This window comes from Lynx rufus, unplaced genomic scaffold (genome assembly GCF_022079265.1).
Source record: "Lynx rufus isolate CCGP_SWC_20201006 ecotype Redwood Valley unplaced genomic scaffold, mLynRuf1.p SCAF_2, whole genome shotgun sequence".
Classification (NCBI taxonomy): domain Eukaryota; kingdom Metazoa; phylum Chordata; class Mammalia; order Carnivora; family Felidae; genus Lynx; species Lynx rufus.
The window spans coordinates 136,833,292-137,044,384 of record NW_025814834.1 but is presented as its reverse complement, the minus strand read 5'-3'; the positions used below and the strand labels follow the sequence as shown (position 1 = coordinate 137,044,384).

Sequence of the window (211,093 nt, the reverse complement as noted above, 5' to 3'; positions counted from 1 at the left end):
TTTTTAATTTTTTAATGTTTATTTTTATTGTGAAAGTGAGAGACTGAGGGGGTGGCAGGGCAGAGAGAGGAGACACAGAATCTGAAGCAGGCTCCAGGCTCTGAGCTGTCAGCACAGAGGCCGACGCGCAGGGTTCAAACTCAGGAGCCTTGAGATATGACCTGAGCCAAAATCAGATGCTCAACCAAGCCACCCAGGCGCCCCTCTTCAAAATAGTTTTTTAAATATCACACAAGTATTAGCAATCTTTGCAAACAAAAACTGATTTATAGGTTTCATAAGAGAATGCTGCTCTGTACTGGGTGGTGGTCAGCAAGAAAACAAATTGGGGACCCTCTGATACTGGGTGAATTTTTTTTTACCTAATTTTTTCCAAGTAATTCTTACTTGAAACACTTGGTTACAGGGAAAACAGCTGTTAACTTCTAACAGTTATTCAATTTGCCTACTTTATTAAGCAAACGTTAAAATGAACCCATTGATATAAAAAAACAAATACAATGAATATTCATGATGCTCTTCCAGTATTTTTTATAGTACTAATTTTTAAAATATTCTAATACAGATGTAACTGCAAAACAAACTCATGAAATTCAAAAAAGAGAAAAAAATAGATGTGTCAAGACTTCCAGAAAACATTAAAATCCTATAAACTTTGCAGTTCAAATGATTAAAAGCACTTTCTGCCTAATCTGGTTATGTAAATATGCTGTCCAAATTATTTTTATAATTTATCAAAATAAGTAGACTTGTTTAATAGCTAATTTAAAGAGGTTGCAAGAAAAATATTTGCTATGAAGGATTTATTTTCATTCATTTAAGGTAATTTTAGGACTTTTCCCTTTACTATAAACATCAATAATATAGGTAGGTTATCTTTGGAGATAATCATTTTCCCTCATAATTCTCAGGTGTCAAAACTTTTATTTTACCAATGAAAATAAAATGAATTATTAACATTCTTTGGTTTCATATTCTGTCTGAGCAGGTTTTCATTTACCCAGATACTCAATAGAACTAGAATGTCCCTTAAAAGGACCAACTCTTTCCTTGGAACTTCTGAGAATTTCTAAGGATTCGTTTAATAAAATTCATACTATTCTATAAAACACCGTGTTCGCACACTAAAAAGTGTCATTTACTCAGAATCCTCACTCAGAATCCCCCATGGGCTCCTCTAGCTTGCCATAAAAGACAGCGGTCCTTTAAAAAGGATCCAAACGATCTAATACGTTAAGCTCAAGTAACCTTGGAAACTTGCTTGGCTTAGGATTTGATCTATGCTGTTCATATATTTTTAAACCCTGTGAATTTCTAAAATTTCAATAGAAAGTAAAAGGTCACACTAGCATCAACTGTTCGCTAACTGCCCAGGGAAATAGGCTGACGGTGCAGAAGGGAGCACAGGGGGCTTTGAAGATGTCTGTACTGCTCCGAAAGTGCCATCTTTCTGATGGTCTGCAAATGAGGACAGAAAAACATTATTTGTATTCACCAAGTCTTTATATAATACAGTGAATCCACAATGTACAAGCCATTTCAACAATGTCTTCTCACCTGGATTACTGAACAGATTTTGGCTGAGTCCACGTAAAGGAATGCTATCTTCCCTTTTCTTCAGATATTTGGATTCCAGCCCTAAATTTGCACCACTTGAAAGGAAAATAGTATTTATTTTTACAAAGTCTTGTTTTCACCTTAATAGTTAATTCTGAAGGTTTGTCTAATCTATATATATATACATATACTATATGTAAAATAATTTAAGTTATATTTATAGCTTTGTTCTTCAGTGTTTTTTTAAATTTCTTTTTAATGTTTGTTTATTTTTGAGATAGAGACAGAACGTGAGCAGGGAAGGGCAAAGAGAGAAGGAGCTGCAGAACTCTAAGCAGGATCTAGGCTCTGAGCTATTAGCACAGAGCCCGAAGCGGGGCTCAAACTCACGAACTGTGAGATCATGACCTGAGTCAAACGACTGAGTTTGACTGACTGAGCCACCCAGGCACCCCTCTTCAGTGCTTTCTTAAGCAAACAATTTATCCACAAGCCAAAATACCCTTCTTCCCAGTAAACTAAGTAGCACTAATAAGTCAAAGAGCTAAGATAAAGAATGTAGGCTAGCAGGGCATGGGTGGCTCAGTCGATTGAGCATCTGACTTCAGCTCAAGTCATGATCTCGTGGTTCGTGGGTTCGAGCCCTACGTCAGGCTCTGTGCTGACAGCTAGGAGCCTGGAGCCTGCTTCAGATTCTGTGTCTCCCTCTCTCTTTGTCCCTTCCCCACTCACTCTCTCTCAAAAATAAACATTACAAAAAAATTCTTTTTAAGAATGTAGGCTAAATGAAAGTCTACTACTATGAAATTGTAAAACAGCAGCACTTAAGTGATGATACATGATGAAAACACATGTTCATGCTTCAAGAATACCCTTATTATTTAATAACTTCTATTTCATCTTGTATTTAATGAGTAAGATTTTTTCTTTGCCAAAAGCTCTTCAAAATTTTGTTAATACTTCAGTTGTCACTAATAAGCACTATTAAAATTAATACACAATAATGAACTCTAGTCAGATAAATACAAGTATCAACTGCGAAAAAACAGGGAGGGGCATTTATATAGTCATATATTACCCTTTTCTACTACCATAGTCCTACTTTCTAAATCCATCCAGTGTTAAGTTTCTCTAGTAGTTCCTTATAACAAGAATTTAAAGGCACTTGTAAAACAATGACATTACATTCTTAAAATTAAATGGTCTTTTTCCAATTTTCAGAGAAGAATTAAGTGGGTGAACAGGTATTTCCTTCAATTTTAACTTTTAACCTTTGATATCCACTGCCACTTTTTCCTAGCTGACGATGAATAAAGGAAAAAAAAACTAAAAGAGAAAACAGTCAAAATAGCTGACCAGTCCTAATTTTATGGACACACGATTATGTTTGATTTTGTACCACAAATATGATCATCATATTTTCTGCAAGTAAAACTGCTGTTGGGTGTATGAGAGTTAACTGTATCAACACGAAGTTCTACCATTAACACGATTTGCAGGTGCTCCACCTCCTGAACAAGTGTGAAATTATATAAAAATTTCAGGACTTCAAAGAATTCTGACTTTTTTTTAAAAAGAGGCTCACCAACTACCATAATACTTGCATTGGTGCCAATTTTAGAGAAGCCAATGAATAAGAGCCAGCTCATGACAGGCCTTAAAGTGATTAAATTTTAACTAAGAAGAGTTAATAAGAAAAAAATATTACAAACATGAAGAATACCCAGAAGCAAGTTTTCATGCGTTACAAACTTCACTATGTAAAACCTGTGTAAGGTCTAAAAAATAGGAAGGAATTTCTGAGTAGGCAAAACAGAAGTCACAAATTAAAGCTTATTTTGTTAGGTATGGGACAATCTCACAAGCCTTGTTATTCTCAGCAAAGAATTCTAGCAGTTTGAAAGAGCTGGCGTCTCAGAGCACTTTACACTAGCAGCATTAATTCAGAAAAATGGAGAGCTTTCCAGAGGCAAACACAGCCATACAGGAAAACAAAAACAAAAACCACCAAGTAAGAGGAATTAAAAAGATTTCTAATCTACTTGCCCAAAAGCATATGAAAGGGAGATCTTCAGTTATGTAGGAAAGTCTCTTAAAAAATAAAATTTTACTGTATGTTTAACTGTATCTTACAGTTTAAAAAAAATTATGGAAAATCTTTTTTTAATGTTTATTTTGAGAGAGAGAGAGAGAGAGAGAGAGAATATATCCCAAGCAGGCTCCATGCTGTCAGCATAGAGCCAAACACAGGGCCTGATCCCATGAACGGTGAGACCATGACCTGAGTCAAAATCAAGAGTCAGATGCTTAACCAACTGAGCCACCAAGGCGCCCAGGGAAATCTATTTCTTACAAAGAAAAGTGACTCTAGCTTCAATCCCACTGATCAGTAACTTAAAATGTCACAGATAAATAAGTGGGCATCAAAGCTTTCAAACACTGATAAAAATTATTTAGGATGACTTTCAAAAGTGCAAACATTAAATTTTATGACAAGTACTTACTTTTCCTTATCAGTTGAGCAAGGCATACTAATAGTTGTTCCTGTTTGAACATCTCCTAGTGACGTATTTGGTTTTGTAAACTGCAAGTTAAACTGAACCTGTGAAGAGGGAAAACACCTCATGTAACTGAGTTAGTGAGAACGGAGGCAGTTCCATATGAAGATGGATGGTTAAAACTTCTTTCTCATGTATCTAGAACATAGAAGAACAGGTTCAACAAGTTATTTTATAACACAAGAACATTTTCCTGAAGAGATTTAACAACAACAAAAATCCTATTTCTCCTTGCCAAAAATATTCCTGTGATAGAAGCAAGATGAACAGTGCAACATGATCTCTTAACAATTATTTTGAAACAAAAACAAACACTAATGCAGCCAATCCTTGTACAACATGGGTTTGAACTGTAGGGGCTACTTATACGGACTTTGGTCAATAAATACAGCACACCAGTAGAATGCAGTACCATCTGTCTCCTCATCCCCGCCCAGTTAGCAAAGCTGGATCCTGAAGTAACACCTACTCCTTATCCACTTGACTCCCTAGTTTCTGCTTACAGGAAATGCTGGCAAGCAATAAGCTGCTAGTTCCCTGGGGATTTTAGCTCACCACCTCAGAGAACATCCACCATGGTGGACGGCACCCCTGCCTGCTGTCTGCTCTTCACTGCAGGCTCCCTCCTTGTTGTTCTGGGGTTTCCCCAGACCCTCCAGTGGTGTGGTATCTTTCGTTCTGTGATCCTTGCCCAACTACAACCAGTAACTGGCCCTGCCACTTCAGCAAGAATCTCTCTCCAGAGCCGGTTCCTTTACTGCCTCTCAGCTCAGGCCTCAGTGAACTAACCATGCACACAGGGAGTGGAATGAGGAGTGCCAAAAGCAGGGGAGAGTCCAGCCTACCCGTATGCTTCCTCTACATTCCCTTTGTTTGTAATCATTTGGCAACTTCTTATGTTTCAATCACAATATAAAATACATTCATGGGGAAGACGGGGAAACTATATTTTTTTTCACACACACATACATATATATATGAAATACAGTAGTTAAATTTGAGGTAAGTCAAAAGTTATACATGATTTTTTGACAATGCAGGGGTCAATGCCTTCTAACCCCAGCACTTAAATAAGTATCAGGGCACCTGGGTGGCTCAGTTGGTTGAGCATCCAACGCTTTTTTTTTTTTTTTAATGTTTATTTTTCAGAGAGAGAGAGAGAAAGAGACAGAGAGCAAGCAGGGGAGGGGCAGAGAGAGAGGGAGACACAGAATCCGAAGCAGGCTCCAGGTTCTGAGCTGTCAGCAGAGAGCCCAACATGAGACTCGAACTCACAAACTGCGAGATCATGACCTGAGCCGAAATCGAACGCTTAACCAACTGTGCCACCCAGGCACCTGGAGTATCCAACTCTTGATTTCAGCTCACGTCACAATCTCACAGTTTGCGAGTTTGAGCTTACCGCCCCGTCAGGCTCTGTGCTGACAGTGCAGAGACTGCTTGGGATTCGTTCTCTGCCCCTCTCCTGCTTACGCTCTCTCTCAAGATAAATAAATATACTCAAAAAAAATTTTTTTTAATTTTTAACTTTTATTTATTTTTTGAGAGAGACAGAGCATGAGCCGGGGAGGGGCAGAGAGAGAGGGAGTCACAGAATCCGAAGCAGACTCCAGGCTCTGAGCTGTCAGCACAGAACCAGACATGGGGCTTGAACTCATGAACCACGAGATCATGACCTGAGCTGAAGTCGGATGCTTAACCGACTGAGCCACCTAGTCACCCCCAAAATTTTTATTTTATTTTTTTTTTTAATTTTTTTTTAACGTTTTATTTATTTTTGAGACAGGGAGAGACAGAGCATGAACAGGGGCGGGTCAGAGAGAGGGAGACACAGAATCTGAAACAGGCTCCAGGCTCTGAGCTGTCAGCACAGAGCCCGACGCGGGGCTCGAACTCACGGACCGCAAGATCATGACCTGAGCCGAAGTCACCCGCTTAACCGACTGAGCCACCCAGGCGCCCCTCCCCCAAAATTTTTAAATAAGCAAGTGTCATAGTTCTAAAAGTTTTCTCCCTATTTATAACAATGATGCATATACAGCATGTATTCTGAGAATTCTTCCCTTTTCAAGAATTTTCAAAGTCTGTTATATTTATGGTTTCTAAATGAAAGGCTAGGAATTAGAATTTTAAAACAAAAGTAACCCACGAATCTATACAAAATCCAAACTAAAATAGATGACTGAGCATGTTTCACACCAGGAATTTATAAATGGGTTCTATATCAGAAAAATGTATACACATAATCAAACTAATAGATGGAAAAAAAATTATGACCACTTGCATACAAAAGGAAAAGGCAGGAGAAAACATTAAATATCTACTTTTGGTAAAAAGTCAATAAAATAGGAATAGATACTAATTTCATAGGTTAAAACTACAAATTAAAAAGGTATATACTACTGTACTATCAAGCTTCAATATTCCAAAGATATTAGTTCTCCCTACATTAATCCATGCATTTCACATGATAACCTTAAACACAAAAAGGAGTTTTTAAAGTGAAACAAGCTGACTCTAATATTCCTTATAGAAAAATAAATATGGAGTGCCTGGGTGGCTCAGTCGGTTAAGCATCCAACTTCGGCTCAGGTCATGATCTCTCTCAGTCCATGAGTTTGAGCCCCACATCAGGTTCTGTGCTGACAGCTCAGAGCCTGGAACCTACTTTAGATACTGTGTCTCCCTCTCTCTCTGCCCCTCCCCCACTTGCAGTCTATTTCTCTCTCACAAAAATAAACATTGAAAAATTAAAAAAAAAAATATGGGTGAGGAATATTAAAGTATCAGATAGCAATTCATAAGATAATTTTCAGCACCAATCACAAATTAGAAAACTGTACAAAATAAAAAGAATGGTCTCAAATACTGAACAGACAATGCACAGGTTGTATGTAACCTTTGAGAGAAATGTAATTCCCCATCAATGACCCAGCTTTCCAACTGGAGGCACACCCTAAATTCAGGTACAGAGGGAAAACATAGATCAACATCAGAATTTAGGGAGTTTGGGGTAAGTGAAAGTTAAAGGGCAGAATTCTGATGAGAAAGAAGCTATAAAGGAAAATCTCTGGAAATCTGCACATGGATCCCTTAGAATTTTTGCTTAGTACTGGCCACATGCATAGGGAAAAATGCCCCAAGACTAAAAAAAAGAAATGGGAGGGGTGCCTAGGTGGCTCAGTCGGTTGAGCATCTGACTTCAGCTCAGATCATGATCTCACACTTCGTGGGTTCAAGCCCACAGTGGGCTCTATGCTGGCAGCTCAGAGCCTGGAGCCTGCTTTGGATTCTGTGCCTCCTTCTCTCTCTGCCCCTGCCCTGCTCGCTCGCACTCTCTCTCTCTCAAAAATCAATCAACATTAAAACAGTAAAAAAAAAAAAAAAAAAAAAAAAAAAAAAAAAAGAAATGGGAATTTTCACATGAACAATTTCTAAGGTTCATAATCATGGAGACACATAGTAATCATTTAGGGCATTCAGTGAAGAGCCACAAAGGATCACAGCTTTGTAGAAGGGCTGAACTATCTCTTGAGTAAAAGCTACTTTAGATGCACCCAAGTAAAGCTAAAGAAAAAAAATGAAAGAAACCTAGAATGCTCCAAAGGGATCAAGGGAACCCACAACTAACTTAAATACCAGCCACTCTTTATTTTATTAAAAAAAAATTTTTTTTAAATATTTATTTTTGAGAGACAGAGACAGGATATGAGCAGGGGAGGGGCAGAGAGACAGGAGACACAGAATCTGAAGCAGGCTTCAGGCTCTGAGCTGTCAGTGCAGAGCCCAATGCAGGGTTCAAACTCATGAACCATGAGATCATGACCTGAGATGAATTTGGAAGTTTAACCAACTGAGCCACCCAGGCAATCCTACCACCCACTCTTTAAAGGAAGATAACAAAACACATATGGTCAACAATGTAACCACTGACAGTGTTCCACAGTCTATCAAAAATTACTAGAGATGACATTAAGAAAATGTAACACCAAGGAAAGAGTCAATAGAAACAGATCCAGAAATGACAGAAATGATAACAGGACAAGGACAGAGATGTTAGAACAAAGATAACGATCAAAAAGAATTTAATGGAAATTGAAAGTATGAGAAAAATGAAAAATATAAAAAAGAATGAAATGGAACTTGCAGCGATGGCAAATTCAATACCTCAAACACAAATTTCTAACTGGACAGAAATAACAGCATATTAAACACTGCAGAAAAAAAAAAAGATAGGTGACTTTAAAACATAGCATTTGACTGTAAAATAAAGCATAAAATAATGAACAGTCTCAACAGAAAAATATGGGATCAACCATGTATAAATGGAACATTGAAAGAAAATAATAGGAAAAAAAGTGAAGAAATAATGACCAGAATTTTCCAAGTTGTCAACCATAAACCCCTGATACACAGATCCTCAATAAAAAGCCCTAAGTGGATAATGATATACATGTACCACACCAAAATATATTATAAATAAGTTGCTGAAAAAAACAAAAAAAAAAAGGAAATGTGAAAAGCACCCAGAGAAAAAGTCACTTTCTAAAGAGGAAAAGTGCTAAAAAAATGACTACTAATGACTTGCCAGAAACTATTCAATCCAGGCAACACAGGATAACCTCTTCAAAATGCTGAAAGGAAACAGAAACTTGTTGATTTTGATGGCAACGTAGGAAGAGGACAATGTAGAAGGACCCTGAACTCACCTCCTCCAGAGACACACCAAATCTACCTCTTTATAGAGCAATTCCTCCTGAAGATGCTGAAGGCTGAATGAACAACTTGTGCATAACAAATATAGACAGAATGGCAAAAGGTGGAGACAGGGTAAGAAAGGGAAACACCCAGGGGCGCCTGGGTGGCGCAGTCGGTTAAGCGTCCGACTTCAGCCAGGTCACGATCTCGTGGTCCGTGAGTTCGAGCCCCGCGTCAGGCTCTGGGCTGATGGCTCGGAGCCTGGAGCCTGTTTCCGATTCTGTGTCTCCCTCTCTCTCTGCCCCTCCCCCGCTCACACTCTGTCTCTCTCTGTCCCCAAAATAAATAAAAAAAATAAAAAAACGTTGAAAAAAAGAAAGGGAAACACCCAATGTCAACACTGCGAACTACAGTGGGGAAGGATAGTACTGAGTAACTATGAGCTGATTCACCTGCCCTACGCACAGAAAAAAACCTCAGATTAAAAGAAGAGCTAGAATATAAAAGATCAAGTCCTAGAATTCTGCCAAAAGCAAGAGAGCTGCTGTACCCTCTCCGAGCCACAAGGGCTGGTGAGGACTGTTTATATTCCCCCTCCACCTTGATAGCGCAGACAGGGGACAGGGTACCTCAGCCAGCCCTGGGCTCCTAGCCCACACCACTTCCAGACACCCTGGGAAACAAGAAAAAAGCTGCAATTTAAAAGAGCAACTAGAATAAAAGATCCAGGCCTAGAATTCTGCCACATGGTGGAGGGAACTGTTGGAACTCTCTCTGGGTTGGAGGGGCTGGGAAGTGGCACAGTTTATTTTGCTCAGCCCTGACAGTGTGGATGAGAACAGGGTTTGACCACCCTAGCTGGAAGACTGCTTCAGCGACCCCAGCATGGTGCACACCAGAACACCCCTAATCAGCGCTCACTGTACTCCCGCCATTTGCCACAGTAACAGGAGGGGCAAAGCACCCCAGAACATTCCAAGCCCTTACCACTTTAGCTACAGACATCTTGCCAGGGCACCCCTAGTAAAGAATACCTCAGGACCTCCAAACCCACTGCCACATCATCTCCAGATGACTTATCGGGGTGCCTTCTGTGTAGAGTGACACGGGAAGCCCTGGCCAGTGTCCACTTCAGTTTCAGCTGTCCTGGGAGGATACCCTCTGCATGGAGAGCTCTGGGACCACCCTGGCCCCTGCCTGCTTCAGTTCAGGACCTCCCACCATGGCAGCTGCAGGACAAAGTACCCCATGATGCCCAGCCCACACAAGCCATACCTCCAGCCAGCCAGCCAAGGTCACCAGGCGTACACAATCTACACAGGAGATGACCATACACAAGATGATTCCTTTAAGTTTAGGAGAAATAGCTGTTACACCAAATTCAGAGAAGTAAACACAGAAAGTCAAGCAAAAGGAGAGAGAAATATGCTCCAAATGAAAAGACCACGACAAAAGCTCAGAAAAGAACTAAATGAAACAGAAATAACTAATCTATCTGATAAAGATTTTGAAGTACTGGTCAGAAAGATGCTCCCTGGACTGTGGAGAAGAATGGATGAACTCAGAATTCAACAAAGAGAAAGTACACAAAAACTAATCAGAACTGTATTAACAACTGAATGTAAAATACAGTAGAAGAATCAACAGCAGATTAGCAAATGCAAAGGAACAAATCAGCAACCTGACGGTAATGGAAAGCAGCCAAGATGAACAGCAAAAAACGAATAGTTTCTTTTAGGTAAACTCTACCCCCAACATGGGGCCTGAACTCATGACCCTAAGATCAAGAGTTGCATGCTCCACCAACTGAGCCAGACAGGTGTCCAAGATAAAAGATTTTTAAAAAATGAGGGGGCGACTGGGTGGCTCAGTCGGTTGAGTGCCCGACTTCAGCTCAGGACATGGTCTTGCAGTTCATGAGTTCGAGCCCCGCGTCAGGCTCTGTGCTAACAAACAGCTCAGAGCCTGGAGCCTGCTTCAGATTCTGTATCTCTCTCTCTCTCTCTCCCTCCCCTGCTCATGCTCTGCCTCTGTCTCTGAAAAATAAATAAATGTTAAAAAAAATAATAAAATAAAAAATGAGGATAGATTAAGGGATTCCTGGACAACATCAAGAGAGCAAACAGTCGCATCAAAAAGATCCCAGAAGAAGAGAAAAAGTGCAGAAATCTTATTTGAGAAATAATACCTGAAAATACATAACCTGGGGAAGGAAACAGATATCCAGGTCCAGGAAGCACAGAGAGCTCCAAACAAGATGAACCCAAGGAGGTCCATACCCTGACACATAATTAAAATAACAAAGAGTAAAGATACAGAACTTTTCAAATAGGAGAGAAGCAACTGGTTGCTACAAAGGAATCCCATAAAGTTATCAGTTAATTTCTCATCAGAAACGTTGCAAGCCAGAAGGGAGTGCATGATATATTCAAAGTGCTGACAGGGAGGAAAAAAAAAAAATACACCCAAGAATATTCTACCCAGCAAGGTAAGAGTGTTTCCCAAACGAAAGTTAAAGGAGTTCATCATCACTAAACCAGCCTTAAAAGAAATGTTAAACAGACTCCTCTAAGTGGAAAAGAAAGGGCCATAATTAAAAGAAAATTAGGAAAAGAAAAACTTTCATGAATAAAAGCAAACAAACAATAAAGATAATTAAGCAATCACTTACGAAGTTAGTATGAAGGTTAGAAAAGTAGTAAATTCAATTATTTCTAAAAAAAATTAGTTAAGGGGAGTCACAAAATAAAAAGATGGAAACTATGAGGGGCTCCTGGGTGGCTCAGTCAGTTAAGTGTCCGACTTCAGCTCAGGTCATGATCTCACGGTTCAGTTCTGTGAGTTCGAGCCCTGCGTTGGGCTCTGTGCTGACAGGTTAGAGCCTGGAGCCTGCTTCAATTCTGTGTCTCCCTCTCTCTGCTCTTCTCCCACTTGCACTCTGTCTCTCCCTCTCTCAAAAATAAACGTTAAAAAATTTTTTTAAAAAGATGGACACTAGGGGCGCCTGGGTGGCGCAGTCGGTTAAGCGTCCGACTTCAGCCAGGTCACGATCTCGCGGTCCGTGAGTTCGAGCCCCGCGTCGGGCTCTGGGCTGATGGCTCAGAGCCTGGAGCCTGTTTCCGATTCTGTGTCTCCCTCTCTCTCTGCCCCTCCCCCGTTCATGCTCTGTCTCTCTCTGTCCCAAAAATAAATAAACGTTGAAAAAAAAAAAATTTAAAAAAAAAATAAAAAGATGGACACTATAAAAACTTATACAAAAAATGTGAAGGGGAGGGAGTAAAAATAAAGTTCATTTACAATGTCTTTAAAATTGACTATCAAGATAATATAGACTGTGGGGCGCCTGGGTGGCGCAGTCGGTTAAGCGTCCGACTTCAGCCAGGTCACGATCTCGTGGTCCGTGAGTTCGAGCCCCGTGTCGGGCTCTGGGCTGATGGCTCAGAGCCTGGAGCCTGTTTCCGATTCTGTGTCTCCCTCTCTCTCTGCACCTCCCCCGTTCATGCTCTGTCTCTCTCTGTCCCAAAAAAAATAAATAAACGTTGAAAAAAAAATTAAAAAAAAAAAAAAGATAATATAGACTGTTATATACTCAGAGTGTTATATATGAACTTCATGGTAAGTATAAACCAAAAACCTATAGCAGGTACACATAAGAGAAAGAAATCCAAGCATAACACTAAAGAAAGTCATCAATCACAAGGGAAGAGAGCAACCGAAGAAAGGAACACAGAAGAACTACAAGAACAACCAGAAAACAATAAAATGGCAATAAGTACATACTTATCAAGAATTACTTTAAAAACGCAAAGGATCTAAATGGCCCCATCAAGATACAGGGTGATGGAATGTTCCCATAACAAAACAAGCCCCATCTATATGCTGCCTACAAGAGACTCACTTCAGACCTAAAGACACATAAAGACTGAAAGTGAAGTGAAGAAAAAGATATTCCAGGCAAATGGAAACAAAAAAAAGCCTAGGTAGCAATACTTACATCACACAACAGACATTAAAGTGTAACAAGAGACAAAGAAGGTCGTTACATGATAATAAGGGGATCAATCCTTAAAGGGAACAGAACTGTAAATATCTACCCACTCAACATTGGAGCACTTAAATACATAAAGCAAATATTAACAGACATAAAGGGAGAAATTGACAATAATACAATAATAGTAGGGGACTTTAACGCCCCACTTACATCAATGGATACTGTATCCAGGCAAAAAATCAATTAGGAAACAGGATCTTTATATGACATATTAAAATTTATTTTATTTTTTATCTTTATTTGTGAGAGAAAGAAAGACCTCGAGGAAGGGATATGGGCGAGGAGAGGAAATAGTGGAGGAGAGAGGGAGAATCCCAAGTAGGCTCCAGGTTCAGCACTGAGCCTGACATGGGGCTTGATCCCATAACCCTAGGATTATGACCTGAGCCAAAAATCAACAGTCGGATGCCCAACCAACTGAGCCTCCCAGGCAGGCACCCTGACATATTAGACCAGATAAACTTTACAAATATATACAGAACATTCTACCCCAAACCAATAGAATACACATTTTTTTTCAAAACACGTGGAACATTCTCCAGGACATATCATCTCTTAGGCTACAAAACAAGTCTCGATAAATGTTAAGATTGAACTCCTATCAACTATCGTTTCTGACAATCATTATGAAAGAAATTACAAGAGGGGCGCCTGGGTGGCGCAGTCGGTTAAGCGTCTGACTTCAGCCAGGTCACGATCTCGCGGTCCGTGAGTTCGAGCCCCGTGTCAGGCTCTGGGCTGATGGCTCAGAGCCTGGAGCCTGTTTCCGATTCTGTGTCTCCCTCTCTCTCTGCCCCTCCCCCGTTCATGCTCTGTCTCTCTCTGTCCCAAAAATAAATAAAAAACGTTGAAAAAAAAAATTAAAAAAAAAAAAAAAGAAATTACAAGAAAAAAATTGGAAAAAGTACAAACACATGCAGGCTAAACAACACACTACTAAATACCCACTGGGTAAATGAAGAAATCAAAGTGGAAGTAGAAAAATACACTAAGTAAAATAAAATGAAAACACACCAGTCCAAAATCTACAGGATGCAGCTAAAGCAATTCTAAAGAGGAAAATTTATAGTGATAAAGGCTTACCTCAAAAGACAAGAAAAAAATCTCAATCTATCTAACTTTACATGTAAAGGAACTACTAGAAAAAGAACAAAGCTGAAGCCAGTACAAGTAAAAAAATAAAAGATCAGACCACAAATAAATAAATGAAACAGAGACTAAAAAAACACTGGAACAGATCAATGAAATCAGCTGGTTCTTTGAAAAGATCAACAAAATTGACAAACTTTTAACTAGACTCATCAAGAACAAAAGAGGAACCGAATAAATAAAATCAGAAGTGAAGGAAGTAGCAACTGACACCATAGAAATACAATCGATTGTAAGAAACTAAAATGAAAAATTATACACCAACAAATTCAACCCAGAAGACAAGGACAGATCCCTAAATATACACAATCTTCCAAAACTGAATTAGGAAGAAACAGAAAATTTGAACAAATTTCCAGTAAAAAAAAACAGCAACCAAAAAATATCCAACAAATTAAAACCCAGAACCAGATGGATTCAGAGGTGAATTCTGACATTTAAAGAAGAATTAATACCTATTTTCTCTTTAGTCTATTCCAAAAAAAAGGAACAGGAAAGAAAGCCTCAAAACATACATTCTATAAGACCAGCATTACCCTCATATCAAAACCAGACAAAGACACTACAAAAAAGGAAAACTATAAGCCATATCCCTGAAGAACATGGATATAAAAGTCCTCAACAAAATACCAGCAAACCACACACAACATTATTAAAAGGATCATTGACCATGATCGAGTGGGATTTATTCCTGGGATGCAAGGGATGGTTTAATACCTGCAAAACAATCAACATGTGAAACACCACTTTAACAAAAATAAGAATAAAAATATCATCTCAATTACTAAATAAAAATCATTTGACAAAGTCAATATCCATTCATGATAAAAAATTTTCAACAAAGTGGGTTTAGAGAAAACACCTCAACATAATAAAGGTCATATATGATAAACTCACAGCCAACATCATACTGAATAGTGAAAAATTGAAACCTTTTCCCCTCAGATCAAAAACAGCACAAGGATATCCACTCTAGGTACTTTTATTTGACATACTACTGAAGTCCTAGCCACAGTAGACAAGAAAAAATAAAAGGCATCCAAATTGGTAAGTAATAAGTTAAATAGTCACAATTTGCAGATGACATGATACCAAACATAGAAAACCCTAAATGCTCTACAAAAAAACTATTGGAATAAGTGAATTCGACAAAATTGCAGAATATAAAATTAATATACAGAAATCGGTTATTCCTATACACTAATAATAAAGTAGCAGAAAAGGAAATTAAGAAAATAATTCCATGCACCCCTATATTGATTAAAGCATTATTTACAATAGCCAAGTTACAGAAGTAGCCCAAGTGTCCACTGATTGATGAATGAATAAAGAAGATGGGGTATATATATACAATGGAATATCAGCCATAAAGAATGAAATTTTGCCATTTGCAATAAAATGGTGGAGCCAGAGAGTTTAAGCAAAATAAGTTAGAGAAAGAAAAATAACCATATGATTTAATTCACATGTACAATTTAAGGGGGGGAAAAGGGGGGGAAAATAAGAGAGAGACAAATTAAGAGACTCTTATTTACAGAGAATTGATGGTTACAGAGGGAGGGGGGGTGAGGGGATAGGCTAAATAGCTGATGGGGATTAAGAAGTGCACTTGTGATGGGTGGCTAAGTTGGCTAAGCATCCAACTTTGGCTCAGGTCATGATCTCGTGGTTCATGAGTTCCAGTCCTGCATCGGGCTCTGTGTTGACAGCCCAGAGCCTGGAGCTTGCTTTGGATTCCGTGTCTCCCTCTCTCTCTGCCCCTTCCTTACTCATGCTCTCTCTCTCAAAAATAAATAAACATTAAAAAAAATGGACAAAAGGTTAAATAGATGTTTTACCAAAATAAATACACTGATAACAAACAAGCACATGAAAAAATGCTCTCAGCTTCATTAGCTATTAGGGAAAATGCATGTTAGAAGTCACAATAAGAGATTTCTATATACCTATTAGAATGGCTAAAAGTAAACAATTCACCATACCAGCTGTTGTCAAGAATATAATATATCTTGAATTCTCAGACTGCTGATGGATGGTTCAACCACTTTTGGAAAAGTTTGGTAGTTTCTTAAAAATGAAATATATATCTCCAGCCATTCCATTTCTAGGTATTCACCTTAGAGAAATACAAAGACTTATACACAAACAATCACAAGCAGCTTTATTTGTAATAGCCCAAAACTGAAAGTGACTGAAATGTCTATCAAATGGTGAAGAGATAAACAAATGGTGGCATATGCATTCAATGATATACTATTGAGCAATTAAAAGAACTACACACTACAGACGACAAAAGCTTCATATTGTATGATTCTATTCATATGAAATGTAATGAAGCAAATGTACAGACAGAAAGCAGATCAGTACTTGCCTAGGGCTGGGGGCAAGAGTGTGGATTAACTACAAATAAGCACTAGGGAACCTTCTGGGGACATGTAAATGCTCTAAAATTGGACTGTCATAATGGTTTCACAACTGTATAAATTAACTAAAATTACTGTACTGTAAACTTAACCATGGGAGAATTTTATGGTATATAAATTATACTTTAGTAAAGTTTTAATTTTTTCTTTAAAAAGTACCATAAAGAATAAAAAGACAAGGCAAAAATTGGAAAACAGTACGTTAACATATAAAACCCACAGCAGACTAGTGACCAAGATATATATAAAAAATGCTTATGATGTCATTTTTTAAGGGCTACACACCTCAAGCAAACAAATGGATAAAGAAATAGACATTTTATAGATGAGGAAACCAACTATAAATACAAAGCTGATGTTTCACAATAATGAGGGAAATACTAATTTTCATCATAATCACCAGACAGACAAAATTATCTTTGACCCAGTTACTTTTAAGAATTTATCTCACACCGGGGCGCCTGGGTGGCGCAGTCGGTTAAGCGTCCGACTTCAGCCAGGTCACGATCTCGCGGTCCGTGAGTTCGAGCCCCGCGTCAGGTTCTGGGCTGATGGCTCAGAGCCTGGAGCCTGCTTCCGGTTCTGTGTCTCCCTCTCTCTCTGCCCCTCCCCCGTTCATGCTCTGTCTCTCTCTGTCCCAAAAATAAATAAACGTTGAAAAAAAAATTTAAAAAAAAAAAAAAAAGAATTTATCTCACATAAAGAAGATGTGGTGTATATATATATACACAATGGAATACAGCTCAAAAAAAAAATCTTGCCATTCGCAACATGGATAGAACGAGACAGTATAATGCTAAGTTCAGTAAGTCAGAGAAAAATAACATATGATTCTACTCATATGTGGAAGTTAAGTAACAAATGACTAAAGGAAAGAGACAAACCAAAAAAAAGACTCTTAACTATAGAAAACAAACTGATAGTTACCAGAGGGTAAGGGGATGAGTGGATAGGTGAAATCAGTGAAGGAAATTAAGAGTACACTTTATCTTGATGAGCACTGAGTAATAGAATTACAGAATTACTATATTATATACCTGAAACTAACTTAACTATATATGTTAACTATACTAGAATTAAAATAAATTTTTAAAAAGAAAGAAAAAATGAAAATAAGTAAATAAGAATTTATCTTACAAATCTACTGGTAAAAGGCCATAAAGATACATATTCAAATATAATTGCTGAAGCACGGTATGAATATCTAGATTGAAAACAACCTGATCATCCATTAACAGAGCACTAGTTAAATTAAGTATAGTACCTGCATATACTGGAATACTAAGAAGTCATTAAATAACAAAAATTAACATTCTAATACATAGAAATGGACCTATTCCATAATACTACTACTGAATGAAAAAAAGCAAGGCACAGAACAGTGGGCATGTACTATTTATGATTACATATACACTCATGTATACAAACACACATATTTATACATGTACACACATATATCCTGTGTATGTTTTAAACATTTTTGGAACATAGCATAAAAAACTCCGAACAATGATTTTCTCTGAGGAGAAAACTGGGGACCACGGGAGGGACATTTAGATAGTATATCCTCCTATACATTAGGAAGCTTCCCATGCTCATATATTATTTTTTAAAATAGTTAACACAAAATAAGCAAAAATTAATTTAGAACCACATGGTGAATGAAGTATTGAGTCTGAGAAATGTTATCTCTAGATAAAATCTGTCTCTGAATACACATTGTGGGCTAAACATTATCAAGATAAAGCAATCATCTGATCTTAGATAGCTACTTTGTCATGGCAGAAAATCCTCACATTACAGCCTCAATGATGAAAACTGATCATGTTTGTCCCTAAAGGTTTATCCCACACAAGAATCAGAATGAGACACTCTGAAAGTGTTTAAGTGATTTCACCACAAGCATTTTCTTTGACATCAAAAACATCTTCTTGATAACAGTTCTGTTTAAAAGATACTCTAGTTAGCAATCATAATGGAGTTTTCACCACAAAACATAAGCACCATACGGGCAAGGACTTTGTCTTGCTCAGTGCTGTGTCTCTTGCAACTAGAACAATGTATGGCCATAGTAAAAATTCATTAAATAAATATTTATTGAATGAATGAATCCTTGCCTACTGTCTTCAAAAACAAAGAAATTATTTTGTCTATCTTACTTAAGAAATTATCAAATTTGTTTTAAATGGAAGCTATTTATTCATTCGTTCTACTCATATGTGGAATGAGAAGGCACATGCAAACAGGCAAGAGGGACAGAGGAAGACAATGAGAGAATCTTAAGCAGGCACCATGCTCAGTACACAGTCCGACACAGAGTCAATCCCATGACCTTGGGATCATGACCTGAGCCAAAATCAAGAGTCAGGACACTCAACTGAACAAGACACCATGACATTATCAAATGTTCTATTTGCCAGCATGCCACAATCTTTTAAAACACTCCTCTCTATTTCCTTCAGCATGATTTTGTTTCTTGCCTAGTTTATGTTAATTTAACTCATTTTATTTTACATCCTCACAGTTAAGCATCTACTTGAATGTACTAAATCCCAACAGTAACATTTAAAGACACCAGATATATCACAATTTCAATGTCATGAAATAAAATGGTTTCTTTTTACTTCAACTAAAAAGATGTTTTAATCACAATATCTGCTAGCACCAGACTAACCAGATCTGTGGTCTCAAAGTAGGTGGTGATAATACCATGCACTGAGGTAGGAGAAGAAAATCTTATAAATTTGATTTATATATACTTTCAATTTCACTCTTTAATTTCTGAGTATTCTATTAGTAGTATTTAATAGATAAAATAATAAATCACTTATCATGTCCCAGGCACTATTCTAAACAAATATATTAACTTACCTAACCCTCACAATAACCCAGTAAAGGAGATAAAATTACTGCTTTACTTTACAAGTAGAGACACTGAAGCATTAAGAGTTAGATGCCTGTTTTTTGTGTTTCAGTGGCTGAACCAATTCACATTGACAAAGACAGGATTTAAATTCTAACATCAGATTCCACCTTCTTAACCAGTAAACTATACTGTATATAATATGCATAGTAGTATAAGCATACAATTCACAAATAAATATTCATGTGTTAAAGATTCAAGCTCAAAGTGTTTTAAAACCGTTTTCTTTTGTTTTTTAACTGTTGAGGATACAAGATCAAAAGAATACAAAAATCAATGATATAGGAAACTCTAGAAGTCTTGCTTCTAAGAATACCCTTGTTATAATGACTTCTCCAATTCCAGAAGAACAGTAAGAAAGGTAATCTTTTGGGGTGCCTGGGTGGCTCAGTCGGTTAAGCGGCCAACTTCGGCTCAGGTCATGATCTCGCGGTCTGTGAGTTCAAGCCCCGCGTCGGGCTCTGTGCTGACAGCTCAGAGCCTGAAGCCTGTTTCAGATTCTGTGTCTCCCTCTCGCTGACCCTCCCCTGTTCATGCTCTGTCTCTCTCTGTCTCAAAAATAAATAAAAACGTTAAAAAAAAAAAATTCAAAAAAAAAAAGAAAGGTAATCTTTTGAGCCATAATTACTCCTACAAACTAGGCAACTATCTGGAAAGAGTCTGTAGTATTTCTTGTCCTCATTTGGGACATTATATATTTTCTTGGAAAGCTGTTTAAAATAAAGAAGCAATATGGAAAACAATGTGGGATTTCCTCAAAAAGTTACAAATAGGGGTGCCTGGGTGGCGCAGTCGGTTAAGCGTCCGACTTCAGCCAGGTCACGATCTCGCAGTCCGTGAGTTCGAGCCCCACGTCAGGCTCTGGGCTGATGGCTCAGAGCCTGGAGCCTGTTTCCGATTCTGTGTCTCCCTCTCTCTCTGCCCCTTGCCCGTTCATGCTCTGTCTCTCTCTGTCCCAAAAATAAATAAACGTTGAAAAAAAAAAATAAAAAAAAAAAAATTTTTTTAAAAAAATAAATACATAAATAAAAAGTTACAAATAGAGCGGCGCCTGGGTGGCTCAGCTGGTTAAGTGCCCGACTCTTGATTTTGGCTCAGGTCCTGATCTCACAGCATGGATTTGAGCCCTGCATTGGGCCCTGTGTTAACAGCATGGAGGGTGCTTGGGATGCTATCTCTCCCTACCCCCCCCACCCCACCCCTTCCTCACTCATGCACACGCATACTGTTTCTCTCTCAAAATAAAAAACTTTTTTTTTTAGGTTAAAAATAGAACCACCTTATGATCCTGCAATCAAACTACTGGATATTTATCCAAAGAACACAAAAACACTAATTCAAAGGGATACATGCACCCCTATGTTTATAGCAGTCCAAGTATCCACCAACTGATAAATGAATAAAGATGCAGTACATATACAAAATGGAATATTATTCAGTCATAAAAATGTGAAATCTTGACTTTTGCAATGACATGGATGGAACTAGAGATTGTAATGCTAAATGAAATACATCACAGAGAAAGACAAATACCATATGATTTCACTCATGGAATTTAGGAACAAAACAAACAAGCCAAGGAAAAAAATGAGAGTCAAAGCAAGAAACAAGACTTTTAATTACAGAGAACAATCTGATGGCTACCAGAGGAGAGGGGGAAGGGGAGATGGGTTAAATAGGTGGTGGGGATCAAGGAGTGCACTTGTGATGAGCATGTGGTGATGTATGGAACTGCTAAATTACTGTAGTGTACACTTGAAACTAATAACATTGTTAACTAACTGGAATTAAAAAAAGTTAGAAAAAAATGAAAAAGCAATTCAATCATAATTCTCAAGACAAAATTTGATCCCAAGATGCAACCACACTTGAATATGCAGATATTCATGAAGAAACAATAATATTCAAGAAACCATTAAAAAGAAAGAAGAGAAAAGAAAAGAAAAGAAAAGAAAAGAAAAGAAAAGAAAAGAAAAGAAAAAAGAGAAAAGAAAGGAAAAACAGGTGTTGGCAAGGATGTGGAGAAAAAGGAACCCTCATATACTGTTGTTGGGAACGCAAACTGGTGCAGCCACTGTGGAAAACAGTATGGAGGTTCCTCAAAAAATTAAAAAGAAAATTGCCATATGATCCAGTAAATATCAGGTATTTACCCAATGAATATGAAAATACTAATTCAAAAAGATATATATACCCCTATGTTTATGGCAGCATTATACACAATAGCCAAATTATGGAAGTAACCCAAGTGTCCATCAAGAGATGAAAGGGTCATGATGATGCAACACACACACACACACACACACACACACACACACACACGCACACACGCACTGGAGTACTATTCAGCCATAAAAAAGAATGAATCTTGCCATTTGCAATAAATAACATGGATGGAGCTAAAAGATATAATAGTATGTGAAATATGTCAAAGAAAGACAAATACCCATGATTTCACTCATGTGGAATTTAAAAAACAAAACAAGCAAGGGAAAAAAAAGAGATAAACCAGAAAACAAAATGATGGTTACCAGAGGGGGGTCAGGAGGGATGGATGAAATTAATGAAGAGGATTAGGTATACATTTATTTATTTTTGCCCTTGAAACTTTCCAGTATTCGCTAGTCTTTTTTTGTTTTCATCATTTTTTTTTATTTTTTATTTTTTTAAATTTACATCCAAATTAGCATATAGTGCAACAACGATCTCAGGAGTAGATTCCTTAATGCCCCTTACCCATTTAGCCCATCCCCCCTCCTACACCCCCTCCAGTAACCCTCAGTTTGTTCTCCATATTTATGACTCTCTTCTGTTTTGTCCCCCTCCCTGTTTTTATATTAGTTTCCCTTCCCTTATGTTCATCTGTTTTGTCTCTTAAAGTCCTCATATGAGTGAAGTCGTATGATTTTTGTCTTTCTCTGACTAATTTCACTTAGCATAATACCCTCCAGTTCCATCCATGTAGTTGCAAATGGCAAGATTTCATTCTTTTTGATTGCCGAGTAATATTCTGTGGTATACACACAAACACACCACATCTTCTTTACCCATTCATCCGTCGATGGACATTTGGGCTCTTTCCATACTTTGGCTATTGTTGATAGTGCTGCTATAAACATTGGGGTGCATGTGTCCCTTCAAAACAGCACACCTGTATCCCTTGGATAAACACCTAGTAGTGCTATTGCTGGGTCGTAGGGTAGTTCTATTTTTAGTTTTTTGAAGAACCTCCATACTGTTTTCCAGAGTGGGTGCACCAGCTTGCATTCCCAAAGTGTACATCTTGATGAGCACTGAGTAATACATAGAATTGTTGATTCACTACATTATACACCTGAAACTAATATAACACTCTATATTTATTATACTGGAATCAAAATTTAAAAATAAAATATGGACAAATAAAGTTAATGAACAGTACAAGAGTTACTTAACATTGTAAAAAAACAATAGTAATCCTCTGAACACACATATCTAATGCTCTTTAACAAGCAATGCAAGAAAAGCCACCTAAGTGCATCTAAATACTCTTTACATAATGATATTCTAAGCATAAAACTCAGGTTTAGTTCTCATTTCATTGAGAATTCTCAATAGCTCCAGATGACAGTTAATAAGGCTTTGGCAAAAAAGCATATGCCTAAGCAACACAGGCAGCTTATTTTTAGAGCAGCCCAAAACTAATTTAACAAAGCGTTTATTTGTAAGTTTATTTATTTTTAGAGAGCACACAGGCAAGCAGGGGGCAGAGAGGGAGGGAGAGAATCCCAAGCAGGCTCCACACTGTCAGTGCAGAGACTGACACAGGGCTTGATCTCATGAACAGTGAGATCACAACCTGAGCCAAGATTAAGAGACACTTCATCGACTAAGCCACGTAGGTTTCTTTTGAGAAAGCGTTTATAATAGCAATTTCAAAGTCCTCAGTTATTTTATAAAATATTCTTTTCAAAAATGTTTGTCTTGGGGCGCCTGGGTGGCTCAGTCAGTTGAGTGTCGACTTCAGCTCAGGTCATGATCTCGTGGTCTGTGAGTTCGAGACCCGTGTCCAGCTTTGTGCTGACAGCTCAGAACCTGGAGCCTACTTCAGATTCTGTGTCTCCCTCTCTCTCTGCCCCTCCCCAGCTCATGCTCGGTCTCTCTCTGTCAAAAATAAATAAACATTAAAAAAAAAAATTTTTTTTTAAGTTTGTCTTCAAGATTTTTTTTTTTAATTTTTTTTTAATGTTTATTTATTTTTGAGACAGAGAGAGACAGAGCATGAACGGGGGAGGGTCAGAGAGTGGGAGACACAGACTCTGAAACAGGCTCCAGGCTCTGAGCTGTTAGCACAGAGCCCGACGCGGGGCTCGAACTCACAGACCGCGAGATCATGACCTGAGCCGAAGTCGGACGCTTAACCGACTAAGCCACCCAGGCGCCCCAAGATTTAGGAAAAAAAAATTTTTTTGACCTAAAGTTAGTAATGAAACGGAATCAGTGGTTGGTCTGGTGGATGAAATTATTGTGAAGATAAAATTATACATATGAAAACAATATATAAACCTAAGACATTAGTAATAACAATGACAATGAAGAACTCAAGCGGGTAGGAAAAAAGTCTCAGCAAATAAATCAGATTTGAGGAAATGTTAGCCCTATGCTATTTAAGATGTTGCCAGAACTACATTGTAGAATATGCTATAATCCTGCCTTTTCAGACCTTTAAATCCTAGCAAAAGGATCCAAAAAGGTCACCATAGTTAATACATCAATAGTATGAAGTCAATAATCCTAGTTAAGTTTAAGAGTTGTAAAAGATTAAATACAGAATGAATAAAAATGGAAAGAGGTTGAATAGGAATCAAGTTTAAGCATACTGATGTCTACCTTTTTATAAATTACAGCGATTCAAGAAATACCATATAGAGCAGATAGTATTTCCTATAAGAATGAACTAGATATTCAATACTTAGCAAGTGATCAAAGGCTAAGGTAATTTTTAAAATTAAAAATATTTAATAAGGTGCTACACCTTGCCTCAAAAAGGTATTAATGTGTCTACCTTTGGTCCTGAAACTGGATGGATGTTATTTTTGGCAGATATAGGATGAGGAAAGGTATTCTGGAACGCAAATGCAGAGGAGACAGGATAACCAATCCCACAGGCTGGGTAAGTAAGTCTACCATCAACCTAAAAATAAAAACATAAAAAAGGTTAAGGATGAGACATTAGTATTTGCCAATCCAGGAGGCGTCAGCATCTGTTATAATAATTACTATCTTAGAGGCTAATCTTATCAGGACACCAAAACTCTGCTTTATTACATAGCATGAGGCTAGGATACCTTAAGGCTTTTTAAAGAGTGGCTATACAAGCTTGACAAAGTCAACCATTGGATCTGGCTTTGAACGGAGTTCAAACAGCGGCCTCTCTAAACCTCTCTGAACACCTGGGTTCCCTACAGGCCTTCCATTCCCTAAAAAAAGGGATGCTGGAAGGATGGAGTCACAGTTCAATAAGCCAATCAGATATAAAATAAAAATAATTTTCCACCAAAATGAGTATAAACAGCACAGTGCCTGACATGGGGCTTGAACTTATGAACAGTGAGATCACGACCTAGGTCGAAGTCAGACACTTAACCAGCTGAGCCACCCACGGACCCCAAGACATGTTCTTACATGGACTACCTGACACAATAACTGGCTGTGTCAGTGATTTTCAATATGGTGACACCACCATTAACCAATGTTATGAAAATAGTTTATTTTTATAAGAGCGCAACTGAAACACAAATCTTAGGAAGCAGTTATGTACATCAGTGGTTACATGACAAAAAATACCTTTTACAAAGTCATGAAGGTCAAGCCTATCAAATTTTTTCAAGTTTGTCATTCAGCAGCGGGCACTTCTTTCTACACCTTTTTCTATTTAGCAAAAATCCATTCCTCTCTTTAAACATCAAGTACTATCTGATTAAGTACTACCTGATTTATTGGGATAGATTTAAACTTCAATTAAGTATTTACATTTTAAATCCTCTGCCAGTGCTCTCCAACCAAAAACTACCAGAAATGTATCTTTAGGTTACACCCTGGGTTTACTGCTCCTTGCAAACAATGGAGACTGCACACTGTGGGGAACCTAGTAAAAGGGATGTGGCAGTATGAAGGTGTTAAAGGGACTTATTTATTGGACTTATGTGTTAGGTGGTTTAAGGGAGAGTTTAATAAAGTGTGGCTTTGTTGTGGGTTGGATGCTATCTGTAAATAAGGATAAATGTGTGACTATCTGAAATAAACCTTGTAAGTCAGGAAGAATGTACTAAGGCCAAAACTATAATTGGTAATGAAGCAACAACCAATCACATTAGCCAGGATAGGAGAAAGCTTGTGTAGTTTTGTGGCTTGACAATGATTTTTTTAAAATTGTGGTCTGACATGATTATGACGTGGTCTTGTTTTTGTCTTGATCCGTCAGTCACAAAGTGGCCTTGCCTGATGTTGATTTTCTGTTATATTGTTTGTTCAACAGGAGAGCCCCAATGCCTAGTTGTGAGTGCCAGGACAGCTCTCCTAGCAACACCAGGGTGTTGCTGATAGCAGCAAGCCAGCTCCCAGACATAAGGAGCTGCTCTTCTGTTTCCCCTAATTTCTTGCAAGGAAAAAGCTCCTGGTACTGGGAGCTAGAAAGCTTATATTTCCTAACTACTTCCTTCGGGAATCTAGAACTGACAAGCTTGATAAAAGGACACTTCTTTCTCTCTCTGCCCCCCCACCTCCTGTTTTTCAAATAGAATTCAGTTTAGGCTCCATCCGTCACAGTTCCAAACTTGAGCCCAAAGCCTATTCTCCCTTCTTAAGGCCCCGGGAATACTGTAAGCTTTTCAGCACATGTGGCATTACTTTAGTTATGAGTGATTTCTATATGAATACAATCTTAAAAAGAAGTGTGCCCTTGGGGCGCCTGGGTGGCGCAGTCGGTTAAGCGTCCGACTTCAGCCAGGTCACGATCTTGCGGTCCGTGAGTTCGAGCCCCGCGTCGGGCTCTGGGCTGATGGCTCAGAGCCTGGAGCCTGTTTCCGATTCTGTGTCTCCCTCTCTCTCTGCCCCTCCCCCGTTCATGCTCTGTCTCTCTCTGTCCCAAAAATAAATAAATGTTGAAAAAAAAAAAAAAAAAAAAATTTAAAAAAAAAAAAAATAAAAAAAAAAAAAAAAAAGAAGTGTGCCCTTGAAAAATAGCCTCTTTGCTAAGAGCAAGTATACCTATATGTCACACTTCCAATAACTGTAGGACTAGTAACTGCAGGACTCTAATAATAACTGTGCTAATAACTGTAGGACTCTTTAAAGTTTAAATCCCATTTCTCACTGTTCTTATAATTTGCATACCTGAAATATGCATATTAGTACCGGCACCTGACGTCATGGAAACTTCCTCACAGTCTGGGAATATTTTTGTTTTAGGAAATGTACTAAGACCACTCACATCATTTTTTTTTAAAGTTTATTTATTTGAGAGAGAGAGAGAGAGAGAGAGAGAGAGAGAGAGAATGCGCGTGCGCACAAACGGGAGAGGGAAAGAGAATCCCAAGCAGATTCTGCAGCCCCACACATATCTCGAACTCATGAACCGTGAGACCATAACCTGAGCCAAAATCAAGAGTCAGATACTTAACCGACTGAGCCATCCAGACGCCCCAACGACCGCTCACACCTTAGTTTAAATCTTACCACATTAGAATTAGGAGAAATCCCACTTCTGATTGCGTTGCTGCTCGAATGTACAGGCGGAGTGGTGGACGGTCCCAATACATCTTGCTTTCTCACTAGCTGATTTTCATTTAGTTCTTTATTTAACCATGTGATTACTTAAATAAAAGAACAAAACAAGATAAAGAATTTTGATTATTTTTTTCTAATTACTTTAAACATTTAAAAATTATACTGAGATTTTTAAAATGTTAAGTCTTTAAGATTACCTTATATCACAGGAGACTACAGGTTTACCTAAATTTTTGTCATTAAAGACTCTTATTTGAGCAACCACCACATAGAACTCCTTAACCTATTACAATCCAAAACATGTATTTCTGCTAGTCAAGGATCTCTTTCAAGGCTTTCATTTCTAGAATAATATCTTAGCTTACTTAAAGTTCCCACTCTTATCTGATAACCAATACTAAACACTGAGAAAATGTTATAGGCTTGATCTTATATTTTAGTTTCAAATAATTCATGTTGTTACTATTAGGTAAATACAGCAATTAAACAAGGTGTAGTGAAGAACTTTAATCAGTGAAGAACTTAAGTTATCGTTAATATTTTCAACACTTAATTTTGGGTTACTGACACATGTAATATGGTTTTCTTCAGAATGGTAACTGTTTTACAGGGCAGCTGATACATAAGTTACTGTAGCAAAGACATGGAGACAGTATATTTAAAACAGAAATTATCTGTATGGAGCAGTATCTTGATCTACCTGGACTTTTATGAATTCAAATAACATTTTCAGATTAAGAGTACAGTTACAAACTTCTTTTACATAAAAAGTTAAGGGGCGCCTGGGTGGCTCAGTCGGTTAAGCGTCTCACTTCGGCTCAGGTCATGATCTTGCGGTTCGTGAGTTCAAGCCCCGCGTCGGGCTCTGTGCTGACAGCTCAGAGCCTGGAGCCTGTTTCAGATTCTGTGTCTCCCTCTCTCTCTCTGACTCTCCCCCGTTCATGCTCTGTCTCTCTCTGTCTCAAAAATAAATAACGTTAAAAAAACGTTTTTTTTTTTAAAAAAAAGTTAAAATACTTACACTTTTCATTATTTTTTAGAAGCTGTTTGCTTTCTTCAAGTTTTTGAACTGTAGCTTCTAATTGTTCTTGTAATTTGCATACCTGAAATATGTCAATCCTCATAAATATAATAAAAATTAAATAAAAACTGAAACGTATTTCTATTAATAACTGATTACTGTTAACTGTTATTAAATAGAATGAATTATAGTTCTCCTGTGTAACTGTGTATCTATATATGTATATACACATATACGGTACATATATATGAACACTCAAGGTACCTGAGTCATGATAACTAACTTTTCAGGTTGTAACACATTAACTTCTGTTGAAAGGTTGGGGGGGGTGGTGGGGGGAGTCAAAGATATTCTCGAATATAACAAAATGGAAATTTAAAATCTACATCTAAGAAAGTTTGTTAAACTTTGCAAATAGTCACACATGCAAAAACAGAAAATATTCACCACCTCTTGCTCTTTAATTCGGAGAGACTGTCCAACATCTTGTAATTCCTTTTGTTCCTTTTGTAATTTTTCTTCCTTCTCAGCTAAGAGTTTCTCTTGCTGAATAGTTACTGTATTCTTCAGTTTCAATTTACCCATTAAAGTTTTCAGATCCCCCTGCAACTTCTTGATAATTTCATTTGCCTGTAAAAGAGCTTCATATGTATATCTCTACTTAATCCAATGAAATTTAATATTCTGTTATTTTTAAAAACGAACCTTAAGAAGTTCCGCTGATAATGATTTTATTGTAGCTTCAAGTTTTCCTAGTTGTACCTGATTTTTCTCACCATTTTCTTCTAAAGCCACCTGATACATATTTTTAAAAACATGAATAATTAATAAGATGCTTGTGTTTAAGAAAAGCATCACTTGTAAATGTAATCATCAATTTGTTTCAAAAATGTTTAAATAGACCTTTTGTTCCTGGATTGTATCAAATGCTTCTTTTGTTCTTAAAACAAGCTGGTCCTTATCCTTGATTTCCTGTTCTAAAACAGCCACTTTTGTTTGTAGCTGATTAATATGCTTTTCTTTTTCATGGCATTCAGCATCTAGGGTAGAATTTTCTCTTCGCAAAGAGAGGACTTCTTGCTTAGCCCGCTGGAGCTCCTACAGAAAGAAAAAAAATGATGCAGCATAAAAAAGAGAAGTTGGCCCACTATGGTTATTTATAATTAAGATGTTTAAAATATTTTAAAAATACCTTTAATAATTTTAAAGTTCTAGTATTGATTTTTTAAAAAAGGATTTGGATATCCCTCTAAAGGTATATGTAACTTGTAGATTTGAATAATAATTGTAAAATATACTACTATCTAATTCAATGACAACAAGGAAAATAATCCTCATTTATGAATAAATTACTACAACTCTAAAAAACTAGTAACAAGGATTTTTTGGTTATCTTGAAATTTACACTTTAAAAAAATCATTTGTCATAAACACCCATTATAACAGAATTTCAAAAACATAAAATAAATAACTAAATAAAAAGCCCTATCATTCTACCACAGTTCAGAACAGAACTGAGGTAAAATTCGATGGTGGTTCTCAAGCTACTATGCATATTGAAATCACCTAGGAAGCTTTAAAAACTACTGGTGCCTGGTACCCTCCCCAAGAGAGTCTTATTTACAGTTAGTATGAGGTATGTCCTGGGCACTAGGGCATTTGAGCATTCTCCAACTGATCCGAAGGGTAGCCAAGGATGACAGCTATGACCTAGAGTTAACATTTTGCTCTTTTTATATACACGGATTTTTTTTTAGAAAGTGCTCACACTGTGCAGTTTTATAATCTAACTTCTTTAAATATTACAAATATCTTTCCATGTCAATAAATTTGTTAACACTTCTGGATTCCCTCTTGGTTCACTCTTTAAAACAAAAACAAGCAAACATAATTGTTAATTAAAAATGGGTTATTAAAAATCTAGGGCAGATCACTCCCGAATCAGCTAATATCACCAAATACGCCAGTATACACAAGTCTTGTATATAGTATTCCTACATGACTTTCATAACAAAAACTTTACAAAATAATTTTATAGTATTATGCCATAGTGGTTTTAGAAGCAGACTCTGCTGGATCTGAATACAAATCTAGGTTCTTCTGTGTAATCTTAGGAATTATTTTAACCTAAATCTCAGCTCCCTCATTTGTAAAACAGAATTAACACTTCATCAATTACTTCACTTAATCTTCATAAGAACCCTAATGCACCTTGCTTACCATAACGCCTGGTACATACTAAATAATAAATGGCAGTGAGCATCAAGTCAGGCTTTAGAGTTTCCTAAGCACAAGAGACTGGTGAAATGGAATGGGAAGTGTCATGAGCCCAAGTAACACTGGTGATCTTTAAATATGATAGACTTGGGGTGGTTCAATCGGTTAAGCATCGGACTTCAGATCAGGTCATGATCTCACAGCTTGTGGGCTCGAGCCCCGTGTGGGGCTCTGTGCTGACAGCTCAGAGCCTGGAGCCTGCTTTGGATTCTGTGTCTCCCTCTCTCTCTCTCTCTGCCCCTCCCCCACTCTGTGTTTCTGCTTTGGATTCTGTGTCTCCCTCTCTCTCTCTCTCTGCCCCTCCCCCCCACTCTCTCTCAAAAATAAACAAACATTAAAAAATTTTTAAAAATATACGATAGATTTAACAAAATCTACGTTTTCTGATTAATTCATAACATTAATGTATAATAATGCTAGGAAGGAGTCTATCATCAGGGCCAAAGCATCAACAATGTGTCACTATAGCAAGATTTAAGAAATGTCTCTGTTGACTGAAAGAACAAGGGAGTTCTAAAGACAAGCAAATAATAGAGGTTCCAATCCTTTCTCTTCTACTTACTGGCTATGTGACCTTGGGCAAGATACTTAACTTTTCTGTGCCTTAGTTTATCAGATGGCGATAATAGTACCTTCTTTAAGAGAATTGGAAAAAAAAAATTAAAAAATTAAAAATAAATAAATAAATAAATAAAAGAATTGTTACGAAAATTAAATGGTTTACTATATGTAAAATAGTTACACAGTGCCTGTCACATAGCATGTGTTCAGTAAACGTAGCTAATATCATTACTAATAAACTATCATTATTATTATTAGACACAACTTCATATAGTTGTTTGGTATGTTAGGTAGGCTGAAAGAACCAGTCCTGTCAACACTGAGTATACGGACCCATAGACACTGTGAGGATATTAAAAGTACACTGATCACTGTGCCAATGACCTACCCCTCAAAACCTTAACTAAAAATATCGAATTTTACCTCAGTTCTGTTCTGAATTATCATTTTCTATCAGATTTCAGATTCTCAATTTTTTTGCATTTGTCTGAACTGATTACCCTAACACCACCAAGAGAGCCTTGCAAAGCATTAGAGAAACACCATGCACACAAGTAATAAAGTCACCAAATTAAAACACTATTTTAAATTGGTGGTGGGGGGAACAAACTCAAAGTTCAATACCTCTTCAACACCAGAGAGTTTTGTTTTCAGTTCTCTGATGGTAGAGTCTCCTTTATATTTTCTTTCCATTAGGTCCTTATTAGCCGCTTCTAACTCAGATAATTTGTTTTGTAGCTGCTGGATGTTTCGTTGATGGAGGATTTCTAAATCTTTTTTCTGTTGTTCATGCTGCTGTTGACATTGTACCTGTGCCTATTATATAAAAATATAGTACCATAATTAAAACACACACACACACACACACACACACACACACACACACACAGGAAGATTTGAAGAAAAAAATATCTTAGTTGTTCTATATAATTATAAAATTTCCCTGTTTCAGAGGCTCTATTTTCAATTATGGATTTCATGAAGGAGAAAGGCCAACAAAGGCAAATTTACCATTATGATCTTGTTCTTAATTTCTGCTTCTCTTAAACCCACATACATTTAGAAGTAATAGTCTTCAAGTTAAGGGAAGAATGACATGATTACGTTAAAAAACTCCAAAATAGTATAGTATGAACCTATTTGTGTTAAAAGTAAATAAGCGGATACACAGGGAATTTTCAGTATTCACTTTAAATACCATTATATTATTTCAGTTTTGTACAACAGTATATATTTTTTATAATTAAAAAAAGTCCTAAATTTATAAAATCGACAAGGTATTGTTCATTAGTTCAGTCTTACATTTAGTAGCTATGTTTTACCCATGATAAAATCTATTTAAGATTTTATTTTTAAGTAGTCTCTATATCCAGTGTGGAGCCTGAACTCACAACCCTGAGATCAAGAGTCACACACTCTTCTGACAGCCAGCAGGCACCCCTATGCCATGATAAAATTTGAACATGGTAATAAATATGTAATCTTGTGCCTGTTTGAATCATACTACAAGCCTATCTTAATAATTTCTATTGATGAACACTATCAAATCCTAAATACCTTTCAAAAATACAGTATATTTTTCTGATTGTGAAAATACTCAGATATGTTCCTAATAAATTTATACTGACATCACCCATACACACAATAAACACATTTAACTAATGAAGACTAAGCCACTTATACAATTTAATCATGATTCTTATTCCTTTAGCATTTATACCTTCTCATACCACTAAAACACTCTATAAACACTTTAATAGCTGCATAATATATGGATATACCATAATTCATTTAAACTCTGCATTACTATGGACATGGACTTTCCAATTTTTCACAATTAGATATAAAACTATGATTGCTTTTATATGCAGACATACATCCAAAATTTGGATTATTTCCTTATGATCAATCTCAGCTCAAAAAAATGTAAACAAATATAAAACTTGATGCAAGTTCCAAAACTGCATTCCAGACAAGTTGTCCCTATTCAAAAATTCCTACAGGAACAGGGGAGTGTCTCCCTCATAAAACACTTGGAGAATCTTATGTAACTACTTTAAAATTCCCTCATTTTTTTTAAAAAACGGAAGGGAGAGGAGAAGGGAAAATAGATATTGATAAAACAGAAGAAGTTCACAAACGACTGAAAATGCAGTGCTGGAAAAAACACTGAAAGAGCAATCAAGAAGAATAAAGAGAATAAACTGGTAAAGATGCTAACTGTAACTGTCAAAGGTAAGCAAACACATCGAAGGCAATAAAGGCAGTAAAGAACTGGTTTTATCCCAGTGACCATTAGAATTTTGGAGTTTTTGTTTAAAAAAAAAAAAAGAAGGAAGTGTGAGGGATAGGGCAACATTTACATTTTCTACTGTTTAATGCAGGTGATTCTGATGCACACTAAAATTTTAAAAGCACTGCCTATATAGTATCAGCAGGAAGAGAAGAATGGTCCGATTTTAAAGTCTCAAAGAACTGATTCACAATCCTATTAGAATATGTAGTAACAAATAACGAATACAAACAACTCCCTCAGTCACTTTGGAGTCATAAACAAACGTACTTGTAAGTGCATTTCTAGAATTTGAAAACAACCAAAAAAAATTGAAATGAAATTAGTGAACAAGGAAAAAAACAGTATAGAATAAAATGAAAAACGCATTCTTCAAAAAGGCCAAAAAACAAACCATCCAGTCTCATTAAAAAATAAATAAATTAGGGGCACCTGGGTGACTCAGTTGGTTGAGCGTCCAACTTCAGCTCAGGTCATGATCTTGCGGTCCGTGAGTTCAAGCCCCGCGTCGGGCTCTGTGCTGACAGCTTAGAGCCTGGAGCCTGTTTCAGATTATGTGTCTCCCTCTCTCTCTGACCCTCCCCTGTTCATGCTCTCTCTCTGTCTCAAAAATAAATAAACGTTAAAAAAAAAATTCTTTTTAATTAATTAATTAAATTTAATAATAAAAAAAAAAAGACAAGGAGGATCTGGCTGGCTCAGTCCGTTGAGGTTGAGCCTCCAACTAGATTTCCGCTCAGGTCAGGATCCCATTTGGGCCCTGCATTGGACCACATGCTGGGAGTGGAGCCTGCTTAAGATTCATTCATTCTCTCTCTCTCTCTCTCTCTCTCTCTCTCTCTGCCCCTCTCCCCCATTCATATATTCTACCAAAAAAAAAAAAAAAAAGACAAAACAAATTAAGAACATATGAGAAATGATACAAAGATTTTAAATATCATAACAATGTGTATGATATTGTACTAATACATTTAAACACACAGATGAAATACATGGCTCTTTAAGGAAATATAAATTAGCAAAACTAAAGAAATGATAAAAAAAATCCAAGCAGACCAAGATCATGGAGGAAATGGGAAAAGAACCTAAAGATAAATGCCTCAAAAAGGCACTAGATCCAACTGATAAGAGGCTACTTAATTCTATCGAACCTTCAAGGAACAGATAGTTCCTTGTTTTCTGACTGTTCCAAAGCATAGAGAAAAACTGGAAAATGTTCTCATTTCATGACACTAGCATAATTCTAACAAAATAGTCTATAGTCCATAATTTTAACATGCAGACTAGGGTTCAGAAAAAGGATAATCTCAGACCAAATTCACTATAAATATACAGATGACGCTTGAACACAGCTTTGAACTGTGCAGATCCACTTACATGTGTATTTTTTTTTTTACAGTATTGTACACGTATTTTCTCTTCCTTATAATTTTTTTAAACATTTTAACTTATTTTAGAGAGAGAGTGAGAGCACAAGCAAGGGAGGGACAGAGAGAGAAGAGAGGGGGACAGAGGATCTAAAACAGGCTCTGTGCTGACAGCAGAGAGCCTTGATGTGGGGCTCAAACTCATGAACCGTGAGACCTTGACCTGAGCCAAAGTCGGATGCATAACTGACTGAGCCACCCTGGTGCCCGCTCCTTATAATTTTCTTATTATCTTCTTTCCTCTAGCTTACTTTATAGTAACAACATAGTATTTAATACATATAAAATACAAAATATGTGCTGTTTATATTATTGGTAAGGCTGTCAGTCAACAGTAGGCTATTAGGTATTAAGTTTTGGGGGAGTCAAGTTATAGGTGGATTTTCAACTGCAAGGCTAGGTTGGCACTACTAACCCCCATGCTGTTGAAGGGTCAAATGTAAATACAAATGTCCTATATTAAGTGTTCATAGATTGATTCAACGAGATACTAAATATCTCTTTGACTAAGTATTATTCTATGAATTCAAAGATGGTTCCACACTTATCCTTTTTTTTTAAGTGTCTTTATTTTCAGAGAAAGAGAAAGAAGGAAAGAAAGAAAGTGAAAGAAAGAGCAAAAGAGAGAACTCCAGGAAGGGGCAGAGGGAGAGGGAGAAAGACAGAATCCCAAGCAGGAACTGCACTGTCAGCCAGGAGCCCAGTGCAGGTCTCAAACTCAAGAACCATGAGATCATGAACTGAGCTGAAATCAAGAGTCAGATGCTTAATCGACTGAAGCACCTAGGCGCCCCAAAAATCCATTATCATTTATTACATTAGATAAAAGTGAAACAAAATGACATGATCACTTGATTAAATCCCCCCGAATCACTTTATCTGACTTAGCACTCTTTGAATTAAAACTCTTTAATTGGAAGGAACAAAAGAAAACTTTTTCAGACACAGAACAAACATTATTGCTAATGGGAGATATTTTAAGTTATTTACCAAAAAAAAGAATGGAATGAAGAAAGTATTCCACTATTATTTAGCATTTCTCTGTATGAGAGGAAAAAAGACATTAATACTAAGAAAACATAAATTCACATTTTGTTAATGTTAATTTATTTTTGAGAGAGAGACAGAGCATGAGGAGGGGAGGGACAGAGAGAGACAGCACAGGTTCCAAGCTCCAAGTTGTCAGCACAAAGCCTGATGTGGGACTCAAACTCACTAACCGTGAGATCATGACCTGAGGTGAAGTCAAACGCTCAACCAACTGAGCCACCCAGGCACCCCTCACATTTTTATATATTGCATATCTACCTGAAAAACCTGAGAGAATCAGCTTCAAAACTATTAGGCTATGTAAATATAATCCACAATTAATGGGTGTGACATTAATATACATCAGCAACAAACATAATTATCACAGTGGTGGGGCATAGATGGTCCAATTTATACAGCAAAAAACTGTAAAGTCTCTAGGCAACATTTAATAAGAACTGGAAAAGAAAAAAAGAAAGGAGACAGAGGGAAATAAAAGTAAACTATAAGCCTGTTTTAAACAAATAAGACCTGAATAAATGAAAATATATTCTTGCTAGTGGATAAGAAAATTGCAAAGATATTAGGTCTCCCTAATACTCCAGAAACAAGCTAAAATACACAAAGGAATTTACTATATATATTAACAGTTCCATTTTAAATAAGTGGAATATGGGGCGCCTGGGTGGCGCAGTCGGTTAAGCGTCCGACTTCAGCCAGGTCACGATCTCGCGGTCCGTGAGTTCGAGCCCCGCGTCAGGCTCTGGGCTGATGGCTCAGAGCCTGGAGCCTGTTTCTGATTCTGTGTCTCCCTCTCTCTCTGCCCCTCCCCCGTTCATGCTCTGTCTCTCTCTGTCCCAAAAATAAATAAACGTTGAAAAAAAAAATTTTTTTTTAATAAATAAATAAATAAATAAATAAATAAGTGGAATATGTGGTATTAGAACAAATGACTAACTTTGTGTTAAAAAAAAATACCTATCTTATACTGCACTCCACAAAAATATACTCCAAACAAATTAAAAAGTTAAATACGACAGGGGCACCAAGTGGCTTAGTTGGCTGAGCATCTGACTTCAGCTCAGATCATGATCTCATGGTTTGTGAGTTCAAGCCCGGCCTCAGGCTCACTGCTGTCAGCACAGAGCCCGCTTCAGATCCTCTGTCCCTCTCTCTCTCTGCCCCTCCCCCATTCATGCACATTTGTGGATGCAACTGCTGTCTCTCTCTCAAAAATGAATAAAAACATTAAAAAAAGTAAAAACAAAAAAGTTAAATACAACAAAAAGAACTACGAAAGTATTAAAAGAAAATACTGGAGGAAAATCTCTCATAGCCTTTGGGTGGCAGAGGCTATCCAAACATGAAATGAAGCTTTAAACCATAAAAAGACTGATTAAAATAAAAAGAACTATATACAACAAAAGAGAATAGTAAAAGGCAAAAACAGGGTGGGAGTAAATGTTTATATGATACATAATAAAGATATAACATCCCTACTTTATACCATACAGAAATGAAAAAGGCAAGCCAGACCAAAAATATTCACAATGCATATATCAGACAAAGGACTCATGTCAAGAATATGCAAAAAAGTCCTACAAATCAATAAGCAAAATACTAAAAGTCCAATTTAAAAATGGGTGAGAGGCACCTGGGGGCTCAGTCAGTTAAGCATCCAACTCTTGATTTCATCTCAGGTCATGTGATCTCACAATTCACAGGATAGAGCTCCATGTAGGGCTCTGCACTGACACTGTGGACTCTGATTGGGATTCTTTCTTTCCCTCACTCTCTGCCACACCCCCACTCATGCACCATCTCTCTCAAATAAATATATATTTTAAAAATATATAATAAAAATTAAAATGGGCTAAAGATTTGAGCAAACAAGAAATTCTTGAATTTCATGAGAATACTCAAGTGGTCAATATGCATATGAAAAAGTGCACATTATTATGAAGTACTATCATGCACGCCCAGAATGTCAGTGTAAACTGGTATGTCACTTTTTTTTTAATTTTTTTTTAATCTTTATTTATTTTTGAGAGACAGAGCATGAGCAGGAAAGCAGCAGAGAGAGAGGGAGACACAGAAGCCTAAGCAGGCTCCAGGCTCTGAGCTGTCAGCACAGAGTCCAACGCAGGGCTCAAACTCATGAACTGTGAAATCATGACCTGAGCTGAAGTCAGATGCTTAACCAACTGAGCCACTCAGGAGCCCCTGGTATTCCACTTTAAAACAAAGACTGTAACAAGAGACAAAGAAGGACATGATTTATCATTAAGGAGACAATCCAACAAGAAGATATGAAAACTGTAAATATTTATGCACCCAACATGAAAACATCCAAATACATAAAAGCAGCTAATAACATAAAGGAGCTAATTGATAGCAATACAGTAATATTAAAGGACTTTAACATCCCACTTACATCAATGAACAGATCATCCAAACAGTACCAACAAGGAAACAGTGGCTTTGGATGACACATTGGACAAAATGGATTTAACAGATATATCCAAACATTCCATCTGGAAACAGAATAAAAATTCTTTTCACATAAAACATGTTCCAGAATAGATCACATATTAGACCACAAAGTAAGTCTCAATTAATTCAAAAAGACGGAAGTTGTTCCATTCATCTTTTCTAATTATGAAATTAGAAATCAAAGAAAAAATCTGGAAAGATCACAGATATACATAAAGGTTAAAAATAACATGCTAGTAAACAATGAATGGGACACCAAGAAATGAAGCAGATATTGAAAATTACATGGAAAAAAATGAAAATGGAAACAAAATGGTTCAAAAATCTTTGGGATGAAGCAAAAACTGTTCTAAGAGGGAAGTTTATAGCAAGCAATACAGGCCTACCTCAAGAAGCAAGAAAAATCCCAAATAAACAACCTAACCTTACACCTAAATGAGACAGAGAACAAACAAAATCCCAAACAAGTAGAAGGAAAGAAATAATAAAGATTAGATCAGAGGGGTGCCTGGATGGCTCAGTTGATTGAGCATCAGACTCTTGGTTTCAGCTCAGGTCATGATCTCAAGCCCTGCATTTGGCTTCATGCTGACAGCACAGAGCTTGCCTGAAATTCTCTCTCTACTTCTCTCTCTGCCCCTTCCCCGCTTGCGTGCAAGCACTCTCTCGCTCAAAAGAAAAAAAAAAAATTAGAGCAGAAATAAACAACATAGAAACTTAAAAAAAAAAATTAGAAATGAAAAGGAGAAATAACCAATAAAACAAAAATACAAAGGGTTATAAAAGACATGGAAAACTATATGCCAACAAGTTGTACAACCTAGAAGATATGGATAAACTCCTAAAAAACATATCATATCCCAAAACTGAATCAGGAAGAAAAAGAAAAATTGAACAAACTGATCACCTACAATGAAATTGAATCAGTCATCAAAAAATTCCAATAAAAGTCCAGGACCAGATGGCTTCATACGTAAATTCAACCAAATATTTAAAGAGTATGAATACCTGTTCTTCTCAAACTATTCCAAAAACCAGAAGAGGAAGGAAAACTTCCAAATTCATTTTAGGAGGCCTGTGTTACCCTGATACCAAAACCAGATACAGATATGTATTACAAAAAAAGAGAATTACAAGCCAATTGTCTCTGATGAACATAGATACAAAAATTCCTCAACAAAATACTAGCAAACCAAATCCAACAATACATTAAAAAACAATCATTCGGGGCGCCTGGGTGGCGCAGTCGGTTAAGCGTCCGACTTCAGCCAGGTCACGATCTCGCGGTCCGGGAGTTCGAGCCCCGCGTCGGGCTCTGGGCTGATGGCTCAGAGCCTGGAGCCTGTTTCCGATTCTGTGTCTCCCTCTCTCTCTGCCCCTCCCCCGTTCATGCTCTGTCTCTCTCTGTCCCCCAAAAAATAAATAAACGTTGAAAAAAAAAAAATTTAAAAAAAAAAAAAAAACAATCATTCACCACAATCAAGCAGGATTTAATCCTGGGTTGCAAGAGTGGTTCAAAATTCACAAATCAATGTAACACATCACATCAATAACAGAAAGGATAAAACCATATAATCATGTCAATAGACGCAAAAAAAGCATTTAACAAAGTACAAGATCCATTCATGATAAAAACCCTCAACAAAATATGTTTAGAAGAAACGTACCTCAACATAATAAAGACCATATATGAAAAACTCACAGCTAATATCATACTGAATGGTGAAAAACTAAGCTTTCCACCTTAGAACAGGAGCAACACAAGGATGTCCAATCTCACCACTTTTATTCAACATAGTACTGGAAGTCTTAGCCACAGAAATCAGACAAGATGAAGGAATAAAAGGCATCCAAATTAGTAAGGAAGTAAAACTTTCATTACTTGCAGATGACATGATACTATATATAGAAAACTTGGAAGACTCCACCAGAAGTTACTAGAACTGATAAATGAATAAATGAATTCAGTAAGGTCACAGCACACAAAATCCACATACAGAAATGCACTGCATTTCTTTTTGCTTTTCTCCCCACACCCAGTGCACAGCCCAACATGGGGCTTGGACTCATGACCCTGAGGTGAAGGCCTGAGATGAAATCAAGAGTTGGACACTTAACCAATTGAGCCACCCAGGCACCCTTCCACTGCATTTCTATACACTAATAATGAAGCACAGACAGAGAAATTAAGAAAGCAATCTCATTTACAATTGCATCAAAAATAAGATACTTAGGAATAAACTTAAGGAAGTGAAAGACCTATATTCTGAAAACTATAAAACACTGATGAAAGAACCTTAAGATAACAGAAACAAATGGAAAGATATTCCACGCTCATGGACTGGAAGAACAAATACTATTTAAATGTCCATACTGGAGTACCTGGGTGGCTCAGCTGGTTAAGCATCCAACTCCTGATTTCAGCTCAGGGTCATGACCCTGAGGTTCGTGGGGCCAAGCCCTGCTTCGGGCTCTGGGCTGACAGAGGAGGGCCTGCTTGGGACTCTCTCTCTCTCTGTCTCTCTGCCCCTCCTCTGTTCGCATCCACTTTCTCTCTCTCTCTCAAAATAAACTTTAAAAATAAAGAAATAAAATGCCCATACTACCCAAAGCAATCTACACATTAAATGCCATCCTATCAAAATACCAACACCATTTTTCACAGAACTAGAATACTCCTAAAATTTGCATGGAAACACAAAAGACCCTGAATGGCCAAAACAATCTAGAAGAAAAAAAAAAAAACCTGAAGGTATCACAATTCTGACTTCAAATTATATTACAAAGCTGTAGTAATCAAAACAGAATGGTATTGGCATAAAAACAGACACAAAGATCAAAAGAACAGGACAGAAAGCCCAGACATAAACCCATGATTATACAATTATTCTTTTTTTTTTTATACATGAAATTTATTGTCAAATTGGTTTCCATACAACACCCAGTGCTCATCCCAAAAGGTGCCCTCCTCAATACCCATCACCCACCCTCTCCTCCCTCCCACCCCCCATCAACCCTCAGTTTCTTTTTTTTTTTAACGTTTATTTATTTTTGAGACGAGAGACAGAGCATGAACGGGGGAGGGGCAGAGAGAGAGGGAGACACAGAATCGGAAGCAGGCTCCAGGCTCTGAGCCATCAGCCCAGAGCCCGACACGGGGCTCGAGCTCACGGACAGCGAGATCGTGACCTGAGCCGAAGTCAGACGCCCAACCAACTGAGCCACCCAGGCGCCCCTACAGTCAATTATTCTATGACAAAGCAGGAGACAATGTCCAATGGGAGAAAAACAGTCTTTCCTATAAAAGGTATTGAGAAACTGGACAGTCACATGCAAAAGAATGAAACTGGACCATATTCTTCCACCATACACAAAAATAAACTCAAAATGGATTAAAGACCTAAATGTGAGACCTGAAACCATAACAATCCTAGAAGAGAGCACAGGCAATAATTTCTCTGACACTGGCTGTCAACATTTTTCTAGATAGGTCTCCTGAGGCAAGGGAAATAAAAGCAAACATAAACTATTGGGACTACATCAGAATAAAAAGCTTCCACAGAGCAAAGGAAACAATAAAACTAAAAGGCAACCTACTGCATAGGAGAAGATATTTGCAAATGATATATAAAGGGTTAGTGTCCAAAATATATAAAGAACCGATACAACTCAACACACACACACACACACACACACACACAACCACAAACCAATGAAAACATGGACAGAAGACATGAACAGACATTTCTCCAAAGAAGACAAATGGCCAACAGACACATGAAAAGATGCTCAACATCATTCATTAAGGAAACCTAAATCGAAAGCATAATGATCTCCTCTCACACACCTGTCAGAATGGTTACAACTGAAACCACAAGAAACAAGTGCTGGTGAGGAAGTGGAGAAAAAGGAACCCTGTTGCACTGTTGCTGGGAATGCAAATTGGTGCAGACAAGGTGAAAAGAGTATGGAGGTTTCTCAAAAAATTAAAAATAAAGCCGCCCACATGGGCACCTGGCAGGCTCAGTCAGAAGAGCATGAGACTCTTGATCTCTGGGTCATGAGTTCGAGCTCCAGGTTGGGTGTAGCGATTACTAAAGAAAATAAATAAACTTAAAAAAAAAAAACAAGATAGAACTACCCTGCAATCCAGTTATCACACTACCAGGTATTTACCCAAAGAATACAAAAACACTAATTCCAAAGGATATATGCACCCTATGTTTATTGCAGCAGTATTTGTAACAGCCAAATTATGGAAGCAACCAAAGTATCTATCAATAGATGATGGGGGGGTGGGAGGAAGGGGAAAGTGGGTGATGGGTATTGAGGAGGGCACCTGTTGGGATGAGCACTGGGTGTTGTATGGAAACCAATTTGACAATAAATTGCATATTAAAAAAATAGTAAAGGGGCACCTGGGTGGCTCAGTCGGTTAAGCGTCCGACTTCGGCTCAGGTCATGATCTCGCGGTCCATGAGTTCGAGCCCCGCGTTGGGCTCTGTGCTGACAGCTCAGAGCCTGGAGCCTGTTTCAGATTCTGTGCCTCCCTCTCTCTGACCCTCCCCCATTCATGCTCTCTCTCTCTCTCTCTGTCTCAAAAATAAATAAACGTTAAAAAAAATTTTTTTAAATAGTAAAATAAAACAAAAAAATAGATGAATGGATAAAGATGTGGCATATACATACAATGGAATATCATTCAGCCATAAAAAAGAATGAAACCTTGCCATTTGCAACAACATGGATGGAGCCAGAGTATAATGCTCAGCAAAGTGAATCTGTCAGAAAAAGACAAATACCATATGATTTCACTCATATGTAGAATATCAGAAACAAAACAAATGGACAAAGGTAAAAAAAAGACAGACAAACCAAGAAAGAGACCCTTAATTATAGAGAACAAATTGAGTTATCTGAGGGGAGGTACAGAAGCAGATAGGTGAAACAGGTGAAGGAGAGTAAAGAAACACTTTTCATGGTCACCGAGTAATGTATATTACTGTTGAGTCACTATACTGCACATATACCTGAAACTAATATAACACTGTATGTTAAGTACACTGGAATTAAAAATTAAAGCTTAATAATAAAAAAAAAGAATATGGGGAAATAAGTACTATCATACACTATCTTTTACATTCCATTTGGTATGACCTGGCTGGCAAATCTACAACATCCATTAATACCTTATATGGGTATACTGCAATCTCCCTTCTAGGAACAAAGAACATTCACTGTAGTATTCGTGTTAGCCAAGATACTGACACATTGAAATGTCCATCACTTAGGTAAGTAGTTAAATAATTCATGTTATATCCAAATAATTCATACTATGCAGCCACTAAAAAAGAATACTTAAAAAGAATGATCTATGGTGTCATGTTACATGAAAAAAAAGTTACAATCAATATATACTGTAGGACCTCATTAGCACAGAATAAAACAAAAACCCACTAGGTGTATACAATCATGATTTACATATTTCTAAACTTACAAATATATATTTTTAAATGACATTATTTACATATCAAGAGACAAGTCTAGAAAACATATATCAAAAAGTTTATAAATTATTTCTGGATATTAAGACATAACGAGAAACTTAATTTTTCACATACTTCTGTAATGTTTGAACATATTAAACCAAGCATATATTACTTTTACAACTAACAAAATAACAGCAAAAAAAAATAATTTTCTATTTTCTTTTAATGTTCATACCTGCAAGGCCTTTTCTTTCTCATTTGTTAGTTCCTGGGAATGTTTATTTGACAATGCAGCTGTGTGTGATGCCCATTCATTCTGTAACTTATCTAATTCTTGCACTTTTTCTGATAAGGTCTGTATTAGAGTTCAATACAAAATATTAATAAAGTCTTGTGAATGTTATTAGCTTAGAACATGGCAATATTTACAAAGGATATTAAAGAAAAGGAATCACAGCTTTCCAAAATATACTCAAAGCCTTTTCCTACACAGAATTTTTAATTTGAGGAAATCAAGATTAGAATAAAAGCAATTTTAGAGTTAGCACAGCCCAGAAGTCAAGCTTAACTATCTTTAACCTTTTAGTTAAACTTGGCTCTTCACCACCAAATCCTCTCCTCTGATATTAAGAAATAAATGTCTACCCAGGGTAGAGCAAGTCAGTCATAAGGAGTGGTTCATATATACACCTAAAACCCAGTAACACAGGTTTCCTAGATGGGCTATGTTGTGCAGGACAATTTCTGCCTGAAGTCATGCCACTTATCAGATACTTTGGTCCTCAGTTTCAAGGAGTATGGGCAAAAAGATTGTAGCTATGACTAAAATGATGGTAAGCCTATCAAAATAATTCATAACACAAGTACGGAAAAGAGGTTTAGAAGATGTGAACGAAAAGTTATTTTCGACAGGAGGAATGAGGTGAATAAAAGAGTGAAGAAGTAACATGTGACAGGTACTATATATTATTTAATGAAGACTTGGAAGGAATGTGTCATATACTGAAGTTAACAGAAATGTTTGTATGGAATCAAATATCAGAGAAAGCATCAGATTAAGACAATTTACTGGTAGGGGAAGGATGTCAAAAAGGAGAAGGAATCCAAAAGTAACATACTTTTAAAAATTAATACACAAAAGCCTGGACAGGATTCAAGAAGCAATTCAGAGCCAATGTTTGGATGACATACAAAGACAAAATGAAATCTGAATTACCTTTTGTGTGAATTTCAGTTGCCTAGTAACATCATCTAGTGATTGCATCAATGATAATTTTTCTTCCTATTTATAAAAATAGTAAAATTAAGCAGTTTACAATTTAATCATCTATAGCTGTGCTACTCAAAGTATGGCAAAATATAGTGTCAGCATCACCCTGGGAGTTTGTTAAAAATACAGAATTTTAGGTTCCACCTCAAACCTTCTGACTCACTCTGAATGAGCAAGATGCCTAGAAGATTTGTGTACCACCAAAGTTTGAGATGCACTAATCTATAGCATTTGACTAAAGACTTTGTGAAAACTATTAAGAGGCATCCCAATGTTGCTTCTTTGCTACATATACCTTACAAAGTTAAAGAGCACTTTGTAATTCTCAAACCACTTTCACACATCTTTCCTCATTTGAGATAAGTGCAATAGGGTAGTAGATATCTCCATACTTATCTACAAATTGATAAAACCATCAACACCTTAAGTGAACTACCTCAGATTACATAAAATTAATAAAAATGATGGCACCTAGTTTTTCAATTTTTAGTCCAGTTCTAACCTCACTATATCTTGACTAAAAATAACAAATAAACAACCAATAAAATAAAAATAAATCCCTTACATATTACAAAAATTTACTAGACATCTTTAAAAACATTTCACTCTGAAAACAAAAACTAATAGCAATATAGCTTTTCAGTGATTTATCAGAGACTTTTGGCATTTATTTTTTAAAAAATAAATTTAAATCTTACCTTGCTACTTTTCAAACAGCTGGCTAAAAACTTCTTTATTTCCACATCATTTCCAGGTAAAAGTTTTAGTGAGAGGTGTGTAAGATGCTTAAAAGGATTTGTCTCTACCACATTTAAAAAGGCAGGTGAGTTATCCAAAATAGGTGCTGGAGAAACTAACTGCAGCAAAAACCTTTGAAAAGAAAAGTGTCACAATATAACAATACTTATGAGACAGTGAAACTTTCCCATTGAATCATAAGCTCCAGCGCATCAGAAATGATTAGAAGTGTCAGGAAAGGGGGCATATAGAAATCACAGGGGCCAACATGAAAGGACTCCCAATGGTTAAAGTGGATAAACTGATGTAAATAGTAAAACGGAAAAATTGGGCAAGAAATAGAAAAAGAAATAACTGAAACAGTGAATATATAAATGTCCAAGAGTTCATTATGAAAGATGAAAATATAAAAACAAAACTCACTGAAAGCACGTAGTAACTAGAATAACAACTCTTTACTCTAAAAATTGACAATTTAAAAGAATTTAGTATTTATCCTTTTCTATATGAATTTTCAGAGTAATCAAATACCCCAAACAGATGAAGAAAGGTTCTTTATAAAAAAATTATACCTAGTAAGTATAAAAAGAATGGCAGAATTAGAAATGCATAACTTTGTAGTTCCTAATAAAATAATTGATTCAAACAATCATCAACTGATGACACCAACAGATAAAAGGTTGGTGAATTTTACAATGAAAGGACCAGGCTTTAGCATCACACGAATATACACATTTTCATATGTGTATATGAATATATGAATATATATGCATGTATACATATATATATATGAATATACACAAACCAAAATCTTATTCTCCAAGTTCATTATAAAAACACATACTTGATGATGTTAAATATTTCAGATAATTTTAATGGCTCTGTCAAGACATGAAAATTAAGGGGTAAATATTTCTGATTTTAACCATGATTCCTTAAAAGTTGATATTTAATAGAGCCCTAAACCCAGTTTTAAAAATAGACAGAGATACTTTTAACACATAGAAAATATTTTGCCATCAATTTGGCTTACAAAGAAGAGTTTGTCTTGAGAGAATTTTAATGATATAGAGCTCTCATGAGACTTACCTTGGAATTTCTTTGGCATGTTCTTGAGTACATTGCTGAAGAAGATCTATAAATTTTTGTGGGAAAGCTAAGAAGTCTACCAGAAGGCCTTGTTGGAATTTTAAACTATACAGAAGAAAAGAGAATTTTAAAAATTTAATTACTATTTTTAATTGTAATTAAAACCCTGAAATAGTCTTTTTTTTATTTACTGAACATGCATTATAATCAAAAACTGAGCTAGGGAACTTTGATTTTTATAGAATTCATTCAATGGGAAGGAAAAGGTCAATATACTTAGCTAAAGCTCCAAAACTCTGGGCTGTTTTAAGCAGAACTCTGATAAGATATGAAATATTTACTTTCAAAAACATCCTGGGGCGCCCGGGTAGCTCAGTCGGTTGAGCGTCTGACTTTGGCTCAGGTCATGATCTCACAGTTCATGGATTTGAGCCCTGTGTCCTGCTCTGTGCTGACTGACAGCGCAAAGCCTGGAGCCTGCTTCGGATTCTGTCTCCCTCTCCCTCCCCCACTCGCACAAGCGAGCCCGCGCTCTCTCTCTCAAAAGTAAATAAAAGGTTAAAAAAAAAAAAAAACCAGAAAAACAAATTTAATTACCTCTGAAAATCTTCCTCAGATATAACAAGGTTATACAGAAAAAATGGATCGGTATCATCAGTCAGACGGATAACTAAATCCTAAAAGAAAGATTGTTATTTTTTAATGTTTTCAATAGATCTGGCTTTTAGCCTAATTCCTTCCTTCTTAGAAGTAAAATTATCCAGTAACAATAATGTGTCACCATTATACTTCAGATGACTTTGTTTTTTGGTGCTGCTGGGTTTTTCATCAGTCTTTAAAAGACTTAAGATTCTTAAACAGGGGTAGATATTCTGCTCCATGGGATCCTTGTGGGGGTCTATAAAAACTAATTAAATGCCAGAATTGAAGTTAAGGACTATCATCCTCTTAGGAAAATTGAGACCCAGTCCTTGCTGTACTATACCATGACACAAACACTCAACCACTGACCATATCATATTCAATTATATTTTCAGTTTTTCCCAAGTTAATTGATACTTCCAAAGTGGCAACACATCAGCTGAAATGACAAGCCAACGATCTATCCTAGAAAAGGAGCATTTGTCTCTCAGGCAGAGGGCAGGGGTATCAAGTAACAAGTTGCCAAGGCTTCATTCTGAGGGCCTATTCCTACTCCAGGTGGCGGTTGACGTGGAAGCCCATCTGTTTTCAGTTTCAAATGAAGTGAATGTCTTTCATAAAGACCACTTTCTATGTAAATTTACAGTGTGGTGGAGCACCACCATAGCAAAAACGGATACAGAAGTACACAGAAATTACATGCTTCAGTGAATAATGTAGTAAGGAAAACAGGCATGGCAACAAGATGATGGAGGCCTAATAAAGAAGTGAGGTTAAGAATAAGCTCCCACTTCGAAATAGAATCTACTCGTGTCTACTGAGGAACTGTTAGGGTAGAGTTCTAGAAAAATCTATACCACTTATGAGCAGTTAGGAAATGAAGAGGTACAGCAGGTCTAAGGAATTAACATGTAAGAAATATATCATCTCTACCCCAGAAAATTCGCAATCTAGGTATGTGCTCTGCCTCAGAAGGTCCTGTTCTTAAAGCAGCTTCTACTTAGGTACTTCCTGAAATCCACCCAAAATGCTATTAAAAACTGAAACTACTACTACTAATAATACTACAAGGTCCTTGAATCTTCATGTGTAAGGAAAGCTCTGACACAAAGAAAATAGATGCTGTATTTCTTAGTCATCTATTCTGTATCCACATCACTGTTAATGACTCAGTCTTTTGAAGATCACATAGGACTGATGCTCTAAATGCCTCCCTTCAAAAGGCAAAGATTCAAAAAACTATATCCCTGCAGTGCTTCAATTCATTCTATTCTCACATTTACACCATGAAATGCCAATTCTACAGGGTAGCAAAATATATATTCTAGCAACTTATAAGTGCATTGGGAAAACTTAACCCCCAATTCTCCCAATCCCCAATTCTTCCTGTATGCTTCAGAAACATATGGTATAATAATCTCTCAATCACTGTCTTTGTAGATTCTATCACTCCAGATTTGCAAGTTACAAACGGGCCCAAAACTAAAAGGCAAGGTGAGTGTAACAAAAGACCTCATATTCTTAAAGAACAAAAATAATTATAATGTACAGAAATTATATTTTTAAAAAAAGAAAAAATGTGTTTCAAAAGAAATTAATACCAACCTTTCTGTGAACTGGATTAGAAACTGATTGTAGTTCAATGCTCACTCTAACACTTACTCTCCTGTATGAAAAGATATACCCAACTGTCAGAAACATTTGCATGGAATGAGTTACCACTGTCATTTGTATTAGCTAAAGTTTTCTGTATTAAGTTGCAAGATCTTTCACAGGTGCTCCCTAAGTTAAAAACAGTTATTTGGAAAGCACACTGGATTTAAAGTTTTAAGTTCTTGTTCTTCCACTAATAAGTAATCAGGTTTTTAACCGGGAACTATATTTTTCTCTCCTGTAAAATGGAGTTGTTGTGAGAATTAAATGAAATAAATGATGTGAAATTCCCATTACTAGACTGAGATATAACCTCACTGCCCTGATTCTAAAATAGCATCTACTGAAAGCCAGACAAACTATCAATTTATTAACAACTTCACATTAAAAAAAATCACCAATTGATCAAACTGATTTATGGGAGATTCCATTTGAAAAACTAAAAATGTGAAGCAGCATTAGAATACATGGCATGTTTATAATCAAGGAAATAGAATAATATATTCCTTCTCTTATGCATATACAAAATCCACCAACTACATCTGCTCAATATTCAATATATCCACAGAAGTACTGTCAACAATTTTATTGTCGACCTTAACCCAGAGGCAGAGTAACTCTAAACTTTATTTTAAAACGTTAAAAAAAAAAATTTTTTTAATGGTTACTTTTGAGAGAGAAAGAGAGACAGAACGCGAGCAGGGGAGAGACAGAGGGAGAGGGAAACACAGAATCTGAAGCAGGCTCCAGGCTCTGAGCTGTCAGCACAGAGCCTGATGCGGGACTCGAACTCACAAACAGTGAGATCATGACCTGAGAGGAGGTTGGATCCATAACTGACTGAGCCACCCAAGTGTCCCTAAACTTTTTCTAAAGAGACCATAACTTTCCACAGTATCTACTCCATCTTAGAGAATTCAATATCAGACAGAGGCATATAAATAAAGGTGCTCATAACCATTAATCAAACTGAGCCAAAATGCTTAATTAATTGAGGAAATAAAGGGAAAACTGGTGAAAAAACATCTCTGCACAAGTGTTCTTTATCCTGCTAGAATTAAATAACAATGGCTTTTACCTGATGTGCAGGAAACAAAAGTAAAAGTAAAAATAGAATTTATTCCATTTTAAGCTACTCTTCTAAAAATGTGTTTTAGGGGCACCTGGGTGGCTCAGTCAGTTAAGTGCTCAACTTCGGCTCAGGTCATGATCTTGAGGTTTATGAATTCAAGCCCCACATCAGGCTCTGTGCTGATGGCTCAGAGCCTGGAGCCTGCTTCAGATTCTGTGTCTCCCTCTCTCTCTGCCCCTACCTCACTCATGCTCTCTCAAAAATAAATAAAAACATTAAAAAAATTTTTTTAAAGATGTGTTTTAAATTTTTCCCACATTCTGCTACTTATCTACTACAGAAGTAAAAAGTATAGATAGACCTAGCAACTGAGTGTTGATGGAAAAACTTGGTAATAGTTGACCAAGGCTAAATTCAATTGTTCAGATTTTTTTTATGCTCTTACAATTTTTATATTGCCTTAAAAAATGTCATTTTAGTTAAGTTTCCTATTGAACATGATTGGTTGCCTAATCTTAGTATGGTGAGGTTACCATATAGTAAGTTTACCATAACTTCTGTTATCTGAATAGGAATGAGCAGCAATGGCACAGATAGGAAGAACTAACAGTGAAACCTTAAACTGCGAGTAACTTGTTCTGCATGTGTTCTGTATGACAGCAAGCATTTCTAATAAATTTTAACTTCATAAACAAATGATACCTTGCAATACAAGTAGTATGTGACACTGAATGTCCCATGATCACAAGTGAGCCAATGGTTCTTCTCTTTCTTTGTGGGATTGCTAGTGGTCCTTTCCCATGCTCAGATGCTGTCTCAGGCCACAGTGTTTGGCAGAAATCAATGATTTTTCAGAATGTTGAAAGGTGCCCACAACTGGCACTAGTGTATTTTTTGTCACTTCAAAGCACCTATGGACAGTCCCCTGCTTTTCCATATAAGAGTAAGCTTAGGAATGCTTTGCTTCATTCTAGGTCAGGCTTCCTGCAGAAAGAGATGCTTTCCTCTTCTGCTTTATTGCCAGTTACATCAAATACAGTATATGACAAAAGTTTATTAATACTGTACTATAGTCAACATCCATGCAAGCGTACACAATGGCTCCCATGCAGAAAAAGACTGAAAAGAAAGGCAGTAAGAAGGAGATGATTATGGTGGAAGAAGGAAATTGTATGTGAGTGACCCAAATCTCAAGATTTTATAAGTCTACATCAGCATCTCGTCTGCAAAGGAAGAGAAAAAGGCAGAGAAAACCTTCATTTCAAATGAGATTACGGAGATGTGTAAAATGTGGAAAACAGTACAAAATTTTGTAGAAAAGCACCACCCGAATAAGGCTGTAGCAGTGCGAGTAATGAATCTGTTTAACGACAATGCAATGTCACATTTCCCCGAAATCCTCAAAAGGAGGCAAAAGCAAGTGTCATTGGGTAGGTTCCTTGTTCAAGTTGCACGAAAGAAAAAGTTTGCATTGTACCAGTGATTCCGTTAATAATAGTCAAAGCTGTCCTACACAATAATCCTCCTCTCTCGTTTCCCTCACACCAGCCATGAAGTGCAGGTTCGAAGGTAAGTGCAGGTTAATTTATTTTTCTTTAAGTTTTGTATTTTATTATTTTGTATTATATTACAGTATTGTAATCATTTTTTAAAGTTTATTTATTTATTTCGGGGGGGGGGCAGAGAGAGAGGGAGAGACAGAGAATCCCAAGCAGGCTCTCCGCACTGCCAATGCAGAGCCCGACTCAGGGCTCAAACTTACCAACCTACAAGACCATGACCTGAGCTGAAGTCAAGTCAGATGCTTACCAACTGAGCCACTCAGGCACCCCTCATAATCATCTTTATATGAATATTTTTTGGGTTTTGGACCGAATCATCTGAATTTCCATTATTTCCTGTGGGGAAATTTGCTTTGATATTCAAGTGCTTTGGATTGTAAGCATGTTTCCAGAACGAATTATGCTCACAAACCAAGGTTTTACTGTATTTTTAAAACAAGAGAACGTTTTGTTTCTATTTTTCTAATATTTAGTGTATTATATGTGAAACAGATTAGATTTCTACTCCAATTCTGCAAATTAAGTTCTTAGGAAAAAAAAAAAAAACCTTTCAATTTACTAATTTGTAAGGGAAGTGAACAGAGTTAGGTTTGTGAGGGCCTTTTCAGATCTACAATGTCATTATGTTTGGTTTTTGCCTTCTGAAGTTTTTTTCTAAAACATGCTGCCATAGAGGGTATGATACTGCAGTAGATAACTTTTTATGGTGATGTACACTTTCTAAATTCCTATGGGGGCAACTGGGTGGCTCAGTTGGTTGAGCATCCAGCTCTTGATTTCGGTTCAGGTCATGATCCCAGGGTCATAGGATCGAGCCCCACATCAGGGGTCTGTGCTGAGCAGGGAGCCTGCTGAAGATTTTTTCTCTCTCCTTCTGGGGCGCCTGGGTGGCTCAGTCGGTTAAGCGTCTGACATCAGCTCAGGTCATGATCTCACAGTCCGTGAGTTCAAGCCCCACATGGGGCTCTGTGCTGACAGCTCAGAGCCTGGAGCCTGCTTTGGATTCTGTGTCTCCCTCTCTCTCTCTCTGCACCTCCCCTGCTCATGCTCTGTCTCTCTCTATCTCAAAAATAAATAAAAACATTAAAAAAAAATTTTTTTTTTAAAAAGATCTTTTCTCTCTCCTTCTGCCCCTCTCCCTTGCTTGCGCTCTCTTAAAAAAGGCGGCGGCGGTGGGGGGGGGGGGCACCTGGGTGGCTCAGGCAGTTAAGTGTCCTACTCTTGGTTTCAGCTCAGGTCATAGTCTTGCAGTTCATGAGTTCAAGCCCTGCAGTGGGCTCTGGGCTAACAATGTGAAGCCTGCTTGGAATTCTCTCTTTCTTCCTCTCTCTGTCCCTCCCCCACTGGTACCATCTCTGTCTTTCTCAAAATAAACAAACTTTAAAAAAAAAAAAAAGGAAAGAAAACCTTAAAAAAAAGGTCCTATCATACTTGATAAATTTGTTTAAAAAAAAGTCAATAAAGTATTCTTTAGATAATACTGGAAGTATCACATTAATATAATTTTATAAGCTTATTAATGATACTGTTGCATATATTACAAATGTCTATATTGCATTAGCTTTGGGGGGAAAAGGGAGGAGGAAAGGCCCACAGAATAAAGTTCTTCCCCCAACCCCAAAATATGTTGTAGAAAAGTCTGAGCTTTCAGAAAATATAGTACTTGAAATCACAAATCGTATTTTCTCCATTATAATGGTTGTTATGGGAACAATATAAAACATATCAATAAAAACTCATAAAAAATGCTATTTCCCAAAACAAATATCATACTCTGAACAATACATAAATTCACATAACATCCTCCCTACAAGTTAGATTTCATATTAGTAGAATTGGATTCTAGCCCACCTTTGCCACCTAGGAGCAGTGACCTTAAACTCTCAATTCAGACATATAAAAGCTGCTCTAAGCCAGGTAGTATGATGGATGCTAGGAATACAAACAGAAATAAACACGGTCCATGTCCTCAAATTGAGATCAGATTAAATGACTCTACTCAGATTTGCTTGATTTAAGTGCTTCAAGAGAAGGAAGGGAAGGGTTACTAACACTTACTGACTACCCATGCTTTACATGTATCTTACATAACAATAATCTTATTAAGTAAATATTATGTCTGTCTTAGAAAGGAAGAACTGAGGTGCACAAGTTACAAACGTGGTTAAGGTCACCTTGCAGAGGTGACCAAATTAGAACTCAGACATTACACCTGCACTATGCTATCTGATAAATGAATAAAGGCAATTAATCTCAACCTAGGCAACTGAAAAATTCCTTATAGTGAAGGGATTTAAGACAGACTTTAAAGGCTATGAAAGAAAAAGCAGCTGGGGCAGGGAGAATAGCATGAATAAAGGTATGGTATTGAGATTATCAGGCACAATCAAGGGATAACAAATAGTCTTGTATGACTAGTATACAGGCAGAAGAAGTTACAAAACAAAAATGAAAAAGCAGGTGTCAAAACATGGGTTTCAAAATTTTGCATTACTTTCCTCCAGAGTTCTCTGAGCATTATCACTATCTTTCACTGAAGTTTCTCCTTCTCTATGACTTCAGAACATTGATGTCACTTCATGTATTAATCACACTTTAATAATAACTAATGTTTGGGCAATCCCTATCAACATAGCACCAGCATTCTTTTTTTAAAATTTTGTTAATGTTTTTATTTATTTTTGAGAGAGAGAGAGAGACAGACACAGAGCATGAGTGGGAAAGGGGCAGGCAGAGAGAGAGGGAGACACAGAATTTGAAGCAGGTTCCAGGCTCCAAGCTGTCAGCACAGAGCCTGACGTGGGTCTCAACCTAGTGAACCATGAGATCGTGACCTGAGCGGAAGTCAGACATTTAACCAACTGAGCTACCCATGCCCCCCCAACACCAGCATTCTTCACAGGGCTAGAGCAAGCAATCCTAAAATTTGTATGGAACCAGGAAAGAGCCGGAAAAGCCAAAGCAAACCTGAAAAAGAAAACCAAAGCTGGAGGCATCACAATTCGGGACTTCAAGCTGTATTACAAAGCTGTAATCATCAAGACAGTATGGTACTGGCACAAAACCAGACACACAGATCAATGGAACAGAATAGAGAATCCAGAAATGGACCCACAAATGTATGGCCAACTAATCTTTGACAAAGCAGGAAAGAGTATCCAATGGAAAAAAGACGGTCTCTTCAGCCAATGGTGTTGGGAAAACTGGACAACGACATGCTTGAAAAATGAAAAATGAAAATGCATGAAAAATGCATGAAAAATGAACCCGGACCACTTTCTTACACCATATACAAAAATAAACTCAAAATGAATGAAAGACCTAAACATAAGACAGAAAGCCATCAAAATCCTAAAGAAAACAAGCAACAACCTCTTTGACCTTGGCCACAGCAACTTCTTACTTGACATGTCTCTGGAAGCAAGGGAAACAAAAAGCAACAATGAACTACCAGGGCCTCATCAAGATAAAAATCTTCTGCAGAGGGAAGGAAACAATCAGCAAAACTAAAAGGCAACCAATGACAGAATGGGAGAAGATATTTGCAATGACATATCAGATAGAGTTAGTATACAAAATCTATAAAGAACTTACCAAACTCAGCACCCAAAAAACAAACAATCCAGTGAAGGATGGGCAGAAGACATGAATAGACATTTTTCCCAAGAAGACATCCAGATGGCTAACAGACACACGAAAAGATGCTCAACATCATTATCAGAGAAATACAAATCAAAACCACAATGTGATACCACCTCGCACCTGTCAGAGTAGCTAACATTAACAACTCATGAGAAAACGGATGTTGGCTAGGATACAGAAAAGAGGAACCCTTTTGCACTGCTGGTGGGAATGCAAACTGGTGCAGCCACTCTGGAAAACAGTATGGAGGTTCCTCAAAAAATTAAAAATAGAACTACCCTATGACCCAGCAATTGCACTACTAGGCATTTATCCAAGGGATACAGGTGTGCTGTTTCGAAGGGACACATGCACCCCCATGTTTATAGCAGCACTATCAACCATAGCCAAAGTATGGAAAGAGCCCAAATGTCCATCAACTGATGAATGGATAAAGAAGATGTGGTGTATACATACACACATACACACACACACACACACACACACAATGGAATATTACTCGATCAAAAAGAATGAAATCGTGCCATTTGAAGCAATGTGGATGGAAACTAGAGTGTATTATGCTAAGCAAAATCAGTCAGAGAAAAAGTATCATATGACTTCACTCATATGTGGAATTTAAGATACAAAACAGATGAACACGGGGCGCCTGGGTGGCGCAGTCGGTTAAGCGTCCGACTTCAGCCAGGTCACGATCTCGCGGTCCGGGAGTTCGAGCCCCGCGTCAGGCTCTGGGCTGATGGCTCAGAGCCTGGAACCTGTTTCCGATTCTGTGTCTCCCTCTCTCTCTGCCCCTCCCCCGTTCATGCTCTGTCTCTCTCTGTCCCAAAAATAAATAAACGTTGAAAAAAAAAAAAAAAAACAGATGAACATAAGGGAAGCAAAAATAATATAAAAACAGGGAGAAGGACAAACCATAAGAGACTCTTACATACAGAAAACAAACTGAGGGTTGCTGGAGGTGTTTGGGGTGGGGGGGATGGGCTAACTAGGCAAGGGACATTAAGGAGGACACTATATATAAGTGATAGATCACTAAATTCTACTCCTGAAATGATTATACTATATGTTAACTTAGATGTAAATTCAAAAAAATAAATTACAGATAAATAAATAAAAATGATATTCCTAAGAAAAACAAGAACTACTGTTTGGGGTGCCTGGCTGGCTCAGCCGGTTAAGTGTCCAAGTCTTGATTTCAGCTCAGGTCATGATCTCATGGCTTGTGGAACGGAGCCCTGTGTCGGGCTGTGTTGACAGTGAGAATCTGCTTGGGATTCTCTCTCTGCTCCTCCCCCACTCGCTTGCACTCTCTCCCAAAATAACTAAACAAACATTTAAAAATAATAATAATAACTAACATTTGCTGAATGTTTATTATGTTCCAAGCACTGTTCTAAGCCCTTTGTATTAACTCATTTCATGCTCATAATAATCCCATGAGGCAGGTACTTTCATCATCAACAATTTTCTCATCATCAACTTAAAGGTGAAACAGAGGGGGCACCTGGGTGGTTCAGTCGGTTGAGTGTCCCACTTCAGCTCAGGTCATGATCTCACAGTTTGTGGGTTTGAGCCCCACATTGGGCTTTGTGCTGACAGTGGGAAGCGTGCTTTGGATCCTCTGTCCCCTTCTCTGTCTGCCCCTCCCCTGCTCTTTCTCTCAAAAATAAATAAAAAACAAAAAAAGATGAGACACAGAGAAAACGACTGTACAAAATCAAACAATGAGTGGCAGAAGTGGAATTTAAACCCAGAAAATGTGGCTCCAGAGCCTGAACTCTTACCCTGTGCTATGCTGCTTCTCCAAAGATCTTTTTGTTTCCCCTATTAAAGTGTAAGTTCCCTGAGGCCTGACATGAAAACTGTTTTTGATGCTAGTGTTGGGAGACAGGAGAGTGAAGAGGAAGAAAGCTTGACAGTCTCAGCATGTAGGACAATTCCTAGTACATAGTATTCATAAATATTTGTTGAGCTGAACTGACCCTGAATATTTAACTAAAATCTGGGTTGTTTTCCCTATAGGTCAGGGATCAGCACATTTTCTGTAAAGGGCCAGACAGTAAATACTTTAGGCTTTGTGGGTCATAAGGTCTCTGTCACAATTATTTATATCTGCCCTGATGGCACAAAAGCAGCCATACAGGGGCGCCTGGGTAGCTCAGTCGGTTAAGCAGCCAACTTCGGCTCAGGTCATGATCTCGGAGTCCGTGAGTTTGAGCCCCGCGTCGGGCTCTGTGCTGACAGCTCAGAGCCTGGAGCCTGCTTCGGATTCTGTGTCTCCCTCTCTCTGACCCTCCCCCGTTCATGCTCTGTCTCTCTCTGTCTCAAAAATAAATAAAGTAGGGGGCGCCTGGGTGGCTCGGTCGGCTAAGCGTCCGACTTCGGCTCAGGTCACGATCTCACGGTCCGTGAGTTCAAGCCCCGCGTCGGGCTCTGTGCTGACCGCTCAGAGCCTGGAGCCTGTTTCAGATTCTGTGTCTCCCTCTCTCTGACCCTCCCGTGTTCATGCTGTCTCTCTCTGTCTCAAAAATAAATAACCGTCAAAAAAAATTTTTTTTTAAATAAATAAACGTTAAAAAAAATTTTTTAAAAGAAAAAAAAGCAGCCATACAATTTTTTTTTAATTTTTTAATGTTTATTCAAAAGAGAGCGAGCAAGCATGAGGGGAGAAGGGGCAGATAGACAGGGAGACGTGAAGAATCTGAAGCAGGCTCCAGGCTCTGAGTTGTCAGCACAGAGCCCGACACGTGGCTCTAATCCATGAACTGTGAGATCATGACCTGAGCCCAAGTCAGACATTCAACCAACTATAACACCTAGGCGCCCGCAGACAATTCTTAAATGAGAATGGCTGTGTTCCAATAAAACTTTATTTACAAAAACAGGTAAGAAGGCCACCTGGCCCATGGGCTCTAGTCTGCTAACCCCTGCTACAGGTGATAAGAATATATCAAAGGTTTCTAAACAAGAGAAAAGGTTGACAGTGTGTTTTGTTTTTTTTAATATTTCTGAGAGACAGAGGCCACCCAGATGCCCCACAATGTCTTCGTTTTTAAAACCTCCCATTTCCACACTCTTTAGTTTTCACATACACTTTCATTTCCTCAGCATAGGTACCTTATGTCAGTTTCACAAATGAGGAAACAAGGTTCAGAGAAGAGTCAACGAATGGGTTGTGGAACAGAGACAAAACTGAAATGTCTTGACTTCTAATCAAATCTGGTAAGTCCTAACAGCACCACTTCCTTTGTCAAAGTTTTAATTTTGCATTTATCTGCGAGACTGGCTTTTATTTCCTCCCCGACTGGACTTCAAGCTCCAGGAAAACAAGGAATGTTCTTCCTGGCCACTACGGCCCCACTACGCAGCAAGGTGTTTTGCCAATAAGCAGTATTCGTTGAATGAATAAATGAAATTTATAATTTTCCCCTCCTGTTTTCAGGCGACTAAATGTAACTGATTTTTAGTAACTAATGTGAAGAAAAGACAATACACCATAAAAACCTTTTTAAGCTGCAGCTTAAATTTACTTCCCATATGATTCAAAGGAGAGCGAAAAAAAGGGCTGGGAGCGAAGCCCTGAGTTCTAGAGCCGGCCGTGCCGTGAACTTGTTATGAGCCCTTGGGTAAATTATGTGTAAATTACCTCACTTCTCCGGACAAAATTAACTTTCTGTCTCAAAAAGAGAGAGTAGGGCTGTAATTTTCCACGATTCGGTTCAGAACTAAGATTTTTTTTTTTTTAATTAACTCGATGCGGGTCAGGTTCCTATTTCCTCTATACCTCCCTTCTGCGCCGTCAGCAACGGCCAACTTGGCGAGAGAAGTAACAATGGGTTCCAGCTGCGGTTCTCTCCGCGTCCTGAGACGCCCGCCGCTCACCCAATTGCAACTGGGTGCTCCCTGGGCCAGAGCCGCCATCTTCCCCCCCCCCACCCTTGGCCCGACCCCAACCGCCACCCGCGGGCACGGGGTAACGCGGAACCTCACCTCTCCTCGCAGTCTTTGCATTTCACCTGCAGCGGGACTAGTTCCTGGAACAGAACCTGGCTCATGTTGGACCGCTGCCCGTGCCAGTGAGCGGAAAAGTCCAGCAGGCCCGGCCCGCGGAACTAGCCGAAAGGCGTCCGGGTCCTGCTAAAATTTGAGTTTGGCGCTCGGCTTCCGCTGAGGAGGCGGGGATAACAGAAACCGAGGGAAGGTGCAGGAGATTTGGACCTCGTCAGCCACCATCAGTTTTTTCCGGTTTTGCAGGAGACGTTCGGCAGTTCCGGGTATTAGCCTGCGTGGCGGGACTCGCGGTGGCCATATTTGTTAAGGGAAGAGGACCCAAGGGAAGCGGAGAACTTTTCTTCCCTTCGCCTAATGTTTGCCATCCCAAACGAACCCTGAATTATGGCGGCTTCTGCGTCGACCCCCCACACGACTGACTTTCCAGCTGAGGGTCGATGCAGTTACTACGTAGAAAAGAAGAAGCGGTTCTGCAGGATGGTGGTGGCAGCGGGGAAAAGGTTCTGTGGGGAACACGCTGGAGCCGCGGAGGTCTGGTATTACCCTACCCTCTCGAGAGTTGGAAATAAGTTTCTTGGTCCGGCCCCTCGCCTCTGACAGATTTCTGCTGTCACCCTGGATATTCTAGATTTTCCTGTACTAAGCGCAGTCCTGCTCTCCCTAGGGAGCGATGATGAGTCTTAGTGAAGTGCAGTGGTTTCTTGTACTAAGTAGAGCAGCGCCAGTAGTAACCCGTTCATTTTGATCCTAACTCTTGGCAATACTAGATCTTAATTTTACTCCAGACCACCGTCTCTTACGCTCCGCCCACTCTCCCCTTTCCTGAGGGGTAAAGGTAGTTTAGAAAGAATAGTGGTCAAAGATCCCAAGGTTTCACTAATTGTGTTCTGATTGTTTTGTGAGTGATAATCACTTCTTTGTGAATGCGGTTGAGAAACTTTTGAAAAAAATTTATACATACGAGTCTTTAATTGTTGAAAACAAACTGATGGTTACCAAAGAGGAGATGGGTGAAACAGGTGATGGGGATTAAGGAGTGCACTTCTAATGAGCACCGAGTGATTAAAATAAAAACGTAAGAAATATTTACTTAGAGTACAATCTTTTGAAAGTAACATAACTGCTGAAAGGGGTAAGGAAAGATTTAAAATCATGTAAGAATTGGCTCTTTTTCAAATCGGTAACAGGAAGGGTACAGTTTTGTTTGATAATACAGTTATACATATAATTGTACTGTCAAACGATATACAGTTGACCTTCGAACACGTATTTAAACTGCGCAGTCCACTTACATATTTAAAGATGAGATAAACATCCCTTGATCAAAAAATGGGATTTCTGATAGAAGAAAGTTTTGTTCTCACTCTGAAACCTTCTACTTCACCTTAATGAGACATCTGGAAGATGAATGCAGTTGGTGACAGTAGTAGAATATGACTAGATCCTTACAAGCTGATTGGTATTCCTGGAGAGGAAGGAGTGTTGTTATTGGTCCCTTGAAGAAAAATTGCAAGATAAGTGAAAACACTTTGCATGACACGATTTGGTTTTCAATGTGGCATCCTACTGAATCTGTGATTTATGATATAATGGGGTGTATGTTTCCATCTTTTTGTCTTAAGTATCATATGTAGTTGAGACCACTTGTACACATATTTACCCACTGTTTGTTGTTGTTTTCTTACCCACTGCTTCTTAACTGGAGGTGATTTTGCCCCCCAGCAGACCCTTGGCAATGTTTGCAACATTTTGGTTGTCACAACTGAGGAGAGTGTTCCTGGCACCTAATAGATAAAGCCAAAGATGCTGCGAAATATCCTATGATGCGGAGGACAGCCCCCCACAAAACAGAATTACCCAGCCCAACATGTCAGTAGCGCCAAGGTTGAGAAACCCAGTTTCTAAACCCAAATAATAAAAGTGCTTTTTTCCCCCAACTCTATGGTTAGGCTTTGGGGAGTCAACGTAGAGTCTTCCCTTTTCATGGAGGTTGTATTTTAGAGTCAGCAAATAAGGAAGAATAATGCACAGTTTTTCAAAAAATATTGAAAAGTCTCTTAGCTTTCCCATGAAATTCAGTCATTTCATGGGTATACTGGGAGGCATTCAGAACTGAAATAAACTGAAAAAAGAATTGTTAATAACAGTGAACAGTTAGCATTTACTGTATGGCCCACGACATGCCAAGCAGTTTTTTAAATGTACTTTTAATATTAGCTCACTTAATTCTTACAAGCCTTAGGAGGTGAGACATACTCTCATCTTTTAGATGAGGCAATGAGCCTACCTCAGGTCATTGAGTTAGAAGTTGATAGATCAATCCTAGGCAATCCTACTGACCTATGGTTTTAACTATTACACAATCCTGTTGCATACAGATTCATAAGAATATTGAATAGAATTGCTAGCACTATTAATTCTCCTTTAGTTTTTTTCTAGCACATGTAGTTAAATTCACGTAACTTAGAAACAAATGGGCTATAGCTCTGCTATACTGAAAACTTGCAAAGTCAGTAGGATTATGGCCACATACCAAATGGTTAAAATACCATATTTTATTGTTTCTAAGATAACTTCTTTTTCTCACATTTTAACATCTCTGAAATCAGAATGCACCTTAAAATCCATCACATGTCATATTTTAAATCGGCAGCAGATTTTTCTTCGGGGTGCCTAAAGTAATAGTGCAAATTATAGTCAGTGCTATTATAGATTCAAAATTCCATAAGTAGACTTTCTCTATAACCTATTTGAAGTTATAAACCCTTGTTGTCCAAAGCAGTATTTGCTCATGTATACATAAACCAGCTATGTTGGAGATTTTTGTTGTCAAACTCTGTGACCTGATTTTGCCAGTGTTTTATTAATGTCCTTTTAAGGTTTCCTTACCTTGTTTTGGGAATGCATAAGCTTATGATTACACTGAAATTATATTTAGTATCTGTAAGCAACAAACGTGATTTTTTTTTATACAAATAAATACATCATTTTTCTTTATTAGGAAGAAAATGCTCGGAAGAGAATTCTGTGTCCTTTAGATCCAAAACAGTAAGTATGGGTCAGATAAGGGTTTTTCTATGCTAGAAAGATTAACTGTCACAAGTCTTATTTTAAATAATTTTCTCTTTAAATTTAGCACAGTATATGAAGATCAACTAGCAAAACATTTGAAAAAGTGTAACTCAAGAGAGAAGCCAAAACCTGTAAGTGTTTGATCAGTAAAACTGAGTGGTGAAATGTGTGGTATATAATGTTTATGTGTACTTAGTTGATTACAAATGTGAATATTTAACAAGGCTCTGGCCTCAGGAGACTTGAATGTAGTAAATGCATTTGAGTATATATATAGACTATGAATCCACTTGTAGTCCTAATTCAGATAATAGAATTTTATGCAACAGGAGTGTCATTTAGAAAATAATTTCACAATTTATTCAAAATATTTATTTAGTGCTTACTAAATTTATTTCAATAAAATATGGTCCCCGCCTTTAAGGAGTTTGAAAGTAAACTTGTAAATAAGGGATATTATTTAATAAGTTCAATCAAAGAAGTAAACATGTGATAAGAGCACAGACTTGTATAAAACTTAAAATTATAGCCAAGGGGTCAAGAAAAACTTCCCAGAGAGAAAAACACTTGAGCTGAGTCTTGATTTGGCAAAGAAAAGGAAGAGGAGGCCTTCTAGGTGGAAAGAACTGTATGTGCAAAGGCAGAAATTGAGAAACTACATTGAGACTTTCAAGGAACTTGGACTTTATTCTGAAAGATGTGGGGAACTACTGAAAGATTTTAAGCTAGGGAATGGAATGGCCATATTTACCTCTTACAAAACTTTCAGAGCAGTGTGGGAGGATGGCTTGGAATTAGAATGACTAGTTAAAGGCTGTTGCTGAAATCCAGGTGGGACATGATAAGAGACTAAATGAAAGAGAATAGAAAAGGGTAGAGAATAAATGCAAGAATTATTTAGGTAGCAGAATCAATAAAACTCAGTGACTAAAAACTGAGAGTTGGATATGTGAGTCTGAAAGTCAGTAGAATAGTTAATTTGGAGGTCAAATATATACAGGTTATAGGCCTTGGATTTTTAAGTTACCCAGGGTAAGAGATTAGAAGGGTGAGGGAGGAACTTGTTTATTCCACAGATATTAATTGAACATTTATGCCAGACATTGTACCAAGCACCCTGGCTATAAGAACATTACAGTCTAGTGGGAGAGACAAAAAATACAATATTGTCTATGTTAAAATTGATTAAGTACAGAGTGCTATGAAAGAATAAAGGAGATGAACCTAATCCTTTTTTTGGGAGAAATAGGGGGTGAAAGAGATGGGAAAGGAGTCAGGAGGCTTCTCTGAAGGAGTATCACATATGAGACCTACAGGTCAAAGGAGAACCTGCCAGACAGGGAAAAAAACATATGTAAGGGCCTAGAAGTGAGAGAGCTGATAGCCTTGTCTGGGATTGGGCATTGCACATGACTGGAGTATAGAATATAAGGGGAGAGCTGAGTAGAAGAGGAGACTCAAGAGGTAGCAGGTGATAGAGCATGAGACTAAGGACAGAACTATAGGTGACACTGACAATAAAGGGTGAGCTGTTGCCACCGTTTAATAAAAAAAATTAAAGATATTTATTATATCACACAAAAATACATAAAATAGAAGAAACCAGACCTAAAGCTTTGTAATATCTATATCTTGTCTGCTTTTGGACCTACTGCTTCTCTGCTAAATAGCCGTATATAGTTGGTACTTTGTTGTTTTTTACTCTTACACCATACGCAAAATTGACAACCTCAGTCTATATGCTATAGACAGGTGAAAACTTTAACAAAAATTACTAATGAGTTTCTTTAGACTATACACATTTATTCAGATAATGACTCACTAGAATATAAGATCCATGAGGACATAGAGATTTTTGTTGTGTTCTCTGCTATGGTGAATCCTTGACACCAAAAGCAAATTAAGGACCGCAGTAGGTGCTCAGTGATTATTTTATTCCTAAATGGGAGAAAGGGAGGATGGCAGGTACAGGGTATGGGAAAAAGAGAAGTATCAGTTTTTCAGCTTAATTTTTGTGAGCTCTTCACATTAATAACAGTATTGTTGTGGTTTTGTTTTTATTAAGGACTTCTTTATTCAAGATATTAATGCAGGCTTAAAAGATGAAACAGAAATACCTGAACAATTAGTAAGTACTTGATTTAATATTTAATTTTAAAAGGTGTTTGTAAGCTGTCTCCACACTGGGAATAAGCTATGTTCCACTTTTTGTTTGGAATAAATTAATTGTTTTGGATTTAGAATATATTTTTTCTATAGAATCCATATTATTAGTGATGGTTAGTTCCCAAACCAGCTCATACCCCATTCTTGTATATAGGTTCCAATTTCTTCTCTCTCTGAAGAGCAGTTGGAAAACTTAATTAAGAAATTGCGGAGAGCAAGCGAAGGTAAGTCTGCCTCCAGTTGCAAGTTAAAATTTTTGGAATAATTAGGTGCTTTATGAGTTGATACCAATGTGGTTTAAAAAATGTTACTACCATTGTTCAGAGCCCTACGGTTTCATGTTTGGTTGCTTAAGCTATTGTGCTTATATTTGGCACAGGTTTGAACTCTACACTTAAAGATCAAATTATGTCCCATCCAGCATTGCATGATGCCCTTAATGACCCTAAAAATGGTGATTCTGCAACCAAACACCTGAAACAGCAGGTATGTTTAGGCCATAGTAACTGTGCTAAAATTGGCCTTTTGTTCATTTGTCAAAAGCTAACATTCTTTCTAAATATAGTTATTAATGAGATTTTGTTTAGTTTATCTTTCAGAGTACAGAATCTTTCCATTTCAAAAATATGTGGAAACATATATTAAAAACTTTTGGCATGGATATGGTTCTGAGTACTGTGTTTTAAAAATCTTAAAGCAAGAGAAAAAAATTTAAAGCCAAACAAAAATTACCAATGTGCACATGCTGCCATATGTAGAAATTACCTTGATGTTTTCCCCCTTGAGCCAAATGTGTTTGCTCTAGTTTATAAAATAATCTTGTGAAGTTTGCAGGCTTCTATTTTAGGTAACATTGAAAAATTAAAGTTACTTGGTCCAAGAAGATGTTTTGTTGAGTTTGGAGCAGGAAAAGGAAAATTGTCTCATTGGGTTGATATTGCCTTAAAAGATGCTGAAAAAGTTCACTTCATCCTAGTAGAAAAAGTGACCACGAGATTCAAGGCAAGTGAAACCATGACAGTATATTAATAACCAAGCTGCACTTTTCTTATTAAAAAAAAAATAAGAAAGAAAGAATGATACTGAGAAACATGTCGTTTTAAGAAAATGAATGTTTTGCATTAATTTGATGTAGCTTTTTATTCTGATTATATTCATGACCTAAACTGAAGGTCATTTTTTAATCTAAATTTTGATAGTCCATTGAGCTGAGTTCTTAAAACTATTTGCAGAGATAAGAAAATATGTGGAAAGGGCCAAGCTCAAGCTAGGAGTTAAAAGTCTTGGGTCCTAACCTACCTGTGCCACCTACTAACTATTCATTCAGTAAACATTTACTGAACATACCATTAGGCACCATGATAGACATTGAGTGGAAGTCAAGACAAGTCCCTACGCTCTATTATTTATATTTAGAAAGGAAAGACAAATGAATTATAGAGAAGTATCAAAATATGAAAAAAAAACTGTACAAAGTACAGTGTAGGTTCAGAAGAGGGAGTGACATGTTTTATTTCAGGGAAGGGATGCAAATGGCTATATAGGAAAGGTGATGCCTGAGCTCTGTCTTGAAAGGAGAATCACATTTCCTAGATAGAGGGTTTAAGAAGCATTCTAGGAAGTATGAACAACGTAACCAAATACCTGAAACAACAGGGAAACATGGAAACATTTCTCTATGATGGAAATGCATGGTTCCAAGTAGAGTTCAGTGGTGATGAGGTGGGAGAGGAGGGCTAGACTCTGGAAGGTGTCATATTTTATGCCAAGGGAAGGCATTTGACTTTAGCCGGCTACATGCTGGGGATACAGGGGAACAAGTTTAGTTCTTGTCTTTGAGAAGCTTACATCTAGGGGGTAGACTTACGAGTATTTCGGTTCAGTTTGCTAATAAGCCTCTTACGATAATGGTGAGTACCAGAAGCCCTTAGGAGCATGAAGATAGAACACCAGCCTTAGTGTAGTGTGGGTCACAGAAGGTTTCCTAGAGGAAATAACTGCTGAGAGGAGATTGAAAGAATATGTAAATGTAAAAGTTGGTGAAGAAACTAAAAGGGCTTTTTATTGTTTTGTTTTATTTTATTTTTAATGTTTATTTTTGAGAGAGAGAGAGAGAGAGAGAGAGAGAGAGAGAGAGAATCCAAAGCAGGCTCCAGGCTCCAAGCTGTCAGCACAGAGCCCAACATAGGACATAAAGCCACAAACCATGAGGTCATGACCTGAGCCAAAGTCAGACACTCAACTGACTGAACCACCCAGGTGCCCCAAGAAAGGCTTTTTAAATTTTTTTTTTAATGTTTATTTATTTTTGAGACAGCATGAACGGGGGAGGGACAGAGAGAGGGAGACACAGAATTGGAAGCAGGCTCCAGGCTCTGAGCCATCAGCCCAGAGCCCGACGCAGGGCTCGAACCCACGGACCGTGAGATTGTGACCTGAGCTGAAGTCGGATGCTTAAACCGACTGAGCCACCCAGGCGCCCCAAGAAAGGCTTTTTAAAAGTTCATCCTAACAGTACCATTAAAGATATAGCAGAAGATTAATGAGAGATTAATGATAAGATTAATTATCCAGTAATTCAAGTAAGACATGAGCCAGAGCTGAGGCTGTTGCAGTAGGATGGAGAAGAGAAAAAAAGTGTGAGAAATGCTAAGTATTTGGAAGCAAGGAGACTTGTTGATTTATTAGTCATTAAGTATGAGAGAGGAGTTATTTCGGGTGACACTTTATGGCTTTAAGTGACTTGTGGTGCCTTTTACCCGAAATAGGGAATATACAAGGAGAAGAGGAAGAATAGGTTCGGAGAGAGAAATGATGAGTTTAGTTTTGAATGATTTTGCTGTTGAAGTAGAACTTTCTAGTTCACAACTGGGTATGTGCCTGGTGCTCATCAAAAAGATCTGGGCCACAGTGTAGATTTGTAAGTCATAGGCACATAGACATAGATCAGAATGGTGATTGTGATCTTTCAGAGAGAGTAAACGGAATGAGCCAAAAATAGTGTATTATGGGCTAGCAAAGGCAAAGGAGCTGGCAAATAACCTTAGGTTAGTCACTTAACATCGTTGAACCTTAGTTCCTTCATCAGTGAATTGGGACATTTTAGAGTTAAAGGAAATAATGATACATAAAAATTTGTAAAATTTTCGAGGCTTTTAAAAATATATGATACTGTTTTAGAGTTTTCATCAAAGAATATATAATCTTAAATTTTTTAATTAGTGATTCTGTTTTTTAAGTATTAAAAAATAAGATGGGAAATTATTTCCTCCAAATTTTGAAAACAAATAGAAATCTTTTTAAATATAAAAAACCATTGTTATGACAATGTTATTTTTGTGCAGGTAGATGGCAAACACAGGAAGAAAAATTCAGTGTTTGAGAGACTTCAAATTGATATTCAGCACTTGTGTTTGAGTAAGTTGCATAACTTTCAGTTGCTCTACCATAAATCATAGAAGTTTCAAATTCTGAGGGTTGCTTAGAAATCCAATCATGCAGAACAGTGCTTCAGTGAAGACAAACTAAAATTAATGCGTTGTTAACATAAAATGTTATATCTAACATTTGAATGAATGTAAATTGAATTAGGGTTGGAACATTTTTCCCTTTTTTTTTTTTTTTTTTTTTAAAATAGAGCAAGCGTGCAAGTGAGGGAGAGGGACAGAGGGGGAGAAAGAAAGAGAATCTTAAGCAAGCTCCATCCACGCTCAGCATGGAGCCTGACACGGGGCCCGGTCCCACAACCCTCGCTCGGATCACAACCTGAGCCAAAATCAAGAGTCAGACGCTCAACCAACTTGAGCCACTCAGGCACCCCAGGGTTGGAACTTTTTAAAATGGGGTTTCAGTATCAATTAGAAATGAAGTGTCATTTTAGGAAAGAGTTTAAAAGTGTTAATAATATGTCCCTATATTATTTGTTTGTCTTGTTTAATTATGAGTCTGTTCATACCATACACTAGCCTTCTACCTATAATTAACATGACTGTACCTAAACTGTTAAAGAATTAAGGTAGTTCTTTGTCTAGCTGATGGCAAAAGATACTTCCTAGAAAGTAGCAAAGGAAATAATTCATCTCTCTGTATACAAGTCCCATTTTGTACACACACACACACACACACACACACACCCCCTTCAGTCCTACTCTTTGTGCCTTTCTGTACCTTTTTGTAGTTTTTCATATTAATATAGACATGTCCTAGTAACCTCTTCCATCCCACTAATTAATACAGCTTTGTGAAGCAACCCAGCATTTATATATAAATCACTGTATTTAAAATTATTTAACTGAGTATATTACTTTTCTAAAATTGAAAATTCTAGACAAGTTTTTATGGTGGGTGTTGAATTCTTATTAAGCATACTGAAAAGTAGCCTACCATATTTCTTAGTTTCTATATGACTATTCTGTGCCCACTCTGTGCCCCCATTCCATATTTTAAACCAAAATAAGAGAGATTAATAGGGAGCAAATATCTACAATCTAGTTCACTACTGCCCTTTTAGAATTTGTACCAGTTGAAAAATCTCTCTCCTGCTAAACAATGACCTACCTAAAAATATAGCCACCAGTGAAAATGTGAATCATATGGGCGCCTGGGTGACTTGGTCAAGTAAGTGTCTGACTTTGGCTCAGGTCATGATCTGCAGACTTCCATACTTTGGCTTTTTCTTAATTTTGAAAATAAAAGACTTAATGACACACTGAGAGGGATTAAAGGTAATTTTGAAATGAGAAGATGACATTCAGTTAGAGGACTTCTCTTCCTGGGGGCACGGTTGGAAGTGACTATTCATCATTTTAGGGAAAGAGAAAGAACAGGAAGTTTCTATTGAAAGAGTTCACCGGAGACATCCCCCCTTTGTTTTTTCTTCATTTATTGTTTTTCTTTTTTGGGCTTTTCTTAAACTTACATATGTGTGGTCAAGAGTCAAATAGTGCTACAAGTTCTCAAGTTTTTATAAAAACAGCACCAACCACTTCCTCCCTGCCATGGTTCTCTCTTTAAATCCAACCACATTTACCTCTTACAGGTGAATTTTTATATTTATCTCAAGTGTCTAACAACAGGCTTTTGTTTTTGCTGCTCCTTTTTTTTTTTCCACAATTATCTGCTGGTTTTTCCCAGTGGAAGATAAAGATTTTCTACTCCTGCCCCACCTCAAGTGCAAACACTTCCCATTCCTCATATTTCTAATATGCACTAAAGATTAAATCATCATTTTTTTTATCACAGGAACATGTATTAAATTACTTTTTCCTGTACAGTTTTTTGTTGTTGTTGATAAATTAATAATTTATAATTTTGTTTACTTGGTCTTTTAAAAATGTATTTGTTGTAATACATTCATCAAGTATTCTATTACTTTCCATCTTCCTAAAATAATTCTCCCCTGTATCCTTCAGACATGTTCCAGTCCAGACTGGATGCCCTCTGTTCTTGGCACACAATGATCAGCATTAAAACTCTCTTCAGTCTCATCCTAGGGATTTCTTCGACTCTCTGGATGGGAATTTCTTTTTCCATATTTTTTCCCACATCTTCCTCTGTTGAGTTACTCTTTCTTCGGGCAGAGCACCTCTTCCTATAGCTTCCTGAGAAACAATGCATTTGAGACCTTGCCTTGTCCGAAAATATCTTTTATTTTGCCTTACACTTGACTTGCCTGGGGATTTGTATTTCAAGGCTGAAAATCATTTTCCTTTAGAATTTTGAAAGTTTATTCCGCTAGTATTGTTTAAACATTCAGTGCCATTCTGAATCTTGTTCCCTTGTATGTGATCTGCTTTTTTGTTGAAATTTTATAGGCCCTTCTTTGTTGTCAGTGTTATGAATTTTCACAGGGATGTGCCTTCATGTGGTTATATTTTTATCCATTGTGCTGGACTCTTCCGTTTATAGCAGAGGTTCTCAACTGGAGCCCATTTTGTCCACCAGGGTACTTTGGCAATGTCTGAGACATTTTTGGTTGTCATAGCCGTGGGTATGCTGCTGGCATCTAATACAGGCCAGAGAGCTTCCTAGACCAGAGGCCTGCTAAATATCCTGTAAGGTATAGAGTAGCTCCCCACAACAAAATTATTGGGGCCAAAAAGTCCATAATGCCAAAGATGAAAAATCCTGATTTAGAGATTCTAGTACTCTCAGCTTTCTGGGAAATTTCCATGACATTCTTTCTTTCATGATTTTCTCTACACCACTTTCTCTTTTCTCCCTTTACATAAGAATTCCTATGATTTGGGGTGCCTGGGTGACTCAGTTGTTTAGGCATCTGACTCTTGGTTTTGGCTCAGGTCACGATCTCAGATCATGGGTTCAAGCACCACATCAGACTCTGCAGTGGTGGTTCAGAGCCTATCTTCCTCTCTCTCTCTGCCTCTCTCGCATACTCTTTGTGTCTCAAAAAATTTTTTTTCTCATGATTTAGCTATTAGACCTACTGGGATGGTTTTCTACTCCTCTTGAATTCTTTGTTTTATGTCTTTTGGTCTCTTTTCTATACTTTCTAAAATTTTCCCAATTAATTTCTCCTATCATAGTTTTCATTTCTAAGATTTTTTTCTTTGAATTTACCTTTATTATATCTTGTTCTTTTCTCTTAATTGCCATATCTTACCTTTCTGAGGATATTAATAATGGTTTTTAAGAATTATTCTCCCTTCATAATCTGCTTTCACCAATTTGCTCTTTTCCATTTGTTTTGGTCTGTCTCTTTCAACTTAGAGGCTGGCCTTAAACAGCTAGTGCTCCTTGATGGTATGTTCTTAGGATTGAGGGACTCAGCACTCCAAGTCCTCAGGTGGAATTGTTGACTCTGAGCTCCACTTTGGGGTGATCTGCCTAAGATGTGATCTTTCCTCTTGAGTTGGTCAGATTCCACAGAGGAGAATCTTCTGATCACCTACCTACAGGTTAAAGATCTGATTGCAAACATTCTGGGACCCAGTGGGGAAATCCATATGCACAACTCACTTATTCCTGCTCCTTTACCATACTTCAACTCTCAACTTCCTATTGTCCCTCAATCCACTGACCTCCTGATGCTCCAGATAATTCATGCATAGTCTTCTACCAAGTGGGAAAGAGGTACTCACCAAGTAGCTATGAGGTGGAGATCTGACTACTTAAGTAGACTTTCCACCAACACTATTGTAGCTACTCAGCTCCACTTCCAAGGTACCTGATACCCCCAATTCTTAAGCCTTTTGAAGATTTGTGGAATAAATTTGGTTAATTTCAGCCTTTCCCACTTTTGTCTCCTTTTGACCTCTTTCAGATTTTGTGAGTTTATACCTTTTCAGAAATCCTTTAATTCTCATTTTGGTAGAGTTTTGGGAGGGAGCAAACCAGATACTTGTATTCAATCTACCATCATTTCCCAGAAGTTCATCTGTTCTATTTTCCAAGCCCAAAGAAATAGGGGAGAGAGGAAATGAGGTAATTTTCAAGCATAAAGCAGAAGGGCTTTCTTAGACACCCTTTCCCTTCACCCTAACTGATGGTAAGTCTCTTGAACTATCTTAATTTAAACTTCTATCTTCCCTGACACAGGCAAACTATTCCACTTGGTACCAATTTCTCCTGGCATGTAATATAATACATTTGAAAGCAAGCAACAGAAAAGTTGAATTTACTAAGTACTTCCATTGGACTGTTCCACTGTACTAGGTGCTGTGGCTGGATTTGTAGTGGGAAGCATACTTTTCATTTCGGAATCTTAGGAAAATGAATGGGGAAAAAATGGAGGCCATAACGAACGTAGTACGTTTTACTGCATTACCTTGTGGACTTTTTTCGTTTTTTTTTTTACTTTTTCAGGACTGTTATGAATATTTTCTTTTTTTCAAAATAATGTGAAAAGCTTAAGAAAACATTTTATTTTTGAACATGAAGATATATTTAAAACTATATAACATATAATATGGTTATAATATCAAATATAATATGTTATAATACATATTATTAATATATGTTTATCATGTGTATTATTTGTTCAAAATACATCTTCTAGCAGGGAAAGTTTTGAGTTCTTTTATCAATGTGTTAATAATATTTAGCAAAAAAAGGCTTCTACAGAGGAAAGTCCTGGGTCAGTATGTAAGAAATAACGTTGGCCTAAGAGTCAAGAAACTTTAACTTGAGAGGAAAGGCGAGAGGGAAAGAAAAGGGAAGAAAAGAAGAAAGAAACTTTAATTCTAATTCTGGCTGGTATTTATCAGGTCACTACATCTTTGAGTCTCTCATTCATCAGCAATAAAGTGAAGTTTTTGTTTCAGTCTCTTCACGCCCTAAAATCTAAAGGTTCAAATTGGTTCTCTCTTTTAGAATGCCATGTGAATGCCTTATCTCAGAAGAGAGCTAACTCGGTTCTCATTAACTTTTATTACAGACAAGATTCCTTTGCTAAGCAAAGAAAAACTACCCGTGGTAGGAATTGGAAAGCATCTGTGTGGTGTGGCAACAGGTACGTAAACATACTAATGATGTTTACATACTAGACAAGCACATTAAGTGTTAGCTTTATATGGTCCCAAACATTGAAATAGTCTCTTGAGTAGTTTATACCACTTATGCTTAAACTCATTAATTTTCATAGTAGCACTGGCCCTGTGTTATATCAAATATAGCATTTTCTTATTTATCTGCTCATTTTGGCCATTTGACAGGATGAATTAAGAGTTTTTTGTGTAAATACTGAGTCATGAGACTTTGGGTTATATTTCAACCGAAAAGGAAACAAATCATTTATGGAGACTGTATAATTCCACCCCAGAAGCTACTGAGTTTTTTGAGGAGTTGCTTGGGAAGGATTCTGAAACCTCTCCCACCAGAATATGGTTATGTACCAGGATTCTGGGGAAAATGAAAAAAGAAATGCTAGGTAAAAAATCTAAGATCTTATCTTAGCACTTAGATCTGTCAGGTGTAGCATGGTAAAGTAGAAAGAGCATCGGATAGTCTGGGATTCAGCTGTGCTGTGTAACCTTGGCAAATTACATAACCTTTCTGAGCTTTGGTTATCTCATCTGTAAAACAGGAATAATAACATATAACTTACCAGGTTACATGTGAGTATCTGGCGCATATTAGTATTCAACGAGTGTTAACTACTGTTACGTCTTCTTCCTGGCTCCTGCTGATTTCCTCATCTCCCATCCGGGAATCTTGGAGCCTCCATAAAATGTTACTCAATTTGGCCAGAAATGGCTTTGAATATTGTATATCTGTGTTGTCCTTCATAGTTTTTAAGAGGACTTTCATGTACCTTATCTCATTTAACCCTCAGAAAAGCCTCTAAAGTAAGCCAACTCTATCCTGGGGAGGAATAAAAGCACTCTCATTTACTCTTACCCATCTAACTCAAGTTTCTCCAAAGTATAATCTATATTGGCCATTTTTCCTTGTTCCACACTTTCCCCTCTTGATTCACTCTATCTGAATTCTCCATCACTCTACTGTCTTACTGAAAAATCTCTGCTGCAGTTGCTTGCCCTTCTTAAAATTGTTTCCTTCTCCTTTGTGATTCTTCTTTTCTGATTCTTCCCCTACATCTATGCCATTCTTTCTGGTTTTCTCATGGTCACCTTCCACTGCCTGTTCTTTAAATACTAATATTTGGACCCATTGGCTGCACACCTAATATGTCTTTCCCCTTAAAACTCTTCAATAGTTCCTAATACCTATAGCTTAAAGTCCAAGCTCTTTAACAGGACAACCTGCTGTCAGTGTGGCCTCTGCCTTCCAGCCTTTGCTAGTTCCTGCTTGCCCCTTTACTGGTCAGCAAATTAAAAGCCTGTATACTTTTCCCATGTACTGTACTGTGTCAATTTCTAATTTCCATAGTGTTTATCATCATTCCATCTGCATATCTCTACCTTATTGTGTTTCAATTTGTTGTATAATAGCTAATTTAGTTAACTATGTTTAATTCTCCCACTGGACTGTGAAATTTTTGAGCACAGGGAATGTGCTAACACAATGGTTGGCATATAATAGAAACAGTAAGCATTTGAGTGAATGAATAATCTTGGCCACCACTTTGCTGTATGTCCTTGTCCCTTTCTTTGGTGTGTGGCTTTGTCCTTTAAGTTCTTTGTAAAGCAGAGGTTGAAATAGATTGTTAAAGCTACTTCTGATTCTAAAATAACTTCATTCTTTTAATAGTTTTTCTGGGTATTCACATTTCTGAAAATCATTTGCTTAGATCTAATACAAATAAAACAGTGACTGAATATATTTTGTCAGGAAATAATAGTTTATGAAATAGATTAGCTATCCCTTTCTCCCAATAATGTTTGTCGACTTAAACTCATATATTGAATTAAATTTACTAGTAAAAAAATCACTTAATAGTCACTGGTGACATCTTAGGGTAATACAATTTTAAAATATTTATGTTTCTGATTGACTAAGCACAGCATGCCAGTCTAATCAGACAGAAAATATGGGTTTCACAGCATAATTTTGGGGTCTTTCCAGTATTGTCATCAGTATAGTGGTCTTCAGTGGGAAATAGTCTTACTCATCAAAAAATCTATTTGTTTAGCTTTTAGTTTTAAAATTTTCATTTTAATTTGGAGTACATTCACCTCTAAGTTTATGTGTATAATCATCGTTACATCGCAAAGCTTGCACACAAAAGGTACTCAGTAACTAACTGCTGAATGAATACATAAATACCTGTAAGGCTGCTCAGTGAGGCCTACTTTCCACAGTCTGACTCCCTCTTCTCAACTCTTCAGCTCATCAGCTTTTGCTGTGAACACCTTACATTTCAGGACTCACACCTAACATTAAATCTCAGCAGATGCCTTACCCCTCAATTTTTTTCTTTGGGTTTCTTAAACTCAAAACTTTCCTGAAATGTAAGTGTAGATGAATAATTTTTTTCTGTACAAGTCATTTCCTCAGCTAGAGCAGGAAAAATGAGAGCCAGTTTAAGTAGTTGGACTAAAAGTTTTTACAAACTCTAGATCTTAAGCTTCAGACAGTTTTGGGGGGAAGTAGATTTTATGCAGAATAAGTCACCAGAGAAAATTAGATGCTAACAAGAACACAGCAAACATGAACAAACTGATAATTCATGGATGAATTATTACAAGTATAAAGCTAAGTAGGTTTTATTGTTGGGATTTTAGAAGCCATACTGCTGAATAAATGTAAAAAATACTTATTTTTAAAGATGATGTGGTTTGGGGGGCCACATAATTGTGTTTGCAGATCTTGCATTACGATGTTTGGTTGAAACCTATGCTGCCAGTTGTGAGGAAAGGAATGAAGAACCTTTAGCCAAACGCAGAAAGAATGATAAAACAGACAAAGAAATTAACCCTTTGGCCAAGGAAGGAAATGAGAAAAATGTCCCAGAGAAGTGGACCCCTGTGGCTGGCATTGTTATTGCACTCTGTTGTCACCACAGGTGTGATTGGAGACATTATGTGGGCAAAGAATATTTCAGGGCTCTAGGCCTTGGAGCAGTGGATTTCCACTACTTCCAGCGAATGAGTAGTTGGGCAACTTGTGGGATGCGAAAAACATCTTTGGAAGACTCCAACGTGACCTCAAAGAGAAAAGATAAGCACAGTGATGACAGTGAAGAGCATGACGATGGGGGATGCAGAATCACGGACGACAGCACTGAGAGTTTGCCTGGGTAAGTGACTACTTTGAAATGCACAACACTAAGGCAGAAATGTTTTGTTATTGCTTCAGGTTTTTTTTAGATAAATGTTACCAAGAATCTATTGATGAAGATGCATTTTACCATCCAATTTTAGAATAAGTTAAAATACACTTTTATTCTGGCATAAATAAAATGTATCTTGGAAACATGGAACATAGCACCTAGTATATCATGGGTTACTTAGCAACTTTTATCAATAAACAGAAGTGACTACAATAATTTTTTCATAAACTCCTACAAATTTTAATGATGTTTTGTGTTTATTCGATTTAGGCTCCTTACTGTTGAAGAAAAGAAGAAAATAGGGCATCTTTGTAAATTGCTGATTGACCAAGGCCGAGTCGAGTATTTACAGCAGAAAGGTTTCAGTCCTGCTTTACAGTATTATACAGATCCTCTAGTGTCTTTGGAAAATGTATTGTTAACTGCTTTACCAAATCATTCTTCATCACCAGAAACAAGTGCTTAATGGAAAAGAAAATTTGAACCTCTGTCTTCCACCAAAAAAAATTTTTTCAATTGTATTTTTATATTCATGAAAATATAATTTACATAGCAGATAATGTGAACTTTAAAAAATGTTGTAGCCTCATTGAACTTTGGTAATAGCTTTGATTTTTACTTTAGAAGTACAAACATTGAGTTCACCAAATTCCCAAAGTAATTCTCTTCAGCAGGGCATCTTGAGTTATATTATCCGTCAGTATTCATAGAGATTGGTAAAGTAGTTGAACAGTTGACTTGGTTATCTGAAACACACATAACATATCAGTACACAACCAGCACACTAACTTTCTATTTGTATTAATTTTGGAAATTTTTTTCCTTGGTTTTATTCACTGCTCTTTAATTCTCAAGTTCAAGATGTAATGATCAATCATCAGTTCATAACAAGGGCCAATTTGAGAATTTGGTTTATGTATGGATTTTTTGTCCATTTAGATCTGGTAAGGATAATCAGTTGTGATTTTTTTCTAATGTAAACAAATTCAGAGATGTTCACAATTAATGAATTCACCTTCCGACTTCCAGAGCCATACCTGTATTTATGTATTAGCTGCATTTATCCATGACAAACAACAAAACTAAAGAGATGTTTTCAAGGGAAATAAGCTATTTCACTTCATTTTTTAATTGATTACCTAGTTAGAATTTCCAAAAAGATAAGATAAACCTCATTCACAAATTAAATTCGAATTTGCAGATAACTTCTGAAGTTAATTAGCTATCATATCTTTTAACAAGGACAGTTTTATACATGTAAGTACAGCTATAAGTATATTCTCTCCTTTTGGGGAAAGTAATTTGGAATGAAGTGGAAATTAGATAATGAAACCAAAAACAACTTCACATTTAGGCCTCATTTAACTCATAAGCAGTTTCTATGCACAAGCAGATATTAAACTGAACCTATGGTAAGGACTGTTACTCTCTTCATATTATTCTTGAATTATTTCTGCCTTTGCTTGTAAAAATTGTCTTAATCATTGGTACCTTTGCCAAGACAAAGATCTGAATTACTAATTTTAGATCCTATAATGATATTCTTAGGTAACTTTTTTATCCTGTAAATAGATCTATGATTACATGAATTCTAAATTAGAAGCCTAGCCCATTTTTAATCCCTGGCCTTTCTACTTTAATCTCTTTTATTTTCTGAGACTGCCTAGATTCAGATCCTACCCTACCACCTCAGGGTATGACCTTGAGCAACTGCTTAATCTCTTTGTGCCTCAATTTTCCTTTTTAAATGAGGGTGAAGATAATAATACTACCTACCTCAGGAGATTGTTGTAACAAATGAGATAACGTATGTAAAATGCTTAGAACAGTTCCAAGCACAATGTAAATACTCAATAAATATTAAGTGTTATAGTACTAATTCACAAATCTATTTTTAATAACAATAGGCAGGGTTGGTCTTATTATTTCTGCTTAAGTTGTAACCTTTTTTCTCTTTTATAATTTTTATGCAAATATTATTAAAGTAAGGTAGTTGGATTATTTCTAAAGTTAATTACTCATCTTCCCAAACAAAAGAACATAAATGAAAGTAATACATCATTCTATAATTTACATGATTTTACTGGATCAGGGAATGCTAATTTGTGTCTTACAATCTGTTTTGCATCATTGAACAATTTATGCCGAGAAATAAAAAATATTCTACAACAGGCATAATCTCAACTATGTTTCATAAAACATACATACACACACATAAGAGTTATACTGATAACAGCCCTGCACGCATTTAACTTAATGATATGTTTCTGACAATGGTTCCAAGTACTTTATGCGCAGGTAAGTTTGTCATTACACAAGCTATACGTGGAGATTGTTGTTTTCCTCGACCTTGTTTATTTCCCTTACTACGATATCCTAAGGAAGTGACTATGTGGGATATGTATATTGGTATTGTCTTGACCTGCTGAATTTGCAGGGTCAGCAAACCCCTTCAGGAACTTTTAGATGGATCTACACAACTGCCTCTTCCTGCATGTCCCACAACTATGTCCAATTTACTTCTCTTCCACTTCTACCACCAAACAGCTTCTACACTTCATTTCCCCATCTCAGCATCACCATCCATCCGGTTGCTCTAACCAAAAACAGATTAATCTTGGAGTCTTCTCTTTCTCATCATTCAATCATCAGTTCTGTCCCCATCTGTCTTACATAATTATACCCCAAACTAAGCCCCAAACTATAACTTTACTTATCTTCCTCCAATCTATTTTCTGTGCTATTGTTTCTATGACTTGCTGTCACAGATCAGATGACCATTTCCTAACATCCTCCACTGGATGTTGGTAAAATGATTTCTTCTAGCTAAAAAACTCATTTGTTTGCTTGGATTACACTTATTCTCCAAAGTAACTATCTGAAGATAAATTTAACCTTTTGATTCAAAAACTTCACATTTAAAACAAAAAAAATTCACATTTTAGTGAATTATAAAGCCATGATTTATATTACTCTAGTTTCAATGTTTTTATTAACAGAATTGTTTCTTTGGCTTCTTCTAATCTTGGTTTAAGTTAAAGGCTTTAGTTAAGTGATTTAATTCTTAATTATCAGAGACTGATTGAAATTTATATATCAAAACCTCACATTTTAACTATTGGTTAAAATCTCTGTTCTCTTAATAGTCATCCCTAGGCAGAATATTGTGTTGCTATTTGTGGATTGTAGAAAGAAAAAAGAAATGACAGGGAAGGTAGTGTCCATGAGTACACAGAAATATATAATAAACTGATAGAATTAGGTAGTGAAGATTTAAAGAATCACATCTTCATTCATCTGGTTGTGCTTCAAGCGCTTGGCCAAATAAATTTGTTTCCTGTCTGTCTCTACTTGAAAAATTTTCTGTATATTTACAATTTCTCTCCAAGCCTTTATCAAAATTGTGAACAGATTTGAATTTCATTTTTTTTCCCTCCCACAATATATATATTTTTTAAATATTTATTTATTTTTGAGAGAGAGAGCATGAGCAGGGGAGGGGCAGAGAGAGGGAGGCAGAGGATCCAAAGCAGGCTCCATGCTGACAGCAGAGAGCCCATTGCGGGGCTCAGACTCACAAACCAAGAAATCACGGCCTGAGCTAAAGCCAGATGCTTAACCGACTGAGCCACCCAGGGGCCCCTCCTTCCACAATATTGACCAAGAGACAAAATTTGACATAAAAGGTAAGATGTAATGAGAAATCTATAAAGGAACTTATATATATACACATTCTACCAAATATTTGGCTTGTGTTATAAAGAAATCTCATACCTGCTCTTCTCCGTGACTCCTGTATATATATATGCATAAACTGAAGGCCAAATAATTCCCGTTCCTCTTCTTCATCTATGCTTTCACTAGGAGGAAGTGTTACTTCCAATTTCAGTGGGTTGTCTCTGAAGTTGACAAACCTAGCAGTTCACCAAAAAACAGTATTTTTATAGGTGCCGTAGAAGTGAACATTTATTTCCCTAGCGAAAGATCAAATGATAATATGGTAAATTAAAAAAAAAAAAAAAACGGTTTCAATAACCAGACATCGTGGTGAGATGTGATAAATCCTAAGAATCTTTTAAGTTTCTTTTCTAGAAGGAAGAAACCCTAGCTTTAGACAACTTATTTTCAAAGCTTATAGAAGCAACTATTAGTTCCTACCATATATTTAATGTGGAACAGTTCAACTTCCCAGAGCAATTCCAGGGCATCTCAAACATACAATTAATGCTATGAAATTAAAGTTTCTGTGTGTGTGTATGTGTGTGTGTGTGTGTGTGTGTGTGTGTGTGTGTATATATATATATATATTTTTTTTTAACGTTTATTTATTTTTGAGAGATAGAGCATGAGCAGGGAAGGGGCAGAGAGAGGGAGACACAAAATCCAAAGCAGGCTCCAGACTCAGCTGTTAGCACAGAGCCTAACTCGGGGCTCAAATTCACAAACTGTGAGATCATGACCTGAGCAGAAGTTGGACACTCAACTGACTGAGCCACCCAGGCACCCCTTAGTTTCTGTATATTTTACAGACTTGTGTCTTATTTATCATTGTATCTTCACCATCGATTACATGACCCAGTAGCTGAATTGATGAATGAATGAATGAATGTATGAATGTATGAATGACTCTGTTTTGGAAATTGTAGGATTTGATGTGAATTCTCATGTCTTACATTCTCTGTTAGGAAATTAAATTTTGGAAGTAAGACACTTGAGGGAGTTCTGAGAGTAATTAACTTACATATTTACTCTATAACATGGTTACCTGTGTCCATAGTAGTCTTTTAGAAGGAAAATAAGCACTATTTTTATACCTTTTGCTTTTATTTGTAGATGAGGTTTGTTAGCAGTTGCAAAGCGATTTTCATAAAAATGTCACCAACCGAGGGTATTCCTTAAAGCTGATAATGCCAGTTTGACTTTTGTTTCAAGGATTCTTTCTTGAATAATTCCAACCAGTGTTATATGAATCCTACTTATGTAATTATAGAATTTCAAAGTTGGAAAAGATTTTTAAATATATTCATTCATATGCATGAGAACTCAATTCATAAAATTGCTCTATATTACTTTGTTCTGCAACCAGAAAGGAACATGTCTCTTTTGGGTCTACAACTTTTACCTCAGATTGGTCATCTCTTCCATGCACACTGGAATATCTTGCAGTTTGTTGTTGCTGAGAACAAGAGTACCCAGGTTTTTCATATTGCTGATTGTTTCTGGCAAGCATGTTATTTCATTCCGTTGCAGCCATAATGTATGTAGAGTTTGCATTCTGATGAATTAAAAGAGGTTTCTGTGATTAATCCATACATAATATGAAAACCCTGCTTCTTAACCTAAAATCAAAGAAAGGTAATCTTTTATAACATCTCCTTTAACCAGTATATCAGTTAACTGGTTTCACATTACCTGATTAGGGAAACTGCATCAGAGACAATCCCTACGCTACAGTTCTCAGCATGTGGTGGTAGAAGAGAAACCAATGTATTTTAGTGAATTCTTCACTATTTGCATAGGATTTCTTAAAGAACTGCTGTAAATGTTATCTAATCTGAATTAGAGTGTTAGGAGAAAAATCAGAAATTATTAATATGCCCAGTTAGGGCAAGACAAGTATGCATAACAGACTCTGGGCCAGGCTGCCTACATTCAAAACCTAGACTGCACACTTACACTGTGATCTTGAGCAATTTAACATCTCCACATGAGTTTCCTCACACATTCGTAAAGTGCACAGAGTGCCTGGCGTGCACTAAATAATGTTATTGTTTGGCATATTCATGTCAATATGGTCGCGTCAGATAGCCGGTTTTTCTCTCCCCAAACCCTTAGGCTTATTTAAGTAAATGAAAATATTCTGTTAAAAAGTAGCATATTAGTACTACATGGATCTATTGTGATTGATTAGGTAGGGTCCCCTTTGTTTTGTCTATTATTTCTTATTTATTACGGATGGCTTCAACACATCCAATAGCATAGAAAATTATTTATTTTACCTTTCTATAGTATCAGGAAGTTGTTCAAGTCTGTTGCTTCCCATGTCGAGCCACTCAAGAGCAGGCATGTTCAACACAGCAGGAGGGATTGTAGTAAAGTGATTCATACTCAGATCAAGGTGAGTAAGCTTTAACAAATTGCTAAGCTGAAGAGGAAAGCAAAATTTTTCAAAGTGAATGTCCACAACGTAAAGTACTAGAACACTCACATTGCTAAAGGAGATACTTCACATCAAGGAATGTTCAGATTACACTTGGGCTTTATTTAGTCCTAGTAGTCCACAATAAAATAAATTAATTTTGAAATAAAAATAAAGCTAAATAACCTCCAGATAAATTAAAAACTTGTATAGAAAGTTCATCTATTCCAAGAAAACTTATCTTCCAAATACCCAAGTTCCAGGGTTTGCAGAACCTGCTTGTGTTTTCCTTTCATCCTGTATCTGAGAAACTTCAAAATATTATTATCTTTATTGAGCCTTCTTTTTTGTGCCTGATGCTTTACATGCGTTATCTCAATCACAGGATTTACCATTTGGTAATTCTATTTTTTAATTGAAAAACATCAATAAAAATGTATTAAGAATAATATATCAAACACCAGCATGCTCAGCTTAAGAAAAAATATAGAGGTGCCTGGGTGGCTCAGTCAGTTAAGCGACTGACTCTTGATTTCAGCTCAGGTCATGATCCCGCTGGTTCATGAGATTGAGCCTAGCATCAGGCTCCATGCTGTTGGCACGGAGCTTGCTCAGGATTCTCTCTCATCTTTGCCCCTCCCCCTGCACGTGCACGCTCTCTCTCTCAAACTTAAAAATATATATATATTGATATGACTGCCTCCTATGTACTCCTCCCTTCTTCCTTTCCAGAGGGAACCCCTCTCCTGAATTTGGTATTTAAAATTCCTGCATATGTTTTTTTGTTACTATACACAAATATGTTTTCTATATATTTCTCTATAATTACTATTATATATGTTTTTACAAAGTTTAATATTTTTATTTGAAGATTTTGATAGTGTACTTCTCTTTAACTTGCCTTTTTCTCTCAACATCAGTGTCTCAATGTATTCATGGATGCTTATAGCACTAGTTTATTCATCAGCTTTATAAGATGAATATCATATTTCTATTTTATGGACAAAATGGGTGAGAGAGGCCATGCATCTGGAAATGATGGGTGATGTGCACTCAAGTTTTCATGGACCTAAGGCCACAAACCTCTTGCCATATAACCCTGTAGTGAAAGTTTCAAAATGTGAGTAAAAATTTAGTTAACTTTTCCAAAAAACTTTCCATTTATCTAGGCAAGTTCTGTTTTATTTTTATCTCCGGGAATGTTGAGATTCCTTCCACAATTTTAACACCAAAAAAAAAAAAAAACAAAAACAAAAAACCCCAAAACAAAATGAAACACATACACACCCAGTGTTTTGTGGGTAATGCAAAAAAAGCAGGAAGTTTCCATTTAGGAGATGATGTTTCTCTGGCTTTAGAATTCAAGCCACGGACAAAACACTTTTTCAAAATCACACCTTTAAAATTTTTCAAACCGTTTAGAATGGAGTATAAAAAGATTGTTTTTACACTGGCATAAATATGTTTTGTGTGTATACATGTATGCAGTCTAATGGCTGAGAGAGAAGTCTCCTTTTGCTGATTTCTCAGTGGTACTAGAACCCTTTGATTTTATCATATTAAAAATGTTATTATCATCTGACAGTCTCTATTTTGCATATGTGAACATTGAGACCTAGTTATATAAAGTGGTGTGTTTGAGGCTACACAGCTACTTAGAGGCCACACTTGGAAATAATCCCAGGCTCAAATCTTACTTTAGTATTAGTTCCAATAAAACCTATTTCTTATGTGAAAAAATAAAGGTAAACACAGGTTAACAGACATGTCCAAATACATACAGCATTTTAAATGATTGAACCAATCCCAGAAAGAAAATCACAAGAGTTAGAAATAAAATATTTATTGGCCCTCTTATAAGTATAAATTGTCCCTGTGATCATCATTTTTATCATAATCAAGTACATACATTTCATTAACTTGAACTGTTGTAAGATGAAGTAGATATAAATGTAGAAATTGTGTTTTACTTGCCAGAGTGATAATTATTGGTGACATATTTACTGCTCTGGGGAAAAGTGATATTCTCACCAAAAATAGTGAGTGGAGAATGGAAAAAGGGAATAGTCTTTCTACTTTGAGTTTTATTATTTTCCTTAACTTTATTTTGCAAAGTTAGAACACCTTGGAAATTTCTTTGCTGATTGTAAGATCATTAAATATGTTTGAAGTATGTTTGAAAGCGTCTGTATCTCTATGACCAGTTTGGCTTTACTAATAGCAAGGTTATCATACCAAAGCAAAGTCTGAAGGCTTTCCAAACCCATTGCCTTGCTTTTACTTGGTAGAGCCAAAGAAGCTAGCAAGGAAACACTTCCTAAACTGAAGAATTCATTTCTTACCACTTCAGCTGTATCTCAAAAAAGGAACACTGTATAAACACCAACTAGTAAACAAAAGAGCTTTTCCATCACCACATTGTGCTTTATAATAACCATTTATTCATCCAATAAGCATTTACTAAGTAACAACTACAAGCTAGCCTGGGCCTTCAATAGGAAATAGAAATAAAAAAGACTCTTTGCTCTGGCCTTTTAGAAGATCACAAATGATGTCAGTACTGTGACAATATTTATGCTAAATAGATACTTCTCTAAAAATGTTATAGTAACAGGAAACGATTACCACTAAATATTTTCTGAAATAAAATGTATAGCATTTCTTCATTAGTGTTATTTTTAATGATCACACAATTAAGAAGTAAACCAGTAGTAGACAGAGAATAAAATCATAGGCATTTATATCTTTCTGACCTCTTGTGGAAGATCACATATATCTCTGTTTACAGCAAGTTCTAGTTTCTCCAAGCTCGCACAATGACTTAGTTCCCTGGGGACAGTCTTGATTTTGTTGTAACTAAGAATCAGCTCCTGAAGTTTAGTGAGCAGTCCTACAAAAAATAATACACAATAGAGAGCAGATAGATATAAAACAATGTTTCCAGTTATTAAGTATTATAGCATAACTTACTTGTCAGTTTCCTATTGGCAAATTCACACTTCTTTTCCCAGTATGTGTCCTGCCTCTTCTAAAGATGAAGAGCAGGTTTATCAGTGCTATAAGCAAAAAATATATGGTTTTTTTTTTTTCCATTTTGCTTTATCTACACTATATCCTGGTCAATTTTCCATTTGGGGATTGTTTTTTTCTCATCTAAGGAATCTTTCTAATTTTCTCTCTTGCCTTCAACCTATTCTCTTCTAGGAGGATTAGCTGAACAAGAAATATCATTTCCAAAATCTATACAATAATATTTCCAAAGAGACTTTTCTTGCATTGAATTCTCATCTTAAATCACCTCAGTAAATCCTAGATGCTTGGATCCCCTGGAACCTTCAGTTTAGATGTTTATAATTTCCTCAAGGCTCGGGGCTATGTAAAGAGGAGGTCTTTACTCCATGTATCAAAAAAAAAAAATTCTCAGTAAAAAACAGAAATTAAAGCAAGTCTTCCTTACCAATTCCTCGAGGTATCTCTGAAATTGTGTTTCGAGATAAATCTAATACAATGAGGTTCTGAAATCTTCCAATGAATTCAGGAATTTTCAACAAACCAGTTCTATGAAGTTGCCATTCCTGTAGCTGACTCAGTTTCAGTAGAGAAGAAGGGAGGGTCTAAACTCAAGTAAAAGAAATGACAGAATTACTATATTACTTAAATTATTTTAGTATCATGTCACACTGGAGTATAATTGTAGAGAGATTGATTTGTAAAAGAACTTTTCCTTACAAATTTTCCTAAATGGTTATATTTCCAAGTGCTTTGTGTTACTTCTAAGTTTTAAGACCTTTACTTTGGGAGTGGGGGTGCTAAACCTTGGCGCTCCAATCAGAATAAACAAAAAGAATGTATTTTGGCCAATAGCGTACACACATAGAGCTATGCTCTAAAGATGTTGTTGTATTAGGCTTTTTTAAGAGTACACATATGCAGTTGAAATGAGAATATGATGGTTAGTTGAAATCACAGAGAAACCAAAAAATCATTTTAATAATTCAAACTTCTCTTCCCCTTCTTTTTTTAAAAAATGTTTCATGTTTATTTATTTTTGAGAGAGAGAAAGAGAGAGTGAGCAGGGGAGGGGCAGAGAGAGAGGAAGACACAGAATCCCAAGCAGGCTCCTGGCCCCAAGCTGTCAGCTTGTCGTGGCTCACATCCACAAACTGCGAGATCATGACCTGAGCCAAAGATGGACACCCAACTGACTGAGTCACCCAGGCGCCCCTCTTCCCCTTCTGTTTTGAAATATTTTATAAAAGGTTTTTACAGATTTTTTTTAATTTAAAGATTTTAAGAGTTTCAACTATTCTGAACTCTTTGCCTTTTCTCTTTTAACCTAAAGTAGCCAAAAGGGAAAATAAAGGACCTACACCCTTAGCTAATCATACCTATATGTATGAACATAAACACTGGCCCAAGGGATAGAGGCCCTTACAAAAATTAGAGTGTGCCTAATGTAATTAAGCAAGTGTGTGTGTGTGTGTGTGTGTGTGTTTATGAGAGAATATGAACTGGGTGGTAGACCTCGAAAAAAAATGAATGTTCTGTTCCATTTTGTGGGTTTTAACTGAGCATTTATTTTGGAAAAGCTGTATGATTTTTGTTAAGCAAATGGTCATCTTTTTATGGAAAATGAGAAATTGCTTATTAGTAGGATTAGTAGGAGAAAAATTGCAAATGACCTAAATTTAGACAGAGTTTCAGCAAATTGAATTTTTACCAAAAAAAAAAAAGTGAAGTTATATTTCTTTTCAGTTGTTCATGTTGCCCCAATTCTTTTGGTGTATTATTAAAATGAGAATTCTAACTATTCCAGACTTAATCACACAGTCTCAGAACTCTCCCATAAAATGCAAAATATAGAAAATCAAATAGTACTTGTATGAAGCTAACCTTCCATTCCTCTTTTTCTATCTTCAAAATGACTCTTCCATCTTCTCTGATGACCTTTTCCCTTAGTTTGGTTAAGCTTACTCGTTCTTCCCAGATTCGCACTAGCCTAAGAGACCAGAAAACATTTTAGTTGACCCATAATGACACAGGTAGCATTCACTTTTATGTAAAAAGTGACCCATCAAAACAACCACTTGACTAGTAGTATCTGGAAATCAAAAAAAGGATTCGTTTTGCAAGAATTATAAATATGATTAGTTTCATAAATGCCCTATATTTAAGTTTTTGAAAAGTGTCACAATGCTCCATAGATTTTTTTTTTTAAATAACAGCTTTATTGAGCTATAATTCACATACCATAAAATCAACCCTTTTAAAGTATGCAATTCAATGGTTTTGGATATATTCACAGAGTTGCTCACCAACACCACTCTCTGATCCAAAACATTTTCATCACTCAAAAAACTCTATACCCAAGGCTAACTGGTGCAGCCACTCTGAAAAACAGTATGGAGGGTCCTCAAAAAATTAAAAATAGAACTATCCCATGATCCAGCAATTGTACTACTAAGTATTTACTCAAATAATGCAAAAGTACTAACTCAAAAGGTAGCATTATGTACTATAGCCAAATTTTGGAAACAGCCCAATTGTTCATCAACTGATGAATGGATAAAGAAGGAAATATTAGCCATAAAAAAGAGTGAAATCTTGCCATTTGCAATGATATGGATGGAGCTAGAGAATATTATGCTAATGTGCTAATGAGAAAGAAACACCACATGATTTCAGTCATGGAATTTAAGAAATAACTGAGCAAAGGCTCCTGGGTGGTTCAGTGGGTTAGGTGTGAGATTGAGCCCCATGTCAGGCTCTGCACCTGCAGTGGGATTCTCTTTCTCTACCTCCCTGCTCTACCTCTGCCCCTCCCTGCTCATGCTCTCTCCCTCTCTAAATAAATTTAAAAAAAAAGAGAGGGAGAGAGAGAGACTGCTAAAACACTTTTAAACAAAGAAATGAACAAAGGGGGAAAAAAAAAGAGGCAAACCAAGAAACAGAGTTTTTAATTATAGAAAACAAACATGGCTACCAGAGGGAAGGTGCATGGGGGGATGGGTTAATTAGGTGATGGGGATTAAGGAGTGCACTTGCTGAGATGAGCACCGGATGTTGTATGAACTGTTGAATCACTATATTGTACACCTGAAACTAATATTACACTGCATATTAAGTGGAATTTAAATTAAAACAAATAAAAAAACAACAACAAAAAACCTCCACACCCATTAGCAGTCACTCTCCATTCCTTCCTTCCTCAGCCCATGGCAACCACTAATCTACTTCCCATTTCTATGGGATTATACAATATTGTGGTCTTTCCACATAGCATAAGTTTATTCAAAGTTCACCTGTGCTGTAACATGTTTCAGTACTGTATTCCTTTTTATCGAAGAATAACATTCCACTGTTCTGTTGATCAGTTCGTCAGTTAATGGACATTTGGGTTAATTCCACTCTTTGGCTATTATGAATAATGCTGCTATGAACATTTGTGAACAAGTTCTTGCGTAGATATATGTTTTCATTTATCTTGGGTACAGTTCTAGGAGTAGAATTGCTGCTTCATATTATAATTCTATTTTGAACTTTTCTTAGGAACTGCCAAACTAGGTCCAAATTGCTAGTACCATTTTACCTTCCCTCCAGCAGCACATGAGGCTTCATGCCTTGCCATTCTTGCCTACATTTGTTATTGTCCATGTTTTTGATTATAGCCATCCTAGTGAGTGCAAAGTGGTATCTCATTGTTCTTTTGACTTGCATTTATTAAACGTCTAATCCATAGATAGTTAATAACTTTTTAATGACTTGCAAATAATACAGTCCAACTTCAGAGTTAACTTATATGTGATTACATTCCAATTTTATTCAGATTTTGTTTTTCAGATATAAAAATGCATAAAACCTTCATCATTCTGGAATACATCCCTATTGATTTTTGGTACATTGCAAATATATATAACAATAATAGTAAGCTATGAAAATGACTAGTAAAAGGTTGCAAATGGTTTATTTCTATACTAGAAAATTTTTATATTCAATTACATCACTTTTCTAAAAATTACAACTATTCAAACAGTAAGCATGATGATTGCTAACTACTTGATACTAAGAGATCTATGTATTTCAGAACAAGATTTAATGACAAGTGTAATCAGGTGTCTTGTTCCCCAACCTTTTACTTAAAGAACTCATTGAGCAACCATTATATGCCAAATGCGACGCTGCACATTGTGCATGCAGAAAGCTCCGTCCTTAATGAGTTTACAGTGAGACTATTATTCAACAAGTCTATTTCCATCTCTACAATGATTCCTAAGTTATTTCTGGATCTGAATTTCTATGATCTAAGTCCAGAATGTATCACTTAATTTGGTGACCGTGGACAACACATACCACCTCTGTGGGCTTTGCCTATAAAAATGGGGTTTCGATTAAATAACGTCTAAGTTCCCTTCCAGCTCTGGTATTCTATAATTCATCCACTGCTTAATTCAAGCTTGATGTTCTTTCAATTTTACATAGAAATTTTCTACCTCCTATGAAACTCTTTTATCATAGTCTAAAGACTTTCCCAGATTTTGTCACACCAACTCTTTCCTAAATGCTTGATTTCCTCAAGACAGCTTGGCATCAAAAGACAATGAGGTCAATTTCTGTTTAAACTTGATGCTTTTTGAACTAAATCTTTAGCCACCTTTAGCTGAGAGAAGAAGCATTAGATTACATTCCTTTTTAAAAAATTTTTTAATGTTTTTATTTATTTTTGAGACAGAGCATGAGTGGGGGAGGGGCAGAGAGAGAGGGAGACACAGAATCCCAAGCAGGCTCCAGGCTCCAAGCTGTCAGCAAGGAGCCTGACGCGGGGCTCGAATTCACAGACCGTGAGATCATGACCTGAGCAGAAGTCAGAAGCTCAACCGACTGAGCCACCCGGGTGCCCCAGCATTAGATTACGCTCTTAATCATTTTACCCCTTGCCTGTTTTGCACAGAAAGAACTTGAAGCTACTAAAATTAAATGGTTCTTAACTAAACACGTATGATAGGTGACATTCGGGAGTTTAGAAGCAAGTCACGATTCCCGCCCACTGTTTTAAAAAAGGAAATGATGGGGCGCCTGGGTGGCTCAGTCGGTTGAGCATCCGACTTCGACTCAGGTCACGATCTCGCAGTCCGTGAGTTCGAGCCCCGCGTCAGGCTCTGGGCTGATGGCTCGTAGCCTGGGGCCTGCTTCTGATTCTGTGTCTCCCTCTCTCTCTGACCCTCCCCCGTTCATGCTCTGTCTCTCTCTGTCTCAAAAATAAATAAACGTTAAAAAAAATTAAAAAATTAAAAAAATTAAAAAGGAAATGATTTGTTAAGAATACTCTAGAGTTGGGGCTCCTGATGGCTCAGTTGGTTGAGTATCTGACTCCTGATCCCGGTTCAGGTCATGATCTCACGGTTTGTGAGATCAATCCCTACATCGGGCTCTGTGCTGACAGCAAGGAACCTGCATGGGATTCTCTCTCTCTCTCTCTCTCTCTCTCTCTCTGCCCCTCCCCTGCTCATTCGCTCTTGTTCTCTCTCTCTCAAAATCAATCAATCAATTAAAAAAAAAAAAAAGAGTACTCTTGGGGCACCTGAGTGGCTCAGTCAGCTAAGTTACTGACTCTTGATTTCAGCTCAGGTCATGATCTCATGGTTCATGGGTCCGAGCCACATATTGGGCTCTGTGCTGACAGTGTAGAGCCTGCTTGGGATTCTCGCTCTCTCCCTCTCTTTCTGCTCCTTCCCTGCTGGTGCTCTCACTTTCTTGAAATAAATAAACTTAAAAAAAATTTAAAAAGAGTACTCTAAAGTCAAGTTTATCATAATTGTAGAATACAAATATAATGGGTTTCATAAGAGTAGCTTTATATATAAAGGGCCAATCTAGGGAGATGTAAGACCTGAGGTGAATATCATGCTTCCTGAGTCGGATTGCTTGAGTATGAATACCAGTTCTGCATTTATTAGCATTGTGTTCTTTGAATTAGGCCTATCTCTCAGGTTTTCTGTCTCTTTAAAAGGGAGAAAATGAACACTCATATGTGGCAGAGACTGCTTGTCATTCCCCTGTATCTGTTACTCCTCTTCTTCCTCAATAGTAGATGCTCTATATTCAACTGGGCACAAGACTTCATTTAGCCATCCTTCCTTGTAGTTAGATATGTATCGTATCAATGGGATATTAGCAGAAGTAGTAGTGTGTGCCACTTCCTGCTAGCTGGAATCAAACATGTTGGCTGAGGTTGGTGAATCTATTTGGGGCCATTGGGTGACATCCATTCCATTAGGAATGGAAGTCATGCACAGTTGAGCAACAAGATAAAAGCCTGACCGTGGGCAACACAGACCATCTGACTCAGTGGAGTGCTATTCCAGCCATAGATCAAGTACCAGGAAAAGTTAACATGTCTTGTGTAGAAAATATTATTTTGGTTTTCCATCTCTCATAATGCAATATAATCCTCATCAAGACACTGTTTCAGTATGTTGAGAGGACTAAATGAGATAGTACAGATAAAACATTTAGCAGAGTACTTAGTAAACAGTAAGTGCACAACAAACGGCTGCTACCTCATCATTGTCAGCATCATTATTCTCTTGACTGGCTTTGGTTGGGAAGAGTGGCCCTTCCCCAGCCGAATTTTTGTTTTTACAGATAGCGGACATAAAATAGTTGCTTATCAAGAACGTACCTTTCCCCCTCTTCTTTGTTGGGAGAACAAATAGGTGAGAAACTATACTACCTAGCATTGCTAGATGCTGTTTTAGTACCTAGGGACTATTATACTGAACAAGCCATCAGTGAAAAGTAGACTAAATGATACGAATCAAACTATGATGAATGTTGACTAGATTCCTATGAGGGCCCAAGATAACTATTTTTTTTTAATGTTTATTTATTTTGAGAGAGAGAAACAGAGAGAGGGAGAGTGCCAGCAGGGGAGGGGCAGAGAGAGGGAGGGAGAGAGAATCCCAAGCAGGGTCTGCACTGACAGTGCAGAGCCCGACACAGGACTGGATCTCATGAACTGGGAGATCATGACATGAGCCTAAATCAAGAGCCAGATGCTTAAACGACTGAGCCACCTGGTGCCCCAACTACATACAGACAGTTGGGTTTTTTGTGGCCACCATCACATAGTGACACTTAATTGAGTCAGGGATATCCCTGTAGTTATATTTTGACTTTTCAGTAAATAAAAATCTCTATCAAATTCAACAATAAGGCACTTAATAAGTGCTCTTTTCTAGAATGATGATGTTCTGAATTTTCACTAATTCAAAATAATAAACATGTTAAAGCATACTTCTGTTGAAATTCCTTCTCTCGCTTCAGGTCTTCATTGTGTTTCTTTATTCTTTCTTCCCAAACTTCCTTTACAGCATTGACAGCTCCAGTACAAACCACATTTTCTGACATGATTTCTCCACATTGTCACAGAGTCACCAACTTCATTAGGTTCTGAATAGCTGAATCACAGATGCCATCTCAAAAAGGACCTAATTGTACCAGAGGGGGAAAAAAGAATGTGTTTCAGAACATTCACAAAGTTCCAAAATGATCCCAGTAGCATATATTTATTGAACAATTTCCATGTTCCCAAAATTATTTATACACTTTACATATCATGTCTCATTTAATAATCCTCATAAAAATCCTATGACATGGGTGCTTTCATTGTCTGTAATATACAGATGAGAGAACTGAGCCTTGAAGATGGGCAATTTGTTCAAGGTCTCATATCTAATATGTGGCAGAGGTGGGAATTGAAGCCAAGTCAACTTCCTTTGTTACTATGTAATTTGCAATAATGAAAAACTGCAACTAGTTTACATGCCCAGTTATATGAAAATGGCTAAGTAACAGATATATAAATTTAAGACCAGCGTCTTGGGATATCTACTTAATCTAGATGCTATAGGCACAGGCGGGAATTCAGTTAAGTGGCATTATACTAGGATTACTGGCTCTTCTAAAATAAATTGCAAAGGGATAGATGTAATATTGAGGATTGTGACCTGAAACTCAGAAAGGAAAGGAAAATAAAAATAGGGGATTGGTTATGTAAATTATGGTAGATTCATTTGATGGAATATTCTTTGCCTTACAAATAATTGTATTGATTTTTTCTTCAAATTGCATTAGCAATAGTGAAAGAACATGATCCACAATTAATCATTTCCTTCCAAATTCAGGAAGTCAAAGATGTCCACAATCACAACTATTCAACATTTACTGGAATGCTGTAAGGCAAAAGAAGCAAATAGAAACGTATAAAGTTTGGAAAGGAAGAAGTGAAATATGCAACAGTGTAGGGGGACAGGTACTTTTATACACTAAAGGTGGCCATATTTGTTATTCTCTGTGGAGAGAAATTCGGTCTTATCTATCAGTCTTACAAATGCACATTCACATTCATAAGAATTTGTACTGCAAATATTTTCAGTTGTAAAATTACATATTATAAAGTTATTCACTTCAGTGTTTTTCATAAGAGCAAAAGATTGGAAGCAATATAACCTTTAATCAATAAATCATAGTACATCCATATCATGGGAAATATATAGCTCCATAAAGGAAGTAGAACATTTTATATACTGATGGAAGCCATGATCTCCAAAATGTATGGCTATGCCATCCCAATGAATATGGATATTTGGGTACCAGAGTTTTGCTATTATGAGCAATATTTTCCCCAAATTCTTCTCCTTATCTTCATGGTGCTCACTTGGGTATTGCTTCTATTGGGTATACACCTAGGACTTGAACTGCTGGGTCATAGTAAATGTGCATGTTCAAATTTATGAGATAGAGCCAAATTGTTTTCCAAAGTGACTGTGCCCATTTATATTCTTACTACAACTATATAAGGCTTCCATTGATGTACATCCTCACCAACACACTGCTGTATAAAATCTCATTATGGTCATAATTTATACTTCCCTGACTACTAAACGCCATAGTTTAATATATAAAGATTGTCCAATTAAATAAAATACAAAATCCTGTGCATTATTTATAAGAGGCACACCTAACATAAAAATAGGAAAAAATGGAAAGTATAACATAGAAAAAGATCCACGCCTAGATTTATACCCAAGAGAAATGAAAACGTATGCTCACAGAGAAACTTGCACACGAATGTTGAAGTTGCATTATTCACAACAGCCAAAAAGTGGAAACAAATGGCTGTCAACTGACAATGGATAAACAAAATGTGGTATATGCATACAATGGAATATTATTCTCCCGAAAAAGGAATAAGTTCCGATACATGCTACATTGTAGACGAACTTTGAATGAAAGTATACTAAGTGAAAGAAACCAGACACAGAAGACCATGTATATGGGATCCATAGAGAAAAGAAAAAAAGTAGATTAGTTATATCCAGGGGCTTTTCAGAGGGGGAAATGGGGAGTGACTTCTAAGGGTACAAAGTTTCTTCTCTGAGTGATAGAAATCAACTTTTGAAATAAATCAACCCATGACAAAGCAAGGAAGACATGTTTACATCTAAAGAGCAGAATGTAGTAAGTATAATACATCTTGAAAATATAAAAATAAGAATAAATGCTTTAACAGAATGTGAAAGAAGGAAATGGAGGTGTAGAGGAAAGAACACCAAAAGCCACATCTTCAAAGTGGGGAGTCATAGATACTGTCTCTATTTTATGGAATGAGAACTAGAGACTTAAGTATTTGTTTAAAGTTCTAAAGGTAATCAAGAGAGAAACTAAAACTAAGAATATAACTCTAGAAGGGTGTAAGTGAATTTGAGCATCATCTTTCATAATGAAGTTCCGTAGATCATGCCTAAAGTTGATCAATAATAACCCCCCTTGAACAAGAAAACAGGAACAAAGGTGGTGACTACTGAAAACAAAATCCTGTCACTTCTAGAGTGACAGAAAAGGGGCAGAGAATACTGCTTTTCATTATTAATCTCCTCTAAATTATTAATTTCTTTAACAGTATGCAGTGCAAAAAAAGGAAAACTATGCAATGTGAGAGAGAGAGACAGGGGTGGGAGAAAAACTCCATTACAGAGGAAAAAATGTTTACAATTTTAGGATGGATATATAATTGCCAATATTCAGCAAATTATTAGGAGAGGGTCCCTACTTTTAAGCAATGCCTGCACAATTAGCATAGGAACAGGGTGCAAGATCTTTTTGCCAGCAAGAAACCTTGGCATACAGGTGCCGCCTAATCCAAACCCCTAGGTACATCACAGTGAACCTACAATTTATTGTCTCAGATTTGAACAAGGTTGAAGTGTTTATCAAATAAGAAAACATTTTTTAAAACTATCAAGTATCTACATGTGAATGTGTATTTTTTAAACATATATAACCATTCATATGCTAATTAGGTTTCTCAGTTTGCCATTAAACTTGATCCAGCCATCAGTTTTCCTTTACCAGCAACCAGTTCCCCTTCGAGGAAAACAAGTCAGTAATAACATATGTATTTCTGCTGCTGGCATAGGATTGTGTTCCCTCCAATGACTACCATAACACAAAAGCGCATAGTATGGCAAGGACATAACTGGGACAGTCTGCTTTCTAAAGGCAAAAGAAAGCAAAACAAAAAACAAAACAACAAACAAAAACTAAACTAAAAAAAAAAATGCTTAACTTTTACAGAAATCCATCTTCCAGAGGAAGACAATTACATGAATGACTATGAGACCCCAAAAGAGACTTGTAAATTCAATTCCAAGTTCAGTTGTGCATTCCAGCAGATGCAGACCCAGTAAAGGCATCATCAGCAATCTATTTCCATGTGAAGAATAGGAAAGAAGTGTTTTGGAAAAATACTTACCACTGTCAGAGGACGCAGAAGCTGGCATGCCCAAAGTTAGTGATTATCAGCTGAAAGAGGATTTCAGGAAGAATTGTTTTCCATGTGGCTCCAGATGATTAAAATCCTCAGTCAGACTTGTAACCAAGTGAAATGTAATGTCAGCCTAGTTCTAATTTTAGATCTTGGACAAAGCTGAGAATAGCAAGAATCACATGGAGCTTCTGTGCAAAGGATCAAGTGATAACGTATGTGCATGCATTCTGTACACTGCAAAATGCTGTATATGGGGTGTTATAAAACTATCAGGTAGAACTATTTGTAAGCTGCATATATAAAGAACTCCTATTGAAAGTCCTTCCATTTTTCATGACTTACACATTTTGAATATTTAATAGAATTTATCTGTTCCCAGCAGAGAAACTTGAAAACTTGAGAATGTACGGCACAACAAAAACCCTACGTGGTAAACGATAGATCTGTAAATATTTAAACTAAAGGTAAATGCTTCAGAAAAGAAGAAAAGTAAAGATGTAGAATAGTATGGGTAAAAGGGGAGCCCCAAGCTCCTGCTGCATCCAGGCTCAAATTTTTTTTTTTAATTTTTTTTTCAACGTTTATTTATTTTTGGGACAGAGAGAGACAGAGCATGAACGGGGGAGGGGCAGAGAGAGAGGGAGACACAGAATCGGAAACAGGCTCCAGGCTCTGAGCCATCAGCCCAGAGCCCGACGCGGGGCTCGAACTCACAGACCGCGAGCTCGTGACCTGGCTGAAGTTGGACGCTTAACCGACTGCGCCACCCAGGCGCCCCCAGGCTCAAATTTAATTCTCTCTCAACCTTTATCTCTTCAGCCTTCATAGGTAGGAGTTAATTCTAGGTTCTTTGAAAATAATTATGGGGGTGCCTGGGTGGTTCAGTCGGTTGAGCATCTGACTTTGGCTCAGGTCTTGAGCTCACAGTTTGTGAGGTCAAGCCCCCACATTGGGTTCTCTGCTGACAGCACAAAGGCCACTTTGGATCTTCTGTCTCCCCTTCTCTCTGCCCCTCCCCGATTAGAATGCACGTGCGTTCTCTCTCTCAAAACCAAATAAACATTAAAAAAATATTTTTTGAGTTGGTAATATAAGCACATGGACCAAAATTCAAAAGTTAATGAATCCTCACCTAAGCCCACCTCTAGCGATTTAGTTCTCTTCTCTGAAGGCAATCACTATGGCCACTTATTTGGGAGCCCTCCAAAGGTGGCCTGTGAAGTTACAAACATAAATATGCCTACATTCATGAAAAGCACACACACACATGCCATCACACACACACACACAAAATGCTAGCATACTATGTAGATTTTTCTATACTGTGTTTTCTTCAGAATATCTTGGAAATTGTTTCATATTAGTATAGAGTTATACCATCCTTTTATTTTATTTTATTTTTTTAACGTTTATTTATTTTTGAGACAGAGAGAGACAAAGCATGAACGGGGGAGGGTCAGAGAGAGGGAGACACAGAATCTGAAAGAGGCTCCAGGCTCTGAGCTGTCCGCACAGAGCCCGACGCGGGGCTCGAACTCACAGACTGTGAGATCATGACCTGAGCCGAAGTCGGCCGCTCAACCGACTGAGCCACCCAGGTGCCCCATCCTTTTAAATGACTACATAGCATTCTGGTGTGTAGGCGGACCATCATTTGTTTAGTTATTTGGACACTGGCAATTTTAGTGCTTTTATTAATTTTTAAAAATATTTTTAATGTTTATTTTTTGAAAGAGAGAGAGAATGGAGGAGGGGCAGAGAGAGATCACGACCTGAGCTGGTCAGACACTTAACTGACTGAGCCACCCAGGTGCCCCAATTTTAGTGCTAAAAGCACTTAAAAAATGCCTGATTATTCCATAGAAATTCTCTAATGCTTCTGTAACAAATAAACTCAGAGTTATGGGGCCACTTAAGACCACAGAAAGAGCAAAGATCACAGAACCTGAACTCTAATCTCCTGTCCAGAGTGTCTGTACCATCACATAAAATGGCTTCCCTGAATATGTTCATACAGCAACATTTAGGTGCCGGGAGGAGTTTTGCTTCTGTTAAGAAAAGTACTAAATTGTCTCTTTGGAAACAATTTAGATTTATCGCTCCCTTTAGCACTGTCTACCGTTACATTTTAATTTGACAGTATTTCTATGAAACCCACAAATTCCAAGGTTCTCTCTCTTTCCCTTTTCTAGCTTATTTCCTATGCTCTCATCTAAAGAGGCAATACAAATATAAAGTGAGACCAATTTACACATTGTTGAAGTGACTTAATCTAGAGAAATGTCAGGGAAAGAAAAAAAAAGTGAATGGATTCACGACCTATTTATGAAGCATTTTAGACAGAATTTCAGTGATTTGGGGACATAGTGGGTGAGAGAAAAGGAAGAGACAAGGCACTGTATAGTGCCCTCTCATAGTCTGATCATCCTTCACGTTAGTGAGCTCCACTTTGCCAAAGTAGAATTAGGGGGAAAAGTCCCAACCTCCCTTGCTACAGAACTGAGGAATGTGACTAAGGTTCTACTAATCATGTGCTTTGATTTAGAAGCAAAGAATGTGGGGAAACTGGCTGGGTGGCTACAGTTCATTTTTGCTGGTCTGACTACAGCAGAGGCAATATATTCTGGGGTTAGTTTTAACAGCAGGAGTTTCCTGGCCACAATGGATGCAGCTGGTTCTGGGGCAACCACAGCAGCTCCCTTACCAGGCCAGTTCCGTTGTATAGTTCCAGGACTTGTTTGATGAATACCCCTTCTTACACAAACATGCCAGGGAGATTTCCATCATCTGTATGTAAGAAATGGATAAGAAACAGATATTGCTATTTTAACTATTTCTTGGTATATTTCCAAAAATCTGCTTATGCTATTTTTTCATGTACTGATTAGGGAATCATCTATTGATTTCATACCATAGAAGATGAGAATTCTATGGTCTTAAACCGCCTACTCAGTAACATACATTTCCCCTCCTCCAGTCCTCCCAATATAACATAATTTTTGTTAAATTGGTAGTGTTTGTTACTATGTAAATGTTATTCATAGCTGATCCAAATAACAGAAGTAATTACATTCATTTCTTTTTGTACTTGGTGGGTTTTTCTGGAGTTGTGTCCCTTTCTATTTGATTTTCTGTGTACCTATCACTGTATTTTTATATGCTTTTCTTTTCCTCCAACCAGATTTATTGAACATAACAAAATTCTGTACACAAAGTGACCTAGATCTTTCTTACTAATATTTTGACAAGTCAATCTGTGAAGGGTCCAAAAGTGGCTTACTGTAAAATTAATAGAAAAGTGCCCAATGCACACTAAATAAATGGCCTAACAACTGGAATTTTAATAGTTCTGTAAGATAATTAACATAGGTAGGATTGAACCCTGATGACAGGCTGATATAGAACTGATAGGGGACGTCAAGAGGCCATTTTGTGCACTGCCACTGTGATGCCATCATTTTCCGAGATCATAATGTTCCCAGTATCTGATTCTAGACACACCACAAGAATATCAGTGGGGACTGAGGTTAGCTTAGCTGCTTGCTGGTCTAGAACAATGATCAAACAGTTATCACCCCAGCATGTTCATTGGACTGGGCCCCATGGCAGCCCCGATCAAGCCCTTGTGAATCTGTGCCATAGGACCCCAGCAATGAATGGATTCCTCATTATGTCTTCCAAGGGCTGCTCTAAGGTCATCTCCATCGTGTCTGCCATGAGCCCTGGCCCACATCTTTATATACCTGAATATCCTTGCAAAAGTCACATACTCCCTTGGCACCTCAGTTTCTTATTGGCAAAATGTAGATAAAAATAAGAGTTCTTCATGGGTTTTTGTGAGGGTTAAATTAGTTAGTATACAAAAGAACTTGGACGGTGCCTGAACACAGTAAGTATTCAAAAAAGGTTAGTCTTATTACTACCCCCAATAGTAAAGCCAAGAAAGGAGAAGATGGGAATGGATATGATTGCCATATGATCATAGGAAGAAGGTTAGCTGTGAAAGGATTTTCTTCAGAGACTGAGACAAAAATCAAAGAAAAGACAATTTTACAGAGGAGAGGTAAATCTTAACTGTGTGAAGCATGAAGCCATTTAAGTATCTCATTGTATAATGTTGCACAAATTGCTTTATCTTCTCCTTCTATTGTTGTGGGTTTTCCAGCTGCTTGGTGCCCAGTTTTGCATTCTGAGGTCCCACAGGGATATATTTCATCAGAATCCATGGCTCTGGGACCCCTGGGTAGCTTAGTCAGTTAAGTGTCCAACTTCAGCTCAGGTCATGATCTTACAGTTCATGGGTTTGAGCCCCATATCAAGCTCTGTGGTGACAGCTCAGAGGCTGGAGCCTGCTTCAGATTCTGTGTCTCCCTCTCTCTCTGCTCCTCCCCTGCTCATGCTCTGTCTTTCTCTCTCTCAAAAATAAATAAACATTAAAAAAAAAAAAAAAAAAGAATCCATGGCCTTGACTGACTACAATTGCAATGCTTGTATTTAGAAAAAGGAAACAAATCTAGAAAAACACCAAGTGGAATGGTCAGGTAAGAGAGGGTATAATATAAAAGCACATTACAGGGATGCTTGGGTGGCTCAGTGTGTTAAACATCTGACTCTTGGTTTTGGCTCAAGTCATGATCTCGCTGTTTGTGAGTTCAAGCCCTGAGTTGGGCTCTGTGCTGACAGTGTGGAGCCTGCTTTGGATTCTCTCTCTCTCTTCCTCTTCCTCTGCCCCTCTCCAACTCATGCTTTTCTCTCTTGCTCTCAAAATAAATAAACTAAAAAAAAAAATGCACATTACAAATAAAGTGTCACTCCAAAGAACTCAAAGCAGGATCTTGAAGAGATGTCTGCACACATGTTCAATGCTTCATTATTTACAATACCCAAGAGATAGAAGCAACCAAAATACCCACTGACAGATACATAAAGGAAATGTGGTGTATACACACAATGGAATGTTACACAGCTTTCCAAAAGAAGCAAAATTATGTCACATACTACAACATGGAATAAACTTGAGAACATTATGCTATGTGAAATAAACCAGTCACAAAAGGACAGTCAATACTGTATGATTCTACTCATGTGAAGAGACTAAAATAGTCAAAATCATACAAACCCAAAGTAGAAAGGTGGTTCATAATATGAGGAAACATGCATGATACCCTGTTACAAGAAAGAAAAAGATATAGCCTTTTTATTCTCTTCAGGCCTTCAGCTGACTGGATGATGCCCACCCACACTGGGGAAGGCAATCTACTTTACTCAGACTATAGATTCAAAGGTTAATTTCATCCTCTCACAGACACACCCAGAATGTTTGGCAAATGTCTAGGCACCCAGTCAAGTTCACACACAAAATTAGCCATCACAGTGGGTATACCTATTTAATGCACTAATAAATCAAAGCTTAAAGAGAGGGAGAGACTTTGTCAAAGACATACTGCTGAAAAAGCTGAGCTAAATTCCAACTCAGAAGGATTTGGCTCCTAGACTTGGACCATTGGGTCATTCTACTTCCTTTTAAAAACAAGTTTATGGAAGTCACACAAAATTACATTTGTAGTGGACACCAACAATATCAAAGCAATTTTATTATCGCTTAATACATCTTTAGAGGGGCAGTGAATAGAGACAGGGAGGAACAGGGGGGACTGAGATTCAGGCTACATAATTCCATTTCTTTTTCACTCTATTCCATCATGACCTGTGCTAATACATAGGCTTACATTTAGAGAAAGATTATAATGGTTTTAAACATGGAACACTAAGATAAAGTAGTTATTACTTACTCTGTTTTTAAAGGCATGTGTTTTTAATTTGCTGATTTATTTATCTTATGTCATCTCTACGCCCAATGTGGAGCTCAAACTCACAACCCTGAGATCAAGAGTTGCACACTCTTCTGATTGAGCCAGCCGGGTGCCCCTAAAAGCATGATTATATCAGACCTAGAGCATTTTCTTTTACAAAGTGAAATAGAACAGTCGAACTACTGATCATTTAGTCAAGCTTCTTCCCATAACTTCTGACAACACTACAGTACTATAAGGAATCATATCAAGCATAGAAGCATCTGCTTTGTGTGACCCATTTATTCAAATAAGAAAAGAAAATAATGGAACATAGGGAGAAACAATGGAAAATAAGAGTATACTACCTTGGGATTTTAATCCGTAAGGCCCTTTTATGACTCCTTAGAGTCTTTTTTAAATTTTTAAATTTTTTTTTAAATGCTTATTTTTGAGAGGGAGAGAGAGCTCACATGCACAAGCAGGAGAGGGGCAGAGACAGGGGGAGACAGAGAATCCCAAACAGACTCCATGCTGTCAGCACAGATGCCCATGTGGGGTTTGAACTCATGAACTGTGAGGTCATCACCTGAGCTGAAACCAATAGTCAGACACTTAACCAACTGAGCCACCCAGGCGCCCCTCCCTAGAGTCTTTTAATAAAACAAAATGTTAGTTGTCAGAATGGAAGTCTTTGAAGCAGAAACACCATGTAACTAGAGTTCCAAGAAACATAAATATGAGCCTTGCCCTCATCAGATAAAAAATTTTCAGTGTTAGGAATTCTCTTTCAGAGATAGAATATGAAGCCTCTGTAATTGTACTTTGTTTATATCTTTTCCTTTTTTTAAAAATGTTTACTTATTCATTTTGAGAGAGAGAAAAACAGAGAGAGTGCACATGAGCAGGGAAGGGGCAGAGAGAGAGAGAGAGAGAGAGAGAGGGAGAGAGAGAATCCCAGGACAGAGCCTGACACAGGCCTCAATCCCACAAACCGTGAGATCATGACCTGAACTAAAATCAAGAGTTGGTTGCTTAACCTATTCAGCCACCCAGGTGCCCCTTAAACAAGAATATTTTAAAACTGATTTGTTGAGCTGTAGGGTTTTCTGGAACATTGATATTCTTTTATGTGAAAATGTTCCATTAAGGTCGTGTGTGTGTGTGTGTGTGTGTGTGTGTACAAAGGGATGGAAAGTAGACAACATGATTGCCAAACATTGCCAATGTGGAGTCACTATTTTCCACATTTTGATACTTCTATTAGGAAATTACAGCTGCATACTAACTTGCACCACTTGGTCCAACAAAATAGGGACATTTCCTCCAAGATGATAGGAAACACTATTAGATACCAAATACCTTTCCCCTGGAGCTCAAGTTCTCAGATTCTAGCCCGTCTCACATGACTTCTGCCACATGACCCCACAGAGTTTCAGTCTTTAATAACTGACATATTTAAGTTACTAAAATGGCTGAGAAAAAAGTTTAGCTTTAAATGCGAATTATTTCTTTTTCTGTCATTAAATATATGTTTTATAGCCAAAAATTAATGTATTTAACTAAGAATAAAAATGTACTTCTGACCTTAGGATTTTGTGCCGGCTGTCATTTTACACACACACACACACACACACACACACACACACACACACAGCATTTCACTAACCTAATCAACAGTGGAGACACAAGAAATTAGTGTATTCAGACACTCATTTGTTCTGTAGCCTATGGGGAATGGGCCAGAAACTAGAAGGTCATTTGAATTTAAAATCTTCATTTGAGAAAAGCATGCTGTGAGTCTAATATGTAATTTAGCAAACAAAATACACATGAACAAAACATCATTTCTCTTATGAATAAGTTGGTGCTATAGTTTTCTTGTGTAAAGAATGTTCTCACAGGAAATATAAAACCTAAGCAGTAATCAGAATATTATTCAACTTTCTGGGGCAATTTAAACCTCAAATCAGATGACCACAGAATAGAAGCCACTGCAGTCTTGTTTCAAAAGAAAAAAACAAAAACAAAAGAAAGAACAATACCCCTCCTATATCCACCAAATAAGAACCCCAAAACTGCACTTTCAGTCAAATGAGGTATTTTGGGCCACATAACAAAAAGATACGTTCTTTCTGCTTTTATTTTTATGCACTGCTTTTCAGTTCTACAGAAATAAAAGCTATGCCAAACTTTTAACTCTTTAACTGCATAATTCTATATGAATTACATAATATTTTGTTTCTAGGATAGAGACCCAACTTTTGAGGACATATTGTATACATTTCAAAAGACAACTACAAAAATTGTTTTTTCACATTTCCACAAATACTATGCAATTACTAAACCTGTAACATCTAGTAAAGAGAGAAGCTGTGAGAAATGACAATGCATTTAGAAAAAATTACAACCCCCCCAACATCTTTTGTAAATACCATTTTATTACAATTAGAGTGCATTACATTTACATATCAATATTTTTCATTTTCACAACCTTATTAGGGAAACTAGTGCAGTAAATGACAATGGTGGTTTTAAAAAAGCCAATGGGAGCCCTTCTAAGCTTGTGACAGAAACATAATGGGACCAAAGCCAGGTTCTTGTGCAATTTGTAAAGCCCTTGGTTTGCAGTTATTAGTGCGGTGACTTAGCTCATCGAGGACTCTGTGTCGCATTTGAATAACTAATGTTTCAAATTATTAGTCATTCTGATTTATATTCATCCCTGCAGTTTCCATTAATTTAATTACCCCTGCCACCAACGTAGTTGCTTTTGTTACTGCAGTTTGAACTCTGGCTTCCTTTTCCCAGGGAATTAATTTGTTGGGTTTTTCCAGATGATTGCACTCTTGCAACTTCCACACAGATTTTATAACCTTGATTTTTTTACTTTTCTTTTTGCCACATTTTTAGAACTATTTAACACATATTTAGAACATATTAAGAAGCTTCCTGCAGCAAACTTCAAATGACATAGCTTACCCCAAGTTTAGCACAGTCTGACGGTTCCTCTGGAAATACAAGCGGGTGGAGGCTTTGGAGCTTGCTGGAGGGACTCAGCCTCCCCCTCCTCAGCCTGGGATAAGCTTGAACCCTTTTTTGACCATCCCGACTTTGCCTCTTATCTAACCTAAATTCTTAATCTCCCACCTGTTCTCATTTCTGTCCTTTCTCTTGTCAAGGCCCAGAGCAGCTGTTCTCAATGCTTTGTGTTGAAACATTCCACATGATACTCAGTAAAAGCCTGAGTATCTCTTACTCTTGCTCGTGATTGGGTTTTGTGGCTCTCCTCTGGACCATCTCCAAATTCTCCTGCTCAGTTCTAGCAAGCTGGCCTAGAGTTCTCTCACAAGGATCTGACTAGCACAAGAATTAGCTCGTGGTTAAAACCCTTCGGCTCAGGACTGCAACTGCCTCATACTGAAGTCATTTCCCTTTCATTCTGAGCTTGCAGTCATCAAGGATTAATGCTACCTTCAGTGTTTGCCTAAATGGTAATGCTTTCTGGAACGGAAAAGAGCTGTGGTGATTTTGTGGGGATAACAACGATAACATGAGTCACCTCAGGGTTTGGCGTAAATAATTCAGAGTTGACCTGGTCTCTCTGAAACACGTGATGACCTTGAGACACGAAAGAGTGAAAATGAGTGCCTAGAGCTCAGGAGAGTGATGGGGGTAGAGAGAACTATTTAGGAGACATCTGGGAGACAGGTGTGGCCAAACCTTTTGCCGAACACACTGTGATTACAGGTGAGCAGCTGGGAAGGAAGCCAGATCACAAGGAGTTCAAGACCATCCATTCTAAAAGTTAGGCAAAGTCAAGAAGGAACAAGACGGGAGTGTGTTCGTGCAGAGGCAGGTACAGGTAAAAGCTAACAATGTGAGAACGGAGTGTTTTGAGCCTTCTCTTAGATAGACGGAAATTGGCTTTAGAGAAATAGAGAATTTCTTGGGGGAGGGGATTATTTTAAAAATAAGAACAGTTCGGGGCACCTGGGTGGCTCAGTAGGTTGGGTGTCTGACTCTTGATTTCAGCTCAGGTCATGATCCACAGTTGTGGGTTTGAGCCCCACGTCAGGCTCTGAGCTGACTCTGAAGCCTGCTTGGGATTCTCTCTCTCTCCCTTTCGCTCTGCTCCTCACAAGTGTGCACCTTCTCTCTCTGTCCCAAAATAATAAACTTTAAAAAAAAAGTAAGAACAGTTCTCTCCATATATTTATTAGGGCAGCACGATTCAGTAGCATTTTCTATGGTAATGGAAATATTCGATGTCTGTAATGTCCAATATGGTGCACACTAGCCACATATGGCTCTTCACATTTAAATTTCAATTAATTCAAATGAAATAAAGTTAAAATTCAGCTTCCCAGTTATACTAGCCACATTTCAATTGCTCAATAGCCACAATAATTAATTGAAATTTAAGTGTGAAGAGCCACATGTCGCTAGTAACTATTGCATTGGAAAGCTCAGAGTTAGGGTTATTACTACCTAAAGTAAAAGATTAATCTGGGGCGCCTGGGTGGCGCAGTCGGTTAAGCGTCCGACTTCAGCCAGGTCACGATCTCGCGGTCCGTGAGTTCGAGCCCCGCGTCGGGCTCTGGGCTGATGGCTCAGAGCCTGGAGCCTGTTTCCGATTCTGTGTCTCCCTCTCTCTCTGCCCCTCCCCCGTTCATGCTCTGTCTCTCTCTGTCCCAAAAATAAATAAACGTTGAAAAAAAAAATTAAAAAAAAAAAGATTAATCTGAAAATACCAGTGTCTTCAAACAATACAAGTTATTTTACCTGTATCACATGCAAACCAATCAGTACTGGGGTGTGGTGGTGGGGAGGCTTTATCACCACCTAGTCATTTGGAGATGCTTGTTTCTTCCATCTTGTGTGGCTGCCATCTTCAACATAAAGTCCTCAAGGTTGCTGTGGAGTACAGAGGATCTCTTGGGAGGTTCTATGGGCCACATTTAGAAATGGTTACATCACTTTACCTTCTCCAATGGCTAGAAATAAATCACATGGCCCTATGTAACTACAGGCTAGGCTGGAAAATATTTAACCGTGTGCCCAAAAGGAAAAGGAAACAGGTTTATAGACATACGACATTACCCTGATACATTTATCAACAAGAAAAAAATTAAATTTGCTGACAGTTCTGGGATCAGTCTCCAATAACTTCTCCATGAGGAACTGGAAATGAATCTTAACCAGTGTGCTGGAGACGTGCATCTGGTACAGTTCTAGATGTAAGGAAGAGACTAAAAGATCAAAATGGGCCCATGGGATTAAACATAAAACAAGGATCAGGAGGAAGAAATGGAATTAAAATAGAGAGTAGGAAGTGTGAGTTTTGCTGAGAGAGAATCACATCTTCCTCCAAAAGGAAAACAAAGGGAAAGTGTGAGAATATAGAGATTTTGAGGTGAAAAGGGGAGAAATGACAGAACCTTGGGTTGAATCACTTTGTGTTCTCTGAAGACAGAAGGAGGAGCTGTCTGCTGGGTACAACAGGGCTGGGGAGCCATTTGTGTAGGTGCTTAAATGAAGGGAAGAGACTTGGCACAGGTACTGTGAAGAATGGCTGAGGCATTTGCTGAAGAATCTGGAAGGAATCAGTTTAACCTGGAGACCATGATCTCTCATAGGATGTCAGGTAAACTGGAATGCATATCTTCTTTTTCTCTTGATAGATATCCCTATGGTAAGCCATAGCATCCTGTTAATCTTGTTTTTTTCATAGCAATGGACTTGGAAAATATAACTTAAACTTTTTCCTTCTGCCATAATTAATATACCAGTGTAAGCGTAAAACATCAAAGCTAGTGAATAGATCAGCATGCAAAATTTTCAAGAAAGATGAATAGAAAATACTGAAGCTAGTGATTCATATTTTGACATCGGATGAATTGTCAACACCGCATCATTTGACATTTGAGAATCACATTACTTCTTGTTACTAAAACTAGGAAGAAAATACAAATATTCTTTCTTGGAGATATTGAAAAATCTTGGAATCACAACCAATAGTTTAATATTATCTTCTGTATTTACCTCTTACTCCCTATTCTACCTCTTCAACTTCCTCTGTACCCATGGTCTTAAAGAGATCTCTTAGAAAACATTCATTATTGGGGTGCCTGGGTGGCATCAGACTTCAGCTCAGGTCATTATCTCACAGCTTGTGAGTTCGAGCCCCACGTTGGGCTCTGTGCTGACAGCTCAGAGCCTGGAGCCTGCTTCGGATTCTGTGTCTCCCTCTCTCTCTGTTTCTTCCCCACTGGTCTCTGTCTCTCAAAAATAAACATAAGAAAAAAGAAAACATTCATTATTTAATATGAGGTGGGGTGGGAGGGCAATATCTCACTTTATTTGGTTGACTTTTATTTTTTAATCTGCCCAGATGTTCTTCCAGATCTCCTTATTAGTCCATGTGCATTGGGGCTGACTGACTTCCAGGCTCCAAAGGTGACCGTTAAGATCCAAGCCTGGCCAATCAGGCCATTATACTCCCCTGCCCACATTAATGGGCATGAACCAAGCCAGACCAATCTAAACTTCCCTTGAGATTTTAACTGGAAACAATGTGAGTTCTGAGGAATGTAAGTCTGGGTACTTGTAGGCATCTTTGTCAACACACTGGGACAGCTTGACCTGAGAATGAGGTCAACATGAGGCAAAAAAGATCCAATAGTTACAGAGTGACAAGACAGAGATACAGAGACAGAGGCAGACAGGGACAGCAAAACAGAGACAGCCTGGAATTTATTAAGTCCCTGGATCCAGCCATACCTGAAACCGATGCCCCTGAGGATTTCAGTTATATGAATCGAGTTCCCTTTGTAACATAACCTAGTAAGAATTAGGCTTTTGCTACTAATAGTGGAGAAAGTCCTGACAGTTAAGCTTTAAAAGTAAAGGTTCAGGCTGAAGAGGAGAGAAATTAGAACAATGGAATGCAACAAGTAGTCCCTGCATTTTTATCTCCCTCAAATCTTTGACCTTTTTGATAATAGTACTTTTGACATGTCCCAGGGGACAAGAGTAGAAAAGAAAACAAAAGAAATGAAGCCGCTTTCTCAATTGCTGAGAAAGCTCAGAGAAGACCTGGAGAAAGATAATGTAAAATCTGGGCTTTGTCAGGCAATTCACTTGATAGTGTCTCAACCCAATACTACTGCCTATTGGTTACTGGATTAAGTCAGACAGGTTGGTCAGAGTTGTGTTAAGACATAAGGGGATTCACATGGGTTGAGCGTCAGTTTGCACATTAGTGGCTATGTGACATTAAAAAATTGTTATATATCTTATGGTCTTCTGTAACCAGAAATGGATAAAATATCTTCTGTGGCAGAGACAGCAATTATCCCCTAATATCCATTATCTCCTTCACCCATAGTAACAAAATATTTAGCTAAGCACATGCCTTCTCATTTCCCAGTCTCCTTTGCAGCTAGGTGTGGCCATATGACTAGGTTATAGTTATAATCATGGGATGCAAGGAGCACTGTCCACTGTAGATTTGGGGAATCTTCCTTAAGAGACAACTGATCATATGGTTAGTCATTTAAAAGTCTGCAAATGCCATTAATAGGGAATTGGTTAAATTATGGTACATCCTCCCATAACCCTCCCAGACAGGATTAGCAACATTTATTAGACACCCTGATAGCACCCTGTTTTTCTCCCCAGTTAGACATGTAATGATATTTTACTTTTTAGAATTATTTAATACCTGCCTCCTCTATTTGACTGTAAACTAATGAAGGCAGGGACCATGAGGGCAGGCATTCTATGCCCAGTGCTTAGCACCATGCTGAGTATACAGTAGATGTTTAATATCAAATGTCTAACAAACACACACAGAATATTATGCAGCCACTTAAAAGTATGATAATGTAGAATTGTTTATTGACATGTCAAGTTACTTGTGATATAATGTTAAATTAAAAAATCAAATTATAAAATAGTAGATAAAGCATGATCTCATTTTTATAAAAAGAATAGCTATGTATACAGATACCTTGATCAAAATGTTAATAGTGGTATGATCATGGATTATTTTATTTTCGACTCTTTGTACTACCTAAATTTAAAAAATAATAACATTCATTTGATCCATTATTTTCTAATCTACAGGTCATTTTCATTTTGAAAAAAATCAAGCAGATTTAAAACAACTTTTTTTCTCACAAAATTTCACTTGAACATATAGTAATCAATTAGAAAACATTAGAAGCAAACTGGATTTCTGAATGCAAATCAAAACATTGGATTATATTCACCTTGATGCTATTTCTGATTAAAGTGGGCCTCTTACAAAATGATCATTATGATACTTTCATTTCTGTATGAGATTCATTATTTTAATGTCCATAATTACTCCTTAGACTCTTCTCTCTCTTGTTATGCACATTCCATCTTAGGATATGGAGAATGGAATACATCTTAATTTCTTATTCTATTCTATGTTTTAGCTGAAGACAAGAAAGATAAAACATAGTTAAAAGGCAATGGACTTCTAAATGTAAGACAATGTCAGCGGCTGCTACATTTAAAGCACTTCTCTTACATGAGGCAAGTTTGCAGAGGTGGTTTTTTTCCTAACAACACACCAAAAAGTTACCAATTCTAAAAGAATATTCATTTTAAGCAAACACTTTTGATAGCCTTACTGGTTATAAAACTATAACTGGGATTTTTTTTTTTTTTTTTTTTTTTTTAAATAAGCTCTATGCCCAAGGTGGGGCTTGAACTCATGACCTCAAGATCAGGAGTCACGTGCTTTTCCGACTGAGCCAGCCAAGCACCCCTATAATTGGGCATTTTTAAGATTAGCTTATAATTTTCTCTTTTAAAAGATACTAGTTTATATAAACAAGACATTTACAGATAATCTCTACAAAGCAACATAACCGTGGATATCTTAAAAGTTTAAGTATAATTGCACTTTTTTATACAACAGTTAGCATTATTGTGGGGAAATGAAAGATACTTTTGTGTGTAAATTCCATTTCCCAACTAAGTGTAATTGAAAAGTTTCATTAAGGGGCAATCTAAAATTAAAAGAGGAAAAGAAAAAAAAATAGGGTAAATACCAGATATTGCAATCTGTCTTTTAGTAATGTTAATTTCGTTGTTCTTCCTAGTTTCAGTCCATGGACACAAAGACCTCAGCACCATAGTAAGAAGTCACACTATGACCTACAAAATGTGACAGCCCCGGGAGAACTATTACACCGTTATTCATTTTCTGTAAAATGTCTAACAGAACAGAGATAAATATTGTGCCTGGGAACCTGAATCACACAATACAAATCATTTATAATACAAATTGTGACGAAGAACGTGTGCTGTGCAGCAAGGCTCTACGTGTTCTTTGGACGCTGAAAAAGTTCAATGACGCCTTATACTCTTCATTTCAGATCTAGGAGCATAAAAGCTGGGTTCTCTAAGTAGGATTTCCACAAATTAGAGAAGCGTGACATTGTAGCACCATCGATAATTCTGTGATCAGCTGACCAGCTCACGTTCATTATCTGTGCCTTAAACACTTCTCCTTTCTCGTTAAATCGGGGAAGGACCTAGAAATAAGGCAAAGAACAGAGTCAAACTTCACTTGCTCCAAGTACAAGCTTTAGCAACAGCAATGGTGAAAGATTAGGCAACCCCCCTTCCTGTGACAGAAAAGAAAGGGGCATCCCAACGACTTGAAAATTTTTCCCATCTCTGTACCTGCCTCAAGCTTTTCAGTTTCTCCAAGGTACTTCCTGTCTCCTGTATAATTTCCTTATATACAGTAAATCTCTTCTCAGATTTCAATTTGTTTTTAACAGTTATTTATTGAGCAGCTACTATGTGCCAGGTACTCTTCTTGACTCTGGGGCTAAACCAGTAAACAAAACAAATAACAATCCTTGCCTTCCTGGAGCTAACATTGTATGGAGAAAGAGAGAAAATTAAGATAAATAAGCAAAATACATAGCAAGTTAGAGAAAAGTACAAAGGAAAAAATAAAGCCATGTGGAAAGGGGAGAGAGTGTAGGCAGTGGCTAGATGTAGGCAACATTTTTTGTTTGACAGGGTGGGCAGGGAAAGCCTCACCATCGTTTCCTTACTGAAGGCAGCGAGGAAACAAGCCAGATGTATCTTCAAAGACAGACAGAGGGGAAACATGACTTTGGAGTGTTAGAGGAACAGCAAAGTAGGCAGGGTGGCTGCAGTGGAGGGGCAGGGGTGAGAGGTGGGAGATGAGGTCATGGATGGAGCAGAAAGAAAGTGGGGCACACTGTCAAGGGCAATGCTTCTCAATCTGTTTTTGGTAAGTGACTTATTGTTATTAAAATTTTTTTTTAATACAGGGGCGCCTGGGTGGCTCAGTTAGTTGGGTGCCTAACTTTGGCTCAGGTCATGATTTTGTGGTTCATGGGTTCGAGCCCTACATCGGGCTCTGTGCTGACAGCTCAGAGCCTGGAGCCTGCTTCGGATTCTGTGTCTCCCTCTTTCTCTGCCCTTCCCCGACTCATACTCTCGGTCTCTCTCTCTCAAAAATAAAAAAAAAAATAAATAAATAAAATAAAATTAAATAAAATTAAATAAAATTAAATTAAATTTCTAATCCATTGCAAGCTATTTTTAAAAAATATATTAAAAGTAAATTACTAAAAGAAAAATTTAAAAGATATATAAAACGCAAGCCCTAACTTCTTGTATTAGATTCAATACACCAAAAATCACCTGTCAAACTGCTGTGAAAGCATCTAAGCCCTACTCTCCCTTTCTGTACTGGTGTCCTCACAGTCTGGATACAACATTCATGGCCTCACATGGCTACCTGATCACACTGCGTAGCACCAGTGGAAGGCCATATAGGCCACTGCAGCTACTTTGGCTCTGATCTAAGTGAGGTGAGAAGTTATTGGAGGTTTCTGGGCAGAATGGTCATTTACTGAAAGGGGAAAACTTCAGGAGGAGTAAGTTTGAGGGTGGGAGGTGGTGAGGAAAGGAATAGGAAATTCAAGATGCCTAATTAGATATCCAACCAGGATATACGAATTTCCAGATCAAAGGAGAGATATAAACTTGAGTGTCATCAGTATATAAATGGCGCTTAAAGCCATAAGATGGGATCAGATAAAGAAAACGGCCAGAAGGGAGCCCAGGAATAGCCCACAGCTTAAAGAGAGAATCAAAATCTTCCTTGGGAGATAAGGAAGTTTCAGCAAAGGAGCCTCAGAGGGAATAAGCAGTAGACAGAAGGAAAGCCACAGTAGCAAGGTATTCTGTAAAGTCATAGTGAAAGATGTTTTCCAAGGAAATGGGATGGCTCAGGTGACTCAGGTGCAGCCAATAGGTCAGGGAAGACAAGGACAGAGAACTGAGTTATGTGGGGGTTTTCGTAACTTAGACTTTTTGGCAACAAGAAGTTCAAAATTTATAGTAAAAACAGAAAATGACAAAGGAGAGATGACTCTATGAAAGAAAGGGATTAGAGACACACTGTTCCTACCCAACAAATATTAGAAGACTTATACTCCAAGAACTGTTCTTCATAGCTTGATGAAATCATGGGTAACAATGATTTGGTAAAAACACACCTATTGAACAGATATCTGCACACCAATGTTCATAGCTGCACTATTCACAATAGCCAAAAAAAGAAAACAACTCAAATACTCATTAGAGATGAACAGATAAACAAAAAGTGATGTACACAAGCAGAGTTTCTTGGGCCAAGGAAAAACTTCAGGAGATGGATGGTGGTGTGGTTGTAAACACATGAATGTACCTAATGCCACTCAACTGTACACATTAAAATGGTAAACTTATGTTTTGTAGATTTTACCATAATTACACACACACACACACACACACACACACACACACAATCCAGAAGAAAATACCTCTTATCTTTAAGGAAAAAGAAAAACAAAACTTTCTCAGATAGGTATGATGGCTTGGAAACTGTAGGAAGTCAGAATTCTGTGAGATTCAAATGCTGGGTGGAGAATGGGTGACAGGGAAATTATATTCAGAGACACTCCTGATTTGTAAAGAACAGAGTCTCATTATGTGTTTCTGGATCTCTCTCCCTATCTCCTCTCTATGCTAGAAGGGACAGTAGATGCTAGGAAAAAGGAGTAACGTAGTAGCTGAGGTATTATCTGTAAGAAAGCAAATCAAAGGCTGAATGAGGGACACCTGGGAGGCTCAGTAGGTTAAACGTTCGACCCTTGATTTTGGCTCAGGACAGGATCTCACAGTTTGTAGGTTCCAGCCCCATGTCGGGCTCTGTGGTGGCAGGATGGAGCCTGCTTCAGATTCTCTCTCTCTCTCCCTCTCCCTCTCTCTCTCTCTCTCTCTCTCTCTCTTTCTTTGCCCCTCCTCTGCTCATGCGCTCTCTTGTTCTTTCTCTCTCTCAAAATAAGTAAGTGAATGTTAAAAAAAAGTTTTAAAATATTGGAAGTGCAATTACAGGGCTTTATATTCTGTTTTTGGAAGAGAATGCTTAACACTGAAAAATTATTGATCTGATGAGGGCAAGGTTCATATTTATGTTGCTTGGAACTCTAGTTACATGTTGTCTCTGCTTCAAAGCCTTCCATTCAGATAAGTAACATTTTGTTGTATTACAAGACTCTAAGGAGGGGTGCTTGGGTGGCTCAGTTGGTTACATGTCTAAATCTTGGTTTCAGCTCAGGTTCATCATCTCACAGTTCATGAGATCGAGCCCCACATTGGGCTCTGCACTGACAGTGCAGAATCTGCTTGGGATTCTCTCTCTACCCTTATCTCTCTCTCTCTCTCTCTCTCTTTCTCTCTCTCTCTCTCTCACACACACACACACACACACATACTCTCTCTCTCTCTCTCTCAAAATAAACAAACATTAAAAAAAAAAAAGGCTGAATGAAAGTATCTGTAGAGGCTTGGATGCCAACACAAAAGTAATAAACTCATGAAAGACAAGTCCCAGAGATACTCAGTATGGAAGCATCATAAACATAAAGAAAAAAGATTCTTCTGAAAGCATGAAGACCAAAATCATAGTCAATGTGGTGATGACATTTAATAATGGTGGTACTGAGATGGAATCCAGGAGCTTACTTCTTTTAACTCTAGTGGTTCTCAACACTGAGTTAATAGGGATGCCCAAGCCCTATCTGCTACACCCCACAATTGTGATTCAGTTGGTATAGGGTGAGCTTAGGCATTTTTTTCCCAAGGTCCCCACATAGCCAAGGTTAAGAATCATTGCAACCCTTATTCTAGGTCAGTGTCTCCTAAAACACGGCCACAGGTCACTCAAGTTGGAACCACCTGGGTTCTTATTTAAAATGTTAAGTTCTGGAAGCTCGGTCCCCAAGGCTAAGAATACTGCAATTTTTTTTTTTTTAAGTTTATTTATTTTGGGAGAGAGAGAGAGAGAGGGAGAGAGAATCCCAAGTGGGCTCCACACTGCCAGTGCAGAGCCTGATATGGGGCTCGAACCCACAAACCATGAGATCACGACCTGAGCCAAAACCAAGAGCCAAGATGCTTAACCGAGTCACCCAGGTGCCCCAAGAATACTGCATTTTTAACTAGTACTCTCAACGATTCTTGAACAGAGCGAAGTTTGAGAAAAATTCTCTAAATGGTGTCTCACTGTGCTATAAATAATAATTTGTACTGGCCTACTATTATCTTTGGTATTCGGAAATAAAAATTTTTGATAGAAGTAGATTGGCTAGATTTGTGGTTATCCATAATGACTCACATCAGTGCCTGGCATAAACCACGATGGTTGATCCATACAGAACAATCCAGATCACCACCATGTTGTACACAGAGGCAGACACTAGAATTGCAGGCCTACCTCTTAGGAAGAAATAACTGGCCTACGGAGCCAAATGTTATACTCAAATCTACAAAGCAAGGGAAAAACCGCTGAAATGTCACTCTGTTGTGTTTACTCTCCCAATTTGCTAAGACTCTTCTTTTACCAGTTAGTTGATAAACATACCTTGATGGATCCGAGAGCCCCAATTGCTACTTCGGGTGGCAGTATCACTGGTTTGGCATAGGTCCCACCAATCTGAAAAAAAAAAGAAAAGAAAAGTAAAAAGGAAAAGTAGAAAAAGTAAGCTTTGGGGGAACAAATGGCAAATGCAATATTGTATTTTTCATTGAATATATGATCAGAAACCTTAAGTTATGGTTTATGAATTTGAACATTCCTATTACTCACTGATCCGATGTTGGAAAGGGTAAATGTTCCTCCTGTAAGGTCAGTGGTACTGAGCTGACCTGCAGAGCCCAATTTCTGAAGGCGGTTCAACTCAGTGGCGATCTCAAATATAGAGCAGATCTGAACGTTTTTCACATTAGGGACAATCAACCCCTGCTCAGTATCCATTGCTATTCCAATGTTGTGAGAAGCCTAAAAAAAAATTATAGAGTAAGCCTTTTCATAAGTTAACAGAAAAGAAAAGAACAACCTTCACTATCTTATAAAAACAACTGCCAAAAACTGTTTCTACCAGATTGGTGATAATTTAAATAATTTTTAAAGGATTTTAAAAGGATTTTTTTGCAAAAGATAAATTTTTATTGGTAAGAATATAGGGCAACAGGCTATTTCTATACATTACAGGGGATATATAAGCTGGGGGGTATATAAGATTTTCTCGGGAATATTTATCAATATGTACCAACATTTATAAAACTTTGTGTTTAGGGGCGCCTGGGTGGCGCAGTCGGTTAAGCGTCCGACTTCAGCCCGGTCACGATCTCGCGGCCCGTGAGTTCGAGCCCCGCGTCGGGCTCTGGGCTGATGGCTCAGAGCCTGGAGCCTGTTTCCGGTTCTGTGTCTCCCTCTCTCTCTCTGCCCCTCCCCCGTTCATGCTCTGTCTCTCTCTGTCCCAAAAATAAATAAACGTTGAAAAAAAAAAAAATTAAAAAAACAAAAAAAAACAAAAAAAAACTTTGTGTTTAGGAGATAAATATAGAAGTATATAGAGATACACAGGGATATTGAGTTCAGACTAAGTCTGAGAAACTGCAAAGAATCAAAATGTTTATCAATAATAAGCCACTGGTTAAACAAATAACAAAATTATGTTTATTGACATGTAATGATGTCCATTATATATTAAATGAGAAAGGAATAAGTTTAAAACCTTTAAGTTAAAAACACAATATGTATAAATACGTATGATTTTTTTTAAGTATGTGAAAATAAAATCCTGGAAGCATGCACGTCTCCACACAAACAGTAAGTTATTTTAGGGTCATAGGATTGAAGGTAAAGATAGTTACCTTCTTGTCTGAATATTTTTTGCAACAAGTATATACTTAATCAGGAAATTGTATTAAACATATGTATGAATCATATTGTATGGGAAGATTTTAAATCCAACCAGCTAAAATATCTAAGCTCACTTTCTAATAAGAAATATAAATAAGGATCAGCATCCCAAAAAGTGTTCTCAGTTTCAATAAATCTTCAGTCCAAACAGAAGAGTTCAGTCAAGTGGAATCCACACTTTCATTACTTTTCCTATTTCTGGTTAAATTATTCTGGTTTTAAAAACTGCAGGAACTCCATTTTGAGAGAGGTTATTCCTTTGAGGGGAGGATATGCACAATGGTTAACATAATCCATTGCTTGACAGCCATTTATTTCTATTATTTTAAGCGATAAACCAAAGGGGCTTAAAAATGGTACTCCATATATCTGAACAGTATCATTATTAACAAATAAAATCATTAACAATAGTAACAAATTATACTTCGGTTTAATATTTTATCTCATACCTTTAATTCTAGTCTAAAAAAACCCCGTTGTTTGAGGTACAAAAGATTTTCTAACCTACAAGTTCATCTGCACTATTTTCTGTATTTGCAAGAACTTGCCAGAACACATAGCCAACCTTATATGTTATGTTCTGGCAGTTTTCATCCACAGAAGCATTAAGGATAGGAAACTGTAGTAGTCCCAAAGAAGCAGCCTGTTTAACAGAAAGAGAATGCAACATTAGTACTTTTAACTCAGGAAACTGGAAGCAGTAAGACGTGTGAGGGAGGGAGGGAGCTTTATTTAATGATGCTTAATTACGCTGAGCTTAATTTCAAGTCTATATGTACCTAGGTATATTACTCCCACTGTTACCTCCAAGCAGGCGTGCAAGTAGGTCACCCTAATCACTTAAGAATAAAAGATAACATTGTCAAGCAGCTGTAAACATCAAAATTTTCAAAATGACTATACAGATCAACCAAAGTACCATAGAAAATATCTAAATTCTATGTGATTTCCTCACTTGCACATAGAATCTTACATGAGAAGTAAACTTGTAGTTCAAAACACTGAATTAAAACACAAAAAGGTAGTAAGCTGTTTCCCTGTGGAGAAAGAACAAGTGATAAGCGTTTCCAAGGGCACCGACCATGCTCGTGTTCCAATAGGTGTCTTTGGCCTAGTGAAGGGCAGAGCTGGTGTGAACATTTACTTTAGAGTTCACCTTCCCAAACTCTCCCTCCTCTGCTTTCTTCTCCCTTAATCTTTTTTCCTTTTTTTTCCTCTTCTTACTTTGTAATGTTCCTCTTCTGTCCATATTCAAGTTTTCCTAACTGTCCGCTAAATGTTTTCTGTATCTGTTTCTCTGCCCATCCAGGATCTAATCAAAGTTCACACATTGCATTTGGTTGTCATGCCTTGTATTCAATTTTAAAAATAGGAAAATAAAAAATGCTTAAAACTGTCCTTAAAATCCAGCCCTCTTTATCTAGTCCAATTAAGAGTCCTTTACATGTACTGTGTTAAGTGTTATTTTTGTCTGTAGGTCAGTACTCATGTCAGGAAAAAAAAAAAATCATTTCCTTGGGGCGCCTGGGTGGCTCAGTCGGTTGAGCGTCGACTTCGGCTCAGGTCATGATCTCACGGCTCGTGAGTTCAAGCCCCGCATTGGGCTCTGTGCTGACAGCTCAGAGCCTGGAGCCTGCTTCGGATTCTGTGTCTCCCCCTCTCTCTGCCCCTCCCCCGCTCATGCTCTGTCTCTCTCTATCAAAAATAAGTAAACATTCAAAAAAAATTTTTTTTAAATCATTTCCTTGAACTAGAGAGTTAAAGCAGGTTTTTTACTAAGCATTTGATTTGACAACTGTAACTTTAATCTTCTCTATATAAAAATCCATAACTAAGGTTAAAGCATTACACATAAAAACACTATTTTGAATGTAATCCAAATTTTATAAAAGAAAAACCAAAGTGTGTGTTCACAGATACGAGGTCATTTTTTCCTTCTACAATAGATTGTAGTATTTTCCAAATGTTCTGAAGTTTACCTAGGCAGAAAAAAATGTTGTTTGAAAACAAATAAAGCACACTAAATTTTATTTTCAAAATAAAGATATTTCATTCAGATTGGAACAATGAAGAAAAATAATAAAAGAAGTTCAATATATTAAAAAGTTGGTCTCTGCTTGCTTCAAAACAGACATCACCAGTGTCACTCACATTATTTTTAACTCTCCATTTTCCAGCTCTTTCCCTCAGCCTACAAATCTGTTCCAGTTTTTCTAGGAGGGGAGAGGGCAGATGGAATCTTTCTTCACCCCAAACAAGCACTATAATTGCCCTCTGTGCCTATGCTCTATCTGCTTTTTACCAGATATTTTTAGTGTCTTCCTCAATTTCTATTCATTTACCAACTAACTGGAATCAAGCTTCTACCTCAACAATACTTTATTCAATCAGTTCTGGGTAAGGCTACTCATGACCTCTTCATTACTACTCCAATAGCCTGTTCCCACCCTAACTTTTTTTTTTTTTTAAGGGCTTTATATTTAGTTATTTTTTAAGTAATCTCCACAATCAACATGGGGCTTGAACTCATGACCCCAATATTAAGAGTCATATGCTCTACTGACTGAGGCAGCCAGGTGTCGCCCATCCCAACTTCCTTCTTGTCTCTTGGTATGAGAAGCTGAAGAAATGGCCCCGATGGTTCAAGCCCGTCTTGTATCCATGCCCTCTGGTACTGCTCTGAGCTCAGTCATGTGACTTGCTTTGGCCAATGAAATAAGAACAAACTTGATGCAGCAAAGCTTAGAAACGTGCTTGACGTTTCTGCTTCCTCTCTTCATCCCTGACAGTACTATGAGACCATGTGCAGGCTAGCATGCTGAGGGGAAAAGAAACATGTGAGGGGAGAAATGAGTTATTTCTGCCAAGGCCATCCTACACCAGCCCACCCCTAGCCAACCTACTAGCTGTCTGTAGACAAAGAAATAAATCTGCCAAGATCAGCAGACTGGTTCTGTGGACTCATGAGAAGTAATAAATGGATGTTATTTCAAAGTACTAAATTTGGGGGTGATCTGTTGATACACTGACTTCTAGGAGACTCTTTCCTGGTTGTCATACCACTGACTCCACTCACTTTCTTCCACCGTCTCTGCCAACTCAACTTGCATCTACCCCTCAAATGCTGATGTAAAATCTGTAGCCTTCTTTTCTTCTCATTTGCACACAATTTGGGTGATTTCATCCATCTGATTCAATTACTGTGTCTCTAAAAATGACTCTATAGCTAAAATATAACCCAGATGTCTCATTTATAGACATCTATTACATTGCATGTTTATAGAGCATTCGCTTAGTTGTTTAGGGTAGTTGCTAAAACAATGGAGATTAACAGTTTCTGCCCCAAGAAGCTCAGCATCCAGTGAAGAGAAAACAGAGCAAACACGTGCAATACACTGAGATACACTGCAATGAGAAACAAGAGTATTTAACTCAAACTGTGACAGCTACAGAAGGCTTCTGGAGGAGGGTATTCCTGAACAAAATTTGGCATTTAGGATGTGCAGGCATTTGATCAAGGAGGAGGGGGCACTTCACGTGAAGTCTTATAGTCCAGCAGCCATGCAGGCTTAATCTGATTAGAACAGGAGTGACTGAGAGATAAGGCTGGAGAGGTAGGCAGTAGAGACTGCAATAATATTTGTATGCCAAACGAAGGAGTTTAGAAACTAACCTGAAAACAATGAAGGAGACCACTGAAAAGAACTGGGGAATACTACAGTAATTTCATTTATGGAAGGTCAGTCTTGGTACAGTACGGAGAAAGGGCTAGAGAGAAGCCAGCCACACTAGAATTAGAGATACCAGTATGCATTTTTGAGTAAAACAGATCAGAACCCAAAACTTGCCTTCTCCACTTATAAGTTCCATATATCCTTGACAGGCTTCTCAATTTCTCTGAACCCTAATTTCCTTAACTAGAAAGTGAATATGGCCATATTTACACGTCAGGGGTATTCTGAGAATTAGGAGAGATAATGTATATAGCATGCTTAGTACATAGTCTGCCACATGGTACCTGCTTCATAAATGGTTGTTAATGTGAGCTAGATGTTGAGCTGCTTAAGGTCAGCTGACTGTCTTGGTTTTGTTTTGTTGTTGTTGTTTGTTTTGTTTTTGTTTTTTTGTTGTTTTGTTTTGCTTTGTTTTTGACTGTCTTCTTTTATAATGGTCCTAAGGCCTAGAAACAATTCCCAGGACGTTCAATATAAGTTTGTTGAGTAAATGAAAACGAACACATGTCAGTGATATGCAAGAACGATACCAAGTCTCATTTTTGTCCAAATCAGGATTTTGCTGGAGTGATCTTTTCAGAATTAAAGGCTTTACTTAACTGGCAAGACAATCCTTTAGCTAGCTCAAAGAGATGAGTTGATAAATTACGACACAAATTTCAATTTTATAAATTCCTATGAAACAAAGAAATAGTGCACTTGTACATTTTTCTAACCATATGATATGGTGAAAAGTAATATTTTTATCTAAATCCATGGTTAACACATTGTATATCTGCAAAACAAAATTTTAATGGCCTATTCAAGCCCTGTTTGAAATGAATGAATCTCACCTTTAAGAAAAAGGGCAAAAAGGAGAGTTTAATTCCACGGGCAAAAGCAATGGGTTTTAATTCTTCTCGTAACTTAACCAGTTCAGTAAGGTCAAGCTCATCACAATACCCAAAGTGAGGTATCTTCAGGGCTATAGACATGGTCTTGACCATTGCTTTATGAAAGCCTGGAAAACATTAAATACATATTTTTTTTTTGAATTCTTAAATCCTTTAAACCTTTTTACTAAAACTGAAGGTTCTCTAATGTCTTTTACTTTTCCAACTAAACTTTTCCTCTTGAGGCTACCATCTTTATTACGTGATTTGAAAGACACTAATTCCAATGCTGAAGCACTGATTACAGCATAGCACCCAAGGTCAAGTGTAATAACATTAGGAAGTAACTGCCTTCAATGCTGTGGTATATAGAAAAATATAAAAAGATGCAAGCCATGTATTTACCTAATGGATTTCTTGCAAAGCCATGTTTCTGTAAGTTAATTATCCTAAGAGTTTATAAATAACAAATCAGAGCTAGTTATTTGGAAGGTAACTAAAAATTATAACATCTTAAGTCTTCAAAAAGAGCAATTATCAGTATACATGTGTATAGTCCAAGAAACCTGCTAACCTATTACTCTTCAGAAATTAACAGAAATACACTGAAACTTTTCTGGAAAAACTATGTTATTTTACTGCTAAAAAGGGGGGAATTTGAACTTTCCCCTCAGTAAGAATTGAAAACACCATACTATACAGAACGATCTAGTGAAGTAAATGTCCCCAGATAACTTGTCCTAGTGCCTTACATTACTGTTATTACCTTTTATGGGTTCTGTTTTGTCTTTGCCTGTGAATACTGGAGGCTTTGATATTGGTACGGGAATAGTTCTGTCTTTTGGTTTGGGTGGAGGTGGCACGATTTCAGCTTTTGGTGAAGGAGGTAATATAGCTCCAGTCTGCTTTTCCAAATAGTTGAGAATATCTTCTTTAAGTATTCTGCCATCTTTTCCTGAGCCAACAACTTCACTCAGCTTAATCTAAAAAAATGACACATTTTAATGCTAAAAATAATACTATCTAAAAATAAATATGTCCATCATTTAAATCTCTAAATGGAATTTAACCAATTGAAAAAAAAAAGGCTCTCTGCCCAATAAATTAGTATAAGGAAAGAACATTTTTATTATCTTCATAGAATGCTAACAAACAATAGCTGCCCTTCATATGTAATCATTTGTTACTTTTTAAAATTCATTTGTTACTTTTTTTTTAAGTTTATGTTTTAAGAGAGAGAAAGAGAACATGCTATCTCACATGAGCAGGGGTGGGGCAGTGAGAGAGGGAGACAAAGGAACCAAAGCAGGCTCCTCACCGCAGCAGAGAGCCTGATTTGGGGCTTGAACTCAGGAACTGCGAGATCATGACCTGAGCCGAAGTTGGACACTTAACTGACTGAGCCAACCAGGCGCCCCACATTTGTTACTTTTGTATATACTGTTCATTTGCCAATGTGTTAACAATGCAGTATTTACACCGTCCATTTGCCAATGTTGTAGCAATGCAGTATCTGCATTGCAGATAATCTGCACTGCACTGCATATAATCCATAGCTATGAAAACTTACATTTTTAAAGTCAACTATTTTTAAACTTCTTGCAGTTCTTACTAGATTTTTTTCTTTTTTGGAGACTATATAAGAAGAACTCAAAGTTTAAAGAGTTAAACACTGTAACAAATGTCAACCCATGTTTCTGACCTTAGAGAGCAAGATGGACTCACTCATGTCAAGCAGTGACTTAAGCAGCCAAAGGTATTGCAGCTAACAGCAGGCCGCATCACCCAAACCAGCGTAGTACTAAGGACTGATACCAGTAAGGTCGTGAGAATCTGGAAGAACCAGGAACTGATTCAAATCACCAGAGGCCTGTCAAAGCCTAAGACTAAACTCCTTTAAAAAGGGAAGACTTCTGTAGCAAACAGACTCTCCAGATGCTGAGCCTTCCACATGTGACTGCATTAAAAAGGCAGTTACCACCAAAAGTTCACCTGACTGATCTCTGAACAGAAGACATCTGATCCTCTACTTCCTGAACATAATAAGCAGCATGTGCCAAGAGGTGACCCAGGCCACAGCGAGTCCTCACCTCAACTCTCAAATGCATACCACTGACTTCGAGTTTGGTTTGTTAACCTCTTAACCCTTATTGTATCTTGTTTGTTGTGTTGTATTGTGACATGTATGAAGCCCAGTTAAATGCTTTATGATTGAATAAAGCTGACATTGTGGAAAGACACTCATGTACATGCCTTTATGGCATGTTTAAAGGAACCTGGCTATCAGTACTACTAATAGTTAAAATAATCATCATACAAAAGCTCTTAGTTTTTTCTGATAGTTGTTTAAGAAAGATAAGTACAAAGCATTGAAATTAGGGGTGCCTGGGTGGCTCAGTTGGTTAAGCATCCGACTTCCGCTCAGTCATGATCTCCAGGTTTGTGAGTTTGAGCCCTGCATAGGGCTCTGTACTGATAGCTCAGAGCCTGGAGTTGGCTTCAGATTCTGGGTCTTCCTCTCTTTCTGCCCCTCCCTCACTCATGTTCTGTCTCTGTCTGTCTGTCTGTCTCTCTTTCTCCCAAAAATAAACATTGAAAAAATTGAAATTAATTTTATTGAGTCATATTTGGAATGTTGAGTTTCTCAGCCCAAGTTAAATGGCACATATGTTTTATTATTGCTTCCTACAGAATAGTAAATGACATAATTCCACTTTCCACTAGACACTCATTGTGAGATGGTGATTTATGACAAGTATATTTTTGGTCTTCCTCCCCAGATCTGGCACCAAGCTCCTAAAATCCTTGAAATGACCAGTGATAAAAAAGTGTCTTTTATTATGTTAATGAACCTTTGTAAAGCCCTTAGGGAACCTAAAGATGGAGGCTGGTTGCCAGGGGAACCAACTGTGTGATTAGACATTTGTAACTTTCAGTACCCCTACCCCAGGGCAGGAGGTTGAATCAGTTGCTAACAGGCAATGATTTAATCAGTAGGGGTTATGTAATGAAGCTTCTAAAACACCCCAAAATGCTTGGAGGCATTTAGAGAGCCTCCAAGTTGAACACTGGAGATTTGGGGAGATGGGCACACCTGGAGAGGGCATGGAACCTGTCCACCTCTTTCCACATATACCTCTGTGTCCCTCCATCTGGCTGTTCCTGAGTTGTATTCTTTTATAATAAATCAGTAATCTGGTGAGTAAATGAGTTTCCTACGTTGTATGAGCTGCTCTAGGAAATTAATCAAACCCAAAGAGGGGATTGTGTGGACCTCTCATCTGTAGCCAGTAGGCCAAAAGTATAGCTAATAACCTGGGCTTGCGATTGGCATGCTAAATTGGAGGGTAGGTCAATGGAACCTTGTCTCTGTAGGTAGTGGGTCAGAAGCATTGGTGATAACCTGGCTAGAGAGCATAGGAAGTGTTGTGGGGGAAGGGTGGGCAGTCTTGTAGGATGGAATCATTAATCTGTCAATTCTGGCACTGTCTGTGGGCAGACAGTGTCAGAACTGAGCTGAACTGTAGGATACCCAGTTTTGTCCAGAGAATTGCTTGTTGTTGTTGTGGGGACCACGCCCACTCCCGATATACACATTGGAACTGGATCCAGGAACCAAAAAGGTTCATGATTTTTTTTTTATTAAAAAAATTTTTTTAATGTTTTTATTTATTATTTTTGAGACAGAGAGAGACACAGCATGAGCAGGGGAGGGGCAGAGAGAGAGAGGGACACTAAATCCAAAGCAGGCTCCAGGCTCTGAGCTGTCAGCACAGAGCCCAACGCGGGGCTCAAACTCATGGAGTGTGAGATCATGAACTGAGCCGACGTCAGACGCTTAACCAACTGAGCCACCCAGGCGCCCCCATGATTCTTTCTGAAAACACTGTGATCTGGCTTTATTTAATCCCCTTTGTGTTTGGTTACAGAGATAAAATATTCTTGTTAAATTTAATTCTATTTAAATAGACACATAAGCTTAGATGATGGCCTCATACTTAGTGTGTATTAATTAATTTCTCAGGGTTAAGTCCTGCTTCATTCGTATTAGTGCTTCTCTAAGGATGACTTCAGAAGAATAAGACTTTATAGTGTCAAACATTTAGTTTGTAACAAAGAATTTTGAGAATTTAAGCAAATAATTTTAGGTAATTTCAAACAACTGTAAATGCCATTGGTTTTTAATTTGATTCACAATTTATAATTTAATAATTTAAATTATAATTCATAATTTAAATTCAATTAATAAATACATAAACTGTGAAAAAAGAAAAGGTGATTTATAACAAATCCAGTGATTTCCAGTAATTATACAAATCTCTAGTTATTATATACATCTTTAAGAAATGGCATAGGAAAACAAAATCATGCATTGTTATAGGTAGTTTTTCTATATAATTAAGAAAAAACATTAGTAAAAGAGTTTATAACTTTCAAAGCAATACACAAGATTATTTCATCTGATGCCCATAACAATGTAGTGTTTCATACTATTATTTCTATTTTCTATTATGCTAAATAGTCTTCATATTTGAACACATTGAATCACTGCATAAATTTTCATTAAGTGTTTATAACATAATTTACCCAAGCATATTCCTCATTTTGAACCATATGTGCCTTCTCACTTTGGGCTATATAAAACACTTGGAAGAATATATTCTAGATTGTTTCCTTGGGACAGTTTCCCAATGTTAGGATAATTGTCTAAAGGGATATGAACATTTTAATGACTCATTACATATTTCTAAAATGTAAGCTTCTTTTTTTTTCCCACTGTGACTTAACTACTTCTCTCAAAAACAGACAAAAATCCTGTATTGTGGGGTACAGTGGAAAGAACCCAAGTTTGAAAAAAGACAAATTCCCAGTTCAGCTACTTACTTGATTTTAGGCAGTTTAATCAACTTCTCTGACTTTTGTCATCTGCAAAATGGGGATAATCAAAACCACCCTGCAGGATGGCTGTGAGGATTAGAGAGAACATGTACATGGTGTCTGACTCATAAACGCTCAAATAACAAAGGCAATAATTGTTGAGGCAGTATGTAATGATCAAGGGCACTGGTTCTGCAGTCACAGAATCTCACTTCAGGATCCTGGCCCCACCACGGTGTTAGTTGTGTGATCTTGGACCTGTTACTTGGCTCTCTCCAAGTCTCTAAATAGCCCCCATAATTTACAGCATTGTTGTAAAGATCAATGAGATAACACGTACACACTTATTGCAGTACCTGGGGGCCACCTAGCCCTAAAGGGAAAGCACCAATGACTGGATGATAAGAAGGAATACAAAAGGCTGGTCTGCTAGCCTCAACTCAGTACAATTCTTTGGTGTTCTCCAACTCCTTTAAATCAGATCCTTGAGACCACATCGTTGCCTGGCCCATTTCCCTTTTCTTCCCTTCTCTATCTTGCTTCCCTAATTCCCAGAAAAGGTATTCTCTCCCTCAGTCACTCCATTACATGCACCCAAACCCCTGTCTCAAGCTGGCTTCTAGGGTGCCTGATCTAAAACGCTAGTATTTATAAGTGTTCAAAAAACGGTAGCCCTGACTATTAGGCTCTAAGGAAGAATAATAAAATCCCATTGCCCAATTAATATAAGTAAGAAGTTTGCAATTTCTTCTCATTTCTTATTGGTGCTTTTATGCAACAATCACTTCTCAGTAACACACATTTTCATTTTCCTTTAATCTCAATTTGAGTCATCTCCTCATGGGAGAGCTGGCTACTTTTTCATAGACACAAATGGGTATTTTCTGTGTAATCTCACACTTAAATACAAAGGAAACTTACATTGTTTTCCATTGCTAGGCGGCGAACTGCAGGGGTGGCCAGTGTTTTCTGGCCCTTTATCTCTTGGTGTGTGTGTTCATCATGGGACACAGCAGGAGTTTCAACAACATCTTCTTCTGAATCTAGTAACGAGGTAAAATGGTACTCTTTAGTTGAAAATGTTAAAAAAATAAAAATAAGCCTAGTGGCTTATAATACACAAATAAATTCAACTTAAAATTTGTAGTCAGAAGCATACTAGTCAGGCTACTTCAAAATGGGAAAACACAACTACATATTGGGAAACAATTGGGGGAGAGCAGAGGGGTGTACTGGCACCTGGTAGTTTAATGATTATTACCTGGTGTTTACTTCATTTCTGTAAAAATCATGCAGCAGCTACAAGTTAAAAAATGAAAGCTTCTTCAATAAGTTTTAAACATTTTGTATTTTAAACACTTTCCTAATAAATTTCTCATATTTACAAATAGCATAAAATAAGAGTCAAATGTAAGACAAATTACATGAAAGAATCATGTAAAATCTGTGACAATCTTAAAATGCTTTCCCCAAATAATAAAGTATTTATAATTTTTCTCTGCTTTGAATACAGCTTAAGGAATGCTGTGGAAGATTTTATTTTCATGGCTAATGCTAATTTGGTTGGACCATTCTCTAAATCTAGAATATCTATAGAAGAAAAAGTACCCCAGACTATTAGCATGTATTTTCCAGGCTATTAGCATGTATTTTTGCAACCCAAAATAAAAAAGCGTTTGAGAGCATTTCATTGTCAGAGTCTGATGTTTGGAAATCAATGCTGCATAGCAGAAGTCTCTGTGGGAATAAGTGCATTAGAGACTAAGCCTCTGAAAGCAGGCAACTGAATTTGCTTTGACATTCGATTCAAAGCCAGTAACAATTCTCCACTGCTCCACCTATGGAAACAGTCTCTTCATTCTTCCTCACTGGTCTATGAATTGGCCCAGTGGAGCTCTCACATTTCCCCAGAAGGAGACAAAGGGAAAACAAAACAACTTGTGTTGCGCATGAAGGGTAGCAGAATATGCCACCCCAAATATGCCACTTTGGTATAGTGATTATTTTGAGCTGCAAGCACTTGAAAAACAGCAAATGCAGGCAGAGACATTCTCTGAACTCTCATACACCTAAAGGTGGATCTTCCAGAAGCAACTCCACTGTCATAAATCCCCTCCCTAGGAGTTTCATCCACCAGGGAAGATTGATTCTTATAAAAGAGGAGAGTAGAAGTCAGCAAACTTTGTCCCAAACTGTCATACCTCCCCCATCTATTCTCTAAGGACCCATTCAACTTCCACGAAAACTACTTACTCTCCCCTAAGAGGACTTTTCCCATTTCCCCTTTCCCTATAGAAATGCTATTTAAGCCTGAACTCTAAAGCTACCTCTCTGAGTTACTCATCTTTCCCTGGGTGTCTCCCATGTATAGATGAGTATGTACACATGTTAATAAACTTCTCTTTCTCTCTTGTTAATCTGTCTTTTATTACAAGAGTTTCAGCTAAGAAATCAGTAGGTTAGTAGATGAATTATTTTTCCTCTCCCACAAGCACCTTTTATAGGTAAAATACTGCACTACATATACAATATCATAACTTAATCTTTACTCCAACTGTATAAGATAGGTGTTAGTATCCCATTTTATAGATTTAAAAAAATTGATACTTCAAAGATGAAGGATTGACCCAAGTTCACACAGCTAATAAAACTGTGAAGAGCTGGGATTCATTCCTAGGGTTGACTCACCCTGTGCTGTTTCCATTAGTTCATGGCACTAGTGAATTTTCTTTGTAGTCAAAGAAGCTAGAATACAACTCCTATTGTTCAAGGCATAATTTTGTTGTAATTTGAGAAACCTGTAGTATTGTCCACATCTGTTAAAGTTACTGGAGAAACTAGTAAGAAAGAAGGAGCATTAGGAACTAAGGTGCAAAGGGAAACCAAGGGAATTCAAACGTAGGAATTCCAAATCTAACCTGATTTAATGTGTATTTTTGCTGAAAATATGAGAAATATATAAAAGCCCAAATATATACAAAAGTTACAGGTTTCCAAAAGATCACTGAATTTATTGCCACTCACCTTTCTGGAAAACATTCTGATATATGACAAAGTAGGACTGCCTTTTAGAATAATAATTTGAGTACAAATATGAGTAATAAAACATTGGTGAGAAGTCATTCATATTATATATTATTTGAAACAGTCATATAATTGTTGGAAGAAAGCTCTCTTCAGCACTAAATTACCACCTATGTAGTACTTTAGATCATTTTCTAAGTGTGTATACAAACATTTTCTCCTGTGATGATCACAACACTGTTACAGGAATGCAGGGCAGATTTCTTACTTTTATCAATGTACAAAGAGACTCTAAGGAGGATGGAGTTAAAGCTAACCTAAAATGTCATAACTCTCCCCAAGGGATGTGATTTTCATGGTTCTAACACTATACTCTGATATGTGGGAGTTTATTCTTTTAGTAGTGGATTTAGGAATACAGAGTTTTAAAAGACTTAATTAAATTTTTTAAAGAGCAACAAAAGAACTCTGGTAAATAAGCACTTTTTGTCATGAAAACTGTCAATTTAGTGTTGCTGATATTCCTCATGTGAAGCAAATTTATAATAGAACTATTATTTCAGATTAACTAAATAAAACATTTGAATTAGTAAAAATATTAAAACTGAAGGGTGCCTGGGTGGCTCAGTTGGTTAAGTGTCTAACTTTGGCTCACGTCATGATCTCACGATTGTGAGTTCGAGCCCCGCATCGGGTTCTGTGCTGACAGCTCAGAGCCTGGAGCCTGCTTCGGATTCTGTGTCTCCCTCTCTCTCTGCCCGTCTCCCACATATGCTCTTGCTCTCAAAAATAAATAAACATTTTTTTTAATTTAAGAAAATATTAAAACTGAAATTGACACATTCTTAGGTATTTTAAGAAATATTTCTAAAAATGACAGTAAGTAGTCAATTAATTCACATAATTGGGGAAATTTTTCTGGAGAAAACGTTTTGAAGCACTTGAGCACTCAGGGTGTTTGAAACAATGTGTTTTCGTAAAATGTTTTAAGCTTTGGTCTCTGCAAAACTGCTTAGGAAGACCTTTTTTTGTAGAACAACTGTCAACTTTAGTTCCTATATAAATCATCATGAATTGAGAATTGATGACACTCCAATCAATGAGATCTCACTGCATTTTCTTTCTCACTTCAAATTACTGAAATAGCTAATACAATCAACTCAGTCTATAACTGGCTGAATAAAACTAAGTCCTACCTACCATTCGTTGTGCACTTACTATGCTCGGACATTATACCATGCAACTTATGCCACTGGGTGTAATTTAATTAAATGACATGTAATTTAATTAAATGACATCTTTAACTCAGAACATTGTATTAATCCTGGCAAACATTTTAATATTATAAACTCTGTGGGACACCTTAACTGATATTGTTATAGCAGAACTTCACAAACATGAGTATCAACAGTGTTAGGAATTCATTCCCAATGTTCGAGATGCAGAATGGAGCTGATACCCAGAGGCTCTGAATAGAATTTTCAGTGGAACAAAGTGGTTAGCAACATGGGCTTTAGAATTAAACAAAACTGGGGTCAAATTGTAGTTCTATCAGTTACTGGCTATGTCACCAGAGGCAAGATATTAAATCTCTGTGGGTCTCAGTGTTGCACATGTCAAATGCAGATAAAAATCTACATAATTTAATCTATATGATTATATGAAATAATGTGTATATAGCATTAGCAAAGAGAAAGCATTCAATCGATGATAGGTGGTGATGTTAAAGGATAAATGCAATATAATCAAGAATAATATTAGTTTTATAAAGAATTCTGCTACAGTTTATGTTCCTTCCTCTCTTTCCTTAATATTTCCCCATGGTGGCAAGTCTCCACAATTAGGATTACTTAGGTATAGTGACCTCTCAGTTATCTGGTGGTCAAACATTCTGGCAATTTAATCCTGCACATAGCTTCAGGATCAGAATACCTAAAACAGCTGCCATGTGGCCTCAGCATTAAAACCATGCCCTTGCCCCAGAAAATAGGAATTTAAACTCTCAACCAGATCCTACTTTCTCTTCGTAGTAAACACTTCTTAACAAACTTAGTTATCCGTGTTCCTGGAAATTTAGGAAGGAGAGTGTTGGCCTGGCACAATGATAATGCTAAGAAGTAGATTGAAAAATAAAAAGCCAGAAGCAGAATTATGTTGTTTCCAGAATAATAAATGTTCACTAACATGTTTTTGCATAATGAAAAAAGATTTTAGGCTATACTCAATATCCTCACTTTAAGAAGGAGTAAAATATATAAAGTTTAAAAGAAAATCAGGGTGCCTGGGTAGCTCAGTCAGTTAAGCACCTCTTTTTAAAATTGTTTTTTAATGTTTATTTATTTTTGACATAGAGAGAGAGAGAGACAGAGCATGAATAGGAGAGGAGCAGAGAGATAGGGAGACAGAATCAGAAGCAGGCTCCAAGCTGTCAGCACAGAGCCTGACGCAGGGCTCGAACTCACAAGCTGCGAGATCATGACCCGAGCCAAAGTCGGATGCTTAACCCACTGAGCCACCCAGGCGCCCCAGCACCTGACTCTTGATTTCAGCTCAGGGTCATGATCTCATGGTTTGTGAGACTGAGCCACGTGGTGGGCTCCATGCTGACAGCAGACAGCCCAATGCATAGCTTGAACCCACGAACTGCGAGATCATGACCTCAGCTGAAGTGGGATGCTTAAAGGACTGAGACACCCAGGCGCCCCCAGTAAGCTCTTTTCAAGTAGAGGTCTGTCTACGGTCAAAGCACTCATAGATGGGACTTGGACATCACAAGTAGAGTTTCCCTCATCAAAATTACCTTGATGCTCCAGCCTTGGAAAGGAGACAACACCACCATGTTACAAAAGGTGGTGCCAGAGAATATTATTTAAACAAGCATTAGAAGACAGGATTAATCTCCAATACTACTATTAAGATGTCTAGTTTTGGGGCGCCTGGGTGGCTCAGTTGGATAAACGTTGACTTCGGCCTAGGTCATGATCTCGCCATTCCTGAGTTCAAGCCCCGCACTGGGCTCTGTGCTGACAGCTCAGAGCCTGGAGCCTGCTTCGGATTCTGTGTCTCCCTCTCTCTCTGCCCCTCCCCTGATCATGCTCTGTCTCTTTCTCTCAAAAATAAACATTAAAAAAAATTAAAAAAAAAGATGTCTAGTTTTGATCATATACTCTTAAGGGTTCTATGCTATAATTATTTTCCACCTGTAAAATGGAAATAATATATTTTATACTTCTAAAAGACTTTTTGTTTGGTAATTTTCTATTTATAGTATAATTGGTTTTACTAGCACTAAAACAAAAAAACAATATAAATTCAATATTATTACAAATTCTTAAGAAAAGGTTCACAGAATATTTAGAAACTGTCCCATTTCTAAAATTAAAGAGAGGGATATATAAATGTTTCGTAATTGAATCTACTGTTCCATAGGCTTGCTTATATATAGGTTATGCTTTACAGTTTATTCTTATAGTAAAAAAATACAATAAAACATAAATGTAAAAGCAAAATGAAACTACAGTGCGAGATAACTGTTCAGAATACACTCTGGCAAACAAAACAGAATAGCTAGCAAATGATCAGTTCTCTATGAGAAATACTATCAGATACTTTTCACTCTGAACATAACCAACACAGTCTCATTTTTTTACAGACATACAATAAACTGCACAAACATAAAATATAAAATTTGATAAACTGTGAAGTATGTATATACACGTAAGCCATCACCACAATCAAGATAAGGAACATGTCCACCAGCTCCAAAAGATTCCTTATACCAAGGAAAACACTAATCAGTTTTCTGTCATTGTAGATTAGTTTGCATTTTCTAAAATTTTATGCACATAGATCATACAGCATGTTTTCTTTTTGGTTTGGCTTCTTTTGCTCAGCATAATTTCTTTGAGAATCATTCATGCTGTAGAGATTAATTTTTGTGAAACAATTCTCTAGAAAAAAATACCCGTATTCTCAAAAAGTTCTATAATTTTGTAATTTGCTATATATCAAGATTTGTTAAGTTGAATGTCATTTGAAATGCCAAAATAAACTCTAAAAATAAAACCGAACAATAAAAAAACCCATAAATCTCAGGGTGCTGAGATGGCTCGGTCAGTTGAGTGTGTGACTCTTGATTTCGGCTCAGGTCGTGCTCGTGGGATTGAGCCTCGCGTCAGGCTCTGTGCTCAGTGTGGATCCTGCTTAAGATTCTCTCTCTCTTTCCCTGTGCCCCTCCCCTCAGCTCATGTGTGCACTTGCTCTCTCTAAAAATTAAAAAAAAAATTTTTTTTAATTTAAAAAATCCACAAATCTCAATTGTTTACTTGTTCATATAAATAATTCTTTTTTTTTTTTTTTTTGGATGGTCTAGATTGGTATCTAAATCTGGTTTAAAGCGCCTGTCAGGGTGTTCTAATTCAATGACATCCATAATAGTGTTCAGCATTTTGCTTGCCTCAGTTTGTGCCAAGACTGCTGCTCCCTAGTGGTCTAGTGGTTAGGATTCAGTGCTTTCAGTTTGTGCCTCCTTCCTTTCTAGGTCCTAACTAAATTAAAAAAAAAAAAAAAAAAAGTCATTGATCCACCATAATAATTTTGTGTTTCAGGTAATTTTAAAAGGTGAATTCTTTTTTGGTTTTAATATTCTTAAATCATGCCTTTCAATAGAAGTTTGGCAATCAAGATAAAAGGAAACACCCCTACTACCTACTTTATGGTCTCTTGTCCATGCCACATTAAAAGGAACAAGAGCCCCGAAGAAATAGATTAATTCCAGATCTGGGGCAGGGAATGTACAAGGTGACTTTCAGATCATCTTCCTGTGTCAAAAGCAAGGAAGCTTTTGAAAATTAATGAGGTCATGTTAAAAGAACACCCAGGAGCGACCTTGAAAGGGTCACTCCTACTAACAATTTGAGCATTAAAAAGAATGATTATAATAGATTAAACACAGCAAATCAACTGAATAGACACAAAGAGAAAGTTGGAAATTTAATATCACTATTTGAAGGGGCTATCAAAGCAACTCCTTGGCAAGGGAAAAGGATGAACCATTTATTCTGTTTTTCCAGCAGGAACTGTATTTCAGGGTAACTAATAGGCCCAGCTGATGAGGGTGAAGTGCCCCTTTACAGAATAATGCCAGCTAATAATGTAAAGATACTGACAGAATCAAAAAAAAAAAAAATCATCATTCCACAACCACTAAAGCAGTTGTTGATTTAGGCCAGGATTCTCAAATGATTATAGTGCCAAAGTGACACCACCTGGGTAACTTTCAGGCTGCAAAGGATAAAATGTAACTGTACAATGACGGGGCAAGGGAATCATTATCCCAATTCACTGTTTACACTGAGCGTCACTACAGCAGGTAATCTAGATGTTATGGTGCCCTGATGTGAAGCAATATGAAGTACACAATATCACCCATGATATATTCTAGCCAAATATTTAACTTGAACCTAGCCTTTGAAACTTGCTTTCAGTTTACAGGAACTTACCATGGTAAGAACAAGTCAAACACCGTCATGGAAAAGCAACAAGACACAAAGTGTGACGTTCTGCAAAACAAATGGCACAGTCCCTTCCACGAGTCAGTGTCGTGAAGCAACATGTGGGACAGTGTAAGTCATGTGAAGAGAGACCGTGGGCAATGTAGACTCCCATATTGGACCCTAGTTTGAACAAACCAACTGAAATTTCCAGGACATTCTGGGGGCAACTGGGGAGATTTAAATACAGTCTGATCATCAGATAAAATGAAATCATTGTCATGAAAACACGTACGTAATTAAGCAAACAGATTCGAATACAGCAAACACAACATATTACTCTGGTAAAAAATGACTTCAGTGCGTATGTGTGAGCTTAGAAAAATGTCTGGAGTGATATACATTCATGTGTTAAGAGTGATGATTTCTGAGTAGCAGGAATATGTTTTTATTTTCTTATTTTCGATTTTCTGCATTTTATAGCTTGCTACATGCACACATATCCTTTTATAGTAGAAATTAAATAAATAATAGGAAGACTTCAATAAGTCATCTTCCACCTTCTGGAGGCAACATGTCATAGTGGAAAATAATCTGGACAAAGACAGGCCATGGAGTTCAAAATTTGGCTCAGTCACTGACCATTGGGCAAATTGCCAAGCCTCTATAGGTTGTGTTTAGTTTCTTCATCCATTAAACTGGAATACTTCACAAGTAAGGATAAATAAAATAACAGTGAAACTTTTCATAAACTGTCAAGTATGACTGTGGAATTAGTGATTGTTGTTACTGTTAGTATTAAGTATATAGTCTGCAGAACTACAAGTCAACCAGCCACTGTAATTCAGAATTCTTCTGGACTTTCAAATGATACTACTAAAATTCTATTAGTATTCTATTCTATTTCAGCACTTCTCAGACAGATTGCTGGCTTAGGACTACATCACAAAACTTAAGCCACCTCCAGCCCCATCCCTGCATCCCCCATAGCAGAGCTGTTTCCTAGATGACATAACTTTAACGTATCACAAAAATGCCATAAGGAACTTCCGAGGTAGACAGCCATCTAGCTGTCTGCCAATACCAGGAGAGCCCACTGTTTTAGCTTTCCTCTGCAATATTTTCACAAGGAATTCGCTTTTGTCAGGATATCTACTGCTTATAAGTTCCATGGTTGTTGCTTTTTCTAAATGCTAGTTTCTTCACTTTTCATTATGATTTTCCTTCCTTTCTCTTCCACTTCCCTTCCAGAAGTTTGGCCTTCATAACCATTACTAATGAAAGTATTTTTTTTAATATTTCTTTTTTGTTTTTTTTAGTAATCTCTATCCCCAAAGAGGGGCTCGAACTCACAACCCCAAGATCAAGAGTTGCATGCTCCATTGACAGAGCCAGCCAGGTGCCCCAAGAAAGTGTTTTTGTTTTTGAATCAGTGGAAAATACAACAATCCTATTATGTTAGATTTAATCTTTTGCATACTCCAGTTTTTGTTATTAGTGACTAGTGTTCAGGGCCTGAATCTTTAATTCCTGAGAAAGCCCATCAGTTCTCTGAATACTAAGGCTTCCAGAAGGCAGGCTCCCAGATAAATTCAGTGTTAATGTGTACATTTCTAACATGGTAACTGGTCAAAAGATAATCATTCATCGCAGAAGATCTTTTCTATTTTCCTGATTACAGCTTCAAACCACCAAATTAAACCCTGTAAGTTATTAAAAGTAAACATCTCTTTTAATTGGTACCAATGACAAAAGGACAACAGTAATCAATTTGGCAAAACAGATGAACACATTTACAATACCTTTTAAAGCTTCCGTTTCTATGTCTACTAATGGCTTTCCCACATAGGCAATATCGTCTAGATTATAATACAGTTTTTTAATGACTCCATCATAACGACTAGTGATAGTAACAGAAGCTTTATCACTTTGAACTTCACAGATGCTATCAAACTGAGACACTGTATCTCCTTCTTTTACATACCTAAAAGAAAAAGACACAAAACACTTTTACATGACCAATTGTAAGTATATAATACTAATCATCCTAACAATGTTACATGCTACACTGAATTAGATTGGTATCCATCTAGCACAGCAATTAGTCCCAGATGTGCACCAAAGAATGTTTCAGAAAAGACTATAAAGGCTTCCAAAGTCTCTTTAATGTATCCTCAAGAAATACTAAAACTTTGGGGCGCCTGGGTGGCGCAGTCAGTTAAGCGTCCGACTTCAGCCAGGTCACGATCTCACGGTCCGTGAGTTCGAGCCCCGCGTCGGGCTCTGGGCTGATGGCTCAGAGCCTGGAGCCTGTTTCCGATTCTGTGTCTCCCTCTCTCTCTGCCCCTCCCCCGTTCATGCTCTGTCTCTCTCTGTCCCCCAAAAAAAAATAAATAAAAAAACGTTGAAAAAAAAAGAAATACTAAAACTTTAAAAACCATCTATAGATCTATAATCCAAAAATTTAATTACTTTTCAGGGGTTATGCCTCACCTAATTCTTGGAAGCAGTTCTAAAAATGTTTTAAAAATGTTATTTCCTTTCATTATTTTATATTAGCCTTTACCAAACTTTAAGAGATGCCTATTATTTCTATAATTAAGTCCAAAAATTGATATCCCTAACACATATTCTTTGTAATTTCATGAATTTTGGATTGAGTTCTCTCAATCTTTGTTTCTACAATTATTTTAATATGTCCTTGTATATGAGTCTCTTTTCCTCTTTAATCATCTTAGGTATGCTTTATAAGGCTCTTCTAGATACTCTTATTCCGCAAACAGAATAGGAGGAATGGCACCAAATCTGAAATTCAACATATAACTTTGGTTCTAATACCATTCTTGATGTGTCTAGCACATTTCTGTCTCAGTACCATCAATTCTTCATTAAGACAATTGCTCAGTCATTCTTATTCCTTGTCTTCCTGTCTTAACCAGTTCTTAGTCCATAATAAAACATCATCCTTGACATAGAAACTAGGTTTAAAAGCACATATAGAAAACTTACACTTCTAGAACGGTGGGCTAAGGACCTCCAGGATTCTGCCATTCTATAAATGTAACAAGTATACTTGGAGAAGTTGTTAAAAATTGCCTTTTTCAGAATTCTAGAAATTACAATAAGGCCTGTGACAACCAAGAAAGACTTATTCAGGAAAACTGGCTGAACCTCATTAAAAACAGCTAATTTTATTATTTTAACTGGTTCTATTCTCATTCTCCTTTCCCCAGCTCAGCATTAGTTGTGAAAATCAACAGCCTTACAGCCAGGGATGCCTGGGTGGCTCAGTCGGTTGAGCATCTGACTGCGGCTTAGGTCATGATCTCGCGGTTTGTGAGTTTGAGCCCCACGACAGGATCTGTGCTGACAGCTCAGAGCCTGGAGCTGCCTCAGATTCTGTGTCTCCCTCTCTCTCTCTGCCCCTTGCCTTCTCGTGCTCTCTCTAAAAAATAAATAAACATTAAAAAAAAAGAAAAAAAAGAAAAAAAAATCAGCAGTCTTACAGCCATAGCAAGGGCAGACCCAAGTCTGGAGTTCCACAAAAAGCGATACTCCCAGAGAACACTTACTATTTGACTCATTGGGCAGCTTTCTGAAAAAATGCCACTCACAGAGCTTGTTCTTGTTTGATCTGACTCAGCTTTCTCAGGGTGTTTGCTGAGAAACAGTCCATAGCAATTGTCTAAAATCTTGACTGGCTGAGGCAGTGAAAAAGTTGAGGCAAACAAGAGGTTCTAAAAGGAAGATCTGGGTAATGAGATGTCCATACATCTTACCACAGATTTGCCACATTATTTTATGTAAAATATCCAGTTTTCAAAATAAAATTACAAGACATGTAAAGGAATGGAAAAGTATGGCACGTGCACAGGAGGGAAAAAGTGGTCAACAGAAACCATCCCTGAAGATGCCAAGATGTTAATTAACGATAATTAATATTATGGGGCACCCGGGTGGCTCAATCAGTTAACTGTCCAAATCTTGATTTTGGCTCAGGTCATGATCTCACAGTTTGTAGGATCAAGCCCCGCATTGGGCTGTGCACTGACAGCATGGAGCCTCCCCCATTCATGCACATTCTCTCCCTCCCTCTCTCTCTCAAAATACATAAACTTTAAAAAATAATAATAATGTTACTAATTAACTTTAATAAAATTAAATTAAATCGACAATTAAATATTCAAAGAACTAAAGGAAACCATATCTAAACAATTAGAAGGACACAGGAGAAAATGGTGTCTCTCACCAAACAAAGAATATCAATAAAGAGATAGAATCTTTGAAGATATAATGACTAAAAACTTCCTAAACTTGATGAAAACACTAACGTACACATGCAAGAATCTCAACAAACTCCAAATAGGACAAATTTAAAAGAGCCACACCTAGACACATCATAATCAAACTGCTGAAAGACAAAGAGAGAATCTTAAAATCAGCAAGAGAAAACCACATTCATCAAGTACAGGAACTCTTATAAGATTAACAGATGGCTTCTAGTCAGAACCATGGAGACCAAAAGGTAGTTGAATGATACATTCAATGTGCTAAAAGAAAAAAAGACAGTCAAGCATCTTATATCTACGAAACTATCTTTCAAAAATGAAGGAGAAATGAATACACTCCCAAATAAATGAAAACAAAATTTGTTCCTAGTACACTTGCCCTACAAGAAATGCTAAAAGCAGTCCTTCAGGCTGAAATAAAAGGACAATAGCAACTCAAATTCACATAAAGAAATAAAGAATATCAATAAAGGTAATTACATAGGTAAATATGCAAGCTGTGATATTTTGTTTGTGCCCCGTTTTAATTCTATCTGATTTACAAGACAAGTGTATAAAGCAATACTTTAAAAACTATTGGTGTTCGGGGATGGCAAGATGGCGGCCTCTGCCTTTGCCCGTGCCTTCAGAGCTGCATCAGGGGTCTTACGGCCCCTGAATATTTTGGTGTCTTCAGCCTGTCAAAACGGTGTCAAGAATGCCTGTCTTAGTTCTGCACTGTCCACCCGGCATTTTAGTTCTCTGCAGACACCAGTTGTTTCCTCTGCTCCCAGACTTGCCACGTCTGTCAGAAACCTGACATGTGGACATACTGCAGCAATCCTCAATAGAGTGGCCCCCTTGCTTCCAAATGTCCTCAAGCTACCAGTCAGAACCGTAACATACTTCAGTTCACGGAAAGGGAAGAGAAAGACTGTGAAAGGTGTCATCTACAGGTTTCTTCGACTTCATTCTGGCCTGTGGCTAAGGAGGAAGGCTGGTTATAAGAAAAAATTATGGAAAAAGACAACTGCAAGAAAAAGGCGCTTGAGGGAATTCGCGTTCTGCAATAAAACCCAGGGTAAGCTCTTAGATAAAATGACAACATCTTTTTGGAAGAGGCGAAACTGGTATGCTGATGATCCTTATTAGAAGTATCATGATTGGACAAACCTGAAAGTCTAGATTAGAAGTTTTATGACTTCCCAGTTACTGAATATGTATCTTTGTGTATATGATGTCTTTGCAAAAATGAATAAGTGTAAAACTTGATGTAAATTGTGCCAATTGGTATGGAAACATACAGTTCCAACATTAAACTTATTAAAGTTTTAAAACTTAAAAAAAGTAAAAATAAAAAAAAAAAACTATTGGTGTTCTATGTAGAAAACCCCAAAGAGTCGATCAAAAAAATTGCTAGAACTAATACATGAATTCAGCAAAGTTGCAGGATATAAAATCAATGTGTAGAAAATCTGTTGCATTTCTATACACCAATAATAAAGCAACAGGAAAAGAAATCAAGGAATCAATCCCATTTATAATTGCGTCAAAAATATTAAGATACCTAGAAATAAACCTAACTAAAGAGGTAAAAGATCTGTACTCTGAAAACTATAGAAGATTTATAAAAGATACTGAAGAGGACACAAAGAAATGGAAAAGCATTCCACGCTCATGGATTGGAAGAACACTGTTAACATGTCTATACTACCCAAAGCAATCTACACATTTAATCCTTATCAAAATACCACCATACTCTTTGCAGAGCTAGATCAAACAATCCTAAAATGTGTAGGGAACCACAAAAGATCCCAGATAGCCAAAGCAATCCTGAAAAAGAAAAACAAAACTTGGAGGCATCACAATTCCAGATTTCAAGCTATATTACAAAGCTGTAGTCATTAAGACAGTATGGTACTGGCACAAAAACAGACACATAAATCAATGGAACAGAACAGAAAACCCAAAAATGGACCTACAACTATATGGTCAACTCATCTTCGACAAAGGAGGAAAGAATATCCAATGGAAAAAAGACAGTCTCTTCAACAAATGATATTGGGAAAACTGGACAGCAACATGCAGAAGAATGAAACTGGACCACTTTCTTACACCATACATAAAAATAAATTCAAAATGGATGAAAGACCTAAATATGAAACAAAAAACCATCAAACTCCTAGAGGAGAACACAGATAGCAACCTCTTTGAGCTCGGCTGTTCCATGTTCTTACTAGACATGTCACCAAAGGCCAAAGAAACAAAAGCAAACGTGAACTACTGGTACTTCATCAAGATAAAAAGTTGCACAGTGAAAGAAACAAACAGCAAAACTAAAAGACAGCCTACACAACAGGAAAGATATTGGCAAATGACATATTTGATAAAGGGTTAGTAACTAAAATCTATAAAGAATTTATCAAACTCAACACGCAAAAAAACAAACAAACCAGTTAAGAAACCAGCAGAATACATGAATAGACACTTTTCCAAAGAAGACATCCAGAGGGCTAACAGACACATGAAAAGATTTTCAACATCACTCATCATTAGGGAAATAGAAATCAAAACCACGATAAGATACCACCTCACATCTGTCAGATGGCTAAAATTAACAACACAAGATACAACAGGTGTTGAAGATGCAGAGAAAGGGGAAGCCTCTTGCACTGTTAGTGGGAATGCAAACTGGTGCCGCCACTCTGGAGAACACTATGGATATTCCTCAAGAAACTAAAAATAGAACTATCCTATGATCCAGCAATTGCACTATTAGGTATTTACCCAAAGGATACAAAGATACAGATTTGAAGGGGTACATGCACCCTAATATTTATAGCAGCATTATCAGCAATAGCCAAACTATGGAGAGAGCCCAAATATATACAACTGAATATCAGTCATCAAAAAAGTGAAATCTTGCCATTTGCAATGTCATGGATGGAGCTAGAATGTATTATGCTAAGAGAAATAAGTCAATCAGAGAAAGACAAATATCCTATGATTTCACTCATATTTGTAATTCAAGAAACAGAACAGAAGAACATTTGGGAAGGCAGGGGGTGGAGGGAGAAAAGAAAGGGAGACTCTTACTGATAGAGAACAAACTAAGGGTTGATGGAGGGAGGTGGGTGGGAGATGTGCTAGATGGGTGATGTGTACCAAGAAGGGCACTTGTTGTAATGAGCACTGGGTGTTGTATATAAGTGATGAATCACTGAATTCTACCCCTGAAATCAATATTGCACTGTATGTTAACTAAAATATAAATTAAAAAAAATTATTGATGGGCTTATAATGTTTAAATACATAATACATAAGACACTAATAGCAAAAGGCAGGGGAGAAGGAAAAATCTATATTGGAGCAATGTTTTTAATGCACTATTTAAACTAAGTTGGTATTAACCCAAATTACATTGTTTAAAAAAAATTTTTTTTAATGTTTATTCATTTTTGAGAGACAGAGACAGAGACAGAGGAGGAGCAGAGAGAGAGGAAGACACAGCTCTGAGCTGTCAGCACAGAGCCCGACGCGGGGCTCAAACCCATAAATGGTAAGATCATGACCTGAGCCAAAGTCAGACACTTAACCAACTGCACCACCCAGGCACCCCTACATTGTTTTTTATTAAGCCACAGGGCAACCACTAGGAAAGTAACTAAAAATTATATATAGTAAAAGAAACAAGGAAATTAAAATGGTACAGTAGAAATATCGATTTATCACAAATGAAGGCAGTAATGGAGAAATACATAAAGAAAAAGCACATAAAACATACAGAAAACAAACAGCAAATGGCAGATGTGAATCTTACCTTATCCATAATTACATTATATGTAAGTGGCTTAAACATGCCAATAAAAGGCATAAATTGGAAAAATGGATTTCAAAAGATGATTTCACCATGTGCCATCTACAAGAGACACAAATAGGTTGAAAGTAAAAGGACACACAAAAAAATATCATGCAGGAGGGGAAGATGGTGGTGGAGCAGGAACACCCTAGGCTCACCTTGTCCCACAAATACAATTAGATAACTATTAAATCATCCTAAATACCCCAGAAATCAATCTGAAGACTGACAGAACAAACTCCATAACTTACAGGTAGAGAAGAGGCCACATCGATGAAGGCAGGATGTGTAGAGTCATGGGTTGGGGGAGAAACAGATCAGCCATTGCAGGAAGGAGGGAGCCACAGTGGCAGAGAAGGGTGAGAGACAGATTAGCACACAGGGGAGTGCATGAATAAAACTGATTCCCATAGCAATTGGTTTGGAAAGCGAGATGGGCTGAATTTTGGTAGTTCCTGCAACCAGAGGGGCGTAAAGCCTAGAGCTTTAAAGGTCAGCAGGCTTGGCTCAGACAGAGTCTGAAGGCATTGGGGCTGCTGTTAGAGAGAAGGCAGGGCAAGCAGCCTGCAGAAATACAGCGTGCAAACAGTGATCTCAAGAGCACCTGGGTCACAAGGTGGGGAGGTTATTTGGTCATCTCAGAGTATGTCCCAGAGAGGCAGCATTCACATATAGAACCCTCCAGAAACAAAGGCATTGACGGTGCCATCCCCACCTCCACCCAGCAAAAGCACAAGAGCACCTGCAGGAGGCAGAGCAGTGCTGACACTCATAACTTAGCTTACTTACAGCAAGTCCCACATCTCCTACTCCACGCTCCAATGGAACCACCCTTCTTTGTCATGCTTGCCTCAGGCCCAGCACAGTGACACCCATCCCCCAGAAAACTGGCCCAAACCCCTACCACCACTGTGTGTCCCAATTTGGGAGTTTTGCAAAGCCTCAGTTCCAGCAGTGGTGGCAACAGGTGTCATTTCACAAGCAGACCAGAGCACACCTAATTAAAACGTACCACAGTCAGGCCAGAGACCAAAGTCTGCCCACAACAGTCAAACAGAGTCTCGGCAGACAATTAGCCTGAAGGACAAAGTGGCCAGAAAAGAACAGCAGAGAACATTCCATACACATTGAAGAAACCCCAGAAGCACTAGGCCCTGTGGAATAGGGGACACTACATGGCAGGTCACTACAGGACCTCTTCTTCATAAGGCCATTACCCTCAAGAACAGGAGATGTAGCTGACTTTCCTAACACAAAGAAACAGGCACAGAGACTTAAACAACATGTGAAGACAGAGAAATCTGACCCAAAGGAAAGAGCCGGAAAAAAGCCATGGCTGGAGATCTAAGCAAAAGAGATACAAGTAACATGCCTGATGGAGTGTTTCAAGCAATAATCATAAAAATATTCATTGGATTTGAGAAAAGAAATAAAAAGAACCAGTCAGAGATAAAGAGCAAGATTAGATATACATTTAGTGCAATGTACAGCAGGCTGGAAGAAGCGGAAAAATGAATTAATGATCTAGAAGACACAGTAATGGAAAGTAATCAAGCTGAACAAAGAGTGAAAAAAGAATTATACAAAATGACAACAGACTTAGGGAAATCAGTGACTCCATCAAACATAATAACATTCATATTATAGGAGTGCCAGAAGAAGAGAGAAAAGGGGGCAAAAAATTTGGAGAAATAATACCTGAAAAATTCTCTAATCTGGGGATGGAAACAGATATCCAGATCCAGAAGGCACAGAGAACCCCCATCAAAATAGACGAAAGCAGATCCATACCAAGACACATTGTAATCAAACTGGCAACAATATAGTGATAAAGAAAACTTAAAAGCAGCAAGACAAAAGATAGTAACATATAAGGAAAAATACATAAGGCTATTAAGGGATTTTCCAGCAGAAAGTTCCAAGCCAGAAGAGAGTGGCATGGTATATTCAAAGTACAGAATGGGAAAAATCTGCAGCCAAGAACACTCTATCCAACAAGCCTATCATTCAGAATAGAAGGAGAGATAAGGAGTTTTTCAAACAAACAAAAACTAAACAAGTTCATGACCACTAAAGCAGCCCTGCAAGAAAAATTAAAGGGTCTCTTTGAATGGAAAGGAGAGACTGAGAGTGACAGTATAAAGGCAGGAAACACAAAAGCAGTAAAAATGAATATATTTTTTTCAATATATGAAATTTATTGTCAAATTGGTTTCCACACAACACCCAGTGCTCATCCCAAAAGGTGCCCTCCTCAGTACCCATCACCCACCCTCCCCTCCCTCCCACCCCCCATCAACCCTCAGTTTGTTCTCAGTTTTTAACAGTCTCTTATGCTTTGGCTCTCTCCCACTCTAACCTCTTTTTTTTTTTTTCCTTCCCCTCCCCCATGGGTTTCTGTTAAGTTTCTCAAGATCCACATAAGAGTGAAACCATATGGTATCTGTCTTTCTCTGTATGGCTTATTTCACTTAGCATCACACTCTCCAGTTCCATCCACGTTGCTACAAAAGGCCATATTTCATTCTTTCTCATTGCCACGTAGTATTCCATTGTGTATATAAACCACAATTTCTTTATCCATTCATCAGTTGATGGACATTTAGGCTCTTTTCACAATTTGGCTATTGTTGAGAGTGCTGCTAAAAACATTGGGGTACAAGTGCCCCTATGCATCAGTACTCCTGTATCCCTTGGGTAAATTCCTAGCAGTGCTATTGCTGGGTCATAGGGTAGGTCTATTTTTAATTTTCTGAGGAACCTCCACACTGCTTTCCAGAGCGGCTGCACCAATTTGCATAAAAATGAATATTTCTATAAAAAAAATCAGTCAAGGAATTCACAAAATAAAAGGCTGTAAAATATGACATCATATATTTAAAACATGCAGAGGAGAGAAGGATGTGTTTGAATGACCATTAATTTAATATAGACTGCTATACACAGAAAATGTTATATACAAACCTAATGGTAATAACAAATCAAAAACCACTAATAAATATGCAAACGATAAAGAGAAAGAAATCCAAATATATCACTAAAGAAACCAGCAAACAATGAAAGAAAGACAAGAAAGGTTCAGGGAAAATTTTCAGAAACAACCACAAAACATAATAAAATGATGAAAAACACGTATCTATCAATAATTACTTTGAATGTTAAGTGGGCTAAATATGCTAATCAAAAGACACAGGGTGAAAGAATGGATAAAAAAACAAGACTCATCTATATCCTGCCTACAAGAGATTCATTTTAGACCTAAAGACACCTGCAGGTTGAAAATGGGGATGCGGGGACATCTATCATGCAAATGCATGTCAAGAGAAGGCTGGAGTAGCAATACTTATATCAGACAAAATAGACTTTAAAACAAAGGCTGTTAACAAGAGACAAAGAAGGAAATCACATAACAAGAAAGGGAACAATTTAACAAGAAGATAGAACAACTGTAAATATTTATGCACCCAACATGAAAGCACCCAAATACATAAAACAGTTAATAACAAACATAAACTAATCAATAATAATAAAATAATAGTAGGGGACTTTAACATCCCGCTTATATCAAAGGACAGATCATCTATACAGAAAATCAATAGGGAAACAATGGCTTTCATTGACACTTTGGACTGCTGTATTTAACAGATATATTCAGAACATTCCATCCTAAAACAGCAGAATACACATTCTTTTCAAGTGCACAGAGAACATTCTCCAGAATAGATAACATATTAGTCCACAAAACAAGCCTTGACAAATTCAAGACTGAAGTCATACTATGCATCATTTCTGATCACAATGCTATGAAACTAGAAGTCAACCACAAGAAAAAGTATGGAATGACCACAAATACATGGAGATTAAATAACATGAATGGGTCAAACAGGAAATAAAGGAAGAAATTTACAAAGTACATGGAAATAAATGAAAAGGAAAACACAAGCTCCAAGCTTTTGGGATGCAGCAAAAGCAGTTCCAAGAGGGAAGTTTATAGCAATACAGAGCTACATCAAGAAGCAAGAAAAATCTCAAATAAATGATCTAATCTTAGACCGACAGGAGCTAGAAAAAGAACAACAAACAAAACCTAAAACCAGCAGAGGGAAGGAAATGATATATATTAGAGAAAAAAAATGGTATAGAAACTAAAAAAAAAAAAAAAAAAAAAAAAAAAAAAAAAAAAAAAATCCACTAGAACAGATCAATGAAACCAGGACCTGATTCTTTAGAAAAACCAATAAAATTGATAAACCTCCACTCAGACTTTTCAAGAAAAAAAAAAAGGACTCAAATAAATGAGAGAGGAGAGATAAAGATAACCAACACCACAAAAATACAAACAATTATAAGAGAACATTATAAAAAAAACATCTGCCAACAAATTGGGTCAACCTGGAAGAAATGGATAAATTCCTAGAAACATATAAACTACCAAAACTGAAATAGGAAGAAATAGAAAACTTGGACAACCAGCAAAGAAATTGGATCAGTAGTGAAAAAACAAAAGCCCAGGACCACATGGCTTCACAGGCAAATTCTGCCAAACACTTAAAGAAGAGTCAATACCTATTCTTCTCAAACTATTCCAAAAAATAGAAAAGGAAGGAAAACTTCTAAACTCCTTCTATGAGGCCAGCATTACCCTGATACCAAAACCAGATAAAGACTCCACTAAAAAAGAGAAGTACAGGCCAATATCCCTGATGAACATATATGCAAAAATGCTCAACAAAATACTAGCAAACCAAATCTAACAATACTTTTTTTAAAAAATCGCTCACACAATCAAGAGGGATTTATTCTTGGGTTGCCAGGGTGGTTCAATATTTACAAATCAATCAACATGATACATCACATCAATAAGAGAAAAGACAAGAACCATATGATCATTTCAATAGACATAGAAAAAGCATCTGACAAAGTACAATATCCATTCATGATAAAAACCCTCAACAAAGCAGATCTAGAGGGAACATACCTCAACATAATAAAGGCCATATATGGAAAAACCCACAGCTAACATAATCCTTAATGAGGAAATACTGAGAGCTTTTCCCTAAGGACAGGAATAAGATAAGGATGTTCACTCTCACCACTTTTATTTAACATAGTACTGGAAGTCCTAGCCAGAGCAATCAGACAAAAAAAAAAAAAAAAAAAGAGAGAGAGAGAGAAATAAAGCGTGTCCCAATTGGTAAGGAAGAAGTAAAACTTACACTATTTGCAGATGACATGATAGTATATATAGAAAATCCAAGACTCTACCAAAAAACTGCCAGAATTAAAGAACGAATTCAGTAAAGTTATAGGATACAAAATCAATGTACAGAAATCTGTTCCATTGCTATACATCACTAATGAAGCAGCAAAAAGAGAAATTAGGAAAACAATCTCATTTATAATTGCACCAAAAATAATAAGATATTTAGGAATAAACCTAACCAAAGAGGTGAAAGACCTGTACTCTGAAAACTATAAAACACTGATGAAAAAAACTAAAGATGGTACAAAGAAATGAGAAGACATTCCATGCTCATGGATTAGAAGAATATTATTAAAATGTCTACACAACTCAAAGCAATCTATATATTTAATGCAATCCCTATCAAAATACCAACATCATTTTTCACAGGAGTAGAACAAATAATCCTAAAATTTGTACGGAACCACAAAAGACCCTGAATAGCCAAAACAATCTTGAAAAAGAAAAGCAAAGCTGTAGGGATCAAAATTCCAGACTTCAAGTTATATTACAAAGCTGCAGTAACCAAAACAATATGGCAACCGGCACAAAAATAGACACATAGATCAATAGAACAGATCAGATAATCCAGAAATTAATTCACAATTATGTGGTCAATCTTTCACAAAGCAGGAAAGAATATCCAATGGGAAAAAGACAGTTGCTTCAACAAATGGTATTAGGAACACTGGACAGGTATATGCAAAAGAAGGAAACTGGACCACTTTCTTACACTATACAGAAAAACAAACTCAAAATGGATTAAAGACCAAAATGTGAGGCCTGAAACCATAAAAATCCTAGAAGAGAACACAGGCAGTTATTTCTTTAACATAGGCCATTGCAACTTCTTTCTAGATATGTCTCCTGAGGCAAGGGAAACAAAAGTAAACTATTGGTACTACATCCAAATAAAAAGCTTTTTGCATAGTGAAGGAAAAAACCAACAAAACTAAAAGACAACATACTGAATGGGAGAGGATATTTGTAAATGACATATGCAATAAAGGGTTAGTATCCAAAATGTATAAAGAACTTATAAAACTCAAAACCTAAAAAACAAATAATTCAATTAAAAAATGGGCAGAAGACATGAACAGACATTTCTCAAAGACATCCAGATGGCCAACAGACACATGATAAGATGCTCGTCAACACCTACCATCAGGGATATGCAAATCAAAACTACAATGCAATATCACCTCACACCTATCAGGATGGCTAAAATCAACAACACAAGAAAAAACAGGTGCTGGTGAGGATTGGAGAAAAAAGAACCTTTGTGCACTGTTGGTGGGAATGCAAACTGGTGCAGCCAATGAGGAAAACAGTATGGAGTCTCCTCAAAACGTTAAAAATAGGAATCCCTACTATCCAGCAATCACACTACTGGGTATTTACCCAAAGGATACAAAAACACTAATTCAAAGGGATACATACACCCCTATGTTTATAGCAGCACTATTTATAACAGTCAAGATATGGAAGCAGCCCAAGTGTCCATCGATTATTGAATAAAGATACTGTGGTATATACATATAATGGAATATTATTCAGCCATAAAAAAGAATGAAATCTTGCCTTTTACAACAACATGGATGTAGCTAGAAAGTATAATGCTAAGTGAAATAACTCAGAGAAAGACAAATTCCATATGATTTTGCTCATATGTGGAATTTAAGAAACAAAACAAATAAGCAAAGGGGGGGAAAAAAGACAGAGGCACAAGCCAAGAGACGCTTAATTACAGAGAACAATACGATAGTTACCAGAGTGGGGGGTGGGTGGAGGGATCAGTTAAACAGGTGACAGGGATTAAGGAGTGCATTCGTCCTGATGAGCACCAGGTGAGAGATGTAATTTTGAATCACTATTTTGCACACCTGAAACTAAAACTAACATGACACTGCATGTTAACTGGAATTAGAATAAAAATTTAAAAAAAAAGAAAAAAGAAACAGCATATACCCAACACATATCACCATACTTACACCATATACACTTACCACACATATATTACACACACACCACCAGACACCAAACTCACATCACACATGCCCTAACCATATACCACTCATACTACACAAACAACCACACAACACACACAAAAGACACAAACACATGTATCTCACTAACGTACAGCATACATATAACCAACACACAAGAAACACACAACACTCATACAACACACACACCACACATGTAATACCATAGACACACATTTCACACATAAATATATTACCTACACACCAGGCATACACACCACACAGTCACACATAAAACATACCCAACACACACACCACACATATACCACACATAGAGTAGACACAAACACAAATACTGCACTTACAACACTCACACCCTGCATACACCACCACACACAAAAAAACACTTCATACATACCCAACACACACACCATACACATTACACATACTAACATACTCCACACACACAACACTCACAAAATGCATAAACCACATACCAACTCAAGACATATACCACATTATTGTCATATAAAGATCACACATTTAACACACACACATCACACAATAACACCACACATTCACAACATACACGCTAAAAAAAATCATGGAAACATTAACCAAAAGAGAGCTGGGAATGGCTGTATTAATATCAGACTAAATTAGTTGTATTAATATCAGACTAAATTGACTTTAGGATGATAGCACATATATAATCCAAACTTTTGTTGTGGAAGTTTGTCAAAAGCTTTTTGAAATTGAAGTGTTTTTCTTCTTTATCCATATATTTGCTCCTACAAGTTCTAAGAAAACATAAGGTTTTAGTGCCACTTATATAAACACATCCTTCTATTAAATCATGCTTCCTATATATTCAAATTTCTATTCTCTGTGTGTGGCACAGAATTCTGCTTTTTAGCATTTTACAAACTACATTAAAATATAGATTTTTTCCCTTGAGTTGAGATTTATAGATTTAAAAAAAAATTTTTTTTAATGTTTATTTTGAGGAAGAGAGAGACAGAGTGCAAGCAGGGGAGCAGCAGAGAGAGAGGGAGACACAGAATCCGGAGCAGGCTCCAGGCTCTGAGGTGTCAGCATAGAGCCTGACACGGGGCATAGAGCCATGAACCATGAGATCATGACCTGAGCCAAAGTTGGATGCTTAACTGACTGAGCCACCCAGGTGCCCCGAGGTTTATAGATATTAAGCTAGAGAAAAAGCACACAGAATTCAAGACAGCTGTTAATATTTCTTAAAGAACTTGTAGAGGTGCCTGGGTGGCTCAGTTGGTTAAGCATCCAACTTCGGCCCAGGTCATGATCTCATGGTTCATGAGTTAGAGCCCTACATTGGGCTCTGAGCTCACAGTGCAAAGTCAGCCTAGGATTCTCTCTCTCCCCATCTCTCTCTCTGCCCTTTCCCCACTTGTGTGCGTGCTCTCTCTCTCTCTCAAAATAAAGGAATAAACTTAAAAAAAAAAAGGAACAGTCTGAAAAACTTTAATCAAATATGTGTTTTTAATTTAATGAACTATTAATTTTCATTAGGAGTGAAATTATCTCCGTTTCCAAAACCCTAAAACCTTATTTCAAGTAAATAACTCTAGAGATTTAATAAGAGGTAGAAATTAAGAAATGTGAAAAAATATCTACAATCTACAAAGACTAGTCTTGGTCTTAGAACATATCAGTAACTTAAATGTACATAACACTTCGCAGATTTTAAAGGCATTTTCTTTTTTTTTTTAATTTTTTTTTTCAACGTTTATTTATTTTTGGGACAGAGAGAGACAGAGCATGAACGGGGGAGGGGCAGAGAGAGAGGGAGACACAGAATCGGAAACAGGCTCCAGGCTCTGAGCCATCAGCCCAGAGCCCGACGCGGGGCTCGAACTCACGGACCGCGAGATCGTGACCTGGCTGAAGTCGGACGCTTAACCGACTGCGCCACCCAGGCGCCCCAAAGGCATTTTCTATACATTGCATTATTTGATTCTTTCAAGAACCCTTGCCAGATGGCAGAGTAAGTACCGTTACTCCCATTTTACACATTAAGAATCAATGGCTCAGCAAAGACAAAGTAAGTCCCAGGCAAGATGGCTAATAAGTTTCAGAGTTGGGCTCTTCTGATTCGAGGTCCATTGGCATTTCCTAAATCTCACAGTGCCACTAGAGACATAACTGTAAGGCACAATTATGTTCTTCTCCTTTTGTAATTTACAAAGCAATAATAGGGAGAGCTACAGAGAAAGAATGTTCAGGTGGCTGAATCAGATTCTTAAGGGGATCTTCAATAGTATAAGACTATGGGGAGAGACTATCTATTCATCTTAACTGCTACTTCTAGATACCTTTAAAAATCCATTCCCTACCAAGAAGTGTTTCTTTTTTTCTAAAAAGTGAAAGAAGGTAAAGAGGTAGAAGGAGGACTAAGGCAGTAGAGGATTTTTACTTCTGTTTCAAGCCTTTTTCTGAAAAATCTTTAGCCTTTTCAAAAATTATTTAAAAAAAATTTTTTTTAATGTTTATTTTTTTGAGAAAGAGTGCGAGTGCAGAGGGGCAGAGAGAGAGGGAGACACAGTATCTAAAGCAGGCTCCAGGTTCCAAGCTGTCAGCACAGAGCCCAATGTGAGGCTTGAACTCACAAACCGCGAGATCATGACCTGATCTGAAGGTGAATGCTTAACGGATTAAGCCACCCAGGTGCCCCCCAAAACTACTTTTTGATTAATACTTTTTGGTATTAAATTTGAACCTATTCTAAAAATGTAGGCAAACTGTCAGAGAATGGTGAGTCAAACGTACTTGCATTCTTACTGAGGTCATTTCCAGTACAGTAAGGAGAGCTTAGCTTATATTATGATTTTAAAATAGTCTGCAAATTAATAATAAGTTCATACACAAACGCCATTCAAAACACCTGGTCATATCAAGTTAACATCTGTTATAGGTTAATTTCTCTTTTTTAGCTGATGGGGCGCCTGGGTTGCTCAGTTAAGCGTCTGACTTTGGCTCAGGTTATGATCTCACTATCCCTGGGTTCAAGCCCCGCATCAGGCTCTGTGATGACATCTCAGAGCCTGGAGCTTGCTCTGGATTCTGTGTCTCCCTCTCTCTCTGTCCCTCCCCTGCTCACACTCTGTCTCTCTCTCTCAAAATAAATAAACATTAAGAAAAAAAATTTTTTTTTAATTCTCTTTTTTAGCTGAAGTGATGAGTGGGCAGTGAAAAAGTTTTTTAAAAGAAGAAAAAATAGGGGCATCTGGGTGGCTCAGTCAGTTAAGCGTCCAACTTTGGCCCAGGTCATGATCTCACAGTTCGTGAGTTCGAGCCCCACATCAGGCTCTGTGCTGACAGCTTGGAGCCTGGAGCCTGCTTCGGATTCTGTGTCTCCCTCTCTCTCTGCCCCTCTCCAGCTCATGCTCGCACTCTGTCTCTGTCAAAAATAAATAAACTTAAAAAAAAAAAGAAAGAAAAAAAAGAAAAAATAATTCTTAATAAATTACATCAAATAAAATATCCTGATGTATGATGAATTGTGTTAACAACATATTAGCAATACAAACTACCTTACTGCTTTAAAAAAGAAAAAAAAATCGTTAAGAAAGAAGTTTCTCAACTTAAATAACTCCCACTTATTTTGGCACACATTATTTTTACATTGACTGAAAATTTTTTTCAGAATAACTTACCATTCTTTAATAGTTACTTCTCTAATCCCTTCTCCAATGTCTGAGAGTTTGAATTGAACAACTTGTCCCTGCAGAGCTTCAAAGAAAAATGAAAAATGATCTCATTAAATACGTAATATACTTCTAATAGATGCTTTTATAGCTAAAATTAGAAAATATTCTCAAGCAGAAGCAGAAACAATTGCATTTCACAGATAAAAAAGTGTTTCATAATTTTTAAAAGCGTAATTGTCATTCATAACCATCAAAGATTTAAATAAAGTATTCAGTATCACAGACCTACTGATATTGTCACAGCACTTACATTTTCCAACTTCCAAAATAGTGTTCCTTTACAAGGGTATAGAAGGCCCAACTAGCTGGATAGCCTTGTTTTCTGTTATTAAACTATAATAATCACTAGTGTCCCACTCTTAGATCTCTTCTGACTTCATATAACTATTCTAATTTTTAGTGGCTAACGATCAGGCGTACACATCTAGAAAACCTGATGAAAAATTTCTCTGTCCACCATGTTCTGCCAACTTATCATTAAATTTCAGTCCTCTTGGGGCGCCTGGGTGGCGCAGTCGGTTAAGCGTCCGACTTCAGCCAGGTCACGATCTCGCCGTCTGTGGGTTCGAGCCCCGCGTCGGGCTCTGGGCTGATGGCTCAGAGCCTGGAGCCTGTTTCCGATTCTGTGTCTCCCTCTCTCTCTGTCCCTCCCCCGTTCATGCTCTGTCTCTCTCTGTCCCAAAAAAAAAAAAAAAAAAAAATTTCAGTCCTCTTTCCATTTTTCACCCCTTTTTGAATTTCTACCCCCCACTTGTGTAACAATTAAATACAAATGATACTTTATGGTAATTATTCCCAAGAGAAAGTATTTCTGGTCAACAACCTATGTTCCTCTCACTTTTCCACAGTAACACGTGACTCTGAATGGATTCCAGAGTGCTCCTCTAGGGGGCACCTGGGGGGCTCAGTCAGTTAAGCCTCTGGCTCTGGCTCTGGCTCAGGTCATGATCTGATAGGTCATGGGTTGGAGCCCTGTGTCAAGCTCTGCGCTGACAGCTCAGAGCCTGGAGCCTGCTTCAGATTCTGTCTCTGTCGCTCTTTGCCCCTCCCCACTTGCACTCTGTCTCTCTCTCTCTGTCTCAAATATAAGTAAACATTAAAAAATCTTTTTTAAAAAGTGCTCCTCGGGGCGCCTGGGTGGCGCAGTCGGTTAAGCGTCCGACTTCAGCCAGGTCACGATCTCGCGGTCCGTGAGTTCGAGCCCCGCGTCAGGCTCTGGGCTGATGGCTCAGAGCCTGGAGCCTGTTTCCGACTCTGTGTCTCCCTCTCTCTCTGCCCCTCCCCCGTTCATGCTCTGTCTCTCTCTGTCCCAAAAATAAATAAACGTTGAAAAAAAAAAAAAATTAAAAAAAAAAAAAAGTGCTCCTCTATCTTCAGACTGCTGTTAATTAAAATTGCTTATAAAACACACAACAAGCTGATTAAGGTAGTAAAACTTTCTTCAATAAATATGAGGAGTCAGTTAATGGTTAAGAAATACAAATACATTTCTGATATAGAGGTATTAGGTACCTCTTGTTTCCTCTCTATCTAGTAAGTTGGGTCCTCTCACAGCCTGCTGCTCGTAGTATAAACTGGAACCTCTCTGAAAAAATAGTTTGGTGTTAAGTGTCAAAAGCTTAAAGAAAAAAAAAAAGAGGGGGCGCCTGGATGGCTCAGTTGGTTAAGTGTCCAACTTGGGCTCAGGTCATGATCTCACGGTTCACAAGTTCAAGCCCTGCATTGGTCTCTGTGCTGACAGCTCAGAGCCTGGAGCCTGCTTCAGATTCTGTCTCTGTCGCTCTTTGCCCCTCCCCACTTGCACTCTGTCTCTCTCTCTCTGTCTCAAATATAAGTAAACATTAAAAAATCTTTTTTAAAAAGTGCTCCTCGGGGCGCCTGGGTGGCGCAGTCGGTTAAGCGTCCGACTTCAGCCAGGTCACGATCTCGCGGTCCGTGAGTTCGAGCCCCGCGTCAGGCTCTGGGCTGATGGCTCAGAGCCTGGAGCCTGTTTCCGACTCTGTGTCTCCCTCTCTCTCTGCCCCTCCCCCGTTCATGCTCTGTCTCTCTCTGTCCCAAAAATAAATAAACGTTGAAAAAAAAAAAAATTAAAAAAAAAAAAAAGTGCTCCTCTATCTTCAGACTGCTGTTAATTAAAATTGCTTATAAAACACACAACAAGCTGATTAAGGTAGTAAAACTTTCTTCAATAAATATGAGGAGTCAGTTAATGGTTAAGAAATACAAATACATTTCTGATATAGAGGTATTAGGTACCTCTTGTTTCCTCTCTATCTAGTAAGTTGGGTCCTCTCACAGCCTGCTGCTCGTAGTATAAACTGGAACCTCTCTGAAAAAATAGTTTGGTGTTAAGTGTCAAAAGCTTAAAGAAAAAAAAAAAGAGGGGGCGCCTGGATGGCTCAGTTGGTTAAGTGTCCAACTTGGGCTCAGGTCATGATCTCACGGTTCACAAGTTCAAGCCCTGCATTGGTCTCTGTGCTGACAGCTCAGAGCTTGGAGCCTGCTTCAGATTCTGCGTCTCCCTCCCTCTCTGCCCCTCCTCCCCCACCCACCCCCCATCTCTCAAAAATAAATAAACATCAAAAAAAGGAAAGTCCTTCTCTTTGACTCAATAAGCAATTCTGCTTTTAAGACTTTTTCCCCCATGAGGAAACAATTAAGATAGGTACAAAAAGATTTATGCTCAATAATAGCTTTCATAGAGTTAAAATGAAGACTTGGAATATCAATCTAAGTCACCAAAAAATGACAAGTAAATACACTATGGTACTTCTATACAAAACAATATTATGCAAGGAACAACATGAGCAAGAAGAACATGGAAATATAGTGCACAGTATGGTTAGGGAATAACACACAGCTCCATATGGCTGAAGATAGTATATGTGGCAAGAAGTCAGTCCAGATTTAAAAGACTTTCTTCGTGGTGCCTGGATGGCTCATTTAGTTAAGCATCTGACTCGTTATTTCAGCTCAGGTCATGATCTCATGGTTTGTGAGATCTCTCTTTCTCCTCTGCGCACCACCCCCCCCCCCCCCCCCCCCGCTCACACATGCACTGTCTCTCTCAAAATAAATAAATAAACTTAAAAAAAAAAAAAAAAGACTTTCTTTGCCATGCCAAGGTGAGGTGTCTGGAATTTATCCTAAAGGTAATCAGGAGCCAGTTGTAAGTAAAATATGGTCATAAATTTTTTGCAGCTGCTCCCATAAGACATAGAGTCTGATTCACCACAACTTAAATCTATGCTGGCCTGTCACTTGCTTGGACAATAGAATATAGCAGAAATGAAGTTGTACAAATTCTGGAGCCTAGACCTCAAAGGACCTCGCAGCATCTTCTACCTTCTCCCTCTTGGAATACTACCTTGAGATCCCCGAGTAAGGAAGCCTTCTAGTCTACTGGAGGATGAAAGGCTATATGGAGAAGAAATGACAGGCCCCACCTGAAAACCAGCACCACTGTCAGACATGTATGTGAGACCATCTTAGACCTTCCAGCCCAGATGATTCTCCAGCTGAAGACAGCCATATTAGTGACTTCAGTGAAACCAGCAGAGGAAGCACCCAGGAAACCCTGAGAATACTGAGAAATCATAACTCATTGTTGCTTTAAGCCACGAAGTTGTAGACAGGGTTATTATTCAGGCATAATAAATCAATAGGGCATACCATCTGCGATTTCAGATCTGTAACCTGAGATCTGTAATTTTGGAAACAAATCTCTCTGGCAGGAATGTGGTGGATGGGGTTGGGGAAGGAGTGACAGACAAAGCAGTTAGGAGGCTACTACAGGTAAGAAACTGAAGTATGGAACTTAATATATTTATATATTTTCAAAGCTGTCTAAAAAAGAGAAGACAAATTTAAAAATCATGTAAGATGTAAAATTAATAGATTTAGGTAACCAATTTGATATGAAACAGGAATCAGGACGACTTCAGGTTTCTAGCTTGAATATTCATTTAGTGAGGGGATATAGGAAAAGAATATATATCCAGAGCACCAAAACAGTGCCTTGGCAGATAGTAGGTGATCAATAAATATCTGTGTTAAATGGATTTATTCTCACAACAATACAATGACTTAGATACTATGATTAATCCCATATTACAAATGATGAAATAGAAATTAAGTAACTTGGTTAAAGTTACACAGCTAGTAGGAGTTTCCACTTGAATGGCTTCTATCTTCTCTGAGAAGACAAAAGATCAACTTTTAAAATAAAAATCTGAGCCTGGATGGCTCAGTTGGTTGAGCGTCTGACTCTTGATTTCGGCTTAGGTCATGACCTCAGGGTTGTGAGATCAAGCCCCTTTTTGGGCTCCATACTGGGTGTGAAGCCTGCTTAAGATTCTCTCTCTGTCTCTGTCTCTGTCTCTCTCTCTTTCTCCCCCTTCCCCCCGCCTATGCCTCTCCCACACACATGTGTGTGCATGCACATGCTCTCTCTCAAAATAATAAAAATAAAAATAAAATAAATAAATAAATGTTTTTAAAAAGCGGTGAAGATAGGGTTTATTTATCTTTGGATGTTGTGAAAGATGATCTATAAAAGGCATGGAAAGACTGACTGATCTCAGGGGCTGGATCTGCCTGGAATTTCCCCAGTATTCATTGCTAGCACAGACTAAGGCACCAAGTATCTGTCAAAAGCTTAATGATATAACAAAAGTCTAGGGTTATCAAAGTTCTAAACAGAACATCAGGAAAAAAAAGTTTTAATGTACTTGCCAAATCTAATACCTAAAGCCTCAAATTCTTTACAGAGGGTAGAAAAACAGGACAAAGGTAATTAAATGGTAAAAGTCAGGGATCTTTCTACTCAGAAGCACCTTGGGCTGGTTTTATCACACAATCTTAACACAACAGACTGAGGTAAGTGTTCCATCCAACCAACAATATAGTGACAATACAAGGATACAATCTGTTAAGTCAACAATTTACCTGGCTATTGCACTTAGCTGAGTCAGATGACAAAGAACAGGTGGCCCAAGACAATCCATTCCCCACATTTGAAGACACAAGCATTAAGGGAAAGATGTGAAAGGGGTGAGGGGGCACAAAAAAAAAAAAAAAAGAAGAAGAAAAGGACAGATTCGGGGAGAGCAAGGAGGCTCAGGCTAGACAGAAAAGGTTAACTTTTTTTTTACTTTGGTAAGTTTTCAATTACTTTTTAAAAAGTTCTGGGTAAGATACAAAACCTTATTTCATATGGGCTATTTTGAGATCATACTTACCAGCAGTTGTTTTCAGCAACTGATGTGGATGACTATACTTGAATGAAGGATAACCAAAGAAACACACATATTTTGGCTTCAAAACATGAACATTACTACAGGTTTGAAAGTAGCGAACACAAATCTAAAGATGAGAAAACAAAAAAGTAAAAGCTTTTATGAATGTTTTCGATGGCTTTTCTCTGTAAGTATATATTCAGTTTCAAGTTTATTCTAAAGGTAGAACAGTCATTATCAAAATACAAACAATATGAAAGTATCTAGGCCAAAATCTGAACTGGCCAAAACCTGGTGTCAGGGACAGTCAAGTTTATTAAGATAGGTTATTTTTTAAGTACTGTATGTCTGTTCGAGAAATCAAAGGAATTTAAACCCCGGAACCCAAAGAACATTTTGTTGTTCTTTTATTTAGTAAAATTATATCCCTGGAGTCAGATTTATTTATGTGCTTATGATCCTTGCCTAAAATTTCTTATAAAAGTAAAGAAATTTTAACATATTCTGTACAAAGTACAGTTGAGTCAGTAAAGACTTCCTAAAATAAAACTTAAAGAATTCAAAACTGACTTTTAGTATCTAAAGACACTGAAAAACATATGTAGTGCTGTATGGAAAGGTTTTCTTACTGGAATTTATGGATGACTCTTTAGATGCAACTATTTTATAGAATATCTTAGAATAATGCATGACAATATATAATAGAAATAAGTGTGCCTGAATCTATTTGACTTGATATCTTAAAACCTAGGTGTTTGAAATGTAGACTATTTTATTTTGAAAGTTAATATTTCAATGTTATTAATACCTGGTTAACTATATCACACTTTTAAATGTAATGTATAGAAATTTTTAACCTCCTTAATGTATCTGAGAATACTGTCATGTATTTTAAATTTTTTTATTAATGTAGGAGAGAGTTACTTTTACTTAAAAAAATTACTTTATTATCATGTACTTTATATTTTAGTGATTAGCCCTTAAAATTTTTAAATTTGTAATACATATATGTTATGTATTGTAGCCATATTATAATATGTATTTATAAATAAGAATTTTGTTCTTTTTTCTGACAGCAAATAATATAAAAACAAATATTTGGTTTACTAATAGGAATAATATATTTAAATTATTATGTGATATTTCACCTTAATTTCCAAGATGCTACTCATTTCTGAAGGCAAAGAAAAACTAAAGATCCCCTTCCTAAAACACAAATGCATCTTAGTTTTACTTTAAGAGCTAATCCAAAAGCAACTAATCTTTATAATATCTATATTTTATTCTTATTAAAATTAACATTGAATTAACATTCAAACCTAACTGAAATTGATAGCTTAAAACATAGCAGATAGTGAAAGAATGCTCTTTTCCAAACCCCCATTTTCTATGTCCATACTTTCTACTTCAACTCCCATAACCGTGGCTCTTGGTCAACAACAAAATCAAAATTAAATCAATTTAATTTTGGGCGAGTAAATGGATGTTTTGAATTATACAGGTTCACCTTGATTTAAAAAAAAATAGTTCTGGGGCGCCTGGGTGGCGCAGTCAGTTAAGCGTCCGACTTCAGCCAGGTCACGATCTCGCCGCCCGTGAGTTCGAGCCCCGCGTCGGGCTCTGGGCTGATGGCTCAGAGCCTGGAGCCTGTTTCCGATTCTGTGTCTCCCTCTTTCTCTGCCCCTCCCCCGTTCATGCTCTGTCTCTCTCTGTCCCAAAAATAAATAAACGTTGAAAAAAAAAATTTTTTTTTTAAAAAATAGTTCTTTTAAAAATAACCTTTGAAAGAAAATTAGACTATTAGAAGGTCCTACCTTCAACAACACAAGTTTTATTGAAGAACTACTAATCAGGCAAAGGAGGGACAAACTACCAAACGTTTACTGAATGCCTACTATGTGCTGGGTACTTTACAGGTCTTTAAATGCATCACCTTCCTTTTATCTCATAGTTATCTTCTGGAATAGGCACATAGCCCTCTTTAACACATGAGAAACGAATGATCAGAGAGGTAAAGTGATTTGTCCAAGGTCCTATAGCAAACAAATGGCAAAATTCAGCTCTGAAACCAAGTAAATTTGACTCCAAAGCCGAGGCTCTTTCTATCACACATTGTAACACACTGTTATACGTGGGAGAAATAATCTCTGCTTTGAACTTATAACTTAGCTGAAACAACACACACACACACTTGCATGGGCATGTATGCTCTTGTTTTTTGTAGTAAGTATTGGCAGCAGGTGTTAGAAGAGTTTAAGAATAGAGTCTTTTGTGTTTTGTTTTGATTTTTCAAGTTGGTTTGACCTAGGAAGGCTTCTTGGAGGAAGAGTTGAAGTGGACCTTGCATCATAAGTATTAATAAATAAAGAGCAGAAATGCACTTTAAGGCAGAGGAAACAGCATAAAGAAAGGAACTGCCGCAGGAACTTGTCTCCCGGGGCAGAATGGCTTGACCAAACTTATAAAAGGGAGCAGCGTAAGTGGCTCAAGGACCAAATTACTGATGACTGTAAATGTCAGGATAAGGAGTTTGAACTCATACACTATAGGTTATTGAAGAAAAAGAACTAAGAAATTAATCTAGTTGCAGCTTATTGATTAGATTATAACAGGTAAAGCCAAGTAAGAGAGGAAAAAGAAAGTAGAATAGTATTTGAGGCATGAAAGAACAGCCTCCTGAAGTGATTTACAGTGGAAAAAGAGAAAGCAACGTAAGTGCAACAGGCATTATGCGATAAGTAGCAACTAAATGGATTAAGAGAAGGCTAAAAAACATTAGTGAAGCTGAATGGAAAGATAAAAACGCAATAGGAGGGAGAAAGAGAAAAAATAGTTTTTCAAGCTGAAAAAGACATTTTTCCTGGAAACAAAATATAAAAAAAATAGGAGATGAAACAAAGGTTTAGCAGATTCAAGTAAGGAAATAAATAAAGTTGTTTATTGAGCAGTTGTTGAGCACTCCCAAAAACAGGGATTGTGCTGGGCTTGGGAATTCAAAGCTAAGTAGGCTACAGAATATAGTCCTTGAATTCAAGTTGCTTCATTACAGGAAGACAGATAAAATAGAAAAATTCAGGGTTAATTCAGTATAGGTTAATCACGAGTCAAATGCATGATGCATAGGTAGATTAGAGAACAAAATAGATGTTAATTCCTTCTCTTATGGAAAGTACAGTCCACACCTTCAAAGATAAAGACAAGGACATAGGTGATTATGACATAGTGTTATAATAGGAGAAATAGAGTATTAAAGGAACACAAAGGAGGGAGAAAGTAAAGATCTAAGGGATGAGTAGGAGTAATCCAGGTGATGAGGTGTGTTAGCAGATGAGGCCATAGGGAAGGAAGGCAAGAGTCTTTAAAGCAGAGGAAATACACGTGCAAAGATCTGGAGTCTGGAGTCGAGAGAGAGCAGTGTGCTCAATTAACTTAAGTTCAATATAGTTCCAGTGTAGTTTAGTATAGGGTAAGGGTGAGGGAAGTGTCAGAGTGGGGGTTGGGATGGGTAAGTTTCAGCAAAAATGAAGCCAGAGAGATTTGGAAAGGTTCAGATCATAAATTGCCTCACAGTCTTTTAAATTTTGGACATTTTGCTTAGGGCAGTTTCAAGTGAGGAAATGACATTCTCAAATTTGTGTCTTACTTTTTAAGATCATCCTGGCTACACTATGGAGAATGGGTTGGAGAGCCACCAGATTGGAGGCAGAAAGTCCAATTAGTCCTTATCCTGGACGGACCAGGATAGCAGCAGTTGGGGCAAGGCGGAGAATTACAACTAAATTTGGGAGATTTACAGGCTAGAATCAAAAGAGAAACAGGTCTGAGAGTTTAGTTCTGGAACCTACAATCCGATGTGCCACTGAGGCATTACGGCAGAACTGTGATGCGGCTAAATGCTAGCTCCTTCAAGACTCGGGGTGTTAGCAGTGGCCATGTAACATAGTCCTGATCAATGAGTCTGAATGGTACCACCCCTTCCTCCTTCCTGCCCTGAGTACGAAGTTGTAGAAGCTCTCTTGTAACCATGAAAAAGGGCAAACTTGCTGAAATGACAACCTTGATAAATATGAGCCACTTAACCAATACCAGCTTCCATCTAACTTCGGGATGCATAGATACTTAATTTCCCATTTATTGGCTGGGTTTTTATTACTTGCAGCTGAAAAATACTTAATATGTAGGCAATTGGAGATTTCCAGGACAGTAGAATATATATGGGTCTGGAGTAGAGCTGGCTTGAAGACTGGGGAACTTTAGGAATCATCAGCACATACATGGCAACTAAATTCAAATAAGTGGCTGAAATAGTCCAGGAAGTGCCAAAAGTACTGAGGGCCAAAGTCAGAGCCTTTAGAAACACCAATACATATTTAAAAGTTGGGCAGGAAAACAGGAGATTGGGATGAAGTGGAAAACATATAGAAGAAAAATATTGGGAAGCTGTTGTTACAGAAGCCAAACAAGGAGAACTCTCAAAAGAGAGGCCAATACCTAGCAAGGTACAAATTTCAAGTTACACGGTATCCTCTGAGAACTCCTTTCAGACCCCCATCCCCCCTCCTATGTGTTCCTGTCACTCTATAATGTCCCATCATAGCACTTCTCAAGCTGTTATAATTGCTTGTTTGTGTCTCTCTCTCTCTTTCCTCTGTCTTCCACCACAAGGCTGTAATTAATCTGGGACCACAGGGGTCCTATTCATATTTGCATCCCTAGTGGCTGCACAGTACCTGGTACACAGCAGGCTCTTGACAAATTTTGTAAAATCGGGGTTTGATCACTGTAAGATCTTAGGGAAGAGGAGTCCCAGAAAGAAAGACCCTACGCAGATAGGATAAAACACTGTGATTACTAGGATGTTAGGTGTTTGGTGCTAAAGGGTTGTTGAAAGGGAGGAACTTCAGGTAAGATGGTGGTGGGTCGTAGCTCTGGTGATAAAAAGGTTGGAAAGATACGTGGCGCAGACACAACAGAGAAATACAGGTCCACAAAATAAAGCTTAAGCCTCTGCTCCTCGGAGGCAAGGGCCCATGGTGTTATGCTTTGCTTCATGGGTCTCTTCCTCTAGACTATAAATTCTCTGAGGCAGGGGTCGTGTTGTCAGTGTTTGGCAGAGTGGGTGTCCAATAAATGCTTAATGATATATATCTGCATATCCCCAGCACCTATCACAATGCCCAGCACCTAGACAGTGCTCAATAAAAGGCTAACGGGCGAAAGGCTAGATGAGCCTGGGTGTAGACAAAGCTGGAACGCGTCCGAGTGGCGAAAGAAGCATGGCCAGGTAAGGCTGGGAGTGGGTCTCCAGACCGGTCTGCTCACCACCTTCTCTGCCCTTCATTTAGCATACATCCTTTTACCTCTCCGTCACGCGTGCCCTTTCCGCGTCGCACTCGGAGGACAAAGTAACACACCTCCCCGGGAATACTCCCGACACATTATCCCTTCCTGAACTCAACTCAAACCAAACCGCTTACCAGCCGCCCAGCATTCCGGCTCCAGGTTCCCAGCACTCGCACTGCGGCCATCTTACCCGGAAATGACAAGTGCACCGCGGTTGTTAGACTTGTCTCGGAGGTTGTTAGACATGTCGACCTATCCGGAGCCGGGAAACGCACCTCCCCCTGGGCGGCCAATGGCGAGGGAAGGAACGAGCCTCCCACCGGACAGCCAACCAGGGGGCGGGGCGGGGCCTGAGATAAACACTAGGGGGTGGAGAGTCCCGCGTGGAGGTAAAAGAGCATGCTGGGGGGGAAAGAAGTGGGGATGAGTCAGCTCAAAGTTAATTTCAGGGACAAAGTTGGGCAAGGCATTGCTGTGCTTACCAACGATCATCTTTTGAGTCCATAAAGTGGAAATAGAATGTTAAGGGAACACAAAGGAAGGGCACTTGTCTGGAGAGAGTTATGGTGGAGGGATGAATTAGAAAATATCAGCTTTCAGCTTGTATTATAACCGCCTTGATTACAGAAAATGGGACATTTCTATACTCGGTGGCAAGGCTCTGTGCCACTAATTGAGTCACAAATCTATGCTGGAATACTATCTAGTGATTGATACTTCTTACTCCCACTGAGTGTTCTTGATTAATGAAATTGCTTTTTCAATGTCCCCCCCCCCCACACACACACAGAAGATAAAGTTTACCCTACTGTCTAAAATAAAGATACCAACACTATTTTTTCTTCTTAGAGAATGTTGTCAGATGCAGCTGCCCGGTGTACACAATATATCACAGACCTACAACCTTTATCTACTTGCCTCTTGGAGAAATGTTAAGTTGAGGTCAAGTTGATAGGGGGTAGATCAGAGTATTGCCGGTCAATCTTTCTCAGAGCAATTAAGACTCCAATTTCTAGAAATGTTCAGGAACATTTGTCTGGTTCTTGCTTTTTACATGGGAATTAAAATCTGTACAGATGTCTAAAGAACTAAAGAGAAAAAAATGGGAACAAAGACAACATTGTAAGTCCTCAACATTGAAGGTTAGTTCACAGTTATTTCACAAATTTACTGTCTAATATTACCCAAACTCACACTTTTTTTTTGCTTTATTTGCTTTTCAGTATATTTCACATACACACTATTGTAAGCAATAATCCAAATCATTACTTTTATAACAAATCTGGGATGGTTAAAAGAACTTCAATTTTTTAACTGCCCTATCAACAAAACATTTTATAAGTATTATTAATATATTTGATAATCCCACATGCATGTGTGTTTTTTAACTTTTTTATTTTAGACAGAGCACATGTGAGTGGAAGAGGGGGAGTGGGGCTGAGGGAGAGAGGGAAAGGGGGGGTAGAGAATCTCAAGCAGGCCATACTCAGTGCTGAACCCCACGTGGGCCTTGACCCCATGACCCTGGGATCATGTCCTGAGCCCAAGTAGTCAGATGCTCAACCAATTGAGCCACCCAGGCACCCCACACATGTGTGTGCATTTTATAAAGATGAAGTAGCTGTGCCTTTGAAGTGAATTATTTTTCTTCCCAGAGCCCGTATACTACCTTCTTCGTCTAAATTTTCCCTTGAATTCTGCCTTCTCCTAAGAAAATATTTGGTTATTCTTTTCTTTTACCCTCTTTTTCCCTCAGTGGATTACTATTTCCACATTCAGTAATTGTGTGTGTCCTTATCTTTTAGCATTAACAGTTATGCCACCTACTCACTAGTTAATCCTTTCACTTGATCTCAAAAGAACCAAAGAACCATTTTCCCTTTTTTTTTGTAAATAAATAAAATGACTGATTATGACCCATTAATTCCATTGCTAGGTATCTACCCAAGAGAAATGAAAACATATCCACACAAAGACTAGTATAAGAATAATGGAAATAGCATTCTTTTTTTTTTTTTAATTTTTTTTTTCAACGTTTATTTACTTTTGGGACAGAGAGAGACAGAGCATGAACGGGGGAGGGGCAGAGAGAGGGAGACACAGAATCAGAAACAGGCTCCAGGCTCTGAGCCATCAGCCCAGAGCCCGACGCGGGGCTCGAACTCACGGACCGTGAGATCGTGACCTGGCGGAAGTCGGACGCTCAACCGACTGCGCCACCCAGGCGCCCCAATAGCATTCTTCTTAATAGCCAAAACTAGAAACAGCCTAAATATCTTTCAACAAGGGAATAGATGAACAAAACGTGGTATATCCACCTCATAAAATATTATTTATCCTTAAAAATTACTGAAACACTGGTACATGCTATAACATAGATGGACCTCAAAAATATTATGGGAAGTAAAAAAAAAGCGAAACCCAAAAGTTCATATATTGCATGATTCTGTTTGTATGAAATGTCCCCCCCCAAAAAAAAAAACCACCCCAATCTACAGAGATAGCAAATTAGTGGTTGCCTGGGGCTAGGAATTGGAATGGGAAATGACTGCACAGGAGCAAGAAAAAATTTTTGTAAGTGATAGAAATTTCCTATTATCAGACTGTGGCGATGGTCACATAACTGTAAAGTGTACTAAAAATCACTGAATTGTACAGTTAAAACAAGTGAATTTTATGGTATACCTCAATGAAACTGTTAAATTTTGTGTTCTATTGTATACTTATAAAAGAATAATGTAACATATAGATAAGTCATACATAATAACAAAAACATTGGACCCATTATACAATTTAAGAAATAGAACATTTCCTATGCTGGTGAAGGTCACACTGTCTGCTCCTCCTCTAAACCCTTCTTTCACCCAAGGTAAACATCATCCTGCATTGTGTGTTCAGCATTCCTTTGTTTCCATATGTTTTATACAGATCTCTAACAATATCTTGTTCACCTCTGCCTATTCTTGAGTCTTATAGAAATGATATCAAATTGTATCCTTCTGCAACCAGCTTTTATGACCATACCACAACTTATTTATCCATTCTCTATGTGATGAACATTTGTGCTGTTTCTAGTTCTTTGCCACCGCTATTACCACCAGTGCTGCTACGTGAATTCTTTTCTCTTGGACATGTGCAAGAGTTTTTTTAGGGCAGTGTTTCTCAGATTGTAATTAACATTCATATCAACTGGGAATCTTGTTAAAATGCAAATTCCAATTCAATAAATCTGGGTGGGGCCTGAAATTCTGCATTTCTAGCAAGCTCTAGATGGTACAATTGCTACTGGTTAGCCAACTACACTTTGATTAGTAAGACAAAGATATATACTTAAACATAGAATTGTGTGGGGCGCCTAGGTGGCTCAGTGGGTTAATCATCTGACTTCAGCTCAGATCATGATCTCACAGTTCGTGGATTGGAGCCCTGTATCGGGCTCTGTGCTGACAGCTCAGAGCCTAGAGTTTGCTTCAGATTCTGTGTCTCCCTCCCTCTCTGCCGCTCCCCCACTCATGCTCACTTCTCTCTCTCTCTCTCTTTCTCAAAAAATAAACATAAAAAAGTAGAATTGTGGAGACTTTGATTACACTTATCTCTGATTACACTTAGTCAAGATAATGAAATATTGTTTTCCAAAATGATGGTGCAAAATACACAGTAGCTGTTTAAGGGAATACCCATAATTTCTGATTTGATATTGTCACACTTAAACAGAATCAATATTTTTCCCAACTTAGTAGTTGTAAACAGATATCATGGTCTTAGTTTGAATTTCCCTAATTGTTAATAAGGTTGGACATATTTTCATATGTTTATCAATCATCCTTGAAGTGCCTGCTCATGTTTTTAGCTTATTTTTTCACTACTGCGTACATATATTTTTCTTATTGATTTGTGTAGGATTTATTTATATATTTTAAATTGTAATGCTCTTTCATTTATATGTGTTTTTGGTGTCTTCTTCATTGTCTTTGCTCTTTTGAAAGTGTGTTTGGTGTACAGAGTGTTTCCCTTTTTTTTTTAAGTTTATTTATTTATTTTGAGAGACAGAGAGAATGTGCACGCAGGCAGGCACATGCACACACACACGAGTGGGGAGGGAGAGAGAGAGAGAGAGAGAGAGAGAGAGAGAGAGAGAGAGAGAATCCCAAGCAGGCTCTGTGCTATCACACAAATGTGGGGCTCAAACCCACAAACTGTGAAATCATGACCAGAGCCAAAGCCAAGAGTTGGACACTTAACCAACTGAGTCACCCAGGCACCTCTGGAGTTCTTCCTTTTTATCATTAATTGCATCAGTCTTTTTCTGTATGGTTAGTGCTTTTTCTGTCTTAAGAAATACTTCTCAATCCAAATGTCCTAAGGTAGTCTGCTCTATTTCCTTCACATTTAAATCTTTTGTTTTGTTTTGTAATTTTAAAATTGAAATGTTATTCACATACCATAAAATTCACCTCTTTTAAGTGATTTTTAGTATATTCACAAAGTTGTGCAACCATTACCAGTATCTAATTCCAGAACATTTTCACCACCACCAAAAGAATTAATAATATCTTTCCATTCTGGAAATCCCATCCCTCCACCCCCTCTAAACCCCTGACAACTAATAACAGGTCCATAAATTTGCCTATTCTGACATTTCATTTCATATAAATGGAATCATACAATATGTATTATTTTGTGACTGGATTCTTTCACTTAGCATAAAGTTCTCAAGGTTCATCTATTATTCCTTTTAATGGCTCAATGACATTTCATTGTATGGATATAACACATTTTTGTTTATCCACTCATCAGTTGATAGACATTTGGGTTGTTTCCATTTTAGAGCTATTATTCATTAAGATTCATTATTATTCATAATAATCATAATGAACATTCTTGTACAAATTTCTCTTTCTTCTTGTACAAGTTTTTGTGTGGACATGTTTTCATTTTCTTTCACTTATCATTTTATTTTATTTCAAATCCCACCTAAGAGTGGAATTGCTAGGTAGCATGATAACCCTATGTTTAACTTGATGAGGAAATGCCAGACTGTTTTCCAAAATGGTTGCACCATTTCATATACCCACTAGCAGTGTATGAAGGTTCTGGTTTCGTGCCCTCACCGACACTTATTATTATTGGTCTTTTTTATTATAGCCATACCAGTGGGTGTGAACTTATACTTCATTTTGGTTTTGATTTGCATTTCCCAATGAAAAATGATGCACTTATTGGCCATTTGTATATCTTCTTTGGAGGAATGTCTATTCAAATTCTTTGTCCATTTTAAATTGATTGTCTTTTTATTTTTGAGTTGTAAGTGTTCTTTATAAATTCTAGATACTAGACTTTTATCAGATATATGATTTATAAATATATTCTCCCATTCTGCAGTTTGTCTTTTCACTTTCTTTTTTTTTAATGTGTATTTTTGAGACACACACACACACACACACACACACACACACACACACACATAAAGTGGGAGCAGAGAAGGGGCAGAGAGAGAAGGCGACAGAATCCAAGGCAGGCTCCAGGTTCTGAGATGTCAACACAGAGCCCAATGAGGGTACAAACCCATGATCTGTGAAATCATGACCTGAGCCGGAGTCAGACACTTAACCCGACTGAGCCACCCAGGCGCCCCTCTGTCTTTTTACTTTCTTGATGGTATCCTTTGAAGCACAAAAGTTTTTAATTTTAATTAAATTGAAGTCCAATTTATCTATTTTTTTCTTTAACTGTTGGTATTTTTGGTGTCATATCTTGGAAACCTTTAATCCAAAGTCAATGAAGATTTACATCTATGTTTTCTTTTAAGAGTTTTATAGTTTTAGGGACACTTGATTGGCTCAGTCAGAAGAGCATGTGACTTTTGATCTTGGGGTGATGAGTTTGAGCCCCATGTTAGGTGTAGAGATTATTTAAATAAAAATGAAACTTGAGTGCGGGCCTGTCAGGGCCGAGACTTGTCCTCCGCCTGCAGCAGCCATGAGCACCCCAGCAGTGCCCCGGGAGCTACAACTGCCCCCGAGCCAGAGGGCCCAGCCCGAGTTCAGAGAACAAAGAAGACAGAAACTCAAGGAACATATGTTAAAAAGAAAAACGTTTTTTGCATACAAGGAGGAAAATCACATATCCAGTGGAGACCAGAAAGTGATGACCTCTGAGGGCCAGGTCCATGAAGAGGCAAAAGTTCTGAAATTTAAAACAAAAATGGCTCGTAAAGAAAATGTCAGTAGACCTCCCGGGAACAAAAATAATATAACAATGGAAAAAAATTGTATTCCTTTAAGGCCTTCTAATGAACTAACCAATTCAACTATAGCAATTGTTACACCTAATTCTGAGGATAATAATCAAACTGGGCAGTTGGTACCAATTAAAGATGACCCTCCAGGTCAACACATGACATTAAGCCAAGTGTTTCATCTTAAAATCAACAATAAAAAGAAACAAATAATGACAGAAAAACCAAAGCAAGATGCTAACATGTCCAAGAAGCTTGTGCTTGGATCTTACCGTGGCCAAATTGTTCAGTCTAAGATTAATTCATTTAGAAAGCCTCTACAAGTCAGAGATGAGAGTTCTGCAGCAATAAAGAAACTTTCGACTACAGTCCCTAAAGCTACAGAGCCTCTGCGCACAAACAGCAGCAGTGTGACAGTGAAAAGCGATAGAGCCTCTAAAGTGACTACTACCACTAAACTTGTGAGCACTACAATTCAGAACAGACAGCTTCTGCAACCTCCTATTAGAAGTCACCTCGACAATGGTCAGGATGCTGTGAGACCAGGCATCGGTAGAAGCTCCGCCAATGTTACTATTCAGAAAGGGCCTTGCGAGAAAGAGTTAGTACAATTAAACACAGTTTCATCTAGTGCCAAAATCGGTTCTCAGGATATAGAAAGAAGACACTCACAAGAATCGTGGAGTCTGAAATCATAGCCAGGCCTGTTTCGTCTTCTAACACCAAACTGATAGAAAAGTCGAAAAACGTTGACCCTCGCAGGCATACAATAGCAAAAGCAACTGAGTAAGTGGAAAGCTGGCAAAAGGAAAGTCCTGAAAAGGCCTCCTAGCTCAGGAGTTACCCAGCCTGAACCTGAAGGGCAACATGAAAACCCAGTTGGGTCCTTTTGGACTACCATGGTAGAAGAAGATGAACAAAGATTATTTACCGAAAAAGTGAACAAGACATTTTCTGAATGCCTAAACCTGATTAGTGAGGGATGCCCAAAAGAAGAAATATTGGTCATACTGAATGACCTGATTAAAAACATTCCAGATGCCAAAAAGGTTGTTAAATATTGGATATGCCTTGCACATATTGAACCACTCACAAGCCCTATTGAAAACATTATCACAATCTATGAGAAAGCCATTCTGGCAGGGGCTCAGCCTATTGAAGAGATGCGACATACCATTGCAGATATTCTGACAATGAGGAGTCAAGAAAAAGTTAAATACGGAGAAAATATTGAGGAAGCTTGTGCAACCAAGCAATACATCCATGAAGTCAGCACTGAAGATGGCGGGGTTAATCTAGAGTCAGGAAAACCAGAAATGGAAAAGAAAACTAGAAATGTGGTATTTCAAGATGATGAAAAAAAGCAAGATGACAAAACAAAAGATTCAACCAATGATGTTAAAACCCCCAGTACAGAAACCAGGGGGAGTTGCTTCATTAAATATAATGTGTCTACTACACCATACCTACAAAGTGTAAAAAAGAAGATACAGTTTGACAATACAGATTCTACATTTAAAGAGCTAAAGTTTCTAACACCAGTGAGACGTTCTCGACATATTCCAGAGAAGACTTCTAAATTGCCAGATATGTTAAAAGACCATCATCCTTGTGTGTCTTTATTGGAACAATTAACAGAGTTGGGAGGTGAAACTGATGCTTTCGTATGCCGTCCCAATTCAGCACTATGCCCGATGTTCTCAGAGCCTGGAACAGCAGAAGAGAAATAAAGTGATGATGAGAAATGGGGGGAAAAGAAATGAAACTTATAAAAAAAGAGTTTTATACTTTTAGTTCTTACAGTTAAGCCTTTGATCCATTTTAAGTTAATTTTCATATATGGTGTGAGATAGTCTTTAAACCATCTTGAAATAGTTTTCGTGTATGATGTGAGATAGAAATCCAATTTCATTTTTTCCTTATGGTTAATCCATTGTTCCAGCACCATAAACTGAAGAATTCCTCCTTTTCCACAGATCTGCCATCTCATCTGTTTAGAAATCTAGTTCTGGGCACTAAATAGTGCCAGATAGTCTATTTGTCTATCACTGCGCTAATCTCACATTATCTTAATTACTTTATAGGAATTCTGGATTTTGAGAGGACAAGTGTCTTCAACCTCATTCTTTTTAAAGTTATTCTTGCCCTTTTGTTCTTTCATATAAATTTGAGAATCTGCAATTCAATCTCCTTAAAAAAGTCCTGTGGGCATTTGGTTGAAATTGCATTGAAACTATATTTTCGGGGCGCCTGGGTGGCTCAGGTCATGATCTCACAGTTTTGTCAGTTCGAACCCCGCATCTGTCTCTGTGCTGGCAGCTCGGAGTCTGCTTGGGATTCTCTCTCTCTCCCTCTTTCTCTGCTTTTCCCCTGCTCATATCGTCTCTGTCTCTCTCAAAATAAATAAATAAATAAACTAAAAAAAAAAACCTGTATTTTCAAAACTGTGTCTAAAGATTCTTTGAGGTTTTCCATGCAGGTAGTCATATCACCTATGAATAATGATGGTGTGTTTGCCTGTCCAATTTTCTGTCTTTTATCTTTTCCTTGTAGAATCTGGCCAGACTTCCACCATCTGTTGAAAAGAAGCCATAATCGTCGGCATTCTTGTTACTGATTTTAAAAGGAAGATGCCTAATGTTTTTACTTTTTAGAAATCATACATATTCTCAATTGTCTCATTTATATCATAAATTCTTTATTTTTTTTACAGTTTGTTTGAATCAAGTTCCAGATATTACCATCAAAAATTTTTTCACGCAATTTGCTTGTTGAAGAAAATGGGTTTATTTCTTGAGCCAGTTTTAGTAAGTTCTATTTTTCAAAGAATTTGTCTATATCATTTAAGTTTCAAATTAATTGGCAAAAAGTTGTTCAGGGTATTCTCCTGCTTTAAAAAAAGGTCTGTTGGGGCACCTGGGTGGCTCAGTCAGTTAAGCGTCCAACTTCAGCATGGGTCATGATCTCAAGGTTCATGAGTTTGAGCCCTGCATCCGGCTCTGTGCTGACAGCTCAGAGCCTGGAACCTGCTTCAGATTCTGTGTATCCCTCTCTCTCTGCCCCTCCCCCACTCACACTCTGTCTCTCAAAAATAAACATTAAAATTTTTTTTTCTTAAAAAAGGTCTCTTGTATCTATAATTAGGTGCTCTCTTTTTAGTTTAGTTTAGTTTTGTTTTGTTTTTGGAGTAAGCTCCACACCCAATGTGGGGCTTGAACTCACAACCCTGAGATCAAGAGTCAGATGCTCTACCAACTGAACCACACAGGTGCCCCCTTTTCTTTTAAAATATTGTGTATTTGTACGTTCTTTTTTGAGCAATCTTATTAGAAGTTTGTCAATTTTATCAGTTCTTTTATTTATTTTATTTTATTTTTTAACATTTATTTATTTTTGAGAGACAGAGCACGAGCAAGGGAGGAGAAGAGAGAGAGACACACACAGAATCTGAAGCAGGCTCCAAGCTCTGAGCTGTCTGCATAGAGCCCCACACGGGACTTGAACTCACAAACTGTGAGATCATGACCTGAGCTGAAATCGATGCTTAACCGACTGAGCCACCCAGGTGCCCCTAAGTTCTTTTAAAGAATGACGTTTATTTTGTAATGTTTTGCTTTGTGCTTTTATCTTTATTAACTCCTTTCTACTTTCTTAGTACTTATTTTCTTTTTCATTATTCTTTTATTTTTTTTCTTTTCAAATATTTACTTAAATTCTAGTTAGTTAACATACAGCGCAATATTGGTTTCAGGAGTAGAATTCAGTGATTCATCACTTACATAGAACACCCAGTGCTCATTATAACAAGTGACATCCTTAATCACCCATCTAGCTTCCTTAATCCCCCAACAATGTCCCTCCATCAACCTTCAGTTTGTTCTCGATCTTTAAGAGTCTTTTTTCCTTTTTTTCTCCCTTTCCATATGTTCATCTGTTTTGGTTCTTAAATTTACACATATGAGGGAAACCATATGGTATGTGTCTTTCTCTGACTGACTTATTTTGCTTGGCATAATATACTCTAGCTCCATCCACGTTGTTGCAAATGGCAAGATTTCATTCTTTTTTATGGTTGAGTAATATCCTGTTGTATACATATATACATATATATGTATGTATATATATATATATATATATATACCACATCTTCTTTATCCATTCATCAGTTGATGAACACTGGGGCTTTTTCCATAGTTTGGCTATTGTTTATAATGGTGCTGTAAACATTGGGGTGCATGTACCCCTTTGAATCTATATTTTGGTATCCTTTGGGTAAATACCTACTAGTGCAATTACTGGACTGCAGGGTAGTTCTTTTTTTTTAAAATTTTTTTTAATATTTATTTTTGAGAGAGACACAGAGTGCGAGCGGGCAGAAACAGAGTGGGAGGGTCAGAGACAGAGTGGGAGGGGCAGAGACAGAGGGAAACACAGAATCCGAAACAGGTTCCAGGCTCTGAGCTGTCAGCACAAAGCCTGACGCAGGGCTGGAACTCACAAACCGCAGGATCAAGACCTGAGCTGAAGTTGGACGCTTAACTGACTGAGCCACCCAGGTGCCCCAGGGTAGTTCTATTTTTAATTTTTGAGGAAACTCCATACTGTTTTCCAAAGTGGCTGCACCAGTTTGCATTCCTACCAGCAGTGTAAGAGGGTTCTCTTTTCTCCACATCCTTGCCAACACCTGTTGTTTCATGTGTTGTTAACTGTAGCCATTTTGACAGGTGTGAGTTGGTACCTCATCATCATTTTGATTTGTATTTCCCTGATAATGAGGGATGTTAAGCATCTCTTCATATATCTGTTAGCCATATACCTGGATGTCTTCTTTGGAAAACTGTCTATTCATGTCTTCTGCCCATTCTTAACTGGGTTATTGGGTTTTTGGACTTACTTTCCAATTCTTTTTTTGGACTTAAGTCAACTTTCAGTCTCTCTTGTATTCTAATAGTAATATTTAATGAAAAAAATTCTTTTGGAGTACTGGTTTCATTGCATTCCTTAGATTTTAATATGTAGATCTTTCATTTTGGGTCACTCTTAACTACTTTAACATTTTTCTATTAACATTTCTTCTTTTATCCATGATTTAATTACAAGTGTTTGTAAATTTATAAACATGTGTTTTTTGCTTGTTTTGCTTGTCTTTTTTGGAATGACTTTCTAATGAAATTCCATTTTGGTTTGGGAATGTCACCTGTATGGTAGAAAATCTTTGGACATTGTTTAGATTTGCTTTGCAACTTAGTCATTTTTTATGTTTCAGGAGTTCTGTAAGAAAATATGTAATCTATAATAATTGATTGAAGAATATATATTGAAATATATATGTATATAATACATAACTGCCATTAAATCAAGCTTATTAGTTGTTTTGTTCAAATCATCCTTATCTTTTCTAAATTTTCATCTGCTTGATCTAGGGCACACAAAGTTTTGAATATTTATATTTTCCTAGTGAATTCAACCTTTTATTTTGTAGTGATTTTTTTTTTGTCAATGATAATGCTTAAAGTCTAATTTATCATCAATATAGCTATATCAGCACTCTTTTAGTTGGTATTTATCTGGTGCATCTTTTCCATCTTTTTTATTTTCAACTTTTAATGATCTTTAATATTTTAAGTGTATCTCTTGTAAATGGGAATATTTTTTATTAAAATTACAATCTCTGGCTTTCAACCAGAAAATTACTTTATAGTTTCACTTCTATTAATTGTATATATGAAATTATTTCTACTTTATTGACTTAGTGCTTTCTTTATTTCCTGCTTTTTTATGCTGATCTAAGCATTTTTTTCTTTTTTAAAAATTGAAGTGTATCTTTCCTTAGTTCATTCTTCCTTTCAGCTGATTTAGAAGCTATACACAATGTTACTTTATTGATTACTCTTGAAATTTTAGCTTGCATACTTATCTTGAAGTCTTAAATCAATTTATGTTTTAACTCTATGCCCAAAGGAGACCTTAGAATTCTGTGCTTCCATCCACCTCTTGACTTACACCCTTTTGTTGTCTGGTGTGATTTTTAAAAAAAATTTTTTAAATGTTTTATTTATTTTTGAGAGAGATAGTGAGAGAGAGAGAGAGAGAGAGAGAGAGAGAGAGAGAAAGAGAGAGAGAGAGAGAGAGTCAGAGCATGAGCAGGGGAGGAGCAGAGAGAGGGAGACACAGAATCCGAAGCAGGCTCCAGGTTCTGAGCGGTCAGTATAGAGCCCATCGTGAGGCTTGAACCCACAAACTGTGAGATCATGACCTGAGCTGAAGTTGAACACTTAACTGACTGAGCCACCCAGGCACCCCTGTCTGGTGTTATTTCATGTAATGTTTTTTTTTTTTTTTTTAGAAAATTGACATGTTTACAATTTTTTTGTTTGTCTTTCCTTCTTATATGTCAGACTTTCAGACTTTCTCTCTGAGGTAATTTTTCTTTCTGAACAATAATTTTGGTGGGGACTCAATTCTATGTTGATGGTTATTTTCTGTCAGCATTCTGAAGGTATGACTGGTTATTTTTTTATTATTTTTTTAATTTTTATGTAAGCTCTATGCCCAACATGAGGCTTAAATTCACAACCCTGAGATCAAGAGTCACACGCTCTACCCAACTGAGCCAGCCAGGCACCCCAATCCATTGTCTTTTTTATTTCCATTGTTCTGTTGAGGAATTTGTTTTCAGCTTAAATGTCTTTTCTCCGTAGATAATTGCAAATACCCAGGATCTAACCCAACTCTACCACTTATTTGTTACGTCTGTCACTTTGGCATGTCACTTTGATTCCCTAGGTCTCAATTTCTAATTGTGGTGAACATGAACACAGAAAAATATGAAAGCATTACCTAAATGCTTATTATTATTTACTCTTGCCTGGCTAGTTTTACCATCTTGTTCACTTCCTCCTACCACTGGAAGTAGTTGGAATGAGAGAAATGGATCACAGTTAGGATTTCATAGCAAAGTTAGAAATGAAGAAAGAAGGCCAAGGATTCTGAGAAGGTTAAGCTTCTGCAATAGGATCTAAGATGTCAAATAGGAGTAGAGCTTTTCTATCCCATTCCCACTGCTACTGCCTTCCTTCAAATTCTTATTATCTCTTGCCTAGATTATTACACCCTAGTCATTTTTCTCGTCAGGTTCTTAGCCCTATTTTACCCTCCATATATTGCCAAAGCCAACAATCTAAAATGCAGGTATTAGTACTTCCCTGATTAATATTTTGTGGCAAGTCCTTCATATTGCAATGTCCCAGATTAGGTTAAATACATGGAATATGTGTCCCCAGAATGTCTCTGTCACAAAAGTAGTAGACACAAATTGTTAGGGTTAGTAGACAAGGGTGTTTACATCAGATCACTAGGTTCATACCCAGTCTTCTAGTTAACAACTGTGAGGACTTGTAGCAAATTGTTTAACAAATGTACCGGAAAACAGAGGTAAAAATAGTAGTACTTCAACTGGTTATGAATGCATGCAGTGGCACCCAAATAAATGCTCAATAAATGTTGTCTGTGGGGCGCCTGGGTGGCTCAGTCAGTTAAGCCTCGGACTCTCGAGTCTGACTCAGGTCATGACCTCACGGTGGTGAGATCCAGCCCCAACATCAGGCGCTGCTCTTCCAGCATGAAGCCTGCCTGGGATTCTTTCTCTCTCCGCCTCTCCCACTCTCACTCTCTCGCTCTCAAAATAAAACATTAAAAAAAAGTTGTCTGTTATGCTGTGCTTTATCATATTCTAATTTCTGTCCTCCCCACTTAGCTGTAAGATTGATATAGGTTAAATATTATTTATATTATTATTGAGGATGACATTGTAATTATTACTTCTCAGTGTCTCAAATACACCTCCAATAAGTTCATGGTTGAAAGTGGCTTACTCTTTGCTTACCTAGAGGCTTGCATAGTATATGATACTCTGTTATTGCTGGAATTGAGCCACAGGCAGGATCAAGAAGCTGACTATTGTTTCTGCCACGGCCTAAGGTGAATGGTGTTAGTTGCACTGTTCTCGGGAGTCATGAACTTGCCCTTACTCTTGGACAAGGCACCATAACTGGCTTTTTAGGTCATTATATTACTGATTCTGATTCTTCCCTTTTCCACCCATCCCCGAATTAATCGTGTTTCACAAGAGAAAACGGATACTATTATTACTAGTACTACTACTGCTACACCCACATACCCACACCCGCCCCCTTGTGAGTAATCACAGGCTCATGGGTATCGAAGAACAGGACGCAGAGAGGCAAACCCGACCAGAGAAAAGGACCCTGCCATGCAGACCTTTCTTACATCTTCAGCTCTAAATGTCTCCAGCTCTGGATACAACAGCATCCTCGAGAAAACAGACATAAACACAGATGTTTGCAAAGGCTGAGAGGCAACTGGAGAATCCAGTTTGAGTTGAAACGTAGGCTTTCTTGGGGCGCCTGGGTGGCGCAGTCGGTTAAGCGTCCGACTTCAGCCAGGTCACGATCTCGCACTCCGTGAGTTTGAGCCCCGCGTCAGGCTCTGGGCTGATGGTTCAGAGCCTGTTTCTGATTCTGTGTCTCCCTCTCTCTCTGCCCCTCCCCCGTTCATGCTCTGTCTCTCTCTCTGTCCCAAAAATAAATAAACGTTGAGAAAAAAAAAATAAAAAAAAAAAAAAAGAAACGTAGGCTTTCTTCAATCTCCATGTTTTGCTGTATTCGGGGCTCCAGTCCTCAACCCGCACATTTCCTACCACGCCCCAGGGTGCCTCCGGGGCCGCCAGCCCTCCTCGGGAGAGCGTGGGATTTGACTGAATGGGCGTGGCACCGCCTCTTTTAAGCACCGCGTGGCGCGCACGCGCACTGCCGCTGGGCAGGGAGATCCAGGGTTCTGGACACTGAGTGCCGGGGTTCGTTTCCGCTGCCTCCGGTTTTCCGAGAGCGGGCGCTGCTTTCGCGCTTCCGCTAGACCCCCGCGGCCCCCGGCGGGGACGGGGGTTTCGGAGCTGCGGTGCCGGAGCGAGCGTCTCTTCTTCCTCCCACTCGGGCGGAGGCTTTGTCGCTGCGGGCCGGGCCCCAGGACGCTCCCAATGGCCGGGCAGCGGGTGGAGGTGGATGGCGGGATCATGGAAGGGGTGAGTACGGGGCCCGAGGCAAGGCCGGTGGCGCTGCAACCCAGGCTGGGAAGGAGAGCGTTCTTGTCTGATGTTCTCGCTCTCCTCTCCCACCCGCACCCTTGGCAGGGCGGCCAGATCCTGAGGGTGTCTACAGCCCTGAGCTGTCTTTTGGGCCTCCCCTTGCGGGTGCAGAAGATTCGAGCCGGCCGCAGTACGCCAGGCCTCAGGTAAATCGGGGGCGCTGGGGGGCGGAGCCGCGGGACTGGGAGATGCGGGTGGGCGGGCGCAGGGCTGGGGACTGGCGGTGTGGCTGGAGGGGCGGAGGGGCTGAAGGGGCGGAGGGGCTGAAGGGGGGGAGGGGCTGGGGGGCGGGCTGCAGTCCTTGGGGTCTGGGGTTTGATCGGACTTTGGCGCTGGGGAATCGCGAGCCCGGGTGGTGATGCTTGGAAGATCCTCGTCCTAAGGTTGAGGAATGTGTAGCCGGGCCTCAGGGTCCCGGGGGGAGCATGCTCAGGCCTGGACGGTTAGCCATAACCAGTGCTGTGCAATCTGGAAAGCCTCAAGGGGCAAGTTGAGAAAATAGGCCATGTTTTCTCCATATGGCTAGAGTTCTCTCGCTTCCTGATGCGTTATCTTTTAAAATGTTTTCCCGCGTCATCGGGCATTCCGAGTACCTGGAGAACTTGCAGCAGCCAGCCGGCAAGATGGATCAGGGCAGAACAGCCTGCGTGGCCAGAGAAAATCCCACTTTTTAACCTGCTTATTTTAGAATCATAGCTCAGGAAAGGGCCCTGAGATGTTATTCTAGCTTTCCTTAAGACCTCTAAGAAGCTATGAATACAGCCAGAATTATTAGTTGTGGACAGGGAAAAACCTTAACATTTGACCTTGTTTCTTCCGTCTGGGAAGCTAGGCGTGCCACTAGCTAAATTTCAGGTATGTGCTCCTGTTAGAAGGGGACCCAGGTTGACGCCAAACTGATTCCTTTGGGCATTGTAATAATAGATCAGCAATCTCTTAGAGTGTTATTTTATCCACATTTCATTTTGAAATTATTAAAAGGCAATTATTGATATATGTGCACATTCATTCCCTTAGTCATAGCAGTCGTTTGCAGCAGTGAATTTATTAGTTTGCTAGAGCTGCCATGACAAAATACCAGACTGGGTGGCCTAAACAACAGAAATTTATTTTTCTCATGGTTCTGGAGCCTGCAGGTCCAAGATCAAGGTGGTGGCAGGGGTGGTTTCCTGGTTTCCGGGAAGATTCTTTTCAGGTTTCTCTCCTTGGCTTGGAGATGGCCTCTCTCTTGCTGCCTCTTCACGTGGGCATCCTATGGGCATGTGTACCTCTGCTGTCTTTGTATGTGGTAATCTCCTCTTTTTATAAACATACCACAGAGAATAGATTAGGGCTTACCCTAACTCTTTTTAATTTTTTTAAGATTTTATTTTTAAGTAATCCCTATACCCATCATGGGGCTCAAACTTACAACCCTGAGATCAAGAGTCACATAGTGTACTATCTGAACCAGCCAGGAGCCCCCAGATTGTCTCTCTTTAACATAATCATCTCTTTAAAGGCCCTGACTCCAACTACACTCACATTCTGAGGCAGTAGGGGTTAGGGCTTCAACAGAAGAATTTTGGAAGAACGTAATTCAGCCTGTAACAGGTACTATAGATTATTGATGACATGCAAGTGAGATTGGTGGCATTTAGTTTTATCAGTTTTCCTCTTTGCACACTTCTCATTCGCAACAATGTATCAGCATATGTGTTTTAGCTAAAATAAGTGGTCTGGAAGGACCCCTAAAAGATGCCTACTAGCAGACAGTCTAGCTAGGTACATAAAAACCCAAAAGAAGCTCTGACACTGAAGATAATGGCACTTGTTGTGGTTAGACCTTGCTCTTTTCTTGCCATTGCAGTTTTATAAATGGGTCATAAGATGTGGGGATATAGGCAGTCTGAATGCACACGTTTTGATGCAGTATTATGACCTGAAGGCCTCAACACTTATCTGGACTGGAAATGATTCGAGATTTGTGTGATGGGCAACTGGAGGGGGCAGAAATCGGCTCAACAGAAATAATGTTTACACCGGAGAAGATTAAAGGTGGAGTCCACACAGCAGATACCAAGACAGCAGGGTATGTGTCACTTATATTCCATTTAAATATGGGCTTTGGAGCTAGACCTGGATTCACATGCAGGTACTACCACTTACTAGACAAGTTGCTTAACCTTTGAGCTTTTGTTTCCCCATGTTTAAAAAATATTTTTTTAATGTTTATTTTTGAGACAGAGAGAGCACGAGCAGGGGAGGGACGGAGAGAGAGGGAGACACAGAATCCGAAGCAAGCTCCAGGCTCTGAGCTGTCCAGCACAGAGCCTGATGTGGGGCTTGAACTCACTAACCGCGAGATCATGACCTGAGCCGAAGTTGGACGCTTAACCAGCTGAGCCCCCCAGGCGTCCGTTTTCCCCACATTTTAAATGGAGAAAACAGTAACCTTCCAGGGTTACACTTTATGTAGTTTTGGATAGCTGTTATTATATCTAGAATTTTCTTATGTGCATAGTATAGCATATTTGTTTCTTTTTATTATTTAGAAACTGAATATCTGAAAACGACTAAGTTTTTATGCATTGTAGTAATAGTAGTTTTTGCATTGTATGTAGCATATTTAGTTCTTGGCTTACAGCTAATTATGAGTCATATTCTACTTTTAGTCTAAGTATTTTTGTTGTCTTTTTTTTTTAATGTTTATTTATTTTTGAGGCAGAGGGAGACAGAGTGTGAGTGGGGGAGGGGTATAGAGAGAGGAGACACAGAATCTGAAACTGGCTCCAGGCTCTGAGCTGTCAGCACAGAGCCCAATGCAGGGCTCCAACCCATGAACCGTGAGATGATGACCTGAGCCGAAGTCGGACGCTTAACCAACTGAGCCACCCAGGCACCCCTTGTTGTCCTTTAACAGATAACTTATGCTACCTTGTTTAGAAATTTGTAGGTTTGATCTTGGGTTTTTTTCCCCCTTTGCAAAAGTAGATATTTAACAATTAAATTGAGCCTTTATCCTTTTCCAGGAATTCTTCCTTTTATCGACAAAACATAGAGAGCACTTTTTGTGTTTTCTGAGTTATTTGGCTGATTGCTGTTGTAAACCATATCTTTTTACCAAAATCCTATCCATTCACTAGGAAATTGGATAAAATAGGAACTAGTAATGGAAACCTGATGCCAGTTTGTTTTCAGAAACTGTTTTAATAGATTTTGATTATTTTAGTTTATGAAAATATTTAGTGATAATTGATACTTGAGTAATGCTGTGAATAGACCTCTGTGAAAAGGGACCTGCTGCCAGGCCCAAGGCAAGGTTTGCCAAATGAGAACTTTCTAAGGGGATTAAGGAATTTTGAGGTATCTTTCTTTATAGTCTGCATATTATTTTGGGTATTATCCTGTACAAAAAAGGGAAAGGGGATTGTATTTAACCAACTATCTAAAAATGAACTAAAACAGAATTGTAAAATTTTGAAGTTGCAAGAGGGAAATTAGAAACCATGTATTTCCAATCCTTCCTCCACTTAGTGAATGAGAGAATGGTATTAAGTGATTTACGCAAGGTGATGGAGTCAGAGACACAACTAGAATTAGAATGTAGGCCTTTTGACTTCTAATCTAATAGACTGTAAGAGAGATGAGTTTAAAATTGTGAATACAGCTCAGTTTAGGAGACTAAAACCAGCTTTTTCCTGGCAAGAAAACTTACCTTACTTCTTCACTTTCTAACATTTTTACCCTTAACTGTGATTACAGTACCATGTGTTTTCTCTACTGTCTACCTTTGTTTTTGCAATTTCCTATTCCTAAAATTAAGATTTTCTGTACTATTCTTAGAATCTGATTTTATCAGGGGAGTAGGGAGAACATTTAAATGTTGGGTTCCTCAGAGGGAATAAACACTGAGAAGTTTAGTAGTTTTAACCTTACAGTTTATTGTAAACTAAACATTTTCTAGTTTTTTCACTTGCTTCTAGGCTTAACTCCTTGAGAACAGGGATTATATTGTATACATTTTCTCTTATGATATCTACCACATTATGCAGTCAGTAAATTTTTACTAAATTAGTGAAATGCATTGTCACTTATAGAAACTGTTTATTTCAGTACATATGCATTGTTACTATAAGAAAGTTAAGTCTTTTTGTATTAGAGCCTATGTCTAATCTATGCTTCATCTATGTCTATCTATGCTATATATGAATGTGACAGCTCATTTAGAAAATCTGACCAAGTGTTTCATTTTATAAAATATATTCTATAATTATGTCTCATGACTTCTCACATTATTTTATTAGAATGAGCAAACAGAGGTGAGTTACAGCAAAGATTATTTCCTTTAAACTTATTTCCATGTAAAATATTCAGCTGTCAGTCTTTGTGAAATGTTATCCTATCATATCATAAACTCCATGATGGTAGGATCTGTATCTTAACTTGATATTTGGAACAATGCCTTGTGCATGGTAGAGATTCAAATAAAATTATTTAAGTATTTCTAGACCTTGACTTTGTGTGTGTGACTGTCACTGTATGAATGTTATTACAATTTAATTGACCCTATTTCCTCTGGTGTGTTTTTAGACTTTGCATTAAATGCATTTTCATAAATTGTACTTTCAAGAATCCTTTTATGAAAATGTTATAAAAATTGGGGCACCTGGGTGGCTCAGTCGGTTGAGCGTCTGACTTTGGCTCAGGTAATGATCTCACAGTTTGTGAGTTGAGCCCTGCATCAGGCTCTGTGCTGACAGCTTAGAGCCTGGAGCCTGCTTCGAATTCTGTGTCTCCTTCTCTCTCTGCTCCTCTCCCGCTCATGCTCTGTCTCTCTCTCTCCTTCAAAAAAATAAATAATTAAAAACATTTAAAAAAAATTTTAAAAATGTTATAAAAATGGTGTCATTTAAAAAAAAATCTTTTTTTACTTTGTAAATTAAAGAAAGATCATACAACTAATGTTTGATTCAAACCCAGATTTGCTGATCATTCAAGGCCAGTTCCTTCTCCTATAAAATACTGTCTTTCTTTAAGATTCAGGATTTTATCATTCAGTTCCTGGGGTGGTGGTGTTTTTTTTTAAAGTAAGTTCTACACCCAGCATGGGGCTCAAACTCATAACCCCAAGATCAAGAGTTGTTGCATGCTGTACTGACTGAGCCAGCCAGGTGCACCGCCCCCCTCTTTTTTTAATGGGGCATTTTTTAACTTTAGACTTGGGTATACACCTGCCTTCCCAGTTGTCTGTGCCTCAGCGAATGGTGCTGTGTAGTAATACCATGATCTTAAGACTTTGAAAAGAAAATTCATTGAAGCCTGTTTTGTGTTCTCCTTAGGAGTGTGTGCCTCTTGATGCAGGTCTCAATGCCCTGTGTTCTCTTTGCTGCTTCTCCATCAGAACTTCGTTTAAAAGGTGGAACTAATGCTGAAATGGCACCACAGATTGATTACACAGCCATGGTAAGGGCTTGTGTTGTTATTGATGAACTAAAGATGATCTCATGTATTCTTCTGAATTTCCATTCTCTATTGAAATATATCCTGAGTGGTTTCTGTGTATGCCTGTTTATTTCTTTATGGTGTGTAGTTCTGTTGTGGGAGAAGGTAAGAGATTGTGTTTACTTTAGATTTTGTGTTGTATCTTGGAACAGTGCTCATAGTGAATTCTTTTAAAACCTCAAGTGTAATTGTTGCGTGAATTACATTACTTATTATATAAATCAGTCATTTTATAAATACAGGAATTATGTTTTGGAAGAAAAACTTCAAAACAAAAATTAAACATACGTTTGACAAGAATTGAGGAGGATGCGGAGAAATTGGAACCCTCGCACAGTATTAGTGGGAATGCAAAATGGTGCAGACATTATGGAAGACAGTGTGGAGGTTCCTCAAAAAATTAAAAACAAAACTACCATATAATCCAGATATCCCACCTTTGAGTGGGATTATCTTCAGGATCTTGAAGAGATATTAGCATTTCCGTGTTCATTGCAGCACTATTCATAATAGCTAAGATGAGAAAACAACCTAAATGTCTGTTGATGGATGAATAGGTAAAGAAAATGTGGCTTATACATACAGTGGAATACTATTCAGCCTTAAAAAAGACATTCTAGAATATGTGACAACATGAATGAACCTTGAGGACATTATGCTAAGTGAAATAACCAGTCACATGAAGACAAATACTGGCATGATTCCACTTGTATAAGGTATCTAAAGTAATCAAATTCATAAAATCAAAGAGTAGAATAGGGTAGAGGGAAGAGGGCAATGGGGAGTTACTAATCAAGAGGCATAAAATTTCAGTTAAGCGAGATGAATAAGCTCTAGAGAGCTGTACAACATGTACCTATAGTCAACAATAGGATATACTGCATTTAAAAATTTGTTAAGAGGTAGATCCATGTTAATTAGATAAACTATAAAAAATTAAATACCATGTTTTGACTATAAATTTTCAAAATGATGACACTCAGTGTTGGCATACTTAGTAGGAGAGAGAAGTGGTATCATCTTTCTTTTCCTCCAGGTTTATCGAGGTGTAATTATTTATAGTAAAATACACCTTTTTAGTGTAAAGTTCTGTGATTTTTGACATATGGTTGTGAACCAGCCACCACAATCAAGATACAGAATTACCGTAAGAAATTACCTCAGACCCCTTTGTAATCAGTCCCTATGCCCCAGTTCTTGGCAACTACTCATCTATCTTCTGTCTTGGTTTTGTCTTTTTTTCAAAACACCGTATGTAGGAGTAATACTGTATGTAGCCTTTTGAGCCTGTTTTTTTTCCCCCCACTTACCATAATTTGTTTGAGATTCATCAATGTCACTTGTTTTAGCAATAAAAGAGAAGTAGTATTCTATTATACGGATGTCCCAGTTTCTTCATCCATTCATCTGTTGAAGGACATTTGGGGTGTTTCCAGTTTCTGGCAATATGAATAAAGTCTGTATAAACTTTTACATACAGGTTTTTTCGGTGAATATAAGTTTTCATTTCTTTTGGGTAATTACCAAGGAGGGGTGTTGCTGGTAATAGTAAGTATAGATCTAATTTTATGACAGATTGCCAAATTGTTTTGGCTTCCAAAGTGGCTGCATTGTTCTGCATTTTCACCAGCACTGTATAAGAGTTTCAACTATTCTGCGTCTTCACAGAACTTGATATTTAATTTAATTTTTTTGCCATTTTAATAGATGGTATAATCTTTTAGAATTCAATTTAATAGGGTGTATAATGAAAGTTAATCTCTCTTCACCTAATAATTCCACTTCAAGGAAATGACCCTAATTAAATGTTACAGAATGCAGCCAAAGATAAATGTTAAAGGTATTTGAGCAGAGCATTATATACTATAATCATCATTATATAATATATACAATTATGCAAGTGAACACTTGGGGAATGGCTCAGTAAATTATGCTAGAATTCCATACAGTTATTCAAATACTGTTTAGGAAGAATTTTATGATGTCAGGAAAAGGCTTTTGTTTATAATGTTAAATGGAAAAAATGAGGATAAAACCTTGAATATGCAGTGAAATTTCAAAGTATAAAAAAATTGAGAAAGCAGAATGGAATGCTGTTTATCAATATCCCCTAATTTCTTATGTATTATATTGCAAAGGATTAGTTAGGAAATACTGTCCTGTGGAGTAAAATAACCACTGGGATCAAGGATCGTGAGTTCTGGTATTTTTTTCATTAGATAGACTTGCACAACCCTGATTAATTAAATGTTAAAATTTTAATTTTAATTTACATGTCAGTTATTTTATTTGAGAAATAGAACTACCCTACACATTTTTATATCAGTGTTTATCTGTAATACCTTCTTGTCAGCTCAGTGCAGAGCACTTTTGTTTAATAATACTGTTTAATACTTGTTGAATCAGTGAATATTTGTGGTTAACGTAACAATAAACTGATTTTCCAGGTTTTCAAACCAATTGTGGAAAAATTTGGTTTCCAATTTAATTGTGATATTAAAATGAGGTAAGTTACTTATTTGTTAGCCCTTTGACCCACTATTTGTGCTAAAGATGGTGGGAAGCTTAGACCTTAGAGAATTATTCTGGAACCCACTACTTCTTGTAGAAAATAATTATGTTTTATGGCTTAAAAACAGTAAGCAGCAGGCGCATGGGGACTTGAAAGCAGATATATATGGTATTTACTTGTTTCTTCGGAGAAATATTTTCAAGGGAATTGCTACACTGAGGGACCTTCATACCTAGTGTTGTTCATGTTCAGCACAGATTGAATACTTTCTATGCGCAGCCAACTGGACTAGGCACTGCAGGGTCATAAAAGGGATTCTTCCCACGGTGCAATCAGAATTGTTTCCCTAAGAAGCACATTGGACTTTCAGGTTATTTCCCTTCAAGGCTTCCCTTCTGCCACATAATAACAAGGCCAGATTTCTTGGTGTGGCATTTAAGTGTGCTGCAGTCCTGTTGCATTTGACCTTTCTAACTTCATTCCACCTTCTCCATGTGTTCTTTTTTCTTTTTTTGGAAGACAGAGAGAGAGTGAGCATGAGTGGGGGCAGGGGGTAGGGGCAGAAAGAAAGAGAGAAAAAATCTTAAGCAGGCTCCAACGCTCAGGATGAGCCTGACTCACGGCTTGATCCCATGACCCTGGGATTATGACCTGAGCTGAGATCAAGAGTTGGACACTCAACCAGCTAAGCCACCCAGGTGCCCCTGTCCTCCATGTATTCTAACATATGATTGCTTACTATTCTTTAAACTTACTTTGTGCCTTGGGCTTTCATGTCTTTGTTCATGTTTTTCCTTCCCTGCTCTCCTAAAAACTGGAAATCCTATATTTTTTCAAAATTTAACCTGTAATTTCTTGTGTGAATTGTCCATGAGTGTGTCTCAGTTGGAATTCATATTTGCATCCCTCTTGTAGTCTTTTTTACAGCCTGACTTGTGTTCCAGTAAGTTGTATGTAGAGCCATCTCTCTACCAGATGAGGGAGCTCCTTGCAAATAGGAGCAGTTACTCTCATCTGTATGTTCCCATCCTCTTCTATAGAATAAGCGACACTAAATATTTGAGTTAAAATTTTGTTTGTGTTGACTTAATATTCATCGTATTTTATTGAGTATCTCCTACGTATCAGACATTGTTTTAGGCACTGGAATATTGCAGGAAGAAAATAGACAAACTCCTGCCATTAAGGAGTTTATATTCTAAAACAGCACTGTCAAAAAGAATTTCTCTTCATTGATGGGTATGTTCCCTATCTGTTCAGTAAGGTAGCCACTAGCCACATAAGACTGTTGAGCACTTGAAATGTGGCTAGTGCAACTGGGAAGCTGAGTTTTAAATTTAATTTAAATTTAAATAGTCACATGTAGTTTGTGGCTACCATATTGGACAGCACAGATCTAAAATGTTGCTTGGAAATTTCAAACACGAGTTGTATGTTTGGATATAATTCATGTGTTATTTTATTTTAAATGTTGAGCTGTATTTTTGTCATATAATAAGTTTATGTGAGTATTTGTCATACTCTTTGTAGGGGCTACTACCCAAAAGGGGGTGGTGAAGTGATTGTCCGAATGTCACCTGTTAGACAGTTGAACCCAATAAATTTAACGGACCGTGGCTCTGTGACTAAGATATATGGAAGAGCTTTTGTTGCTGGTGTTTTGCCATTTAAAGTAAGTTGTCTAGAAGTGTATGTGGGTCTTGGTAAGTATTATATCATCTAAATTTTGAAATTATTGAAAGTACTTAATATTTTTTTTTTACGATTTTATTTTTAAGTAATTTCTACACCCAGCATGGGGCTAAAACTTAGAACCCTGAGATCAAGAGTCACATGCTCTATGAACTGAACAGGCCAGGCACCCCAAAAGCACTTAATTTCTTTAATGTTTTATTTATTTTTGGAGAGAGAGCGCAAGCGAGCATGTGAGCAGTGGAGGGGCAGAGAGAGAGTGGGGGACAGAGGTTCTGAAGTGGGCTCTTTTCTGACAGCTGATAGCAGCAAGCCCGATGTGGGGCTTGAACTCATGAACCGCGAGATCATGACCTGAGCTGAAGTCAGATGCTTGACCGACTAAGCCACCCAGGTGCCTCAGAGCACTTAATTTTTTAATAAATCTTTTAATTAAAACTTTCCCCGAACTTATGTGTTACACTTGAAGATCAAGCTTTTTCTTAATCCCTGTAAGAGATATTCATTACTGTATGTGTCTTTGAAGGCTTGAAAACAACTGTCAAAATAATCCTTATTTTATTCTCTTTTTCTGTCTTGCCAAAATAGGTGGCAAAAGATATGGCGGCGGCAGCTGTAAGATGCATCAGAAAGGAGATTAGGGATCTGTATGTTAACATCCAGCCTGTTCAGGAACCTAAAGACCAAGCCTTTGGCAACGGAAATGGGATAATGTAAGACAATGTACTTTTTCCTGGATACTGATTGAGAGCTCTGAAGTAATTATCCTGTTTAAATTAAATATTTGTAGTTCTTTTGTTTAAGTTTTACAGTTTTAAAAAAGCACATTTTTAAGGATAGTCCTACCCAAACCAGTAGTGTGATGAATTAAGATGATTATTTTATTCTGGATTTTTTTTCCTGAGGATGGTTTGCCTTTTATTACATTGTAAGAGCCCTTTTGCTGTTAACATTTCTCTTAACATTTAAGAGAACTTAAATGTTTAAGCTAATCAGAAGTTAGCCTTTGAAGCTGATCCTGAGAGAAATATTTCTAGTTGTTTTCCTGTACTTCAAATGTGAAGTCCATGTACATGTAAATATTAGATATGGCAAAGGTCTGTTTAGAAAAAATTATAGGGGTGCCTGGGTGGCTCAGTTGGTTAAGTGTCCCAACTTCGGCTCAGGTCATGATCTCACGGTTTGTGGGTTCGAGCCCCGTGTCAGGCTCTGTGCTGACAGCTCACAGCCTGGATCCTGCTTCAGATTCTGTGTCTCTCCATCTCTCGGCCCCTCCCCTGTTCATGCTCTGTGTCTCTCTGTCTCTCAATAATAAATAAACGTTAAAACAAATTTAAAAGAAAACATTATATTATTTAATTACAAGTTGTTGATTTAATATAAAAATGCTATTTTTTTAAGTTATTTTTTCATGAAATTATTTATTTTGAGGGAGAGAGTATGCACGCATGCACGCGTGCAAGTGGGGAAGGGACAAAGAGAAAGGGAGAGAGAACCCCAAGCAGGCTCTGTGCTGTTAGTGCAGAGCCTGATGCAGGGCTCGACCTGAGCTGAAATCAAGAGTCGGACACTTAACTGACTGAGCCACCCAGGTGCCCCTAAAGATTTCATTGTTAAGTAATCTTTACACCGAACTTAGAGTTTGAACTCACAACTCTGAGATTAAGAGTTGCATGCTCCACTGACTGTACCCCAAATTTAAGACTGCTTTAATTGAGTTTTTGAAGTATGAGAGTATCTCTTATGGATAGAAAGTCTCTTTTTTGGAGTTTCTAGTAAAGGTTTTAAATGCAGATTTAAATATTCTGCATTTGATACTACTATCTAAAAACTGTAAAATGAAACCAAAAATTTCTGTAGAAATACAGTTTTTTTTTATTATTGAAGTATAGTTGACACACAATGTTACATTAGTTTCAGGTATACAACGTAGTGATTTGACAATGTATTATGTTTTATTCACAACAAGGGTAGCTTCCATCTGTCACCTTATAGTGCCATTACAATACTACTGACCGTATTCCCTTTGCTGTGGCTTTTATCCCTGTGACTTATTCATTCTGCAACTGGAAGCCTGTATCTCTCGCTTCTCATCACCCATTTTGCCCATCCTCCTATCCCTTCCCCTCTAGCAACCATCCATTTGGTCTCTGTATTTATGGGTCTTTTGTGCTTTTTGTTTGTTTTGTAGATTCCACATGTAAGTGAAATCATGTGGTATTTGTCTTTCTTCATCTGACTTATTTCACTTAGCATAATACCCTCTAGGTCCATCCATGTTGTTGCAAATGGCAAGATCTCATTCCTTTTTATGGTTGAGTAATGTTCCATTGTGTATACCACATCTTCTTTGCCCATTCATCTATTGATGGACACTCGAGTTGCTATTGGCTACTGTAATTATTGATAGGTATATAATTATTGCCATTTTGTTCATTGTTTTCTGGTTGTTTTTGTAGTTCTTCTCCCTTTCTTCTTCTTTTGCTTCTCTTGGGAGTGAAGACTTTTGGTAGTGTTCTTCCTCCTTATTTTCTGTGTATCAAAAGTTCTAGTTTTGTGGTTCATATATAACATCCTAAGGATATAGCAGTCTACGTTAAGTTGGTCACTTACATTCAAACACGTAGGAAGACCTTTTCACTTTAGATAATAATAAAACACTTTATAGTACAGTAGAAATGGTATCATTTAGTGTGAATGATGTAACTTCAAGGAGAGCCATTCCTTACCTGTGAACGGATTAGAATCTAGTGTGACTTTTGTCAGATGAGCTGAAGGGTACTAATGCCCTGATGAAGATGGAGAGTGCTAATCATCCTGCTCTCTGTGTGAAGAATTTCACTTTTGCAGTTTACTAAGTAGATCTGATTCTACGTATTTAATAACCACTATTCCCCTGGTTGTATTTGTGTGTAATTTTAGAATATTTATTGCATAGATAGTAATCCTTTTTTTTTTTTTCCTATTTAGCATTATTGCTGAGACATCTACTGGCTGTTTGTTTGCTGGATCATCGCTTGGTAAACGAGGTACAGATAAATGAAGTGGGTTCACAGTTCCCAGTGCTAGTGTAAAAATTTGTAATTACCTGTCAGGATTAGAACATTATAGCATGATAGATGACAAGTATAAAAGGATATGATTAACTGGTTCTGTTTTAGAGTCAGTTAAATTTTTAGTATTTCTCCTTACTTTATACTTTGAAAAATTTCAAACTGATAAGAAAGTTGAATGACTAATTAGCATCCATACACTGTTCTAGATTTACCAGTAGTCAACTGTTAGCTACAAGTTGTGTATGTTTCTGAACTATTTCATTGTAAGTAGGAGATACCATATCTCTCCCCTGAATACTGCATCATGCATGTCCAAAGAACAATACCTGTCTAATCATGATACCATTTTTACGCCCAAAGAATTTGTCTTTTATATTCAACCTAGTCACTTGCCTCCAAAATACTTTTTAGAGCAATGGGGGATTTTTTTTTTTTTTTTTTTTTTTTTGGAGCACTCCCAGCAATTGGTCATCATTTCTGTTTAGTTTCTTTTCTACTATAGAAAATATCACCTTTTTTATTCCCCTTTCATGATATTGACGTTTTGAAAAGTCCAGGCCATTTTCTCACAATTTGGACTTGTCTGATTGTCTCATGATTAAATATATTCAGATGAAACATTTTTAGTAGGAATATTGCATAGGTGGCTATGTACATTCCATTGTATCACAACAGGGTTAGTGATAAGGTCAGTTTGTCCTTTATTGGTAAAGGTGACTGTGATCATTTGGTTAAATAGTATCCTCCAGGTATGTCTGCTATAAATTCTTTCTCTTTTTATAAGTAGTAAGTCATCTGGGATAATACTTTGATACCATCTGATTATCTTATTCCTATACAACTTTCATCCAGTGGCTTTAGTGTCCATTGATGATTTTTCCCTGCATCAGTTATTACATTGGTAATTTCAAAAAAACAGTATTTTTGTGAAAGGGAAATGTAGTTAAGATTGAGCATATTTGGAAGAAGAGAGATGTGTATACTTCTGACTGTTAATATTTGAAGTTACTTTTGCCATCGAGACAAGGCGACTTCTAGTTGAATTTCTTGATGTTTGTGTGGTAGTTGATTGCTTTATTCCTACTTTGTAGATCTTTAAAAGATGCTTACCCTTGCTGTGCTGTTTTACCACATTATTATTGCTGAATACAAAAAAATTCAGATAATCTTATTCTGCTCATTTAGTAGATGTAGATACTAGTTGGGTATCAAATCTTAACAACGTAATAGAATAAATAAAATTAATGTCTCCAGTTGACCTGGCTTAAATGAATTCTATTTAAAACTGTGCTATTTAAACTATGGTTGGTGGACAAGTAACATATCAGCATCATCTGAGAGTTTGCTAGAAAAACACATTTTGGGACTTATTCCATACCTATCAAATTAGAATCTCTGGAAGTTGAGCCCAAGGATATATTTTAACAAGCTCACTGCATATTTCTGAAGTACAATGAAGTTTGGGAAGTAGTGATCAAAAATACGTATTTAGAGTACACTAATTACTTGTTAGGGACAGTGAAGAATCAGTGTGGATAGTGAGCTACTGCATACAGGATCTATGGGGACTTGAGCAAGCAAAGATAATGCCAAATATAAAGCAGAGACTGGGAGCCCATGTAAGTAATAAGTGTTTGGCAGACATTGGGTGGAATATGAGTTCATTGGGCACCAAGATGTGCCAAGTACTATATGCTAGGGTCATAGATATCTGAGCCACTGTCCTGTTTCCTGGCTTAGTCTGGTAGAGGAGACAGACCATGGTATTCCCAGGGCATCATAGGAACACAGGGGAAGAACAGCTAATACTCCTGTGGGGGCTGGTGGACCCCAAATCTGGCTTCTTGCATTCAACAATCCTCTAGTATGTTCTGTAGATAAGTAGAAATTACCCAGATGAAAAAGTGAGCTAAGGAGGAAGGACAAAGGACAGTGCTGACAAAAACAAGTGTTCTGTGTTTGGGCAACTACAACTATGTATGATGAGTGTAGGGTCTGGAGCAGGGAACTGGAGATGAAGTTAGAGAGGTTGACAGAGGCCAGATTTTGAAGGACTTTTGTTGACAGGTCATATAAAGGAATTTGGGTTTCGTCATGAAGACATAAAGATTAAAAAAAATTTTTTTAAGTTTATTTTCACAGAGAGAGAGGGGGAAGGCAAGGGCGGGGCAGAGAGAGAGAGAGAGAGAGAGAGAGAGAATCCCAAGTAGTCTTTGCATTGTCAGCACAGAGCCTGACATGGGGCTTGAACCCACAAACCGTGAGATCGTGGCCTGAGCCAAAAGCAAGAATTGGGTGTTTAACTGACTGAGCTACCCAGGCACCCTGAAAGCATTAAAGATTTTAAGGAGGAATGTAATATCAGATCTTTAGAAAGGTAATTCTGATAGCTATGTGGTTGATTACAGGAAAACCTTATTGGAGGCAGGAAGACAAGACTGTTGCAACTGTTTAGGTCAGAAATGATGAGGGCCTATACAAAGGGATTCAGTGATTGGGGGTAGAGAGGTGAGTACTGATGCAAGAATATTAGGAGGGGGAATAGATATGGCCAGTTGGATACGGGAAGTGAGGAAGGCAATGTGAAGAATGACGTTCTAGATTTCTACCTTGGGTACCTAGAAACATTTCAACTTGCGACATAGGAGGTAGAGTTAGTTTGCCAGGGTAGATGATAGTTTTAGGTATATCGCACTGAGATTGTAAATCAATCATTACTTTGTTATTAGCAATACTTAGAATTAACTTTGCTGACCAGCCCTGAAAAAATTCCTCATATTCCAACAACACTTTTCTTACTTTGTCATCTGAGACCACTTTTACTTTGAAGTTGTCTTTGGACAACACAGTTTCAGAATGCACAGTATTTATTTTTAGAATTATAATGGTAGGAGGGAATAGATGATAGAGCAATATACTTGCTCTGATTGGCTTCTGCTGGTGCTCTCCCTTGTTTCCTGTCAGGCACAGATGTCAAATGAGATGGGATTAGCAAATGTAAAAGCAGCTTGGGGTCTTGTCTCTTAGTCTAGATAGTATATATATTAAGGATATCAGAGAGAATGTCAGCTTCCGTTATCCCCTTTCATTTCTTATTTAAATTAACTAGAAAATTATCAGACCCTGAATCCTAACATCTAAGAGTTATTACCAGAAGTAACATTGGCTAGTTGTTCATGACGTCATCTGTGGTAGAAGCAGTAACCTGTAACTGATGAGTCATGTTTGTCACTATTTCAGCCACTAAAACTATTTTGATCTTAGTTTACTTATCTATTGAGTGAGAGAATTAGCCTGGAGAGTCTCTCGAGTCCTAGCTTATACTGTAGAATTTAGTACCTACTTATCCTCTGGTTCTCTAATATAGAAGTGTATTTTTATGTTGTCTTAGCAAAGGAAACAGTTCCTGTTACTTAGTACGGGACACACATAGTAGGTACTCAGTATTAACTGTTATTATTAATAGCTTATTTTGAACCAGTCATGGTATTATATGCTTTGTAAGTATTATCTCTAATTTCTTTAACAAGTTTTACAACTTAGGTATTACCATCTCCATTTCCATTTTCATTTCCATTTGGAAGAAGCAACCTAGTTTACCCAAGAAGTTGAGATTCACACCACATGTTCCAAGCTACTTCATTCAGTCATGTACTTGACTGATTGGTGTTGTAAAGATAGTTAATTTATTATATTATAATGACTGCTGTAATGAGAAACAGTTAAAATTTTGAAAATTCCACTTTTCTGGGAACTCTTACCAAGGTATACATATAATCAAATGAATTTCCAAATATAAAATAGGAGCAAAAATTAACCACATTCCCATTCCTTGAAAGACATTTTTATTTGTAGCCGGGGCTTCTTTTAGTTTAAAGTAAATACTTTAAAAGCATCATTTGACATTCCACTGCTTCTGACACACTTATTTTGTATTCAGCATTGTATGAAGATTTGGGGCATGTGTGGAGAAGCAGGGAGTGGGGTGTGGGGATAAGTATTCTGTCTTATTTTCAAAATAAGGTAATGCCTATTTAAATATTAAAGGAATAAAATTTTACGATAGTTGATATGAGAATTTTTATCAGCTTTTCCTTACATGAAACATAATTCTCTGACTTCTAAAAAATACCCTTTAATTCTAATGGATTGTTTACAGACTAATTATAACATGTATAAATTGCAAATTTCAAATTTTGACAGGCATAGCGTTATAGGATTATAGCTTTTTTTTAATGAAAAAAATGTTTTTATTTATTTTTGAGAAAGAGAGAGAGAGAGTATGAACAGGGGAGGGGCAGAGAAAGAGGGAGACACATAATCCAAAGCAGGCTCCAGGCTCTGAGCTGGCAGCACAGAGCCTAACGTGGGGCTCAAACCCATGAGCTGAAGTCAATTTCAACCGACTGAACTCAACCGACTCAACTGACTGAGCCACCCAGGTGCTCCCATAATTAATACTTTTAAAATAGGGCCAAGTACAGCCTGGTTTTTCCTCCACTAGGTTCATTTAAAGATATAAACCATTTGCATGTGCTAAGCTCTCAGAAGATTAAATATATTTAAAAATCTTGGGTGAGTTGGTTGGGTGAGTTCAGAGTAGGCGCCTAAAAAAAGTTATACCAGTGCTAACTGAGATATATTAATTCAACTCTTTGATTCTTAGTAATTGATGTGCTTTGTTGTGTGTTTTTACATTGTGTCTGTTGTAGGTGTAAATGCAGATAAGGTTGGAATTGAAGCTGCTGAAATGCTGTTAGCAAATCTTAGACATGGTGGTGCTGTGGATGAGTATCTGCAAGACCAGGTAACGATGCTTTTAGGATAAAACCTTTGAATCTATTAGATTTGAGTATTGGATAATTAGATTGAATATACATTTTATTTTATTTATTTATTTATTGAGTTTTAAAAATTTGTTTAAGTAATTACTACACCTCATGTGGGGCTTGAACTCTTGACCCTGAGATCAGGCGTCTCATGCTTCTCCAGCTGAGCCAGCCAGGTGCCCCAGACTGAATATAAATTTTATCACTTGGGAATGCAAGCTGGTGCAGCCACTCTGCACAGTATGAAGGCTCCTCAAAAAAGTAAAAATAGAACTACTCTACGACCCAGCAATTGCACTACTAGGCATTTATCCACGGGATATGGGTGTGCTGTTTCGAAGGGACACACGCACCCCAATGTTTATAGCAACACTGTCAACAATAGCTGAAGTATGGAAAGAGCCCAAATGTCCATCGATGGATGAATGGATGAAGAAGATGTAGTGTGTGTATATATATATATATATATATATATACAGTGGAGTATTACTCAGCAATCAAAAAGAATGAAATCTTGCCATTTGCAACTACGTGGATGGAACTGGAGTGTATTATGCTAAGTGAAATTGGTCAGTCAGAGAAAGTTAAAAATCATACGACTTCACTCATATGAGGACTTTAAGAGACAAAACAGATGAACATAAGGGAAGGGAAGCAAAAATAATATAAAAACAGGGAGGGGGACAAAAACATAAGAGACTCTTAAATATGGAGAACAAACAGAGGGTTACTTGGAGGGAGGGGGGGTGGGCTAAATGGGTAAGGGGCACTAAGGAATCTACTCCTGAAATCATTGTTGCAGTATATGCTAACTAATTTGGATGTAAATTTTAAAAAATAAAAAATAAAAAAAAATTTTATCACTGACTTTGAGAGACTGATTGGCATGTCCTAGTTCAATCAGTTTTTAAATATTTTTCTGGAATTTATATTCCTCAGATTTCAGTTTTCATCTTGACCTGGCCATGGCATTTGGTACAGTTGGTCATTCTTTCCTTCTCTAAATTCTTTGCTCACTTGGTTTCTGAAGCACTGTTTTCTTTTCATCTCCCTGACCATGTATTCTAGTCTTTTGGTAGTTTGTTACTGCTGTTTTCATCTTCTCAACTTCTAAGTTTTAGAGAATCCCTAGGCTCAGGCTCATGCCTTTTTCCTTCATCTGTATTCACTGGCTCAGTTGTTTTGTCCAGTCTCATAGCTTATGTCCCACCTGTGCACAGACAACTCCCAAATTTATATCACCTAGTTCAGTCCTTTCTCCTTAACTCTATCCCTTGTGCCTGTCAGCATCTCCACTTGGATGTGTCATAGACCTCTTAAACTTAACACATTTATTCATATGGAGAAATGCTGGTGAATATTTCCAAGTAAGATCTTTTTATGGTCCCCTGTCTTGATAGATTTTCTTTTTCTGTACCATACTTTTCTCTCCTTAATCTCAAACCATCAATCTGCATTTAGAAATGTATTCTTTAGGATTTCTTAACTGGTTTCTTTCCTTTGTTGTTGGTTTGTTTTTTTTTTTTTTTAAGATTTTATTTTTTAAGTAACTACACTCAGTGTGCAGCTCAAGCTTACAACCCCAGATCAAGAGTCTCATGCTTCACCAACTGAGCCATCCAGGTGCCCCTTAACTAGTTTTTGTTTTTATTTTTATGTTTCTTTTTTCTTTTTCTTTCTTTCTTTTTCTTTTCTTTTTCTTTTTTTTTTGAGAGAGAGAGAGAACAGGGGCAGAGAGAGAAGGGGGAGAAGATCTGAGGCAGACTCTGTGCTGACAGCAGAGAGCCCAGTGCAGGGCTCAAACTCATGAACCATGAGATCATGACCTGACCCGAAGTTGGATGCTTAACTGACTGAACCACCTAGGTACCTCTCCTTAACTAGTTTCTTATTTCCCTTATTTCTAGTCTCTCCTTTTTTGCCCAAGTGTACTCTATACTCTAAGGAATTCTGTATTAGTGTATTTGTTTACCCACTAAAATGTAATTTTAGGGGCCGCTGGGTGGCTCAGTCGGTTAAGTGTCCGACTCTTGATTTCAGCAGCAGGGCCTCCTTGGGATTCTGTCTCTCCCTCGCCTCCTCCCCTCCCCCTCACGTGCATGCTCTCTCTCTCTCTCTCAAATAAATAAACTTAAAAAAAGTTGTAATTTTAGACAATGGAAGAAGCTTGTCATATTATATTTTCCACCTTGTAGAGACAGTTGGTCTGATATATTAACTTTTAACTCTCTGTTTTATTCTTAAACACAAATTTTAGAAAGGCTGTATTGACAACTGCTACTGAGCATTTCTGTACCACAACACAGACTGTGGGTGACAGAGGTTTTCTGTCATCTTAGGACTTCTGGAAACCTAAAGAAGTAGAAATGCTTTGAGCTATTTTGATTTCTAGTAGTATTTTCATATGGTAAGCAGTAGAATTTTAACTCCAAATATTAGTAAATGTGTGAAAATTTTCTTCTTTGTTCTTTTTTTAATAGCTGATCATTTTCATGGCATTAGCCTGTGGAGTTTCCAGAATAAAAACAGGACCAGTTACACTCCATACACAAACGGCTATACATTTTGCTGAACAACTAGCAAAGGTGAGTATTCCTTTAGAAAGAGTAATTGATTTTTATCATAGCCAGTTTTGGGTCAGATTGTAATAAACAGGATACTTGCTATTCCTCACCTAGTACTTCTTGTGTGGCAGACACTGAGCTGAGTCAGCAGTTGCCCTGAATCATCTTACTCTGCATAACCGTTTTATTTTTTAAAGTTTATTTATCTTGAGAGAGAGAGAGCATGTGTGCGTGCAAATGGGAGAGGGGCAGAGAGAGAGGGAGACAGAATCCCAAGCAGGCTCTGCACCACCAGCACAGAGCCCGATGAAAGGCTTGAACACACTAACCATGAGATCATAACCCTAGCCTAAATCAAGAGTTGAATGCTCAACCCACTGAGCCACCTAGGCGCCCCAGCTCTGCATAACCATGTTAGGTTGCTGTTTATTTTTATTCCCATTTTGCATGTGAGTAAAGTGCGGTAAAGGGATTAAATTAACTGCTCAAGCCCACATAGTTTGTTAGTGGCAGAGCTGGGCTGTGAACAGACCTGGGAAAGCACACGGCAAAGCGCATGTGTATTGCTGCCTTATAGGGTAAAAATACTTCCATGAGAACTATGAAATCAAATCATAAGGAATTCATGGTTGGCCAGAAACTTAAATATTTACATGAAATTTTACATGTTTCATTTTCTTTTGATTCTACGGTAGAATAGAATATTTGCTGAAATTTTAACACCAGTCCCCTAAACTTTTATAAGAGTAGATTTATAATTTTTTAGTGAAACAGGGTTTATTAGTATATAAGCTCATATTAATACCTTTTCTGCAGGATTCTTAATTTTAAAAAAATGACTAAATTTGTATGTTTTATCTGAAACTAATGTAATTTCCTTATAGCAAATTTGGAAAATAAGGGGAAAAAAACCTACCTATAGTCCCTTTTGCCAACAACCACTGTTGGCATTTAGGTATTTTCCTCTTAAAAGTGTTTCTCTTTTCATTTTTTTTTTTTTGCATTTACCGCATATAGCTTCATTTCTTGCCTTTTTCAGTAATTGCATGTTCCTGTTTTGCTATAGTCTTTATAATGTAATTTAATAAAGTGATCTATAATTTATAACTCAGAATTTTATGAAGGAAGGTGACCTTAAGTAGTTTTAAAAATTATAAAAATAATGCACATTATTAAAAAAAATAGCTATTATAGAAGGGTAGCAAGCACAAAGTTGGGAGTTGCCCTGCTTCTAACCGTTTATTTGTATGATTTTTAATAACATACACCTTTTTTCTTGTTATTAGAAAGCATAGATAGATTTTGATTCAGTTGTAGGAAAAGGATAATAGGAATTGAAGGTAAATTATATTTCATGTCAAGAGATAGTTAACTGTACTTTTTATTATTCCATTTATGCTGTATTATCATTTTTTCTTTGTAAACTATGATCTCCTTGATGGCAGGGACTAAGTTGCATTCATATAGTCCTCACTTTTTATAGTACTTTGCATATAGTGGACACTAACATGTTATTTGAAGTGAATACATAGCGGAGAGTGCTGTGAATTGGAATTTATAGCTCTGGTTTCTTGTTCCGCTTTGTGGTATCTTACTGAGTGACTTGGGGCAAGCTGCTTTTTCTTTCTGTGCCTCAGTGCAGATAATTCATCTGTAAAATCAGAGACTGGTGCATAGTCCATTAAGACTCCTTGTAACTTTAAATTTTTGTAGTTTCAGTGTATTTATATATAGACTAGAAATGATTTCCTTGAGTGTTCCTGTGTTTCATATTTACATAATGCTTACAATTTGAAATGTATACATATATATAATTACACAAGTAATTGGCTGTGTAGCTCAGAATTCAGTGCTTATTCATTCAACAGTAATTTTCAGTGTCTACTATATACAGTATACTGTCACATAATCCTGAAACTGGAATAATTTGTGAATATCACTATGCAGTAGGCCCCAGAATGATGGTTTTCAAATTGTGTTTCATAGAATCCTAAGGTCTTAGGCGCATTTGAAATCCATTTGCTACAAATTCAACCTACTCAATTGTTTTGATTTTAATTGTTTTATTAGAATGAATGCAGTAGCTTTAAAAAAAAATCATGTTTCCAGAATGCAGTGATAGAAACCAAATATTTCAAAGCCAAACTTCAATTAGTTAACAAGTGAAAAATACCATGTTAAGGCCAATAAAGATGAAGGGCATCCCCCCACCTTCCTTCTTTGAACTAGATTTTTTTGAATAGCATATTTAGGGAATTAAATTGACAAGAAAAATTTGAGGGGATTTAGAAACTTGATCTTGACAAGATCAGAGAAGTATAAATGCTTCAATGCTATGTTTTAGAAAAAATATAGGAAGTAGGTAGTAAAGGGGTGTTATAGTTAACAATTGGGATTTTGAAAATGGTATTTACCTAGCTGCAAATATCCTGGGGATTTTGAATCAGTGGATACAGAGCAGGGCCTAGGCTATACAATCTGACAGAACTCCACAAGTATATATTACTTTTGAACAAGAGTCATGCTTCTGGAGCAAAATATTTTATATTTAGGTTATTGAATTTCTCATGAGTCATTTGATCTTTGTGCCTCTAGCTTCCTCAATAAAATGAGTTTGATATTAATTACTTGCCTATTTATGTTGGACTTAAGGGCTTTCTATCTCTCTTTATATTACTTATATACTAAATGCTTCTCTGGTTTCAGGCTAAATTCTCTGTGAAGAAATCAGAAGATGAAGACGATGCCTCTAAAGACACTTATATTATTGAGTGCCAAGGAATTGGGATGACAAATCCATATCTATAGGGTATTTGCCTTTTAAATAATACCTCAATGATATATTGCACTAATTCATTTCATAAATATTACATAGCAGTGAATAAGCAGTAACTTATTAAAGGACCTGACTTAAATTTGGAGATGAAGTACAGAGTGTTATAGATTTGCTGAGAATGCTTCATCTAATTAATCTCACTTTGACTATCTCCTGAGATAAAGACAATGAAATACAAGAGTTGATGGATATGTATGATAGCTGATTTCAGTATTAAAGTATGGAAATAGAGTATTTTTTCTACCTGAAGTGTGTTTTTCTTTCTTATATAATAGAGTAAGTCAAGGCTGTAGATTTGGTCTGTAATTTGTGTCTGGTTTTTTTAAAAAAATTTTTTTTTTAACGTTTATTTATTTTTGGGACAGAGAGAGACAGAGCATGAACGGGGGAGGGGCAGAGAGAGAGGGAGACACAGAATCGGAAACAGGCTCCAGGCTCTGAGCCATCAGCCCAGAGCCTGACGCGGGGCTCGAACTCACGCACCGCAAGATCGTGACCTGGCTGAAGTCGGACGCTTAACCGACTGCGCCACCCAGGCGCCCCATTGTGTCTGGTTTTAATTAGGTTACTGAAACCTCATGCATAATGAGACAACTTTTTGCACAAGTATTTGCTGTGTCAACAATAACATTTAATAAGCATTTTCTCATTCTAATTATATGTCTCTTCTTTCTAGTGGGCACTTCGTAAATATTGATTTTGAATCTGGTGAATGTTTTGAAAGCTGAACAGTGAGGATTGCAAAATTGAACCCTAGTAAATTTGTCCAAATTCAGCCCAGATATGTTTTTGTTTGGCTTTCAAAACATTCAACAGATTCAAAATCTAATTAAAATATAATTGAGCGCCTTTACAACAGAATGTGCTTTTCATCACTCGCTGTTATCTTATACCTAGTCTGTTTCCTCATTTAGATTACTTCCTGGTCACTGTAGGCAGTTGAAATTGTGACTCAAATTAAACCAGTTTGGTGTACCAGCTAAACATGCTGTCCTGTAAAGTAATGAGGAAGGTTTTTTTTTTTTTTAATTTTTTATATTTTTTTAGAGGGTTATTTTTATTTTTTAAAGTTTATTTACTTTGAGAGAGAGAGAGGGAGGGAGAGAGAGAATCCAAGCAGGCTCTGTTCTGTCAGCATTGAGCTTGACTCAGGGCTCAATCCCACAAACCATGAGATTGTGACCTGAGCCGAAACCAAGAGTCAGATGCTTAACCAGCTGAGCCACACAGGTGCCCCAATATGAGGAAGTCTTTTAAACGTGGTTCTGTCTTAGACTTTATCTGATGATGATTAAAACATAGTTTAAGGTATGGATCCAGGGGATGGTATTATAATACATTCAGAAAGTGCTGAATTAGTCTGTATAGAACAACATAATGAAAAAAAATTACTCCTAGGTACATAATCATGATGATGATAATCAATGATTTTTGTGGCCTTGGATCGTTGGGTTCAGTTTGCTCTAAAGATGTGATAAAAGTATTGCTTACTATTTATGTTTTCATGAAGTAGGTAAATCTCATTTGTATAACATGAGATATGGAATATCTTTCTATTTTATAGTAAAACTACACTTTTAGTATAGTTTTTGGAGGGGTTGTGATAAATTTGGAGGTCTTTAGGGTAATCATATCCTTGCTGCTTCTGGCCGGGTGTGCAACAGTGTTGAAGAGGTAGGCTGGAATACAGAAATTGGGAATTTTGTAGAGCGAGATTTAGGGTCAACCCAGTATACACGATGAGTTTATGATTAATCTTGGCTTTGGTATGTCACTGTTGTTGAGTCTCAGCTCAGGTAAAATTAAGTTGGGACAAGTGCAAAGAAATTTTTGCTAAGTCCTAGAAGTGATTTGAATTTCTGTTTATTTTTCCCAAATAAAATTATATTTCTCTGTTTTTTCCCCTCTTGTTGATTTTATTTTGTTTTTTCTTTTATAATCTTAATAATGCTGTGACTGTGCATTTTCTTTACTTAAGCCCTTTAGAGTTTTTTTGTTGTTGTTGCCATTTACACTGTCTTTCCAGTTCGATTTCTGTTCTTGTCTTTTTTTTAATTGTTCATTTATTTATTTTGAGGGGGGGAGATGAGTGGGGGATGAGCAGAGAGAGAGGGAGAGAGTATCCCAAGCTACAATGGCAGTGCAGAGCCTGAGGGGAGCTTGATCCCACAAACTGCCAAATCATGACCTGAACCTAAATCAAGAGTCAGACACCCAACCGACTGAACCACCCAGGTGCCACTCTGCTCTTGTCTTAATGCCTTTCTGCTCTCTTTATTTTATTTTATTTTATTTTATTTTATTTTATTTTATTTTATTTTATTTTATTTTATTTTATTTAAACTTTATATCATTAGTCCTCTCTACACCCAACATGGGGCTTGAATTCATGACCCAGATACCAAGAATTGCATATTCTTCCCACTGAGCCAGCCAGCTCCCCCCGACCCCGCCTTCTGCACTTTTTAGATTTATTTTGCTTATATGCTATCATTTATTATCCATTGAGCTCTTACAATGTGCTAGTCATTGTACGAGGTAGGACAGTAATGTTAAGGAAGACAGGCTGTTGTACTTGAGTTGGAAATTGTATTTCTATTTCTACTTCTGTATCTAAAAGTCTCTTAGATGTTTCTTTCTTCTGTTTTTTAAGACCTCTTAATACAAGTAATTCTGTTGATTTGATACTATATGTACAATGATTGTTAAGAATATTTTTTAAACCAGTGACCTTCAAATAGATATTCATACCACTTGAGTTTCACAAAGCCTTCCCATGAATTTCAGGTTTGCAGATGACAGTAGTTTTTAGAGAATTTGTTCCTAAATTTCTCTGCTAAAATATGTACATCCTCCTAAAATTGAGTTGCCTGCTGTCAAGGTCTTTGCAGTTTCTTGTTTTTCATAACTTCTCTTTCATAACTGCCATTCTTCTTTTTACAAAAGAAAAGTTTATTTTTTATTTATTTTTAATTTTTTAATGTTTTATTTATTTTTGATAGAGCAGGGGAGGGGCAGAGAGAGAGGGAGACAGAGGATCAGAAGCAGGCTCTGTGCTGACAGCAGATAGCTTGATGTGGGGCTTGAACCCACAAACCAAGAGATCATGACCTGAGCTTAAGTTGGACACTTAACTGACTGAGCCAGGTGCCCCAGAAAAGTTTATTTTTTTATCCATTTTATTTTTACAACAGTGCATTCCCCAGAGTATAGAAAAAGCTTGAAGGCATCAAATAAAAGGACAGTTTGAAATATTAGTCTCTGAAAAGCCTACTCAAACTAAGATAGAAACTTGCATCTTATTTATATATTTGCATGATTTTAAGTAAAGAGATAAAAGCGTGAGTGTTTACTTTCTACAGATCAACCTTAAACTTTAAGTAAAACATTTTTCTGGGGTTCCTGGGTGGCTTAGTCGGTTAGGTGGCTGAATCTTGGTCTTGGCTCAGGTCATGATCTCACCATTCATGAGATCAAGCCCCACATCAGGCTCTGCACTGATATCAGGGAGCCTGCTTGGGATTCTTTCTCTCTCTGCCCCTCCCCAGCTCGTGCTCTCCCTCAAAAATAAACTTAAAAAAAAAAAAAAAACACAACCTCTTGGGGCACCTGGGTGGCTCAGTCGGTTGAGCATCCAACTCTTGGTTTCAACTCAGAGTTCTTGAGTTCAAGCCCCTCTTTTGCAAAATAAATAAATAACACCAAAAACTCTTAAATAAAAGATTTTTGTGATTATCAGGAGATATATTTTCAGTAGCTTTGCCAAGGCTACTAGAAAGTTTAAATCTATTTTTTTCTTTATATACTTATTTTTGGGGAGAGAGAGAAAGAGAGCATGCACACACAAATGAGGGAGGGGTAGAGAGAGGGAGACAGAGGATCCAAAGCAGGCTCTGCACTGTCACTGTAGAGCCTGATGCAGGGCTCGAACCCACAAGCTGCGAAATCACAACCTGAGCCAAAGTCTGACTCTTAATTGACTGAGGCACCCAGGTGCCCCCGTAAATCCGTTTTTTGTTTTTTTTTTTTTCCACTTTGGGAGTTTATTGCTTAGTAGGAATAAAGAATTACTTCTTTGTTTTCTATTCATTCCTACCATACAGAGTTGTGTTTCAGCATCTGGACATTATTATAATGTTCTATAAATATGCATATAATTATTAACATATATTTTAAGCCCCACACTTGCTTGATAGCCTTTTTTGCTATTGATTTCCAGTGGGCTCTGCCTCATCCCAGTACCATATATACATGATCTATTTTTTTAAGAAAGAGCCTCAATCTGGGGCAACTGGCTCATTCAGTGGAGCATTGGACGGTTGATCTCAGGGTCATGAGTTCAAGCCCCACGTTGAGTATATAGCTTACTTAAAAAAAAAAGAAAAGCATCAATCTCATTAAGAGATATATATCCATAAAATTTTACTTTTATCAAAACATGTATTTGTTATGCTCAGTTCTGTGGTCATACTTATTGTAATTAATCAAACCAGGATAAAATTAAAGCATTTTTAAGAGTCTGAAAGTTTTAGAACAATGCAAATTAATATGCATATTTTTATTGCAGAAAAATAGGACAAGGTGAACTTTTTTTTCTTAAGTTTTTATTTATTTATTTTAAGAGAGAGAGTGTGCTAGCGGGGAGGGGCAGAGAGAGAGGGAGAATTCCAAGCAGGCTCCATGCTGTCAACACAGAGCCAGACGCCGGGCTGGAAGTCATGAAACTGTGAGAACAGGACCTGAGCTGAAATCAAAAGTTAGACGCTTAATTGATTGAGCTACCCACATGCCCCAGGATAAGGTGAACTTTTAAGCATAAAAATATGATAAAATTATGGAGGAAGTGGAATGTATTTCTTTTCATGGAGATGGGAGATATCAAATAGCTATGGCATTTAGACTCTAGTGGACAAGTTTGAGAGTAATGGAACAGTTTTATTTGAAAATGGCAGTATTTATTTATTTATTTTTAAATGTTTATTTATTTTGAGAGAGAGAGAGCAAATTTGAGGAGGGGAAGGGCAGAGAGAGAGAGAGAGAGAGAGAGAGAGAGAGAGGGAGAGAGAGAATCCCAACCAGGTTCCGCTCAGTGCAAAGCCCATTTTGGGGCTCCATCTCATGAACTGTGTGATCATGACCTGAACTGAAATCAAGAATTGGATGCTTAACTGACTGAGCCACCCAGGTGCCCCTGAAAATGTCAATATTTATAATATTGAAATGAGATTCTTTGCTGTAACTGTTGAAACTTCTGATGAAAAATTTTGATGTCCAGGTAACTGGTTAAACAGTATTTCTCTGTGTATCTGTCTGGGTATTTCCAGAAGATATTAGCATTTGAATTGGTGAACTGAGTAAAGCAGAAGGTCCTTCCCAATGTGTTGGGCCTCATCCAATCCTCTGAAGATTTTGAAGAAAAAAGGCAAAGGAAGGTTGAGTTCCCCCTCTGCCTAACTGTTGGACTGGGACATCAATCTTGTCCTGCCGTCAGTGTTCTTAGTTCTTAGTTCTTACCCAGACTGGAATCTACACCATTGGCCCTTCAGCTCTTGGGCCACTGAACTATACCACTGGCTTTCCTGGCTCCCCAGTTTGCAGATGGCAGATCGTGGGACTTCTCAATATCTGTAAATCAGTCTCTCTCTCTCTCTCCTTTTTATGTGTGTGTATAAAACCTGTCAGCTCTCCTTCTCTGGAGAACCCGGAATAATAGAACTGTTGTCACCAGAACCTGTGAGTTTGAAGGAGGTATTCTCTGGGACTGGATATCAGATCTCTCAAGAAGGGGTACATTTTAGCTGGATTAGACTGCTGGGGCATTGCAGCTGGTGCTCAGACTCTTAGTTGGGAGGGATGCAGCCAGACAGGTGCACGTGGCATGGCCCTGCAGGTGAGGGAGCACAGCGGGGCTAATATTCCTACTGCCAAGGAGGCACAGCAGAGCAGGTGGCAGGGCCAGCTGAGAGAAGCCTGGGGCCATGGTTTGCTGCTGCTGCTGCTGGAGCCACACTCTTGACAGGAACTGGAAGGAAGAGTCCTTTCTCTCATCCTGTCTCCAGGCTCCACCTGGGTTTCCCTTTTGCAGAACCTAACCAGAAGACAGCGGATTTGGAAGTTATAATTTACACATGAAAATGGAACTGGCCAGAGTGTGGAAAGGTGTATTTGGAGCTGAGAGATAGTAAATAGCAGAATCTTTCTGGTCAGTCATTATCCATTTACATTTTCTCTCTTACAACATTAACATCTTTTTGCTTTTGCCTAGCAAGGTACAACCATCCCTTTTACAAAGATATTTCCATCTTTTTCCTCAAAAGAGAAGCCCAAAGTCTCAACAGTCCCATCGCCATCTCTGTGTGATGTTCTTTTCTTTTTTTTTTAAATTAATTAATTTTAATTTACATCCAAGTTAGTTAGCATATAGTGCAATAATGATTTCAAGAGTAGAATCCAGTGATTCATCCCCTACATATAACACCCAGTGCTCATCCCAACAAGTGCCCTTCTTAATGCCCTTTACCCATTTACCCATCCTCCTACCCGCAACTCCAGCAACCCTCAGTTTTTTTCTCTGTATTTAAGAGTCTCTTTTGTTTTGTCCCCCTCCCTGTTTTTATATTATTTTTGTTTCCCTTCCCTTAACGTTCATCTGTTCTATATCTTTTTTTAAAATTTTTTTAATTTTTTTTTTATTATTTTTTTAAAAAAATTTTTTTTTCAACGTTTGTTTATTTTTTTGGGACAGAGAGAGACAGAGCATGAACGGGGGAGGGGCAGAGAGAGAGGGAGACACAGAATCGGAAACAGGCTCCAGGCTCCGAGCCATCAGCCCAGAGCCTGACGCGGGGCTCGAACTCACGGACCGCGAGATCGTGACCTGGCTGAAGTCGGACGCTTAACCGACTGCGCCACCCAGGCGCCCCATATTTTTTTAATGTTTATTTATTTTTGAGACAGAGAGCGCGAGTGGGGGAGGGGCAGAGAGAGAGAGGGAGACACAGAATCTGAAACAGGCTCCAGGCTCTGAGCTGTCAGCACAGAGCCCAACGCGGGCTTGAACCCAAGAACCGTGAGATCATGACCTGAGCCGAAGTCAGATGCCTAACCGACTGAGCCACCCAGGCGCCCCATCATCTGTTCTATATCTTAAATTGTGATGTTATTTTCTATTACTGAATCCCATTTGAATATTCTATAACATAAAGACTAAATTATAAAGTTAATAATAGTCCTTATTCAAAATAAAGAGGGATGATGAAGGGGAGGGGAAAAGTAAGTAAATATATATTAATATATATGTAACAACCAAAGAAGAAAATTTTCGTAACTGCTACAGTCCTGTGTGTTCATTCATATCTGGTATACGCTGTATGTTCCCTTTACCCTCAGTGGGCACCATAGCCAGTCAAGGTTCTTTTCCTGGTGGAGGTAATCCATACCCTCATTCCCAAAGGGTCTAAACCTTTGTGGTCTGTCTAATGCGTTGCTGTAGTTTTACCTTAACTTTCACTACTGGATTTGAGAGTACTCAGAGGTACCTCAGAGAAGGCCTTGGGCTCCAGACATAGTGCTCTCTGTCTCAAATGTTAGAACAGCCACTCAGTTTGCCCTG

General features: G+C 37.6%; 7 protein-coding genes and 1 pseudogene across 13 annotated transcripts; 4 read left to right on the top strand and 4 right to left on the bottom strand.

Moving 5' to 3' along the window:
* Positions 1-511: 511 nt before the first annotated feature.
* SASS6 (SAS-6 centriolar assembly protein) lies at positions 512-59,541 on the bottom strand. Of its 2 annotated transcripts, XM_047082944.1 has the most exons (17): positions 59,378-59,541; positions 49,061-49,121; positions 47,411-47,490; positions 46,814-46,918; positions 45,685-45,856; positions 44,933-44,998; positions 43,952-44,071; positions 31,610-31,801; positions 29,051-29,245; positions 28,853-28,942; positions 28,598-28,777; positions 28,148-28,229; positions 27,076-27,212; positions 24,404-24,532; positions 4,062-4,159; positions 1,558-1,652; positions 512-1,458 (listed from the first exon to the last, which is right to left on the bottom strand). In XM_047082944.1, exons 1-17 carry the CDS (start codon positions 59,440-59,442, stop codon positions 1,352-1,354), a joined length of 1,974 nt encoding a protein of 657 aa, XP_046938900.1. In that variant the 5' UTR covers positions 59,443-59,541; the 3' UTR covers positions 512-1,351. The 2 variants fall into 2 exon arrangements, with proteins under 2 accessions (XP_046938900.1, XP_046938901.1); XM_047082945.1 differs by lacking the exon at positions 49,061-49,121 and having other exon boundaries at positions 59,378-59,486.
* Positions 59,542-59,663: 122 nt separating this feature from the next.
* On the top strand, positions 59,664-78,501 carry TRMT13 (tRNA methyltransferase 13 homolog). Of its 3 annotated transcripts, none has more exons than XM_047082948.1 (11): positions 59,671-59,934; positions 62,400-62,446; positions 62,535-62,601; positions 64,536-64,598; positions 64,791-64,860; positions 65,016-65,122; positions 65,471-65,638; positions 67,981-68,053; positions 73,032-73,106; positions 75,863-76,295; positions 76,599-78,501. In XM_047082948.1, the coding sequence occupies exons 1-11, from the start codon at positions 59,836-59,838 to the stop codon at positions 76,792-76,794; spliced, it is 1,398 nt and encodes a 465-aa protein (XP_046938904.1). In that variant the 5' UTR covers positions 59,671-59,835; the 3' UTR covers positions 76,795-78,501. The 3 variants fall into 3 exon arrangements, with proteins under 3 accessions (XP_046938905.1, XP_046938904.1, XP_046938902.1); XM_047082946.1 differs by having other exon boundaries at positions 59,672-59,929; XM_047082949.1 differs by lacking the exon at positions 76,599-78,501 and having other exon boundaries at positions 59,664-59,929; positions 76,062-76,239.
* LRRC39 (leucine rich repeat containing 39) lies at positions 76,422-96,363 on the bottom strand. Its single transcript, XM_047082950.1, has 9 exons — positions 96,281-96,363; positions 92,762-92,954; positions 87,361-87,466; positions 85,925-86,081; positions 85,221-85,357; positions 82,328-82,473; positions 81,451-81,603; positions 80,103-80,242; positions 76,422-77,074 (listed from the first exon to the last, which is right to left on the bottom strand). The coding sequence occupies exons 2-9, from the start codon at positions 92,872-92,874 to the stop codon at positions 77,019-77,021; spliced, it is 1,008 nt and encodes a 335-aa protein (XP_046938906.1). The 5' UTR covers positions 92,875-92,954; positions 96,281-96,363; the 3' UTR covers positions 76,422-77,018.
* A 3,349-nt stretch (positions 96,364-99,712) lies between these two features.
* On the bottom strand, positions 99,713-100,000 carry LOC124514592 (ragulator complex protein LAMTOR5-like; annotated as a pseudogene).
* A 9,967-nt stretch (positions 100,001-109,967) lies between these two features.
* On the bottom strand, positions 109,968-165,327 carry DBT (dihydrolipoamide branched chain transacylase E2). 4 transcript variants are annotated; one of them, XM_047084317.1, is made up of 11 exons: positions 165,242-165,327; positions 159,768-159,891; positions 154,474-154,549; positions 137,230-137,411; positions 127,833-127,954; positions 122,800-123,016; positions 121,995-122,161; positions 117,993-118,070; positions 116,309-116,500; positions 116,084-116,155; positions 109,968-111,662 (listed from the first exon to the last, which is right to left on the bottom strand). In XM_047084317.1, the coding sequence occupies exons 1-11, from the start codon at positions 165,290-165,292 to the stop codon at positions 111,495-111,497; spliced, it is 1,449 nt and encodes a 482-aa protein (XP_046940273.1). In that variant the 5' UTR covers positions 165,293-165,327; the 3' UTR covers positions 109,968-111,494. The 4 variants fall into 4 exon arrangements, with proteins under 4 accessions (XP_046940273.1, XP_046940274.1, XP_046940276.1 ...); XM_047084318.1 differs by lacking the exon at positions 117,993-118,070; XM_047084320.1 differs by lacking the exons at positions 137,230-137,411; positions 159,768-159,891; positions 165,242-165,327 and adding an exon at positions 154,778-155,076.
* LOC124515438 (39S ribosomal protein L35, mitochondrial-like) lies at positions 140,314-140,910 on the top strand. The gene has a single exon (XM_047084321.1). It carries the CDS (start codon positions 140,314-140,316, stop codon positions 140,845-140,847), a length of 534 nt encoding a protein of 177 aa, XP_046940277.1. The 3' UTR covers positions 140,848-140,910.
* Positions 165,328-171,086: 5,759 nt separating the features above from the next.
* Positions 171,087-173,075, top strand: LOC124514466 (cytoskeleton-associated protein 2-like). The gene is given in 3 exon segments (XM_047082468.1): positions 171,087-171,996; positions 171,999-172,128; positions 172,130-173,075. Coding segments are annotated over 3 exon segments (1,986 nt in total).
* Positions 173,076-180,230: 7,155 nt separating this feature from the next.
* RTCA (RNA 3'-terminal phosphate cyclase) lies at positions 180,231-203,712 on the top strand. Its single transcript, XM_047084342.1, has 11 exons — positions 180,231-180,445; positions 180,554-180,654; positions 182,436-182,579; positions 185,830-185,953; positions 188,440-188,498; positions 190,035-190,176; positions 190,785-190,909; positions 193,167-193,225; positions 197,965-198,059; positions 200,562-200,666; positions 203,352-203,712. The coding sequence occupies exons 1-11, from the start codon at positions 180,401-180,403 to the stop codon at positions 203,451-203,453; spliced, it is 1,101 nt and encodes a 366-aa protein (XP_046940298.1). The 5' UTR covers positions 180,231-180,400; the 3' UTR covers positions 203,454-203,712.
* Positions 203,713-211,093: the final 7,381 nt, after the last annotated feature.

Bases quoted from the DNA above. Each gene is read 5' to 3' on its own strand.
- SASS6 (XM_047082944.1), bottom strand. From the start codon at position 59,442: ATGAGCCAGGTTCTGTTCCAGGAACTAGTCCCGCTGCAGGTGAAATGC. The intron at 49,122-59,377 runs GTGAGGTTCCGC...CTTTTCATACAG, and splicing joins TGCAAAGACTGCGAGGAGAG to GAGAGTAAGTGTTAGAGTGA. The intron at 4,160-24,403 runs GTAGACACATTA...CCCTCTTCACAG, and splicing joins ATCCAGTTTCAGGACCAAAG to GTTCAGTTTAACTTGCAGTT.
- TRMT13 (XM_047082946.1), top strand. From the start codon at position 59,783: ATGGCGGCTTCTGCGTCGACCCCCCACACGACTGACTTTCCAGCTGAG. The intron at 68,054-73,031 runs GTAAGTTGCATA...CTTTTATTACAG, and splicing joins TATTCAGCACTTGTGTTTGA to ACAAGATTCCTTTGCTAAGC. The intron at 76,296-76,598 runs GTAAGTGACTAC...TATTCGATTTAG, and splicing joins AGCACTGAGAGTTTGCCTGG to GCTCCTTACTGTTGAAGAAA.
- LRRC39 (XM_047082950.1), bottom strand. From the start codon at position 92,874: ATGTCAGAAAATGTGGTTTGTACTGGAGCTGTCAATGCTGTAAAGGAA. The intron at 81,604-82,327 runs GTAAAATAAATA...TTAATTCATCAG, and splicing joins CTTCCTGATACTATAGAAAG to AATGCAAACTCTACATACAT. The intron at 80,243-81,450 runs GTAAAAGTTGTA...GTGAACTGCTAG, and splicing joins GAAGAGATGACCAATCTGAG to GTTTGTCAACTTCAGAGACA.
- LOC124515438 (XM_047084321.1), top strand. From the start codon at position 140,314: ATGGCGGCCTCTGCCTTTGCCCGTGCCTTCAGAGCTGCATCAGGGGTC.
- DBT (XM_047084317.1), bottom strand. From the start codon at position 165,292: ATGGCCGCAGTGCGAGTGCTGGGAACCTGGAGCCGGAATGCTGGGCGG. The intron at 116,501-117,992 runs GTTGGCTATGTG...ATTTTTTTTTAG, and splicing joins GCCAGAACATAACATATAAG to GCTTCTCACAACATTGGAAT. The intron at 116,156-116,308 runs GTGAGTAATAGG...TTTTTTTTTCAG, and splicing joins CCCTTTCCAACATCGGATCA to ATTGGTGGGACCTATGCCAA.
- RTCA (XM_047084342.1), top strand. From the start codon at position 180,401: ATGGCCGGGCAGCGGGTGGAGGTGGATGGCGGGATCATGGAAGGG. The intron at 180,655-182,435 runs GTAAATCGGGGG...TATGACCTGAAG, and splicing joins CGCAGTACGCCAGGCCTCAG to GCCTCAACACTTATCTGGAC. The intron at 190,910-193,166 runs GTAAGACAATGT...TTTCCTATTTAG, and splicing joins GGCAACGGAAATGGGATAAT to CATTATTGCTGAGACATCTA.